Source organism: Urocampus carinirostris, chromosome 10 (genome assembly GCF_059441175.1).
Source record: "Urocampus carinirostris isolate Australia breed hairy pipefish chromosome 10, RoL_Ucar_1.0, whole genome shotgun sequence".
In the NCBI taxonomy this organism is placed as follows: domain Eukaryota; kingdom Metazoa; phylum Chordata; class Actinopteri; order Syngnathiformes; family Syngnathidae; genus Urocampus; species Urocampus carinirostris.
In genome coordinates this window covers 17,782,711-18,071,068 of record NC_142358.1, presented here as the reverse complement: position 1 = coordinate 18,071,068, position 288,358 = coordinate 17,782,711, and the positions used below count along the sequence as shown (strand labels likewise).

Sequence of the window (288,358 nt, the reverse complement as noted above, 5' to 3'; positions counted from 1 at the left end):
GGCACCTTTCTTTGGCAACATCAAGTGGACACATTTCAACCTGCAGCTTGTTTTTCTCTTGCGCTTCTCTGAGTGTTGTCTCGCGGGCCGGATTCAATCCCTTAGCGGGCCTGATCTGGCCCGCGGGCCGCCTGTTTGACACCTTTGCTCTAGACCTTCATGAAGAGTCAAATGAACCAATTCAAAATTTGATTGGCTAAACCTACAGCGGAATCACTGAAATGTTGTCCTGCAGGGACGCCTTCTTAAAAGAAATTCAAGGCCTATGGGCAGAATCCTGAGCCTGGCAACAAGTAATCCTAAAAATGTGATTGTTTAAATGATTTCAAATAAAAGCAGTACATGCAGGAGAAAACCAATGAAAGGAAACTGACAGACAATTTGCGATTACTGTCTTCTATGTTTACTATTATGTGTGGCTTTATTTAGGAAAAGCACAAATAAACCCCCCGCATCATTCATGAATTGACAACTGACAAAATATAATCAACATCAGAGGATTCTGACTTTTTTTCAGCCAACACAGAAGGCCTTGCAGGCCTTCACGAGTCACCACTGGTACCATTGAAGAAAATTGACTTATCTAAAAGAAACATAATTCTTTTCCTCCTCTAATTGTTCGACAGTTGCTTGCAGTAGCTTGTATCTTGAAGAATTCCCAAGTCAGGTCAAATGTAGCTCAAGGCACATTTGCACTGCCAAGTTCTCTACAAAACACTGTGGGAGATGGTTTGTTGTGGAGAGATAATTATTCGGTTCTGTAGTTCTGCTGGACATTGGCGCTTTCATCTTACCGAATTAATCTACTCTTGTTAAATTCAACAAGAGAAAGAACTACATTGACGATGCAGCTGGATGAACACATGTGCTATATTTATGCTACATTGCTAATGTCTGGTTTACATTCTGTACTTTTCATGGATCACATTGGGCTCAGAAATATACAAAAATATAAATAATTCAGGTGGAAAATGCCTTTTATCTGTGAAATCTGCTCATCCAAAACTTCATCAAAGGTGCTCATCCTGTTTACATTAAAAGTTGGCTTTGTGGTTTTTAAAGTCAAAACGTGTCAGGTAAGACACGCCATCAGCCAATCTGCAACACCATGCAGTGTCTTGTGCATTCTAGCAAACAAACAGTGTGTACAGGAATTAATATTTGACACCTCACGGATTCTGAATGCAGTGTACATTTAAAACTCAACTGTTTCTTTCACCTTAGGGCTGAGCAAAATATGAAAGGGAAGGAATTAAAGGGTTTTATTTGAATTAGTCCAAGCCGTTACTAAATACTGTATCAAACATTTGTTCATTAATGTGGAATCTATACTGATTTGATGAGTAGCTATATTTTAGCATGAGCAATGACTTTTAACGTAGTCTAACTTAAAATCAGTTATTCTTGTCCGAACAGTTTGCACAGGATGTTTTTAATTCAATTAAAATGTCTTTAAAGGGATCATAAAAGACCATTTTTTTTAAACAGGCACAGAACATATTGTGTTCATCCCCACAATCCTGCAGTTATGTTGCAAAATATACGAGTGCAAACTCGAGAAATTTTGTCTCAAATTTAACTGATTTTCCTCATATCCTATAATCCGTGACGTTACCAGATGACAACTAAGACTCTTGAGAAAAAGATGGCGAAAGCAAACAGCGATTGCATGGAGCACCTTTCTGCTTGGAGAACTTTGCTTCCTGTGTCACTGGGGGACTTCTGTCGCTGGGGGAACCTCGTAAAATTGCAATATTATTTAGAATATAACCACACCCAAAATCTGTTTTATTTGAACACAAAATCCATCCTTCTCAAGAAGATTTCAATTATTCTGATGGTACAGATTATCTTTTTGTTTCAGTTGCATCAAGAAATTATTTTCCATTGCCATTGAAGCTAATGCTGAATGTTGCGCTTGTACTGTTTTATTTCTGGCATAAGTTTTTATTATTTTTAGCGGCTGTAAATGTCTGTTTGACAGAAGCAGTGGAAACAATAACTATACTGTTGTGCAGTGGCACGATTGATTTGGGGGATTTTGAAGGTTGTTTGATAAGATAAGGCTGATGCATCGGAAGACCTTTGCTGGGAAAATACTCATATGAAAGGATACAGCAAGTAAATACTTCATTCAAATATGTGAATGAACATAAGTGCATTTATAACAACTAAATAAGTAATTGAAGAATTGCTTTGATTATTAAATCATAAACTTAACATAGCTGGAAAACTCATGTTATGGTGACACATTACTCAGTGACCTATTTTGATAATCTAACAATAAGAAAACACAAGTCTGAAAGCAGAGCAAGGAGTAGAGTAGCAATAAAAGGTAGCTGACACACAATTTGGAATCACAGTCTTTTTTTGTTTTACATCAATTGTGCGTTTATCTTGGCGCACACAAAAAAACAGATCAGTAATTAATTAACAAATATTGATGAACAAAATAACTAACATCACATGATTTAGATATGTTTTTAGACAAGAAGCCCTCACAGTCCACCATTGGATGAACTGGTTCACTTGGTCCTCATTTCTCTTATCTCCTCTGCGTTAAAACAATCAATCACATATCTACAGCTCCTGCTATGACACATATTGACATGGAAGATCCTCTGCCAGATGGAACTTGTTGAGGAATCTCTCCATGATGTCACTCACAGTGATTAGAGTTGATAGTAGTTCATGCTGAGAAGCTCACGTTGCACGTCTGCAGGGTAAAGAAGTGCCACATCCTCTCCCTTCCCCCGTGTCTTTTGTTGTTTGCTTTTTCCACGGCAAACAAGCATTCAAATGTCCTCGCACAGGGGAGTGTTCCTTCCGTGTGACGGGCAGTCAATCTTTCAACACTCACTTAAACGAAAAGATCCCTCCGGAGAATCAAGTCTTTGAGGACACAGGCCAGACAGCACGTACACAATGGTGTGCTGACAACAAAATGTTCCTTGCTTTAGATTTCACGGACAAGGAATACAATTCAATAATGCTAAATTAGTTTTCAGCAAAATATACATATATATTTCCCTGTCTATCTCTGAACTTTCTAGAGTCACAGCAGGCTTATTTACTGCATGTTCCCTACAAGCAAGATTGAATTCTCCAAAACTTTTAATGTCCTTTCCTACCTGACAGAAATGCTCCAAATACATGTAGATCCTGTGGTAGATAATCCAGAATCTTGTCTCCCCAATCGAGGATGATAATGTCCAAATCTTGGACGGAGAGTAATGGTAATTTAAAAGACATAGAAGAAGTGATGTATTCAAGTATACCTTAGATCTGTCACAGTTGCCATGGTGACCAATTGGCCCCGCCCGTGTGGCATCAGCTGCGGCTCATTGACAAATTGGCTTACAATGAAATGAAAATGAAATGATCTGCATTTTATATAGCGCTTTTCAAGTCAATGACTTCCCAAAGCGCTTTACAATGTGCATTTACAATCTATTTAAGCTCAGTGCTCTCCTTCTTCCTTTGTCAGTCCGTCAACGAATCCCTGCCCCGCAAGACGTGGGTTTTGACTCTGTCCTGTTTCCTGTTGGCATTTCTTGTCCGGTATTGTTCCCGTTTATTTTTGTCCTGTTTAATATTCGGTTTCCAGTTTCGTCCCTCTCTGTTTTTGTCCTGTTTATTATTCTCTCCAGTTTTCGTTCCCGTCTAGTTTGTTTGATATCCTGTTTCATTATCTATACTGTCTGTCCCGTCCTGTCCGCTATCGACCCCGTCTGTCCGATATCTACTCGGGCAATTGGTATCGATCTCGTCGGCCTCTGGCTTCCTATCATTTCACGCCAGACTGCTGACTAACGTGCATGACTCCCCATTTCCCGTAAAATAAAAGGCTTGTGTGAGAAACGTCACGCATTTGGGTCCTGATCCTTTTCCGGTTCTTGACAAGATCAGCGTTTCTCAACTTGTGAGTCGCGACTGACTTCTTGGTCATGGTCCTTATCCTAAGTGGGGCGCGGGCCTTTTCCTGGGAAAAATAATGCCATGGAAATTGACAATCAGCACCGTCCCAATTGTGTTTGAGAGGGACCACATCTCATTTTAATGTGATTTACTCACAACAAAGTTAGTGACGTGGGGAAGGAAAATGTGGAAAACAGTGACAACAACTATCGAGTCGGAGAGGGAAATTATTGCGAAATACGAAAATGGTATACTAGCGTCAATAAATATTTACATAATTGAGGAATTATTGTTTTTTAGGTACACGCTTTATAAGTATTTGGGGTACACATTTCTTTATTATGTAGCTATTTTTAAGCAGTATTAGTAGGTTGCTTGTATGTGATGTAGGCTGATATGTAAGTATATATGGTATTTGAAGTCATTTTGATTTTGCTGATCATTTTATTTTTTGAAATAGAGGTGAATATACAATCTCTGCTTCAAACTGCACAACCCTTCGTTTGATAAAGTCAAGAAAAGTATCTTATTTTCTTGATTTGTTTCGCAGGTGGTCTTTAGGGTTGAATGATGGGTCTTCAAATCAGACCTGTTGAGAATTACTGCCTTAAATATACTTTCTCATACTGGAATTAAGGTAGTATACCTTAAGTAATCTTATTAAATCATACATTTTTATAAAATTCAATAAAGTATTTTGACGTATAAAGTATCAAAATAAAGTCCAGAATGAACTTAAATTATTATTAAATCATATATCTCCCAGAAAAAAGTACCATCTTGGATGTTGTTATCATACTGCAAATAGATACAATAGGAAAATAATCGCCTTCAGAATTAAAAGGTCATGTGTTCCATCTTAGGATAAATCCCTCTTAAAGCTTGAAGGTGAATTACTGACCATTTCAATAAAATGAGTGTGTTGGATTTAGGAACAGTGGTCCATCCATCCATTATCCGCACCACTTATCCTCAGTAGGGTCACGGGGGTGCTGGAGCTCATTCCAACTATCTTCGGGCAGTGGGCAGGGAACATCCTAAATTGGGTGCCAGCCAGTCGCAGGGCATACAGAGACCAACAACTCACGTGCTCATTCACACCTAGGGACAATTAGAACAGGACAATTTACCTGATATCCATGTTTTTGAACGTGGGAGGAAACCAGAGTGCCCTGAGGAAACCATTGGAAGCACGGGGAGAACATGTAAACTCCGCACAGGAAGGCTGATAGCTGGATTTTAACCCATGACCTCAGAACTGTGCCGCGGACAGCTGACCTGGGAGAGTACCGTATTTTCCGCACTATAAGGCGCACCCGGGTTATAGGGCGCACCCCGAAAAAATAGTTTTTGGTCCTATTTTTGACATACATAAGACGCACCGGATTATAAGGCGCTACAATGGGAACGTCGACAAAACAGTCAGATAGTTCAGTCAAACTTATTACCCCCTTAACATTCCCAAAGCTTGCAAAGACGCAAATACGTGTCGAGAACACGTGCGGATGCGGTGTCCGTACGATGTCACTCAAATGCATCGGAAGGTTAAAGTCTTGGGATTCAAGAAATGCCAACCATTCCTTAGTTTCTATTTTCTTTTTCGCTCGCAACTTTACTGTAAATATGACAATAAACACTTGGAATTTAGTTTAATTTAAAAATAGACACTCCATTCCATCCATTATATGCACCTCTTATCACAGAAACATCGAGTTCAGTCTGAAACAAGATACAGGGATAATATAGAAAGCCGGAGTAGCTCACCGAAGTCTTTGTGTTCATAATAATGTGCAGCCGTGGTCCTCTTATATCCGTGAGTTTAGTAAATCCAGGAGAATAAAATATTTACAAATACAAAATAGTAAAAAAATGCTTTCTGTATGCCGTCAGCCACGTGCTATACGCATTCATCTTTTTCGGCCAATTGCAGGCTTTGTTTTGCCGTTCAAGCCAATGCCAGCCTGTAAATGATAAAAAGGATCCTCCCCTTGACTTCCGAAAAACTTTAGCCAATAGTGATCCATTCAAATAATGATTGACACATTGGTTAGCCAATGAAACGCCGGTAAATAAATCCCAGCATACACCGCGGACTACTTGGCGATCGGGGGAAAATCTAGTCGGCGGCGGCAAGTTAGTTGCAAGACTTTGCGAATTAATATTGATCCATAAATAAGGCGCACTGTATTATAAGGCGCATGGTCAGCTTTAAAAAAAAAAAATAAAGGCTTTTAGGTGCGCCTTATAGTGCGGAAAATAGGGTAGTCTGTTTTTAATTTTCAATGATAGGAGCAGATGGAAACTGCAAAACAATATCAGTTTTCCGCTTATTTTTTTGTATTTCGATGCCATAAGCAGATGAGGAGTTTAAGGTGGTAGACTGATCCATTGTGGTCTACGTGCAGATGTGCAATGTGATCGATTTCTTTTGTTGATACATACTCAGCCTTTTCCATCAGGGACTAGATGCAGTGGTTAGCACATTCGCCTAACACGCGAAAGGTCCCCGGTTCGAGACCGAGTGGAAACATATGTTGCCTGGAGAGGGATGGGTGCCACCAGGCTGTACTTGCCCAAGACACACCATATGTAATGGTGCCCTTACGACCCTAGTGGTTAAGCGATCCAACCAACCAACCCACCATCTACCAGTCGATCACAACAGTGGTGTGGGTAGATTGTGAGGCAATGAAGGACTCTCTGTTTGTTTGGTTGGAACGAACGTTTATCAAGTTGTCATAAGTGATATTATAACGACTGTTATAATAGCATTTATGTGACTATTATTGTTATGATTACAGTGGAACCTCGGTTCTCGACCATAATCCGTTCCAGAACACTGTTCGAAAACCGATTTGGTCGATCACCGAAAATCGTTTTTGCCATTAAAAGTAATGTAAAATCATTTTAATCCGTTCCAAATCCTTGAAGGCATACCATGAACGTAAACATGAAGCTAACCCAGGCTAATCGTACGTTCACGTTAGCGTAATCTTCCGTACGAAAGATTACGCTAACATGAACGTGTAAAAATAAAAAAATCAGGTAGTTTACACGTCATTTAGCACCGAGGTCTCCACAACAAGTGGTGAGCGGTTAAAGGATAAAGAAAAGATTTATGAACAGGATTTCTTACATTTGTGGTGGTCTGCAGAAGCCATGCTCTATTCCCTCGAAAGAAGGGAAACTCGCACATCTTCTTCATATTTTGCTATTATTTCTTTCTTAAATGCAATAGTTGTACGCACTACTCTTCTTTTTTCACCTGTAGCAACTTTGCTGCTTGCACCGACCTTCTTCCGAGGCATAATTAGGGGTTAAAACACTCCGTTCACCGATATTAAAAACGAAAGCAAAAAGAAGTGTGCGGTCACGTGACAACAGTTCTTCACGAGGGGTGGGGGCAATCTACACCCGTACGCCGCTCAGCATCGCCCCTTGCGTACCGGCGTTCGAACTCCGATTTTTTGAACGAAAAGCGAAGCAAGAATTTCGCGAAATTTTTGGTCGAGAACCGATTTGTTCGAACTGAGAGGCGTTCGAAAACCGAGGTTCCACTGTATTTGTATTATTGGTATCCAATTAATGTAAGTGAGCAGAAGCCGTATACAGTCAATAGATGGGTCAAGCTAATAATTAAGTGTATTATTATTGCAACGACTATCATGACCATTATGATTATTGTTATTGTAATTATTATAATTATCAAATATATGTCTTTTCTTATTCCTATTGTTGAACATGTTATTATTTAATTGTCACCATCATATTATTAAAATACATCACAATCTGGACCTATATTTATAAACAAAAAACTATGAGGTGAAAAAATATGTTGGTGAGGATGGTGAAAACAAACAAAAACTAAATAAATGGGGATACAGTCGCATGGATAAACATCTTAAAAAGAACACAAAACAGACATATTCCGCACATCTCATAGTTAGGGCAGACAAGTGGGAGCTTGACGCTGGAGGCATCTGGCTAAAGCTCCCGTACTTTGTCTTTTTAATGCACAGATCAGGACACTCAAGAATAGTGGTCCTGCTGTCTGGGTGGGGGATCACCTTGGGTATCAGGTCCAAATATATTTGTATGACGGACAATACACACCACATAGGAGTCAGTTTAACTATGAGCACCCAAGAGAACTATTGTTATCATAATAGATACTCTAATTATATAATATGCTGAAAATGTATGGAGACAGCAATGATGATCATGACAATGCTAAAAAAAAGTGACGGAAGTAGTGATGGTGATGATGATAAGGAAGAGACTGTGTATTCACAGAGCCAATGTAAATATGTATAAGTTATTTCTACATGTGGGCAGGGCGGCCCAGTGGTTAGCGTTTGTGCGGCACAGTTCTGAGGTCATGAAATCGAACTCCCTGTGTGGAGTTTGCATGTTCTCCCCGTGCTTGCGTGGGTTTCCTCCGGGCACTCCAGTTTCCTCCCACATTCCAAAAACATGCATGTCATGTTAACTGGCCGGTCCGAATTGTCCCTAGGTGTAAATGAGTGAGTGAATGGTTGTCTGTCTCCCACAGCCCAAAGATAGCTGGGATGGGCTCCGGCACCCCCGCGACCCTACTGAGGAAAAGCGGAGCAGATAATGGATGAATGGATGGATATTTTTACATGTAAATACACAGGGGATCTAGACGTGGGATGCAATTGTTAAGGAGGTCTGGGGGTAGGATTGATTAAGCATATGCTTCTTCCTAATCCCTTTCGAACATGTACATATACCACAGGCGTCAAACAGGCGGCCCGCGGGCCAGATCAGGCCCGCTAAGGGATTGAATCCGGCCCGCGAGACAACACTCAGAGAAGCGCAAGAGAAAAACAGGCTGCAGGTTGAAATATGTCAACCTAATGTTGCCAAAGCCACAAGGACACAGTACTTGTATTTATTTCTCTCTTTCTCTCTCTTTTTCCCTCTCTCTTTTCTTTTCCACACTCTGTGTCTCTCTTTTTATCTTCCTTTGTTGCTCTTTGTCTCTCTCTCAATCTCTGTGTCTTTTAACCTATTTTGCTCTAACTTCCTTTTTTCCTTTTCTCTTTCTATACTCATACCCTTCGTGCTTTCTTTTCTATTTCTCTTTGGATTTCTTTCTTCTTCTCCCTTTCTTTTCCCCCTCTCTCACGACTTTTTATATTTTGTTTCTCACGCTCTCTCCCTCTCTCTTTTTCTTTCTTTGTCCCGCCCTCTCTCCTTTTCCCTCCCTCTTTCTCTTATCTCTGTTTCTTTCTCTTTAATATACTAGTCTGGCCCCCGACAGAATGTTTGTTCCATCGTGTGGCCCCCGAGTTAAAATGAGTCTGACACCCCTGACATATACAGTATTTTTGTGTTTTTTTTCGATTTTTTTTTTTTTTTTTTTGTCATGTTCAAAATAAAAGTTTAATTCATTCATTCATTCATTCATTCATTCATTATCACCTGGTCAAAACATGACGCATTGTTCCCCTCCTGCAAAATATGGGCTCATGCAGTAGTGCAAGATATATCAACGTACAGTATACGGTACAGATAAACAATACTTAATAGGCTATTTTTATAAATAAATGTGCTTTGCATTTTCACAGTAGGTAGATCATTTTGACATGGCCATTTTATAAGTAGCTCACATGCAGAAAAAGTGTGGGTACCCGTGTCTAAGAGGTATACTCAATATGCTTTGAATAACTTTTGTTCCAATTTTGAACTAATAAATATTAAATTATTATATCTTCAAGGACACTACAAGTGCATTGGCAAGAGTATACTAACTATCCTACTACTTGAGTACACTTAATAAGGGATAATTCCGATGCACTCCTTTTTTTGTAGTGGAAGCCATCAATGTCAAACCTGAAAGGCCCTCTGGAAACAGATAATGAAGTTTAAGCCAACACTTATCGTCAGTTTCCGACAATGTCCTGGAATCTCTTACCCCAAAGATTTTTTCTTGGGAACAGTAGCCGCTAATGAACCATTTTGCCAGCAGCAACTGTGACTGACCTGCTTCGTGCCACTCACTGTCAGCAACACCTGACAACTTTGACAGTTCTAATCGGACCAACCCCAGGGGACACATTCAACAAGGAGAAGCTTGTGAGCAGTGTGAACAGCAGTATACTCAACAAGATTCGCTATATTTATTTCGTTTGGTTTAAGTATGGTGGAGGAAGAGTAAGACAACAGAAACATAGCCAGTAGGGGGCTGCTGAGGATTGGATTTGAGTACCCCTCATTAGTCAAAATTGTGCATATTTTTAAAATAATGCATTGTACCCAAAAGGGTTGTTCTCGCCTAACCTGTACATGTAAAAAAACAAAGAGGATGTGATCTGAACCCATGCATGTTAAACTCAGTATATTAATAGTTCATCAATTTAACCCCTCGGTCACCTCATGTACTCCTGTCAGCAAAATTAAGTTGTTTGTGAAACACTCTGTGACGTAAGCTTCAAATTCTGTTCAACAGAGCAGCGGCTAGTAGGCTAAGGTAAGCTAAGTTAAGCTAGGCTAAAATAAGCTAAGCTAAGCAAAACCAGGCCTGTAAGCCACTAAAGAAAGGTCCAATATCTGAAGAGGTCGAGGACATTAAAACCACTCGTGACTCACTGTGCGGTGATATGGCGGAAGATAGAACACAGTAGGAGCTGCTTTTGGGGCTTCTGTAGGAGGTGAAATAATTGTGCCTCCAGAATGCTAAAAAAGACAGGAACAAAATGTCTGCATGGGACATTACAAATCAAACAATCTTGGTCTTCATGTGGGGTTCCAAAGGGATCCGTGTTGGGACCAAAACTTTTTCATGTGTACATACACTACAATTTTGCAGTGTCGCAAGTACTTAGGCTCATTCTGTTCGCAGACAACAGCAACATATTTTTAGTGACAATATTTACACAGAAATAATGACTGTCAATAGGGAATCAAAATCAATAAAAACTGGATAGATACAAACAAATTATCATTAAATGTAGAAAATGCCTGGGTAATTATTTTTGCAATTTCAAACAATACATAGAGTTACCTTTTTTTGATTAATGATGCAGCCATTGAAAATGTGAGTGAAAATAAATTCCTGGGAGTAATAATTGATAACAGAATTAAAAGCAAGATATCCAAAAATCTCGCAGTTTTAAACAAGGTAAAACCATTTCTCGATGAGGACGCGCTCAGTACTCTGTACTGTACATTGGTCCTCCCATACTTTACTCAAGTGGGCATTTGTAGGAAACAAAATACAGGAAAACTGAGCTCTGCATTTTAATCACTAGGCTGGGTTTTCTGATCATTCGTATGAGCGGTTTCTGCATCTAAGATGTTCAAATTTTAGGACCTCGTCAAATATGACACAGCTGCAGTCTTATTTAAGGCTTTTTAACAAATTGTTGCCTATACATTTAGAGAAAATCCTTGACATTTAAGAAAGGGCTCAAAGGAGACATGGAGAATCTAAAAAATAGAATTCGAACCACGCGTAAAGGTTTTTGTGTGTCTGTACGCTGTGTGTAACTCTGAAACAGTCTGAGTTTCCAACTAAAACAAAAATATATTACAAGTTTTTTTTTTAGGTGTATTTAAGAAACAAAGTCATCCAGTAGATGACGATGGGATTTGAACCGATGCATGTAGAACACAATGGATAAGCAGTCCATCACCTTAACCACTCGGTCACCTCATCTGTTTTTATACTATGAAAGAAAAGAAATAATAGTCCTTTTTCTATGAATCAACTAGGCTGGCAATTTCATGTGCATGAAGTATTTTCTTTGAAAGAGCCCCAGTTGTGTCTCAAACTCTGATAAACAGGGAAGAGGTATTAAAAGATAAGGATGGGATTCAAAACCCATGCATGTAGAACACAAAGGATTTGCGCCTGAACCCCTCGGTCACCTTATCTTAAAGCTGGTGTCCATAACTTCAAAATATTGAACTCATGTTATCTTCTGGATGAAACCATCATTGCAGCCTCTGTTAAGCTCCTTTTGTTGCGTGTGAGAAATTCTTAGACACGCTCGAATAACCTCTTAATTTTTTTTTTAACTATTGTTTTTCAAACAGTCCCCTTTCTCACTTTCACCATTTTCATCCTAGTGTAGAGGGAATTGTCTTGTTTTTTATTTATTTAGTTTTGAACCGAACTTAGTGGTTACCATATTACCCAGCAGGATACGCTTTTGCTCTACTAAACTAAACTAAGAATTAGTTTAAACTTGTCTCAAAGCTTAAAGGTTTCCGATGGGAATCCCCTGTTCATACTTGTCCTATCCATACATCTATCCATCCATTATCTGCACCGCTTATCCTCAGTAGGCTCACGGGAGTGCTGGAGCCCATCCCAGTTATCTTCAGGCAGTGGGCAGGGGACACCCTGAACTGGTTGCCAGCCAGTCGCAGGGCACACAGAGGACAGACAACTCACATGCTCATTCACAGCTTGGGACAGTTTGGGCCAATTAACCTGACATGCATATATATATATATATATATATATATATATATAAATATATATATATATATATATATATATATATATATATATATATATATATATATATATATTTATATATACATATATATACTATATTATACTCAGGGTTGGGTAGGGATTCTTTAACTGGATTACTTTCAATTACTTTTGGATTACTCCAATACCAAATATGCTAATAAAAGACAAAATAAACTAAATATGATTAAAATGATGACTCACAACACGTGGTAAGCTTTCTCTCCTGGCTTTGATCTCTTTGATCTCCGTCAAAACTAACATAAACTGCGACAGAAACAAAATGAAAATAAATCCAAACAGCTTGCCAACATCATTTTTGCCGTTCCATGTATTCCGTTACTCCCGAAGCCTGCACAAAATGTAGTCATTTTATTCATATTTAGTTTCTTTTGTCTTTTATTAGCATATTTGGTATTGGAGTAATCCAAAAGTAATTGTAAGTAATCAAGTTAAAGTAACCCTATCCAACCCTGACTATACTATGATCAACCAATACTTAATACACATGAAATTGCCAGCCTAGTTGGTCCATAGTAAAACGACTATTATTTTTTTCTTTCCTAGTAACAAAGCAGATGAGGTGACCGAGTGGTTAAGGTGATGGACTGCTAATCCATTGTGTTCTACATGCATGGGTTCGAATCCCATCCTCATCGACTGGAGGTCTTTATTTCTCATACTGTGTATATATATTTACTTTGATCAAACTGAATTATTCTGCATTCAGGTAATACACCTAAAAGTCTGTCTAATGGTCTGGGGCTAAAGGGGCATCAAAGCAAGAAATTCTTCCATTCGATAAGAATGAGATTTAAACTCATGCATGTAGAACACAATGGATTAGCAGGCCATCACCTTAACCACTCGGTCACCTCATCTATTTTTGCTTAAAAATCAAATAGGATGACTATTGACCACCTAGGTTGGCAGTTTGATTCAAACCGACACAAGGAACAACATGCAAACTCCACACAGGAAGGTTTGTTCCCATGACCTCGTTCATACTTGTTATTTTACTTTGTTCTAAGATATCAATTTTCTTTATCAATTTTCATAAGAATTATTGATCTGAAGGTAACACAAAACACCAAAACAAAGAAAATGTTTCTTTGAGAGACATGGGGGCAAACAAATTAGTGGTTTGCACGTGTCATGTATCTGGACAAAGTTGTAACTTCTTGGGGAGTCTTTTTTGATGAGAATAATTTGGTCATTTACTCGCAGGGGTATTCAGCTTAATTGGATAAACTCCAAACCAGAAAGCATTTGTTTGTTTTGTTGCACATGTACTTTGAATGTGAGACAGATTTGGTGGTTATTAACGGGTACAGAGACACGTGACTCGGGAGTCATGTCTTGTCAAGCTGGGGGAACCTTTTGCAACTAACGGTCAATAAAAAGTTTTCGATCAAATAGTCATGTGTTACGACGCGTCCATCTATGTTGGACGTGACGCTTGGTGGTCGCTTATCCAGCAGCAAAAGAGAGACCGAGTGGTGGTTGCATCAACCTTATAAGGCCTTGTGAGGTGACTCCAACCAAGACGGTGTGTGGGGAGGCGGAACCTTTCCCCATGCACCTGTTCCTGCTGGGCAGATTTGGTATTGCATGCAGATTTTTGTGCGGTTTTAAGAAATGGTTGCCAATGGACTTGTTTTCAGCCTGGTACACCTGTGTGTATAAATGTCGCAAATTGACCCTTTTGGTGATCATAAATCATCAATCATAAGAATATCATGACACAAACATAGATCTTTTGATTACAATCGAAAACTTCGGGTATTTGAATTTTTCTTGTACATTTGTAAAGTCTGGTCACTTCCTGAAAAGATGAAAACACCGTTGTTCGTAAGCACGTTTGTAGTGAGCCCCAGTGTGCACTTGTGTGCCTTTTTCTTCTGAAGCTGTCCATCTCGGCCGTGAACACAGTTTAGGGAATCCAATAGGGAACACCCTGAACCTGGAACCTGAATCATTATCTGCACTGCTAATCATCAGTATGGTCGCAGGGGTGCTGGAGCTCATCCCAGGAATATTTGAACATTGGGCAAGGGACACCCTGACCTGGTTGCCAGCCAGCCGCAGGGAACACAAAGACAGACAACTCGCTCGCTCATTCACACCTAGGGACAATTTGGACCGGACAATTCACATGAAATGAAGTGCCCGGAGGAAACCCACGTAAGCCAGGGAGAACATGCAAACTCCACACAAGATGATTCGATCTTATGATCTTAGAACTGTGCTGCACACGCGCTAACCACTGTGTCGCCGTGCTGCCCAGAAATATTTATAATATTATGTAATTCAATGAGTGTTTTAAATTTCCTGACGGACAGAATTAACAGGTACCAAAGGGACCGACCATTTATATTGATGAAGATGGGTTTTAAAACCTTGGTTGCAGAACACAATGGATTAGCAGTCCATCACCTTTACCACTCAGTCACCTCTTCTGCCTACAAATGGATAAATAGTAAAAACAATTCCTGTTCCCTATGTTCCGGTCCGGACCCTTCGCTCTGAAAATGCTGGTCTACTAGATATCCCAGGAGCCAAAACGAGAACCGCGGGTTCAAGCGCGTTCTCCATTCGTGCCCTGATGTTGTGGAATGCTCTGTCCCCTGAGTTTTGATCTGCAACCTCAGTGGAACTGTTTAAATCTAGGCTTAAAACACACTTAAATTATAGCTTATGAATGACCTGTATTTCATGTTGACAATATCTGTGTATTATTTGTTATTACAACATGTATTAATTGTTATTACAACATCCATTGCAGCCTGGTCATTCTGGAAGGGAGATTACCTCATGTGCAGTCCCTTCTCAAGGTTTCTTCATTTTCCTCTCTTTGAGGTTTTGAGTGTTTCCTTGCCCTAATGTAGGTTTTAGATCAGGGGATGGTGTAATAATAGTCTTTGGTTTGCAATAATCTGTGGTTTGTGCAACCATTTGAGACTCCTTGTGATTAAGGGCTATACAAATAAACATGACTTGACTTGACTTCACTTGATCTTTTTTTCAAAGTTCTTGCAACCTAATAAGATTCCACAAATGTTATACAATTTGACACTTGGAAAATTGACATTATTCTGCATTAATTAGTTTCATCATGTTTTGAAGTCCTAATGGAGAGGGTTGTCATCTTTTCCCATGAACCGCAATTAGCAATGTCACATTAAAACATTTAAATTCAATTTTTTTTTAACTCTTAACAATCGCACAGGTTGAAATTTACTCCAATCAGATTTTCCCCCCTTCTCAGAAAAAAGGTAAGTGAACATTTCCAGTATATTGAATGTCATAACGATATTTCTGCATAATGTAGATCATTGCATCTCATGTAAAGAAATACAAAGTGCTCCGAGGCCTTGGCATGTTACGTCCTGACTTCAGTGAGATAACAGTCGCCCTGGAGGATGATGTCAGGATTGATGAATGGCATGAGTGACCTCCACACCAGACGCCTGCAAATCAACCACTACGTCTTCCCCGTCTCGAGCAATTACAGTCATTGCGGACTTCTCTCTGAGCCCACCGCGTCATGTCTTCCGTCTTAATTTGCATGATGTATGATCATGCATTTCTGGACTTTTTTCCCCCCAATGCATTGTATTATTTGTACTTTTTTGTCTCTTTTCTGTATTCTTTTTCCTCAATGTGTACAACATTTTTGGGATAATATACCAGTGTGTTTACTTCAGATATTTTTGGGAGGTTTTGGGGAGGTGTGGAAGAGTCAGTTGTTTTCTTAAATTCTAACATTGATTATAATTTACATAGCCTTTGTATGAATATATATATTTGCATGTATCATTTTCTTATTCATTTGGATATTTGTATGTTACTGGCTCTGGCAGAGGTCTTCACGTATAAAGATATCAAAATTGAAATGTTTCTTATATTTTTTCCATGAAATCACCTTACAAGCAGGTATGTCTAAAAGTGTCAGAGTTGTATCAATGGAGTGTTTCCATGTTGGATTCCTTAGTTTGGAGAAAGATACTTTTTAAGTTTTTCCACATAAAAGCAGCCGATAACACACTGTTCACAAATGAAAAATCCTAACACATTTAAAGGGATGCTGTGTAATATGTGAGCACTAAATGACACAAAGTAGATTACAAACTACAGAGAGTCAAAGTCAAACCACAGAATTTTTCCTTTCATTTTTGCCCAGTCTTTCACAAAGATTTTTTTTGGGGTACTCTTAGTAGCAAGATGGTGAACAATCATTTCAGCTCTCTTTAGGTGAGCCTCATGTTAAGTAAAATAAATACAGATTACAACCCTTGAAAATTAAAAAAAAGCATGTTTATATAAAAGTTTATGCATATTTGCTTGTTATCAAAAGTTTTTTTTGTTTTTTTTAATGAATGAAGTCTTTGATACTGTCTAGTTTATAAAGATATAAACCCATTGCTGGCCATAGCATTCAGATAAAAGCATTTGAATAGGTTTTACTACTTCGCGAATGTAGGAGCCAGGCCCGGCCGCCATCTTGCTTGGCCGCCCAGGCCGATCTGACAACATCCGGGTCAGTAGGCGTCTTCATTGAGAGTTCACGCATGCGCAGTGAATGGATGGAGTCGGATTTGCGGCTACATTATGTACAATAGCATTGAAAAAAACATGGATAAAACCGTGGATCTTTGAAATGTGACTGTGTGTGTGTGAATGATTATAACCTTAACCTGTTTTTCTAATACTTGTGTATTAGAAAAACAGGTTAAACAAGTTAATTTCATAGCATTGGAGTCTGAGAAATACACAACTAAAAGTAGCTTACTTTACAGATACCTCTAGGTGGACAAAAATAATACAAATTATCCCTTTAAAACTAGGCTTATGTTTTATTTATAAATATATTTGTGCATTCATTCATTCATTCATTCATTCATTCATTCATTCATTCATTCATTCATTCGTGTATTTATTTATGTATGTTTGTATTTAATTATTACAATCCAGTCAGGTTTTCGTTGTAATTTTGATGATGTTTTATTTGTTACTTTTAATTCTTGTGCGTTTTTTCTCTGATAGATTCCAAAAATGTTACAGATTTTGTGCACAGTATATCTGAATGTCTTTATCAAATAGGCATCTGATTCCGGAGCCTCAAAATTTGCTTACTGTAATTCCACTGCAGAAAATGTGACCAAGTTTGTCAGTATGTGTGCATCCGTCGGGGAAAGGTCTTTGTCAGGTAGATGAATTTGCAGTTAAAGGTAACAGCTCAATCCCCAGGTGTGCAACACGTGTGCTTAGCCTCTCATTTGTAAAACAGTCCTGTCTACCTACCCGGCCTGACCCTGTCCTTTTAAGCCCCTCTAATTGCGCTTTCATCCTTTTTTTAAAAAACCAAAAACAAAAGACTTGTTCCTACCTTCACACCCTGCATTTACAAAGCAGGCCGCCAAATGACATCATAATTGGAGGAGCAACAGACAGAACATATTATCCACTCCACTCAAAACACCCTTTTTAAAGTCGCTGTTTACAGTGTGATGCATTGGTTATATTTACTTCAAAGACAATGCATGCACACATGGCGGCCATGCTAACAGGGCAAAATTGCATGGACATTAGTTTACCATCGTTTATAGAAGTGTTGTAATTACTGAAGATGAGCAATCTGTCCATACTGACTGTCAATCTGTCAATAAAAGATGCCCTTTTGTTAACATTAGACAAATGATGACAGACTAGGAATAAAAGAAAGAATGACATAAGTATTGAAGAAAGCAGGAATGCTAAAAGGCTGAATGTCAATTGTAAACTTACTCTGCACGTTTAATTATTCGCACATCATTCTCAAAACTTTTTGATTGTGTCACAGTATATTTTTGTAGAGATAACCTTTTTTTCCTTCCTAACATAAATTCCCTGTTATTACCAGATACAGTTTAATGCCCTTTTTTTTGTTTTTTTTTTGTTTTTTGTTTTATACATCAGGTCCTTTGGAGTATCATTGGCATCAGGCATGTTATGGACACTCAATTGTAGTTTGTACGTCGACGGCGGGCTGCGTTCTTTAAATGTAAGGTGGGTTCTAAAATAAGTTTAACATTAAGCAATGGCAGCCTGTTTAATTTTACATTGACGAATTGACCCTTAGCGATCACAGTTCGGACAACAATGTCTTTGGATAGCAGAATTACGGATGCATGATTTTTATTGAAAAATCTGGTTTACAGAATTGAAGATATACAAAAAGATTCAGTAGTTTAGAACGATGAGGATGGGACTCGAACCCATGCATGTACAACACAATGGATTAGCAGTCCATCACCTTAACCACTCGGTCACCTCATCGTCTATGATCATAGGATAACGGATTCATCACATGCCTCGCATGTATCAATATAAATTAGTATGATGTATCAATTTTTTTATGCGGCCTGACGAGATTGGCTGCATAACCACTTTCCTAGTGACAGAGTGTTCAGAAATTCTGTATAGAAGAATACAATGAATATCAAATAAACAAATACTTGACATCTTTAAGGATGGGATTCAGGCATGTAGAATACCAAACATTACTTGCTCAACACCTTAACTTCTCAGTTCCTCATCAGGATATCACAGCCACAAAATCAAAAAGTAAGACTTTCCATGGACCAACAAAACTACGTAAATTCACGAGACTTAAAGGGAATGGGTGCATAAACTCCCCACGATGTGACACATGGGATCATCCGGAATACAGATATTATTCTGCAATTTGTACTATCATCTTCAGAAGATTCCGACTGGTGTAACTCCTGGATAGACATGGATGAAGAGATATAAAATCCTTCATCTTGCGTACCAATGCATGTGGAACATAATGGGAAAGCAGTCTATCGCCTATACTAGTCAGTCGCCTCATCTGATACTGAATTAAAGTTGAAGAACTAGAATGGCTGTGCACCGTTATAGCATCATCCGCTGTGGAACGTGAGACAATTTTTGGGGGCATGTCCCTTTTTGCAGGCTCATTTACCTCCACAGTGACCTACCTGAATGCTTGTAAATATTGTGACCTTGGTCAGACTTGTTCTGGCCTATAAGAGGGTAGTGTCTTTCTGGAAGAAACTAAAAGGGTTCAGTCCATTTTTTAGGGGCAGTTTCACATCTAGGGTAACCTACCTGATTACCTGTAAAATATGGTGTTGATATTTAACGTTGTTTTGGCCTGGGAGAAAGATGTGTCTTTCGGGGAAAAAAATGCTCAGTCAAAAAAAACAAAATGGCTGAGTCAGCTTAGTAAGGGTGCCTTTTATGACTGCCTGTGAAAGTTGGTGGTTGTATCTAAACTCCCCCCCCCTTCTTTGGGTGGACAGACACACAACCAAACAAATAGACGGACAAACGAACAGATATATGTACCGGTACTTAGATCCCAAACAAAAACATTATCACTGTCAAGGTTAAAACTTGAGATTGTATTAGGATAAAGAAAAGAACACACTCTGAGTCGGAAATTTGTTTTTTAATAGCTTTTCCATCCGCGGCGTGTGCTTCCAAGGTCTGCTCCCAAGATCGGCTCAGGAAGGAATCACTCACCCCCAACAATGCATGAACTTTGCAGCAACTTTTCAGCGCCCGATGTTCTCGGTGTTGTTATCACACGATTTCAGTCACTCGGGAGCTACCCATACGCGCAAAATCACTGGATAGAGGAAGCAGCACTGGGTCGTGGGCGCTCCTTAATGTGTGGACAAAGATCTGATTAAAGCCATTCCTGCCATCAAGTCATAATTTATGATGCTGAAATGATTCCTAGAGGCTTGCTACTTACTGAGCTGCAGTGCCAAAGCTTTGGGAATATATTTCTATTTTGGCGCTCAGGGACAATTCTGAAAATGTATTTATATGTTATGGTAATAAATAGGTTAATACGGCGAGCAATTAGCTGAGGTTGACAGGTATGATGAGCTGCTCCCAGTATCTAAACTTTGGTGACGCCAGCCTCGCCCCCTCGGCCTCCCACTTGCATCCATCTAAGGCACAGGTGTCAAACAGGCGGCCCGCGGGCCACATCAGGCCCGCTAAGGGATTGAATCCGGCCCGCGAGACAACACTCAGAGAAGCGCTAGAGAAAAACAAGCAGCAGGTTGAAATATGTCAACTCGATGTTGCCAAAGCCAGGTGCCTCGAACAAAGACACCGTACTTGTATTTCTATCTCTCTCTCTCTTTCTCTCTCTCTCTCTCGCTCTCTCTCTCTCTCTCTCTCTCTCTCTCTCTCTCTCTCTCTCTCTCTCTCTCTCTCTCTCTCTCTCTCTTCCACCCCTTTTCTCCTACTCTTTGTCTCTGTCTCTTTCACTCTCTGTGTCTCTTTTTCTCTTCCTTTGTTGCTCTTTGTTTCTTTCTCTCTCTGTGTCTTTTTAACTTCTTTTGCTCTAATTTCCTTTTTTCCTTTTCTCTCTTTTCTTTCTCTCTTCCTACCCTTCGCGCTTTCTTTTCTCTTTTCTCTCCCTCTGTCTTTCTATTTCTCTTTGGATTTCTTTCTTCCTCTCCCTTTCTTTCCCCCCTCTCTCATGATTTCTTATCTCTTTTGTTTCTCACGCTCTCTCCCTCTCTCTCTTTTTCTTTCTTTGTCCCGCCCTCTCTCCTTTTCCCTCCCTCTTTCTCTTATTTCTTTATCTCTCTTTTTCTCTTTAATCTACTAGTCCGGCCCCCGACAGAATGTTTGTTCTATAGTGTGGCCCCCGAGTTAAAATGAGTTTGACACCCCTGGTCTAAGGAATGGGTGTGTAAACGACAGTGTGTGCCGTTTATGACCGGAGTGTGGCCCCTCATAAGTTTGCCTACCCTTTGACGTCCCCATCAAAGCACACCAAAGATTTTAGAGCCGAGTTCATTTCATAAGGACTTCAGGCAAGGCTGACTCGTCCACCTCAAAAGAACCGGCGATTAATAAAGTTAAAGCCTGGCTCAACAGTAGCTCCTTACAACTCTGCTTTTTACATGGCGTTCCCGGCGTCTCGCCTGCGGGGGCTTGAATGCTGAGTGAGCGGGACACAATAGAGAAGCCGGATTAGCCTTTGTGGGAAGTGACAAGTTGTGAGGAGGTCAGGAGGGTTTTTTTTAGGAGGGGTGAAGGGGCCTCACCTGGGAAAGTAGCAATTTAGTCAAACCCTGCTTTTGTTACTACTGTATAGTAACTCTTCCTTTTTATATGGGAGCTAACCAGCCCTTACATGTCATAAGCAACAGAATTCTGCTATGATTTCACTGCTACAGTAATTGTTATCACATCAAACAAGCTATAGGCAGTGTTTGTCTTTAGGAGTCACAATTTTACCTGGATTCCATCCAAATTGTGAGCAAATGACTAATTATTGTTAAAAAACATTGCATTTGTACTGTAGTACTAGAACAGTAGCGAGAAACACAACCATAATCGTTTCTCAAGGAAAAAAATCTGTCTATAAAATGCAATTGTTTGTGTCACCCTTAATCACAAGGTGTCTCAAAGGACTGCACATACCACAGACTATTGCAAACTGCAGACTAATATTACACCCTGATCTATAACCTACATGAGGGCAAGGAAAAACTCAAAAACCTTAACACAAGGAGAATGAAGAAGCCTTGAGGAGGGACCGCACATGAGGTAATCCCGCTTCCAGGATGTCGAGTCAAGTCACATTTATTTGTATAGCCCTTAATCACAAAAATATCTCAAAGGACTGTACAGGATTACATTGACACCATCGCCTGCTCTTAAACCAACATGCGGGCAAGGAAAAACTCGAAACCTCAGCGTGAGGAAAAAAGAAACCTTGAGAAGGGGCCTCACAAGTGGTAATCCCCCTTCCAGGATGACCAGGGTGGAATAGATTTAGTATTGGGTCACAGTAAAGAAACATAGTAAACATCAATAAAAGAGAACACTAGGTAACATGTTGAAATTTGTCCGGAAAGTGCATGACAGCAACGACACCTCAAGCCTGTAAACTAGTCCAAAAATGACCCGGCTGCAATGGATGTTGCAATAACAAACAATACACAGATATTGTCAACATGAAATATAGGTCATTCATAAGATATTGAATAGAGGTAGGTTTTAAGCTTAGATTAAGCAACAAAAGACAAATCCTAAGTACCTTAAAAAATAATAATCTCCATAGGTAGAATACTGATGAATTCATACTTAGAAAATATTTTTCGAAATTGTACAGTTGCACAACAGCGTGCACAAACCTTTTGGACGGCAAGTAGTCGGAGCAAAAAAAGGGGTCTTTTTTCACCTATGAGTCTTAAAACACAAAAAAGCTTAATGGTGCAACTATTATTCAAAAGACAAAAGTCTTGCATGTCTTTATTAATCCCATGAAATTGTTTGTGAAGACCCAGTGTGTAATATTTGACCGCTAAATGACACTGTCCAATAAAAATGAAAACCAATGCCACAGAAAGCAGAAAGACGCCAGACAAACATGGCAGACTAGTGAGTATGCATTCTGCTATGTAAAAGAGATACAGATTTTTTTTGACCTATGATCTTTTTTAGAATAATTATGTTGAATTGATATTTAATGTATTTTTGACTACTATTCAAATCAATGTTTTTTTTAACTGAATGGAAGTTTTTTTTGCACCACTAGGAGGCACTAAATATTACACACTGTCCTTTTAACGATTGTTTTAAAAAAAGGGAACTTTTAGGAAAATAAAAAAAAGAGGGTCAGGAGCTGTACCTCATGTGTGTGCAGTACACTACAATTATCCCATCTTTGTCTTAAATAATTTATATTCAAAAATTAATATTTAATATTTAAATTGAACAGTTCCTAATGGAATAGCCACATTATATTCGACCACTGGGCCTTTCTTGTTCATGTAACTAGTTTTTCATGATTGAGTTCTGATTAGGCTGCTCATTATGACAAAAGTGTACCTCCAGGCTATGACAGCTTCTCTGCAGGAAACACAAAACACAGCCCACCTTCCCTTTGCCCCCTCGAGGCAGAAACAAGCTCAAACTCGATCTTTGCAAAAGACGAAGCAATATACTGTAATTGAATAGGTTTACATATATATATTTGTATGTATGTATGTATGTATGTATGTATATATATATATATATATATATATATATATATATATATATATATATATATATATATATATATATATATATATATATATATATATATATATATATATATATATATATATAATATATATAAAACTAGGGAAATTAATTATAATTCATCATTCAAATTAATCATTTAAAAATCAACTTCTTGAAAAATTACTTTAGCTAAATCAGTTAAAAATGAACTGACAATCGTGTGAGTTTGGGATAACAATACTCTTTTACCTTCCACAGCACCAATTTGCCCTTATCTTACTTTTCGCAAAGCTGTTCAGGCGGACCACATTGGATAGAAGGAATGGCGGGTGGGGGGCAGTTCTAGAGAGTGACAATATGCTCATCCCCCTTTTTTTTTTTTTTTTGTTCATTTGGTATGAACATGGTGAAAGCAAAAAAAAATACTTGTTTCAAGTAGAGTCCAAACACCAACTCAAACCCTAAGAAAGATGAAAAAAATAGCGTTTATTCGAGCGCATCTAAGAAATGCACGTCCTTGCACGGGCATCATGAACGAGCTGACTACAGCTTCAATCATGACTTTGATGATGGGAGCACCGAGTCAACAAGTTCCAAACTCCGTACAGCGACTTTAAGAAATAGATAAACAAAAAGTTAAGCTTATCGATATTATCATCTCATGCCATTTGTTTTTAGTGAGAACTCTTACAATTTCTTTACTTATTCATTATTATTAGGAACGTACAGGAGTATGTGAACTTTTCTTTTTGCTACCACTGCTTAGCACTGTTTTTGCAAGGCAGGTGTGGACGACAGAACCTTCTGTGTTCAATCTGAGCGTAAACGTTGCCTTTGGACGACATGTGGCGACGTCAGCTCGTAAGGTTGTTCACGTGGAATGCTTTCAACGTGAAAACCGCAGACTTTGTTGTGTAAATACAGTCTTGATTCAATGCCAGCACATGTGTCACCCCCTTAGGACTCAAACGCCTCCTCAGCTTTGATCAAGGCGTAGGGATAGTTAACATTTGTTTTTAATTCCCACAGTAGAAAATTGCTGTTGTCCCAAAATTAGCAAACTAGACTGCATCAAGTTAAATATGCATCATGCAAGGGAGTAGTGATGGTATGTGATGTTAGTAAAGAAGCTATAACATATGTATTTTTTACAAACTTTTTATGAATGTATAGATATAGATTTTGCTTGTCTGGGAAATAACCGTTAAAAAAATGGGGTTTTGGGTTGGAAAAGATATAAAGGTGGTAATCATCCACATCAAAATGTTCTGATCCTCAAAAACTCTAATGACTTCGGATGGAAATGAGCTAGAACAGAGGTGCTCACATTTTTACAGCATACAAGCTACCTAAAATATCTCATTGCAAACCTAGATAAAGTAAATATGTTTGCTTAAAATAAAACAAGAATCTAACAGAAAAAAGTGTCAAGTCAGTTTTTTCTTCAAGGCCAATGATGTTGCACAAAATAATATCTTACACTTAAATGCTATCATGCTGGATTTGACTGCTTTATAACAGTGTGTCCGTTTAAATACAAAGTTCTGAATACAGTTTGCTATTAGATCGCTTCGACATAATGAGAGCCTCTGCGAAAAAGACTTTTGTAAAGTTGACTGTCCACCTTCTTCCTCTCTTCTATCCATTATAGTTGGTAAGAATGTTACTTACGGTTCTAGTTAGGGTCAGGAGATCATCCATATAGCTCCTCGTTAGTATAGAGGACAGTATCTGCGCCTGTCACGCGGAAGACCGGAGTTCGATTCTCCGACCAGGAGAAACTGGTTTTATATCATGATGTGGTTTACTGCGACCACGGCTACAGACAAGAAAACTTTACAGAGAGTCATAGAAAATAATTAGCTGCTTTCTGCCCAGTCTAATTGTGATCTCGCAGCTGAGCTTTACAAAGGACTCTACTCACCCTCCTGCTCTCTCACAGATGCTTTGGGTCCAAAGAGGCTCAGAGACAATTTCTTCCCCTGCAGGGTCATCACTATCCTAAAGAAACAAACACGACGTGTGAAATATATTTATATATTTTACATTACATAATGTCATTGCCAGTGTTTGTTTTTCAACCAAAAATATGAAACCCACAAGTACCATATTTTCCGCACTATAAGGCGCACCGGGTTATAGGCCGCACCCCCAAAAAATAGTTTTTGGTCCTATATTTTCCATACATAAGGCGCACCGGATTATAAGACGCTACAATGGGAACGTCGACAAAACAGTCAGATAGTTCAGTCAAACTTATTACCCCCTTAACATTCCGAAAGCTTGCAAAGAAGCAAATACGTGTCTCAGACATGTACAGAAACAGTGTCTGTACGACGTCACCAATCACTCAAATGCATCGTTCCAAATATCATTTGGAAGGTTAAAGTCTTAGGATTTAAGAAATGCCAAACATTTCTTGGTTTCCATTTTATTTTTTGCTGACAACTGTGTGGACAGCAAAGTAAGAATTTTATTGTGCAGGGAAACGAGGTTCTTTACTGTGCATATGATAATAAACACTTTGAATTGAATTTAGATTAAAAATAGACTCATCACAGAAACATCAAGATCGTTCTAAAACAAGATACCGGGAAAATATAAAGCCGCATAGCTCATCTAAGTTCTCTTGCAGCCATCACGTTAAATAATGATACGTAACCATGGTCTTCTTACAACCGTGAGTGTAGTAAATCCAGGAGAGTAAAATATTTACAAATACAGAATAGCAAAAAATGTTTTCTCTATGCCGTAGTGCAACCCAACGTGTGATTCACATTCATCTTTTTCGGCCAATTGCAGGCTTTGTTTCGCCCCATTAGCTTATGCGAGCTTGTAAATGATAAAAAGGGTCCGCCCCCTTTACCTCTGAATAACTTTTGATTCAAATGATGATTGACACATTGGTTAGGGAATGAAACGCCGGTATATAAATCCCAGCATACACCGCGGACTACTTCGACTTCGGGGGAAAATCTAGTCGGCGGCTGCTTGCCTTAGTTGCAAGACTTTGCGACTTAATATTGATTCATATATAAGGCGCACTGTATTATAAGGCGCATGGTCAGCTTTTGAAACAAATAAAGGCTTTTAGGTGCGCCTTATAGTGCGGAAAATACGGTAATATGTATTATGCCATGTACAGTAATTGCAAACTAAACAGGCGTACTCAAAATTTCTGGTCAGATTTGAGCTTTCACCCCTTCGCAATCGTAGAAAACAAAAAAGGATCTGGTATCAGTATTATCACACTTGTATCAGAAAGCTCTGGGGCCAAAGTGCCTTGTGATAGCCTGCAGCAGACGTACTTACTGGGGCTGCTGCCCATCAATGCGGAGGTCCAGCTAATCTCTGAAGAGCAATAGGTCGCTTTACACTGACAAAATCAACAACTAGATGATAAAGTTCTGCACCTGAGTCAGATCAGGAGGCTTTTCCTGCTAATAGTATCCATGGAAACCAGTACTCTAATTTTTACCTGGGGGAACGTACCTCTACAAAAAATTTAAAATAAAAAACGGATTGGAGATGGATGGGCGCCACTTTCTTTTCCCCAAGACACACTACCAGAAGTGATACCTTGACCACCCTGATGTTTAAGGGATTGGTCCACCGTAATGTATAGAACATTTTATTATTTTGGATATATGTTGCTGCTATCTTTATTGCATTCTATTTCATTACACTCTTGTTCTCAGCTCCGCATTGCAAATATGTGCCTATTTATTCTTAAATGATCTCATATTTCTGTTTTAAGACTTTCCTTACATGTATCTTGGAGTGCCATGTCTAATCTAGTTGTAAACAATCCTCACTATGTTATTATTAATGACAATACAGGATTATTATCATCCAGTTAAAACTAACAGCTTGGTCTCGTATGGTGGAGGATGACTCAATCTAATGAACATCTTCAAAAGTTCCAGCTCGCCTAATGTCTGGCTGGATGTTTGAGTGCTTGAGTGAATGGAATTGGTGTGGAGCTGTTTTTCTGCAGGCAGGCTCCTCAAGAACTGGTCAGGACAGGCTACCAGGATGACCTCACTTCCTCTACCTTACACACACATATACGCACAAATGCACACACACAATGGAAATTTGCGCGAAGCTTTTTCATTTCCCCGCTAATAATCTCTTAATCATAAAAGCCACCTGGGGGCTGCCGCCTCTGTTTGGTCCAAAATCACATTTCCATGATGTCACTTCTCCGGTCTATGAACTTTCCTGACTAAGCGTGACCGCTTGCTAAAGCTAACAATAGAGATAAGAAAAGGGACCATTGTTGCACTGTTGTGCGTATCTCATGTAATTTGTAGCGGAACAATGTCAACACTGCCATCCGTGAAAGCAAAATTGCGGTCGGACATTGCCAACCCTTTGCTTTCAAGTACAAGTTAATTGGAGAGGAATGTTTCATTCAATGATTCTTGAAATAGATTTGGTGATTTTGGAGAAAGCTATGGAATATATCAGCAATCTGTGCAAAACTTGAACTACAAAAAGAACCTCACCGTCGTTATGTAATCGGAGGTGGGTAGGGTAGCCAAAACTTTTTCTCTAGTAAAAGTACTGTCACTTCAGAATAATATCACTCAAGTAGATGTAAAAGTAGCTGCCCTTACATTTACGTGAGTAAAAGTAAAGTAGTTCTTGGTGAAAAAATGACTCAAGCACTGAGTAACTGTAGCAACGTAGTATTTTTTGATCATCAAATGATCAAAGTCCACCCAATCAACAAAAAAATACATTTCATTTCAAAGTAGATTAAAATAATCAACGTAAATTCAAGTGCTTTAATTAACAATAAAAATAAAAGTAATATAAATCAAATAAATTAAGCACGTGCAGCACCACGTAGCACATTTAAAGCCCCAATACTTATCTTAACGGGCTCTGCAAGCAGAACAACAAGCTGGTCCATGAACTCAAACAAAGTAGACATTGCATATTGTGACTGGTGTTTGGCACCCTTTTTAAGGGGAACATGATTTTGAAACAAAAACTAACTCCTTGCTGGCTGTGTAATGGAAATCCGATCGTTTTTCCCGGTTCGGGCCACTGCAGCATGCTATTGTGGCCCAACTGAATAAAGTGAGGGCAGGCAGAGCACATTTTTATTGGGTTTGTTGGTTCTTTTTTTGACATTCTTTCCTCCAATCATATACAGAGTCGCCTCGCTACTTCACACTTCGGTTATTGCTCGTTCATCTCATCTCATCTCATTAGCTGTACCGCTTATCCTCATTAGGGTCGCGGGGATTGCTCGCTCAATCCTTTCAAATTAATTTTGTCTTTATTGTCATTAATATCATTGAGATCGAGCATTGTGTTCTGATAGACACCAGACAGTGGGGACAGATTATGGAGGGTCCTCTGTGTTGGGTGGGTGTGACTGTGTCCATGACTGTAAAAGGCTGGTGAATGCTGTCAAATAGTCAATAGTGGCTGCCTTCCAAAACAAACTGTAGCATAGCGCCATATAACTTACAGCGACTTGTTTATATTCAAAAGAGACTCATCAATTAGATCGGACTTTGAGGAAAGTCATAAGAGTGCAGAGAAACGGGTGCCCCGTGGATTATTGTCGGGTTCCAGAAGCGACTGGGGCGGCGTCGGGGAGAAGGCAAGGATGGGACTGCTGATCCGGCCCACTGCAACGGCTAGGCTAACAACTATACTTAGCCACCGCTGCGGACTCTGTATCTTGTCAACGCCAGGTCCATTAGCTTTGAAACGGACGACCTGGAGCTAAGACCCAAGGCATAACGTTATATTCAGGGCAGTTTTATGTAAATCATCACGGAGATGTGGCTCAATTCGAGGACACCTGATGCTAGTGCGCAGCAAGCCAGTCGCTCTCTAAATTGCTTTCTTACACTGAAAGGAGAAGCCCTCCAATTTAGTTTTACTTTTGTATAACGACACTAAAACCATTCATTCAACTGCAATTATGTCTTGTCTGTTATCTATAATTGGTATTTTGTTAAAGTTGTATCCTCTAATTCGGTAATTAACTCATCTCTAGGTAAGTTTAACCCTTCTGGGCTTTTGTGATTTTTGCTTTTCGCGTGTCGTTCTGTCCCTCATTTACCGCAAATACCAAGAGATATCTGTACTACACTCGTGCAGCTACTATTTGTTATCTCCGCACATTTAAACTATCTGCATATAGTTACATATACGCTGCCGTTCAAAAGTTTGGGATCTCTTTGAAATTTCCTTTCTCTAATCAAAGCAAAGTTTGAAGGATATTTTCTTCCCAAATAATACTTACCTAGTCTGTCTAACCTTCTTAATGTCTTGACTATACTATACGATGTTTTAAAAACAATGTGGTTTCATATATGACAGCGGCATCTTGCATTATCCCTCCATCCATCCATTCATTATCTGCACCGCTTATCCTCAGTAGGGTCGCGGGGGTGCTGGACCCCATCCTAGCTATCTTCGGGCAGTGGGCAGGAGACACCCTGAACTGGTTGCCAGCCAGTCACAGAGCACAAAGAAACAGACACCTCACTCGCTCTTTCACACCTAGGAACAATTTGAAGTCACCAATACACCTACCGTACATGTTTTTGGAATGTAGGCGCAAATCACAGTGACCTCAGGAAACTCACGCAAGCACGGGGAGAACATGCAAACTCCGCACAGGAAGGCCTGTAGCTGGATTTGATCCAATGAGCTGTGCCGCGGACGCGCCAACCACTCAGTCCCCGTGCCACCCTTCATCTTGCATTAATTCATAAAATATCGACTGTATTTTGATCTTTTAATTGTAGTTTATTGAAAAGGTAAGTGTGTATTATTTAACTCCTTCCAGTCTTAGAGACGATTTCAAACAAAACCCAAACAATATTGATTTAAATAAAAAAGCACAAAAAAACTTGAACAATCAGATGAACATGCATTTTGAAATACTTGTAGGTTGAAAAATTTGTATTTATTTTATATAATATGAGCCTCACTTGCAGGGAGCTGTTATGTTTACATGAAAAAATTAAAAAAAAAAAATTTTTTTCTTAGAAAAGGTCCTGTTTGGTCATTTTGAGTGTCTATAGTTTCTATTCTTGCTTGTGCTTTTTAGGAACTCGCTTGCACTACTCAATACAGCTACATCTAGTGGTCAAAAAGTACACACTGTCCCTTTAAATTGAAAGCATTTATTGATTGATAGTAAAAATGAAGAAAGTACATCTATTGTAAAATCCTCTGATTTGTTTTTCTTTCTTTTTTTTTTATTTTTATGAAAACAAAAGATGTTGGAAAACTGCTTAATTAGAAACGATTCGTTGAACATAATGTCATCGCCATCCATCTTTGAACCCAACAGAGTGTTTCATGTTGACAGCTGTTTTGTTTTAGCAGTTCACCTCCGTGGTTGGCTCGCTATCAAAAACTCGGATAATTTTATGTTTTGGTAAAAGACGGGCCTCATTGGGGACATGTTTGTAGTCTCATTCTGGGAACGGAGGCGTAACCACAAAATGACACACAAATCAGTCAGCAAGCAGTCGGCATTGCGAATGAGGGCATGTTTAGTCATAACAATAAGCATGTTTACCGCATACTTCTAAGTGTGAAATTGGAAAGGCGCTTCAAACCGCACATGCTTCGTAAACTGAGAGCAGCTGCGTGTCTTCTCAATTTCCTCAAGTTGAATCCTCTTTTTTTTAACTGTCCCCAAAAACACCGGAATGTATTAAAAGATTATACTAAAAGGCGGATCTTCCAAACGCTTTCATTTCCTGTCAGTTCATTGTGTTCCAATGTGAGTTTGTCTTATACAAAAGTGGGCAAACTACTTTTCCACTGCACCAATCCTCTACCTCAAACTTTTTCTACGAAAATGGTCCAATTATAATAAAAATATATAATACTAATAAAAGTACTACTAATTAAAAAACGTTGTTTCCAGTGCCATATTTGCAAAAATACACCTTAGAAATACTACAAAAATACTACACAATTACTCCAAAACTAAAAAAAAAATTTGTGCTTAAAGACAGCGACCTAATATATTGTTTTATGTCCATTCTGAAAAGAAAAAAAAAAACTATAAACTACGAAAATACTACTATAGTAATACTATAATAGAAAAATACTACCAGAGAAATATCACACCAGAAACACTGCAAAAATACAACTAGAGTAATAGAACAAAAAATACAAAAGAAATACTGTAAACATACTTGACTTGACAATGGGAATACCATAAAAATACAGAAATGCTACATACAGTACATACTACTATGGATATTAAACAAAAATACAACTGCAGAATTCCTACAAAATACTAGAAAATGCAATTACAATAATACTACAATACTACAACTGAAATACTCCACAAATACTACACAGTTACTACAAAACTAGCAACCTACTATATTGTTTTATGTCCATTCTGAAAAAAAAAACAAAAAACTGTAGAACCACTACAAAAATCCTACTATAGTAATACTATAATACAAAAATTCTACCAGAGAAATAATACACGAGAAACACTGCAAAAATACAACTAGAGTAATATAACAAGACTTCAAAATAAATACTACAAACATACATCAATGGAAATACTACAAAAATACAAAAATGCTACATAATTACTACTATGGAAATTACAAAAATACTCCCGCAAAAGTACTTCAAAATATTGTAAAATAAAACTACACTAATGCTACAATACTACAACAGAAATACTACAAAAATACTACACACTAACGACAAAATTAAATATCTAATTTAGTCCTTGAAACCATTGGCCTAATCTATCATTTTGTTTTTATTCTAGAAGAAAATAAACTATAGAAGTACTACAAAAATACTACAACTGTAATACTATAATAAAAATACTACCACAGAAATATTACACCAGAAACACTACAAAAATACAACTGGAGTCATATAACAAAAATACTGCATTTATGGAGATACTGTAAAAGAAAATTACAGAGTAACTACATAAATACTACTATGGAAATTGTACAAAAATACTGCTACATAAATACTACAAAATTAATATCAAATTCAGTGCTTAAAACAGGGACCTAATTTATTTTTTTGCTTTCATTCTGAAAAGAATTATTTTTGATAAAAATAGTACAAAAATGACACTATAGTAATACTATAATATAAAAATACTAATACACGAATATTACCACACGAAAATTACAACATTACAACTACAATATTATTACAAAATAACAAAAGAAATACAACAAAATATAATTATGAAAATACTTCAGAAATACTTCTACAAAAACACAATAATACAAAAATACAGAATTACTACGAGAGCAAAACTACAATAAAGCTACTAGAAATATTACGACAGAAATGCTACAAAAAACACAACTACAGTAGTACTATGAAAATTGTCATGAGCTCTCTCTCTCTCTTCTGGTAACCAACACCAATTACCTCACGGCTCTGTCACTGCACCCTGATCCGTCCCACCTGTCTGTTCTCATACCACGAGCTGTTCAGAATTATCTGCCAATCAAGCTCTGTATTTAAATCCCTGCCCTACAGCCTACCTTTGTCAGATCGTCTGCAAAGCCTACACCCGGAACCTGTTTATCTGCGCTTCTGACGTCTCTTCTGCCCCGGTCTTCCAGATTAGTGTTTTACCTACTCCAAGACCTGCCACACCAACCTTGTTGTCCGGTGTCGTCCCAAATCTCCACTTCAAGTTTTTCTTCACTCCCGTTTCCCCCCCATCCCTAAATAAACTTTCTCAACGTGACACAATTTTCGTCCTCGTCCGTCTGATCCGTGACAGAAAATACTACAGAAATTAAAAAAAAATACTCAAAGTTATACTATGAGGATATATTACAAGAAAAAAAAAATCCAACTGCAGAAACACTATAAAAATACATCTTGAGTAATACCCAAACTAAATCTCAATTTTAGTGCTTAAAACATGACCCACTTCATTATTTTGTTTAGATTATCTGGGTTTCAAAACCAATTTCATGAAACTGATCTATTTAAAAACCAATATCAAGAAATATAATACCTATGCAAATTTCTCCTTAGCCGAATATTTTAACCCCATGTAGTCCGTGACTCCAAATAGTTACCCACCCCTGGTATAGGCGCTACCAGCTCAGTAGCCTCGATGGTAAGGCGCCCGCTTTGAGACTGGGAGGTCGGTGGTTCGCGCCCCGGCCGAGTCATTCCTAAGACTTAAAAAGTGGTCGGCGGCGCCCTCTGTTGGCTGCGGCTGCATCGGCTCGCTACAACGGGTCAGGTGCAATCGACATTTCGTTCTGTGTACATTGTTACACAGAATGACAATACAAGGAAAATATTATTATTATTATTATTATACTAGCTGTTTTTTAAACTGAGAACAGCTAATGTGTATTTTTCAAATTTCTGAAGTTGTTTGTCCCTTCTTCTTTATTGCCGTTCCATAGAAAGCAGGAATGAATTAATAGATTTGGCTAAAAGTAAATTACGGAGCTTTGAAAGACTTTTATTTCCTGTCAGTTTTTCTACACCTTGCAACTGTCATCGGTAAATCATAAAACATGTCCAATCTTTCATCCCGAAACCGCAAAAATAGCTTTTGAGTCGTCCAAATATCTCTTGAGGGACAATATTTAGATGAATTTAGGTTAGAAGTTTGGTATGTCATAGAAATTCCATGCTTGCACTTCAAAGGAAGAACTTCAAGAAGCTAGCCAGCTAGATAAAGTACCTTGCAAAAGTATTGCCACCCTCAGGATATCTTTAGATATATTGCTATATTTCAGGCTTCAAACTTATCTGAACTTGTATATAAATCCCGATCTGTGTGCCTTTGTGTGTGTTCGTATGTGGCTTATAGGCTCTCAATAGGCGGAAATATTTTTATAAAAATTCACACATTTGTACTCTAGGCCTCTGGGAGATTTTTTAAGTTAGGTTTGGGGCCAAGGCAACCCCAAATAAGTACCAGCAAAATTAATAAACATCTGCTTTTGTGTACAAGCGGCTGTAGAGCTGCATGCACCCATGTGGCTCTTTGGCACTCCCTAGAGGCTGCCTAGCACTTTTTCAACAAACCACGGCCAAACAGCCTCGCCCAAGTAGATTGCCCAGCAAAACAAGGTTATTATGCTTGTAGATAAAAAAAAAAACTAAAAATATTTTCAAATAGTCAACAACATGTGAGACACAATTGTGAAAAGAAACCGAATTTATTTAACATTTTACATTGTGCTCGATTAAACATTGAAAAGTAAGCGTTGTAGAAATATCGACCCCTCTTTGAGTTAATACTTTGTTTACCCTCCTTTTCCTGCAATCACAGCTACAAGTCTTTTTGGGAATGACTCTATAGGTTTTGCACATCTTGAAACAGAAATAATTGTCCATTCTTCCTTACAAAACAGCTCAAGTGCCTTAAAAGATTTGATAGGGATCATTTGTACACAGCATTTTTCAGATCTTTCAAAAAATGCTCTATAGGAATGATGTCTGGACTTTGGCTTAGACACCCTAACACCCTTATATTGTTAGGTTTAAATCACTCCTTTGTATATTTTGCATTTGTTGTGTTTGAATGTGAACCTGCGCCTCATTATTCGGTCTCTTCCAGACACAAAGATTTTCTGCCAGAATCGGCCTGTTTTTGGTTCAATCCATCTTCCCATCAACTGGAACAATCTTCTTAGTAAGAATGGCAACCCCAAAAGCATGATGCTGCCATCACCATGTTTGACAGCAGGGATGGTGTTTTTAGGGTGATGGGTTTCAGGGATACGCATTCACTATACGTAATGCTCTGCACTTAGCCCAATAAAATCTCATCTGTTCAGAGCACCCCGCACCACATGTTATTTCTGTTTCCCATGTGTCTTTATGGGCTTTTTTATGGTATTCTTTCACTCTTCTTGTCACTCTTCCATAAAGGGAAGATTTATGACTAATAGTATTGTGCATAGATTGCAGCTGTGTATGCCTGCAGGTCACCTGATGTGATCATGACCCATTGGTTGCTTCTCTGATTAGTTTTCTAGAACTTTGTCCATGACCTGTTACGGGTGTTCTGTGGTCTGTGTGGGTTTGGGGATACATTACCTAGGCACTTTATCTACGTTTCTGGATAAGGTTTACAGTTTAATATGGCGCAGAAGGGCTGTGTCTCACCTGGAAATGGATGTTTTGTTTCTTTCACCCTGTGTTCAACAATTTTCCACCGCAGCACTCCAAATAATGCCCTTGAGAAAATTGACTGTGACGTTAATTCCAAAACTCCAAATAGAACTTAAGAGTTGTAAAATTTTCCCCCAGGGCAGGGGTCTCCAATCTATTGCCAGCGTCGGGTTACTTTAACCACTTATTAGTGTAAAGGGCAGCCAGTTTGAAAAACATTTCTAAAATAACTTATGTTGTACTTCTTACTATGTTGTTACTGTGTTATTACCAAATTAATTATTGGAAGTACAAAGAAGAGATAAATACAAAAAGAAAAAAGAGAGAGAGAGGTAAAGAGAGAGAAAGGGTCAAAGAGGACTGTAGAAAGATGGTTAGAAAGGAGAGAGTGAAAGAGAGAGAGAGAGAGTGAAAGTGTGAGGTACAAAGGGAGAACGGAGAGGGAGGAAGAGGAAGAAAAAGAAAAAGAGAAAACAAAGTGTGAGATACAAAGGGAGAATGGAGAGGGAGGAAGAGGAAGAAAAAGAGAAAGAGAAAACAAAGAGTGTAAAGAACTGAAAAAGGAGAGAAATAGAGAGAGAGTAAGAAAGGCGATGAGAGAGAAAAGGCGAAAAAGAAAAAGAGAAAAACGGGAGAAAGAAAGAGAGATTGCTTGAGGGGCACATTTCCTCCCCATTTTTTTTACTCTTTTTTCTTTTGTTGCTTGTTTTCCCAGCTTCTTCCTTCTTTTTTCTCAATTTGTTTTTTTTTTGTTTTCCATTTTACTTTTTTTTTTTAGTTTTCTTTGTTTCTTTTTTCTTAGCTTTTTAATTGTTTTTGTCGCCTTGTTTTTTGTTCTCCATGTTCCTATATATTTTTTCATTTTTCCTTTATTTCTTTTTTATCTACCGTTTTACTTATTTTTTTTATTCTTGTGTTGATTTCAATTTTCCCCTTTTATTTTTTCTTATTTTGTTTATTGTTTCCTAGCTTTTTTTTTCCTTTTTCTTGTTTATTTCCTCTTTTTTGTTTCTTTTTTTACCAGCTTTTTACTTATTTTTATTGATTTAATGTTATCTTCTCTTTTTTTTTGTTTTTTTGTTTCTGTTTTCATCATTGTTTTTTTTTGCTGTATTTTTCCCATTTTAAGTTATTTTATGCATAATGTTACATAATAATTGTTTTTGTTGCTGCAATCCATATATTACCAATCTGAAGAGCCGCTTGTTTTTAGACAGCTGAGCTAAAAGAGCCGCTTCTCTAAAAAGAGACTAAAATACCCATCACTATGACAAAGGGATATGCTGGGAGGGACTGATCCCTCCGTGGGGACTGACGCACACGCTGTGTGCTGCAGGGGGCAGGAGAGTCCACACTAGTGTTTACTGATATACACGACATGACATAAATGGGATAGAATAAGCGCTGCCCCGACTGCCGTTGGCACTAAATCCACTTATCCTTGGGTGGGTAGTGTGTGTCCGTGGGTGGGCACTGGCCACAGTTTCCCCTCCCTGATAACGCCTCTGTAGCCCGCACAATATATTATGTTTTTGTTGGGACAAGAGAGTGCATTCTTTATAAAGGGGTGGGAGGGGAAGGGTTTTGTTTTAAAAGCATAAATACATGATTGATTGATTGATTGATTGATTATAGTGACGTTTAAAGTCACATGCTGGGAATAGAATTGTTAACATAAAGTGGACAGATGAACAGACATACCGACAGGTATGTATATTAGGTAGGAAGGTAGGTAGATAGGTTGGTCCGTGGGTAGGTGGGTAGGTAGGTTGGTAGGTAAGTGGGCATCAGGTAGGTCCATAGATAGATAGGTAGGTAGGTAGGTAGGTAGGTAGGTAGGTTGGTAGATGTGTTCCCAAAGAACTTTACCTAATCAGATGTCCACATTGATCGCCTCATTTGAGCCCACCTCCCTTTCTGTCTAAACAAAGCCCCATTTGGAAAAGACACTGGGCCTATAAATCAAAAAGCAAGCGAGATCGTGCGGCAGCACGCTTGTGTTTCCCTGTCCTGTTGACCCCATTAAGGATTGGCGGTGCAGGACCAGTAGAGGAAGCGCCGCCACCCCCTTTAACTCCCTTCTTCTTCTCCTCCTCCTTTGCTTGGCGTATTGAGCTGCACCTTTTCCCACACACTGTTGGGGTTCACCTCTGACTCCTGACCTTACTGAAGGAAGGGGAGGGTAGTTTTGGGGGTGGATGGGTGGGGGGACCACCCAGCCTGGCTTTTATGCCCTCCAACCCACTCTCGGGGAGAAAACTGGAGAGGGGTTGTGCTCTCCTGGGAATAGTGTCAGGTCATGTTAGGGAAGGGGAAGAAGATCAAAGCGGAGGGAAAAGGAAAAGGGGCAATGAGTGGTGATTTAGGGTGTCAAACTCAAGGTAGCGGGCCTGATCCGACCTGCAGCATCATGTCGTAAGGCCCTCAAAAGAAAATGAATATTACGGACTGTTTTTTTGCGACTGAATATAATGTTTAAAGGAGATGGACGTAATTTGGAACTTTTGTACTCGCTGCCACCTTTTTGCTTATGTCATCATTGCAGCCTTTGTCAGCTATTTCATGATGCACAGGCAAGTATGTGCATTTATTGGAATAAACTCTACTTGAAGCAGGACTTGTTTTACTTTCACCAGTTTCATGCTACTCCAACAAACAGAAACAAAATAAAAACCTGCAGCTGCATGCATGACCTTTTCTCTCCAGCACCCCCTTGGCCCCCAACTCTTTTAAGGCAAGGCAATGCAAGTTTATTTGTATGGCACAATTCATACACAAGGCAATTCAAAGTGCTTTACAGAAATGGCAAAGAGACAGGTTAGTGGTTCGCGCCCCGGCCGAGTCATTCCTAAGACTTAAAAAGTGGTCGGCGGCGCCCTCTGTTGGCTGCGGCTGCATCGGCTCGCTACAACGGGTCAGGTGCAATCGACATTTCGTTCTGTGTACATTGTTACACAGAATGACAATACAAGGAAATTATTATTATTATTATTATTATTAAAAACGCACAATTACAGTTAAAACATAAAAGAAAAGACATTGAAAATTTAAAATGTGTTTTTTAACCGAATGAGTTCCGCCATGAACATCCTAGCTAAACGTTGGGTAAAAACAAATAGTGACAGTGGAAAATAAAGCATAAGGCCTTTGATGTCATTCAGAAATTGCCAACACATACGTAAAAAAGAAAATATCTAATTTCAACTTTTATGGACACACCAAATAACACACAAGCGATTTTCAAAGTCTTTTTAGGTCAATGCTAGAAACAATACAAAATTCAATAACGGTAAATGTGCACAAAATTGAATTTATTGTATTGAATTAAATTGGAGCAGCACAGCGGCGCAGTGGTTAGCGCGTGTGTGGCACAGTTCTGAAGTCATGAGATGGAACCTTCATGTGTGGAGTTTGCATGTTCTCCCCGTGCTTGCGTACGTTCCCTCTGGCCACTCCGGTTTCCTCCCACATTCCGAAACACTGCAGCTAAAGTCAATTGGCCGGTCCAAATTGTCCCTAGGTGAGAATGAGCGAGTAAATTGTCCCTGTATGCCCTGCGACTGGCTGGCAACCAGTTCAGGGTGTTCCCTGCCCACTGCCCGAGTATGGCTGGGATGGGCTCTAGCACCCCCACGACCCTACTGAGGATAAGCGGTGCAGATAATGGATGGATGAATAAAATTGTTTTTATTGTCAGTGCTAATAAAGTAGTGATCAACGTTTGAAACAAAATTGGATTTGGTACCCCAGGGGAGAACATGTAATGTAGACTTAAAAGACAATGATATGAATGAAAAAAAAACACGTCAGAGTAAATAGGCAAAATATCTACAAGGCAGTCTTTGGAAAGTCGTCAAAGAAATGATTACGAAATAAAATAATATTGTGTTATAAGATGAGCAAGTAAACCACTATTACTATCTTATATTATACTTTAATCATTTATATTTAATTTTCAATTTTATCATTTGTTATTGCAATATCCATTGCAACCTCATGTGTGGTCCCTTCTCAAGGTTTCTTCATTTTTGTCATGCTGAGGTTTTTGAGTTTTTCCTTGCCCTCATGTAGGTTTTGGATCAGGAGACTGTATAATAGTCTGTAGTTTGCAATAATCTGTGGTCTGTGCAGCCCTTTGATACTCCTTGTGATTAAGGGTGTCACAAATAAACATGACTTGACTTGAATAAGTTATAATTTGCATTGTAGCAATAGTGCAATAAAAATTAGTGGAATTTCAACATAATACCTGTTCCAGCAATACCCAGCTGAGTACAAATTTTCCTTACTATGTAATTTCAACTGCGTGCAACAATTCACATGGTAAAAATAAAGCAGTTTGTTGGGGAGAATAGTCGCACTTCACATATGGTGCAGTTCCACTTCAGGCTAGGAGTGGCAGTTGTGAGCAAGATTATAATAAGCACTGAATTGTTTTTTTTTTAAGCAAAAGACTGTAAAATTGTTTTTTTTTGTACAGTCTGAAATAACTAAGGACAATTATTATTGCAGTTTGTCAATTGTTTTGTAAAACTTGCTTTATTCATGTATCTGGGTTTATGTTATACTGTCCCGTTTGGCAAAGGTGTGCAGTTTATTTTTCTTGAAGTACCTCTTTGTAATGTTTACAAATCCACAGCAGTTTATTATAAAAAACACAGAGAAAATGGGCTTTGAGTAGCTAAGAAATTGTAAAAACAATTCTATTGTAAGTGTTGAGTCAAGCCAAATGGAGAAAATGTGAGAGTTTCTTTTGGGGGACTGGATCTTAGTGATAACAGGAGAGAACTGATGCAGTGACAGATTCTGTCTCTCTGTTGTAAATCTGGCTCTTTATCACTCTTCCTCTTCCTTTTATTCTGCAAGCAGGAAGCCCGCAAGCTCAAATAAAGCCGCGAGAATGAGCTGACACTTTAACAACGGGGCCGCCGTCACTCACACACTGTCGCCATTTATTATTTTACCTACACTCTCATTTGGACACAGATATTTAACAGGCACTAAACTTTGCTCTATGTGTGACAGTTAACTCTCAAATTCACCTTCTAAAAAGTGCATGGAACTTAAAAGATTCTTATGATATTAAAGCCTCGAGACATTCCCATACTAAATTGGAGCTTTTCTAGGATTATGAAAGTTTGGCCTTTTTGAGTTACAGAAATGTTTGAAATTGATTTTTGCGCCCTCATCAGTATGAATGGAAACCATTACCGGTGAAAAAATCTCTCTTATTGGTGAAATATGGTACAACTAGCCGACATTTAATAGGGGCCCCAGCAAACAACAAGCTGCATTGCTTTGTACTTAATACGTAAAAACTTCCATTTTTATGTTTAAAATTTTTTGGGGAAAGTCAAGTCATGTTTATTTGTGACGCCCTTAATCACAACAAGTCTCAAAGGGCTGCACAGACCACAGTTAATTTAACTATTATTACACAATCCCCTGATCTAAAATCTACATGAGGGCAAGGAAAAATCTAAAACCTCATCATGAGGAAAATGAAGAAACCTTGAGAAGGGACCGCACATGAGGTAATCCCCCTTCCAGGACATTTCAGGAAAGTATCCCCTAATTATTTTTTTTAGTATTTTTGATTTATTAATAACTATGATTTCAATTGATTGTTTTTTTTCTTATTTTACTATATTTTATTTAGTTTTTGATTATTCTTTTTCCTATTTTACAATACTTTTTAAAAACTTCTTAATTAATCGCTTTTTACATATTTTCCCATTTTGTGAATATAAAACAAAACAACCTTTAAAGACATTATCCTCTTACTATATTTGTAAAATATAAATCCTGATTTGCACGCGTGTATGTGTTTAGGCTCCGAAACCGTGAAGATTTGCACAGTTGTTCTTCGGGCCTTTGTGAGCGTTTTTAGCCTGGTTTGGTTTCATGGCACCCCAAATAGATACCAACAAAATCAATAAACATCTGCTTTTGTGTACATGCGGCTCTGGAGCTGCACGTGGCTCTTTGGCACTCTCTAGTGGCTCCGTGGAGCTTTTTTAACAAACCATGACTCCAACAACTTCGCCCAAGTAGAATGCCCGGCGACGCCGGGCCATGATGTTTGTTCTAAATTAAAAAAATTTTTTTCATTAGAGAGTTAAAAAATGTAGCAGAACATAATAAAAATGAAACACTACTGGAAATGAGTCAAATTGACCCCAACCCTTATCCTAATCCTAAACCTCTTTTTATTTGATTATTTTGAATCAATGTATTACTTTTTTCTTATTTTACTATATTTTATCTTGTTTTTAGCGTTTTATTTCTTATTTTACAATATTTTTCCATCTAATTTTTAAATATATCTTATTTTCAAAATATTTCCAACTTAATTTCGTATTACAATAATACAATCTTCGTAAATATAATTTATTATTTACTATGTTCTTTGACTGTTTGGGACTTTAAATTAAATTGTATTTTATTGGAAAAAAAGTAAGAAAATAATGTAAAAAAAGTTAAACAGTAAATTTGTTTGATCATTTCCAATATAGTTGATAAGTTTAATGTTTAGAAGACCCTCAAAACAAGGAAAGAAGACATATACATAGACAAGGAGAACAGGAGAGGGCTGTACAAAAACCTTCAAGATACAATAATTCCAACCTGTTCTAATAGCATTCCCCTGATCCCTTTCTTCGATCAAATCACCAAAAAGCATATTTGCTCTAAAAAGTGTGGTTATCAAAGAAGAGTCACATTATTGGCCAAAGGTTACAATGATGTAAAAAGTCAATATAACAACAGTGGGGAATAATAGTCAAAATTAAGAAAAACCCAGGCATCCTATGCAATGTCCTTTGCAGGTGTCCTATTTTAAAAACAGAAGTAAGCAGAATAAACGTATGAGCAGTAAAATTAGAAAAAGAATGCTTGATCTATCAAACACAGCCTGGGGAAGGTGTTGCAGTGTCCTAAGACACAGAGGTCATGCGAAGTTAAGTAGTGCACCAGGTAATAGATAACGTATGCAGAGTGGGGAAAAAGGAACAGGGCAACATAAAAGAATGGAAACAGTGACACAAATAAAGAGCCATCACAAAGACACAACCGCAAAGGAATGCGTCGGCATGCAGTGCACGAGGGGACCCGGCAACAATAAGTGTGTGTATATTCTTGCTCACTGGCGTGTGCTGGCTTACCTGCTATCACTTACCTGCTCAGCAAGACACTCAAGAAGTGAGGCGGCATCAAAGAGATCCTCATCAATGGCGACCATTCAGAAAATGCACTGGAATTCCGGTGATCCATTGTTTTGATTTAGCGCAGTTATTTGAGGAGTTACTACCTGTATTAGCGGAAAAAACACACCAATCATAAGCAGCATCAACATAAAGTTTTGCCAATACCATTCGTGGCTTACGACTAAACATCAAAGAGAAAATGTAGAAACATTAAAGGGACATATTATTTGACCAATAGATGTTGCTGTATGGTGTTGTGCAACCCAAAACAAGCGCAAAATGCACAAAAAAAGAATACAAACTACGAAGACTAAATGTTACCACAACGCGCCATTTCACTGTTCATTTTTTGGTGAGCCTTTTTGATGTTGTTGAGTATCCGTAGCAACAAGACACTTATGTCAGCTCCCATTAGGTGAGGCTCATGTTATTTAAAATAACTGCACATTGTTCAACCTATTTTGACAAAAGCATGTTTACACGATAGTTCATGTATTTTTCCCTATTATTTAAATGTTTTTATTTGTTAATGATTATAGGTTTTTTTAACTGCTAGGAGGCGCTAAATAATTCACACTGTCCCTTTTAGAAAACGGCATTCAAAATAACCTGTCAAGAGGCGCCAAGCTTTTTGAGTGCTACTTCTTTGTGACTGATTAATGAGGAAGGCTAAGAGGTCGATATGAATTTCTTACATGGTCACACAGGTGGTTGGCACACCATTTCCTGGGGTGTGTCTTGGGCAACAGGCCAACATACAGGGAAGAAAATAAGTATTTGAACACTCTGCTATTTTGCTATTTCTCCCACTTAAATATCATGGAGGGGTCTGAAATTTTCATCGTAGGTGCATGTCCACTGTGAGAGATAAACTAAAAAGAAAAATCCAGAAATCACAATGCATGATTTTTTTGAACAATTTATTTGTGTGTTTATTTCATATCATACATTGTGATTTTCAGATTTTTTTTTCAGTTTATCTCTCTCACAAGGGACATGCACCTACCATGAAAATTTCTGACCTTTCTAAGTGGGAGAAATATCAAAATAGCAGGGTGTTCAAATACTTATTTTCTTCAGTGTATATTCATCGTGAAAAAAAGTAATGCACCCTTTAAAACATTTTGAGTACTGAGTATCTTACATGGAGCAGTTTTATATCTAAAAGAACTTGACTCAATAACGATTGTTTCAGATTTCAAAGAGAAATGAAAGTTAAGCCATTGAGACTGTAATCTAAACGTTAATCAAGCAGACTTTTTAATGGTAAAAAAAAATAGTTACCCTTTTATTTACCTCCATCACATCGCGTGAATACGAAATCTTGGTACACGATCAAAGAATATTGCGCAATTGATAATAACTACACGCTATTTAAAAATTGAGGTCACAATGAATAGCTGAGGCAGAATCCATCAAGAAAAAACTTCCAAGCTACACAATAAAAATACTTTAAATCAACTAATCAGATGTGGCTTCAATCAACCTCCCAAAAAAATAAATGAAATTGGTTAAAACAAAATGTTGTAAAGTGACACGTGTACACATAAATACAAATCCCTGATTAATTTAACTTAAATCATTGGCTTTTTGTTACTGTGAGCCAAGGCAATGGAACATCAAAAGTGTCAAAATCAATAACTATGACCTTTTCAAATAAATAGCGATTTTGGAATATTGCAATTAATTTTAAAACAGAATGCTATTATTTTCTGAAATACTTTATGTACCGTATTTTCCGCACTATAAGTCTCACCTAAAAGCCTTTATTATTTTCAAAAGCTGACCATGCGCCTTATAATACAGTGCGCCTTATTTATGAAACAATATTAAGTCGCAAAGTCTTCCAACTAACTTGCAGCCGTCGACTAAATTTTCCCCCGAACGCCAAGTAGTCCGCGGTGTATGCTGGGATTTGTTTACCGGCGTTTCATTGGCTAACCAATGTGTCAATCATCATTTGAATCGATCACTCTTGGCTAAAGTTATTCGGAGGTCAAGGGGCGGATCCTTTTTATCATTTACAGGCTGGCATAGGCTTAAACAGCAAAACAAAGCCTGCAATTGGCCGAAAAAGATGAATGTGAATAGCACGTGGTTGACGGCATAGAGAAAGCATTTTTTACTATTCTGTATTTGTAAATATTTTATTCTCCTGGATTTACTACACTCCCGGATATAAGAGGACCATGGCTGCACATTATTATTGAACACAACGACTTCGTGGAGCTACTCAGGCTATATATTTTCCCTGTATCTTGTTTCAGACTGAACTTGATGTTTCTGTGAAAAGCGGTGCAGATAATGGATGGGATGGAGTGTCTTTTTTTAAATTAAACTCAATTCCAAGTGTTTATTGTCATATGCATGTCTTATGTATATCAAATATAGGACCAAAAACTATTTTTTCGGGGTGCGCCCTATAACCCGGTGCGCCTTATAGTGCGGAAAATACAGTACTTGCTATTCTCAAAAAAAATCTAACTACACTTTTTTCATTTTTTTTTTACTTAAGGATATTTAGATTTGTGTAACAAAGTATTTTAATATGAATATGTAAATACTTACATAAAATAGGTCAGGGCAGCACGGCGGGTGGGTGGTTAGCGCGCAACCCCAGGGTGCAGAGGTTAAGGGTTCAAGTCCAGCTACCGCAGCCTCCCTGTGTGGAGTTTGCATATTCTCCCTGTGCCTGCATGGGTTTCCTCCAGGCACTCTGGTTTCCTCCCAAATTCCAAAAATATTAATTTCAGGTTAATTGGCCAGCCCAAATTGTCCCTAAATATAAATGGGCGAGTTTGGTGTCTGTCTCTGAGTGCCTTGGAACTTGCTCAGGGTGTCCCCCTGCCCACTGCCCGAAAATGGCTGGGATGGGCTCCAGCACCCTCGCGCTTCTACTGAGGATAAGCCCTGCAGATAATGGATGGATGGGTAAAATAAGTTTTCTATCAACTTTTCAAAAATAGCCTTTTATTAAAGAATGCTATATTATGGATATTGTGACTTTTCTGTAATATTAAAACTATAAAATGTCTTTTTATTATATAATGAAAAAAATTACAATATTTGATATTGTATATATTTTGTAGCATAGCCATTTTTAACAAACAACCTGCCCACTGCCCGGAGATGGCTGGGATGGGCTCCAGCCCCCCCGCGACCCTAATGAGGATAAGCGGTACGGCTAATGAGATGAGATGAGAACCTGTAAAATATGGGCAAGGTTGACTGGTATGGGACCATGACTCAAAATGTTTGCCCACCCATGAGCTAGCCTCTCACATATTACTAACCATACTTGTTAATATTTTACCACGTAACATGCTGGTGTTGACAGTTCTTACAGTTGCCTTTTCTTGCTGAGACACGTCGTTCTAACACTGAAGTTTATTTGAGAGGCAAAGCTGAGTAGACGCAAGGGGCAAAAATGAAAAAACCCGGCAGATGTTCGAGCGTAACCTAAAACCAGTCTCGCGGGTGACCTAAGACGGGGGTCACTTGGACCAAATCACGATACCCTGCCCTGCAGTTGTGTAACACGCTGTGTGTGTGTGTAATTTTTGCACGTTGTTTGTGCGTTGCCAGCACGCGAAACTTGATATTGTGGTGCGCATATTTGGAGCAAAGAGATAACACATGCGCAACGATTCCCACGCTGAATGATGCAAGATGATATGACGCGGGCGCACTCATATCGGATGCCATCTTTTCATCTTGTAAATCATGGCACGCTAGCAGTTGTTGGCACTTAGCGTCAGGCTAAGTCTCTTTCAGACCGTGGCATATAAACATTTTGCTGCCCTTGAATCAACACGCACCATTTGTGTGTCCTTACTGGTGGAATTCAATTGTTGTGGAAGAATTTGGACACTTATGTCCACTGGCCGGTGGTCAGGGCCTTCAAGGCCTTCTCTTCTGGCCTAAAAACACAGGAGACGGTGCCTCTATGAGGTTAAGGGATTCAACCAACCAACCAACCAACCAACCAACCAACCAACCAACCAACCATGGATGCTTAAACAATTCCAAATTGTCTGTCAGCTTCCTTTCATTGCTTTCAGCCCTTTCGCACAGCCTATCACAAGGTTTTTGAAATTGGTGAACCTTTAGCAACAAGATGGTGGATAATCGTGTCAGCTTCTTCTAAGTGATAGTCATGTTATCTTACAATAATCAAGATGTAGCATACTTGAAACTTGGACACGGAAACTTACGTCAAGTGGAGCCTGATAATTTAATCCAATTATGCTAGATCAGGGGTGGGCAACCCAAAATGTTAAGAGTCATACTTGACTAAAATATTAAGAATATTTTCCCTGCCCTCTGACCTGAGTGGAACTGTTTAAATGTAAGTTTAAAACCCACTCATGTTATATAGCTTATAAATAACCTATATTTCATGTTGACAATATCTGTGTATTGTTTGTTAATGCTACATCCATTGCAACCTGGACATCATTTTGATTTGATTTATATTCTATATCATACTTTAATTATTTTATATTTTATTTTTAATTTGTTTGTATGGTTTGTTAATGCAACATCCATAGCAGCTTGCAAGGGGATGACCTCGTCTGCGGTCCCTTCTCAAGGATTCTTCATTTACCTCATGTTGAGGTTTTGAGTTTTTCTTTGCCCTGATGTAGGTTTTAGATCAGGAGATGTTACAATAATAGTCTGTAGTTTGCAATAGTCTGTGATGTGCGCAAGCCCTTTGAGACATTTCGTGATTAAGGGCTACACAAATAAACATGACTTGACTCCTACAGAAACCGTATCATTTTCCTTTATCAAACGTTTTTAAAGAAGTGCTAAGGAGCCACTAGGGAACGCTGAAGAGCTGCATGCGGCTCCAGCACCACCTGTTGCTGACCCCTGGCCTATATAATCAAAGAGAGACGTTCACCACAATAAAATGAACATTAAAGAACGCATGATTAAAGGCAAAAAAACTTATAAATATTTCTAAAATACTTTGAGCACAAAAACAGGACTGATTAAGATATTAACTGTTTCACAATTCAGGGTGAATCAAATTGTTGCATTACTTGGAAAATGGTTATCACATCATGCTGAATTTTCTTTTCCAAATGTTAGAAAAGTGTATGAATAACACAGAAATTATTTTGGTTGCAATAATCCAAGAAAAAGTAGATAATTTTTCATTTCATTTCATTTCATTTCATAATAAAGTGAGTTACTGGGGAGGACTCCCACACAAGTTCCGGTGGGTTATCTCTAGCTTGGCATCACCAAAGCACGCATTTGTGCACGGACAAACGTAGATAAGAACTGATGAAAACACACAACAAGCATGAACACAAGAGTTGTCCCGAGGTGTCAAAGTGTGACGCAAATGGACTCGTGTTTGTGTGTGTGCCGATGTGCGTGTATTCCTGTAAGGAGTTCTCTTGATAAGCGGAGGTCAAGCTTATTCCTTTAAATTTCTTTCCACACGTTAGTATGACGTCACTGCTGATGAGTTAGTCCACAAACCTAACTCAACTCCTTTTTTTATCACGTATAATGTTTTCCTTTTCCTCCCCTCCCCCAGGAATTATATGTTGATGACTTTAAATCTGTTGAGTATAAATAGGTTAAAATGGTTTCGTATATATCTAGGTACTTTAATTTATGTTTCCTGTGTTTTTCATTCAATGTGTTTTAGAAAACAAATCCATTATCTGCACTGCTTATACTCAGTGGGGTCATGGGGGGTGCTGGAGCCCATCCCAGCTATCCTCGGTCAGTGGGCAGGGGACACCCTAAAATGGTTGCAGGCCAGTCGCAGAGCACACAGAGACAGACAACTCACTCGCTCATTCACACCTAGGGGCAATTTGGACCGGCCTATTAACTTCACATGCATGTTTTTTGGATTAGGGAAAAACTTTTATGAGGGCTTCCAGTTTTATTTGAATTTCTAAAATAACAATATCATGTTAAACCTACAGTATGTTATTTTGTTATGACCAGGTTGCATTTTTTTAGAATTTGGGTTAAAATAGGGTCAGTCAACCACTTTAAAAAACCATGCCGTTCAAAAATCTAATTTCCTAGAAAATCCCAATGACCCATCACTGGTGAGCTATTTTGAGAATCACAAGTATTTCGTTTTGTCCTCCTTAAGTGAATATCAATAAGTAATAATAAATAGTGCTGGAATGGCGGCGCAGTGGTTAGTGCGTGTGCGGCACAGTTCTGAGGTCATGAGATCGAACCTTCCTGTGTGGAGTTTGCATGTTCTCACCGTGCTTGCCACATTAAAAAAAACATGCATGTTAGGTTAATTGGCCGGTCTAAATTGTCCCGAGGTGTGAATGAGCGAGCAAATGTCTGTCCCTGCTTGCCCTGCGACTGGCTGGCAACCAGTTCAGGGTGTCCCCTGCCCACTGCCTGAAGATAGCTGGGTTGGGCTCCAGCAACCCCGCGACCACTGAGGATAAGCGGTGCAGATAATGGATGGATGGATGAATGAATGAATGAATGAATGAATGGATGGATGAATGAATGAATGAATGAATGAATGAAATAGTGCTGTATGATTGGAGAAATACCAGTATAGTATAATAAAGTGACATATTGAAATCAGTAAAAATAACTCTCATGGGTATTGACATACTGCACACATTTCCAGCCCTCCTGATTTGGCTGTGTGCTACCCGAATGATGTCATCTTACTTTACTACCTCATCTCTTTAATACTCTGTCTCTTTCTTATCCAACAACGGGAGTGCAAATTACGTCCCTCCCCTCCCCAATGATGTGATTCTCTCCATCTGCAGCTCTTCCTAGAGGGTTCTCGACAATCATCGGGTCATAAAAGAGCACTCATACTTTCCATCAGCTCATCATCACGCAAGGTGTTTGTGATGTTTTGCATGGCTTATTTTTATTTGTGTAGTAAAACAGCTTTAATAACTATTTTTGTTACTTTAAAAATAATTTCTTGTATGTCAAAGAATTTGATTTTTTAGCAGTACTTCAGTCAGCTGCATAGAGAACAGTAAACAATATAATAAAATAACAATAAGCAGTATAAAGGGAGTGTAATTACTTATGTAACACAAGGAAAAGAGAGATTAAAATAATTATTATTATTTTGATAATATAAGATCAGGAAGGTTCAGGGAAGGAAGGAGCACCACAGAACATATTTTTCATCTTTGTATCCTATGTGAGAAGTTTCAACAACACTAGAGAGAGAGTATGGCAAGTCGCTTTATGGCCCACCATGCAGAAGTACAACATGGGCTAAAAACTAATTTAGACCATTGAACCACTGTATGCCAATACCAACAGTGCGGTACTGATCAATGGTACCATTGGAGCGTGGTTTCATTCTCTTTGCAATTTTACTCAACATCTTCCTGGAAAGGATCATGTCCGAAGCCCTAGGGCAACATAAAGGTACGATCAGTATTGGGGGGCACAAGATCGCTAAGCTTTGTTTTGCTGATGATATTGCCGAATTGGCAGGAGACGAAAAGGAACTCAGAGATCTGGTCAATCACCTGGACAAAGCATCAAGCCAATATGGGATTGAAATCAGCACAGAAAAAACAAAAGTTATGACCAACAATCCCCAAAATATCATCACCAACATCACCGTCAACCACAGAGAGCTAGGACCTGTCACCAAATTTAAATATCCTGTGGCTGTCATATCAGAAGAGGGGCCATAACCAGAAATCATGGCCAGGAAAATCAAACCACAACCGCACTTGCCAGATTTGAACTAAATGTAAATGGTCTGCATTTATATAGCGCTTTTCAAGCCACTGAAGACCTCCCAAAGCGCTTTACAATGTGCTTCACACATACCCATTAACACACATTCACACGCCGATAGCGGCCGTGCAGCAATGCAAGGCTACTACCTGCTTACCGGGGACATTAGGGATTCAGTATCTTGCCCAAGGACACTTCTGCATATAACATGGAGGAGCCAGGAATCAAACCTGTGACTTCTTGATACCACTGCCTTTTAAATCTTTTTGCCTATTTATGTCATGATTACTGATGTGATTCACCTGTGCCCGCTCATTTGGCGCCAACCGTCACGGGTTGTGATTGGCTCCCTCTCACTATTTGAACCCAGTCCTGTCAGTCCCATGTTGTCAGTCCGTCTGCAAACCTCTGTGTATACAAGGCTAGCCTTTTTCGACCCTGACTCCCACCTGCACCATTTTTCTGCTTCCGTTTGTTTGTCTCCGGCTATGACCTGTTTTGATCCCGACCACGTCTGCTTTTCCATCCCGGCTTACGACCCATTTTTGATCCCGACTACGTCTACTCTCCCGTCCTGGCTTACGACTCGTTTCCGATCCCGACAACGTTTTTGATCTCCTGTCCCGGCTATCGACCTGTTTTTCCGTCCCTGACACCGCCATCGACCGCTACGGAAGATCCACTTCCGTAATCTGATCACAATCCGATTGCGAGAGCGACTTGCTTCCCGTGTCTAGCAAGCACCGGATCGCGGGCGCTGCCCTTCCTCTCTCTATCTCAATAAACTTGTGAGAAACGTTACACGATTGGGTCTACCCTTTGTTCTGGGCGTTATAATTTATGTTGATATCTTTTTAAAAAATCTTGTTTTCTTTGTCTTTATTATGTGTTCATCCCGGAGTACCGCATGTAACCTGATTGTAAAAAAGTATTCACTAGTTTCTATTCATTAACAATAAAGACAATTCTAATTATAATTTTAATTTTTGTTCCATTTCTCAGGATACCACAGTTTTTGCAAGATGTACATCTACTAGTTGTCTTTCTCTTTAGCTGCCGATTTTTCCAATCGTAATGTATTATGCTGCAATGTTCATAAGGAGAGGCAGTAGCTCTGTCGACGAAAACAAACCCATCCGCACCTTCATACACAATATCGAGTTATTAATAAATCCCCCAAAAAATTACATTTAATGCAATAAACAAGTTTCACTTAAGTTGAGAAAAAAATGTATGCTAAATGAAAATAATATTCATTTCTGAATACAATTTCTTTCAAATATTTCAGAAAAAAATTGAATATATAAAAACACCTTACATCTTGACAGGTATGAATCGACCCATACGCAGTATTATGACACTATGTTTACTGGGGTAGTGTTAAAATTTTACTCTTTAAGTGTTAATTTAACACTGTTTGTTTTATGCTACTCAGTAATAGTATTAATTTAATCAATTTTACCACTAAAGAGTGTTAAATTACACTAACAATGAATTTGCATGCCAACCAGGGTTGAAAAAATGTTGCGCTTGAGGGCTCCATTGAATTTTTGAAAGTGGGGTTTCCACAAACTCTATGTAACATTGCCTCTCAATTATTAGCTAATCCCATAAAGAGTCGATTCTTTTAGACAAGCCTTTATTTGACTGGAGGGGGTGGGTTGGAAAATTTGGTGGGGGTGGGTGTTGTTATGTAACCAACAGAAGGATGGATTCATACATATGTGCGGGCAAATCTAAAGTGAAAAGGGCGACTTTTTCATGCTCAGACTTGCCGGCAAAATGAGAATGCCGCTTCCTGTTTATTTCAGACTGAATCAGGGAAAAAAAGCTGGCTTCCTTGCATCAAGACTAATTCTGTCAATTTGCACGCAAGACCATAAAAATGCATTTGAAATATTACAGAGAAATGTCACTGCATGTAGTTTGCAAACATCCTATGCCTGGACCCACAAAAATTAAACTTTGACTTTTAGAGTGCTTGGTTGTTGTCCCTGAGTGCAATCATGTCAGAGTCAGGGTTTGATTCCCTCTTTTTATTCCTCTCGATAGTCCTTACATTATTTCTTCACTCACTTACTGGCTCTAGTTTCCACCCCACAGCTGGTGTCACTTGCCCTGATTATTCTCCAATCTCACCTCACATTTCACAATTTAAACCCTCTGTTTCCTTGGCTTGGTGCTAATTGATTGCTGATCTTGTCACGTCCTAAGCACTCTTGTCACAGTCTTGTTTATAAAAGTGAGCATAACCCTTCCTGCCTTACTGGATCTGGATTACCGCCTGCTCAATTCTCGGACTGCTGACTTTGCTAAAGTGAGTTTACCGGATCACCGACCCCTTACCTGCCTCTTGGACCACGACTACTGTCTCTTGTAATCTTGATCCTGCTGCCCGATAACTTACTCCCTGCGACCAATTCCTGTCCGAATAAAGACTTCTATTGCTGCACATATCTGTCTGTGTCCTGTGCTTCCGCACAACCCCGGTTGGGTCCCTGACACTGTGTTAATTACATGAAAATTCATGCATCGAATATAGGAGAATATAATCCGGGGGGGAAAGTGGATCGAGATATTCTAGTGAAGTTGTCTTTTTCTTTAAAACAAATACAGTTTTGGTCATATACAAGAATATATACTATATATGGACCTATAAAGTGATACGTCGCTCTGATGTAAATCTGGTTTAGGAATCGTGCAGTAAGTCTCTTGTTCACAGCTTTCACATTTGAATTCCATTATGTTACGAAACATTTTATGGGAGCCTAAGTGTCAGACTGATTCTGTGATGACAACACCTCTTTGCACGAGCCTCAGTCAACTTCAGCACAAAGCAAGATCGTGCTAGCAAAAGCATTCCGCTTTCAATCAAATTTGACAGCATCTATTCCTGATATTGTAGGCAAGTGGCAGGCAAACTTTGATTTGCAGGCCTGATTGGGTTACAAAATATGGAAAACGGGCAGTGTATATGTTTTATTTCATTTTGTTTTTCTTTATTAGTAGACTATCTAACCCAATTGGGGTTAAAACTCTCAGGATTAAAGTAATATTTATTATCCTTTTGAATCACTAAAATTTATAATATGCATTAAAAACTAATGGCAAGTTCAGAATTATTTTTCTTTTTATATTACTTGAGTACACATGAATATGTCATCAAAAATATTTTCAGGGGAGGGGGGACACACAATGGGACCAAGAATGGCACCAAGACAGCAACACATTTTTATAGTAGTACTTAATTTACCATAATGTATATCATCATTATATTTTTACCATTTGTGTAAGGCTGGCCGCACCAATAAGCCTGATTGGCATGTGGCCCAATGGCCATAATTTGACAACCCCTGTTATAGGCTATCAATCAAGTGATATTTGCTCATGTGGATGGTTCATTTTGCAGGTTTGGAATTCAATCAGGGCGACACGGCGGATGGGTAATTAGCGCGCAGCCCCACGGTTCAGCTACCGCAGCCTTCCTTTGTGGAGTTTGCATGTTCTCCCCATCCCTGCGTGGGTTTCTTTCCACATTCCAAAAACATGCATGTCAGTTTAATTGTCCAAATTGTCCCTAGGTGTGAATGAGCAAGTGAATTGTCTGTCTCTGTGTGCCCTGAGATTGGCTGGTAACCAGTTGAAGGTGTCCCCTGCCCACTGCCTGAAGTTAGCTGGGATGGGCTCTAGCAACCACCCTACTGAGGATAAGCAGTGCAGATAATGGATGGATGGAAGGAATTCAATCAATTTCCATCATCCTTCTGATACTTAAACTAATCAAAGAAGAAAATACATAAACATTAACTTGCAACCGTAAATCTTGTATATGATCCAACAAAAACATAGATTTAAGCAATATATTATAAAAAAATGAGCTTTGCTCTTATTATTTTGTTGATTATTTAATCCAATTTTGATCTAGTCAGAAACCCTTTTATTTTATGATAAATACATAGAGTGCAGTTAAAAAGTATTTGCCTCCTTTCCCATTTCCGTGCATATTCATCTTTCACAAAGGTACCAGATAATCAAACCAATTTAATATTACACAGAAACAACCCAAGGAAATACAAAATGCAGTTTTGAAATGTTGATTCCATTTATTAAGGCACAAAAAAAAAAATCAAAACATATCTGGCCCTATGTGAAAAAGTTGTAATTGCCCCTGAACCTAAGAGCGAGTCGTATCCCCTTTGGCACCGATAACCAAAATCAAACATCAACGGTAATTGGTAATGAGTCTTTCACAACACTCTGGAGGAATTTTGGCCAACTCTTCTTAGCAAAATAGCTTTCAAATCTGTTTTCTAGCATGAACTGCCTGTTTAAGGACAAACCAAAGCATCTTAATTTGATTTAAATTCAGAATTTGACTTGGCCATTCCAGAAACTTCTTTTTTTATATATTTCAGTCATTCAGAGAAGGACTTACTGGTGTGTTTCAAATCGCTGTCCTGATCCAAGTGTGTTTGAGTTTGAGGGAACAAACTGATGGCCGGACAGTCTCCTTCAGGATCCTATGGTAAACACCAGAATTCGTTATTCCGTACACCTCAGCGACTTGACCAAGTCTTGAGGCAGCAAAGCGGCCCCAGACTATAACACTGCCATCACTATGCTTTACTCTTGGCATCATGTTCTTTTTGTCAAATGCTGTGACATTTTTACGCAAGATGTAATAGGTTGAACACCCTCCAAAATGTTTAATTTTTGACTCATCAGTCCACAGAATGTTTGTCCAAAAGTCTTGAGGATAATAAAGACGTTTTTCAGCAAATGTGAGGAGACTCTTTGTGTTCTGTTGTGACAGTGGTGGTGTTTGTCCAGGAACTTTACCATGGATGCCATTTTTGGTCAGTGTCTTATAGTGGAGTCATAAAGACTGACTTTAACTGATGCTACTTTAGTGGTTGACTAATTTCTAATTATTAAAACCAGGTAATAATAGTAATAATGTTTCATACGGTAGCAAAAAACAACGTGACAGTAATTAATGCAACCTTGCGCTGATGAATGAACAGTTTTACAAAAAGAGTTACGCAATCTTCACAGCAACACTCGTGTATTGAGTCCCTTAATAGATGGGCTACAGTTGATGCGTTTATCTGTAAAAGTGATTGATAGGCCCTACCACTGCTTGTCTAATCCAGTCTTCAGACCTCTGACCGGACTCTCACGGCGCTCCAACGCAAGTGTAGCGGATTGACGTCAAACTGGATCACCGCTAACCCCCCAAACGCCCGCGTGTCGACACACAAACGCAAAAAACGCTTTTTCCCGCACACATTGGAAACACACACGTTCACACAGAGGCTAATTGTTCGTCGAGCGCCAACCCCACGACGCCGTACTTCTAGATTTCAAAGGCCAAGGTCAGACGGGAGCGCATTGACCAGGAAGTTACGCAGTAATGAGGCCAATTAGGAGGATGCGGGCAGCAGGGTATTCCATTTCTCGACTTCTTCGACCACTTGGCGAGGACAAAGACTCACTTTGTCCCTGTAAAACCATCTGTAAAAATGTTAAAAGCAATAAACATGTACGTTCTCATTGGATTTTTGCTGCCACGGTGAAACTCTTTTGACACATGCAAGGGGAAAAAATATGTGTACACCCGTGGCAAATCGTGCTACTGTTCTTTGGCTTTTAACAGAACCATTTTTATACGCATCATAATCATACCCCAAAAGGGTGGAGGGGTTAAGAAGTTAGGGGGCTAGTGTTCGGGTTATGGTTAGAAGGTTATGGGTTATGAGTTAAGGTGTTAGGTTTGGGGAGTTTAGAGGGTTATGTTTTCTGTCGGGTTATGGGGTTCAGGGGTTAGGGTTGGGTTAGTCGGAGTTAGTTTAAAGCGGTTACTGTTAGAGTCTTACAGTTCAGAGGTATGTGGGTTAGGGTTAGACTAAGTGCAAATTGATAAGGTGCAGGGATCCTGTAAGCTCAAAAAAAGAGGACCGCGCTGGCCGGGAATTGACCCGAGTCAACTGCTTGGAAGGCAGCAATGCTAATCAAAACACCATCATCACTGTATCAACTCAAGGTCCACCAAAGTTGAAAACCTGAATAAGAGGGTGGGGGTATCTGGAATGCCTTGTTTCAGGTAGAAAACCGCTGGACCGTTGGAATTGGGTTAGTCCACAATCATGATTCTGGAATCATATGGCTCTGTAGCGCAATGGATATCGCATTGGACTTCTATGTAAATAGACACAGCAGTAATTCAAAGGTTGTGGGTTCGAGTCCCACCAGAATCGCTTCAGTTATAACTTTATTACATACTGACAACCCATCTATGACAACCCAATTAGACCTTTACACCCAAAAATGTTATTCTGGTGAATCCAACCAAGGTGACATACTCATAAATCACACCTGTGCTCCAATTGTTTGATTGGGGAGATTGCTCTTATTTCAAAAGGCGGACCTGTTTTCAAGGACCAAAAGCAAAAATAGATTGTGATAACTATAATTTGAACAGAAACGCAATGAATTTGGCAGGAGTCATATCCGGGTTAACTGCTTGAATGCAGCAATACCAAATTTTGGTAGTTTTTGTGGAGGATGCGTAGGTGTTGTGTTGTAGATGGGTGGCGCAACGGTACAACACACAGGTAGGCTAGCCAGCTGGTAAAAATGGCTAACTGGGACCAATCTGCAGAAAAACCGGAGGCTGGCTGACCGAACACATGCAGTAAGCTTACTTTTGTGTACAGTGCAATAGTAAAACGTCAGCTCTCTTGCAGTCAAAGTCCCTCTTTCTATTGTTTTGTGTGTCCTGTTGTTATGGCAACAAGATAATCACACAGTGACCAGCATGTGTCCATTAATAAGCCCTTATGGAAGGATTAATACTTCCATTTCAGCAAGAGCAGCCAGTGTGCCTCAATAACAAACCATAATTAACAGTTCCATTGTTCAGGCTTGTTTAACTGTGAGGCTTATTTAACAAGAACATTTTTATACTGCGAACGTCGTAACGCTGTTTGTGTTTCGTTGTCGCTCAAGAGAAAAGTCCAATTGGGCGGTTTAATTGGGTATTAAAAGTTTTTTTTGTTTTTTTTTGCTGGACTTCTTTGTTCTCAGTCCACCGCGGTGAAAAGCGGCTTTGGGGCTGAATCACAGCAGACGTCATGACCTCAATCCAAATGTGTCCCATGAACCCAGTGTTCTTCTTTTTCTCTTTTTGCATGCTTAACGACTCTAATTTACTGATGTTCTGTTGGAGGATGTCCTTTCAAGCCACAAAAGAGAGAAGTGTTAAACAGAGTTTATGGGCATTATTGGTTGCATTGCATAACTCAGAATTCTTCATGTTACGTAATCTATAACTGAGTAGCCACATAACTCAATCACTTAAACCAAAAGAGGAATCGCCCCATTCATGTCATATCCAAGGGGCTAAAATACAGAGTGATTAACACAGCCAAAAAAATCATTTGCAACTCCCTGCCCCATTTGGAGGACGTTGCTGGCTTGCGATACTGCAATAGAGCAATCAACATTTTAAAGGACTTCTCTCATCCAGACCACGACTTTTTTAAGCTGCTGCCCTCGGGTAGGTGCTACAAATCTCTTAAAACAAGGACTAACAGGCAAGTATCTTCCTCAGGGCCATCAACACTGTAAACAAAAATGCAAGACTGTGAAAATAATATATATTGCCAGTTGTATTGAAAAATGGATTTCATTTCATTTACAGATTTATTTGGAAATTTGTTGCTGCTAAATTGTTTTGTATTACTTTTCATTGCGTTATTTTTGCAATCCACTTTCAACTTGAGCCTGTCTCTAAGCAGTGACTTGTAAATAGTTGTTCCTATTCATCAAGAAATTCTTTTTTTTAATCTTCTTTTTATCTTATCTTGTCTTTATTCTATTCTATTCTATTCTATTCAAGCTACTACCAGAAATCAATTCATTTTAAATATTTCAATGTCACAGTTGCCCATTGCCCTCACTTGGGCCCGCCCGTTTGGCGCTAGCTGCTGCTCGTTGCCTGATTGGCTTCCCTCCTATTCAAACTTAGTTCTCTCATTCACTCCTGGTCAGTCCGTCAACGAACCTCTTCACTTGCAAGAATTGTATTTTGACTCTGTCCGGTATCCTGCTCGTGTATCCGGTGTCAAACCCGCCTGTCTCGTCCTGTCCGGTATCTAGCTCCAGTATCCGGTATCGATCCCCCCTGTCTCGTCCTGTCCGGTATCTTGCTCCGGTATTGGTCCCATCTGTCTCGTCCTGTCCAGTATCTTGCAGTAGTCTCCAGTATCCGGAATCGATCCGTCTGCCCTGCCCTGTCCGGTTTCTTGCTGTAGTCTCCAGTATCTAGTATCGATCCCGTCTGTCCCGTCCTGTCCGGTATCATGCTCGTGTAATTAGTATCTGGTATCTATCTCGTCTGTCCCGTCCGGGACGCTATTTTACTGTTGTATCCAGTATCCGATATCAATCCCGTCTGTCCCGTCCTGTCCGGTATCCTGCTCGTGTATCCAGTATCAGGTATCGATCCCATCTGTCCTGTCTTGTCCGGTATCTGCTCGTGTATCCTGTATCTGGTATCGATCCCGTCTGTCCTGTCTGCCAATCACCGGATCGCTGGCGTTTGTGTTCCGGTGCATGACTGCCCCATTCCCGTAAAATAAAGCTTGTGTCAAAACGTTACGCATCTGACCACCGTCTGTTCGGGTTTTGACATTTCAATATTTTTTTAATCTGAAATGACATCTGATGCAGTAAGATGCATGTAAATAAATGAATAAACAAGTAAATGACTAAATAAAGAAAGATAAATATAGATGTATACAGTGTACACACACACACACACACACACACACACACACACACATACACACGCATATTCATATATATACATATCTATATCTATATCTACATACATACATACAGCGTTCTCCATCCGGGCACCGGTGCTGTGGAATGCTCTTCCCCCTGAGATTCGATCTGCAACCTCAGTGGAAATGTTTAAATCTAAACTTAAAACTCACTTCTACTCCATTGCATACGAATAACCTACTCCTCTTGTCGGTTGAAAATAGTTTGTGTAATATAGTGTAACAATCTGTGAAGCCCTTTGAGACTCTTCGTGATTTAGGGCTATACAAATAAAAATGACTTGACTTGACTTGATATATATATATATATATATATATATATATATATATATATATATATATATATATATATATATATACTTCTGTAAGAGCAAGGTTTGCATTTATAAAAAAAAAGAAAATTTAAAAAATATATTTCATAGAACATTAATATAAGAAAATCATGGTTTTACAACTAAAATCAATTGATTCATTCATAAATGGTGATAATATTTTAAAGCCTTTAGTCTTAATTAAGTATTCGTGATTTGATTAACCCTAATTCCGATCTATAAGGCGCACTTTTAAATTTCTGACAAATTTGGGTGTTTTATGTTTACCCCTACAGTCCGGAAAATCCAGTAGTTACCATAGATTTTTCTATATTGAAGCAGGTATGTTCCCACAGAAATCAGATAACTTTTACCAGTATTGTATGATTGTGTTAAACAAAATAATTGTGCATTGTTATCAGGTCTTTCTGTCGTGCCAACAGCCCTAGGTGGGTCCAGACACACAGTCTGGACAATGTCTAGGGTCAAGGCCCTCCTACAGAGCGCTCCCCATAGGTCACATCCTGTCCGAAATAGGGGACAGAAACAAGAAGACGGGGCTGGCAGGCGTTCTTCTTACTGTGAGAGGTGGGAGGCAGAATGGCAAAGGTCAGAACTGTGTTCTCAGGTTTCAAAGCTAGCTCGAGGGGGGCCGAGGTGATGAGGTCACTGCGGGTAGTTTAGCTCTAGTTAGGGCCACTGTGTCGTTGCACATCACGGTAATGGCTTCCGCAATTAAACACTAAAAATGGAAGCAGTTATATCCTCTTGTAAATAAGGGAGGGTCAGGGTGGCGTGGCCGCTTACCTGCTGTGCCTCGCGGCACATGCTCAAAAGGAGATTGAAGTCGGTGTTGTTGTCGTACTGCGGGATTAGTCGGCAATCAAGCAACGAAGGCGGCTCAGGTTTTTCGGCCTGAGTGGACAAACACAACCCCAGTGTGAGCTCAGTTAGCAATAAAAGACCTGTGGCTCCAGCGGGCTCTGCCGTTTGTGTGTGCCGAAGTGCAACTGTCTGTGGAAGATGGATGGGGGATTGGAAAAAATGTCTTTGGAGATTACAGAAGCAAGACCTAAAGAGACCACGGTGATACCGTTACATACGGGATTAATTTGTTACTGGATCATACAAAATAACTGAAAACCAATCAACCCATACTCGTACTTAGATTTTCTCTCATATTTGGGCAATTTTTTTGTTGGAAAGACATCTCATATCTCGAGCAGCCACTGTATACAGTAATTTGGTGTACCCTTACTTAAAAACTGCTACGTATCTGATTCCAGATCTCATCTCATCTCATTAGCTGCACCGCTTATCCTCAGTAGGGTCGCGGGGGTAGTGGAGCCCATCCCAGCAATCATCGGGCAGTGGGTAGGGGACACCCTGAACTGGCCAGTCGCAGGGCACACAGGGACAGACAACTCGCTCGCCCATTCACACCTAGGGACAATTTGGACCGGCCAATCCACCTGAAATGCAGGTCTTTGGAATGTGGGAGGAAACCGGAGTGCCCGGAGGAAACCCACGCAAGCAAGGGAGAACATACAAACTCCGCACAGGAAGTCCGGTAGCTGGATTTGAACCCAGACAGGAGGTTCCCAAGAACTTAGAACTGTGCCGCACACACGCTAACCACTGCGCCGCCGTGCTGCCCCTGATTCAAGATATAAAGTTAAAAATAGTTTTCTGAGGTGGGTGCTTCATAATTGAAGTAGAGTAAGATACTGCAGAATCCACAACCAATGTTAGTGCAAACCCTCATGAGCCTTAAACCAGGTGGCCAGCAGTGTTTTATGTCAAACATACGCGGCATCAAGCAGGCTGGTGTCTTATTGGCTAACATGTCAGCCCCAGAGTCAAGAGGTCAGGGGTTAAAATCTCTGCTCCGGCCCTCCTGAAACAAGTTTACACGCTTTGTGGCAAGACCTACTTCATCCAACATGAATGTTAGGTTCATTAAATACTTTGAATTACATTGAGCTCAGTTGTACATATAGATAGTGCAAAAATGAATAATATATATATTTTAAAACTCAAGGTTTAGTTTTTAATTTTGACATCTAAGTCTAGTGGGTTAGAGCACTTTCTTTAGCCCAAGTACAATTTTATCTGTGTGTAAGATGATCACGGAATGTATGACATTACCTATGTAATAATATATAATCCAATTTTCTTCTTTTCCCCTTCCATCTCTTTGGTGAGTGCGAAGGAACAGTTCCTCGAGAAATGGGAATTTACTTTCTTTTATCATGTCACCATTCTTAGCCATAGTAGTTGCTATATAACTTAAGCAAAACTTGTTTATTTATTTGTTTGTTTGTTCGTTTATTTATTTTCTGTCAACTCATAACAGTAACATTGGAAATATTTACAAATAATAAAGAAGTATTCTGCTAGACAATTACTGCGCTTCACGGTTTTCTATGCTTTTCCTTGTCTGCAGCACTCTTTGTTGGAAATGTATTTTCATAAAACAATGCAACATTTTAATTAGTCCATTCCCTTTAATTATTGGATCCAATTAGTTACTAATGCTGATTATCCGTTGCTACAGAGAAGCTAGGGCCCTCCTGACCCATTGTCATGAAATGGGGCTTGTATCTCTGACTTTTATCCCTCCCCTTTACAGAGGATTGGAAAAATCTTCGTCTCCTGACAAATTAAAAGTACATCGCTGCCACGAGCGGCTGCCTTTTCCAGCAGCTGCCCTATTGTTTTGTTGTCTGCTCCTATCTTCGGTGTTTTTTCTTCCCGTTTTGACAACTACACTATGGATTACTTCTATCCTATAGGACATGGGTTTTAGCGCACAAAAATGCACGTATTCAAGGAATTTCAACTCCTTGCCCTGAAGAATTCTCGTGCCGGCGTGATGCAGGGGCCTATCGTGGAAGAAGCGGCCAGCGAAGCGGCCAGCGAAGCGGCCAGCGAAGCGGCTAGCGGCGTTATAAGTCTTCAGTACCATCCGTAATCATGGTAAATGCGAACTCACGACCAAATAATATCATCGAGTGCTGGTGGAAAACATAGAAGCGCACAGGGAGCGCAGTTGCTGTGTTTTGCGGAAACTTGGCTCACGTTTAGCATTCCGGACGCTAACGTGTAGCCACCCGGAGCTACCGGCTTCAACGCCGCTAAACAGGGACACGAAAGCCGGGGGGAATCGGAGAGGAGGCGGACTTGCTAACACGAGGTGGTGTATCCCTGGATTTTCACAGAGAAAAGTTTTCCATCTGCCGCAGGGATGTCGAACTTTTGGACTGGCGTGACGTCATCTGCTCCACTACAAGCACCCCTAGGGCATCATGTTAATCTGTTAATAAACAACGGGGTAGACTGCTGGAAGTGTGAATTTCCCTACGTGGATGAATAAAGTATCTATCTATCTATCTATCTAGAAGCATAATACAGGGGAAAGGTGAACACTTAGGGAGGCTCCTTTCATTACTGACCAGTGACACTTGGTGTCACTTGTCGTGATTACTCTCTGTAACACCCCACCTGCTTCACTATTTAAATACTCTGGTTTCTGGGCTCGGTGTTAGATAGTTGCCTATCTTACCATGCTCCAAACCTTTTTTTCATAACGTTATTTATTTCTAGTGTACCAAACCCTTGCCTCCTTTCTTGACCGCGACTGCTGCCTCTGATGATTGAAAAACTGCTGATTCCCCGTGAGCCGAACCCTGTTTGAAATAAAAAACACTGTGCTTTTCTGCTTTGTGCTTCTACACCACCCTGAGCGTGTCCTTGACATACTGAGGGCACTTTGATGAAATGTTAAAAAATAAGGGAATTGTGGCTTGGGTTACCTCGCAGATTATATTGTAAGCAGAGAGTGCGTTAACAAATTTGTTGAAGAGTATTTTCCTTACCTTTACCAAAGAAAGGAGGAAGAAGATAAAAGAGACAAAGTAGGGAGGTGAAAGGGGAAGTAATGGGATGGTGTCTAACTCTGGGTCTTGCAAGGCTAACCAATTAGCGATTGCTATCGGTGGGTTAGTGGTTCGGTGAGGCTCTATAACAGACTATTCTCGTGACATCGTTTTGTATTGATTTGTTATTGGCCATTAGATTAACAAAAATGCCTATTTTGATATGTGACATTGATATGTTGACACTGATTATCTTCTAGCCCTCATAAACTACATCTAACATTTAACTTCATTAAACTACATGTAACATCAGGAAAATATGAGAAAAGTTGCATGTGACACCCTGCTATGACCCAGTCTTGCAGTCCAAGCAAATCCAAGGGACAGCACAAAAGGAAATAGATGATGGAGTAAAAAGAGATGAAGCAAGATGTCATTCCTCTGGCTCAGGGCCCGAAGAATAAGTGGTTGTCTTGGTTGGCTCGCGCCGGAAAGTGAATGCATGTATTCAGACGGTGGAGAAGGGCAGCAGGGGTAGAACAAGAATAAAGGGAGCTCAGCATGGGTGTGTGCCATACAAAGGAGGAAGGGAGGATATTGCCAAGTTACAAAATGTTCTGTCATGATTCAACCCGAATACTCCCAAAACGTTTCCAAACAGCTGTGTGGATAAAAAGGGAGACATCAAAGTATATCTTACATCCTTCCGTTGTTTTGTTTGCACCCCGAGAAAGAGTTTGGCAACCCTCAACTAGAAATATCCATGTTGTTTTGTGAAGTACTTGAGCAGGTGCTATCTCACTCTAGCGATATAGAACTTTGCGCACAGCGTGGCGTGACGCCAGGGAAGGAGACCAACTGGGTCGAGCTTACGTAAGCCCCTCAAAACACACACTAAGAGAAGAGTCTCGGGTACTTATCCAGATGTGACGAGTGCGTTGGTGCACTCCTGACAGACGCGTGGCTCTGTTTCCCGTCGCTGCGAAATCCAATCGACATGTGTTCTGGTCCGAGTCCAGCAACTCCCACTGATCTACTTAGCCGGAAAACACAGCCGGAATCAAACAAGCCGCGATGGAATGGAACACTGCATACGTCATTATTAGCAGCGCTCTTGAAGAGGTGAAAACTGGCCAATTAGTTGCAAAATATTTAGGTTGAAGATGAATGGACCAAATGGATTTTTACGTGTCGTATTAGAATAATTGGAATATTATTGTTACATTTTTGTCCGAAAAAAGAAAAATAATCAGCTTCATAGACGACATTTAATCATACCAAATATCAATATTATTGATACTTGGTAAGTACGTGGGTCAGATCAGTAATGATGTCCTGGGATCAATACTGTCTTCCGTTAATCACTATAATAATCTTGTTCGGGGGTCCCAAGACTATACACAGATTATAACTTTCAATTTGGATTCAGTTGTGTTTACACTTAGTTGCACTACTCACTTTCCTTTCAAAATATTGTAACATGGGAGGTATTTTAGATGACTTGTTCACATTGTTATAAAGTATATGTGTTTTAGTTACATTGCTGATTTTTTTGGTATGACTCTCCCTGTTCCAAAAGAGTTGTTATAGAATTGTCTATACTTATTTTCTATACTGTTAAAGTTTGTGTTGCAGTGAATGAATAAAAACATAAACATTTTAAGAGCTCAAGTATTTGTGCTTATCGTAATTATACATTATCTCAAGGGGGTCAATTATTCAATAAGTATAGGTATCAGATCAGTATTGATCGATACTAACCTGTATTTACTTGGATCGGATCGATACAGTTGGATTAAAATGTAATCATATTGTCACTACCCCATGAGTTTTCCAGCTATATTAGTTTTATTATTTAATCATAATATTTTTACTCTAATTACTTTAAATATCCATTTAGTTTTTATAAATGCACGTTCTGCTTATCCACATATTTCAATGAAGTATTTACCTTCTGTATTCATTCGATGTTTCAATGTGCCCATTTATTCGTTACTTTCCCAGTATTGTTTCCAAGTGCCCTTGAATCTACCATACTTAATCAGAACCCGTGCAAAATCCAGTTTGATCCAGTCTGAGATTTTTTGTAAGGATGATCCTCCCTAGCCTTTCCAGTGGAAAATTCCCGTTTTGTTAAGTTTAATTTTCCATTTTGTCAAATACACGCTTTTCTCCTATAAGAGAGGGGCGAGCCATGCTTCGATGCCTTTTGTAGGAGAATGCTCTCCAAATGAACTGGTGCAGAGTATAGTTAGTTTTATTTTATTTTGTAACAACTGAACTGATTTGCCTTCTTCAGCTTATTTTTCCTTTGTCCAAATACTCGTTCTGGTCCCTGGAGCTGAACGCAGCGAGACAAGGATTGTCTACGCCTACAATACCAACATTTCAAGTATCGCGCACCCTTAGAGAAAGAGTTTCTAACACAGTCTGTGCTTTTCTACAGTATTTTTACCCTTACTTAATAAAGTCCCCACAGAAAAGGCAGGGAATACAATGTTCTAGCTTGACCTGTAGACATTTTGACAGGTATTGAAAGGTATTTCCAATCAGGTCTGTTTACTATCTGAAAAAACGCAGACGTTTGTCGACAAGGCCGGTTGACCACAGTCCACCGAGAGAGCTAAAACGAGTACTTGAAAGTGCGTATGGTCTTGATCAAAAAAGCACACGCAGATTGCAGACAGCCTCCTTTGTCAAGCTTATCAGCGGCGAGTGAGAGATCAAAAAGCCTCGGGCTGCCGCCAATCGCACAGAACGAAGGAACAAAACAAAACTGATAACGAAAAGGAGAGGAAGAAATGAGGTTCAGGTCATGCAAGGCAAACATGTCCGAGATTGGAAAGATTGGATTTCAGCGGAGGCGGATGACAAAGGAACAGCACTGTACTTTGAACAAACATGTCAAAGGTATTCATCGTATACGTTTATTGCCGTATTCTAAACAGGAAGTCTTTAATTTCAATAAAAATATTACAGTGGCGTCAGCACTTTTTTTTTTATTCATTCCTTTTGTTTTAGTCTTGTATATTGATAGATTTATTCTTTTCCTAATAGGACACTTGCAAGGGAGAATGAATAGGATGCCAGTTTGTTAGCTTGATTATTGTACCTCACCTTATTTCACTATTTCTGTCATGAACCAGAACAAGATCAGGACCCAAATGCGTGACGTTATTCACACAAGCCTTTTATTTTACGTCTTGCTGGGCAGAGGTTCGTTGACGGACCGACAAAGGAAGAGTGAGAGGACTAGGTTTAAATAATGACAGGGAGCCAATCAGAGCCTGCAGCGGTTGGCGCCAAATGAGCAGGCACAGGTGATTCACATCGGTAATCGTGACAATTTGACTATTATGCAGTATATTCTATAATTTTTATATTGTATCTTTGTCACTATCGGCTAATATGCTGGATCTGCCTTTTACAACATAAATTATTTGATAATAAAAAAGGGCTCAGGAGAGGGTTTTTAGAACAGGTTTGGAATTTGCAGTTGGCAGGCCGTTCAGTTGACACTTACACCTTCAGTCAGTCTGAATTAGTTATGTGTCGTTTGCGATCGAACCAGCTCGATTAGTCGTCGTTAGTGAATAGCACATTTTTTCTAAGGATTGTGTTGTTGACTTTAAATTTGTTGAGTATAATAAAAGGTTAAAATTATTTTGTATTATATTTATTTTTTGGGACATCTGTGAATATTTTATTTTATGTTTTCTGTGATTTACATTCAATGTGTTTTACATAACAAATGTAAAGTTTATTCTTGTACTACATAGTTTGTTGTTGCGCTGAATAGTCAACAACTTTAATTAACATTTTGTGGTGTTTTTCAGAGATTCTAAATTGCTTGAAGTTGACATTAAAGTTGTTAAGTATAAAAAAGTTCAAAGTTTAAAGGAGTTTAACAACACTTCGACATCTTATAGAAGAGTGAATAAATTTATAATACTATGATTTATTTATTTCTTTCATTTGTACATAATATAACATTATTATTAGTGATAAACTGATTGAGGGGGCCCCCATTTTCCCCCTCACTTTTTCTTCTTCTTCCCCTTTATCTTTTTGTATTTTTCTATTTTTTTGCTTTATTTTGCCCATTTTTCAAGTCATTACAAGTCTGAATCAATCCAACAACTATTTTTAGGCTATACAACTAGTGATCCCATTCTCCATTCGGGCCCCGGTGCTGTGGAATGCTCTTCCCCCTGAGATTCAGTCTGCAACCACAGTAGAAATGTTTAAATCTAAGCCTAAAACACACTTCTATTCTAGAGCATATGAATAACCTGTTTTTTATTTTAAGAATATCTGTGTATATGTGTGTTATTTGCCCTCATGTATGTTTTAGATCTGGTGATGGTGTCATAATAGTCTGTGGTTTGCAATAATTTGTGACTCTGTGTTTAAGGGCTATACAAATAAACATGACTTGACTTGATTTGACAACTTTTTTAAAAGCATCAATAACAACCTTAAAAAATTGCAATTGATTTAGGAATATAGCCACTTCACTCACCAAAAATGTTTTTTTTTATTTGAACACTATATCTATCCTCCTTTCTTTCCGCTAGACGATTTCAATTAATCTGTAGCAACAGATTCTCCGTGAGTTTGAGTTCCATTAAGTTTTTTTTGAACGCCATTGAAGTAAAAACTGAGAGCTGAGTTTGTCCTGTTGTATTTCTGCATTACATTTTTATTCTTTAGTAGGAATTAAATTGTCCATTCGACAGAAGCAGTGGTGATGCTGAATACACTTAATTTGCTTGTGTAGTGGGTTTGCGACCGTTTTTGTTTGTAAAAGTGATCATGTTTCCCAAAGCCTTCCAGAATCCAAATTTGAACCAATTGGAAATTGGATTAGCTGAACCCAAGGTTTCATTCTTACTTGTTCAGTCTCATGAGAGCCTGCAGATCCTCTTCTGCAGGCCTCAGGGTAGATTTCTGAGCCTAGCAACAAGTAATCCTAAAATGTGATTGGTTAAATGCTTAGATATGAAAGTACACGCCTGGAAGCAGCGACAATAGGGGAAAGCATTGAAGGGAAGCTGACAAACAATTTGGAATTAATGTCTTGTCTATGTTACTCTCGTATTGATGGCCAACACATAATTAACATCAACTGATTCATATATTTTTCTAATCCAGCAGAGAAGGCCTTGCAGACCCTCACTGCCCTCCCCTGGAATTTGGCTTTGTGAGTTAAAAATAGTTTTCTGAGGTGGGTGCTTCATAATTGAAGTAGAGTAAGGTACTGGGTTGAGGGACACTCCCCCTACTTACGAACATTCGAGTTTTGAAAAACTGTAGATACGAACATTTTTTGGGGATGTCGAAAAATATCCGGACATTGCTGTGAGTTATATTTTGAATCGTGCACCTTTTTCCGAGTACAGGACTGTACTGTGGTGCTGCTTTCCGCCGCTACCGGCGTGTAGCGCTGTGAGAGGTCGCCCAGCGTGCACCCGAAGAAGAAATCCGCTTCCTCTTTCAGAGCGCTAAGAACTTTGACATTTTTATTCTTTAATATTTTGTACATCCATTCAATATGGTTGTTGGAAAGTGTAAAGAAGAGGCGAGCCGTTTCTTTTGAAATTAAAGTGGAATAAGCAAGCTTGATGCGGTTGAGAAAATGGCTGGATCGCTTTTTTTCTGCCACTTTCTACCACAGAGTAGAAGGTCGCCCAACTCTTGAAGCTCATCTTCCAAAAGTAAGTTAAACTTAACCTTATTTATCTTTATGGAGCATATTATTTTAAGATTTTTTTTTTCATGTTTTAGTACAAAACAATACAGGTTACTTATACAAGCCTTAAACATGCTTATACAAACCTTAAACATACAAACTAAAGCACTGAAGAATCTTACGAACAAATTCAATTTAGGAACGATCGTCCGGAACGTATCTCGTTCGTAAGTAGGGGAAGGTCTGTATTCTAATTTTGAAAACACACAAGTTTTTTGTGGCTTAAGTAGCAATGCGGCTAGTTTATGTCTTGTTTCGTTATAGAAGAAGACGACATTTCTTTTGAGTGGGAAAACAGCGCCAATTTTCAGTACACTTGTACCGCAACAACATGCAACAAAAAATATTGCTGTATTTATCATTCCTTAAATTGGTATGTACAAAAACAAAGATATATGAATGCCATCAATCCGTCTAACAAGAGGTAAACTAAGCTAGTTTAAAGTGTGCAAAAATATACAAAACATTATGTCTATACAGTGTAGCCTGCAAAAATCTACTTTCATTTATGGTAGTTTTTACAAAATTATACATGAATTGCTTTATTTTTGAATACATACAAGAAAAACTTGACCTACAATAAATGAAAATGTTCTTTTTGATTGCTTTGTTTTATCTCGTGATACGAATTTGGATCAAAACAACCGAAACCGTTAGCAGAAAGTGGAAACCTTAGCAAACTCTCCTTATCAAGAGTGCAGAAAGTGTGGGTTAATGTCCACCGCCTCGAAAAACGACAAAGCCTGATTGTGACATAAGGCAAGTTACGTATTAACTCCAACCTCATTAGCCGAGAGGTTCCGACCGTACACCAGAACAGAAGATAATAAAGCGATAACGTCATTTAAAGTGCTCCGGGAGTGGAAATGACCCAAGCTTTCGGCTGTGTTGGGCTTTTAAAAGCGATATAAAAGTGAAACATGTGACATGAAGGGCACAGTAAAAGCAGTTAGGGTGTTTTGAACACTCCTTCAAGTCACCGCCGATTAAAGTCAAAAGGTTAGCTGTGGAAATATTTCCTTATCTCAATGTTCAGGAACTTCTATGTATCAGGAAATATTTATAAATAGAAATCACTGCCATTGAATGCAGAGCGCTTTGTTTTTTCTTTTGCAGTAAACATTTACGACACCTAACACGACACAATCTATTTTAAGCTCACAACGATGGTAAGATCAATCAATCTCTTACCAAACACGTCACATTCTATATTAAGATAACACAATAGAGATTACTCCCAAACTCTGATAGCATTGTTTTGTACAGTGGTCAAAGAACATAACCAAATCAAAATGTCAATAATATTTTTACCACTTTATGCTAGCTTTTTTTTTTGACATGCTATTTAAAGCAGGACAACAATTTGTATTTGAAGCGCTTGCTCAACTTCTACTGAGTCATATATTCATTTAAAATATTTGAAAGCAGTTATACATTTTTGGGTGAAAAAACAAAAAAGAGTTAGGCAAGCTAATGTTCATCTTCTTCTTCAAGTTTATTGGCAGTTTCCACCATCATTTTGGGGCATTAACGTCCCTCAAGCTAATGTTGTTATGCACTAAAAAGACATTTTGAAGACGAAGATGTATGTACCTATGCATATGTTTTAAAATGTTTAAATGACTTCTCTCTAAAAGATACGGAAAATGTAACAGGACGTGTTATTGGACGAACATTGCTAAACAGATAGTGTACATTTGCTTAACTTTGCCCTAGTCACAATGTTAAACAGATACAACTCAATACATCCATGTTTTGTGACCTCACCTGTTTTTTTCAGCCTTCCACATTCCCCCTTTCTATCATCTTTCTCTTCATTACGTTATTTTTTTAATCTTTAATTCTTGCCACCTCTTATCCTGCATATTTATGTTCCTGACGAATGCCACACGTTACACCTTTTTTTCCATCTTCTCATCATTCCTTCATTTTAAATATGTAGACTGTCTCTACTTTGGGCTTATCCAGGTATATTTTATGTAAAACTAAGCTAAGCAAAATGGCAAGTAAATTGTGGGTGTCGGGGTCACCAAATGTTGGCGTAGACAATCCGTGTGTCGCTGCATTTTAACTTCTGGAATTTGCACTGAATATTTAGACAAAGAAACACGAGTTGAAAGGGGCAGTTCTTTGGAGGAGTTTTATTACAAAGAAACAAAATAAGAAACAAACATAATATTGCGAGCATCAAAACATGCCCGACTACTGTTTTTATAGAAAAGGGGCATGTATTGACAAAAATAAAACTTAACCAGACAAAGCAAGGAAGTCACATCTTCACAAAAGACCTTTTGTTAAGATTTAACCCAGCTGGATTTTAAGGATTGTATGATAAGATTGGGACAGACTTATCAAAGCACCACTTCCATAAACATGGGTGGGAAAGTACTGAATAAAATAATGCATTGAAACGTCAAATAAAAACAGGAGGTACATAGTTCAAAAATGTGGATAAACATAGAGTGTATTTATAACAACTAAGAATGTAATTTTCAGATCTGATCTGCCGCTATGTCCCGGTCCGAAGCCTGCGATCTGAGAGTGCCGGTCTTCTGGTGATCCCGAGAGCAAAGAAGTCTTCTGCTGGTTCGAGAGCGTTCTCCATCCGGGCACCGGTGCTGTGGAATGCTCTTCCCCCTGAGATCCGATCTGCAACCTCAGTGGAAATGTTTAAATCTAAACTTAAAACTCACCTCTACTCTATTGCATACGAATAACCTACTCCGCTTGTCGGTTGACAATAGTCTGTGTAATATAGTGTAACAATCTGTGAAGCCCTTTGAGACTCTTCGTGATTTAGGGCTATACAAAAATAAATGACTTGACTTGACTTGACTAATTTGGTTATCTAAGTAATGTTGTGATGATTAAATAACTGCATAAATATAGCTGGAAAACACATGCAAAAAAAGCTGAGTGTTTTGAGGACTGCCAGGATAATTTGTTTCAAGATTATTGTTTTTTGAGTAGATTGAAAACAACATTTATCCTGAGATATTCATTTTGTAAGATGTACAAAAGACTAAAAATAATGCATGTAGACATAGCTAAGACTTAGCTAACTGGTCTGAGGGGAAAAATTGCCCAGCTGACTTAAATTGTTCTCCTTGTACTGAGACTTTACCGTAGGGGGTGTATGTTTAATCTTATTAAAACATAATCCTACTAGCTGTGCCTTAACGTAACATGTTAGAAAAGTTAGCAGTATTTTCTTATATTAAATTTTAAATATTTTCTATCACCCCGCGACCCGAATGAGGATAAGCGGTACGGCTGATGAGATGAGATGAGATGAGATATTTTCTATCATATGTATATATATGTATATATATATGTGTGTGTGTGTGTGTGTGTGTATATATACTATACATATATTTGTAGATCCATATTTAAGATTGTTATATATGAATATATGTTGGAATGTATTGTGCAAGACTGTCAATTGAAACCAAGTTGACATGCTCTTGTCTGTTGTCATGCTATTTTTAGTGTTCGATGGCTTAATCAATCAGTTGCTCCACAAGCAAACTTCAAATTGTTTGTTTTACAAGCATCCGCCCTTTTGCTGACCGAGCAACAATATTTTTATTAAAGGCATATCACAACTTAACAGTTTCCTGCTTCAATTATGTCATGAGAGAATTACAAAATCAGCTTTGTTCAAAGCTGATTTACGTCAAGAATAAGGAATTCACCAGATAAGCTTTGGTGTAGGTGTCTCCTAATCACAGCCCCAGACACATTGCATCGTATTACAAGAACTTGGGCAACAGTAAATCCCAAAGACAATGCACAATGTGGAACAGTCTACGTGTCGGATCCCTTCCTAGCCAACAGCGCTGACTAGCATAGTTAACGTCACTTTGTAATCCCGGCAGACGAGAAGCATTGCAGTCGTCAAGTTCACATTCATCTGAGGGGGAGTTGCAAGAATCCCTCAGCGACTCTTAATCGTTCAAACTGATTACAAAGCTCCAAATCGTTGAGTCAAGGCACCATCATCCCCGAAAGAGTTCTCTGAAGTTGCGTAAAGGCCTGCGTTTGCAAGGGTGGGAGAAAGAATTCAATGACCTTGTGGATTATTACTTTGGAAAGTGGTTACATGTTACTGATGTTGTGATTCTTTTTATTAAAAACAACAAAAATGCACTTACATTCCAAATAACCATAAAAGTTATTGCCAACTTGGAGTAAAGGTCTTTGAAAAACCATTACATTTCCTTGCGTCCAGTAGAAATCTAAAGGCTGTATTGGTCAAAACAGAATCATGTCGTTTTGCATTCAGCAATATGCAGACAAATTACTGAGGTTGGGAACAGAGCCCATTCGGGTGGTGGAAAAAGTGTTCAAACTTGGGAAAGCGTGGACGACAGATTTGCAGCTACATATATACACACATATATATATATATATATATATATATATATATATATATATATATATATATATATATATATATATATATATATATATATATATATATATATATATATATATGTATATATATATATATTTATATGTCTCTGGTGGGTGCAAAAATGATACAACAAATGCCAAGCAGCCAGAATGGAGCAAACTGGCAAAAATAATACAGAAAGCTTACTGGGGCTAAATTAGCCGAACCACGCCGCAGGCTAGCTGGCTGCTAAAAATGTTTAACACGGATCGATCAGCCAAGAAACGGGAAGCTGGTCAATATCTGGGTAATATTATATTAATTGCAAGATAAGCGCCACAAACCCGAGAGGAGTAGTCACAATTAAATACTTAAAATGAGGCGAACTCAAAAAGAAACACAAGCTGTACACAACGGCAGGAAATATTACTTGGCCCTTATCTAAAAGAATGCAATAGCCTGAATAAACGCATCCATTTGACTCTGGTGGGAGCCTAATTCACAACCTTTGAATTCATTCACCCTAATACCTAGAAGTCCAATGCGCTGTCCATTGCGATACAGAGCCATATATGAATGTGTCACTGCAGGCCGGTCAGATGGCCTACTACGAACGGGGCTAACTTTGACCAGATAAAACTGGAATTCCCCGGGAGCCTGCATGTGCACGGGGAGCGATCTGGGTAATATTAAGTTAATTGCAAGAAAAGCGCCAAAAGCCCGAGAGGAGTAGTCACAATCAAACACCTAAGATGGGGCACAGTCAAAAAGGAACACATGCTGTACACCACGGCAGGTAAACTTACTTCGCCCTTATCTAAAAGTCTGCAATAGCTCGAGTAAAGCACCTGTTTGACTCTGGTGGAAGTCGAACCCACAACCTTTGAATGCCTTCACCTTGATACCTAGAAGTCCAACGCGCTGTCCATTGCGCCACAGAGCCATACATGCAAAAATTGGTGTAGGCTGGTTGGATGGCCGACTACGAACGAGGCTGACTTTGACCAGATAAAACTGGAATTCCCCGGGAGCCTGCATGTGCACGTGGAGCGATCTGGGTAATATTAAGTTAATTGCAAGAAAAGCGCCAAAAGCTCGAGAGGAGTAGTCACAATCAAACACCTAAGATGGGGCACAGTCAAAAAGGAACACATGCTGTACACCACGGCAGGTAAACTTACTTCGCCCTTATCTAAAAGTCTGCAATAGCTCGAGTAAAGCACCTGTTTGACTCTGGTGGAAGTCGAACCCACAACCTTTGAATGCCTTCACCTTGATACCTAGAAGTCCAACGCGCTGTCCATTGCGCCACAGAGCCATACATGCAAAAATTGGTGTAGGCTGGTTGGATGGCCGACTACGAACGAGGCTGACTTTGACCAGATAAAACTGGAATTCCCTGGGAGCCTGCATGTGCACGTGGAGCGATCTGGGTAATATTAAGTTAATTGCAAGAAAAGCGCCAAAAGCCCGAGAGGAGTAGTCACAATCAAACACCTAAGATGGGGCACAGTCAAAAAGGAACACATGCTGTACACCACGGCAGGTAAACTTACTTCGCCCTTATCTAAAAGTCTGCAATAGCTTGAGTAAAGCACCTGTTTGACTCTGGTGGGAGTTGAACCCACAACCTTTGAATGCCTTCACCTTGATACCTAGAAGTCCAACGCGCTGTCCATTGCGCCACAGAGCCATACATGCAAAAATTGGTGTAGGCTGGTTGGATGGCCGACTACGAACGAGGCTGACTTTGACCAGATAAAACTGGAATTCTCCGGGAGCCCGCATGTGCACGGAGAGCAATGTGGGTAATTTTAAATTAATTGCAAGACAAGCGCCACAAACCCGAGAGGAGTAGTCACAATCAAACACCTAAAATGGGGCACAGTCAAAAAGGAACACATGCTGTACACCACGGCAGGTAAACTTACTTCGCCCTTATCTAAAAGTCTGCAATAGCTCGAGTAAGGCACCTGTTTGACTCTGGTGGGAGTCGAACCCACAACCTTTGAATGCCTTCACCTTGATACCTAGAAGTCCAACGCGCTGTCCATTGCGCCACAGAGCCATACATGCAAAAATTGGTGTAGGCTGGTTGGATGGCCGACTACGAACGAGGCTGACTTTGACCAGATAAAACTGGAATTCCCCGGGAGCCTGCATGTGCACGGAGAGCAATGTGGGTAATTTTAAATTAATTGCAAGACAAGCGCCACAAACCCGAGAGGAGTAGTCACAATCAAACACCTAAAATGGGGCACAGTCAAAAAGGAACACATGCTGTACACCACGGCAGGTAAACTTACTTCGCCCTTATCTAAAAGTCTGCAATAGCTCGAGTAACGCACCTGTTTGACTCTGGTGGGAGTCGAACCCACAACCTTTGAATGCCTTCACCTTGATACCTAGAAGTCCAACGCGCTGTCCATTGCGCCACAGAGCCATACATGCAAAAATTGGTGTAGGCTGGTTGGATGGCCGACTACGAACGAGGCTGACTTTGACCAGATAAAACTGGAATTCCCCGGGAGCCTGCATGTGCACGTGGAGCGATCTGGGTAATATTAAGTTAATTGCAAGAAAAGCGCCAAAAGCCCGAGAGGAGTAGTCACAATCAAACACCTAAGATGGGGCACAGTCAAAAAGGAACACATGCTGTACACCACGGCAAATAAACTTACTTCGCCCTTATCTAAAAGTCTGCAATAGCTCGAGTAAAGCACCTGTTTGACGCTGGTGGAAGTCGAACCCACAACCTTTGAATGCCTTCACCTTGATACCTAGAAGTCCAACGCGCTGTCCATTGCGCCACAGAGCCATACATGCAAATATTGGTGTAGGCTGGTTGGATGGCCGACTACGAACGAGGCTGACTTTGACCAGATAAAACTGGAATTCCCCGGGAGCCTGCATGTGCACGTGGAGCGATCTGGGTAATATTAAGTTAATTGCAAGAAAAGCGCCAAAAGCCCGAGAGGAGTAGTCACAATCAAACACCTAAGATGGGGCACAGTCAAAAAGGAACACATGCTGTACACCACGGCAGGTAAACTTACTTCGCCCTTATCTAAAAGTCTGCAATAGCTTGAGTAAAGCACCTGTTTGACTCTGGTGGGAATCGAACTCACAACCTTTGAATGCCTTCACCTTGATACCTAGAAGTCCAACGCGCTGTCCATTGCGCCACAGAGCCATACATGCAAAAATTGGTGTAGGCTGGTTGGATGGCCGACTACGAACGAGGCTGACTTTGACCAGATAAAACTGGAATTCTCCGGGAGCCCGCATGTGCACGGAGAGCAATGTGGGTAATTTTAAATTAATTGCAAGACAAGCGCCACAAACCCGAGAGGAGTAGTCACAATCAAACACCTAAAATGGGGCACAGTCAAAAAGGAACACATGCTGTACACCACGGCAGGTAAACTTACTTCGCCCTTATCTAAAAGTCTGCAATAGCTCGAGTAAGGCACCTGTTTGACTCTGGTGGGAGTCGAACCCACAACCTTTGAATGCCTTCACCTTGATACCTAGAAGTCCAACGCGCTGTCCATTGCGCCACAGAGCCATACATGCAAAAATTGGTGTAGGCTGGTTGGATGGCCGACTACGAACGAGGCTGACTTTGACCAGATAAAACTGGAATTCCCCGGGAGCCTGCATGTGCACGGAGAGCAATGTGGGTAATTTTAAATTAATTGCAAGACAAGCGCCACAAACCCGAGAGGAGTAGTCACAATCAAACACCTAAAATGGGGCACAGTCAAAAAGGAACACATGCTGTACACCACGGCAGGTAAACTTACTTCGCCCTTATCTAAAAGTCTGCAATAGCTCGAGTAAAGCACCTGTTTGACTCTGGTGGGAGTCGAACCCACAACCTTTGAATGCCTTCACCTTGATACCTAGAAGTCCAACGCGCTGTCCATTACGCCACAGAGCCATACATGCAAAAATTGGTGTAGGCTGGTTGGATGGCCGACTACGAACGAGGCTGACTTTGACCAGATAAAACTGGAATTCCCCGGGAGCCTGCATGTGCACGTGGAGCGATCTGGGTAATATTAAGTTAATTGCAAGAAAAGCGCCAAAAGCCCGAGAGGAGTAGTCACAATCAAACACCTAAGATGGGGCACAGTCAAAAAGGAACACATGCTGTACACCACGGCAGGTAAACTTACTTCGCCCTTATCTAAAAGTCTGCAATAGCTCGAGTAAAGCACCTGTTTGACGCTGGTGGAAGTCGAACCCACAACCTTTGAATGCCTTCACCTTGATACCTAGAAGTCCAACGCGCTGTCCATTGCGCCACAGAGCCATACATGCAAATATTGGTGTAGGCTGGTTGGATGGCCGACTACGAACGAGGCTGACTTTGACCAGATAAAACTGGAATTCCCCGGGAGCCTGCATGTGCACGTGGAGCGATCTGGGTAATATTAAGTTAATTGCAAGAAAAGCGCCAAAAGCCCGAGAGGAGTAGTCACAATCAAACACCTAAGATGGGGCACAGTCAAAAAGGAACACATGCTGTACACCACGGCAGGTAAACTTACTTCGCCCTTATCTAAAAGTCTGCAATAGCTTGAGTAAAGCACCTGTTTGACTCTGGTGGGAATCGAACTCACAACCTTTGAATGCCTTCACCTTGATACCTAGAAGTCCAACGCGCTGTCCATTGCGCCACAGAGCCATACATGCAAAAATTGGTGTAGGCTGGTTGGATGGCCGACTACGAACGAGGCTGACTTTGACCAGATAAAACTGGAATTCTCCGGGAGCCCGCATGTGCACGGAGAGCAATGTGGGTAATTTTAAATTAATTGCAAGACAAGCGCCACAAACCCGAGAGGAGTAGTCACAATCAAACACCTAAAATGGGGCACAGTCAAAAAGGAACACATGCTGTACACCACGGCAGGTAAACTTACTTCGCCCTTATCTAAAAGTCTGCAATAGCTCGAGTAAGGCACCTGTTTGACTCTGGTGGGAGTCGAACCCACAACCTTTGAATGCCTTCACCTTGATACCTAGAAGTCCAACGCGCTGTCCATTGCGCCACAGAGCCATACATGCAAAATTTGGTGTAGGCTGGTTGGATGGCCGACTACGAACGAGGCTGACTTTGACCAGATAAAACTGGAATTCCCCGGGAGCCTGCATGTGCACGGAGAGCAATGTGGGTAATTTTAAATTAATTGCAAGACAAGCGCCACAAACCCGAGAGGAGTAGTCACAATCAAACACCTAAAATGGGGCACAGTCAAAAAGGAACACATGCTGTACACCACGGCAGGTAAACTTACTTCGCCCTTATCTAAAAGTCTGCAATAGCTCGAGTAAAGCACCTGTTTGACTCTGGTGGGAGTCGAACCCACAACCTTTGAATGCCTTCACCTTGATACCTAGAAGTCCAACGCGCTGTCCATTGCGCCACAGAGCCATACATGCAAATATTGGTGTAGGCTGGTTGGATGGCCGACTACGAACGAGGCTGACTTTGACCAGATAAAACTGGAATTCCCCGGGAGCCTGCATGTGCACGTGGAGCGATCTGGGTAATATTAAGTTAATTGCAAGAAAAGCGCCAAAAGCCCGAGAGGAGTAGTCACAATCAAACACCTAAGATGGGGCACAGTCAAAAAGGAACACATGCTGTACACCACGGCAGGTAAACTTACTTCGCCCTTATCTAAAAGTCTGCAATAGCTTGAGTAAAGCACCTGTTTGACTCTGGTGGGAATCGAACTCACAACCTTTGAATGCCTTCACCTTGATACCTAGAAGTCCAACGCGCTGTCCATTGCGCCACAGAGCCATACATGCAAAAATTGGTGTAGGCTGGTTGGATGGCCGACTACGAACGAGGCTGACTTTGACCAGATAAAACTGGAATTCTCCGGGAGCCCGCATGTGCACGGAGAGCAATGTGGGTAATTTTAAATTAATTGCAAGACAAGCGCCACAAACCCGAGAGGAGTAGTCACAATCAAACACCTAAAATGGGGCACAGTCAAAAAGGAACACATGCTGTACACCACGGCAGGTAAACTTACTTCGCCCTTATCTAAAAGTCTGCAATAGCTCGAGTAAGGCACCTGTTTGACTCTGGTGGGAGTCGAACCCACAACCTTTGAATGCCTTCACCTTGATACCTAGAAGTCCAACGCGCTGTCCATTGCGCCACAGAGCCATACATGCAAAAATTGGTGTAGGCTGGTTGGATGGCCGACTACGAACGAGGCTGACTTTGACCAGATAAAACTGGAATTCCCCGGGAGCCTGCATGTGCACGGAGAGCAATGTGGGTAATTTTAAATTAATTGCAAGACAAGCGCCACAAACCCGAGAGGAGTAGTCACAATCAAACACCTAAAATGGGGCACAGTCAAAAAGGAACACATGCTGTACACCACGGCAGGTAAACTTACTTCGCCCTTATCTAAAAGTCTGCAATAGCTCGAGTAAAGCACCTGTTTGACTCTGGTGGGAGTCGAACCCACAACCTTTGAATGCCTTCACCTTGATACCTAGAAGTCCAACGCGCTGTCCATTACGCCACAGAGCCATACATGCAAAAATTGGTGTAGGCTGGTTGGATGGCCGACTACGAACGAGGCTGACTTTGACCAGATAAAACTGGAATTCCCCGGGAGCCTGCATGTGCACGTGGAGCGATCTGGGTAATATTAAGTTAATTGCAAGAAAAGCGCCAAAAGCCCGAGAGGAGTAGTCACAATCAAACACCTAAGATGGGGCACAGTCAAAAAGGAACACATGCTGTACACCACGGCAGGTAAACTTACTTCGCCCTCATCTAAAAGTCTGCAATAGCTTGAGTAAAGCACCTGTTTGACTCTGGTGGGAGTCGAACCCACAACCTTTGAATGCCTTCACCTTGATACCTAGAAGTCCAACGCGCTGTCCGTTGCGCCACAGAGCCATACATGCAAAAATTGGTGTAGGCTGGTTGGATGGCCGACTACGAACGAGGCTGACTTTGACCAGATAAAACTGGAATTCTCCGGGAGCCCGCATGTGCACGGAGAGCAATGTGGGTAATTTTAAATTAATTGCAAGACAAGCGCCACAAACCCGAGAGGAGTAGTCACAATCAAACACCTAAAATGGGGCACACTCAAAAAGGAACACATCCTGTACACGATGGCAGGTAAACTTACTCAGCCCTTTTCTAAGAGTGTGTAATACTTTGAGTAAAGCATCTGTTTGACTCTGGTGGCAGTCGAACCCACAACCTTTAAATGCCTTCCCCTTGATACCTAGAAGTCCAACGCGCTGTCCATTGCACCACAGAGCCATACATGAAAGTTTTGGTGTAGGCTGGTTGGATGGCCGACTACGAACGAGGCTAACTTTGACCAGATAAAAGCGATCTTGGTAATATTAAATTAATTGAAAGAAAAGCACCGAAAGGAGTAGTCACAATTAAACACCTAAATTGGGCCAAACTCAAAAAGGAACACATGCTGTACACGAAGGCAGGTAAACTTACTAAACTTTTACAAAAGTATACAATAGCCTAAATAAATCCATCCATTTGACTCTGATGGGAGTCAAACCCACAACCTTTGAATTCCTTCTTTCTAATACCTAGAAGTCCATTGCGCCACAGGGTCACTTGCATCACCAATTTTAACATGGCTAACTTTGACCAGATAAAACTGGAAGCCTCCGAGGGCTTGCATGTACACGGAGAGCTAGCTGGGTAATAGTACATTATTGCAAGACAAGCGCCAAAAACACGACAGGACTTGTTGCAATCAAATATCTAAAATGAGGCAAAGTCAAAAAAGGAACGTACGCTGTACACGATGGCAGGCAAACTTACTTAGCCCTAAGCCAAAAGTATGCAATAGCCGAACTGAACTCATCCCTCTGACTCTGGTGGGAGTCGAAGCCACAACCTTTGAATTCATTTACATGTGTAGCAGGGCAGCTTGGTTAGATGGTCGACCGCGAACAAGGCTAACCTTGACCAGATAAAACTGTATGCATGTCAACCCCTGCATTTACCAGCTGGCAGAGACGGGAGGCAGAGTCGTGGCCGTCATAGACTTTCTGGACTGGTTTGCAGGCTGGGGGCGTCGTTGATGTCATGCACTTTCCGGACATTTTCAACATTTTACCTAATGTTTACTATTATGTGTACAGTAATGCTAATTGTAATTCACCCTGGTCCATCCTGGAAGGGGGATTACCACATATGAGGTCCTTTCTCAAAGTTTCTCTTTTCTCCTCACACTAAGGTGTTTGAGTTGTTCCTTGCCCGCATGCTTGTTTGAGATCAGGTAATTGTGTAATTTTGTAATTGTAATCCTTTGCTGTCCTTTGAGACATTTTTGTGATTAAGGGCTATATAAATAAATTTTACTTGACTTGCCTCCGGGAGCCCGCATGTACACGGAGAGCTATCTGAGTAATATTTTACCCATTGACAGTAATACCCTTCCATTAGGTACAATTCTGTTTCAGGAGGGAAACAACAATAAGTGTTCCTATAATCATTTAAAATGTTGTTATATTTTCATTTCTTGTTCTTATGTTCACAAAAGTATTCAGTATACAAATGTACCAACAAACAATGAAGAATTTGAATGTTTTACATTTTATTATGTTTCATTAAAACAGCTCAAAAAATGGCTCTGTTAAGTACCGTTTACATTATGGTGACATTACAAACATCATATTATAGGACATATTTCATACACTATGTAACATACATAAAGGAAAATGGCACATTCATACATCTGCTTTTGTCGGGCTCGCTTTAAGACGATTCAACAAATGAATGGCGGCTTCTGAAAAATAAGAAGCAAATTGTACATGTTTCTTTGGTGGTTAGTGAAGCAACTACCACTACCACTTAACATATGTCAATGTTTGTCTTTGGCACCCAATTAATTTGGCCTTAAAGCGCTCATTTCATAGCCGACATTTAAGTCTTCACACCACTGGTCCAAAAAACCGTTTACTGTATGACACTGTCATTTATTCAAGTCTTGCTTTAAGGCGGATTGTGAAAGACATTGGCAACACCCACTTTCAAGCCATTAAAGGGATTTTGCAGACTTTTACCTGTCTCAAGATTTTTGTTTTCAGGGATGAAACCAATTCACATCAGTTTATGTCAAGGCACATTGAAAGTATGAACAGTACAGTATTCCCCTGCCACTTCGCGGTTCGACTTTCGCATTTTCTGTGGATTTCTGATATCAGGTTAAATACATAATTTGCAGAAGTCCTTTTACATGCAAACCATTTGGAGAACTGCCTTCTGTTTCCTGCTTATTGGAACAATCCGGACAAATTGTTTAAATATATTAGTGACATACGAATAACCCCGTATACGAAGCGAGAGTGACTGTCATTATGCAAATGAGCTTTGTTTCTGAATGCAATTTTTGATATGAAATAAAAGATTATTTCATTCATGTCACTCATCCAAATGTACAAAATACTGCGCTTGTTTGCTCTCGCTCTAAAGGTGTGCTCCATTGCTGCATCCGTTTTCATAAATTTTGCTCGTAGGTGGTCTGCCAGAAGCATAGATTTACACTATATATGGACGGATATGACTGTGCATCCACTATATAAGGATGGTAGCATTTTTGTTTTGGGGGCAGAAAACGAAACGAATATGTCCCGAAGAAACGAACCAATGCATTTGGGCTTTTCAGAGTTTGCGTGTGTCATATTTCAGGTCACACAATAGTCGGAAGCCTAAAGATTTTTATGCGTATTTTGAGGGAAATTAACTTAATGGAGGTAGTTATTGAACGGATTAATTGGGAAACTTGAGGGAATACTGTGCCATGAAAAATACACTTAAGTCCAGTATATATTCCGATTTGTTTGCATTTACAAAAACACAATAAAATGTTTTCCTTTTGGCTTTTACACTTTTAAAACCAAAAATTCAAAACAGAAAAATATAATGATGATTTGTATTCAGAACCAAGCATGATAAATGTTTTAGTAATTTTGAGGAAGAAAAAATCTTTCATTCTGAAAAATATTTCTTAATGATTAAAACTGTGTATTTAAAAAAATAAAACTGTACACATTTTGGATGTCTTTTCTCATGAGCTTAAAGAGAAAAAAAGTAAAACGTAAAAAAAAACCATTTGTCAATTAAAAACTGTTAAATTTCACATCTACTGTAATATAATATATTTTAGAATGCGTGTACTGTATTTAAAATCAAAGTTTATAAAAAAAATTCTGATTTCAAAAAGAAATTATTGTGTTTTACTGCACGGCTATTTAAGCCCAAACGCTAAAAATTAGCTGGGTCAAAAACAGCCCAAGTTTAGGTCAAAAATGGACCAACCCAATACGTGTGTTTCACGTGACCCAACATTCTGTACTTTTTTTTGCAGAAAAAGAAACTACATTGGGTGATGTTATTTGTACAAAACAATTCTGCAAAAAGAAAAGAACATTTTTAACAAACGTGGTTCATTATAGTAAAAGGTGTAGGTCATTTGATTCAGAACAACCTAAAAATTGGTCAAACCAAGTATTGGGTTTGGTCTCATTTTTTTTAGTGATCTTAGAGTGCAGTATTCACAGAATTGGTTGAAAAGACAGACTTGTTAAAAAAATTCCAGTTTTTAGGATTTGATTAAAAAATGCACGCATATGAAGATGATAGAATACGATACAAGGTGCAAACATGTCCGTGTTGATTTTCATTTAAAAACTGAGAATGTAGTCATGCAGTAACAAATTGTTACTCTTTAAGGGACATTGTGTATTGTCTAGCAACTCCTAGTGGTAAAAGAAAAATCTTCATTCATTAAAAAAAAAAAAACAATATTACTTTGAAGAATAAGAAAAAATACATGAACTATAATATAAACATGCGTTTTTTTTTTAAATACTTGTAGGTCGATGAATTTGCATTTTTTTTTAAATGATATGAGGCTCACGAGAGGGAACTGACATTGTTGGCCATCTTGCTGCTACGAGTACCCCAAAAAAACAGAAACCTTGTGAAAGTCTTGGCAACAAAATAAATAGGACGTCAGAAAAAATGAATGTGAATGGTTGGAGGCTACAACAAGGCTTGTATTCTTCCTTGTGCTTTGTAGCACTCGGTTGAAGGATAGAATACAGCGACCTCTAGTGGTCAAATAGTACAAAGTGTCCGGTTGAATAATATAATAATAATATTGGGCTAACATTTATCGCACTGATAACAGTCCAATATGATGTCAGTTTATGGCCCGAAAGGAAAAATATACCCGATGATTAGTCTGTCTCTTACCGCCACGTCAAAATATTTAATCAGCCAAGCACCTAAGTCTAACAATTTTCTTATCTAGTGCTTGGTCTCCTCATTATCACTTTGTCAGGAGCGCAAGGGATGGGAGAGCTTTAGCTCAGTCACATGGCTCTGCAGGCAGTTGTGATGGTATGGCCTTCTGAATTTTAATCAGTACAGTACATTGAGTTTTCTTTTGTTAATCTTTTGGTCGCACTCATGCGTATCTGTTAATACCAATTTAATTAATAGTGATAGCTGCGCTAGATGATTAAGATTGACAGCTGCGAACACTGTCATAATCGCAGCCTGATGTGTTACTTTTCTGTACTGGACATTTTCCTGCTGATTTTATTTTTAATGCAAGAAATGGACATGAATGAGTATATCTTTATTCATTTAAGGCAAAATATCCGGTGCGGCTTGAACAAAAACAATTTGAGGTTCTTCCTTAAATTTGCGCGTGCGGTTTTTCAATTAGGGGCGATTTGCAGTCCGGAATTTATGACTTGCATGCATTTAAAAAGCACATTTTTAAGATAGTTCATGTATTTTTGCTACACCTACACCTCATCCCACTACCACCAAGGCCTAGATACAGGACAATGAGATTCAGGAGGGCTTGCCTCAGGAAAAGCCTGATACCTGCTGCTATTATCCTTTCAAACAACAGGCCCCGGTGACCCATTGAATCAGTCTGCCCTCATTGTCCCACTGTCATGTATGTTTGTCATTAAGCCTGTTGTTTCCTTTGCGACAGTCAGTGGAAGTGAATTTCCCAAGGGGATCAATAATCCATCCATCCATCCAATATATTGCGCTTATCCTGGGTCGGGTCGCTGGGGCAGCAGTCTTAACAGGGAAGCCCAGACCGAGGAGACTCATTTTAGCCGCTTGTGTCCAGGTTGTTGTTCCTTCGGTCATGGCCCATTGTTCATGACCGAAGGTGAGAGTAGGCACGTAGATCGATCGGTAAATCGAGAGCCTTGTCTTTCGGAAGAACCGGTTTAGGGTATGCATGACAGCTGATGCTGGGGACCAATAAATTCAATCTTAATCTATTAAAAGCGATACTGATTTTATTTTTGCTGCTTTCTTTGTAAGCGCTAAACAATACCTAGTGTCCCTTTAACAAGAGTTGGATTTATCAGGGTTGGACAAGTTGGACTTAGTTTCCCAGACTCTATTTTTAAAAAAATGTGCTTGGAAAAAAAATTCCTTGTGGACTTTTAGCACTGAATTCATGCAACTGGACATTTTTATTGGCTTAATGTGCCGTCAAACAAAATTAACTTTAGTCTGTTGGTCAGGACGAGGTTGAATTACAGTGTACAGCCCATATAAATGTTTTGATACCATATGTTGTCAGTTCATACGCTGATCCTTTGTTTCCAGTTCCGATTCATCGCCAAATTCCACAGTCAGGGCACACAAACGTACTTTTTCCACCAAGACTTGGACAGGGTCTTCATCTTATCGGCCGTGCTGCGCACCTTACGCTCCCGCCGCAGCCGTCGCTCGCAGTTTTTCAGGCCGACGGCAATGGCAGCGTCGAAAACCTCCTTCAGGTTCTTTTGGGTGAGCGCCGAACATTCCACGTAGGTGACGGCTCCGATTTTGTGAGCCAGCGCCCGGGCGTCCTCCTCGGCCACGGGGCATTCCTTCCTTCTCGCCAGCTCGATGAGGACTTTGACGTCCTGTCGAAGATCGCATTGCGTGCCCACCAGCAGGACGGGGGTCAGCGGGCAGCGTCGCCCGATCTCCGGCACCCATTTCTCCCAAACGTTCTGGAACGATGCCGGGCTGACCACGCTAAAGCACAGTAGGAGGGCGTCCGTGCGGGTGTAGCAGAAGTGCCGTAGCTTGTCGAATTCGTCCTGGTGAAGATAGGAATGGGCGAGTGAGTCTCTGGTTATGACTGACAATGTAAAAAAATGACACCAAGGAGACAATCATCATCATAAATTCTGGATTACAGAGTGTGTCTGATTAAAAGCCAAATACACAGATTTAATAAAGAAATATAACTTTGTTTTTGTACAAGCCAAACCGGATTCAAGCCGCAAGCTTAAACAGGCATAAAAATGAACTCATTTGCGTCCATTTCTTACATTTTAAGAAAATCAGCGGGGAAATGTCTAGCACAGAAAAGTTACACATTGTACCGCGATTGAATTAAATTGGCATTAACATATACGCAAGGGAGAGACAAAAAGACCATACTAATTTTCTTCAACTTAATTTTTGGCAATTGTTCGCAAGCTTTTTTGTCTTTTTGAGGTACCCTTAATGGCAAGATGGCAGATAATCATGTCATTTTCCTCTAAGGTGAAAAAAAATCAATCATTACTGTAATTTGTATCGTACTTTTCATACAAAAGATGGTAATAGAAAGGGTACGAAATACAGTATCTTTTTAGTACTTAAAAAGGACAGAACTTTGTCATTTGTCTTGTTTTTAGCACGAAGTTGAAAATAATGTAAAAACTAAAAAAAAAAAAAACTTTTTGAATACAGTATTCACTTTTCCTATATCTTCTCAAAATATTCACACCATCCCGTAATGTATTTTGAATGATTATAATATGAATAGGAATATGTTATATCTTTAGATTTACTTTAAAACCTTAATTCACCAACCTCCACAAGATCCCCCATTTGAGTAACACTTCCTGTGGTTTTACAATCAGGAACATGAGTTCATAAATTTCGTGAATTATAAATTCCTGTTTAACAGAAAATATGTGTTTGTATTGTGTTAAAGATATCGCATTTTTCTGCTTAAATATCTGATTTTTTTTAAATCTATTCCAAAAATTTAGAAAATATATTCTTTAGATTTAACAACATTTTTCCAACTGAAAATGTCTACCCCTTTACAAGCCTAACAGCCTTTTCACACTGAATATCTTAACATAATCCAGTCCTTATCTTCTGTCTCTTTACCAGAGCCTCTAATAATCCCGCCTATTCCCAAATCTATCCATCCCGTGGCTTTACTGCGCTCACATGATGTCAGTCATAGTGCACGATCACCCACAAGTATCTCTGGCACGTGGAATTACGTAAGCCTCGACCATAATCTGTTCCCATTTGCCTTAACACGCCGATGCAAGAGCGCGTCGCGGCTGCAGCTGCCGACATGTTACGAGTTGTGCTTTAGGAGCGGTTCAATATTCAAATATTAAGAGAGCTGCCAAAGGCCGGCAGGCTTCAAGCGTAGCAAATGAGCTGCTCCCGGGGCAGGGTTCAACCCCAGTCCGGTTATTAAACAAGCAAACAGGATCCCAGCTAAGTAACTCCGTGTTTCGCAACCACAGCTGATTTGGTCACGTTTTAAGTCCTCATGTTCGAAAAAAAATGTATACCCTGGAAACAGATTTCAGTGTGCCGTGGTCTCACACTTGGATAAAAAAAATAAACCAAATTGGGTCAGAAACAGCTGATCCCAAATTTGGGTCAACTTCATCAAAATGTTGAAAATACATCAATGTAGGGGTCCCGAATATGTTCACCACAGCCCCCTAAGAACACCTGGGTAGCCCACAGACCGGTTCTTATAATAGCTTACCATTCATAAGTCATGGTGATTTTCTACAAACTTTGATTTCTAACTGACATGAGAAATCATTGACATGTGTCAGTGTCTTTAACCCTTGTGTTTTTCTAATTTTGTGGACCACTTATGTCATTTTTTATACCGCTTACATTGAAATCTGAATTAGAAACAACCCATCCAGGAAAAGCCAAGAGGGTTAAATACATGATTAGTTCTTCCAAAATTATATTTCCATTTGGCCCAAAATGTATATATGTAAATCAACCAATGCAAAATTGGGCACGCTCAAGTAATCCAATTTTGAGAGGTTGTTTCTGACCAAGTGACCCATTTTCAGGGTCTTTTTTATACAACACGACCCAAGGTTTTAGGTTGTTATAAACTAATACCACAGACAAACGATAAGTCACATTTTTTCTTATCTAAAAACAGAACAAGTTGCTGTTGTGTTAAAACATAATATTGAATTCAATTTTTGGGGTTGTTTGAAACAAAACACCCATTTATTTGGGATTGTTTACGTAAAACAACCGGAAAAGTAGGATCAAGTTATCCCAACTAGTGGATTGGTCGAATCCTGACCCAAATGTGGCAATTTTTAACCAAAATGTTCTCAAAAATCATTCACATTTTATTGATAAGGGAAATTGAATGAAAATTTACACTCTAGACAAAACACATTCCACGCTAGGATACATTTGTTTTCAGTCTACCAATATTTACTAGAAAGGTCCAGAGCTTTAGCCCTCTAATATTTTCAAATCACATTAATCATCATTAGCGTACTAAAAACAAACAGTAAATGACCGAAACGCTGAATTTTTAAACATAACTAAACAAATCCCTGTTCTTAATCGATGATTTGGTCCATGCATGGAATGGGCAATGACTCAAGTATAGCACGGATGATGCATTTCATGAGCATGAGCCATGAATAGTCATAACTCCACCCGAGTGTTTCACACAAAAGTAAATCCAAACCGCTAATGTTTTCAGGGGCCTACTGTGTTGTAATTCAAAAATGTGAACACAATTTCCCAACAGCAGCAAGTAATGAAAAAGAAAATACTAAAATTATTACGTTGTGGCCACTCTGTTCTTAGAAACAGGGTTCTCCAGCCTTTTTCAACCTGAGAGCTACTTTTGATACTGGTTAGCGCAGGGCGCACCCAGTTTGATATTAATTTCTAAAAAGACAATTTATCATGTTATTACTATGTTGCTACCATGTTATTATTATGTTATAACCAGGTTAATTATTAAAATACAGTTAAATAGACTCAGTCAACCTCGGAAAAAAATGATTTTACTAGAAATGACCCAGCACTGGTGAACTATTTTCAGAACAGGTCCGCGGCACCTGAGCTCTCCTCAGGGGGCACCCTGGTGCCCGCGGACACCACGTGGATACCCCTGCCTTAGAAAATGCTATAAAAATTTAGCATCAAAACGCTACTTGGCGGCACTTAGACAAAGTGAAAAAACAAATGGGATGTTCTGAGTCCAACTCACCTGTCCTGCGGTGTCGCACAACTGTAGTCGGACCGGGCTCCCATCTACCTGAACCACAGCTGCAAGAACACAAAACAACAACAAAAAGATTAATTAGATTCACAAACATACAGTTAAGTGCCATGTTTTTGTTTGTTCACTCTTCCAGCCGGCCCCATTTTGTGAAGTGTGTGAGTCATCCGCCTTTGAACGGCAGGGTCATTCGTTTTTGTAACACAAAGCAGCGGGCACATGGAAACGTTTACAACGGGCCCAGAGGGGTGTAAGTGCGTTTGCCATGTCCGTATGTGTGTGTGGTCGCTTATATCCACCTGATCAAAGCCTTGGTTGAGACCCACCGACCTTAGCATTGCGCTAACAAAAGAACATATGGAACAACTCTGATACCACCCCAGGATGCGTTGTACTCATCTTACAGCCTTTTCACTTTAAAGTATGACGTAACGTTTTTTTTTGGCCCATTTATGACCTTTTCTCATTACTAAACATCAGCAATAACTTTTTTGCGTGCCCAAACTTTGCTTTGTTCGTACAAAAGACAAGTTATGGATCAAAGTTGCCTGTCTGCTACTGACCGAAGTCATATAACATTCTGGTCTGCTATTAGTTTGCGTCAAAGCATCATGAAAAGGCTGATATGCTATTGGCTGAACTACCTCCCACACTAGCCCTTCCTTACTTGATTCTGTACAGAATCCTATGTGCTTCATAAAGACTTTGCAAGTTGCCGTTACAAAACTGTATTTGGTTTCTATGAGTCCAAGGCATGCAGTGATGCTAAAAGGGCAAGCAAAAAATGATAACCATGGAAACGAAGCTAATCACTAAACTAAGTTTCATAGCTGTAGCCAATCAACAATCAGGACTCTTATTATAAATAGGTAGACCACATCACAGCATGTACTGGTTGATTAATTCCAGCTATTACCATGATATAAACAACGGTAGTGTGACAGTTTGAGTGTAGTTCATGTACCGTTTCAGGAAATGTTGGCCATACAACAAAAAAAGCCACCACACCTACAAAATTGTCCACAAGCTCAGTTGATGGAATCAATAGGGCGAGCCCCCAAATGTTACATTACACACAACTACACACATTGTTACATTGCCACGGTTCATAACATGGTGATAACTGGAACGTAACACTAGTAGATACATGTATATGTATTTGTTATCTAATCATATGGATGTATATCACACATAAGAAGTACTTACTATACAGACGCTCCCCTACTTACGACCATTCGACTTATGTAAAACAGTAGATACGAGCAATTCTTTTCGGGATGTCGATAAATATTCGGACATTGCACATGTGCACCTTTTTCCAAGTACAGGACATTACAGTAGTGCTTCTTTTCGCCGCTACCTGCGTGTGGCGCTTTGAGAAGTCACCCAGCATCCACCCGGAAGTAAAAGAATCAGCTTCCTTTTCCTAGTTCATGTGTAAACATTCTATACTGTCTATGTCTATACTATCTTCAGCATGCTAAGAACTTTGACATTTTTATCGTTTAATATCTCGTGCATCCATTCAATATGGTTGGTGTAAAGTGTAAAGAAGAAACGAGCTGTTTCTTTTGAAATTAAAGTGGAATAAGAAAGCTTGATCCGGTTGACAAAATGGTCGGAACACTTTTTTTCCGGACACACCCCGGAGGAGGACCTCTTGAAGCGCATCTTCCAAAGGTAAATTAAACTCAACTTCATTCATTTTTTATGAGCATATATTTTATGAAATGCTTATTTATAGTACAAAACAATACATGTTACTTCTACAATCCTTAAACATACAAAATATAGCACTGAAGCAAATTACAAACAAATTCAACTTACGAACGATTGTCCGGAAATCTCGTTCGTAAGTAGGGCAGCTTCTGTATACTATTTTCTTATTTTGATGTTTTTATCTGGGGGTCAGGAGATTTGGAATTAATTACCCTAGGTTTTTCCCCATTTGATAGCAAAAGCACCCCTTGCCCCCACCACCTGCAAAATTACGTAACTCCTCTCAATTCGATATTTCACACACACAAAAAAATGGGTTGCACTCATTCATTCAAGAGGGGGCCTGAAAGAAATGACATCATCTCTAAGCGATGCCCCCCCAACCTGACCGTGCTCCATACACGACAAGTGCACAATAACTCTCGCTCAAACAATCTGTGCCTGTGCACTTCTGTGACAGATGTGTAGGAGAGCACCCGTGGGCGGAGGGCGCCAAGGAAAGCGACAACAGGCTCGCTTGTGCAACCCGAAACCCGACATTGGGCCACTCGCTGGGTCTTTGTGACCCTCTTCCCACACTTGAGGGTTTTTTACGAGGATTTATGGCAGCTCTATTGGGCTTTAAAACCTCATTATTACAGAGGGCTGCAACAAATAAAGTGCTTTAGAAACGATTATTGTACAAGCTATCCCAACCACTAACCACATAATTGGATTGAAGAAATTGTTTTGTACTACAAAAAACTAAATGTGGTTTTGAATCATAGTTGTTGTTTAGGCTCTCTGTTTTTATTCGTTATACTATTTAGTCCTTTGGATGTGTGTGGCTTAAAAAGGCGGTGCCTGGTTGGTGATTGACGTTGGTGTCAACGAATCAACAGAGTTATGACTTTCACACTCCTAAAGGGAATCCAAGCACTATTTGACAATCACTTCACTATAAAAACCTCCACAACAGGGGTCTCTAAATCGCGGAACCCCGGCCAATTGCAGCCCACGGGATGGCAGTGTGAGACCCTTGCCTTATATAAAAAGTTTAAAGGGTTAATGTGACCTATTTAGCACCTATTTGGGTTAAAAAACAAAATTGATTTAAATAATGAGCATAAATGCATGAACTATCATATAAACATGCTTTTTTTAAAATACTCGAGAAATATGTTTTTAAACAACTCACCTAGAGTGACATAATTGTCAGCCATCTCGCTGCTACAGATACAACCAAAAACAATTTTTTTTCCATGTTTGATTTTCTTAAATTATTTTATTTTTTTGTTTATTTCTTTTTTCTTTTATTTGTTTCTCCTATGTTTCTTTTTTCTTTTCATTTTACATTTTCTTCACTCTTTTTATTGACTGTACCTTTTATTTAACATTTTTTCTTTTGTTTTTTTCTTTATCCCCCTTTTTTGACATTTTTTCCCTCACCTTTTTGACATAACCGTGCGGGCATCTTGCTGCAACGAATACCCCCTAAAAACAAACAAAAGCTTGTTGAAGACTAGGCAAAAAAATTAAAACAATGGTGCGGTTTTGGTCACTTTGAGTTTCAGTAGTTTGTCTTCTTCCTTCTTCTTTGTATCACACGATACAGCAACATCTAGTGCTCAAGACACACTGTCCCTTTCATGTTAGTGCAGCCCACACAAAATATGACAGGATTCAGTTATTTCGGATTTATTTTCATATTGATTCCTAATGTTTTTATTTTATTTTTGGATCTTATTTTGTGCAGCAATTCTGTTATTTGAGAGCAGTGGAATGTCATTAATGTTGATCAAGGCTAAGCTAACGACCTTGCTAGCTTTGTGAAGTTATGTTTCCAGATTGATATTCTACAAAGAGACTTGTGGGGGCCCACTGAACTTTCCTTTGCTAGAAAATCCTATGGATTAAGTTTCAGTTGATTGTTGCTGTACAAATATAGCAACTTTTCTGTCAAAAGTGACAAAAAGCTACTTCCAGTTCCAGAATTTAATCGACCTGAACGTTTCCAAAAAATATAACACATATTCCAGATGTGCAGAGATTGCTTCCAAGCTTCAAAATTATGTTAAGGTCAACGTGCCTCACTTGAGCACTTCCAAATTTGAAGTACACTTGCAAGGCGCTAGCTAGGATTGTATTCACACTTATTTGTTTTATTAGGTCACAGTATTTATACTTCTGTTTTGGTACCTTTATTGAAGATCATCGTTTTCTTTAGGTGGGCAATGATGGCAAACTCAAAAGTATTTGTGTCTTTTACTGCTCATTTCTTCCTGTTTTTTTTTTGCAAACACGCTAATTTATTATATACAGACCATCCATCCATTATCTGCACCGCTTATCCTCAGTAGGGTTGCGGGGGTGCTGGAGCCCATCCCAGCTATCTTCGGGCAGTGAGCAGGGGTCACCCTGAACTGGTTGCCAGCCAGTCAAAGGACAAGCAGGGACAGACAATTGGCTCGCTCATTCACACCTAGGGATAATTTGGACTGGCCAATTAACCTGACATGCATGTTTTTGGAATGTGGGAGGAAACCGGAGAGGCCGGAGGAAACCCAAGCGAGCACGCTAACCACTGTGCCGCCGTGCTACCCTATATACAGACCAGTGCATGGGAATAAACAATCCTTATGAAGCCTATTTTTAATTTGAAGGGTCATCCAGTTTTATTATTCCCGTCCTTTTTTTTCCTAATATTTTTAATACAAGCTACAAATTAGCTAAAATTATGTTTTTGGTATCAGTGTTCTGTCCCCCAAGTAAAGTTGATTTCAAGTTTATATAGTTTTACATATTTTTTTGAAGGAGAGCTTCATGTAGGAAGTGATGTCATATTGGAATCCATATTGGTTCAGTGTATTTAAATGTTCTCGTTAATACAAAGCATCATCACCATCAACAGCCATCTGCTTCTGTTTTTGCGCCTTCGACACCCTCGTCTTTTAATTCTGTTTTGGATTAAAGTGGATCTTGGACACTAATACCTCTTTTCTAATAGGAATTAAGATACTGCTAAATTGTCTACCAGACACATACGAGGGGAGCAATATAACCATATTCGAAGGATGGTTAACATAGAAAAGATGAAAAAAGGCCTATGCCAGTTTGAATTTAAGGCTTAATTTTGATTTCTACCATTACCGTGTATATGGAACAATTTAGCCCAAAATCAAAACTGCTCTCAGAAAGCAAATCCAGAGCAAATGTTGGCTGGATGTAATTATGACATAATTCAATGTCAACTCACTGAAAATCACTCTCATGCATGGGTCAACTCTCGCGGGGTCACTAATGTTTCACCAAACAAAAGCTTGTAAGGACACGTATGCAAAAGTGGCAAACTCATGCAACGAAACACACTGGAAAAGGAAAAACAAACACGCCTTATTATTATTATTATTACAATTATTATCACTAAGGGACAGGGAACAAATTAGGGTGGGTGTCACTCAGGTCGAAACACATTCATGTAACCTCTGCCAAGAATTTTATGACTGTCTTAAATCAGAAAAACTCATAAAGAATACACACGGATGAGCAAGTTTAACGGTGCTGTATCTCTTCACCAAGGTGGTTGCCCTTTTATTATGCAGGTGTGAGAAACATATGGCTCGATGGCTGCTTGTTCACCCCCAAAATCAAATACCTGTAAAGTGCTGTTTTGCACACGACACACAACATACTTTAATTTCACAAATAAATGAGTCAGACATAGATTCAACCACTTTTATAAGTAAAATAAAATAATCCAAAAAGATTGATTGGATGGAATAGAATATAGATGGAATAGTCATAGTGAGATTAAATAAAAAAGAAAATCGATAGAATAGAGATCGACTATCGTCGATCTCTATGCTAGAAGATACCAGAGATAATCTATCTCTATGCTATCTTCTATCTCTATCTGATAGACTATCAAATAGATAAAGATTAGATGGAATAGAAATAGAAGAAAGGTGATAAATTAGACAGAATATAGATTGATACAAGAGATATAACATTAGAATAGAGATAGATAGATTAGATGAAAAAGAGATAGTATATAGATTAGATAGAATAAAGATAAAACGATAAAATATAGATTAGAGATAAAGATAGATTAGATAGACTAGAAATAAAAGATCCAACATAAGTTAGATAGAATGGAGATGGGCGACAGAATAGAGATAAATCAAATAAAATTGAGATAGACGATATAATTTAATTAGATTTAATAGAATAGGGATAGACCATAAAATAAAAAATAGAGATAGAAGCTAGCATAAATATGGTCGATTAGATAAAATAGAAATATGAGATAGGATATAGATTTGATAGAATATAGATTGATAAAATTGATACAACGATAGAATAGAGATAGATGGATAAGATGAAATAGAGATAGAATATAGATTAGATAATTAGATTAGATGAAAAAGGAGATAGCATTAAGATTAGATAGAAGTAAGTTAGACAATGGAATCTAGATAAGAGAGCGATAGGTAAGATAGAATAGTGATGAAAATAGAATAAAAATAGAATAATGATTAAATATTGATAGGATAGAGCCAAATTGATACGGTATATAAAAACAAAATAAATAACAATATTAAACTAAATGAAATTATAGTGTCATCTCCCCAAATAGAAGTTTATATATATTTAAAAATAATAATTTAAATGGGAAAATATTAGGGCAAAAAATGTGTAAATAATAGCTAATTCAAGGCAAAAATATTCTGAAATTAAAGATCATTCTCATTATAGAAGGTACATGCTAAATTCCACACTAGAAAATTAATTAATGTTAGCGCAAGTATTCCAGGTTTCCTATTCAGATATATCCCAAAAATGAAATCTGTTCAAACTGTTCATTTGTTAATTTGGCTTCACTGTAACTTATATAGGAAGTTTATCAAGGGCGGAGTAATTGAGGAGTTCAGGTTTTATAATTTTTAACTCTTAAATATAACACAATTGTGTCTCTCAGAAACGTTTGTTATTGTGCCCGTCATGGACTTTTTGGGCAATATTTTTCTATTTGATGTTCACTGTTTTGTGTATTGCTACCCAATGTGAAATCTATTCCACCACGGTCATTCTGGAAGGGGGATTACCACTTGTGGGGCTCCTACTCAAGGTTTCTTATTTTTCCTCATGTTGAGTTTTTTTTAGTTTTTCCTTGCCCGCATGTTGGTTTAAGATCAGGGGATGGTGTCATTGTAACACGTGCAGACCTTTGAGACTATTGTGATTAATGGCTATACACATAAATGGGACTTGACATTACAATTGATTTTACTTTTGTGCAACGTGTATTATATATGTTCAGCTTTAGTTCCCACATACATTCACAAGAATGTCCATTTTCCATTCGAGGGGGGTTTTTGAAACATCGAGGGATCGATACCCATTTAAAAATCAACTACATGAAAAGGACATTTATGGTACTTACCGGAAAAGTTGTCAAAGGCGGTTGGCACGTATTTTGTTGGGTATCCGTTGGTGGTGTAGCTAACCACCAGGCTGGTCTTCCCCACTGCTCCGTCCCCGAGCAGAACGCACTTGAGAAGCCGCTCGTAGGGCTGCCCTGGCCGGCTACTTTGTACCTTATGCGGCGGCACCGGCGGAGCCATCGTCGAGGGGTATTCCATGGAGGCGGAACGAGGGGACATTCAAAAAAGTCAGTCCGTGGGCTCTCACATGAGAAGCGTGATGTTACAAAAAGAAAAGGAAAAGGAGGATAAACAAGTATATACAAGTATATATATTCTTAAGTGACTTTAATCATTTTCACGTCAAGTGGTCGATTCCCGAGTTACTCTCCACTCCGTACAGCAGTGTCTTTTTATTCCCTCGTCTTATTTGCATAGCCCCGCCCACTTCATGTGGTTGGCAGTGAGTTTTGGCCCAAGTTGAAATAATTTTATTTCTTCGTGGAGCAATAAAACAAATCTTTGAGAAAGAGAACACACAAAAGTTTTGTTTAGGAGTTCACATGTCAGTTTCTGCGCCAGTGTAATAGCAAGTTGACACGCAAGCATCGTCAAACATCTGAAATACTCATTTTAGTCCCGTATTTTTACTGCTTCTCTCAAAAACAATGACCTACTTTAGTAACTGACTCAATATGGGGCATTGACACTGGCTTGACACTTTTAAGTGCTATTATAGTCATTTTACAAGATTTTAGAACTACAATACTACTTTCCTGTATGAGTACAAGAAAACCCGCAAACCTTAAAGGAACAGTGTGTATTTGTTTTATTGCTAGATGTCGCTGTATTGTGTAGCGCAACAAAAGAAACGACTGCTAAAAACAAAGAATACAAACAATCCAGACTTAAAGTGACCAAAAAACACAGTTTGGATGTTAGTTCACGTCTCCCTTAACCACTAGGAACATCATTTCCTGTGGTGGTTATTGGGCAAGTACAGCCTGGTGGCACCCATCGCTCTCCAGGCCAACAAACGTTTCCACCCAGTCTTGAACCTGTACTTTTGCTTGATATCTAAATCAATTTTTATTTTCGAATGAAGGATTTTCCGCCACTAAGAGGTGCTACATAACACGTACAGTACTATCCTTATTGACGAGACATGATCACTATGTACTTTGCATCTGTATTTTTGTTTGTTTGTGTACCACTAGAGGGAGTAACTGTAGTAATTGTAATAGCACCTAATAAAATAGAAAATTACTGCATGGTTCATTTCAACTAGTTAAACCGTAACCTTGTAAATAGTACCTATTGATCCCAATTTTTTGATCTATTTTTATTATTTTAAGTCTTTTATTATTGTTTATCCAGGAGTGTTAGGTTTAATCTTGTTGAAAGTAATGTACACGTAATTCTATTCTATTTCTTATTGGTAACCAAGCTTCTGTCAATCAAACGAATCTTGTTTTCTTTGTGATAAAAAAAGGGCTTTATCTATGCTAAAAGCTGTTCCAAAATCAATTTTAGTAATATCAGATAAAAAACGTTTATTAATAAATGTCTGGCTTTTTTATTCACTGTAAATCCAACTTTCTTATGTGGAAATTTGCTGACCTCTTGTGGTTAAAATGGCATTACACCAATATTTAATAGGCCAAAACATTTGAAAGAGTTTTAAGGTGTAGGGCAATATTTCCAAAGCTACATTGAAAGGCGTATAAGTGCATGAAAGGTAATTAAGTTTGATTAGATTCAAAATTATTTCTAAATACTTTTCAGAGGGTGAATCAAGAGTAATTTCTTTCCACTTTGAAAAAAAATATGTTATTTCTTGAGATGTAACTTTATTTGGCTACTTATTATTGAAATTATTTTTTTTTAAATTGTAACGCGAGCATGGAATTAATTGCATCTTTTGTGAAATCGTCTCAGGTTCTGTCCTTACTATTGAACATGTGCGAAATCGATTGCTGAGGATGCCAGAGTTGTTCTTTAGTTTGGCTAGTATTGCACACTAATGTTAGTTATTTTGACTATTTAGAAAGCTTTTTTGCTGGTTCCATCATTGTCACTATTAGCTAATCATGTTGCTGTTCTTTGAGTTCACAACTTTTGGGGCTTATCTGCTTTTTGCAAACTAGGTTTTAACAAAAGAACGAGCTTACGGGAGGCCTTTTATAAAATATTGGACTTTTTTACATCTTGGGTGTTTTTGTACAGCCTCCTTGAAAGCTCAAAATTCATTGATTGTCTTCTCTCCTTATTAGAATGTCTCCTTAACGATAAAGTCATCAGAGAATAAGAAAGTCAACGAGATTATGTTATGTAAAAGCAATCACACGATTGCCCAAATTTTGGATTTTGTTTTCGTTTTAAAATGCAGACTATCGGCAAGAACTCACACATTTTGGACTAAGTCTGTTTTATGACTATTTTGGCATTTTTTATGCCATCCCAAAGAAATTCAAAGGGTCATGGGTTCTCTGTGGGTGGCCAACCCACTTACGAAGCGGCGTAGACGACATAGGGTTTGTAAACAGAAACAGGGCTGGTAATTGGGCTTTGATGCTAAGCTAAAATTGCCCCATTGGCTGGACTACAAAAGAGATTTTGGAAAATGGCAGAGAAGGACATGATGATGACAGAACTGTGCCTCAGCCAACTGTTATTTCTTCACCGATCTCGCTTTACATTATTCCTGTGGTCTGGAGTGATGGCTGCACCAGCCAATGTCTACTATTGATCTCAAGAGCCAAGAAGAAAGGTTCGATAGCATTTTCCACCCAGGACCTGGTGCTGTGGAAGGTTCTGCCCTCAGATTTGATCTGCAACCTCTGTGAACCTGTTTAAATCCAGGCTTAAAACTCACTTTTCTCTAGCTTATGAATTACCTACATTTCCTTTTGACAATATCCGTGCATGATTTTTTATTGCAACATCCATTGTAGCCTGGACATACTGGAAGGGAGATTACCTCATGGTTTCTTCATTTTTCTCATGGTAAGGTTTTGAATTTTCCCTTGCTTTCATGTAGGTTTTAGCTCAGGAGATGGTATAATTATAGTCAGTAGTCTCTAAAGCCCTTTTAGACTTATTGAGAATAATGGCTATACAAATAGACATGATTGACAAGTGTATAAAATTGACTAACTGTTAAAAAAAAAGTAAAAAGGACTCCAAGCCGAGAGACTGCACGTTTTGGAGTCTCCCTACCCAATTTTATTATTCCTAAATGTGACTACATACAACATAACCATGGTCATGTCTTCACAAAAGCATCATACAGGTACAAAAGTCCACGTGTGCAGGGCAAGGTGCAAGTCAACAAGGGATGTGTTGCTTTGAGTGGAGAAGTGAAAATCATTCCTGAATACATTTGATCAGGCAGTTAGAAAGGCACCTTACACTTGCTTGGCCCATAATAGATGGTCCAACTGCAAGAATGCACAATGTGATAAGCCAATGTAAGAAAACATTACCGGCAAAAGTCTGGAAAAGGACAAAATAAGTTACTTTATTTGTTTGTTTGTTTTTTTGGAGTGATTATCTTACACACAGGGATAGTACACTCACACATTTGGGATGCATCCATGAAATATACCATGCACCCTTATCGTGTGTTCAAGTAAAAATAAAATTTCCACAAAAGGGCACTAAAAGCCCTATTTGGACGACAGCTTCCCACAGACACTTTTGGATACGCTTCTAATCACCAAACCCTCAAAAACTGGGCAGCTCGGTCAAGTGGAGCTGGGACTGCTTGCTGGGTAAGACATCGGAGTGACTGCCCGCAGGATCTTGCGTCATCCGTCAGTTTTTATTGGACCTTCGGTTTTGGTGCACCCAGGTTCTGGTCGGGCGGGAGGGATCCGCCGTGGGCCAGCCTTACTAGGCTACAGGGAAAAACAAGGAAGTGGTTTTGGATTCTTTCGGTTAGCCCATTCTATTAATACAAGTATTAATTCCCACAAAGTAGGCATCATATACAGTAGTCCCTCGCTGTATCGCAGTTTGGTTACTTTGTAAATGTTCACTGTGCATTGTGTTCTGTATTCTGATTGATACCACTTTTTTGCTTGTGTCTGCCTGTGCATCAACGTTGCAGTCTAAGTTGTATACATATGTAAAAAGTTTTAAAAACCTATATTACGTACACGCAAATCTTTTACAACTTTGAGTTTTTCTAAAAGCTATCAAGTCAACAAAACACTGTGGAGGGACAAAAGCTGCAAAAGCCCCAGGAAAATGCTTTCTATCAACAACAAACCAGGACTTCTCGACATGCTGGGTTAAGGTAAAAGCCTTTTTACAACACATTTTTGTTTTCCAATACTATACACATGATGGCGACAAAATATCATCTGAAGTAAAAAGTAAAAAGTGATTGTATCGTGCAATATATATATATATATATATATATATATATACTGCGATTGGCTGGCAACCAGTTCAGGGTGTCCCCTGCCCACTGCCCGATGATTGCTGGGATGGGCTCCAGCACCCCCGCGACCCTACAGAGGGTCATATATATATATATATCATCTCTCATCAGCTGCACCGCTTATCCTCTGTAGGGTCGCGGGGGTGCTGGAGCCCATCCCAGCTATTTTCGGGCAGTGGGCAGGGCACACCATGAACTGGTTGCCAGCCAGTCGCAGGACACACAGAGACAGAAAACCCACTCGCTCATTCACACCTAGGGACAATTTGAACTGGCCAATTCACCTGAAATGCATGTTTTTGGAATGTGGGAGGAAACCGGAGTGCCCGAGGAAACCCACACAAGCACAGGGAGAACATACAAACTCCGCACAGGAAGTCCGGTAGCTGGATTTGAACCCATGACCTCAGAACTGTGCCGTGGACGCGCTAACCACTCACCCGCCGTGCCGCCCAGAGGCAATCCAAAAAAATACAAAATGCAGTTTTAAAATATTGATTCTATTTATTAAAGCACAAAAAGTCAGAACCTATCTGGCCCGATATGCTGCCAAAGGTGGCCCAACTTGCTCAAGTTTAGGAGGCAAATACTTTTAAACATATGCAATCTATGCAAAAATGTGCTAATCAATTGGGAAAAAAATCTCCTGTACACAGAGGACATGAAAATGGAACTGCAATATGGAAAGGGAACACCGTATCAATGCTGCCGTGCCCCAAGATGATGTTATACTCACAAGTCTTTGATATTGTCAACAACGGCCTGGATCTTCGCGATGAAACTGTCCACTTGTGCCTAAAACACAATGCCAACATAAAATATGCAACAAATATGCAAACGAGAGCAGAAGTGCAAGACTGCAGTTTTACCTGACGCCGTTTGTAGAAAAGTGGCAAAGAAAAGAGAGCGATCACACCTGAACGGAGGGAGTGAACAAAACAGTAAGAAAGGAAAGTACAGCGCGTGAAATATTGACAGATGTGATGAAATACCTATGATCAAGAGAGTCAGGCCGTTGCACAGATCTCCCAGGTATGTGATAAGGTACATCAGGACCAGCAACTATACATCAACAAGGGGAAAAATATACAATATCCAATTATTGTATGCAACATTGAGGTTTGTAAAGAGATTTGCAAAGACAGCATACTCCCGATTACAGTTTAGAGTCAAGGATTTTTTTAAAGTATAGATCAAGAAATATGTGTTTACTTTATATAACATGCGCTTCACTTCCAGGGAGTTGGCATGATTGTCCGCCAACTCGCCTTTGAGGCAGTGGTTCTCAAATAGTGGGGCGGGTCCCCATGGGGCGGGAGCGAAACCGAGTTTGACGTCAGAGCACCTTTTTTTGTAATTTTCCAAAAAATAAAGTGCAATTGCACCTAGACTACACTAGGGAATATTATCATTCTAATTGGCAGTGTTTTGTTTGCATTTAACCTCCATGATGTGCATATAGCACAGAGTATAATATAAGTATTAAGTATGACGTGTAGATACAAAGTGGAGCAGACCCTCAAGTGACCCCATGAAAAATTAATTAACCCGAATGAGGAGACAGACTACTGGGGAGGGCGCGAGATGATTTCTTCTTCGAGAGGTGGCACGACAGAAAATAATTGAGAAGTACTGCTCTAAGGGTACCCCCCAAAACACAAAACCTTGTGAAAGGCTGGGCAAAATTCAAGAAGAATGTCACTGTGAGTCATTGTATTTTGTGATCTTCCTTGTGCTTTATAGCACTCCTTTTCGGTTGCACTACACAAAACACTGACATCTAGAGGTCAAATATTACACTGTGTCCTCTTAATGTGTAACTTTAAAGAGGCTAGAATTGATGCAGCCCCTCCGAAAGATTGTGTGTGGATTTTATTTAGAAAATTTCACTTAGGGCAGGCGTGTCCAATGTCCGGGGCTAGTTGCGGCACGTGATCGATTTATTACTGGTCAGCGGCCTATGACATGAAATTATTAATGTGGCCCGCCAGTTATGTTGACCGCAGTACAAAATAAATTTGTACACAAAAAATCGATATACTGTATCACCACTTAACAAGATGATGGCAGTAACCCTTTGGCCACCTTGCCCTTGGCTTTCTGTAAGAATTTTAGTCCACCCCATTTCCGACATGGCGACTGTAAATAAAAGAGTTGAGGTTGAGACCCGCCGCTTTCAGGACAAGTGGAAATTGGAGTATTCAACTGTGTCTGCCTAATTTGCCAAGAAACTTGGGCTGTTTTCAAAGAATATAATAACAAGAGGCACTGCCAGACAAAACATGCTGACTACAAAAAAAGCTAACTGGAAACAAATGCTGTGAAAAGGTAAAGCAACTGGAAGCTGTTTTAATGGCACAGCAGCGCTTTCTCACGAGACCCTGCAAGTCAAATAACAATGTTACAAAGGCGGGGTATGAGGTAGCGACGCTGATCGCCAAGCAATGCAAACCTTTCATGGGAGGGAATTTATTAAAGACTGTTCAAAAAAAGCCAGGCTGAATAGTCGGTCCTCACGAAATCTTACGAAATCTGGCCCACTTTCTGAAAAATTTGGACACCCCTGACTTAGGGGTTTGCTCCATTTTGTTTCCACTTGTTTAGATGTGACTAGTGGAGTTTCAAGACGCTCCATTGGTAACTGATAATTCTGACTTTAAACTACAAGCCCCTGTTCTATTAAAATCTAAAAGAAGTTGCAGTGAGATCATCCTCCCAAAAAAGAGAAGCAGCATCAATGGTGTCCGCCTCTCCATTTTATACTCCCAAGTTAGCGTCCCCCAATATAGGACACGACGATCTCCTGCTGTCACAGCGTGTCATGTAACATTCCAGCCAGGTCAAAGTTGACACTGGAAGGTCCTCAGGTTGAGGTTCGCATGGCTCACAGACCGGCAAAAGGGGATGCTAATGTCGCCCCGCCGTTTCTATGTATAAACACAGGCTGTTAATAGCTCGGGTGGCCAATAAAAAGACAGCAGATAGGTAAAGGGAGATTCACGACTTACAACTGGAGTTGAAATGGTCGCAGGCAAGTGTTAGGAGATGAATGAGTCTGTTTCTCTTTGTACTGGGAGTGCGTCTACACTTCAAAAACCTACTTTTTTTGTTTTTATTTTATTTTTTCACACATCATCCATGTCTTCTGTTTGTTTATTTAAGTCTCAAGGGGTAACCTCTTAGTGTGTAGCACATTTATTGTGACAAATGTAGTAATTTTCTAAAAAATACAAATCAAGGGTTTTAATAGAAATCAGTTGATACTTCCCATTGATTTCATTTTCTTAGCCAATAAGAGTCTAGTATTAAATAAGATTGTGGCAATTGTTTTAGAAACCTGACAAGATTGCCCCCAAAATATAATATATAACGTATACAGTATAGCAGGGGCCAGGAACCTATAGCTTTAGAGCGATATACGGCTTTTTTTCATGTCAAGTCAAGTCCCATTTATTTGTAGAGCCCTTAATCACAAAATGTCTCAAAGGACTGTGCAGGCCACAATTACACTATCCCCTTATCTGAGACCGACATACGGGCGATGAAAAACTTAAAACATCAACATGAGGAAAATAAGAAACCGTATGAAAGGGCCAAACAAATGGTGATCCCTATTCTAGGATGACCAGGCTGCAGTAGATGTTGGCATGGGTAACAATACACAAAACATAATAAACGTCAATAAAACAAATGAAAAATAGGTAAAATATGAAATTGTCCCAAATGTTTATGACAGCAAAGGTGCAGCTTCCCGAGTCCTTTTTTATACGTATATATGGCACGGATGATATTTTAAACCAACAAATTTGATCTGTACAGCCCAGATAAAATTAGTTCTAGGTCAGATTTAGGAGACTTATTGATACAGTAGCACTGATGGAACATGGTTTGGCCCAGAACATAAAGAGCATACTCTCAACTACAGTTTACAGTCAAGGTGTCACACCAACAGCCCACATTTTGGCTGTACGCGGCTAGGAAACCCCTTTATATGATAGCTCATTAAACAACTTAAGTTCACTGTTGAGACACTTATTAAAAAAAAACAAAGAGCAACTGTTATCAGACAGAAACACAATTTGATTGGGTGGGCAGTAGAAGTAGGCGGAGCTTTGCATACAGTTCACTTCTGTCTGCCCAGTGCTGTCTGCACCGATGATAAATATATCAATATCCTCGTTTGCAGTTTTTGTGACATTTTTACAAAAGACTTCTGCTTGCCCCTTGTTTTGAAATCACTATTTATGAAAAAAAATGAATGTCGAAACAAGCCTCAATGATCTTAAGTATGGGAGGGAGACAAGTTAAAAGTGGTATGTCTGTTGATATGAGACACAGGCTCTGGCATTATTCTTATTTCATGAATTTGATCAAAGCAGACCCTCAAGTGACCCCATGGAAAATTAATTAACGTTTGCAAAATACTGCAAGTTGGGCCACCTTTGGCAAAAATTTTGATTTTGTCTGGAGAGCGAGTTTGGCAGTTTAGCTGAAAATTTTCCCAAAATATATGGTTTGGCTCCCCAAAAAAATATTCTTCCTGTGGTTTGATTGAAAGTAACTACCGCTTGGTGTAGCTGTCGCTTTAAGAATGAGCATCACTGCATGGTTACGGCAGTGAAATGTTATCGAAATCTAGTTGTATGCAATCCCATGTTATTTATTGCGTGAGTGCCAAAGTTTCATCTTTCATGAATCTGTGACTTCATGCCATTCTCGTCATTGTTCTGTTTCTTATTCTTTGTAGACAACCTGTGCTATGGATTGCGAGTCATGCTCGGCACCAGGGATTGATGGTATCGCATGGTGGATTAAAGATTCGGCCAAAAAAAACCCTCCCCTCTCAAATAAAACATACAATTTCAATTTCAGGTCTGCTTCAGCTTGGTCCATCAAATCAAATTAGTTTGTAGAGCTAGGCAGGGCTGTAAAACCTGCGGGCCGGGTCGGGTCGGGCTTTATTCTTTAGGCCCAATCTTACCTCTGGTGTGTATGCATTTCTTGGGACACCAATGTATATTGAGTGTAATTCTGTAAAAAATGAAAAATAAAACACTAGATAGTGTTAGATTAATTTAGTTTCTAAAGTAAATTTCAATGGAGAAAACTACATAAAATCACATATTTTGGGTTATAAGATGCTCCGTATTTGTAAAAAAACACACACATATAAGTTGCACTGTCGTAAAAGTTGCATTTGGAGACCGTTGGCTCTTGCAGGCCCCATTTTTATGGCTGTATCGTATCACCAAAGCCGAAAAATTTACCGAATAATCTAGCCATGCACAGTGCTCAACATAAATGAGTACATTGTTACACCATGTTAGTTCTTAATCACACCCAAAAATTGGGTCACTCTATACTAAATTTGTCAATTTGAAAAAAACATTGTTTTAAAAAAATGTCTCGGAAATTTGTCAAAAAATATATATACATTTTGCCCCAGAGCCGTGGTCACTAATGTAGTCCCTGCAGGCACCAAGTACCTCCGTTAGAACACCTGAGTAGCCTGTGGAGTGGTTCTAAATAGCTTATCAGTGATGGGTCATTGTGAATTTCAAGGAATTTTGACTTCCAACTGGTATGATGTTTGAGTGGTTGTTTAAGCCTATTTCAACCTAACTCCCAATAGTTACAGTCTGGTAACAACATAAACGTAACATTGTAAACAACAAATTGTTATTAAGAAATGCATATCAAACTGGTAGCCCTTTGTGCTAATCAGTAGCAAAAATGTAGCTTCCAAATGGTTGGTTCCAGGGTATACATTGCTCAAATAGCCACCATCAGAAACAATTACAAGAATACTGTATGCAGTATTTTTTAGAGGAGCACAGCATTTTTTCCTTAACATTACCTAAAGTCATTTGCTGTAATCCTGCTTTTTATACCTACAGAAAGCAATAGCTCAATAAATTTGTTTTATAACCCAAGCTTTTAAATATGGGTGTTGAATGATGTTTTAAATATGTTTGAAGCCTAGAAAACTCTAATTGGAGATTTAACTCTTTGTCAAGTAAATATAGACATAGTTTAGGAAGGTGTCTGATTGAAACACAAAGCTTCATAAAGACAGTTTTGGCTTACAAAACCTTTCCAGTCTGATTCATCTATTATTACTAAAAGTCTAAGACATCGACAAAGAAGTAAGCGCAGATTTTCCAATTCAAAAACCCTTTTTCACCTTGAGGGACTCAAACAGGTTGGCCACAAAGAGGAGCCTTTTCAGACCGTCCACAGCTGACAGAGTTGAGACGATAACTTTCTGTGTGTACAGCTCGGACTGCTCTCCACTTAAACTGATGTCCATTTCCAAGTATGACCTGACACACACACAATATTACAAAATTGTTCTCTTTTCCCATATTAGCTGATTAGAAAAATAAATACAGTGCCTGATTTCTGGAATTGTTGCACATTTATCACTCACAAAGGTTCCAGATCATCAAACCAATTTTAATATCACACAGAGACAAACAACCCAAGGAAACACAAAAATCAGTTTTCTGGCCCCATGTTTAAAATTAATTGCCCCTGAACCTGAGCAAGTTAGCTGACATTTGGTAGCAATAACAAAAATCAAGCGTTCACGAGTCTTTCGCAACTCTGTGGAGGAATTTTGGCTCACTTTCTTTGCAAAATTGCTTCAAATCTGCTATATTGGAGGGTTTTATAGCATGTATTGCCCGTTTAAGGTCACACCCCAGCACCTCAATTGGATTTAAATATGGACTTTGACTTGGCCACTCCTGAAACGTCATTTTGGATTTTTTTGAGCTATTCAGAGTCGAACTTGCTGGTGTGTTTCGGATCGCTGCCCTGCTGATGATACAAGAGCACTTGAGTTTGAGGGCACAAACTGATGGCTGGTTGTCATCTCCGGAATCGTCTGGCAAAATCTAGAATTGATTATTCTGTCAAACATAGCAAGTTGTCTTGATCTTGAGGCAGGAAAGCATCACACTGCCACCATTATGCTTTACTGTTGGCATCATGTTTTTTTGTCAAATGCTGTGCCATTTTTATGCCAGAGGTAAGGGACTCCATTACTTCCAAAAAGTAATTTGAAATTTTTGTTTCATCAGTCCACTGAATGTTTCTCCAAAAATCTTGAGGATAATCAAGATGTTCTTTAGCAAATGTGAGTTGACTCTTTGTGTTCTTTTGTGACAGCAGTCGTTTTTGCCTGGTAACTCTCCCATGGATGCCATTTTGGTCAGTGTCTTTTTTATAGTGGAGTTATGAACACTGACCTTAACTGGGCTGACAGAATAATACATTTTTGTGTTTACCAGATGATCCTGAACGTCCGGCCATCAGTTTATGCTCTCAAACTCAAGTGCTCTTGGATCATGCAGCAGGACAGACCGAAACACACCAGCAAGAACACCTATGTATGCCTCAAAATATAACAAAATTAAGGTTCTGGATTGGCCAAGTCAAAGTCTGGTATTAAATCTAATTGTGATGAACCTGGCAGTTCATGCTAGAAAACCCTCTAATATGGCAGATTTAAAACAAATAAAAGTGAGCCAAAATTCCTCCGCAGCGTTGTGAAAGACTCATTACAAATTATCGTGAATGTTTGATTTTTGTTATTGCTACCAAAGGTGGCCCAACCTGCTTAGGTTCAGGGGCAATTCAATTTTCGTATAGGGCAAGATAGGTACAGAATTTTTTTTGTGCCTTAACAAATGGAATCAACATTTTAAAACTGCATTTTGTATTTCCTTGGGTTTCCTCTGTGTGATATTAAAATTGGTTTGATGATTCAAAACCTTTGCAAGTAATAAATAAGCAAAAAAAAAAACAAATCAGGAAGGCAGTAAATACTTTTTAAATGGCACTGTGGCTGGGCCTTCCAAAGGACAGAGAAAGAACAGTTCTTACTTGAAAGGGTGTTCTCCGTCGCCCCACTTGAGTCCATGCAGGATCCCGTAGTAGATGCGCACCGACATGGTGACACACACAACGGCGAGAGACACCGTGGAGAGCACAGTGACGATGCTGAGCTGGAACAGGCACAGGAGACCCACCACCAGGCCCGTCAGGACCAAGCCGGTTCGCTCCATATCCTTCCAGTAGATCAGGTCCATAACTGGAAGACATGGTTGGGGACGGAATTGAAATTGTAAAAAAAAGGAAGATGCCTCATTGGTGTGAAAATTGATAGATAAGAGGGGGGTATTCATTAAATTTTTACGTGTCTACTAATTGTAAACACCAAGCAGTTCAGGGTTTCCCCTGCCTACTGCCCAAAGATACCTATTGAAGACAAGCGGCGCAGAAAATGGATGGATAGTTGGAAGATCACTGAGTACATACAAGGGCGTGAGGGAGCCAGCCGTTAAGTCCAGTTCAGTTGTGAGTAAAGTACCTCAATGCACGAACAACTGTGTTGTTAAAAAAGTTTGACTCATTTATCTTCTGTATTCTAATGAAAAATCGTAACTTGAACAAACGCAAACACGTCCGAACAAAGCCGAACGCATGGCCGAGTAAGATAAGCAGTTTTGGGCATTATTTTTTCAGTAACAGGATAATCGAACTTATTATTTTTTCCAGAGTGTTAACGCGCTGTCGGTTACTGACGGTCAAAACGGTGAGTTACTTTGGCTGCAGAACGGCAACGGTGGTGTGTCCCTGTCATGTCCTGCATGGTTGTCATGGCTCCCTGCTGGCCCCGCCCCTTGACACCGGCTGAGACGCATTGAACTGATTGCTTGTGGAGTACTTAAACGCTCCTTTTGGGACTGCCCGTTGCCAGACCATTGCTTTACCTTGTTGAAGACCTGTTCATTGATCTGAGTAATGCCTAGTTTGTAATTTTGATTGCCTTTAAACGTGTTTTGTTTTGTTTTTGGTCCGTTTGTGTGTTGGACAACGTTTATTTCCTAATTAAAGTGACAGATCGTCTCCGCATATGAGTTCCGACTTCCTGCTTCCCGGTCCGTTTCATGACAGTCCCTGCACACCCCCGAGGTTCTTACGTCACATCTTTTCGGATGATGTAATCATCCAAAGTATCGACTAACGTATAGTTAGATAGGTATTACAATTACAGTATAGTATTTACCAATGCACCGAAAGAAAAGGCAAATGAGGGCTGATTTACGAAAAATTTAAGCACCCCGACTCATGCCATTCGCGAACAAAACGTCTCTATGAGCCAGCTCTTAGAAATAATTGAAGGTAGCCTGCTTCCCACCAATCAACAGTTGTTTCCCTCCGGGATACCTTTTTTCTCTTATGATTGTTTGATATACATTTTGGGGGGATTTTGTGTTGTTGAGTTTAAATCTTTTGAGCATTAAAAGCTTAAAACTTTTGTAATTTTTTTTTTTGCAGATTCATAAATATTTTAATTATATTTCCTGTGTTTCAGTGTTAATGTGTTTGTATACATTTGTAAAATATATTATTTTTCTTCATCCTTTTGGTATTGAATGTTTTCTTTTCTTTCTTTTTTCTCCTATTTTTGTGTTTATTTTTATTTGTTGTCCTCTTCCTGAGTCAGTCTGATTATATGCTGTTACTTGATAATTGGTAATGTATGGATTAAAGCAACAAAAACAACCTAAAAAGCTGATCGGGACCAAAAAGAGCCAGCCAGCTTTTTCAGGCTGAAAAGAAAAACGTTCTCTAAAAATAATTTCCATATCTTCGAGTAAACTCTGGTCAAAGACCTTACCGTGAGGTTTCTTTTTGCTCGGAAAATTTCTAATTCCTTGACATACAACTTATTTTCAAAGTAATGGGTTGAGTTTCCTGGTTACTACTTTTACTATAGAGTAATTCAGTTACTAAATCTGTTACTTTTTGTAAGAGTAGTGAGCGACTATAACTAATGACTTTTTTGAAGTAACGTGCACAATACTGGAGATGAGCGGCCATCTTGACTACATGTGTAGCATCGTTACAAGGAAGATCATCAGGCCGACAATGCGTGTTGAGAATTGATTGTGATTAATTGCATATTATCGCCTCTTTAGCCGATGATAATTGGTCCCAAGAAAATTAGTGATAAAGGGAAGGGTAAGAGACCCCTTGTTACTTTGCGCTTCAATTATTCTTGGTTTTTAAAAGATTAAAACAAAAAACAACTATAAATGCTTGCAGAAGAACGTTTCGAACGACCAAGATTCACGCTGATTGGCCAATTTATATCATAGCGCCTCCCATAATTTACTGTGACAGGACACATGCTCTGCGCTCTCATGAGCTTTTGCAGTAGCCCAACGATCCCTATACCAAAAATTCCGGCCCGATAAGGACTCTCTTGCGACAATATGGACAAGCGATACGAGTCCCCAAAAAAGTCCCCATCCGGAATAATGGGTTTTGAGAATCTCCCATCCGGAATACATTTCTATTGGTAGTCATGGAAACGAGGGCTTTTCCAGAGGGTAGTAGGGACTGAGCAGGGACTGTCCAGGGTGGCTTGAGGGGGCCCGACCCACATTACCTTTAACCATGGGTAAATGGTGAATTCCAAAGAGTGGATGCTAGCGAAAGGATGCTAACAGCTATGTGCGCCACTAACAAAGTTTTAGCGCAAGCTAGCTGTAAACACTGTTGGTGATTAGTTGGGCTGGCACAGCCAGCCCAAGTATTTGCGCAAGCTAGCTGTAACACTGTCGGCAATGGGTGCGCCAGCCCAAGTACTAGCGCAAGCTAGCTGTAAACACTGTCCGCAATGGGTTGGGCTGGCACAGCCAGCCCAAGTATTAGTGCAAGCTAGCTGTAAACACTGTGGGCAATGCTAACTTCTTCATGCCCCAAAATTTTGGGAAAGGCTGTATTGTAACAACTTCATATTTACAAATTATTCTAATGGATTCATGTTAATGAATTTTGCTAAGGGATACATGCTAAAAAGGGATGCTATCAGCTAAATGCTAACTTTTTCATGCTAAAAAATTTTGGTAATGGCAATATTGTTACGACTTCATATTTACAAATTATGCTAACGGGCTTATGTTGACGAGTTATGCTAATGGATACATGCTAAAAAGTGATGCTAACGGCTAAATGCTAAATTCTGAATGCTAAAAAAATTCTGAAATGGCAATATTTTAATGACGTCATATTTACAAATTATACTAATAGCCTCATGTTAATGAGTTATGCTAATGGTTATATGCTAAAAAGTGATGCCAACGGCTAAATGCTAACTTCCTCATGCAAAAGAATTTTGGTAATGGCAATATTTTAACGACTTTATATTTAAAAAAATACTAATGACCTCATGTTGATGAGTTTTGCTAATGGATACATGCTAAAAAGTGATGCTAACGGCTGAATGCTAACTTCTTCATGCTTAAAAGTTTTGTAATGGCAATATTGTAACGACTTCATATTTACAAATTATGCTAATGGCCTCATGTTGATGAGTTATGCTAACGGATACATGCTAAAAAGTGATGCTAATGGCTAAATGTTAACTTCTTCATGCTGAAAAATTATTCTAATGCTAACATGCTAACGACTCAGCAAATTGAATGGGCTCGATTCATTCCGGATGGGCCAATTCAAATTGAACAGCCCATTCTATTTGAACATGTATATTTTAAAAGTTTTTAAAGTGTAATAACAGTGTTATTACTAAGATTTTACCATGAATGTGTTTTTTACACCTCCACAAGGCATATCCTTGTTGCTAACGGTTGTGGGCCCATCTCAAATGAACTTGCCAGCACCGGGGGGGTTTGAGGGGGCGGAGTCCCCCCACAGAACCAAGTAAAAAATGACAGAAACATCTCTCTGAGCTAAAAACTTTATGCTAACTCATAATGTTAACAACCGGGGTTATATATACATACCGGGATCATCTTCCAGATCAATCACAACTCTTACAATTGCCGCGGGAATTGTCTAGTGTTTACTTAAAATCCCGCTGAATAAAACTTTAATTTGCTTCTCCTTCAAGGTTTTTTAGAGTACCATGACAAATTATACATCAAAAATTCCAGCTCGACCGGGAGTAGTGTACTATCATCTGGATTACCCATATCCGTTACCATGACGACGTAACTGACAATTTAAAAACCCAGAATTTCCCATTCATTTTGAATGAGACCATCTCAAATTAACTTTCCAGTACCGGGGGTGTGTGGGGGGCCGGAGTCCCCCCACAGAACCAAGTAAAAATTTACAAATACAGCTTTCCCAGTTAATAACTTTATGTTTTATTTCCGTATCATCTTCCAGATCAATCACAACTCTTACAATTGCCGCGGGAATTGTCTAGTCTCTTCTCTTCTCTTCTCTTCTCTTCTATTCTATTCTATTCTATGTGCATTACCAAAGATCAAGAAATTCCAATATTAAAGTAACAGAGCGGGGCAGACCGGGATTGGGTTGAGGGGGGTTTGACCTGAGAAAGAAAAGTGCTTTCTATCCTCCAACATGAGACGCCAGCGTGGCAAAGAGGACCCATACAGATCCAGCCACTGCTAAATTTAGCCCCCAGTTGAGAGAGCAAAGCAAGCGGTGGAGGGGAATTGAAATGCGGCCTTCCACGGCACCTGCTGCCAGGCGTCAGAAGCATTTTTCTACACCCGCTAGGTTTCCCCCTGCTTCCGTCACCCACAGCAACAGCTGCCCTTGGAAACCATGCGGTCACACTCTAATAAAATTAGAAAAATCAATGTGTGATTTCGTCACTTCATTCGTTTTCCGCCACTGTATCGCAATAAATTGGATAAAGTGTGAAAGGAAAAAAATCACATATCAAGTTACCAAATGGTAATGCGTTTCATGTCCATAAAACTGGAACATATTAAATAATCTATTACAGACGTTCCCGACTTACGACAATTCGACTCACGAAAAACGGTAGATACGAACATTTTTTCGCGATGTGGAAAAATATCCGGACATTGTTGTAATATATATTTTGTATTGTGCACCATTTTCGGAGTACAGGACAGTACTGTAGTGCTTCTTTCCGCTGCGTTGCTCTGTGAAAGCTCACCCAGCATCCACCTTGAAGAAGAAATCCAGCTTCCTCTTCCTAGTTTGTGTGCAAACACACTATACTGTATCTCCAGCGCACTAAGAACTTTGACAATATATCTCGTGCATCCAAACAATATGGTTCATGTAAAGTGTAAAGAAGTGGTGAGCCGTTATATTTTAAATGAAAATGGAATATGGAAGCTTGATGCTGTTGAGAAAATGGTTGGATCGATTTTTTTCAGCCACTTTTTACCACAGAGGAGGAATTTGCTTTTGAAGCTCATCTTCCAAAAGTAAGTTTATTTATCTTTATCGAACATATTATTTCATGTGATGTTTTTTCTTTTATTACAAAACAATACAGGTTATTTCTACAAGCCTTAAACATACTTATATAAACCTTAAACATACAAAATATGGCACTGAAGCAACTTACGAACAAATTCAACCTACGTAAGTAGGGTATCGTCTGTATTCTTTATTCATCAATATCCAGCCAATATAGTGTATTTCAAATGTAGTGAGGAAAAGTTTCTAAAGTGTTTGAATATTTCGGTGTGCTTTTATTTTTTTAAATGTATATTTTTTTAAAAAACAATCACAATACATTAGTAATTCAATTATGCGCCCCACTTTTCAAAAAGAGCGGTGCAGCATTAAGTTGTCTTAAGATTGGAAGCACGGATATTTTCTTTAAGGGCTTAATTTCAGAAGTCAGCCACAAATTTAATTGAATCCAGAGTGATTTGCCCTAATGAAATAAAAAGTCAGTGTATTCTGAATCATGTTATTTATTATATAAGTCCCGATAACCAAAAACCTTCAAAAGAAAAGTTTTGGATGTTGATGTAACCACACTTGGTAAGTAATATGGCTTTTTGCCACATACAGTGAAAATAGTAGCATTTCATTCAAATATTGCAGAAAAATCATTTGACAAAAATGATAGCCTTCAAGAAGCTTTTTGAATTGATGATTTTTAATATACTAAATAAATTTTCCGATTTAATTAGTTTGGGTAGGCAGTCAGATAAATTAATTATTTAATGTATTATTTTTGCTCATTTTCTACACAATTATTCCTCAATTCTTAAAGCCTCTACAATTCAACAGCTATAATAAATAAATTCATAAAAATAATAGTAAATCAAGAAAAAAGAAAAAAGATACATTCTATAGTCAGACGATAAACCTCATTCACTGGCATTAACACATACATTTGTCAATGTTGGTGTATGGGTTCATATCAAAATGTCTTCATTGGCAGTAAATTAGTTTAAATGAACTCACTTATCAGCCAAAGGAACATGTTTTTTTTTTTTTGCGGGGCCCCGCTTTTATTAAACGTATAATATGTTCATAAAAGCTACCAATACTAGCTGCTGGTAAATGACTAAAGCCACAAGTAACCGTAAACTATGAGCATGGCTGGCAAGGTGAGCAGATAAATTATATGATCACATTTTAAGAGGTTTTTCGAGCACTAATGTTCCAAAACACTTTGGTTTTTACACTTCATGGAAACTGTGAAATATTGCATGCAATTGATACGGCGTTGCCTCAAGACACGACAATTCAAACAGGGTTAAGTTCCACACAACTGTCAGAATGATCCAAAAACGTCGATAATATTGATCAGCCATCTTGGAACGGCAAGTATAATCATTACCAAAGCGTAGTGGCGACACAAATACAGAGCTTGAGTCGGATTTAAGTATATTTTCTATTTTCTTCGAGCTGAAATGAGAAACAGTGGCTTGACTTGTCTTCACGTCTCGCAAGCCATACGATTTGACAAAAATAGTTTACCACCACTATAAAGTTGCATAAAAAATTAAGTTGGCCGAGTTTACAACTAGTTATTCTCAGAGTTTTTAAAGTTTCAAGCAAGATAAGGTTGCAAATACAAAAATATCTATCTTCTACGAGGCACCAAGGGATTTTTATATATAAACTTAAGGCTAATTTTGTATTTAATTTTGAAAACAATGATTTCTCATGCCAGTTAAAAAACATATTTCCTAAAAAATCTCTAACCCTAGAAAATCACAATGACACATCAGTGGAGTGCTATAAATCATATAAAATGACAACTGCTCTTGGGGACAAAATGCACTCCCATTGTTTAAATGGTAAAAGTAACAGTTCTCTGTTTTGTTAATATGATTCAAAATGTAGGCTATTGAGCAAAATCTCTATTTGTGCAACGTTATTATCAAAGCATTTCATTATGGTTATTTTTTAATGCTTAAAAAATCAAGTCGAAGCTTGGGGTCATCAGGATGTCTTAAAAAGATAAATGGAAAGCTACACAAGTCATCAATTTGCCCTTATTTCTATGATAAATCATATTTTATCCAAAATTTCCCCAAAAAATTACTTTTAATTCTAAAGAACAATAGAAAATACAGAAAATTGACAAAAATGTCTTCAATAGAGCTTGAACATTTACAAATATATGAAGAATCTGCTACAGAAATCCCAATCTAAAATATAAAAATGCTTAATGAACTAGTGAGGAGAAGGACAAGGCATTATTTTCTAAAATTGTGAATTTCATGCGCACAATTTATGTCTGCTTTGAGTACACAACTGTTCTAACAAACATCAATCCCACTTGAGAAAAAAAAACACAGCTCATGGTCCATTTTATATTAGCTAGTTTTATTAATCAAAGACTACGACTGAAAAATAATATGATTTCAAAAAAACCTTCTGAGTCAGAGTGATTAAATTCCTGCACGCACTTGATATCTAAGACATCAAATCTCCTTCAATCCTGGCAGTCCACCATGATAAAAGAATGAGGCAACCTGCTATTGCGGGGAGCACATTCCTAGCAAACATCCATTATGGTATGCAGAACCCTTTTCTCATTATTTTTACCCAATTTTTAAGGCAGTTTCGCTCACCTTTGCTGGCCATTTTGGCTGCCGTTTCGCCTGGCTCCCCGCGCTGTCCCGCCGTGCTCCCCTCGACCCCCGTGTGCTGTTTTTGGACAGGCACCGCTTGCTCAGCGGCTTCCAGCCCAGACAGCCCAAAATAATCTATCCTGCTTGCACCTCCCACATTGGAGATGGAAGGATTTTCTTTTTAACTTAACAGACTTCAGTCACAATTTGTCTGGCGCTTTGTTTTGGTTGAACTCGAAGGCCCAATCGCAGAGCCATCTGGTAGTGTAGGCACGAGAAACGTTTTTGTACTTAGTTCTAACAGAATGAGGAGAAAAATACAATTAGTAAATGTGATTTTATGGATGTACCAAGTTGTAAGCTAGTAACTGTTTTTAACATTGGACACTTGTAAAGGAGATTTCGTAGTGAGCCAGCTTTGTTATTTTGACTATTATACCTCACTGTTCTTCTTTATTTTGACTATTATAAACCATTAGATCAGCCGATTATGTTGTTGTTCTTCAATTTCCACACCCTTTAGGGTGGATCTGCTTTGGTATGCTGGCGTGTTTGAATAAAAAGAAAGGGTTGAGGGGAGAGCTTTTAGAGCAGAAATTCGTGTTTTTTACAGTGCTTTCCTGTTCTCCTTGCAAGATTGATATTTATTCATGTCTTTTCTCCGGATTTTGAGCGTCTACTTATTTATAAACATATCAAGTCTTAAAATTAATGGGGAAAGAATACAGTAAAATCACAAATTATTTTCAGAATAAAACTTCCTTGCGCTATAAGCAGATACATTTGCTCAATTTGAGTGCTTATTTTAGCATTACAGTCCACAGTTTTTCTTTTTCAATAATTGCAGCTTAATAGAATAGAATAGAATAGAAGAGAATAGAATAGAATAGAATAGAATAGAATAGAATAGAATAGAATAGAATAGAATAGAATAGAATAGAATAGAATAGAATATACCTTTATTGTCATTGTTACAACATGGGATATATTGTGACAACGAAATTGGACATGGCACTCCAGTCCACATTTTACAGTGAGGATATAAGGAAAACAAAGAGATAAAGGAACAAAGAAGATGTTTGTACTGTCCTTGTTGTATAGGCTTTGTTTTCCTCCGGTGGGGGGGTGTATCAGGGGGTGAGGGACAGACAGAGATTGGGTGGATCCAACTAGATGTTTGATCTTACTGTACACATGGTCCAGTGTTTTTTCCCTAATTGCTCAGTCAACGTATTAAATGCATTTGGGAAGTACAGTCCTTAAACATGCCCAATTAAAGTCGCCGGCGACGATAAAAGCTCCCTTTGGGTGTGCAAGCTGCTGTTTATTGATAGCAGATTTAATGCCCCGAAACATTTGAAAAATATAATAAAAAAAAAAGGAATTCAGATTTTTTAAAAATCATTCAAAATAAATGAATGAAATAGATAATAATACAAAAGTAATATAAAATAATAGTTTAAAGTGTGTCAAAGAAAATAACTAACGACAGTTATTTTCCTACAGGGTTCGTACACCTTCTCCGTGGCCAAATTTAAGCCCTTTCCAAGGACTTTCAAAGCCAATTTTCTACATTTTTTGTACCACTAGGAGGCACGAAGTATTACACACTGTCCCTTTATTTTATTTTTTTGCATGGCCCGTTAAAAGTGTTCATATTTGATAAGGAATCCTTGAACAATTACACATTTGATAGTGTCCTGTTCGGTGTAACATGCACCTATACTTTTGAGTTCTACCTGTAGGGGGCGACAATGCTTGATAGGACAATGCCTTACAAACTAATGCTTGCTACGGTTAATCATGGGGGAAGAAGAAATGCAATAGAGAAGCTACCAGGGAGCAGTGTCAACATAATTTTTTTAGCAGACTTGTTGAGAAACACGGCAACATTTTCAATAATTTACAAGCACTTCAACCAGAATTCAAGGACTTATCCATCATTGAAAACATAACATTAGGATTAAAACATTTTCAAGGATTTCTAGCACCCGTATGAACCCTGTCCCTAAAAACCAAAAAGTGCTCAATCTGAAACCAAGTAAAAGAAAGTAAAACAAGAAAACATTGTACCCATACTTAAAATGAACTTATTCTTCATGATGGTTTCTTACATTTTAGAGTAGTAAAATATTTATTAAAATTTACCAATCTACTGTAATTGCAATCATTTTATGACCTGCCTTATGTTACTGCTAGCTCCTGGCGTAACATGTCTTTAAAACAATTTAATACTCAATATTTGTCGTGTTTCTCATTATTTTTATTAAGTTTAACTTTTGAGGATTAACTGCAAACAACAGTTATCCGATTTAATCACTGGTTGGTTAGCGTGTTCCTGGTACAGTTCTGAGGTCATGGGTTAAAATTCAGCTGCCAGCCTTCCTGTGCGGAGTTTGCAGCGGTGCAGATAATGGATGGATGGATAAACACTGGTTAGCGATCCTCTACAAAGACCAAAGCTAAATATTTTGAGCCTTAACTGAATGGGATACATTTTAAGAAATAATAATTTATTCAACTGAAGCTGACCATAGAGCAGTCTTGGCGTTGTAGTTAATAGTTAGTGTAGTCAATTGTCATCTCATCTCATCTCATTTGCTGCACCGCTTATCCTCAGTAGGGTCGCGGGGGTGCTGGAGCCCATCCCAGCAATCATCGGGCAGTGGGCAGGGGACACCCTGAACTGGTTGCCAGCCAATCGCAGGGCACACAGGGACAGACAACTCGCTCGCTCATTCACACCTAGGGACAATTTGGACCGGCCAATCCACCTGAAATGCATGTCTTTGGAATGTGGGAGGAAACCGGAGTGCCCGGAGGAAACCCACGCAAGCACGGGGAGAACATACAAACTCTGCACAGTAAGTCCGGTAGCTGAACCCACACAGGAGGTTCCCAAGACCTTAGAACTGTGCCGCACACGCGCTAACCACTGCGCCGCCGTGCTGCCCGTAGTCAATTCTGTTATGTAATATAAATCTATTATTATGTGCAATAGCAGACCCAAGAAGCAGAAACATAAAACTTTAACGGATTAATGTGTGCTATTTATTGGAGGGACCTTAAATTCTGTCAGCGGCTTTCCTGCACATTCGTCAAAACTGCCAAGGTTGACCGCAACCCCCCAACTCAGACACATACACACACTTAAAATAATCTGAGCGTTTTGATCGACGTTCCACTTAAAGTGCCACTGACCAGGAAGAGAGTCGTTCTCTCTCAAAGAACAACACAAGCCAACACAAAGGTGAATATTATAAAGCCAAACGTGCCTCATTGGCTAAAAAAAGTCCCATCTTGATATGATGACAAAAATGCATTCTTCACAAACCACTCATTCCTGAATTTTGGAAAAACAGTTTCCATGGAGACGATTTGAAGAGGTAGGACATTTCAAGGGTGAGTACAAAGGATCAATGTGAAAATTGATCTGTTCCATTCATCTCCTGTGAAAGACTGAGGCACGTTTAGGAAATGCTAGCTGGTATGTGTAGCCACACGGTGGCGCTGCGTGAAGAATGGAGGGGTGAGTGCAAAGGTAAGATCAGGCCTATAAATCTCAGCCCTAGCCGACCCAGGCCCATTAGCTCGAGCCTGACCAATTACTTGATTCGCTGGACCAAGCCCGAAACAAACTCGAAATTTCATATTTTATTTGTGAAGACTAGAGAGGAGGAGAGGAGATTTAGGATAACAAATTAAAGCCTGTCATTTGTAACCAAATTCAAGCTAGATAAAGACTGTATAACCGTTTACTCATTTCTGTATCTGCAGATATTTCATTAACCGACAATTCTCCCTCATTGATTAGAGTTGAAAAGAAAATTTTAAGGCCGTCCATCAATTTGAAAAATCTATTGTGGTACTTCATGAGAGAGAGAGAGAGAGAGAGAGAGAGAGAGAGAGAGAGAGAGAGAGAGAGAGAGAGGCAGAGAGATTAAGGACAACAAACACTGGTGGATAATAACAAAAGGAGAGAGAAGGCCAGCCTGACCCACACGTAATGATTGACATTTTAAATTCCGGTTGGGCTTGGGCTTAGGTTCTTACCTCTGGCTGAGCAAAACAACTTGTTCAGCAGCTTTTCCTGAGTTTGCGAAGCATCCTGACCATCCTGAGACAAAGACTTAAGCTCAGTGGGATGCGGGGGTTCCTCTAAAATCCCAGGAGACTCAAACTCGGGATTTGGTGAGGTTGCCTCTGTTGCTGGGAAAAAAGGATGACATCACGCAATGCATCATGTTAGATCACTACATGATCATTGCTTCCTTGCATTAACCTGGTGGATGAATTACCATACCCAAACTGGCTTCATATGTATAGAATACGCATCAGGTGATTGTGAGCCGAAAATATGCAACAAAAAAAAATAAAGAAACCTAAATCTTTTCTCATCAGAAGATAATCTTGCTAATTTGATATATTATTTTACTTATTTTGTTGCATTTTATATGTATTTCTCCAGTAAAATAAGAAATATTACTTAAAATAACATAAAACCACATGTTTTAAAATCAATGCCAACATAGTAATCACTAAACTGCAAACAATGCTAATATTACTACTACTACAAAGAATATTATTTTTCTTATTGCACCATATGACATTTTTCATTCAACATTTTTATTTTCGAAAATGAAAAATATTCTATGTTGGAAAGTAAGTTTAGAGATATTCAAAATGAGCAGAATATTCTGCCATATTTGGCTCTTTTTAAAAATATTTTTTCTTATAATTGAGAAATGAGATTTTTAAAAGTTAGTATTTTAAGATACTAAATGTTGGTAATTTAAAATCTTCCATTAAAGGATATTTTCAATTGAAAGCAAATCTTCTTTTATAAAAAAGTCATACAGTTCAATGAGCAAAATGTGAATTATTATTATAGTCATTATTATTATTATTATAGTTTTTATTATTTTTATTTTGCATTCCTGAGAATATCTACAAGCTCGGGATTACGATTGAATATGAAATTTTGATTATTGGCATTAATAAGATTAAAAAAATGGAATATTCAGAACATCAACATACTGAAAAAAATCTGGTCGAGTTATTTTACATTGTCTTTAAAAATGTATGTCTAACAGATTTTTTTATTATGAAATACGATTTCTAACTCGATTAACAACCCAAAAATAAACTTAGCACATCTGCATCATTTTATTTTCTCATTCAAGGTGTATTTCAAATCTTCCAAAAGCACCCCGAAAATATTTCACCTCAAAGAGCTCCGAAATGAATAAAGCTACCAAGCTCACTCCAAAATGGTTCATCAGGATGCCTCACGGTGGTGGCAAAGCATTACTTTTATCAAAACGGAGCGCTCAATTGCATGCACCTTAAAACAGCATCAAGATGACAAAAGATAAAGGTAAAACTCTACTTTTGCCCAAATGAAACTATGCTACTAACTTCCCATGTTTCTTTTACAACACACGGATGCTACATACTATTGCTTGTCTTGATTCTGTGGATTTGATAGTACCTGGAAGTATCGGTGGTTGATATAAAGCCTGGGTCAAGCTGCCCTCTTCATTTACGACCTCCGCATGGCCCTCTTGAGTCTCCATATCAACAGTTTGGGGCGCCGGTTGTATTGTTACAGTCTCATTTGGTCTCCCCCTACTTCTCGGGCTGGTGGTCCTTGCTTCTCCCATTCCTCCTTCTTCATCTACTCGATTTGGGAAGCTCTGCGGGTCCCAGTCCGGATCGGGGGAGTCCAACAGCGTCTCCAGGGTGTCTGTACGCACGAGGGAGGTGCGACTTCCCCTTGGACAGCTCCTGCGTCTTTCTCGATGGGTGCGCGAAGCTCCCACGGACTCGGGTTCGGCAATGGCGATGTAGGAGAAGGTCAGCTCCAGGGAGTTTTGACGCGGCGTGCCCCATACAGAAGGCGAGGAGGCCAGTGTGTCGTCATCGTCGTATCCCACGTCCTCATCCTCGGACCAGTCCCTCGCTGTTTGCAGCTCGGACTCCTCATTACCAGCTGGAGCAAATAGGGGTTGTTTTCTTTATCCAACATACTAGATACATGTCAATCTTTACCATATTGTCCGGACTTTAAGGCACACCCAAAAACGTCAAATTGGCCAGAAAACGTGAGCCTTAAAATTGGGTGGATCGAATCAGATAGCAACTGTTAAAGCACCAAATCCTAGCCACCAGGAAGCTAGGCACATAGATGGTTGTTAACAATCGCCCAACATTGGTTTGAATGCAACGGGAATCGAACGCAGATCGCGACGGGTAGAGCGCCAGATCCTAACCCCTACAACCGGGGTCGGCAATACACGGCTCAGGAGCCACATGCGGCTCTCCAGCGCTGCAGAGTGGCTCCCTGGCAGAAATCTTACTAACTGGAAATAAATGTAGGGGTGAAATCAACCAGTTCAGGGTGTTCGCTGGCCAAAGACATCTGGGATGGGGCCTAGCACCCCCGCAACCCTAGTAGAGAATAAGCAGCAGATGGATGAATGGAGGAGGGAAATTTGTTTTTATTTTTATATGGTTTTCGTAGGACGACACAAATTAACATTTTCCATCCATCCATCCATCCATTATCTGCACTGCTTATCCTCAGTAGGGTCGCGGGGGGTGCTGGAGCCCATCCCAGCGATCTTCGGGCAGTGGGCAGGGGACAGCCAGTTGCAGGGCACACAGAGACAGACAACTTACTCGCTCATTCACACCTAGGGACAATTTGGGACAATTTGGATTGCCCAATATCCCTGGCATGCATGATTTTGGAATGTGGGAGGAAACCGGTGTGCCCGGAGGAAGCCCACGCAAGCACAGAGAGGACATGCAAATTCCACACAGGATGTTTTGATCTCATGACCTCAGAACTGTGCCGCACATGCGCTAACCACTGCGCCGCCGTGGTACCCCTTTACATTTTCCAATGCTGTAAAAATGTGTAGAATAACTATTACACAGACGAGAAAGAAATGAGCTCCTTCGCTTGTTTTCTTCTCTTTGGGCTTTCCTGTTGGAGCCAAAGAGCGTGCAAGCTCCGCCCCTTTTAAAGAAGCAGCGTCGTAATTTAATGCCGCACTATTAATTTCAACACAGAAGTAACATTAAACGGTAGGGCCACAATACGATCACGAGCACTTTTTACTACAATGTGTCTGTTTTTATTATGTCATTTCTGATTTTTGTCGTTATGTATTTTGAATGACACTTGGGCATAGGCCCGAGGATGGCTGCTTCAAGTATCAAAAGAGAGATAGTAAAGAATGCTGCTGTTTTACCAATGCACTGACTTGTTTGACTTTTGCACATAACTTGAACTTAAACTGCATTAATGTGATAATATTTGCTTTACTTTATCAAAAGGCTTTTGTTTTATTTTTAGAAATGCATACTACCGTTTATTGCATGCCTTTTGTTGCCCAGACAAGGGATACGTTATGCACGTTCCATTTTGATTTTTTTTTTTCAAATCCTTAAAGTCAAAATATCATTTAAGAATTTATTTCGTTATTGCAATTCTTTAATTTTATTAAGGAAATGAAAAATACTGTATTTCATTAATATTATAATGATGTTAAATTTGAGGAGTTATCCTAAAATAGAGTAGTCACGTGGTGCATCATTCGCCACAAGATGCTTTGCATTTAACTGAGTAATTTTGAGAGAATATAATATGATTGTATTTTTTGTCATTGATATCAATTTTGTGAAACATTGTATGTAATGAGATTAGGCACGGCACTCCAGGGTGGAACAAGTGAAAAAAGACTGAGTTAGAGAAAAAAAGACTATCAGGAAAAATAGGGGGGGAAATAATTACAACGTAGTTCTTAAAAAAACTGGCCCAAGTTATAACGACAATGCAATGAAAAAATAGTGCATCGTAAAAATAGTGCAAAGAAAATAAGTTCAATAACATAAAGCAGCAGCAAAAAAAGCAATATAATTCATTTTAGTTTTTTGTATATGTAATTCTTTCCCCCTAGAGGTTCATGCGATAGTATATAATTTTTTTTGTGTCATTTGGCAACAACCAAAACCAACAAAAAAAAAACAATTTTTGCTAGATATCTTTTCACAAATGTCAATTCAGCATCTCATGGTCTCCCTATTTGTTGACCAAAACCCCTCAGGAGTGCCTTTTATTTGATGTGTGAAAAGAGAGCTGAAAGCATCTTTTAAGGTCGTGAAAGCAAACACTTGTAGCTTTTCATTGAAGGTATTTTGAAGAGCGAGAGCGGGATGTCAGAGGTGCACCATTGGAGTTAAAAAGAGAAAGCACAATTCAAGTGAGTCATAAGTGTGAGCGTGTAGCTTTCATACCCTCAGTGCACGGGGGCGTTGAATCTGGAGTGGAGACCACTGAGCCATATTCCTCTGCAAGACAACGAGAGCAGTATTTTTGTATTATTTGCTTCGAAAACTGGAAGCTTAGCAGTTAGTGTTACATCAATTCTTCAACATGCAATGCTGTTATGCTGTCAACCAATTGGTGCAGTGAAAAGGAATAGTAATAACTGAAAGCTTAAAACCTTTGTTATGGTCTAGGCATTCTTTCATTTATTTTGTATTTAAGGCGATAGTAATCAGTTACCAATCCCAAAAAATGGATTTTAAGACACCTTAGAGCTCTAAAATCTGGATAAAGAATCATACTAACCTTCGTGTTAATACATATTATTTAAATCTATATATTTTAGGGAGGTGTAGACTACAAGCTTCATACTGCAAATCATCATTTATGTTAAATAAGGTTCAATTTTGGTATTCTTTTTCTTATTTTACTATATTTTGAATAGTTTTTTTCTTAGTAAAATGAGAAAAACAAAACAAAATACATACAAAATTGTCTGACTTGCCAAACAGTTATTGAATTTGCTTATTTGTAGCGTTACTTTTAATGTACTGTTGTTTTATTTTATGTATCGTTTTTACTTCACCAGAAAAAAGCTAAAATTGATTATAAAATGTAAAAAGAACTAAACGATAATAAATTATAAATAATAAAATAAATAAGATTTATGCAAAACTGATTCATTATGTTCCATAACGTAAACTATTACTTTTTATTAATATATGTTTCTCTATGATTGTTCACAATTACAATACTATTATACATGTCTATTACATATGTCTGGATTAAATTATAGCATAGCTCAAAGTCAACAATTATTAGCCCCTTTTTAGTGATTGCACTTATAACTGCGGTGTATTATTTGCCATCAATTGCCTAATAAGTATCAGTTTGTAAACTATCGTGTACACTCGAATGTCCATAAACAATTACACACCCCTAAAATAAATGTAGATTAGTATTGTAAATTGTACTTGATCTTATAACGCTCAATGAATAATTGTAAATATAAGGAAATAACGTAAAATGAACTCACATTGCAGTCTTTCATGGATTTTCAGGGGGCAAAAAATAAGAAAATCAATGCATGTATTTTTTTCAAATCACTACTGGATTACTACTGTCCAATTCAAACTACAACTCAAGTTTAAGACATCAGCAAACGTTTCTCCAGCATAGTTTCTATCTACAGTATGTTTATAGGCGAGCAAGGGAGCGAGATGAAGATGCAGAATGAAGTGGAGGGCCGAAAGATACCGTTAGCAACAGAAGGATGCTGAGCTACGGCGATGAGTAGCAGGAAATGAGAAAGGGAGAGCACACTTACGGCAGTGGGAGAATCCTAAAACCTGGCCCATACTCCATCAAGACATCGCTGAGGCCACCCCCGGCCCTCCTCCTCTCATGTGATGCCGGGGAATGGCACAGAAATCCCTGCGGTCCCTCTCTCGTGACGCTTTCTGTGGTCCTCGCTGATATGCGTGAGCAGCTTTCTGCCTCTGGCTCTGAAACACAGCCGCCCCGCCCTGCCTCACACCAGCATCCTCCTCATGTACACCCTCCTCCTCATCCTCCTACTCCCTATGCCTGCTCTCACTTCAGTGTCAGAGTTGCAGCTAGTAGCTTCCGCTAACAGTGAGGCACTAGAGCCAATAGCCCTGGTCTGGATGTTTGGTCGTCACTGACAAAAGCAACTAATGGGGGAAGAGAGGAGATGTCAATAATGGATAAGATTGAGAGCATGCGGCGCAACTGTTTGTAATTCATACACAGCACCATGTATTTGTTTTGTCTACTAACAAGGGGTGTCAAATAATATGGGTTAGGGTACAATGTGATACTCACATTTTTTGGAACAAAATCCTTTTTTTCCAGTGATTTAGGATCTAGTATCATGAAGTCCGGCTCATCTCTTAAGAGCTTGATGGAATATCTTACAATCTTAATCATCCAAACTGACTAATAAAATTAAGATTTCATTTTTTTCGTCCATCTAATAGCCAATAAAATTTGCTATCCTTACAGAATCTGAATTAGTTTCAAAAAGTTTTAAAGAATTTGTCGTTTACATAGCAATCCAAATGAATAATAAGTAAATAATTGATTAATTAATGTTGTTTTAGAGACAACCCTAGTGTAGATTGTATTATGATTTGATAGTTAACCCATGTTGGGGAGTCAGGAATTGCAGGCAGAGGTTCTCAAAAAGAGGACAGTATTTATTAGCCGTCGTGGCAAGCAGGTACATATTATGTACATGTTCATGCCTTTTGTATTTTTTTCAAAGATAGAGCATTGAAAAGTAAACACTTGGGAGCTCAAGTTTCCCACAGGTTCTGAGAAGATCTGGTTGTTCAAAATGGCATTGGTTTGTGATTTATATGTTATTGCATTTGGGAGCCACCCACATACTATACACAAAGCGTGCTATGTATAATAGTTTGACGTATAGACATCCAGTATAATTCATAATCTTTAACATCATAAACCTGGTGTATTTCAATGCATTTCGTGTTATTTTGGTATTTTTCTCTTTACTGCTGTGGAGTCAACTGTATGCAGAGTGGCGCTAAAGCCCAAATATAAAAACAATAATAATTATAATAATTTTGCCTAGAAACCATTGACTGCAGCCCCCATTACGCTGGTATTGCACACCCTGGCGCATCACGCTGCCAACAATTCTTTTGCATTGTTTTGCAAAAACTGCTAAATAATTGCCGAGCTTTCCACCTTGTTGCAATATCAGGTGTTGTGAACTTCAGTTGCATATGTGCCTCTTGGCACAGCTGAAGGACTTGTGGGCGTGTTCACCCTGTGCTGCTTCAAAGGTAAACAACTGATTGATTGGTGGGTAAGAAACATCTGAATGATTCCTGTGGGAACCGTAAACAGGGATCAGAATGGAGATTTTCATTTTCAGCTGAAATAGCCAGGGTCCAGGAATAAAGCAGGGCGGAGCCCCCCCCCCAGATAGGTCTAATGCCACCAAACATTTGGAGTGGTTGGAAGTTAAAAAATATCTCTCGAGGAAGGAGTTATCACACATCAAGGTCTCGTCCAAATAATGTACACTGACATGCATTGTGCGAGTTTTTAGGGGCAACTGCTATTGTAGAAAAAAAGGCATGTATTGAAAGTAAATTTGTCACCACTTTGTCTAATTAGGCTATTGGGAATGTTCAACTCGAAATTGTATGTATATGCAGTTCGTTCAGTTTTCTCCATTGTCACTTTTAGGATATATACTTTCCTAGGGGTTGGGGGAAAAATAAATGTAAGGTTGGGTCTGATGCCACTGAAAATGTTGAGGGGTTGGAAGTAAAAAATGTTCATAAATGGTTATCACACTAAGTGCACGTCCATATAACGTACAATGACATGCAATGTGTCACCCAAAAAAAAAAACATGCAACAAGGGTTAACAAAAATCAAGACCAAAGTAGTAAACAAATGGTACTAAATACCTTAAAATTTCGTATCAAGAAACAAAAAACAAACCAGAAAAGATCAAACTAGAAACGAGTGGAAAGTGCAAGAACTAAAGTAACAAAGTAACAAAAAAACAAAAAAGAGGATGAGGGAAAAACTCAAAATGACCCGACAGAGTTTGCTGACGAAAATGTCCTCTTAAAGGGTTCAGGATGATTGGGCGCAGGTATGTGATAATTGGACACACCTGTGCCCAGTTCAAAACTCCATTTGGGGCCCTCTGTTGGGGGGCAGGAGGTATATGCCAGACCCTAACATAACTACCCCCCTAAGGGCCTGATAACCCCACTCAGATTTTATATTAAAGTGGATTTGATAAAAAAAAGACAATTATGTAACAGTCAAGCACAAAAACTGCTGTTTGCTGTGTCAGAAGTCTTAGTTGGGGAGAAGCAAATAATCTTGCTACACTGCTAAAGACCAACACAGATTAAGGGTATTTTTCCAAGCCAAGTGTCACAGATGTCTTAGTTTTTGAAAAGGAGACTAAGAAAATGTGACCCAAAACAAACACAACCACTAAAATCTGTCATGTCCAAAATCACCTCCAATCACATTGCATTGTATTCATTTCCCAATTTTTCGTGACTGATTAAACCAAACCTGTGTTGGGTGCATGTCTGCAAGGTTACTCATGTACTTCAAGTAATTAACTTAGAGGTGTTCAGCAAACAGAGGGGGGGAGGAAGATAAGAGTGAAGCGGGATAAAGACGCTAAAATAGACAAGCCAATAGAAGCTCGAGGCTAAGAAGGGAGGAGTAAGCAACAGCATTGTGGTCAAACTGAGATATAGGCATATGATCTGTTGGCAAAGGATGCAAGAACTTGCACGAGCTCCGAGTTATATTTGAACCACTTCTTTTTGACTTGTATTTGGGTTTCCCATATCATCAGTTGCCCTGGACCTGCTGAGGAGGACTCGAGTCCGGCGGACGGTCACCATCAGCAGGAGGAGGCGTTCAGCGGCCAGGTCGAGCAAAAAGCTCGAGCGGCGTCTCAGAGGCGTGATGAGGACGGCACGCAGGGCCAGCAATGTGGAAGTGCCCTCTTTCCTCCGCCAGTTGGTTAAAGAAACAGAGAAGATGGTCACCTTCTTTTTTAAAGGCGGCTCCAGGGGAAAGGAGCCCGAAGAGCAGGATGACTTTGATGATGATGACATGCCCAGCCCGTACCTGGAAAGGCCCATCCTGGAGAAGCATGTATCTGAAGGGGGGTCCCGCTCTGGGGTCAACTACGCTGTGGCGAGCATGCAGGGCTGGAGGGCTCAGATGGAGGATGCTCACACTTGCCTGCCCCAAATGAGGGGGGAGCTCAGTGAGTGGGCTTACTTTGCGGTGTTTGACGGTCATGCAGGGAGCACTGTGGCCCAGTACTGTGCCAGGAACCTGTTGGAGCACATCCTTGCAACAGGTACCTTGAATGAAAAATCCATTAGGTTTATTATGAATTACATAAGACGTAATGGATTACTGAGACTTTTCTAAAGGAAAGTGGGGTAATTATACAAAAGTGATGAAAAACTTCAACTTTTCCAAACATTTTCTACAAAATAAAATGGACAGTGGTGCCTGATGGCATATATAAAATAATTTTTCACCATGAACCAGCCAAAATGGGTTCCAGCCTTGACTTTACACAAAAATAACACTAAAATGATTTTCTTAAAAAGGAAAATTCATGTATTCATATTTTATTTGACTTCTACTGGTGCCAGCAAGTGCAAGTACAATATAGTCCATCCATCCATCCATTATCAGCAGCGCTTATCCTCAGTAGGCCCATCCGAACTATCTCCAGGCGGTAGGCAGAGGACACCCTGAACTGGTTGCAAGCCAGTCGCAGGGCACACAGAGACAGACAACTCACTCGCTCATTCACACATAGGGACAATTCAGACCAGCCAATTAACCTGACATGCATGTTTTTGGAATGTGGGAGGAAACCAGACTGCCACCGTGCTGCCATTTCATTTTAATCTATTTTATTTGATAAAAACATTCTAAATTCTACTATATGTATGGTGATTTGGCTTATCAAAAATAAGAAAATGTTCTGCCAAAATACATTATTTTACAGTATATGGGGATTTCACAGAACAATTTATTTAGTATTAATATAAGAGTTGGTCTATCAAGGGGACTCTAACTTTAACTTTGTTTATTTTGTTAACGGAATATCAACTGAGCATGTCAGTTTCAGATCAGGAGGGGTACCACGGCGGCGCAGTGGTTAGCGCGTGTGCGGCACAGTTCTGAGGTCCTGATATCGAACCTTCCTGTGTGGAGTTTGCATGTTCTCCCCGTGCTTGCGTGGGTTTCCTCCGGGAACTCTGGTTTCCTCCCACATTACCAAAAACCTGCATGTCAGATTAATTGGCCAGTCCGAATTGTCCCCAGGTGTGAATGAGCTAGTGAGTGGTCTGTCCCTGTGTGCGCTGCGACTGGCTCGCAACAAGTTCAGGGTGTCCCCTGCCCACTGCTCGAAGATAGCTGGGATGGGTTCCAGCACCCCCGCGACCCTACCGGGGATAAGCGCTGCGGATAATGGATGGATGGATAGGTGTGAAAATGATCAAAATTGTCCGTGAGATAAGAATCATTTTCAAAGAGATATTTGTTCTTCTTGGCGACCCTAATGAGGGCAAGCGCTGGAAATCGAACTAATGTTTCTTCTATAAAGAAAGACGATGAAACATCTCAAAACAAGAAAAAATGAGCAACATTTTTTGCCAAAATTGTAAGAATTGTACAATTTCCTCAACATATTTTCAGAAATAAAGAAAAAATGACCTTCACAATGTTCAAAATACACTCCTGTGACACAGGTGGGGTAAAAGCAAGTGAAGACCCCGAGCAAGTGAAGGAGGGCATCCGCGAGGGATTCCTAGGAATCGACCGCCACATGCACAAACTGGCCCGTGAGGACAACTGGGACAGGAGCGGCACCACAGCAGCGGCCGTCATGATTTCACCGCAACACGTCTACTTCATCAACTGCGGAGATTCTCGCACCCTTCTCTGCAAGGACGGCCAGCTGGTCTTCTACACCGAGGACCACAAGCCCTTCAACCCGCGGGAGAAGGAGCGCATACAGAACGCTGGCGGCTCGGTCACGCTGCAGCGCATCAACGGCTCGCTAGCCGTCTCCAGGGCACTGGGCGACTTCGATTTCAAGGAGGTGGACTGGAGGCCGCAGACCGAGCAGTTGGTGTCGCCCGAGCCTGAAGTGTACGAGGTGGAGCGGGCGGCCGGAGATGAGTTCATCGTGCTGGCCTGCGATGGCATCTGGGACGCCATCGGAAACGAAGAACTTTGCGCTTTTGTGCGCAGCCGTTTGAGGGTGTGCGACGACCTGCGAGAGATTTGCACGGAGGTTATCGACCTCTGTCTCTATAAGGTGAGAACAAACAAAAAACATCCATCCATCTATCCATTATCTGCACCTCTTATCCTCAGTAGGGTCGCGGGGGGTGCTGGAGCCCATCCCAGCTATCTTTGGGCAGTGGGCAGGGGACACCCTGAACTGGTTGCCAGCCAGTCGCGGGGAACACAGGGACAGACAACTTACTCGCTAAGTCACACCTATAGTGACAATTCCTATCTATCTATCTATCTATCTACCCTGGTCATATCCCTTGAGAGGGGTGACCGACAGCAAGATGAACACATATGAAAACAAAGAAAATAAAAAAACACACGCTTGCTCATTCCACTACTACTCCAGTTCCGGCTCTCACAGTTTCATTTCTCAATCTATCCAAACTTGTCACTCCTAACATTTTCCTCAAACACTTCATCTCAAAAACATTTACATTGCGAGATCTCGCAAACCCTAGTTATAGGGTCATTAAATGTGAGAGGATGTGGAAGTAATGCAACTGAGTGGAAGAAAGAGGAGATCGGAAGGATGATGACTAAAAGGAAGGTTAATGACAGTTTCTACCGGCCAATTAACCTGACATGTATGACTTTTTAAATGTGGGAGAAAACCGGAGTGCCCGGAGGAAACCCACGTAGGCACGGGAAGAACATGCAAATTCCGCACAGGAAGGCTGGTAGCTGGATTTGATCGCATGACCTCGGACCTGCTAACCCCTCAGTTGCCGTGCAGTCCCTGTGTCCTATATTGATATAAATATACAACTTAAAATTTGACTCGCTCCCACAGTTACGTGAGTGTTGATGCTCATTTTGTCAATCAATTTTGTCATAAATTAAGGCGTGAAAATAAAACGCAAGCTCGGGTCTTTTGTAAAAATGTCACAATACCGCAAACAAGGATACCGACGTAGTTACCTTCAGTGTAGACGGCACTGGGCAAAGGAGAAAGGGTGCGGTGCGCACATATTATCCTGTGTATAGCTCTGCCCATTCCTACCGTTCACCTAATCAAATTGCTCTAAATGCTTTGCAAAAGCTTCTGGGTAAACGTTTCTTTAGGGTAAATGTTTGTTCTGTCAGTTTTTATCATGCAGTGTCCCAACATTGAACCAAAATTGTTTAATGAGCCTACATATAAAGCATTATTTAGCGATTTACAGCCAAAACAGTGTCTCTTGGTATGACACGCTCACTGTAAACTGTAGTTAATATTGTGTCCTATAGGCCCATCATGAAACGTTACAATAAAAATGCTTAAGCCTTATTATATTTCCAAGCCATATGAATACATTTAAATAGCCATGTAGGATTTGAGTGCCATTAATTCCGGACCCCATATCAAAACCAACCCAAAAAGCGCTAGAAGAACTGGGAAGAATTCAAACTGGGCAGATTTAACCTGTCCAAACTGCACCATTTTTAGTCTTTGTGTTTTAGCCCAGCACCCCACAAGTTTTTTTACTTTTTTTAGAGACAACACTGCCTCTTGCAGGAAGGCACCTGGGTTGGATGGTTGTACTGCTGAATGCCTGAAAAAAGGTGGCACAGCTATGATTGACTGGTTAGTACGCTTGTTGAATGTATGCTTTTTAAGTGGTGTGGTTCCTGTTGATTGGTGTAGTGCATGTGTGGTGCCATTGTATAAGGGTAAAGGTGATAAGTATGATTGTAGCAATTCGAGAGGTATCAGTTTGTTGTCTGTGCCGGGTAAGCTGTATGGAAGAGTCTTGATTAAGAGAGTGAGAGAAAGAACGGATGAGGTGGTGATGGAGGAGCCGAGTGGTTTCAGGAAAGGAAGAGGATGTGTGCAGTACGACAAGTGCGTGAGAAATATTTTGCAAAAGGTAAGGATGATTGCAGAGGAGGTCAAGTGCAACGTGCAGAGTGTACAGAGCAAAGAGGTCCGACCCAGGTCAGAAGAGGACATGATGCGTGCATTGGAAGCTCTGGGACTGCAAGACATTGACCTGAAGTCATGTGAGGTTTCGCTGCAGTGTAAAGACAAGCTCCTTCATATCATCGAACAATTCGAGTCAATCTTTTCTCGCCATAAGATGGACTGTGGAGAGGCCAAAGAGTTTGTACATCGTATCCACCTTGTTGATGATAAGCCGTTCCGTCTACCCTACAGACGTATACCACCAAGTCAGTATGAAAAACTGAGGACGACTCTGAACGAGATGGAAGAGAAAGGAATTATTCAGAAGTCGACTAGCGACTATGCATCTGCGCTTGTTCTCATATGGAAGCGGAATGGAGAACTAAGGGTATGTACTGATTTCAGAAGGCTTAATGCAAGAACCATAAAGGATGCCTACCCACTACCGCATCAAGCTGATGCTTTGGCCGCACTTGGGGGAAATGCCTTTTTCTCCACAATGGATCTGACGTCAGGCTACTACAATGTCCCCTTGCACCCTGACGACAAAAAGTACACGGCATTCTCCTCACCATTCGGCCTTCACGAGTACAACCGGCTCCCTCAGGGACTTTGCAACAGCCCAGCAACATTTATGAGGATGATGATGTCAATATTTGGTGATCAGAATTTCATGAGCCTATTATGTTACCTCGACGATCTGATGGTGTTTGCCCCCACAGAGGAAGTTGCACTCCAACGCCTGCAGATGGTGTTTACTCGCCTTAAGGAACACAACCTCAAGCTCGCACCCAAAAAGTGTTTTTTCCTCAGACGGACTGTGAAATTTCTTGGGCATGTCATCAGTGAGGATGGAATTCGGACTGACCCCGAGAAAGTGAGAGCGATAAATGACGTACAAGTCGCTGATCTAATGGAGTCGGATGGCAAGACGCCATGCCCTAGTAAAATCAGATCTTTTCTAGGCATGGTGATGTATTTCCAAAGCTTCATTGAAGCATGTTCTGCGAAGGCAAAACCTCTGTTCAGGCTCACATCTGAATCTGGTGACAAGCATAAGCGCAAGAGAGCCCGCAAGAAAGGTCAAGTGAAGCTGACGCCTGCAGATTGGTCCGATGCATGCCAGAACGCCTTTGAAACACTGAAGCACGACCTCGTGACAGGTGTCACTCTGGCCCACCCAGATTTTGATGCGCCGTTTATTCTGGCTGTCGACGCATCCTTTGATGGGATTGGAGCAGTCCTGTCACAGCTGCCACCTGGTGGAAAAGTAGCCAGACCAGTCGCCTTTGCAAGTAAGACGCTCTCTCGCTCCCAGCTCAACTACCCTGCACACAGGCTCGAATTTCTTGCCTTGAAATGGGCGGTATGTGATAAATTCAGCCATTGGTTGAAAGGAAGACACTTTACCACGTGGACCGACAATAACCCACTTACATACATTTTGACCAAACCAAGACTTGATGCGTGTGAACAGCGGTGGGTAGCGAAGCTAGCTGCATACAATTTTGACCTGAAGTACATTCCCGGCCCAAAGAACATCGTAGCCGACGCTCTGAGCCGTGAGCCATTTGTACGGTCATGTGTGGGTCATCGCCTTGTTACCGAGCCCTATACTTCGCTCTTGGACCAAGTCAACAGGGTGAACAACAGTACTGTGCAAGAGGTGTTCAGAGTATCCAACAATTGTCACGCTGTTGTAGACGAGAGTGCTGGGACATCAGACGAGTCAGTAAAAAGGGCAATTCCATCAGGCTCCAATGGTTCTGTGACATCAGAAGAGGTTGCTGCTGTCTTCAGTGCTCAGTCCACTGGTGGCGTGGGTCAAGTGATGGGAACAGACGCCAACTTCAATCTTCTGCAGAAGGGAGATCAGTCAACGGCACTCCCACAGAGTCAGCTTGTTGGTTTACAAGAACAGGACAACACAATAAGCAGGACCATGTACTTTGTGCATAGACACAAGAGACCTACCAGGCGTGAGAGAGCTGTCGAGTCGCCTAGTGTGATGAAACTACTGAAGCATTGGAGCAGACTCACCATACAGAATGGCATGCTCTACAAAATAAGGAAAGATCCTCACATGGCCAAGAAAATCTTCCAGTTTGTGGTGCCTGATTCATTGAAACAGAAAGTCCTTCAAGGTTTACATGACTCAGCAGGTCACCAAGGCCAGAACCGTACTTTGTCTCTGGTGAGGCAACGATTCTTCTGGAATGGCATGGAACGTGATGTTGTGAATTATGTCAAATCCTGTCAGCGCTGTGTAGTAGGGAAAACACCGGAACCACACAACCGTGCACCACTCAAGAACATAGTCACCTCTGAGCCTATGGAGTTGGTCTGTATAGACTTTTGGACTGCTGAGCAAGAGAACAAGTCTGTAGATGTCCTGGTCGTAACTGATCATTTCTCCAAGATGGCGCACGCCTTCCCTTGCAGAAATCAAACCGCCAAACAAGTTGCTCGCCGTCTGTGGCAGGATTTCTTCCTTGTCTATGGTTTCCCACGGCGTATCCACTCTGATCAGGGAGCTAATTTTGAGAGCAAACTGATCAAAGAGCTTCTAGAGATGGCAGGGGTGCAGAAATCCCATACCACTCCGTACCACCCCATGGGAAATGGTATCGCAGAACGATTCAACCGAACATTGGGAGATATGATCAGAACCCTTCCCCCTCAGCCCAAAGCAAAGTGGCCACAAATGCTGCAGCAGCTCACATTCTGCTATAACTGCACAGAGCATGAGACAACAGGGTTTGCACCATTTTACCTAGTGTTTGGTAGGATCCCTCGTCTCCCTGTCGATGTCATGTTTCAACATGCTAATACCAATGATGCTGTTGTCAGCTACTCTGACTTTGTACGCCATCTGAAGAAAGATCTACATGAAGCTGCTCAAATTGTACAGAGGAATACTCTCAGAGAACAGACTCGTCATGCCAAGCTGTACAACCGTAGGGCCAAAGGATCACCTCTCGTCGTGGGAGACCGGGTGTTGATCGCCAACAGAGGTGTCCCGGGGAAACGCAAAGTTGCAGATAAGTGGGAGTCAACCCCGTATGAAGTCATATCAGTCAAGCCTGATCTCAATGTCTACAGAGTCAAGGATTGTCTGACGGGCAAAGAGAAGGTAGTTCACAGGAATTTGCTGCTCTCTGTTAGCTTCTTGCCCTGTGAGGATGATCTGGCCAGCGAATCTGAACACTCAGAGTCTGACGCTGCTATGCATGGAAGTGATGTATGCCCTGATTTACCTGACGCGGTTGAAGACAGTGATGTCCGTACAGTAAACTGGGTGATACAGGCAGGTGAAGAGCAAGTTCATCCAGAGGTAGAGGATAACTCACTAGACAGCAGATCTGATGCCCAGTCCGACTCTCGCAGTGTTGATACATCCAGCCGAGGAAGTCAGCACATCCCCGAACAAGATGTTGACCATACTTCAAGTGACAATACGGAAAGCCCATCACAGTGCTCTGAAAACATGATCCCTTTGGGTATGGGTCTCCCAGACGAGACCCCATTGAACACTGACCATCTGGACGCAGACTCCCCTGATACTGACTGTTTAGACTTGACTGCCCCAGACCTTCAAGCTCAGGTTATTTGTGCTCAACCTAACCGTTATGGTCTTAGGGTCCGCCAGTCCATCAGGCCTCCTAGTCGTCTTATTTGTCAGATGAATGACCATGTGGTAGGTGACAATCCTCTGTCCGCAATATCTGCAAGTTCCTAGTTTAAGTTCAGTAGAGATGCACTTTCAGTTTGAGTAACAAAGCTTGAGTAAGAAACAAGAATTGTGCCTATGTGAGCACTTACAACTACAGGAACAATGTTTGATATTTCAGAGATGTAACAGGCATCTTTGAGTCTGTGCTTAGTTAGGAGTTTGATCGCCTCCTTTCTTTTCACACTCCTTTTTTGGGAGAGTTTTAGAACTGACATGCACTTCAGTTTGTTCCTTGTAATACTGTACAAGTTTTCGTGTCTTTTTCATCAGTATTTGCCGTTTTGGCTGTGATTTTTTTTTCTGTTTAGTGTAGCACTCCCATATTTAGCAGAATTTCAGGGGGGTGTATGTAACGGGTGTAATAATAACTTTTATTTTATTGAAATTCCTGCTAAAATATGTGTATAGTTTTGGTAAATGTCCTGCAATGCTGAGTCCAACAGTGCCATCTGCTGGTATGGGGTGGGGTTTGGTTTTGGCTTCTAACATGTGACCAGGAGGCGGGGTTTTGTCAGTTTTACCCGAGTACTACAAAGGTAAGACATATCTTTTGGTGCTCCACAAAATAAGTTAATTTTAAACATTATAACCCCAGCTGACAAATCTCTCACCATGCATAGTAATGTGATTGATATTGTCAAGCTGTTTTGATTTATTTTCGTTTTGTTTCTGTTTTACTAAATATTAATTCCCCTTGTAGAGATCAAAGAGATCAAACCCAGCAGAAAAAGCTAATGTTGTGACTCATCCATTTGCAGGTAAATTGTACCCATTTTTATACTCATTATTGTTTTTATTCCTATTTTTTCATATACATTAAAAAAGGATGATGTTGGTTAAAATTCAGACTAAAGAAAAACATGTTGAATTCATTGTAAACGTTAAAAATCCACTATACGATCTCTTGTTAAAAGTATCTTGTTAAAATGTAAAGATGTAAAAATGTATTGTGATATTCTAAAATGTATTTTCTGTAAAGTGAAAAGAAAGCTCTTTGATATGCTTTGTTGTCAGTTTTTACCCGAGTACTACAAAGAGATCAAAGAGATCAAACCCAGCAGAAAAAGCTAATGTTGTGACTCATCCATTTGCAGAACTGTAATAATAAAAACCTCATCATCCAGTCCAGCGTGAATGTGGATCTTTGGTGGGACACGTACAGCGCGGTTACATTGGTGCCGTGACCAAGATGGCGACTGCGCATGGATACATGCTTGCGGCGAGCTCTCCAGCTAATCTTCTATTTATTGCCGTTCTATTGTCTTTTTTGCTTTCACTTTTGGACACATGTGTGGCCAAAAACACTTACAGTAGGGACGAACTTATTCGGTTGGGTGGGCGTCTAAATTTCGATTATTCGGGCACTTTTTATACCGCCCATGATATACCGAGCGAACTTCAAAGAGACCCGGCATCCTTGTGGACAGCTATTCCTCTTAAAAAACGGCGGCGGCGGCCCCGTAAAGAAAGAAAACAGAAACGTGGTTGCCGTGCAGGTAGATGTGTGAAGCGTGTGAAGTCCAAGCAGCAAGATGGACGCGAGGATGTAACTAATTCCACCATTCATTCCTCGCCGGACAACCGACGCTTTGAACTCAGCGCTCACGAGCGGCCACAACGCCGGGAGCTTTTGAAGATCTCGACAAAGACTACAAAGAGTTCAGCTAAGTCAAATGATTCAGCAAAGCTGAAATTTGGTCTGTTAAATATTAGATCGCTTGCTCCAAAAGCTTTACTTGTTGATAACATTATTCGTGATTATAAACTTAACTGTATGGGTCTTTGTGAAACGTGGTTACGCCCGGATGAGCACTTAGCGCTAAATTATGCCTCTCCCCCAGACTACGAGAGTAGTCATATAGCACGCACGCTGAAAAGAGGTGGTGGTGTTGCGCTAATCTCTGAAAAATCGCTCAAATTTAATACACGTACCTCTAATAATTACAAAACGTTTGAGGCTCTTGTGATGCGGTCCCCTCAATTGTCAATTGATGTAATAACTATCTATCGTGCACCTGGGCCATACACAACTTTCTTAGACGAATTTGCTGAACTTTTGTCTGAACTAGTAACCTATGCAGACAAAATTATAATTATGGGAGACTTTAACATTCATATGAACTCCCCACACAGTTCACTTACTATTGCGTTTAGTTCTCTAATTGATGCATTTGGTTTTACTCAACTGGTTGACTTGCCAACCCATAAAAATGGGAACACGCTAGACTTGATTCTGACTCGAGGAGTTTTAACCTCAAACATTATGGTGCTACCGTGTACTACTGTTATCTCTGATCATTATTTAGTGACATTTGAGGTGCTAACTAAATGTAAAGTTAATAAAGCTGAGGGATCTAGCGGACGCAATATAAGCACTGGCACAGTTTCTGAGCTCTTTGAACTCCTTCCTGGAGCAGTTGCGTCCTTTCCTAAATACAATGGCTCGATTGACTCACTCATGAATGAGTTCAATACCACCCTGACTAGTGTGCTGGATTCAATAGCGCCCATAAAACTAAAATCACGTCCTAAAAGACGCACACCTTGGTTTACTGAGGAAACTAGAACCCTTAAAAAAGAATGCAGGAAATGGGAGAGAAAATGGCGCGCTACCAAGCTTGAGGTTTTCCATCAAACCTGGTGTGACAGCTTGTTAAAGTATAAAGCGGCCCTTGCCTCTGCAAAATCGGCCTACCTTTCGAAGGTGATTGCGTCTCAAAAGAACAACCCCAAAGCCCTTTTTGACACTGTAGCATCGCTTACAAGGCAACAGCCTATCGCAGACAGTTCGACACACTCTGCTCAGGACTTAATGGTCTTCTTCACTAAGAAGATTCAATGCATACAGGAAGAAATTGCAAAAGATATTGTTAGTACCACACGTATTAAAGGACTGAAATTTACAGATGCACGACAGGGTGGCTGCCCTGGGAAAATGGCCGGTTTTAGTGAACTGTCACTTGATGATCTCAAACAAGTGGTGAATGCGGCCAAACCGACAACTTGCCAGTTCGACCCGCTCCCAGGTTCACTTATTAAAAGTCTTTTTAGCGTCCTTGGGCCTTCAGTTCTAAATATTATAAATACATCACTCTCCTCAGGTGTAGTTCCAGCAGCTTTTAAGTCCGCCGTTATTAAACCCACACTGAAACGACCCAACCTTGATCCAGAAATATTAAGTAATTACAGACCTGTGTCAAACCTACCTTTCCTCTCTAAAGTACTCGAAAGAGTAGTGGCACAGCAGCTGAATGCTTTCATATCGGAGAATAACCTTTTTGAATCCATGCAATCAGGATTCAGGGCTAACCACTCTACTGAGACAGCTCTGATCAAGGTAACAAATGATCTCCTAATGTCAATGGATTCTGGCGCTTCATCACTTTTGCTGCTGCTGGATCTTAGTGCTGCTTTTGACACAGTGCGCCACAATATCCTACTAGAACGGTTGGAAAAATGGATTGGTCTCTCAGGAGCTGTCCTCTCGTGGTTCAAATCCTACCTCTCAGATAGGACACACTGTGTTAAATATGGTGAAACGACATCTGAGCCCTTTAATGTTACCTGCGGTGTTCCGCAGGGTTCAGTGCTCGGCCCCCTACTTTTCAACATTTACATGCTTCCGTTAGGTGATATTATTCGCAAGTACAATATCAGCTTCCATTGCTATGCAGACGACACTCAACTATATCTTCCGTTGGAGGAATCTTCCACACTAAACTGTGGAAATTTGGAGGCCTGTCTCACTGAGATAAAAGAGTGGATGTCACTCAACTTCTTGCGTCTTAACTCTGAAAAGACTGAAATGTTAGTCATTGGTCCTTCTAAATGCCGGGACTTATTCTCAAAAACTGCTGTGAACATTGACAAATGTCACATCACACAGAGTGACTCAGTTAAAAATTTAGGTGTCATATTTGACCCTGAACTATCCTTTGAGATGCATGTAAAACAAATTACTAGAACTGCCTTCTTCCATCTTCGCAACATTGCTAAAATCCGTTCAATACTGTCTCAGTCTGATGCGGAAACATTAATTCATGCATTTGTTACCTCCCGTCTCGATTACTGCAATGCACTACTCTCCGGTCTCCCGAAGTCCAGAATCAAGTCTCTTCAGCTAGTACAAAATGCCGCAGCGAGGCTCTTAACCAGGACAAAAAAGTACGATCACATAACACCGATTTTGGCTAACCTGCATTGGCTCCCAGTTAGCCAAAGATGTGACTTCAAAGTTCTCTTAGTATTGTACAAAATCATACATGGACTTGCTCCCTCTTATCTTTCAGATCTGATCTGCCACTATGTCCCGGGCCGAAGCCTACGATCTGAGAGTGCTGGTCTTCTGATGATCCCGAGAGCAAAGAAGTCTTCTGCTGGTTCGAGAGCGTTCTCCATCCGGGCACCGGTGCTGTGGAATGCTCTTCCCCCTGAGATTCGATCTGCAACCTCAGTGGAAATGTTTAAATCTAAACTTAAAACTCACTTCTACTCCATTGCATACGAATAACCTACTCCTCTTGTCGGTTGAAAATAGTTTGTGTAATATAGTGTAACAATCTGTGAAGCCCTTTGAGACTCTTCGTGATTTAGGGCTATACAAATAAAAATGACTTGACTTGACTTGACTTGATTATTTGGCTTTCATGGACTTGGAAAGGCGTATGACAGAGTTGATAGAGAGGCATTGTGGCAAGTGATGGTGATGTATGGAGTGGGTGGAAAGTTGTTAGAAGCATTGAAGAGTTTTTATATGAACAGCAGAGCATGTGTAAGAGTAGGGAGTGAGACAAGTGAGTGGTTCCCTGTGTTGACTGGTGTGAGACAGTGGTGTGTGATGTCAACATGGCTGTTTAATGTGTACATGGATGGTGTGGTGAGAGAGGTGAATGCAAGAGTATTTGGCAGAGGTGCAGACATGATGGACAACAGTGGAACAGTGTGGCCGGTAAGTCAGTTGTTGTTTGCAGATGACACAGCGCTTGTGGCTGATTCTGAGGAAACATTGAGAAGGTTGGTAACGGAGTTTGGGAGAGTATGTGATAGCCGTAAGTTATGTGTCAATGTTGGGAAGAGTAAGGTAATGAAGTGTTCACGTGATGGAGTGGACATGACGTTAGAAATCAGGTTGCATGGACAGGTGCTGGACGAAGTTGAAAGCTTTAGGTACTTGGGTTGTGATGTGGCTGCAGTTGGTGGAATGGAGTGTGAGGTATTGCACAGAGTGAATCAAGGAAGCAAGGTTTTGGGTGCTCTGAGGAGAGTGATGAACAACAAGAGTATGAGTATGGATGTTAAGAGGGGACTGTATGAGAGTGTGATTGTGCCAACTGTGTTGTATGGTGCAGAGACTTGGAGCCTGAACGCAGATTTAAGAAGGAAGTTGAATGTTTTTGAGATGAAGTGTTTAAGGACTATGTTAGGAGTGACAAGATTGGATAGATTGAGAAATGAAATTGTGAGAGACAGAACTGGAGTAGTCGTGGAACTGAGCAAACGTGTTGATAAGAGAGTACTCGGTTGGTTTGGACACATGGAGAGGATGGATGAGGAGCAAATGTTGAAGAGGATCTACAGAGCAGAAGTCAAGAGGAAGGCCGCGATTGACGTGGATGGATGGTGTTATGAGTGCACTGCAGGAAAGAGGTCTTAATATAATGGAAGCTAGAGCTCTTGTTGGTGATAGAAAGGAGTGGAGAGGTGTTGTGAAAGGATAGTGGGATTGTGGACGCGTTCTTAAGGATGGGCTGGGCACCCGTATGATGCGGCAGGGGTAAACCAGTGAAAGCTGTCGGGCCCTGCTGTTGAACAAAAGAGTGTGGTGTGTCACCCTGACCCGAGTGACATGGCCGCTTTCTGGTGTCCCATTTTCTCTGGAGGGACGAAAGCATGACCAACTTGGGTGCTAAGGTGCCTAACTTGTTTGGGTGTTTGGGCAATTGTTGGCCATGGTCCAAAAATGTTTGTGTGGGGTTTTTTTGCTATGTATTTCCCATTTATTTTCTTTGTTATTGTATGTGTGTGTCTTGCTGTCGGTCAACCCCTCTTGAGGGATATGACCAAGGTAGATAGATAGATAGATAGATAGATAGATAGATAGATAGATAGATAGATAGATAGATAGATAGATAGATAGATAGATAGATAGATAGATAGATAGATAGATAGATAGATAGATAGATAGATAGATAGATAGATAGATAGATAGATAGATAGATAGATAGATAGATAGATAGATAGATAGATAGAGATAACCGAAGCAGCAATGTGGTGAACAAGCATGCCAGCTCCCCCATGGTGGGACTCGTGTTATGTAAAATACAAATTTTTCGTATACCGGATAAGAAAATGCACATTTTTACAAAAGTCTGTAGTTTTTTTGCTTGTTGTTCAAATATTTTATTTTAATGAATATTTTTTACCACTATGACGCACTAAATAATAAAAAATGTTCATTTAGGGATCTTTGCAAATTCCTAACAAGTCTGATTTGGCTGGCATTGTACACTCCAAGCAAATAGGTGGTAAGTCAGTGTTTCTCATCCAGTGTGCCTAAGTAAATCTTCTGTATTCAAAATCAAAACCCTTATAAAAAACTAAATTATTTGGCATATCACACATTGACGCTCACCATCTGTTGCATTATCATGTTGCAAAATGATCTGATCATCAGATTATACAGGTAAATCATTTGTTAATTAATGTACTTTACTGGGATTGGCTCCAGCACCCCAGCATCCCTAATGAGGACAAAGGAATGGATTTGTGGATGTACTTTAACTGCAAAAAATAAAATAAAATAAGAAAAGAAGAATTGTGTTTTTTTGCTTATTTTAAGAACTAGTTTTTTATTCTATGAAAAATCAAAAATATACTCATTTTACAATGTATTTTTATGAATTCAATAGGTTAAGATAATTTTCCTTTACTGACAATTTATGTGTTAAAATGTTAGTTGAATTAGTAAATCTTAATTTAACACATTTGTTCAAATGAAAACTAAAACAAATGAAAATCAAAACAAGTTGTTAACATTTTCTATTAGCATTGTCTTTTGAGATTGTTTTAAAGGAAAAAGTTTGCCTTTGTTCAAAACAGTTAGAAAAAAACACTGATAGTCTTGAATAAATGTCATGGGCAAAACATTATCTGTGATGTTTGCTTTTTTTATTGTTATTTATCTAAATCCTCCTCACTTGTTTACTAGTTATTTAAATGATAATGTTGTCAAAATCTTACAATATTAAATGTTTTGCTGCTGTCGGGGAAAATAAATATTTAAAAATATCATTTTGGGGCAATAATTATGTTTTTTTATCTTCCTGAAAAAAAATTGTAAAATATTTGGGGTGAAGGTTTTTCTTTCACATGACAGAGACATTACATAAAACACATATATTTGTTTATTTCACACAGAAGAGCTTTTTTATGAATGGGGACCTTTCTATCCAAGGAAGGTGTAAGCATGACAAAGAAGCATTACAATGACGTCCATTTGTAAGTAGATTTGTCCGTCCTCGGAGTTGAGAGCGTCAACCTGTCGCTAAAAATAGGCGTGTTTGCTATTATGCTACACTGGGAGATTGGATGACTGGGATTAACACTGAAGTGCGGTTGCTCAATGTATACCGGCTCAGTGGCATTATCCCAAACTTACATGGCCTTCTATTTATGACACCTAAAAAGCTTTAGTCTACAAGAATATATTCTTGCACTTCCTCGTCTGTAGAGGACATCGTCATCGATGTTAAAGAAATCACTGGCATCAATTCTGTCTGAACCAGAACGGGAGAAGGACCCAGATGCGTAACGTTTTCACACAAGCTTTATTTTACGGGAATGAGGCAGTCATGCGCATGAACACAAAAGCCAGTGATTTGGCGATCGCTGTGCGGATGTAGTAAGACAGTAGTCGTGCATGGAAAAAACAGGAAGCCAGAGGCAGACGAGATCGATACCAGATACACGAGCAGGTATCGGACGGACGAGGTCGATACCGGACAGGACGGGACAGACAGGATCGATACCAGATACTGGAGACTGGAGTGAGATGTCAGACAGGATACCAGATACGCGAGCAGATACCGGACAGACGGCGTTGATACCGGACAGGACGGGACGGAGAGGATCGATACCAGATACTGAAGACTGGGGTCAGATATCAGACAGGACCAGACAGATGGGATCGATACAGGATACTGGCATCAGATATAAGACAGGACGAGACAGACGGGATCGATACCGGATACCGGATACCGGAGACTGTAGCAAGATATCAGACAGGATGAGACAGACGGGATCAATACCAGACACTGGAGACTGGGGTCAGATATCAACCAGGACAAGATAGACACCCGATACTGGAGACTGGAGTCAGATATCAGACAGGACGAGACAGACAGGATCAATACCAGACACTAGGGACTGGAGTCAGATATCAAACAGGACGAGATAGACGGGATCGATACCGGACAGAAACAAAATACACGTCTTGCGGGTGCAGAGGTTCGTTGACGGACTGACAAGGGGTGAGTGAGAGCACTGAGCTGAAATAGGAGGGAAGCCAATCAGGCAACAAGCCACTGCTGGAACCAAAAGGGCGGGGCCAAGTGAAGGCAATGGGCAACCGTGACAAATTCAGCCCCAAAACATATTGGGCAAGCATTACCTTTACTATTTTTAAGGCTTAAATTTGATGCCTAACTGAATTGTCTTAAATTCCCCTCAAAACCATTTGGCATTAACATTTTGAAATGTGCTATTCGAAACCAGTAAAATTGAATTAAATATATAGATTAAATGGAGCAGTGCTGACAATTGTGAAGTATGGTATACTGTATACGTTAAACAATAGCATTAATGCATTCTTGTATGCTCTCTAACACAAATTCATTTAGTTGAATTAACGAATCAATACTATCTTGATCAATAATCAATACGTCTATCACTCCGGCAACAACTTCTCTTAACCGCTGACAGACGTACAGATTCCTTGGCTTAGAACAAAAAAATAATTCCCATCCCAAAGCCATCACCACTAATAAACAAGTGCACAATACCATGGAAAAATATATTACCGATGCATTTATGCACTATGTTGCTGCCACATTTCAGTGCTCTATTATTTTGACGCTCTTACAACTTAGGCCAGTCCACAAGCACTACTTTGTAAATATTGCCCATCTATTCTAATATAAATAATTTGGATCTTAATTTATATGTTATGACTACTTTATATAGGAGTGAAACGTTCAGGACGTTGTTATCAACGACAACAAAGACAATCCAAATTCTAAGTTGACTTTATCACCCTCTGCAGGGAAGCTTGGACAACATCAGCATCATCATTGTGTGCCTCCCAGGCGCCCCCCAGGTGTCGCAAGAGGCACTGCAACAGGAGGCAGCGCTGGAACAACACATAGACATGAAAGTAGAAGGTGCTCACCACAATTCCTTTTATCACTTTTACTCTTTTCTAACCTGCTTTTACTCACAGAGATCCTCAAAATGATGCAGTGCAAAGATGAGGATCCTGACCTTTTGTATGTGATCAAATATCTGGCCGAGGAAGAGATCCCGGGACTTCCTCCAGGGGGCGGCATCACAAGCAAGTAAGAACAGAAAAGTACACAAAAGGACCTGCAGTAAGAATACAACTTTCCAAAATAAGATGATTGTTTGACGTTTTTCACTATGCAGGCGAGATTGCATCATTTCTGCGTACCAGAAACACATCACAGCTCTCAAGATGCAAGAACCAATGGTAAGCAGTATTACATAAGAAAAATAGTGTTGTTTTGTTCTTGAAAGTTGAAATCAACCAAAAATTAATTTTAACATTAGTATTTCGTATGGGCAGCCACTTGAATATACTAGTCTACATGGGTAGAATGTGTGTAACAGAAATCCCAGTTTTTATCCTTATCAAATTGTGGCAATTTTAGAAGTTTCAGACATGACATCAACGTTGCTCAGCTAACAACCAATCACGTTAGCATTATCGTTTTGCACTAAAATGGCTGCCCCTTCAACTAGAATAAATACATGCCAATTTTTATCCTATTTTACAAACACTAACTGCTGTGTTTAGACTAGCAGGGTGCATACTACATAATATTGCCAGGAAACCCTTTTTTGGCTTGAGTGTCGATTGAATTATCCCTTTAATTTTCTTACAAGTTTGGAGGTGTACAGTGCATAAAAACAGTTTATGCCCTTTTAGGACATTGGCGGATCAGAAGAGGACTCCAGCTAAAAAAATCACAATGGAAACACTTTCATCAACGTTCTTTGTGAAGTGACTTTTTCAGAAGAGTCATTGACTATTTGGATGGAATCTTTCTGGCTGATTTAAAAATTATACAATTATCCACACTACATGTATCATGTGCAGAAGCTGGCGTATAAGCCAGTTAGCTTACTGTATTATATAATAGATCTTTTTTTAAAAAGGAATACTGAATAAGTGTTCTTAGATTAGTATGTATATTATATGGCTGCCTCTGCATCGGCTCGCTACAGTTTAACTGTACAGGTCAGGTGTATCGACATTTCGTTCTGTGTGCATTGTTACAAAGAATGAGAATAAAAGTAAATTCTATTCTAAATAAAACTAAACCACTGACAGAGTGCTTTCATTCTTGTAATTTGGGAATGCCGAATATTGGATTTGGCTCCAATGGCCCACACATACTGTATACAAGGCAACAAACAATGCGTTACGGCACGTTTTGCGCGTACCCATGATAGAATGAGAAAAATAGTTAACACGGGGCTGTCAGGGTTCCAAAGGGGAGCGGGAAGCCTTTACGGTACGTAAGAATGCTAAGCGACCTTGAGGAGAGCGATACAAGGAATTAGCACATTCTTTCGTCAGAAACCTTGAAAGAGCCAGCCATTTGAGAAAACAACAGACAGCTTTCATTTAAAAATTAAATCTAAAACATTTTTACTCGTGCTGGTTATTGATTAAAATATTGAATGTAGATTAACCTAATACAATTTTGGCATTAATGTAGATGAATCTAGATTAAAATGCAAAGTAAAATGATGGTGAAAGCCTCCGATTGAATCACTCCGATAATAAAACCTAATTTACGGCCCTAGCACTTGTGCCTGACAGACATGTGGATGGATTTTTCATCATGTGTCTTCAGAATGTGTTGTAAGGGTGCGTGGCGCGGATCGCCACTTGTGTATTAAGTGACTCAGCACTGTCTTTATTGGACAGAAGTTCCTTCTCCCATTCTCACACCACAAAAGTCGGCAAGACCCTTCATAGACCACATTTCCACAAGACCACTGAAAGGAAAAGGAGAAGGTTAGTAGTCATTGTGTTTTTAAGGATGCTTGATAGATTGCAGCCATATATCAAGTCAAGTCAGAAATAAGGTTAGAAACAGTAAATCCTTGATTTAGGCTTTTTCTGTAAGTTACTGCAATACTAAAGAAGCTCAGATGACCCTAACAGATGATTCTTGTAAAGTGTATGTTTAACCTATAAAAATAATTGATTTTAAAGACCGAGTTGAAGTTTTCAATTTTCTAATGGTGCTTGTCTTGACCCTCCTCCTCTAACGTCTTCATACAAAGCCGCACCCCTGACCAAAATGAGCATGCACAGGATGTAAAGTCTTTGAAGAAGCTAATGGTAAAGACGTGACTCAGTGGTAAAAAAAAACTTTATTGTAATGGAAGGTTTATATATACAGTTTAACTTTGGGAGTATAGAACTCATTTGAAATATTAGAAAAAAATGGCACTAATGTGATTTTGGTCCCTTTTCCGCTTCCATTTACAAGTAAACTCCTCAAATGACAAAAACTGTGAAAATTGTACATAAACCTGTATAACAGCAACATAGTCTTGTATGATACGGATTCTTTGGTCTGACTCTCTTGACCCCAGTTGCAGTAGAAGTATATTAGTTTTTTTAAATATTTTTAAAGGTTTTTAGATTGTACTGTTTACACTATTTGCACTTTGTGACTATTGTCAAAAATATTTTGCAATGGAAGGTATAGTTGACATATTGACATGTTGACATTGTTGTATTTGTATTGTACTTACATTTCTGCTCTTTTATTTCACTCTCTTGGTTTTTGTTCTGAAACAGTTATAAAATAATTATTTCCTTTTTTATTGTACTTTTAAAGCTTGCAATGTAGTTATCCAATAAAAAATGAAACATTTTTGGTGCCTGAAATATGTATCCTGTGTATATCAAAAAATATAAACTAACTCAAGGAGGAATGGTTCAATTATTCAAGGATAATGAAATTTCTAAGGAAAAACTATCACTACCGGATCCATATCGATTTATATTAACCCATACTTACTTTGTTAGGAAATAAATATATTAAAATGTACCGTTTATCAAATTGTTCGAATTAGTTATCTGACTCCATTAACCAAACGCAACATACATTCTGTCCTAACAATGCGTGCTCGTTTCTTTTTGGGAAAATATGGACAAGAGACCGGCATTTCCACACGGGGGCAGATTTAATTTCTTATTAAATAAACTAAGTGGGGCAGCACGGCTGAGTGGTTAGCGCGTGTGTGGCACAGTTCTGAGGTCTTGGGAACCTTCTGTGTGGGTTCAAATCCAGCGACCGGACTTACTGTGCGGAGTTTGTATGTTCTCCCCGTGCTTGCGTGGATTTCCTCCGGGCACTCCGGTTTCCTCCCACATTCCAAAGACATGCATTTCAGGTGGATTGGCCGGTCCAAATTGTCCCTAGGTGTGAATGAGCGAGCGAGTTGTCTGTCCCTGTGTGCCCTGCGATTGGCTGGCAACCAGTTCAGGGTGTCCCCTGCCCACTGCCCGATGATTGCTGGGATGGGCTCCAGCACCCCCGCGACCCTACTGAGGATAAGCGGTGCAGCTAATGAGATGAGATGAGATAAATTAAGTGAACTCCATTGAATTAACCGAATTAGTTTCGCTCGAGTCTCTGTCGAGCCTTCTCTTTTGTTCTTCCTCGATCTACTCAAGTTTTACCGGCCCACGTTTTTTCCGCAAGCGGGCTCCTGTGTCAGGAAAACCCCCCACGTGGGCCCACCATCTCGGAGCAGAGCGTCCCGATGTCTGAGAAAACTCATAACAGCAGAGCGCTTATCAAAATAACAATGCCTGTTGTTCTGCGTCAGAGTTCTTTTATCAAAATTACCCAGCCAAAACATTCCGAATTTGGATCAGCGTGACCTGTCATTGAACTTCAGCCCACTCAGTGAAAATCTTCATTGCACTTAATAAATGTAAAATGTATAAAAACCTTTATAGTAAGATGTATAAGATCCTTCAACTTGCATCGGACCAATACCAAATTTTATGGTATTGTGGGGTTTACTTAGTATTGCTAATATCATCATATTTCCTGCTTTAAAAAAAAAAACTGAACACATTGCCAAGTGTGTTAGTAACTGAATTGAATCTGATCAAAAACACCTGTTGGGGAAGCTCCTAACGAGAGCTTCAATTGTGTGAACTGACTTGTTCTCTAAAAGTTCGGATCATTGTGTCTTCCTCAGATTCACATCCAGTCATCGCCATGCCCTTGAATGTGGGCGACACTGGCTACGGAAGCGTGGCGGGTCCTGGCCTTTCGTCCAGCGAGGCCGCCGGCTCCTCAGAGACCGCCGCCTTGCTCGTCCCAGAACTCGGGGAAGATGGCGGGCAGGAACAGGAATGGCGTCCCATGAGCAAAGAAGAACTTGAGGAGTCTGCAGGAGGGCCCGGCTGGAGGAGGCTGCGCTGCTACCTGGTGGTTCTTTTCTGGCTAGCGTGGTTCGCCATGCTGGGTATCGCCGTGGCTATTATTGTTGCCAGCCCGCGGCCTGTGGCGACGCCCCTAACATGGTGGCAGGAGGCCGTCTTTTTTCAGCTGCCGTCCGACCTCTTGACGCAGACTCCGCCTATGGACTCACATGCCGTCGAAGGTGATAGTTGGATTTATTATGTAATAGTTGTTGTTGGGGTTTTATATAACACCCTTGAGCATTAGGAATAAGAATACCTTGCAAGCGTGATGTGAAGATAATGTAAGATGTACAGTTTCATCCTTACGATATTTTTGATCCACTACATTTTAAACATATAGTACAAAACATATTTTTGTAATTATTCAGGATTCAAACTTCAATTTCATTGCATAACAAAATGATTAATAATGCATCTTGTCATGAACCGGGTCAGGATAAGGACCCAAATGCGTGACGTTTCTCACACAAGCCTTTATTTTACGGGAAATGCGGAGTCATGCACATTAGGCAGCAGTCTGGCATGGAAAGACAGGAAGCCAGGGACCGACAAGATCGATCCCAATTGCCCGAGCAGATATCGGACGAATGGGGTAGATACCGGACAGGATGGGACAGACAGGATTGATATTGAAACAGGATATCGAAATTAAACAGGACAAACTAGACGGGAACGAAAACTGGAGAGAATAAATAGCAGGACAAAAATAGACGGGAACGAAACTGGAAACCGATATGAAACAGGACAAAATAAACAGGAACAATACCGGACAGGGAATACCAACAGGAAACAGGACTGAGACAGAACCCACGTCTTGCGGGGCAGAGGTTCGTTGACGGACTGACAAAAGAAGAGTGAGCGCACTGAGCTTAAATAGACAGAAAGCCAATCTGTCAATGAGACGCAGCTGGCACCACACGGGCGGGGCCAACTGGGCGCCATGGCAACCGTAACAACAATACAGTATTCGAAATAGGCAGTTAATTTGAATGGCACTGCTTCTAGAATTTCATATCTCTACTATTAGATATTAAATATCTGTTCTAATAAAGAAATAGGATGTCAAGTTTTCATCTCAAATCTTGGATATTGGCTCCAATACATGCGCTCACATACAAGCAATCCATACCAGTTTTTCTCCTGGTCTAGAAGTAGAATGTGGCATGTTACATTGACTGAAGTCACTGAGATTTTTGAGTCGGCTGTTGAAAATCTGATTTGAGAGGAACAGGACTAAAATAAATGGTAAGACAGTGGGACCTCGCTACTTCGCAGTTCAACTTTCGCGGGTTCAGAGCTTCGCGGGTCTAAAAAATAATAATAATAAAATAAAATAATTAAAAAAAAAAAAAAAATATATATATATATATATATATATATATATATATAGACAGTGCATCTGGAAAGTATTCACAGCGCTTCACTTTTTCCACATTTTGTTATGTTACAGCCTCATTCCAAATTGTATTAATTTAATCTCTTATCTAAAAATTCTACACAAAATACTCCATTATGAAAATGTAAAAAAGTTTTTTTTTTACTTTTTTTGAATTTATTAAAAATAGAAAACTAAGAAATCACATTCTCATACGTATTCACAGCCTTTGCTTAATACTTTGTTGATCCACCTTTGGCAGCAAATACAGCCTCAAATAAGTCTCAAGCTCAATCAGGTTGGATGGGAGACGTTTGTGCACAGCCATTTTCAGATCTCTCCAGAGATGTTCGATCGGATTCAAGTCTGGACTCTGGCTGGGCCACTCCAGGACATTCACGGAGTGGTTCTGAAGCCAATCTTTTGAGATCTTGGCTGTGTGCTTTGGGTCGTTGTCCTGCTGAAAAATGAACCTTCGCCCCAGCCTGAGGTCAAGAGCGCTCTGGAGCAGGTTTTCATCCAGGATATCTCTATATATTGCTGCATTCATTTTTCCTTCTATCCTGACTAGTCTGCCAGTTCCTGCTGCTAAAAAAACATCCACACAGCATGATGCTGCCACCACCATGCTTCACTGTAGGGATGGTATTGGCCTGGTGATGAGCGGTGCCTGGTTTCCTCCAAACATGGCGCCTGGCATTCACACCAAAGAGTTCAATCTTTGTCTCACCAGACCAGAGAAATTTGTTTCTCATGGTCTGAGAGTCATTCAGGTGCTTTTTGGCAAATTCCAGACGGGCTTCCATGTTCCTTTTACTAAGGAGTGGCTTTCGTCCGGCCACTCTACCATACAGGCCTGATTGGTGGATTGCTGCAGAGATGGTTGTCCTTCTTGAAGGCTCTCCTCTCTCCACAGAGGAACGCTGGAGCTCTGACAGAGTGACCATCGGGTTCTTAGTCACCTCCCTGACTAAGGCCCTTCTTCCCCGATCGCTCAGTTCAGAAGGCCGGCCAGCTCTAGGAAGAGTCCTGGTGGTTCCAAATGTCTTCCATTTACGAATAATGGAGGCCACTGTGCTCATTGGGACCTTCAAAGCAGCAGAAATGTTTCTGTATCCTTCCCCAGATTTGTACCTCAAGACAATCCTGTCTCGCAGGTCTACAGACAGTTCTTTTGACTTCATGCTTGGTGTTTCTGCTCTGACATGCACACTCAACTGTGTGACCTTATATAGACAGGTGTGTGCCTTTCCAAATCATGTCCAATCAACTGATTTTACTGCAGGTGGACTCCAATTAAGCTGTAGAAAGATCTTAAGGATGATCAGTGGAAAAAAGATGCACCTGAGCTCAATTTTGAGCTTCATGGCAAAGGCTGTGAATACTTATGTAAATGTGATTTCTTAGTTTTCTATTTTTAATAAATTCAAAAAAAGTAAAAAAAAAACTTTTTCACATTGTCATAATGGAGTATTTTGTGTAGAATTTTTAGATAAGAGATTAAATTAATACAATTTGGAATGAGGCTGTAACATAACAAAATGTGGAAAAAGTGAAGCGCTGTGAATACTTTCCGGATGCACTGTGTATATATACTGTATATATATATATATATATAGAGATATATATATTTATTTATTTTTTTAAGCATTTTTGAAGGGGCGTTGCTACTTCGTGGTTCCACGTTTGAGGGTTCAGAGCTTCGCAGGTCTAAAAAATAATAATAGTAAAATAAAATAATTTTAAAAAAGATTTTTTTTTTTAAGCATTTTTGAAGGGGTGTCGCTACTTCGTGGTTCCACGTTCACGGGTTCAAAGCTTCACAGGTCAAAAAATAATAATAATAAAAATAAAATTAAAAATAAAAATGTTTTTTAAGCATTTTTGAAGGGGCGTCGCTACTTCGCGGATTTTCACTTTTCGCGGGTGGTTTTGGTCCCCATTAACCGCGATAACCGAGGGATTACTGTACGGACGCTCCCCTATTTACAATTATTCGACTTACGTAATATGGTAGATACGAACATTTTTTTCCGGGATGTCGAAAAATAGTTGGACATAGCAGTAAGTTTAATTTTGTAGTGTGTACACCTTTTTCCGAGTAGAGGACATTACTGTAGTGCATCTCTCCGCCACCACCGGCATGTGGCGCTGTGAGAGGTCACCTTCGAATGTAAACATCCCTCCATCACTAGCTCGTAATCCCATCGCTGCCACCAATGTAGCGTGTCATTTTGTGTGGGTAATGGATTGCTCCTCGTTCATGAAAAATTACTCAGAAACACTTATGGTCCCGGGGCAGCACGGTGGGGCAGTGGTTATCGTGTGTGCGGCACAGTTCTAAGGTCTTGGGAACCTCCTGTGTGGGTTCAAATCCAGCTACCGGACTTCCTGTGCGGAGTTTGTATGATCTCCCCGTGCTTGCGTAGGTTTCCTCCGGGCAATCCGGTTTTCTTCCACATTCCAAAAACATGCATGTCAGGTTAATTGGCCGGTCCAAATTGTCCCTAGGTGTGACTGAGCGAGCGAGTTGTCTGTCCCTGTGTGCCCTGCGATTGGCTGGCAACCAGTTCAGGGTGTCCCCTGCCCACTGCCCGACGATTGCTGGGATGGGCTCCAGCACCCCCGCAACCCTACTGAGCATAAGCGGTGCAGCTTATGAGATGAGATGAGACTTACAGTCCCTTTGGAGAGTACAACAGTCAGCACCCGTCTATTGTAAACACACCGAACTCTCTCCAAAACTAAACTCTCGCGCTCTCCTACACGCTCGCACCAACTCTCGCGACATTCGTCGCCCTACTGATATCATTGATGCGCACCTCAAATTCTACACCTACACTATTTCTAGCGCTCTAAGAACTGACATTTTTATTGTTTAATATCTCGTGCATCCATACAGTATGGTCGGTGTAAAGTGTAGAGAAAGAGGCGAGCCATTTTGTTTTGAAATGAAACTGTAATAAGAAAGCTTGATTGAGCTTGGTTGAGAAAATGGTCGGACCACTTTTTTTCAGCCACTTTTTATCACGGACCTCTTGAGGCGCATCTCCCAAAAGTAAGTTAAACCTCACTTTATTTATCTTTATAGGGCATATTATTTTATGAAATGTTTATTTTTTTAGTAGAAAAAAAATATGACTTACTTATGCAAGCCTTAAACATGCTTATATTAACATTGAACATACAAAATATAGCACTGAAGCAACTTACGAACAAATTCAACTTACAAATGATCGTCCTGAACCTAACACGTTCGTAAGTTGGGCAGCGTTTGTAATGCTAATTTGAGTTTATTTGAGAAACTAAAATCGGTCATACTGAACAATTCAAAACAAAACATGCACAACTATAGCCAATATTAAATGTGATGAAAAGTTTATATAACAAGATAAAAATGTGTTTTTATTGTAGAAATTTTTTAAACCTTCTTCCCTAATGTGGGTGACTAAACCATTTTTACAATCATAATGATAAGCTAACACACAATTAAAATGTTATATTACTATGTTTTCTCTTTTATGTAAATAAAGCTCAAAAGTCCAATTTCCTGCAACCGCGGATTGAAAGTGGTATCATGCTACATGAAAAAAAATCTTTAACTCATTAGGCGCAATAAAAGCCGACTGGAACCGATGGGAAGTGTAACTTCAACTTCAATAGTTTAAAAAAATGAGAAAAAGTTGTCATACTCTACACCATACTGTGTGTGGATTTGTTCCACGTTAAAACCATGGTTTTCAACTTCCGTTTCCGCGCCATCCTTCATGAAAATGGCACTCTCCCGGGATCTTGGTCTGATTCACCAGTCCTAATGTACCTGTTGGGGCGATGATGTTTCACATGACAACACCCATCTATCTACTGCAATTGCAGCTGCCGTGTTGGCGTCATTTTTTTGCCTACTTTAATACTTTTTTTTTTAACTTTTCGTTGTTTGATGTATGGTCTCTAAAGTCACACTGCCGTGAAAAATGGCAAGAATTTAAAGTATTTTCAGACACTTTACTCAAAATTCAAGTATTTTTCTGGCTTGAAAACACAACATTAAATTCAAGCATTTTTGCGGATTTCAAGCACTCTTACGAACCCCAAGCAGATGAACAATGCTCAGTGAATAACAAGTGCAATCTCGATAGGAAACCTTTTGAAGCTTTATCATCTAATAAGGTTGATGACCACTGTACTCTTATGAAAAAGAGAGCTATTTTTTGTTTCTGATATGCTTGAAGGGCTACCTCTTCCATAGGTAATTCTAAATGTATTAAGTTATTAATATGTTATCACCGGGTTGTACTTAATAGAAGCAGTGTTAAATATAGGCTCAGTCAACCACTGAATTATCTGCCTAGTATAAGGGCACTGAGTGATTTCCATCCATACATTATCTGCACCGCTTATCCTTAGTAGGGTCACGGGGATGCTGGAGCCCATCTCAGCTGTCTTCGGGCAGTGGGCTGGGGACACCCTAAACTGGTTGCCAGTCGCAGGGCACACAGAAACGGACAACCATCCACTCGCTCATTTACACCTAGGGACAATTAGAACCGGCCAATTAACCCGACATGCATATCTTTGGATTGTGGGAGGAAAACAGAGTGCTCAGAGGAAAACCACACAAGCACGGGAAGAACATGCAAACTCCACACAGCAAGCCTGCTAGCTTGATTTGATCCCATGACCTCAGAACTGTGCCGCAGACGTGGTAACCACTCAGATGCCGTGCAAAACTGAGTGATTTACACATACAAATATTGTATAAGCTAATTTTCAAATAATTTTGGAAGAATTGACTGAAAATGTTAATGATTTCTCATGGCAGTTAGAAATAAAAGTCCATAGAAAATCAATTTGAACTTTTACTGTCGTGCTATTTTTATGTTGGTGACCCCTGATCTAAAACCTTAAGCCCATTTCAGATCCGAAATGTAAAACCCGATCTGTCTTTTTCCTTTTAAATACAGCACTTTGTGATCAGCTTGCCTACCTGGAGTCAATGGGCATCCGTGCTCTTGTCCTGAGTGGCTTGTTTGGCCCGTCAAACTCAACAGAGAGCGAGAAGTCCTCAGGAAAGTTGTCACAGGTCCAGCATCTGCTCAGCGAAAGCGACAAAGCTGGTGATCAAAGTTTTGACTTGAGCTTAACGATTTTTAGAAATTCTCCATACAAAGTCTTCATTTATTGCATTTTTCAAGGAAACACAAGCCAAATAAGCCAGTTTCACTATTCATTATGCAGTGATATATAATATATAATATCTCTATTCTCAGGACTTAAAGTGATCCTGGATGTGTGTGACGTGCAACTTTTGGTGGCTCATGAAGAAACTTGGGAGGCCACACAGGTCTTACATCTTGAAACCCAGATTTGGCTTTGGTGTTTTTGCCAAAATATGTATATTAACATTCCCACAGGACGCACTTCGTTTCTGGTTGAGTCAAGGCGTGATGGGATTTTTATTGTGTGACTCAAATGCAACATATACAGAAGAGGTAAATTAATACTAATTAAGTCTCGAAACGTTTGTTTAATCGATGTTGACGTTGCAGTCCCTGATGCGGTGGAGGAGCGTTTTGGAGGAGTTCAGTAAAGAAGATGAAGAAAGGTACTGTCAAACTTTTTTGTAGGAAGTCCTCATATGCATCATAAGTCCTTTAATTATTTCTGATTCAAAGGTTCCTGGGCTAATGTCTGTTGAATTTTTAGAATTTCCAGACGAGTTTAGCTTCACATTCATATAATTTTTTGAAGCCGAGGCTCTCAAAACACCCACTAGCAGTGCACAAAAGAACTATATTTAATGTGATGTAAAAATTCACATTCATTAGAAACAAATTGATTATCGAAATAACACCAAGTTCTATGTGGTATTTTTAATTATGTATGACAGTGGAATAAACGTGGTGACACGATTCAGGATTTTACATGTGATATACACTCTGTAGGCATTAACCGAAAGTAAATTAAACAAGTACATCACATCACGGCAAGGAAAAAAAAACATCAATGAGACTGCAGCTCTTTTCTGTAACCTTTTGTGAAGAATTTATTCATTATTTACCACCTCCTGGCAGTGTTTGGAGGAAAGCATTATGGCGGGGTGCACCATCTCAGGTCATCAATTCGCGGTGGTCGGTGGCCAGCGGATTGACTCTGGCTGGTGCCTCGCTTCACTCAGAGCTTACATGGATGACATTACAACAGTGACCACCACTGTCCCATGCACCAGGACGCTTCCCAGAAAACTTGAAGGGAACATCAGTTGGGCACGTATGAAGATAAATGTATCCAAGTCTCGAAGCATCTCTTTTGTGAAGAGGGGGCTTTCAGATTTGAAATTTGTCATCGCTGATGACCCAATCCCAACAGTGTCTGAGCAGCCTGTAAAGAGCCTTAGTAGGTGGTATGATGAAGGACACTGCCCGGGTCTAATAACTGCTCAAGGACATCAGCAGTGGCCTACAGTCCATCGATAAAACCCAACTGCCTGGAAAGCTAAATTTCTAAAAACACAACTTGTTGTGTTGGATGTAGCGTTAAACGTAGGTTCAGTTAACCATTAGAACTGTGCAATTAAGAATTCTAATTTCCCAGCAAATCACACCACGTTTGTAAACCCTGTTATAACACATATTTGGGGGAAACAATATTTATATTATTTACAGCATGAATTTGAAGTATTTTTCCTGTTTTAGTACACAAGATTTAACTTTATGTATAATTGATGAATTAGCAAAGTATTCAGGTATAAATTCTTATTTTTAAGTGAAAACACACGATTCAAGTACCTTTTTAAGTAATATTTTATCACATGTGCTTGATCTATCAGGATTGTTATTGTCAAGCAGACAGGAGAGCTCCATACCTCCATAATAGTCCATAGCCATCAGCTAAATGACACCTTGGTGGACATGGTCCTGAGGTCCGTGCTGCCCCCCTGGCCTGGGCTGTTGTCGGACCGCCAGGTGTCCATTGCCATTGAGACCCACTTGCAGGCGCCTGAAGACTCGTGGCTGGGCTGGTTGGTAAGAACCTCAAATGTATCTCAATTCCTTTGGATATTGTGCTCCTCCTTTTCTGCAAGCCTTGGCCACCTGCGGGAGAATAATCCAGAAGTATAGTACGTGGGGTGACCTCAATTAAAGCATTTGATGTTGTGGATAAAAATATATACTTTGTTTCATTTGTATTTGTGTCCATGAGATGTGTTAACTTTTAGCTACAGTATATGATGTTTATTCTCTTTTTTAAAATGGCATGATGGCAAGAGTAAAACTTGACTGTTGTTAGGTTGGAGGTGAAGCACCTTTCGATTTGAGGAGACTGCTAATGGTCTTGCTCATGACCCTACCCGGGACTCCTGTTGTCCAGTATGATGAATTGTACCCTGCCCAGGTTAAGTTCAAGCTCTGCATATTTTTGTTTCATTTTGTAAATGAAAATGTAACTTAAATGCAACTTTTCATTGGTTCTTTGCAGAGAGAAAATGGCAATGAATCATCCTACTTCACCGTGAGTAACAGCCGAAAGCACTGATAGATTCTGATGATATTTTCTTGAAAAGATCTTATGGTATTGGTCAGTATAAAGTACAGAATCCAAACTCAAATTATTATGAGGAATTATAATATTAGTGTTGTTTTCAAGTGTACGCTGTATAAGGTAATGCCCCGTTTGTCAAGAACAGGATCAGGACCCAAATGCGTGACATTTCACACACAAGTCTTTTATTTTGCGGCAAATGGGGAGTCATGCATGTTAGGCAGCATTCTGGCGTGGAATGAGAGGAAGCCAGAGGCCGACGAGATCGATACCTATTTCCCGAGTAGATATCGGACGGATGGGGTCGATACCGGACAGGACGGGACAGACAGGATTGATAAAGAAACAGGATATAGAAATTAAACAGGACAAACTAGATGGGAACGAAAACTGGAGAGAATAATAACCAGGACAAAAGTAGAGAGGAATGAAACTGGAAACCGATATTAAACCGGACAAAAAAAAACGCAAACAATACCGGACAAGAAATACCAACAGGAAACCCACGTCTTGCGAGGCAGAGGTTCGTTGACGGACTGACAAAGGGGGAGTGAGGGCACTGAGCTTAAATAGAAGGAAAGCCAATCTGTCAACGAGCCACAGCTGGCGCCACACGAGCGGTGCCAATTGGGCGCCATGGCAACCGTAACACCGTTATGTGTATTTAAAACTAAGACAATGGTTTAATGCTAAATGTCACTAACCTTTTTGAAGGTGAGACCTTTATTTATATGTGAAAGGCGAAAGTTCGATATGCATTCCTAAAAAAGTCACATGTTATTACTTCTATTACAATGTTAGTATTAGTTATTAGTTATTATCAGGTGTCAAACAGGCGGCCCGTCGGCCAGATCAGGCCCGCTAAGGGATTGAATCCGGCCCGTGAGACAACACTCAGAGAAGCACAAGAGAAAAACAAGCTGCAGGTTGAAATATGTCAACTTGATGTTTCCAAAGCCTGGTGCCTCTCACAAAGACACTGTACTTGTATTTATTTATTTTTCTCTCTCTCTCATTCTTTCTTTCTTTCTTTTCCACCCCCTTTCTCCCACTCTGTCTCTTTCACTCTTTGTGTCTCTCTTTTTCTCTTTCTCTCTCTTTGTCTTTTGACCTCTTTTGCTCTAACTTCCTTTTTTCCTTTTCTCTTTCTCACGTCATACCCTTTTTGCTTTCTTTTCTCTTTTCTCTCCTTCTGTCTTTCCATTTATCTTTGGATTTCTTTCTTCCTCTCCCTTTCTTTTCCCCCTCTCTCACGACTTTTTATCTTTTGTTTCTCACGCTCTCTCCCTCTCTCTCTTTCTTTGTCCCGCCCTCTTTCCTTCCCACTTTCTTTCTCTTATTTCTTTATCTCTTTTTCTTTCTATTTGATCTACTAGTCTGGCCCCCGACAGAATGTATGTTCTATCGTGTGCCCCCCGAGTTAAAATGAGTTTGACACCCCTGTACTAGGAAGTAATTGTTAGAAATTGGCTTACAATAGGCTCCACCAACCACTAAAACATATGTCTTGTGTAAGGGGTGAGTGTGTGTGTGTGAGTGGTTAACGTGTAAATTATAGGCAAATTTTAAAACGAATTTTGGAAGAACTAATCGTGTACTTATGCCTGTAAGAAATACAAATTATCAAATTATAAAAAAAATAAGCCATTACTGGTGACCTTTTCTCACAACCAGTCCATAGGCTTTTCAGTTGTTCTTAGGGGCCCCACATGAGGCCATGGTACAAGTTGGTGACCCCTGTTATACAGTATGTATTGTAAATACAAATTTTGTCTGCAAGGTTTTAATTATATATTTTTCACACATAAAAATGTGTTGGTGTCGTATAGTGGGCAGATTTTTGCAAATAGGGGCCAAAAAAAAACACCCCACACTGCAGTGAAAACGTCGTAAAAGGTTGGCAGGCCTATCGTTACTGAATTTGGCCGTTAGCAAGTCATTAAATGTAGAACGTTAAGATGACACTGGGTGGCGCCATTGTTATTTGCTATGGCAAAATGTCAGTCATGACAATTTTTGTGACTTTTTTGCCGAGATGTGGCTATGAATCTTATATTTAAACCACCGTAATCACTTCTAAATACTAAATGAGAGCATATAAAATGATAAAAGTACAACAGTAATTTTAATAGCCTTGTTCCTTTTTTCTATCAACCAGACATGTTGACTTTTTAGCTAGCTAGATAGCTCATAAATACATATTACAATAAAAAAAAAAACTTTCATTAAAGTTCTGTACCACTTTGTTCTTTTTATAGGATACTTTTAGGTCCAAGCATTCAACAATGTCCCTATTCAAATCCCTGAGTCACAACAGAGCTCGCGAAGAAGCTCTCATCTTTGGGAACTTTACCTTCCTTCCTTTCAACGACACCACAGATCCAATGTCCTCCCCCTCCTCGCCGCCGCTCCTGGCCTTTCTCCGTTCGTGGGGCTGCGTCCACTTTCTGGTTCTGCTCAACCCCGGTCCCCAGGCCCATAGTCTCGATCCCACCTGGACTCCACTGTTGCCCGAGGCCGGCGTCTTCGTGGCCAGCACGGCCATGGACCGCCTGGGGGCCATCAATCTCGACGAGCTGGTGCTAAGGCCCCGCGAAGCCGCCGTCGTTAAATTGTTTGAGCCAGGAAGCTACGCGCAATAATGCGCACAATTCTGCTGGTTTGCTTTGTAATTGTTTGGAGTTTATGTTATTGGGTTATTGTTGGATCTAATAAAATACAATGTGTAACATGCCTGTCTACCTGAGCAAATTGCTCCCCTTATTTAGAATTACAGTTTTAACTAGACAATTCCCGCGGCAATTGTAGGAGTTGTGATTGGAAGATGTTGGTAGAGAACCAGTAGCATTGAGTTGTTAGCATTATGAGTTAGCAAAGGATTTTGACTCAGAGAGATGTGTTTGTAATTTTTTACTTGGTTCTGTGGGGGGAATCCGCATGAAGCAGTTAGCATGTACCCATTAGCACAACTCAGCAACATGTACCCATTAGCATAGTTTGTAAATATGAAGTTGTTAAAATATATCCATCACCATAATTATTTTGCATGAAGCATTTAACCGTTAGCATCAATTTTTAGCGTGTATCCATTAGCATAACTCATCAACATGTACCCATTAGCATAGTTTGTAAATATGTAGTCGTTAAAATATTGCCATTACCCAAAACATTTTGCAGGAAAAAATTAGCATTTAGCCCTTAGCATCACTTTTTAGCATGTATCTATTAGCATAACTCATTAACATGAATCCATTAGCATAATTTGTAAATATGAAGTCGTTAAAATATAGCCATTACCAAAAATTTTTACTATGAAGAAGTTAGCATTGCCGACAGTGTTTACAGCTAGCTTGCGCTAATACTCGGGCTGGCTGTGCCAGCCCAACCCATTGCCGACAGTGTTACAGCTAGCTTGCGCGAATACTTGGGCCCAACTCGTCACCAACAGTTTCTACAGCTAGCATAAGTAAGCATAGCATCAACCTCTCATCGCAAATACTTGGGCTGGCTATGCCAGCCCAACTAATCACCAACAGTGTTTGGCGCACATAGCTGTTAGCATCCTCTCGCTAGCATACACTCTTTGGAATTCACCATGGTTAAACGTAATGTGGGTTGGGCCCCCTCAAGCCACCCTGGACAGTCCCTGATTACTATGACTACCTCTGGTAAAGCCCTCGTTTCCATGGCTACCCAGTGAATTGAATGGGCCAATGTATTCCGGACGGGAGATTCTCAAAATACATTAGTCCGGATGGGGACTTTTTTTGGTCTCTGAGACTCGTATCGCATATCCATATCCAAATTCGGTCGGGCCGGAATTTTTGGTACATGAATCGTTGGGCTACTCCAAAAGCTCTTGGAGGAGTTATCCGACAAACTTTTTTTTTCAGAAGATAGATATAATAATAAAAAGAACTCGGGGATTATATTAGTTGCGCTTGCTTCGCCCTGTGCGTTCAGCACTTGGCAATGTAGTCGTGCCTTGCTGAAGCAATCACAACTAATTGGGCGATAAACCTTTCAAACACGATGTGGCACCTATTAACACACAACAAGACAGACCATGTGGAATAGAAACCTTTTATCTAAACAAGTTGATTTATTCACCAAATACACAACACAATTCTTTCAGCATCTTTTAGTTCTTTACTACAGGTATACTACAAAAAGAATTACCGCAGAAATACCAAAAATGCTATAATATATAATGTGACAGATACAGTATCTTTCCATCTAGTCTAGATATCATGGACCGCCTACACGTGGCACAGAACAACATGGTGAAAGAGGGGAGGAAAGAAACAATTGTCATGATGACTCATTACATTCACCTGTGCCCGCTCGTTTGGTGCCAGTTGCTGCTGATTACCTGATTGGTTCCCCGTCCTATTTAAGCTCAGTCCTTTCACTTACCTGTTGTCAGTCCGTCAGCAAAACCTCTGTTTTCACAAGGCAAGAATTTTTTTTGCATAGGAGTCGGAAAAGGGCACAACACGTCAACACCCCCCCAATGAAAGTGCTGCGCTAAAATCTTAAGGACGTACTACTACTGCTGCTGTGGATTATGGCCCAATGATCAAGTCGTCAAAATGACGGACGCCCTTAAATGTTTTCGCTACCTCAAAAAAAAAACCCGTCAATGACAGATTGTCGCTTAATGTAACATCTGCAGTGCAGACACAGAAATATAAAAGATGTAAATGTTTATACAGTTTTATATAACTTAGGCCTAGATGTTGTAACAAAAGGCAGAGTTTAATTTGTTATCATAAATCACCCCTCCTTATAAATAAAATATGTAATTTCGGGCCCCTTGCGGGCCGGGCCAGCAAATCCAGTTAATTAGTCGGGCTCGGTCCGGGTCGGGTTTAATACCCCTCGGGCCTGCGTCGGGCTCGGGTGCTTTTTTTTGGCCCGATCTTACCTCTAATTGTGTTCAAGCTGCTCTGGGGCCGAATGTGGTCATACATCTCATTGGCTCTTTCCAGTGGCTACCTGCCGCTTTTTCAACAAACCATGGCCCCAAAAACCTCCCTTAAGTAGAATGCATGGCAACGCCAAGCCCAGAAACGCTGTCAACCTGTACGTTTTTGCCGTACAAAGTACGTTTAGTATGCATTTTAAGACGTGTGCGACGTATAAGAAAATCTGTACAGAAAAACGCAAATTTGTCAATGATGGGTACCATCCGGTAAAAACCGACTATCACGAAACGGCAAAACAATCAAGTCTAACGAGTTAAACTCTATCTCGGTATTGTTTTTTCCTTACAAACGAAGCGAGCGGTTTGATGATATTGTAGGTATGCATTATGCTTGTAAAGTATGACAACAATCCCAATATAGAAATCCTATAAAGTACAACCACAGTAATAATACAGAAATATCACAGAAATACTACAAATATCCTATGAAAATACTACTGCATAAAAGCTACAAGAATACAAGAGAAATAATCCAAAAATCGGGTAGCACAGTGGGCAGTGGTTAGCTCGTGTGCAGCACAGTTCTGAGGTCATGAGATCGAACCTCCTGTGTGGAGTTTGCATGTTCTCACCAGGCTTGCGTGGGTTTCCTCTGGACAATCCAGTTTCCTTCCACATTCCAAAAACATGCATGTCAGGTTAATAGGCCGGTCTGAATTGTCCCTAGGTGTGAATGAGCGAGTGAGTTCTCTGTCCCTGTGAACCCTGCGACTGGCTGGCAACGAGTTCAGGATGTCCCCTGCCCACTGCCCGAAGATAGCTGGGATCGGCTCCAGCACCCCCGCGACCCTGCTACCAGATAATGAATGGATGGATAATTCAAAAATCCTACAACAGAAATAGTGCAAAAATCCCAACTACAAAATTTCTAGAAACGAAATACCTCAACAATACCCTAACGTCTACTTTATTAATCATTTCATTCCTCCATATTAAGCTATAATAAACCTTGCAAACACAATGCACACCTATCTATTCACAGCAAGTAAGACTATGTAAAAACAAAGAGTTTGTTTAAACAAGTTCATTTTACTTACCAAATAAACAACACAAACAATTCTTTCAGCACCTTTCTTAGTTTTTTTTCCACTAGCAGTAAATTTAATGTATCGGATTAGATATTAAGGCGAATATAGTGAAACTTAGGTAACAGAATAAACAAGTTACTGTATATTATAATCAATCAGAACAAAATATTTAACACTGTGTACTATTTGAAATGATCAAAAACGTATAAAATACGGGGGAAACTTATAAGTTGACAGGTATGTTACCTGTTTAATCAAATGATCTGAAACTGACATTTGAGACGTTTTAATCGAGTGATTTGCCAGTAGGCTAATAATACTAAAACCGCCACTAGATGGTAGTATACAATACAAAATAAACATTTGGCCACCACTCGTAATTTACAAGCCATTGGTCAATAACGTTTTTTGTCGCTGAGACCTTCCATATTTCCCAATGTGCATTTCTAAAATAAGTTATATTAAGTCAAGTCCATTTTTTTAGTATCGCCGTTAATCACAAATAGTCTCTAAGGGCTGCAGAGACCACCATGACATCATTCCCTGGTCTTAAATCTACACGACAACAAATAAAAACTCATAAAACTTCAGTATGACGAAAATAAATAAAACTTTGAGAAGGTTGTTATGAGTTCAGTATTTATCATTGTGTTTATTGTGTTCGTATTGTGTTATTACCAAATTGTAATTATTACATTAGGGTTTAAAGACACTAATCATGTCATTGACTTTTATGCTGGTTAGAAATCACAGACTTAGAAAATCGCAATGACTGTTGGCCATAGAACAATTATCAAAACCGATAACACGGAGTGTTCTTAAGGGCTACGTGGTGCCCGGGAGAACCGTGTAGGTGAACCCATGGTTTAGGACTACATGTTCAGGACTTTTCAAAGACTAAAAGGGTGGCATCAGCTCAGGAGGAACAGCGCTCGTCTTGGGATCAAGAGGTCGCAGGTTCGATTCCCGGCTCCTCCGTGTTATATGTCGAAGTGTCCTTGAACAAGACACTGAATCCCTAATGCCCCCAATAAGCAGGTAGGCGCCTTGCATGGCTGACTCCCTATTGGCGTCTGTGTGTGTGTGTGTGTGTGTGTGTGTGTGTGTGTGTGTGTGTGTGTGTGTGTGTGTGTGTGTGTGATCACCACCTTATCGTGGTGGGGCACTTTGCGCGTCTCCATGACCCCTAGAGCTATGTCGGCGGGAGTCTCGTACTCCTGGTAGGGTTACCCAAGCCGAACAGGTCGAAGGGTAGAGTCCAGACTAAGAGTGATCCCAAAAGCTGGTGGCGGCACGCTTTGAGGCGGTTTCCTACAGACCTGGATCCCGTTAGCCGCCTGCAGTTGTAGAAAGATGCCGGTCGTCTAGGGTCTCCCTTGCCACTGGAACCATCTTCTTTACAATCAAGATAGTGGCGTTGGGGAAAGCGCACCCCTTACGCCACTTTAAAAACCGTCATTGCGCAGGTATCCTCTTTTACCTGAGTCTCCGACCACAATCCAGGATCGGACTGTTCAAACATCAGCAGACTCACAAATAAAAGAAGATGGTCATCATCGAATCGATGGACAACCCCAACGTGTGTGTGTGTGTGTGTGTGTGTGTGTGTGTGTGTGTGTGTGTGTGTGTGTGTGTGTGTGTGTGTGTGTGTGTGTGTGTGTGTGAGTAAGTGGAAAGCGCTTTGGGAGGCCTTCATTGACCTGAAAAGCGCATATAAATGCAGACCATTTAAAATAAGTACACTTTTTATTTTCTGGTAGTCAAGTTGTAGTCCATATATATAACTTTGCTGGTTTATTAACATCGCAATAGGTAGGTTGCATTCTCCCCCTTAAAGGTAGTTTTCACATTACTAACACTTGATTATCAAAAAGCTTATCTGGTATTGGGCATTGTTGCGTACCAATAACAAAAAAAGACTAGAATATGCTCTACTACAATATTGGCTGCTTTGGGGTTTTTATTTTAAAATAAATGCATAAAACCGCAGTAATGGCCACTAAAACAGTATTTAAGTCAAGTCAAGTCAATGCAAAAGAGGACTCTAGTGCATTTATAAGGGGCACTACTATTTATATATTTATCTTTTTTTCTTCAAAGTTTTTTTTAATGAAATGTTTATCCTGGGATACCACGTCTAATTTCCTTGTAAACAATGTTCTCCACTTTGTGATCAATAACAACGTAGACAATTCAAATTATACAAAAATAGTAATTTCTTGAGGTTTAAAGTAGAATGTTTTAAATGTACATTACTTTTCATGTAAAAACAAACTAAGACTTGTAAGAATTAAACTAAATCCTCCTCGTTCCCTGTGTCTTTGTGTCCTGCAAGGAGTTCCCAGAATCCTGTAAGTTACATAACCTGCCAGTCGCACCTTGGCTTTAACCTGCACATGATGTAAACGCTCTTTTCTAGTTCCAATACAAACAGTGGTCGCAGTGCCTGCATGCCTGACGTGATGTATAGCTAGAAAAAAACATAATGCTCTGCCCTCTGAGATTCGATCTGCAACTTCAGTGGAACTGTTTAAATCTAGGCTTAAAACACACTTCTCTTATATAGCTTATGAATGACCTATATACATAATATCTGTGCATTATTTGTTATTGCAACATCTTCTGCAGCCTGGTTATCCTGGAAGGGAGATTACCTCAAGGTTTCTTCATCTTGAGGTTTTTGAGTTTTTCCTTACCCTCATGTAGGTTTTAGATCAGGTGATGGTGTCACAATAGTCTGTGGTTTGAAATAATCTGCGGTCTGTGCAGCCCTTTGAGACTCCTTGTGATAAAGTTCTATACCAGGGGTGTCAAACTCATTTTAACTCGGGGGCCATACGAAAGAAAAAACATTCTCTCGGGCCGTACTAGTAAATTAGAGAGAAAGCAAAAAGGAGAAAAGGAAATAAGAGAAAGAGAGGGAGAGGAATGTAGAGAGGCTAGGACAAAGAAAGAAAGGGAAAAAAGAGAGGTAGAAAGAGATATAAAAGAGAGAGGACATAAAAAACAAGAGATAAAAACAGAAATAGTGAGAGATAGGGAAACAGAGAGAGAAAGAAAGAAATCCAAAGAAAAATAGAAATAGAGGAGAGAAAAGAGAAAAGAAAAGGAGAGAACGAGAGAAGGGGAGAAAGAGAGAAGGAGAAAACAAGAAAGAGAAAGAGAGAAAAGAGAAAGAAAAGGAACAAAGGAAGAGAGAGCAAAATAAGGTAAAAAAAACACAAAGAGAAAGAGACAGAGAGGAACAAAGAAAGAGAAAAAAGAAACAGAGAAAGTGAAATAGAGGGCAAATGAGAGAAAAAGAGATGAAAAGAGAGAGAGAGAGAGAGAGAGAGAGAGAGAGAGAGAGAGAGAGAGAGAGGGAGAGAGAGAGAGAGAGGGGAGAGAGAGAGAGAGAGAGAGAGAGAGAGAGAGAGAGAGAGAGAGAGAGAGAGAGAGAGAGAGAGAGAGAGAGAGAGAGAGAGAGAGAGAGAGAGGAGAGGGAGGGAGAGGGAGAGAGAGAGAGAGAGAGAGAAGACGTCTCTCACTGTGTCTTTGTGAGAGGCACTTGGCTTCGGCAACATCAAGTTGATACATTTTAACCTGCAGCTTGTTTTTCTCTTGCACTTCTCTAAGCGTTGTCTCGCAGGCCGGCTTCAATCCATTGGCGGGATCTGAACCTATCTACAAAAAAGCGGCTAACATTAGGCCTCAACATGAAATCCACATTTAAACCTTCGAGAAAATCAGCAAAAATGACAAGAACTGAACACACACATTTATTGTTATAAAATTTTATTTAAAAAAGTTTCATTACATGTAACTTACATTACCATTTACAAATTCATTGCGAGTCGTAACAAGAACTTTGCATGCGCGTCATGCATGAGTAAACTTCCAAAAGGAACAAAACTGTGCAAAATCACAATTTATTTACAAAGGCCAAGAAGCACAAATGTACATTTGCGAGGAAAATTTTCAATAAATCTCAATTTTGAGCTGCTCAAGCTATGGTTAAAGCACCACGAACCGACAACAATCGACCAAAATGTGCACGCAGTGTCATTGTAGACTTTTAACTCCATAAAGTTTACACATATCACCATTATAACTTGTTCCCAATGATTCTATCTTGAGAGGGAAAAAAACAACACTGTGAACATTCATGTGCACAGACACTTTATTATATACACTTAACAGTAGTATTTCAAAAGGCCTTTTCCCCTTTGATTTCTTTCAAATGACCATTAATCTTTCAAACTCAATTCACTAAAACATCCAGTGCATTTTTTTTTTGTATTTTAGAAGAGTGGGGCGTTAACCTTCAACAAATATTGCAAAACGAAGAAAGGAATTTTTAAAAAAAAAGGACTTTTAACAACAATACCACCAATGACCACCAGAGGCACTCTAACATAGGGCTCACCAAAGTGGTGCTTGCGTGCACCAGGTAGGCCCCTAAGATCACCTGAGTTCTGAAAGTAGCTCACCAGTAACGGGTCGTTATGATTCTCCCAAAAAATGGGATTTCTAATTAGCATGTTTCCGCGATTGACCAAGTCATTTTTAAACCGATAACACAATGCTAATATAATAATTACATAGGAATATCAAGATAAGTTATTTTAGAGATGCATATCAAACAAGATGCCTTCTGAGCTAACCAGTATCAAAATGTAGCTCTCTGCTTAAAAATGTTGGTGACCCCTGCTATAACCTTTTCTGAGTAGCCTAGATGGTAAGGCGCCCGCTTTGAGACTGGGAGGTCGGTGGTTCGCGCCCCGGCCGAGTCATTCCTAAGACTTAAAAAGTGGTCGGCGGCGCCCTCTGTTGGCTGCGGCTGCATCGGCTCGCTACAACGGGTCAGGTGCAATCGACATTTCGTTCTGTGTACATTGTTACACAGAATGACAATACAAGGATATTATTATTATTATTATTATTATGTTCCCAAATAACAAATACTATTGATATTGTTTTCATGTTTGTTGTTTTGAAAATTTTGAATGAGATGAAGGACAAAACAATATGTAAAATTTTTTGGTGAGTTTGTGAGAGAAAACATAAAAATGGGACTGGACACAGAGCTTTTCTTGCTTTGGAGTTTCGTTACGTTTTCTTTTTAAAGGGACAGTGTGTATGATTATCAACTTTTAGTTTTAAATAAAAGCCTTGATCAAACGACTTTGTGTCATGAATCAGAACAGGATCAGGACCCAAACGCGTGACATTTTCAAGTTTTTATTTTACTGGAAATGGGGAGTCATGCACGTTAGGCAGCACTCTGGCGTGAAGTGATAGGAAGCCAGAGGCTGACGAGATCGATACCAATTGCCTGAGTAGATATCTGACAGATGGGGTCGATACCGGACAGGGAGGGACAGAGAGGTTTGATGATGAAACAGGATATAGAAATAAACAGGCAAACTAGACGGGAACAAAAACTGGAAACCGATATTAAATAGGACAAAAATAAACGGGAACAATACCGGACAGGAAATACCAACAGGGAACAGGACAGAGTCAAAACCCACGTCTTGCGGGGCAGAGGTTCGTCGACAGACTGACAAAGGAAGAATGACAGCACTGAGATTAAATAGACGGAAAGCCAATCTGTCAATGAGCCGCAGCTGGCGCCACCTGGGCGGGGCCATTTGGGTGCCATGGCAACCGTGACACTTTGTTTACATGATTGAGTTTTATTTATGCATAACTTATTTATAGTTTTCCATATTGTTTAAAATACCAAACAAATAATTTAAAAGATATGATAAATACACAAATACAGTATATGAATAATGTTGGCATTTCTTAAGTTATCCATTCCTTTTCTCTCTATTTGCCAACCAAAACGCTTCGCACGGGTCACTTGCCTGAAATTCTTTTCATAGGGTGTAAGTTTAAGAAAATAAAAAAGGTTGGCAACCATCTTGGACATTTTCACGAGTACGGTACTTTAAAGGGACAATGTGTATTATTTATCACCTCTTAGTAGTAAAAAAAATTGTTTAATTAAAATACAATGAGTTCAAAAATATTAAAATGATTATCTAAATTTGCATTTTGAAAATACATTTTGGTCGAGGTAATAATATTGTCCACCATCTTGCTGCTATGGGTATCCCAGAAACAAAAACCTCACCAAAGGCAAAGCTAAAATGTTAGAAAAAAAATAGTGCTTTTTGGTCACTTTGTGTCATCATAGTCTATTCATCATTGTGCACTCATTTTCAATACGACATCTACTGGTCATATAATACACACTGTCCCTTTGAGGCAGCAGACCCCTTTGCACTATATAAATAATAAGTGTTTTTGTTCTTTTTATCTTTACTTTTTTGGTTTTGGTTTTCCATATGCTAATTTAGATTCAATTAATTTTCCAGATTTGAGTATTAATGCTAAACCCTCCATATAAAACATGCTGTTAAAGCGCTCCTTTTTGCTAACGGTCAGTGCTTTCATTTACTTAGTGACAGCCAATCAAGTGATGGCCCATAATCTCTATTCAAGACTCTTGTCTAGTAGAACAGTGCAGGTTCCTCAAGAATCCATGGAGTGGATCATATACTCGACGACGTGGGCACACCCGAATAGAAGCCGCTGTGGCTCATGTCCGGAGATTTACGCTGGATGACGTGGCCCTCCTGGTGCTGGGGACGGGCAGTGCTGTGAGTGGGGGTCTTGACACCGGCCCCTTGTCCGAAACGGCAACTCAGCAGAGAACGCAAGTGTCGCAGCACAGACTTGCGGCAGATAATGAACACCCAGGGGTCCACGATGGGGTTGAAAGCGTAGAAGCGGAAGGCGGTCAGGTTCTCGTTGTCGCCGCTAAACGGGTGGATGGCGTTGATGAAGCCGGCGATCTGGAAAAAAAGGAATGGAGGCCATTGGTGTGTGTGTGGGTACATAAGATTTATATATATATATATATATATATATATATATATATATATATATATATATATATATATATATATATATATATATATATATATATATATATATATATATATATATATATATATATATATATATATATATTTATATATATATATATATATATATATCCATTATCTGCATAGGTTTTCCTCAGTAGGGTCGCAGGAGTGCTATCTTCGGGCAGTGGTCAGGGGGACACCCTGAACTGGTTGCCAGCCAGTCGCAGGGCACACTCGCTCATTCACACCTAGGGAAAATTTGGACCGGCCAGTTGACTTTGCAAGCAAGCACAGGGAGAACATGCAAACTCCGCACAGGAAAGCTGGTAGCTGGATTTGATCCCATGACCTCAGAACTGTGCTTGGTTGGTCGGATCCCTTAACCACCAAGTTTGCAGGGGCACCGTTTTCCTGTGTTTTGTATTGGGCAAGTACAACCTGGTGGCGCCCATCCCAATGTTTATATATATATATATATATATATATATATAGGCAGCACGGCGGCGCAGTGGTTAGCGCGTGTGCGGCACAGTTCTGAGGTTGTGGGAACCTACTGCGTGGGTTCACATCCAGCTGCCGGCCTTACTGTGCGGAGTTTGTATGTTCTCCCCGTGCTTGCGTGGGTTTCCTCCGGGCACTCCGGTTTCCTCCCACATTCCAAAGACATGCATTTCAGGTGAATTGGCCAGTTTAAATTGTCCCTAGGTGTGAATGAGCGAGTGAGTTGTCTGTCCCCGTGTGCCCTGCGATTGGCCGGCAACCAGTTCAGGGTGTCCCCTGCCCACTGCCCGATGATTGCTGGGATGGGCTCCAGCACCCCCGCGACCCTACCGAGGATAAGCGGTTCAGCTGATGAGATGAGATATATATATATATATATATATATATATATATATATATATATATATATACATTTATAAATGTATAATTTTTGTCTCCATTTGTGGTATTTAGAAAAGGATTTATCATACAATAAATCTGATGACACTTTATTCCAAATCAGTACTAAAATCACAATTGGCATTTCAGCATTTTTCAAAAATTTATATAATTTTAAGACACAATCACAAAGTCATGATAAGTCAGTTCATGCAAGGACGTGCATTTCTTAGACCAATGGTTCCCAAACTTTTGCACGCTGGCGCCCCCTTGGCTTCCCATTGAATTTTACTTGTAATCCTTTTTGACATGCTGTGTGTTGTAATATGTGAAATTTTTTAAGGTGCAGGTTCAAATTACTTGTTTTTCCTCTGGACCTAGCGATTACGCAAAAGCAAATTCCGCAATGGGTGTTTTCTGATCCACGTCCGCTTCGTCAAAATATGTCCATGTCAGCTGTCGGCTGGCCACGCCCCCTGGGCACCAGCTGAAGCAGATCAGCAAATTGCATGTGTGCTACTTAAGGCTGGGTTGTGGGTTTTGCGGGTGCTGGCTCATTACACATTTTCCGTCCTGTCTGCCTGTTTGTTTTCGCCTGAGTCGGAGGAATCCTGTAGTTGCCCATTCTGAGTGTAAGAATGTTTTGTTCTGTTTTGTCCCGGAGTTTTGGACGGCTTTTATTTTGTTAAATGAAAGTTATGATTGTCAACGCAATTGAGTTCTCCCACCTGCCTCCGTTCTGGTCCGGTCCCACCTCGTGACAGTCCAAACAAGTGATGCGACACCCTTCTTCGGTACAAGCTTCGTTTCCTTCTTTGTTGACGCTGGGACTATGTTTACAGAGTCCGCCATTACACGCAATGAGCTCACATGGTGGGTGTGGCCTAGTGTGGTGCTCGCAACCTTTAATCGCCTTTATTGGCTTGTGTTGTTATCAAAACTCGCCTCTGATTTGCCGGCGGTTTTTGATTTTGAACAGTTACAAGTGTTGTTGGCTAAAATTCCATCACCCAATACAAAACCTTGAAAAAAATCGCGGCGCTTTGCGGTTTCACTACCGCACTACGTCACATCGCGATGTCGCTTCGATTTCAGTTATTCGTGCAACCCTAACATGTTGTGTACAAATCGTCAAAAAAACGTTCAAACTTTCGAATTCGACTTCGGAATGCCATCCCCCTCACGTCTGTTTTTTCCTCACCGCCCCCCCAGATCTCTCCACCGCCACAAGAGGCTAGTGTGTCAAAGTGGCGTGGTACCGCCCTTGGGTACCGCGCCACTTTGGGAACCACTTAGTTTTCATCTTCCTTGGGTTTTGGGTTGCCGTTTGGACTCGAAGAAGGCCTCATATTACTTTAACAATTTCCATGCTACACTTAACAATAAATAGATGCAGGGATGAGCATAACATCTCTCCAGCACTCCTCCCATTCCACCAAACCTAATTTGTTACGCCCCCAAACAGCTCAGACAAAATTATGACAAAAGTAGATAGGCGCAGAGGGAAAATAGCACAAGGGCTCTTTGAATGTCGACGCTGGTTTCTGGGGTGTCGGAGCACCACAGCAGTAGTAACCATGCTTTCCTCTACGTGCTAAAGATGCAGAGCTAAAGTCAAGTCATGTTCATTTGTATAGCCCTTAATCCCAAAGAGTCTCAAAGGGGTGCACAGACCACAGATTATTGCAAACCACTGACTATTATTACACCACCCCCTGATCTAAAACCTACATGAGGGCAAGAAAAAACTCAAAATCCTCAACATGAGGAAAATGAAGAAACCTTGAGAAGCCACCGCACAGGTAATCCCCCTTCCAGGATGACCGGGCTGCAATGGATGTTGCACTAACAAATAATACACAGATATTGTCAACAAAAAATATAGTTTACTCATATGCTATAGAATAGAAGTGTGTTTTAGGCTTAGATTTCAACATTTCCACTAAGGTTGCAGATCCATTCTCAGAGGGAAGAGCATTCCACAGCACCGGGTCCCGAATGGAGAACTAAAGGAAAAACAACTGATGCAACTTTTTAGTTAAAGTCAATTAACCTTTCCGAACTAAAAAGGTACTTAAAGAAGCACCGACTGAAACCAAATATTTTCTTCGGCACACCTCAAAATTTGTAAGGGACTGGGCTGTAATTGGCTGCTTGGCTTGGGACGTAGTTAAGCACAATTGCGTAGACGGTTGTAAAGACGGTAGCATGATTTTCCTGGTAAACACCTTAAAGTGGAGGCTAATGCACAAAACCACAAACTGTGGCCTAGCCGAGGCTTCACGGCCAGACGGCAGCAGTTAGAAGTTCAGAAGTGCACACCAGCTGGCCCGCTAAGACGTTTTCTCACCTCATTCTTCTCTTCCATCAGCAAATCTCTATGACTTCAGTGAAAACCCCAACAAACCCTATGGCCCTCAATAACAGATCGTTTTTTTTTTCATTACTGGAGTAAATGTTTCCCTGTTGCTAGGGCCTGACTCCAACGTGAATTAGTAGATGACAGAGGAAAGACAGAGGGACAGAACCCAGCCGTTTGCATCGAGACTCACACGGACGTGGTCACCAATGGCAAGTGGTGGGGCGCAGCAGCAAAACAAAAACAACTCTCAATTCAAGCATTATACACAACTAGAGAACGTACGGAAAAGCTTTGTCACCCAAAATGTGTCATATGTTCCAAAAAGTGGAAGCAAAACAACGCCCACTTCTGTTCTATGGAAGTCACAGCCTTGACTTGAGGTGACGTTGAACTTCGACTTTCACAAGCGATTTGTCTTCTTTGTGTGCCGATTTGGTTTGAGTGGATATGACAGGAAAAATGGTACTTAGTCATCCGCCACGATTGTGAAAAAGAACAGAAATTCATCCTCAACCAAGCCCCCCCAAAATGTAGGATCACTTGAAGGTGAGATGTGGGATTTGAAAAGTTTGTACTCTCTGCTGCCATCTCCTGGCAATAAGTCAAAATTGCAGCCTCAGGCAGCCTGTTCATGATTTGCGTGCAAACAAATCCATTATTTTGGATGCACTCCCTTCTATTTTCATTCTTTTGAGGGTTTTGATTGGCGTTTGGATTTTACTAGAAGCAGGCCTTTTTTGTTACCATACCAAGAAATGAAAACATTTAAAAAACAACAGAGACGAAGGAGCATGACATCTCTCTCCAGCACTCCCTCCAGCCCTCTTTCTTCGAAACTAATGTGTTCTTCATGAAACAAGTCTGATAAAAGTAAGATAAAAGCAGATAGGCGCAGAGGAAAATGAAGCATAAGACTCTTTGACCTCTGTTGTGCATCGTTAACACATACTTATAAGAGAAAGTATTTGACTTTGGCTCCATCCACATGTACTTGAAGATATATAGCTTTTTACATTTTCTTTGCATGCTACCTAGCTAACATTTTATCTTTTTTTGCTAGTCATCAAGCTAAATTTTGGCCTCCTTTCTAGCTAGCCTTCTAGTTTTGGATCTGGCTATTTAGATGGTTTTGACTCCCTTTTATTTTTTTACCCGACAATGAACGTTCCATTACAATATTATCATATTTTGCATTTGGATTCTATGTATTTACTTTTTTCATATTTTGCTTAAAATATTCCTGTTCCTACAAAAATGTTCCATATAGCTTATGTTACATTTTACTAGTTATTTGGTTGTTGTTGTTGTGCTCTGTACACTCCTTTGAGACTTTTTGTGATAAAGGGCTATACAAACAATATAATATAATATAATATATATATATATATATATATATATATATATATATATATATATATATATATATATATATATATATATATATATATATATATATATATATATATATATATATATATATATATATATATATATCCATTATCTGCACCGCTTATCCTCAGTAGGGTCGCGGGGGTGCTGGAGCCCATCCCAGCTATCTTGGGACAGTGGGCAGGGGACACCCTAAACTGGTTGCCAGCCAGTCGCATTGCACAGAGAGACAGACAACCCTCCACTCGCTCATTCACAGCTAGGGACAATTTGGACCGGCCAATCCACCGGAAATGCATGTTTTTGGAATGTGGGAGGGAACCGGAGTGCCTGGAGGAAACCCACGCAAGCATGGGGAGAACATGCAAACTCCATAGAGGATGTTCGATCGCATGACCTCACTGCGTCGCCTGCTGCCCTGGCAAATAATTTGAACCCTAAATACGCACACGCGCTAACCATTGCGCCGCCGTGCTGCCCTATATATATATATATATATATATATATATATATATATATATAAGACAATGCAGTTGTCAAACAAGTTTGCCTTCCTTTTTTCCCACTTTAATCTTTATTTATCTTTTATCTAGATTTTCTAGATTAAGAAACAGCTCTTGTAGAAAATGGTACAAAAATATGTATAGTGGTAGCTGTCATTCGTCTTGTTTTAAATGTTAAACAAGAAACGTCGTTATAGAACATTTCTATTGCTTGCATTATGCACTGTATTTTCCAGCCACGGGATTGAGTAATTTGTTGTCTTAAAAGCAAGTGTCATCATCCATCATAAACAGTTGCCAGAATGCGTCTCACGAGCTTTGCCACCCTTGCGCCTTCACCTCCATTAGTTGATGCCACCCAGCCTCTTATGGTCCTCCACAAGATTCTTAGCAGGACACAAATCTCAACTGCCAAATTGTGGAGTGGAAAGAAATCGCTAAGGTGTCAGGTGGTATTTAAACACCACAATATGAATGTGTTTGGCCTGAGGCTTGATGCAGCCGAGGCCAAGAAAGACACGGTTTGGTATCGGGAGGGTGCTCAGAGGGGGAAAAATAAACTTTCCTTTGTATGTGCATGCGTGTTCATTTATCATCCTGTCATGGTCGAAAAACATCCACAAACTATAACTGTGTGTCCAAGAGATGTTTTCCTGACCCTGCCTCAAACATCCACACACTTAATTTTGAAGTGCTCTGATGGAACATTTGGGATTCGACATGGTTTGCGTAAAGTCTGTGAAGTTTCCAAAAATGAATTAAATACTCAGCATTAAGAGTTGGAATCAGGCGGGGTGGGGGGGATCATCTAATAACTCTGGTAACTAAAATTGAATAAATTAATAAATAAAATAAAATAATGAAGAATGATACCCTTTCACCCATAGAAATGAGATGCTTTCCTTACAGAAGCAGTGATGGGTAGTCAGGGGAGGCAGGAGAGGCATTGCCTCAACTTTAATCATGGCGATACAGTATATGAAATGTTTATAAGTATTTAGTGTTCAAATTATTTACCATAGGGCAGCAGGCGGCGCAGTGAGGTCATGCGATCCAACCTCCTGTGTGGAGTTTGCATGTCTTCCCGTGCTTGCGTGGGTTTCCTCCGGGCACTCCGGTTTCCTCCCACATTCCAAAAACATGTTAGGTTAATTGGCCGGTCCAAAATGTCCCTAGGTGTGAATGAGCGAGCGAATTGGCTGTCCCTGTGTGCCCTGCGATTGGCTGGCAACCAGTTCAGGGTGTCCCCAGCCCACTGTCCAAAGATGGCTGGGATGGGCTCCCCCCTAAACTTATCTGAGGATAAGCGGTGCAGATAATGGATGGATGGATTATTTACCATTTAACTTCATACTGTTCAATCTTTTCAAATCTATCGTATCTTTTTACAGTATACTATGAATTTTAATAGTGCATTAGTAAATCGCGTATAACTGTGCTGAGCGTGAGGCATGCAATTCTCTATCCTCATGGCAGAGGGCGATAGTCAGACAAAAGATTGTGATTTGGCACACCCTAATCCTAAACAATAGAGTTAGTCTTAGTATCAGCAAGCTAACTGCAAGTCAAGCCATCCAGTAATTTCTTTTTTCATTGCATGGCCTTTTTTTCATGATGGAAGATTTCCTACCTATTAATCTTTTACTTAAAAGGAGCTTCGCAAAGACTACAAATATAAGTTAAGGTAAGACAATAACATGTTTTTTATTTCTATGCTACAGTTTATATATTGCTTTCTTGCACTGCCATATTTATATATATATGTGTGTATATATATATATATATATATATATATATATATATATATATATAGAGAGAGAGAGAGAGAGAGAGAGAGAGAGAGAGAGAGAGAGAGAGAGAGAGAGAGAGAGAGAGAGAGAGAGAGAGAGAGAGAGAGGGAAGAGAGAAACATAACAATGTTTAAAAAAAATAAAATGCATGGAAATAAGTATGAGTATGTAATAAATAATATTTTTGTTTATTTATAATAGGTAAACTAAGAATAAAGTTATTATAAAAAGATGTCAGTTAATATGTTCAGTCAAAATTAGCAGCGAGAAAAAAATCTAAATTAAAAAAGTATTAAATTCATTGAGGTTTATATAAGCTTAAACAAGATCAAAATATGTTCTCAAAATTTTGATAATTCTTAAGTTTGTTTTTTTTCTTTTTAATGGACAGTGTGTATTATGTAGGACCTGCTAGTGGCTACAAAACATATTTATTTAAAACATCAATATTAATTCGAATATCAAGCAAAAATACACAAACTCTCAGAAAAGCTCTCATTTTCTTAAAGGCTTGTAGGCCAAGAAATGTATTTGTAATAACATGAGGCTCACCTACAGGGAGCTAACATAAATGTCCGCCATCATGCTGCTACGTGTAACCTACAAAACAAAAACCTTGTGAAAAGCTGGGCTAAAATATGAGTCGAAAAATGCCGTTGTTCGGTCTCTTTGCGTGTCAGTATTTTTTATTTGGCCCAACCTCAGCTGGCGGCCCCCTAGTAAATTGAGTTTGAGACCCCCTATTTTAAAGCAAATGGAAAGTCATCATTTGGCTGAAAAACTTGCAGAATTTAACAAAACATGGGGAGTAGATGTTCTTTCCCTTCCATTGGTGTGATTAGCTTAAGTAATGACGCGTCCACTAATGCCATCGTCCACAGCAACCAGTAAGTGCACTGCAACATGGTCAAATCAGCAAACACATGAATCAATATTTTCCACCAATTATTTCTACGGTGAGCCATGACTTCGTTTGCGCGCGCACCTTGCAGGGCATCTGGCCATGCTTCGAACTACTCTGCGAGTTTGGCGCTTTCCGTCCGGGTTGCGTCACACAGGCTTGCGAAGACGGGTGCAACTTCCAAGAAATGAAACTCGCTAATGGACGACGTTGCGAGTTCCGCTGTCTGCCATTAACCAGTTCCAACCCTGGAGAGCGCTTCACAGATTTGCTTTCTGGGGATCTTTGAGGCTGCAATTGCACATCCACCCACACATTACTGGCCTTTTAGTGAGCATCATTTACAATAGTATGGAGACACAAAGATCCTTTTAGAGGCATACTTAACTACTTCCGCATCACGCGATGGAATGAGAGCCGATACAGGAGCTGGTTGTTGAGAGCCAAAATTACAGACATAAGTTGTGATTAGACCCAACCATATTTTCATCATTTTCTTTATAAACCGCTTTTTCAAGGTCCCGCTCAGAAGTTTGGACAACTCACTATCAAATGAATATGGCGTATCGTGAGAACAGCGGAAAAGGTCATTGGTGTCCCCCTCTCGCCCCTCCTGGACATATACAACCCCTGTTTTACGCGCAAAGCCACCAGGATTGCAGGTGACCCCATCCACTCATCTCACAGCCTCTTCAACCTGCTGCCATGAGAAAAAAGACTGCAGAGTGTCAGAGCCAGAACCAGCAGGCTAAAGGACAGCTTCCTCCATCAGGCTGTCAGGACTCTAACCTCTCTTCCTGCCCTAACTCCTCTGACCCCTCTACCTTCTGCCAACTTAATGCAAAACTGTTGTAAAAACTGCGAGGTGTTGTAAAAGGATAGTGGGATGTTTAGACGTGTTCTAAGGAATGGGCAGGGCACCTGTATGATGTGGCAGGGGTAAACCAGTGAATGCTGCCCGGCGGGTCTGTTGGGACAATGGTTTTAGCAAAACAAAGGTTGGATCCAGTACAGTGAGGGATGCTACTGAGGAAAAAGTCTCTGCCATTGGCTGGTAAACATTAGCAAGAGTTTTCCTGAGGCCAACAATCCCCAAACCACAAAGCTTCCACAATGCCTGGTGGTAATTATCTGCCTTTTGATTCCGTTGGTTTTGTTTTTCTCCTGCTTCTTTGTTGTCGGCATGACTAAGTTGACTTTTTCAGTGGGAGGAAAGTAATGCAGCATTAAAATATTTGGGGAAGAAAACAGACTTAATCACATCAAAATCTCCCTCTTTAAGTGGTGGAGCACTAAGAACAAATCTTTGACTTTTGAGGTAGACCTCAAACGATGAGTAATTATGAGACGAGAGGTCTCAAGAGGACTCTGATTTTACATTCAAGCATGAGCATCAGAAGCAGATACCAAAGTGGGATTTTTTCATGCAAAGAACACATTTAGAGGCGATGTCTCATTTCTCATCTCATTTTATCCAGCGCTTTGAGTACATTCGCTGAATAACATTTTTGAACAATTATGTTCTTGTATATATTAAAATAGTATTTTGTGGACAGTAAAAAATAGCAATAGTGTACACCACACAGTATTTTGTGTGTTATCTATTGTTCTTTTTATTCTATATGAAAATGTGTTATATATTTCGACTATAAGATGCACTGGATTATAAGGCGCATCTAGCGAAATGAATATTTTTGCGAAAAAGTTTTATATACATGGCGCACCAGATTAAAAAGCACACCTGCAACAACAGTCTTCCGTAAACCTTGCCTATAAGTAGCATGAAATTCAAACTGCTGTAAGAATTGGGATTGCATTTTAAAAAATGTCAGAAAATAAAACATGCCTTCTTAGAATATAAACTAACATTATAAAATCACAAAAAATGGATTAATTCATAAATCATTACCGTAAATGATAACGTTTAATTGTAATCGTGCCTTTCTAATCTTATTTACTTTTTTCCGATATATAAAGTATAGCGGATTATAAAGCGCATCTGTGTATTTTTAGTTTTCAGGTGCGCCTTATAGTCCAGAAAATAAGGTAATTTTAATTACATAATTTTTAAAATATTTAATGAATAATATTAAGGGACCTTTAAGAAATAAGGGCTGTAATTGCTATCAAAACTAGGGAATTGAACATTTTTCTATAAATTCTACTTTTTCTATATTTTTTGCAACGTAGAGTACTAAATGGCAAAAAAAAAATATGATTTCAAAGATTGGTGGCATAAATGATTTATAAAGGGACAACTGTATTTAATGCCTCCTAGTGGTAAAGAAATGTCATTCATTTAAAAAAACATTATTTATCTAAACAGCAAAATACATGATCATTTAAATGGATATTATTAAAATATTCGTTGGTCAAGAAATTAACATTTATTTTACATAATACATACATACATACATACATAATATTCACATAATTGACATTATTGTCCGCCATCTTACTGCTATGGGTGCCAAAGGCAAAATGGGACGTTTTGGTCACTTTAGTCTACATAGTCTTGATACTTCCTTGTGCTTTTTAGCATGCGCTTTCAGTAAATACAAATAATTCAAAAATACATCATGTATCCAAAAAAGTATGGTGAAATAAATGTTTTATATTTTATACTAAACATGTACATTTAGTGTAAGAAAATTAGTACTAGATGTTTGAGACATTTTTAAACAAAGAGGAGTTAATGACAAGATTTTTTTAAGAAAAAAGGAACTAACAGCAAACGCAAGGCTTGTTTTGATTTAAAGAACTGTTGCATATCAAACTTCTGTTCCTATTTAACATACAATTCCACAGTTGAAGTGTTTTTGAAATGTCACTTGCACTGGAGTGAAAAGCACAAGACCATCTCAAACAATCGTGCCCCCCTCAAAGCACAAAGTACTAATATGTTTTTATTTAATTTGAGTGTTGTATTTCACCACAAACTGTCCTCTCCGGATTTTTATTGCTTCACGCTTGTACTACGATAATACCGGCCGGGCCACTGCGAACACAGAATGGATATCGCGCTTGTTTCGAAATTCAATTGTTTAGAATTGTGCGCACTGGAGGCGAGGCAATTTTATTGAGTAGAGAAAAAACATTCAGGGTCTTTTTTTGTTGAACAACAATTTTTTTCTTGTATTTTGATATGTTTCATAGCTCAGTTTTGTTGCCCTTTTATATCGGCTTCTACATGATGATAATGTAAAAATGGTCGAGGTGTCATCCTTATAAAAAATGTACTGTCATTGCTCGCTACTATGTGGCCTCAATGCATCGTGGGTTGGGAAATATTCCACGATCCATTAGCCACGATTGTAAACAGAGGCATTTTGGGGGGTATTGGCTGCTTTTTTGTTGTTCGGCCAGAATTTATTAATTATAATTGCATATTGCTGTGAGCGGGGACTAGTTAAGCGAACTTCTGTCAGGCGAGTGGTACTTTCTTGCAATTACTCTATTTCTGCCGAAAATGAACTGCACTTGTGCAGGCGCAATCCATTAACCCCAATCGCTTAATGCTGCATGCAGAGTGCGGTAGAAGAAGACCTTTGTCGGGAGCCATGCCGTGCTGCCCCACCTGAAATGAAATGCACTGTTGTGGCCGCAAGCGATTATCTCTGACCCCTTATTACTATGAGTGAGTCCTGGAAGAAGGCCATTTTGTCGGGAGGCGTGTTGTACTGGCCCGTCTAAAATTAACTGCACTGCTTTGGCGGAGATCAATTTTTTTCCGTTGACTATTGCTGAGAGCAGTAGCTGGCAAAGAGCACTATTTTTCCCAATTCAGGCCGCTGAAGCGTATCATGATGGCCTGTGTAATATTAACTGCACTGTTTTGACAGTCAACTATTGGGGAGAACAGGGTCATGCTCCCTTTTCTTCACTCATTTCTCCCAAAATAAGAGCTCCTGTGTGCTTGCAATCTGTTATCCTTGGTCAACGATTGTTGTGAGCATGGGTCGGCAGAGCGCATGTTAAAAATGGGGGGCGGCACTTCGCCGATTTTTGTATATCCAGGGGGGTTAGAGGGGGAGTGTTCTGGTTTTTATCAACTGTGACAAATGAGGGATTACAGTATTTGTCTTTCTTACTTTTTTGAGGGCCCAGCAGGCACTGTAGATCCCTAGTCTCAGAGAATAAGAAACTCAAAGGTGTCGGAAGAAGTGCCAGGGACCTGACATTTGAGAGGAATATGCTCAGTAATGCCGGCTTGTGCGGTTGTTTATGTAGCCTAGCTTCTGAGCCAACTCTGCAGCCTCTCTTCTGCATCTTCATCGCTTTGTCTCCTGATATTCTTAATTTCCAGCTGTTCAAACCACTTCCATTTTGTACCATCAATCTCTCCCTGGATCTTTTCATTGACTACACTTCGCCAAATGACCACGGAGAGGAATTACTGGTAGCCATAACCCGAATTTTTTTTTGGGGGGGGGAGGGTTAGGTAATACACAGACACACATCGGCAGCTTGGTTTCAGCTAGTGCTATCAAAGGAAGATCCTCTCTGACCAATCAGTGGTTGGCAGTGACTGACGTTACTTTTTAATCCCGGGGCCGTGGTGGTGGTACCGGCAGAGGTGGTACCAAAATCTATAGTGCCAGTTACAAAGAACCAGGTACTTTTTATAATAAAAACCAACAAAGACGAGGTGAAGTGAGCTGTAACAGTGTAGTGTAAAAGAGCCTTGAAGGAGATTACTAGAGAAAAATTAAGTTGACGTGGTGATGTACTTGTGTCTTTTACGTCACAGTCAGACAGCAATACGGTAAAACCCCAGAGCATGCACTGAGATTTAATCTAGTTTCATCTTAGCCAAAGGACTCAAATACATCCTGTAGAGGAAAATAAAACATATGAGTCCCTATCATTTGGCCAATTTAATAAAGTTTTATGAGTAGGCTGGATAGAGAGAAAATATTTAAATGGGGGCGTATTAGTTGACAATGTGCCTGTTGGCTCGTAGTAGATGGTTTAAAGTTAAAGCTCCCAAAGGTCTTGTAGCTTTATCACATAATTATTCTGTGACAAGCAACTTTACAACACCCTTGACAATAGTGAGATATCTGTTTTTCATTTTTGAGCATCACTAATGTTTTGCAATCATTTTGATCTCAGAACAATACCCCGAAACCCAAAGAGATAAATGCCCAACATCCAAGATGAGTATGATTATTTTGAGAAAAATGACTCAACTTCTGTTGACTTGCTTAGAATGCAGAAGATTGAAGCATGACTAAGTGGATAAACACTTTTTCTGACCCACATTATACTTCAAAGACATGTATTATGGATTTACTCAAACTAGTTTAATAAACATAAACACTGGATAATGTATCAAAACAAATATGACTATTTTTCTGTGCAATTACAGCAATTACAAATTTGACATCGATTATTGACACATAAAGTCTTCAGAGTCAGCAGGAAGTAAGCAAAGACATGAGCCACATTGGTGAATAATAAAAACAATATAGATCTGGAGAGTCCAACGAAAAAAACCCTTTGAGACAGAGAACACAAGGTGCCAATCCCTCCCTAAAAATAATATACTTCTGACAGCAGAAGGAAAATGAAATGAAAGCTCTATATAAAAAAAAACAAAATAATTGCTGTAATATTTTTCACAGTGCCAGTAAACAGTGATCTCAAAAGTGCTTTTCAGAGCATTTTCAGTAGAGGATTGTGTATTTCTTTATGGAATGTCGTTAAAGTTTAGTAAATGTGGTTCAGGGATTTTTTTGGGTCAAACACAGGGCCATCAAAGCAGGACATATAGCTAGCTTGCTTTGTGCTTATTTTGTATTTTTCATGTATCTATTCGATTAATAACTTGTAATCATCTGTCAATCATGTAGGCAGCATGTTGGAGGTCGGTGGTTCGCGCCCCGGCCGAGTCATTCCTAAGACTTAAAAAGTGGTCGGCGGCGCCCTCTGTTGGCTGCGGCTGCATCAGCTCGCTACAACGGGTCGGGTGCAATCGACATTTCGTTCTGTGTACATTGTTACACAGAATGACAATACAAGGAAATTGTTATTGTTGTTGTTGTTATTATGTTGCCATCAAATTAAGCAGAAATTACAGCAATATTTACATTGAGCTGTGGCATTCACACTTTCCTTTTAAAAACCAGGACACTATGATATCACTCTAGGTCAATTAAATAACTTTACTAATAACAGATCATGTGCAGCACGGCGTCGCAGTGGTTAGCACGTGTGCGGCACAGTTCTAAGGTCTTGGGAACCTCCTGTGTGGGTTCAAATCCAGCTACTGGACTTACTGTGCGGAGTTTGTATGTTCTCCCCGTGCTTGCGTGGGTTTCCTCCGGGCACTCCGGTTTCCTCCCACATTCCAAAGACATGCATTTCAGGTGGATTGGCCGGTCCAAATTGTCCCTAGGTGTGAATGAGTGAGTGAGTTGTCTGTCCCTTTGTGCCCTACGATTGGCTGGCAATCAGTTCAGGGTGTCCCCTGCCCACTGCCCGATGATTGCTGGGATGGGCTCCAGCACCCCTGCGACCCTACTGAGGATAAGCGGTGCAGCTAATGAGATGAGATGAGATGAAATAACAGATCATGCCCCGATCACCTGTTGCATCAAGCTAGTAGGACTGCAATAACCATGAATAATAGGTCACATTTGAATTCATTTTTATTTTGCCGAGTGTACAAAGAAAATAAGGGAACCCCCATTCTTACAGTATTTAGCTTTAGGGATGGGTATCTTCATTTGGTTATTTGACAATGTGATATGTAAAGACGGCAATACCCGGAGGAAAAAAAAATATCAATAAACCATGTGTGTTATTTGCATTAGCCTCAAATGTGTTTAAGATCAGAACTGGTACTTTCCTCAAATTGACCAATTTTTGACCCATATATTGTTCAAGTTTCAAATACGATATAACAAAAAACTGGTTACTTCCATCTTCCTCTACCCTTGCGAGACATGGACTCTCACAGCAGACTGGAAAAGAAAATCCAGGCCAGGGAGATGCGATGCTACAGGAAACCTCTTGGCATCAGCTACTTGGCCCATGTGACAAACGAAACGGTGCACAACACCATCAGAGGGCAGATTAGGCCTTACGAAAAATGGTTGTCAACTTTGCACAGACAGAAACTTTAGTGGTATGGTCAGAAAATCATTAGAACTAGCTAACATAATTCTCCAGGGCAAAGTCCAAAGGGGCAAGAGGAGAGGAAGACCGAAAAAGAATTGGACCGACAACATAGAGGAATGGACTGGTGCCAACGACCCAAAAACAGGTCGGGAACGGTCAACAGTGAAGAAAGCTGTCCAGAGTTGCGTCCTCATTCGTGCCCCAGGGTCCCATGCGATTAAGGGATCCGTGAACCGTAAATAACAAAAAAATAACATTTTGTCATGCTTGTTAGGTAGTAAAGGTAAATTCGGACTTGTATACTTTTGTTTCTAATGCATTTCAAGACATAAATTATGATGGAAACCAATTTAAAAAAAAAAAAGACAAAACCTGGACAAAAGTTGAACAAAATAGTTGTATTGGCAACGAAATTTGGGAATCGGCACACAAATATCAAAACTGGGACGTCTGGTCAATCCAGTTTCAAATGTCACATTTATTTCTTCATCCAGCCCTTCATCTATCCATGTTACCTAGCACTGATATTATTTGGAGTTTACATTTTTATACAGCGTTGCTTCAAAACAGGAGAAGGGAATGCACAGAACGTATATTGGGTATGTGCAAGCCAGGGGTTACCATTTTGGTGTCAGGAGAAAATAGATCACCAGTGATGGGTCGTTGTGATTTTCTAGATTTGTTCTTCATTTACCATGAGAACTCATTGACATGATCAGTTATTTTGAATACAAGATCAATTATTCCAAAAATTATTTTCAAATGAGCCTATAACTTATACATGTAAATTACTCAGTGCCCTTACACAATGCAAATATATTAGTGATTGACTGAGATGATTTTGATCCCACTTCCAATAATTACAACATAGTAATAATATAGAACACCATAGTAGTAACTTATTTTAAAAGTAAATATCAAACTGGTGACCCTTCACCCTAACTAGTAACAAAAAAGTAGCTCTCAGCTTCACAAAGATTAGTGACCCCTGGTTGAGACTGCTGTCAATCAAGTGTCCTCTAAGCCTTTCAACACCAATCCAAGGAAACCTTCAGACCTCCTAACCTCATTACCCTGATCATTAGTTCTTAAAGTCAATACAGTCACAACTGAAATGCTAGCAAGTCCGTCCGCAAGTCAATGTTTGCAGTCATCTTCTCTTTTTTGTAAACACGCTGAATGGAGGCTAGAATTTCCTCAGACAAAGACGAGGCATCCCCAATTGTTTAGGGCACATTACGAGAATCCTCTTTCCTCCCACTGAGGCTTTTGTTTTTATGCTCTTTTAATTCTTGAATAGGCGGCAGCTGCAAGACAACAAAAGTGAGCCAAACAAAGACAAGTTTGTGCTGTGCAAATCTCACCTGAGCCACGCCTGTGCTCTTGCACATTAGTGTCACACTTTGGAAAAAAAGATGCATGGTTACAAATGGTTGGGAAATCATTGGAATGCCATGAATTCATTCCAGCCTCCATCTGAAAATGATTTGTTTTTCTTGTGTCTACTTTCAACCATTTTTTCAATTAACAGAGTTTGCACATGCTTCCTGTTTAGCCTGTCAAGTGCTAAGATGTATGATTTGCAACTTTCTGAAGGTCGCAAATTGAAATCCTCTTCTTGCTCAATCGTATCATACGGAACACCAGCCCACACAAGTATCATTTCCCCATACACATTTCACACAAAAAACAGAGTACTTCTTTGTTTTTCCTTCTTTACATTCTTACATAATTTGGCAGGATGATACATGTAGTGAAACAAGAGAACCAGCAGCAACCGCTATGTAAATAGTGTGTATTTAATTTGGACTTGCCAAACAAATGTCTGAATCTTGGGTTTGCCGGTTGCCGTATAAAAATGAGCAGCGAGAGTAATTTTTTCGCATTTGTTCAGTACATTTTGTTCCCTGGTGTTCGCGGTATAAGATTAGCGCCATTTAATAGCGCCATTTAAGAGTTAAGTTTACAGAAACAGTGGCGCAAATTGTAGGTTCACACTCACCTCGTGTGGAGTTAATTGTTTGAATGGTCCTAGTTATATCAGGTTAGTGATTACGTTCGACAGTAATAAAACAGACAAAGCTTAAAGTGTGGTATGTGTGCATCCCGTAGTTCTAAAGGAGGAACTACTGAAATTAAATGCTTAAGGTTAGGGTAACGTTAGTGCTAGTCTTGGGGCGGCAGTAGCTCAGGAGGTAGAGCGATCGTCTTAGGATTAAGGGATCCCAGTTCGAATCCCGGCTTGTCCGTGTTACATGTCGAAGTGTCCTTGGGTAAGACACTGAACCCCCAATACCCCCAATAAGCAGGTTAGCGCCTTACATGGCTGCACAGATCACGGCCGCTATTGGGAAATGTGAAGCACAATGTAAAGCGCTTTGGGAAGTCATTGACTTGAAAAGCGCTATATAAATGCAGATCATTTCATTTCATGTCTAATTTTATGTGTATTTTTTTAATGTAATTTGACTTTTCCTTTTCCTTTGAAGCTTTGGATGAATTACCCTTTCCAAAATAAAAACAAATTATATTTGTTTAATCAAATAATAAAATACAACATGCAATAAATATTCAATATATAATAAGTACGTATGTCATGTTGGTATTGTGTTAATAGTTTAATGTCAATAATTACTTTTAATCATGGCCACATTTATAAAAGAATGTTTGTAACTTACAATGCTTAGTTTGAGCTGAGAAAAAGTTTTTAAAAAATTATATACGTGATTTTAATCTGAAATTAGGAGTGCGCGTTATACACTGTGTGCATTGTCCAACACAAATACATACATTAACTTGAATCGTATCACCCTAAAAATAATGTAATAAGCTCCGCATCATGTTAGAAATGAGTTACATTTTTGCTGTATAATACATTCTCTCGCTCTCTCTCTCTCTCTCTCTCTCTCTCTCTCTCTCTCTCTCTCTCTCTCTCTCTCTCTCTCTCTCTCTCTCTCTCTCTACCTACCTATCTGTCCATCTATCTATCTATCTATCTATCTATCTATCTATCTATCTATCTATCTATCTATCTATCTATCTATCTATCTATCTATCTATCTATCTATCTATCTATCTATCCAACTATCTATCTATCTACCTATCTACCTATCTACCTACCTACCTACCTAGCTACCTAGCTACCTAGCCTGGTCATATGCCTCGAGAGGGGTGACCGACAGCAAGACAAACACAATAATGTTCTGTGTGCTTCCATTATACATGACAATAATGTTCATGTCAAGTCAAGTCATATGTTTGTATAGCCCTTAAAGGGACAGTACGTACAACACAAAACTTTCATCCAGTAAAAGAACAAAAATCATTGATTTGGATACTGGGCAAAATACATAAACTATCATACAAATGTTAATGTTTATAAAAAAAAATCAGAGGTCGAAAAATTTTCATTTCTTTTATACCGAGGGAATCCCCACTTAAGTCGGTGCCATGTTTGTCCGGCATCCTGCGGCCACGCTGTGCCGTTTGTCACTGGCCCTTGCTTGTACCAGAGAACACAGTTCTATTTAGTGGTCAAATATGAACACGTTGGGGCATTATTTACAAAAAGTCTCAAAGGGCTGCACAGACTACCATTACACCACCCCCTGATCTCAAACCTACATGAGGGCAAGGAAAACCTCAAATACCTGAGCATGAGGAAAATGGATGACTTTCACTTTTCATCATTTTCTAACATTTGTCTCTGGTACTGTGAATAAGTACCGTATTTAGATAGATAGATAGATAGATACTTTATTCATCCCCGCAGGGAAATTCACATTTCCAGCAGCATCCCTTCGCTGAGAACAATACAATAATAAAGCAAAAGGAATATACAAATACCCAATATGACGTGCTAATACCCACTGTAGCGTGTTGTATAGAGTATTTAAATAGTGCTACATAAATACACACTGCAATAAAAGTATGGTAATATGCAATGTAGGGGGTGTGGTTTAATGTGGGCCTTTACTCCGCCGGGTGGAGTTAAAGAGTCTCATGGCATGAGGAAGAAAAGATCTCTTCGGTCTGTCCGTGGTACAAGACAGTGACAGCAGTCTGTCGCTGAAGCTGCTCTTCTGTCTGGATATAATGCTGTGTAGTGGATGTGATGAATTGTCCATAATTGACCGCAGTGTATGTCGCACTTTTTTTATATCTAAAAATAACTCAATGTTTGGGTGCGCGTTATACACGCTGACCACAATCATTGTTACTACATAATTGAGTGTAGTAAATCTTTGTAGCTGAAAAAAATACTATGAAACTCTTTTAGTACAACCCAATTGCATTCAATCTTCTTCAAAAACTGTTTAAAATGAATTTATGCAGCTGCAATATTTTCTTTATTCTTGGATATTTTTGCTCTCAAATCTTTCTTTACCAATCAGCTTAATTATACACATTATTGCTGCCACTTCCACTTTTAACTCTGTGCTTGTTTGCATGGTCCAACTTTAATTAAGTCAATATTTGCGTGCTGACTGAGTCACTCACAAAGCAGCAGCAGCAAATGGAAACCTTGCATCGTGAAACAGAAAATGATCAAGTCATTTCAGCGCGTTCCTATCTTAATGATTCACACAGGTAAAAACAAGCAACTTTCCTCAATAAAAAAGATGGAATTTACGAGTATCGCTGCATCCAGGCCCCTTCAAATAACATGTTTTTGAGTGCAATATTATCAAGTGGTTTCTATGGATACAGCAGTGATGGTGATCGTGGAGGTGGGCTGTGTACTTAGTCTGTACCTGTCCCTATAATCATGAACATGATGAAAATAATAAATGGAATGATAAGAGGTATTTATTTTTGTTTTTTATTAAATCAACGTAATTCTACCTTATAAAATGAGACCAGAGTGCCTTCGGGATGCCGTTGAAAGCTCAATGACTGTAATGTTATCCCGTCAGGATATTAACGTATCATTTACGACTCATCCATTATGTCTGACAGACGCACTTCAATTTTACTGTTAAAGTTGTCAGTGAAACACTGTTAAGTGTTATTCAAGAGAAGCATTGTATTTCCTTGTAACACGATCCGCTCGGCCGGGTTCTAAAAAGCTATAATTGCATAAACTTAATAGCGTGGAATATAAAATGATGCATGTGAATGACACGCCTGTTTTGCAAACAGATCAGAAATTCTTTCACAGGCCATCTGTGATTACAACATCAGTTAAAGGTGTCTTATCTCAACAAGCCGTCTGCTGTCATCACACTGTGAGCGTTGTTTATCTCGACTGTAGGAAAAGCTGCTTGAAATTGGCAGTGGATTATATTTTACAATCAAGCATTTACTGTGACAAGCCTGAGAAGATAAAATTCCCAATAGAGACCCCCTGAAATAGACGCCACAAGAAAGCATTGATTCCGGAACTCTGCTCCCACACTGGAAAGAAGGCAGACGGAAGCGCACAGAACATAATATCAAGTACAGATAAATGAAAAAAAAAATCTGGGTTGAGGTTAAGACAAAAGCAAATCTAAGTTGCAGTGCTTTTCTTTTTTTTAACTTGTTAACTGGCATCAATCCGCTTTGGCGGATACTTTGTTTTCCTTCACCGAGGTGCTAGTGCTAGCTAACCACAAGCAGTGATGTAGGTCAATTCATCCTTTTAAGACACCTGCTAGTGTCATGATATGCTAACTTCAAAGTCCGACTGTTCCTTGACATTATAACAGCTTGTCACTTTCATAGAAATGTTTACATGTTTTGTAATATTTTACATGACTTTTAGCTAAAGTATTTCAATACAAAATGAAAAAAGTTCTCATTTAGCATGATGGTTTTGCCTACTGAGTAGAATTCCCTGCTCTAAAACTGCGCCTTCAAGAGACAACTTGATGATATCCCTGCTTTAAATTTAGACATGCGCATTGTCTCTTGACATTTTCAGTCTAAAGAGGGTCCTAACATGAGTGATCCATTATGTACTCTCTGTTTTAACTCTTTTGTTGTTGGTAATTGACTCTTAATTTCATAGTTCCAAGTGCCACTTTGGATTTGTTAGTATTTACCGCACTCAGATATACTTTTGCCTCGTTGATTTTCCCAATAATTTAACTTATTTTAGTCTTTCTTTCTAGTTTTTGAATACATTTTTCTTTACTACTAAAGTAAGAAAAATGAATCTTTAAATGAGCAGTATAATTTGTCAGTGGAATCATTTTACTCCTTTTTAAAAGCTCTTTTGTCAAGTCAAGTCACATTTATTTGTATAGCCCTTAATCACAAAAATGTCTCAAAGGACTGCACAGGATTACAATTACACCATCGCCTGATCTTAAACCAACATGTCCTTAAAATAATCCCAAAGATATACTATGAGTAGAAATAAAACATTTTGGAGGGTATTGAAAGCTTTAATGCCATCTGCAAACAAATTGAATTCCAGATATTATTTATATATACAATATACATTACATATAAGCATACATTATATTATATTATATTCTATTATATTCTATTATATTCTATTCTATTATATTATATTATATTATATTATATTATATTATATTATATTATATTATATTATATTATATTATATTATATTATATTATATTATATTATATTATCCATTCATCCATTATCTCTGGATCGCTTATCCTCAGTAGGGTCGCAGGGGTGCTGGAGCCCATCCCAGCTATATGTGTATATATATATATATATATATATATATATATATATATATATATATATATATATATATATATATATATATATATATATATATATATATATATATATATATATATATATATATATATATATATATATATATATATATATATATATATATATATATATATATATATATATCTATATATATATATATATATATATCTCTATATATATATATATATATATAGAGATATATATATATATATCTCTCTATATATATATATATATATATATCTCTATATATATATATATATATAGAGAGAGATATATATATACCAGAGTCGAGAACACATTTACATTATTGACTCTTTCTGGGAGATTGATACTAAGGAGGGGATTCCCAGCCCCTTTCGCTCAACCCAACTGACGTGTTGCAACAGATATTATTTCCCCACACTTATATTGATGAAGAATAGTGAAAGGTTGCCCCTTACTAAATAAGGAATAATAGTACCATTGCTCTGCTTAACATTGAATGACAGCCCAAACACATGGCAGTGCAGTATTTGCGACAAATTTGCATTTTGTTGTCACCAGCAGATTAAATTGGACAGTTTGCTGCAGCACACCAGAAAAGCTTTTGTAGGATAAAGTCTGAAAAACACTGATTTTGATCGCCGAATCATTCATCAACAGCAATCAGTCGCCATCTGTTAGCAATCGTCTTAACGTATTTTGTGTAGGCCAAGAAGCTGCAGCTGGCGCACACATTCTTCCCCACTACCGCCACCGTCCTCTCCCACCCACATGCGTGCAACATGCAAAACATGTCTCGGAAATCAGTCATGACCAACGTCCTGACAAGAACAAAGCGAATCAGTTGACGACCTGAACAAAGTCAGACAAATAGAACCGCTTTGGAGCATCAGAGTCCGACGTCAAATGAAAATGATGTCACAAACTTCCCCTCCAACCGGCCTCCAAGCTACTTCACATGTATGATCTCATGCTTGGCGGTCTTCAGCGTTTACCACAGAACATGAGACCTTGTGTGAACAACAAAGGGCAGGAAGACATCCTTTTAATGCTTCTGTCGCTGATCTGAACATGAAGCTCAAGAATCACAGACTTGGATTGTGTTTATATCATAGGCATGGATTTCTCTGTGACAACTGTTTTGGTTTTGGCGTATAAACAAGACGCAGATCAACCTGATTTACCTGTCTTCATTTTAATGGCACTGTTATCAAATGCATTTAATGGCTCAAGATTTGTGTGGATACAAACACACAGGCTGAGTGTTAGTGTGGTGAATGGGGTGACATTCTCGAGGCACACCTTTTTTACCCTTTGTTACATTGTGTAACTAATCACCTGCACCAAAACACCACCTAGTTTAGGAAAATGGTGGACCTCAAGAGGCCTAGAATTTATCCTGAATTGTCGTTGTGGATCTGTCAAAAATACAAAGACTTAAGTGGGCACCTGGATAAAAGCCTAAGCCGCCAAAACTTATGTCTTCATCAGGAAAGAAATGATTTCCATCAAATCACAGACAGATTATCGTCTTATTCACAAAGGTTTTTACCATATTATACCGACATAATGCAATGCTTCCTACTTTGTGCATTCAATACTTTAAATTTACACTAGGTAAGAGGTCACTAAGCTTTTGTAGGCCTAGAAGATTTCTGAAAAAGATTAGCGTGTATGGCCACAAGTCTGATATGCATTTCTAAAAAAAAAACTTGTAAGTAACCTTACAAAATCATAATATAATGTTATGACCCGGTTGTAATTAATGAAAGTTGGGTTAAATAGACACAATCAACCATTAAAACATATGTCTTGTGTAAGGCACTGAGTGGTTTACATCGAGGTATATCGCTGCCCAAGACACACCACAGGAAATGGGGCCCCTACGATACAAGCGGTTAAGGGATTTGTGAACCGTCTCATCTCATCTCATCTCATCTCATTAGCTGCACCGCTTATCTTCAGTAGGGTCGCGGGGGTGCTGGAGCCCATCCCAGCACTCATCGGGCAGTGGGCAGGGGACACCCTGAACTGGTTGCCAGCTAATCGCAGGGCACACAGGGACAGACAACTCGCTCACTCATTCACACCTAGGGACAATTTAGACCGGCCAATCCACCTGAAATGCATGTCTTTGAAATGTGGGAGGAAACCCACGCAAGCACGGGGAGAACATACAAACTCCGCACAGTAAGTCCGGTAGCTGGATTTGAACCCACACAGGATGTTCCCAAGACCTTAGAACTGTGCCGCACACGCGCTAACCACTGCACCGCCGTGCTGTGATATACATTATTCTAAAGAATTTTGGATGAATCGATCAAATGTTTAAAGACACCAATCAAGTCAATGATTTCTCATGTCTAGAAATTGAATTCCTGAGAATCGCAATGACCATCAGAGATTAGCTATTTTTGTAGAACGGGTCCTCGACTTAATGAGGTGTTTTCAGGGGGTACCCAAAACTGGCATGAACTACATTGGTGTAAGGTAAATGATGAATCTGGATCTGGATTTTGGTACCACCTTGATAAAGGTTAGACACTGGTCATAAGTCACCTTTTGCTGACCTGTACACCACTCTAGAATAATGACCTAATTCATAAATGTATTTTAAACAGAAAATTCTAAATCTACAATTTGATATTTTTATGAGCCATGTCTTTCTTTAAACAACAATACAGTGTACACCAGGTCTAATCAGCCAGCAAAAACAGACAAAACATTTTTACTAAATGGGATTTATTGTAGGTGGTTATTGGTCTTGGACCTATAAATCACATTGCATTATGTTTTGAGTGTTATATTTCGGTTATCATTATTACGTCTTCTGATTATGTTTCCAAACAGAGATGGGAGAGAGCGCCGATATGAAGGATACTGAACCAGTTTGCAATAATAACGATGACGCCTCGAGACAAAATAATTCTGCGAATATGTAAAGGTAAAAATCGTCAAAAAAGGGAATTATTTTGTATTTATTTTCGTCAAGGTTTTTGGTTTTTGGGGGTACCAGTAGCAAGAAGATGGCAGACAATGTCAGCTCACTCAAGTTTAGCCTCATGTTATGGCTATTAAATACAAATTTCCTGACCCACACATATTTTTTAAAAAAAACACGTTTTCATGATAGTTCCTGTATTTCATCCTCTTTCCAAATCAATAGGTTTTTTTTAATTGATTAGGTTCTTTTCAACTCTAATAGGCTGCGATTAATACACAATGTCCTTTTCCTTTTCAATTTGATGATGAATCGATTTTTAAATTAGCCCTATGGATTGAATTCTTACCATTTGCCCAAGTCCATTCCTATCTGCACATTTAATTTCTGAGCAGAGATAGAACATAATTGGTTGAAGCATTCCTTGCTGCCATAAGTTAATGTCAATATTTCAGATCATGTTTCTTCAAAGAGCTGTACGAAATTTGGAACTTTTTTACTCGAGCCCGCCATCTTTGGCTTATCATCATTGCAGCCTCCATCAGGCTTCTTGTGCGCTATGTGCATTTCTTAGACACGCTTGATTAAACTCTTTTTTTTGTCTGAGTTGGCGTTTGGACTGAGCTTGAGGCAGGTCTTTTCTTACCTTTACGATTTTCATGCTACACAAACAAATAGAAACAAAAAAATACAGGGATGTGCACGACATCCCAACCATTCTTCCTACCTAAGGTGTTCCACCCGGAACAGTAAAGCTAAAAGCAAGATAAAAGCAGAAAGGCAAGGGGGGAAATCATAAGGGCAATTTGAACCCAGTAGGGCATTGTTATCACATACTCAATAGAAAAAAATATTCTACTCTCAACTTTTTTCAAGGACACCTCAAACGACGCACCCCACCTTTTTCAAAGACTCCTTGAAATTCTCAGTGACAAATTTAAACTTTTTGTTTAAAATATGTTTAAAAAAAAGAAGAAGCAAATACTTACAGTCAGGGGAAGAGAGCAGACTGCGAAGATGACAGTAATGAGCGCCAGTAGCACCAAGTGGTCCATCTCCTCCTCGCCCCATCCGAACATTGCCAGGCTCAGCTTCCTCCTTCTTCCCGCGGAGCATGCCGATCCTCGTCGCATCAACTGGCTGCGGTGCATCTGGCAAAGGCTGGCGATCACCGACCCGTTGCACGCAAACACAGCCAGGATGATCAGCGCCATAAGGGAAGAGTACGTCAGCGAGAAGGCCTGCACCCGCTCGGAGTTGGTGTCCCCCGTAGCGTCCATGTCGATGAAGCACCACGTCCCTGGGCAGTATTGCCTGAACTTGCCCACGCCGGCAAACGGCAGCAGGCAGAAAGCCAGGGAGAAGAAATAAATAGTGACAAGCGCCACCTTGGCAAAGCTCCGCCGGATGTGGACCGAATAAAAGTACGGGTGACTGATGGCCAGGCAGCGCTCCACTGCCATGGTGCACAAAATAAGCGTAGGCGCCAGGCCGAAGAAGCTCATGGCGAAGCCGAAAAGGTGGCACAAGATCTCGTCGCCCAAACCGATGAGGGACGCGTTGCGGGCGTAGCAGATGAAGACTGGCGGGCTGAGGAGACAGGTGCCCAACAGATCCGTGAGTGCGAGGCCAGTCACCAGGATGGAGAAGACCGAAGACGTAGAGCGATGCTCTTTGCGGTGCACGCCGAGGATGAAAAGCGCCAGCAGGTTCCCGACCACGCCGGCCAAGAACATGATTATGCTTGTTGCCGGCTTGCTGTCGTCCTTCACAGTCAGGCTCTCGTTGCATGTGATGCTGTGACAAAGCCCATCACAGGCCATGCTGGCGTTCATGGATGAGTCACTGGAGAGAATCTAAACAGCTCCCAAATGTTCCAGAAGGCAACCTGGGGGTCTTGGATTCATTTAAAGGGCAGGGATGGTCAGGATTTTCTCACCAACACATTCTGTGGATGAGAGGGACCATGTTTGCGTACCATGCGCAATACTCAAAAACATGAAGATATTCTATTTTAATTTCAAGATGAATCTTAAATGCTGCAAAACTATAATATGTCAACTTGATTTGATAAACATTTTAAATGAATGTTCCACTGTTCTAAACAGAAGCAGGCGCAATTCAAAAGCTGATCTTGATCCTATGTATTTTTGGGGCTAAGAAAAAAAACTACAACAACAAAGAAACAAACCAAAAAAAACAATATATAAATATATTAAATTGGTTTTCATTACAAAATTGAATATAAATTCAGAAAGCCATTCATTTTATTATGTCTCTTCCCACTTTAGAAATTCAACATTTTTGCCTCTTCATCCCGACATTCTTATGAAATTTTCCACTTTTTTAGTCTTTATAATGTGTTTTTTCTTTGTTTATCCTGGAGTGCCATGTCCTATCTCGTTACAATGTTCACTACTGTGATCATTGTCAATAAATACTACTGTATCCTAAAATCAGAAAAAAAGATTATCTTGAAGACCTTTTTTGGGGGGGAATTTTGCTATATTCTTATTTATACTCTTCACAGCAATTTGTACTCTTAGATTTTTTTGAATTATTTTTTCATGGATTTATATTCTAGCATTTAATGAAAGTAAACAACATCACTTGTTAGGCCCCTTCTCAAGGTTTATTTTTTCCTCACGCTGAAGTTTTGAGTTTTTCCTTTCCTGCATGTTGGTTTAAGATCAGGCGATGATGTAATTGTAATCCTGTGCAGTCCTTTGAAACAATGTTGTGATTAAGGGCTATAAAAATAAATGTGACTTGACATCATTCAAGCAGTTAATCCTTCTTAATAGGTTAATTTTGAATCAACATTATTTTAATTCATTTGTTTAAAGAAATGATTTCCAGGAAATATTGTAAAATTTACATCAAGTATTGGAATTTAAAAAAAGTTAAAACTAAGAATTAATTCAAACTCAAATGATTTCGGGAGTGATCGTGAGTGATTTTAAACTCAAGCTGATGACACGCCAACCTTCACTGCCCACATCCCCCGAAAACATCCTGTTTGATGCCTCAAGATGCCAAAGGTGTGAAATTAGATGTCATCTTGGTGTCATTACAAAAAAAATAACACGGGTAACTTTGCTTTTCAGCTTAATTGTGGAAGAGCCACTATTGACAAAAAAACAACAGCTGGAAAAGTGAAAAGGGCAAGATAAATTAACCTGTGAAGGCTCTTGGGAGTTTTTAGTTTCTTCTTGACATTTGACCTGAATGCAACACTTCCCTTGACTTTTTGTGAGATGTGTAGAAAAAAATATCTTACAACACTGGTTACAATTTCTTTTTGAATAAATTTGATCTATTCTGCCGTATATGTCAGCTGTAATGGATTGTGAAACTTATTGGGGTAATGATCTATTTTGAATTAATTTATTGCAGTATCCAGGCGCCTTTGAAATAATATATAAGTTACTGAATAGAAATGTTTTTACAAATAATGATTTTTTTTTTTAAATCTAATAATTACCTAAAAAGTCCATCAGATCCCATGGCTAATCTTTTTTGAAACAAAAAACAATAAAACATCTGGAAGCTGTTACCCAGGTTTGTTGGGAGATCTGTTATGATTAATCATTTGTCAATAAATTATTTGCACATAAAACACAGTTACCATAGAAAGAAAGCGCGAGACAATAATTAGCAATACAATATTTTAGTTTTGCCTTGTTACTAGGCAAAGTTCATGAGGTTTTGGTGCGATTATGACCCATGGGTTCATAAATTGAACTCACACTTAGCTTTTTTTAAAGCAAAAATTCACGCCACCAAAATACAGTTTATAAATTGAGTTTTGTTAGAAACTCTTGCACCACTGACACAGTTAAGAAAAATTGTTATGAATTAAAAACAAAGAAAACTGAGAAATTCTCAAATTAAAATACCCCAGTGCACATGGAAATTCTTACAACCAATGCTAAAAAACAATAAATGATCACTCACCTTCCCAAGGAGGTGTTCTTGGGTGGACAATTGGGTCGGTCCACATGTGTTCCAAGCTGAAAAGAAGGCTGAAGTTTGAAAGCAGCGCTCAGCGACACCAGTATGACTGCTCTTTCTCTTGCTCTCTCTCTTTCGCTCACCCCGCCTGCTTTCATCACGTTACACCTACTTTCTGCAACTCTGTTGCGCCAGAGAATACACGCAGCAAATAAGAAAAGGAAGTGAACTGTGGAAAATGCACATTGATTTGAGGTTTTTCCGTTTTTTAAACCCTTAAGAAGAACAACATGTGTGACGGTTCTATTGACGGTCTACATTTGTTGCTCAACCATTTATGTTCTACATTTGTTTTAAAAGATCAATTCGACTTTTGTATTTTATATTAATCATGAAATTGATCCATTCATCCATCCATTATCTGCACCGCTTATCCTCAGTAGGGTCGCGGGGGTGCTGGAGCCCATCCCAGCTATCTTCGGGCAGTGGGCAGGGGGCACCCTGAACTGGTTGCCAGCCAATCGCAGGGCACACAGGGACAGACAACTCACTCGCTCATTCACACCTAGGGACAATTTGGACCGGCCAATTAACCTGACATGCATGTTTTTTGAATGTGGGAGAAACCGGAGTGCCCGGAGGAAACCCACGCAAGCACGAGGAGAACATGCAAACTCCACACAGGGGGTTTGATTTCACGACCTCAGAACTGTGCCGCACACGCGCTAACCACTGCGCCGCCGTGTTGCCCTATGAAATTAATCTTCAAGTCTAAATTTAAATTTTGGTTGAAAGTAAAAGCAAGTCAAACAGTTAAAAAAAAGCTAGTTAGTGGGTTTACTCATATGGAAGTTGGGTCTCTTAACCACTGGGGTTGTAGGGGCACCATTTCCTGTGGTGTGACTTGGGCAAGTACAGCCTGCGGCGCCCATCCCTCTGCTGGCCAACATATATTTCCACCCGGTATCGAACCGGGGACCTTTCGCGTTTTAGGCGATTGAGCTAAACACTACAATACAGAAGCACCAGAAAATATTAAGCAATCTATAAAAAGAATTGTAATCTTGTAATTTAAACCCGAGCGTGACATTTACTTGGAATGTCAAGCAAAAGATTCTGTTGCTGTGAAACTTGCCCATTCATGTGCTCCCCTATTGTTCGCCTTTAACAACAGGCAAACTCGAGCGCAGGGGTGGGACAAATAGCAAGGGGGAAAAAAATATCACGTATGAATAGAAATGATTGGAAGTAATCGCATTTTGCCTCGTTTCCTGTTGCCGTCTCTGTTTGCGTAATTGGTCAAAAACACAATTATAACAGGACAGTGCCGATGTTTGCTTCATTGGGATTAGGTTGCCTCTGAAATTGCACGGTCAAGTCTTGCACTGTGAGTAGAGTATTTGTAGAATGAGTGGGTTGAAAATGCTTTCTCCACATGTGGATTTTCCCAGGTTGAGGATGACTGACTGGTTTAGTCTGAACATGCACAGTAAGGATATTTGGATCCATTATGAGTTTTGACAAGTTTTTACCACTGTATTACAACGCAGACACACGAGGAGAGACTTAATGGAAATGAATAAATAAGTGTCAACTTTCAAAGACAGGAAGAGTACTTAAAAAGTTTAATGGCTCGGCCCTAATGCTATATTTGAAAGACTAACCGAACAGAGGAGAAAGTGTGTTTTGACAGGAAGTGAAGAACGATTTTAGAACCATGTATGAATTTCAATCAACAGGGTTCCTGCAGAACAATTTGAAAGCTTCCAACAAACCACTGAAGTTTTTTTGGGGTTATGTCAGAACCAGAATAAATGGTAGACCCAAACGCGTAACGTTTCACTCAAAAGTTTATTGGGATATCAAGGAAACAAACGCCAGCAATCTGGTGCTCGCTGGACAGAGAAGCAAGCATCTCACGGGATCTGAGCGTGTTCGGAATGCGGAAGTGGATTTGCCGGGGTCAGTGGTCAAAAAACGGGTCAATAGCCGGAGACAAACGGGAAATCAGGAACAGACCAGTAGGATACGGATGAAGACGGGACCGACAAAAGCCGGAGTCAAAGTGCTTGCCTTTGGTATGCAGAGGTTCGCTGATGGACTGACAAGGAGTGACTGGAGTACTGGGTATAAATAGGAGGGGAATCACTCAGGCAACTAGCAGAAACTGGCAACAAACGAGCGGGCACAGGTGAGTGCAATGAGTAATTATGACAGGTTAAGCTAAATAAAAGTAAATAATTGTATGTTTTGATGAAAACAACAGCATGGAGCAATAAAATTGAAAACCAAAGAACTTTAGTTTGTTGATTAGAAACAGAAATAAATGAATTCTATTTAGATGGTTACGGCACAGGCGTACTGTCTCACGAAGGTTTTCGCCTTGGTAACACCCATCTGCAGTTCATTGTGATCGTTTAATTTTCTCTCAATCATTCTTCATGTCACTCCATATTTTTGCTTGAAAGTTGCTTGGATTTAGTTTTTTAGAAATACCAAATTAGTTTTATAAACTAACATATGAGCTCGATTATTTGTGCTGTCATAAGTTCAATAAAAAGTGACCTTTACACTAAAAGATTCCCTACTCTTTTCCCAATGGATTTTGAAAAGAGTAAGCCAAATGGTTAACGTGCTTAGCAGTTCCAAGATTCATGATACCTATTTTGGTTCTTGCCTTCCAGTGTGGAATTCACATGCCTTGCTCTCATACTTGCTTAAGGTTTCTCCTGGTACTCCTGTTTCCTAGCACATATTGGAAACATGAATGTTAGGCCTTTAGTACAGAGTATGAAGCCGATGGAAGTTTGAGTTTAGATATGATTCATTCCCAGGGTTGGGTAGGGTTACTTTAACTTGATTACTTTCAATTACTTTTGCATTACTCCAATACCAAATATGCTAATAAAAGACAAAAGAAACTAAATATGAATAAAATTATGACTCACAACACGTGATAAGCTTTCTCTCCTGGCTTTGATCTATTTGATCTCCGGCAAAACTAACATAAAATGCGACAGAAACAAAATAAAAATAAATCCTAACAGCTTGCCAACATCATATTTGCCGTTCCATGTATTCCGTTACTTCCCAAGCCTGCACAAAATTTAGTCATTTTATTCATATTTAGTTTCTTTTGTATTTTATTTGCATATTTGGTATTGGAGTAATCCAAAAGTAATTGAAAGTAATCAAGTTAAAGTGACCCTAACCAACCCTGTCATTGATTCTCTTCAATTCAGCATGCCAATCTCTCTCTACAATGGGTAACAAATGTTGCAGAAGAGACAAGCACACTGGAAAATTGTATGGAAATTTTGACTTGTATGCATTCAAAGACCAAGGATCAAAGTTAACCAATGGTTAACAAATGTGAGTGATAAGTGACCTCAATGTGGTCGTTCTGAAAATGTTATAAAAGTGTCATTGTGGAAATTACCCGAGATCATACAGGTCTTCCCCGAGCTTGCAGACAATTTACAGACACAAACTAAACAAATGCATTAAGCCTGTACTGATTCAATTTGAGGTCATTCAAACCCTAATGGATTCTAATGATGAGCCATGTATGTTCCATACTTTGAAATCAGCAAGGGTAACTCTGAACTAGTGCAATATCAATTATAGAGACAGTAAAAAAATATCAACATTTGAAAGTAGTGTGGAAAATTATATTACTGTAGCTGATAATTTAGTCTTCTAAGATGTTAGCAGCGTGAATTGACTGTTTACCAAATGCCCCATACCCCTCCCCCCCTTTGCTTGCTTCACTATTAATATAAGCACTAAGTGCACTTACCTTTGTCGCACAAACTTGATGTAAATGTAGATTAATTAGATGCACCCTCATGAATCATTACTCTGTTGTCTGCTGAAAACAGGACCGATCAAATAACATTAAGCCAGCTTTTCAAAATATTTTTAATAGTCAATTGCAGTAAATCATTTTATATCGATAAACCTTTAGATTCATATTTAAAGTAGGTTAAAATGTCTTAAAACATATGCTTACGACTATTGTTACAATGTAGTAATAACATGTATGTATGTACTATTTTTGCTCATGTTAAAACTGCATTAGGAAACTATCAGCATGAGTGTTTTCATTATTAGACACCTGCAAAGGAGATGCATAGGATGCCAGTTCATGATTTTTAATATCATACCTTACTTTTGCTCGTTCTTTTGACTATTATGCAACGTTTATATCATTTTCGCTAATTATGTTCCTTGATTTCCACACCCTTTAGGGCAGGTCTGCTTTTAACTCTAATCTGATCAAATATAATCAAACAAATCTAATAAAAAGGGCTCAGTGGAGGACCTTTAAAAGTTTGGAATTTCTTGTCTAAAGGTTTGGGTCCTCTCCTGTTCTCCTTGCAAGGTCAAAACTCATTGATGATATCTCCTTATTTTGAGTATTCATTATACAAAAAAATTATCATTGTGTCAACCACTTTAATGAAAAGAAAACAATTGTGCTGAAATATACTGTAACTGCAACAAACTGTAACTGCAACCAAGTGAGCTTTATCTGAAGTTTGAAAGGTTAAAAAAAGAAAACTCATCTATCGATTTTTCAGTTATCCATGGTTATTCGTCCAGAAGGAAAACAATATTGACAAACAAATAATGCCCGTGGTATGATACTAACAAACTACGTTTTATTTACATGATAAGGAAAGTTTAATCAAACGAAAGAATGAAACACATTGTTGACACAAGCACTGGAGTCGAAGCAAAGGGGGAAGAAATTCGGTAGCAATAATGAAAGTACTGATCAATGAACCCGGTTTCAAGATGATCAGGAATTATTTTCATAGAATGTCAAAAATCAAAGATTAGCGCATGGTCTCAAAGGTGAAGCAAGCCTGGTTCTTTTTTGCAGTTGACCTGGACTTCAGGGCGGTTATCCTCATCCGGGCAACCGGTATGGGGCGATCCACGGGCTCTCAAAGCCTTGTGGCTTTGGGTTGGCCCATTCCCAAGCCGGGAGTTTTCGTCCGGCCGTCTTGATACAAACCCAAGTGCGCGGACGGCCGCGAATGTAGAGACCAAGACCGCTGATTAAGAGGACAAAAGCTGTTTGCGGCGTCTCTTTAGTATTAAGTGTGATGAGTTCACCGAAGACGGGTCCTGTAACTGGTGAATTTCTGTGAATGCTTTTTAAAATAAAGTTATTTTTGGGGGGGGTAATAAGACTGACAATAAATTAATCCCATTTTAGACACGTAGTTAAATAATTCATGGCGTAAAAGTGACACAGATCATGAATCTTTTGATAAAAAAAAGAATGGTCAGGGTTTTTAAAAAAAATGTTTGCACTGCTGGAGAGTTCAGTCATTTCCTGTGAATGGATTCTGGGTCTTTTGAGGTGTTGGAAGAGTCAGTGGTTGGAAAATGTTAGGGGAATTGGATATGTGACCGTGGAGTTCCTCTACAATTCATATGAAAGCTCATTCAATAATCCATGTTCACTGTTGAGACACCTTACTATGAAAAACCACACAACAAATGTAAAAATGCCAAAACGCCAGCAGAGCACCCAGAGCAATTTGATTGGGTGAGCGTTAGGTATGGGCGGAGCTATGCACAGAGCACAAGCATTCCTACCTTTCTCTTGCCCAGTGCTGTATGCGCCAATAGTAAGACATAGGGATACTTGTTTTCAAAATTTTGTGACATTTTTACAAAAGAACTTTGCTCGCACCTTGAAACCATTATTTATGGCAATAATGACAGTCAATTGAGCCTTAACACTCTCGAATAACTGCAGGAGGGAGCAAAGTTTATACTGGTGTATTTATATGGAACACAGGCACTGGCTATTAGTATTTCATAGATTTTATCAAATCATCAAATGTCACAGTGAAATAAGATTTGCTGAAGAATACAGTATGTCACCAAAGAGAGTTTCCCCCTTACAAATAAACAGATTTCATAATAATGTTTGATAGAACTTCACTGAAGAAACATCGGTTTGACGTAATGAAAAGAAGTATGTAAACAAATACAATTGTTTACTGGAAAGATGTCCTCTAGTCTGATGAGACAAAGTTAAATTTATTTTGCTCAATGGTGTGAAACATGTGTGGTGGCAACCAGGTGAGGCGTACAAACATGTTTGTGTTGTGCCACAAGTCAAGCATGGTGTTGGGAATTTCAAGGTTTGGGGCTGCATTAGTGCAACTGGAATTGGGGAGTTGCATTTCATTAAGGGAAACACAAACCCAAAACTGTACTGCAAAAAACTGGAGCTTGATCCCTTTCCGTCCAGAAACTGAGTTGCAGGGCAATGTTCAGGCCCGTCAATGACCCCAAATACACCTCTAAGATGACCAGGGCTTTTCTAAAGGGCTAAAGGTAAAGAGGATGGACTGGTAAAGCATGTCCCCAGATCTAACCCCAATAAAGCATCTTTGGGGCATCCTCAAGCGGAGGTCTGAGAAGCACAGGATCTCAAATATCCCCCAGCTCCTTCATGTTGTAATTGAGGAGTTGAAGAGCGTTTCAGTGGCAACTTGTGAGGATTAAATTGGTTCTGCAAAATCATGGTGGTCACACAAAATATTGAATTTCAGGAACTCTTAAGGGTGTACTCACTTTTGTTGCCATGGGTTTAGCTATTAATGACTATCATTTTGAGTGGAAAAATACATCCACACTGCAATACAAGCTGCTTACAGACTACACTTTGTGACAAAGCAATTTTTCTTTAGTGTTGTTCAATTTAACATTATGATAAAATCACTGCAGAAATGTAAGGGGGAAAATAGATTCATTTAATAATGACCCAGCTCTGAGAGTCATGCTCTTTTATTCGCATGCATATTTCATGTTCATCCGAGTTTTACAGTTATCATGCACATAACCGGAGGTTAATCGACCGGCCTGTGACGCTGGACTATTTTCTTGCTGAGCAGATGGATTTTCCTGTGTGTGCTTAATCACAGAGCGGATGCAAATACCACTGAGATTTAGGTCCAATCACATTTTACTCGGGCCCGCTTGGTCCCATTGGTTCGAGATGCCGCCAGACAGAGTTTGGAGGGGTTGCGCACTTTCTGTCATATTTAGAGCTTGGTGAGGCCACGGGTCATGTGCCCTTGCTGAACTCAATTCAAAATCCCACGAGCCAATGAATATAATGCCAAGCTGCCTGAGTGCTTTCTACAGTAAAGGGCTTGGGTGACTCACCGTGACCTGGTCATCAGTAGACCGATCCTTGACGGGAATTGTAATCAACTGGCAGGGAAGGAATATTGAGAACAGTAATTCAGAGCTCCACGTTGATGATTGTAGACTAAAGATTAGTGCTCATACTTACAAATGAGAAAAATTATATCCAGTCCAGCGTCACAAGCAGAGTGATTATCTTCTGGTTATGCGCATAACTGTAAACCTCAGATGAACATAAAGAATGCATGTAAAGCGGACTATAGATGGGTGCTTAGACTTATAACTGAGAAAAACAACATCCATTTCTGTGCCCCAAAATGGAAGTCTTCAAGTTGCAGGTTATTGCATGCCTCTAAAAAGATTACTCCAAGCAATTTGTTGCTGAACTAAAATCAGCAAAAATGCACAAGAAAACATGGGAAATTTAAGTGAAGTAAAGCTCATTCAGTTTATTGATTTATGGAAAATATATCACATCTTTTGTGACACAATCAGAAGCTAACAGTCCGTTACCGTTTGCTCCCTCGCAACCAAATTGAATCCCACTGATTGAAATGCCTCGTAGCTGTACAAGGTTTCAATCCCCTCTGAAAATGACTCACCTTAACTGTTGAGCCGGTTCAATTAAATGCTACAAACCCTTCTCATGTTTTATTCGAACAGGCCAACTATGTTAGGTTAATTGTAAATATACAGCATAGTATATGTATTATTTTGAGTAAAACAAGCAAGCTGTTGTAGGTGAATTCACGAGACTACAAACTCAAGGTGGGAGAGCCGACAAGGATGAAAAATTACGGTACCGCAAGTCATTGCGGCGGTCACATTTTGTTTTCTTTTTCAAATGCCCACAATACATCATTATTACAAAGTGCAAATTGTTATGACTTCTAGAGTGAGAGTTCCTTAGACATTAATAGAATATTGGAGAATGTCGAGGCATTGTGGGGAAGGGAGTTATGGCACAGTTCAAAACCAAAAAAGAAAACAGAGCACAGGTCATTTTACTGCAACAACAACAGGCAATGCAAGCTTTACGACACACCAATATACTGTATATAGAGAGATTCTGTGACCAAAGTTTGTCATCAATACCTAATATTTGAGAACACATTTAGAAAGCATTACATCAATATTGTATTGTCAGGATATCTGTTTGCAGAACAAATGTATTAACAGCAGTTCTCAGGACCGTCTCTGAACAATCCACCTCAAGCAACACATCACACAAGCGTCCTCGATCGGTTGCCCCAGCAATGCCAAAAGCCCCCAGCTCAAAACAATAGAACAGCCCGCGAACGATCAGTCTTGTTCATAGCCAAACTTTTGAAATGCTCATTTCCAACCAAGCACCAATTCACATCACAGACTGAACTATTTGCTCTTGAAATAACCAATAGTGACACATTTTTTTTAAAGATATATAGCTATATATGAAAGTATATACCTCCACTGTGTACAATGTCTGACCACTACCTCTGATGGGATCAGAACGGCCTTGTCGAGACAGGAGACCACCACAGAACGGCTGCATGCAAGAAGAGTTGTCAATTGGTATTGAGAAAGTCACCACTGGTGCTAGAAGGGAGGCAAAGTTCTTTTCAGGAGCGGAAAAGATTTAATCGACCGACTTCTCTAAAGTTATCGGTGGCAATGGTTCCTATAACCCCCCACCCACCCCTTGCACCCCTTGCAGTGACAGCCCTGCGCTTTCCTCTAAATTATTTATTAGCTGGGTGACTCGGCAGAATCTTGGTCGGAAGGGAAAAGGCCCTTGGCCCTTTTAAAGCTTGGTCCATTAACTCCTTCAGGAATTATTCTGTAGGTGGAAACTTAACAGATACCTCAGAAGTACTTGGTTGTATTCTGCACAAATGGCCAAATTCTTCTAATGTCTAGTTTAAGATTTTGTTTAGGAAGGTAAGAAAAGGAGAGTTGGGTTGATTATCTGATAATTGTTCCTTTTTGTTCTTAAAGACAGTGATCTTAAGAGGACAAGCAACGTTAAGAGAAAAACCAGCCTCCTTTTCACTTGGCTGTCATCATCTGGACAAATTCTGAAAGACAGAAAAAGACAAAGTTACTTATACAGGGATCAGAATGGAGATTTTCATTTTCAGCTGAAATAGCCAGGGTCCAGGGCGGAGCCCGGTGGGGGGCTTTGCCCCCCTGAGCCAACAGCATTATCTTATTTGCTATGTGAAAATTGCACTAGAATGAATTAAATCCAACAAAACAGAAACCATGTATTTTATATATAAATATATATATATATAAATTAAAAAAATAATAATATATTGACATTAAAAGCATTTGTAATATTGAACATGATCATGATGATACAAAATAATTTATTTTAATCATGTTTATAACAAATTTTAAATTTTGTTTATCCTGTTCTAAATATTGTATAAACACAAAAGATAAAATCATTTCATAAATAAATAGATTTATAAATACCTCAGATTGGGATTTTCTGTCACACAGGGGAACCAGTGGTTGACTGCTGCTAGTATTTGAAGTGGAAGGATTTGGAACGGCCAATAATGTTGAACCGGTGGTGTTACTGTTAGTTTCACTGCCGATTTTAATGCGGATCCGAGTGCATAATTTGATCGCCGGCAAGCTATTTTTGCTTTGTGCTTGTTCATTTTAGCATGATCGATCAGTGCCACACAACCCCGCGTACCATAATTGATCAGATCGACACAGTATAGACACTTTGCTTTCCCTGGAACATCACACTTTGCGATGAACTGGCTCAAAGTTTCTGTAACTTCCTCGATCTTTGCGCCGATTTTAACGTTTACTGTGACAGTCTTCTCCAGCCATGACCACTGAAATTTATTCTTGATTCCTTTATCAATCTCGGAGACAAAAGCCTCGTCTTCTTTACTTAGTATTTTCATATTTACTTTTTCAAACACTCATTTCACCGTTTGAAAAGACCGGAAGGAGCGCCATGTTTGAGAAAGCCAATGCTCTGAACAAAAGCTCCGCTGATTGGTTATAAGCGAACCTATCGACCAATGGTAGGAGTCGATCTATTTGTTGCACTTCTTTTTGCCGATTTTTCTCGCGATATCTAACTGCTAACTTGGGGTGATGAAACAGTCACGTATCATACCTCACCCCACCAAAATATTTTCTCATCGAATTTAGACGATTTACGGGAATGACCTTTGGGGTTCAAAAACAGCGGAAATTCGCGGATCCGCGGAAAATTCTGATCCCTGCTTATGCATAGTGAATTAAAATATTTTTAAGAATATGTATGCTCACAGAGGGGATGGGAAAATGAAGGAAAAACATTCCACTTTGGTGAGACAGTAAATTATCAATTTAGGTTTATCTCATTTTAATTTTTAATTTACAGGAATTTCAGATCGCATAGGATCATGAAATTTATACGCACAATATAAGGTATTGGAGCCATTTTATTCGTATCTCACCCTCATAATTGACCTGGCCGTCGCCGTCAATGTCAGCCTCACGGATCATCTCGTCCACCTCTTCATCAGTCAGTTTTTCCCCCAAGTTGGTCATGACATGCCGTAGCTCTGCTGCACTGATGTAGCCATTGCCGTCCTGCAGAAGGATCACCCATCACTACATATCAAACTTGGGTAAAGCAAAACGTCACAAAAAAGTAATGGCCAATATCAGTCTCTAGTATTCTTAGACTTCTCCAATATTCTGTGTGTTTCGATTAAGAAGTGTTGGCAGGATATTTTGGCCAGTAGTTGCTTGGGTGTCTGTGTTAACAGGAAAAGAAACACTGCCCTCCTGTGGACTAAGAAGGAACTGAACGATAGACACATGAGGTCATCAAGAGCATGTGTGTGAATTTTTGAACTAGTTTTTTCCAAATATAAATGCGTGTGCAAGACAATTTTACAAAGGCCAGTTTACAAGTAATAGGCATTGATTTTTTTCCCCAAGAATGTAAATATATATATATATATATATATATATATATATATATATATATATATAATGTAGATTTATATACATTTATATACATTTGATAATTTGAAAACCACACACGAACTCAATTATATATTAGTGCGAATAATTTGAAGACAAATCTCTTTCCAAAGAAAGAATCACAAAAAGGAATTACATTTGTCTAAAAGGGCCATGGCTATTTCACAGTTATCCGAACCTTGTCAAACACTCTGAACGCTTCTCTGATCTCCTCCTCGCTGTCTGTGTCCTTCATCTTCCTTGCCATCATTGTTAGGAACTCAGGGAAGTCAATTGTTCCGTTACCTTAAATAGCACACAAGATGCATGGCGTCAAAAATTTTAAGACGCACGTCAACAAGACAAGCAATTTGGTAGCTACATTTATATGCCTGATTAATTCAGTACCTTTCGCATTTCATTTAAAATGTAAACCCAAGATTATTTAAAAAAAAAAACTTGCTTAGAAACTAGAGGTTGAAGTGTCCAAGCTGGCAAAGAAAGTGCAGTACCTTTAGTATTTTGGGGGGATCAGCAATGCGTTTGCTTTTCATGGCCGATGCCGCTATTCGGTGAGTGTGTCTGAACTAGAAAATTTGAAATACATTGTAAAGCGCTTTTGGAGGTCTTCAGTGACTTGTCAAGTGCTATATAAATGCAGTCCATTTGCCATTTAGAGCACTTTTTAAATCCTACAGCAATGTTCTGATGCTGCAAAAAGAAAACACATTTCTTTCTCAGACAGCCAACTTGAGTTATTTAAAACAAAAACTGAAGCAAAAGGCTAAACATGTTTATAAATAGAAAACTAAGGAATAAAAAATAAACCTCACATAAGGAAATCCAATGACAGAAAAGGTTGGGTGTAACACAGAACAATATGTGCCATATTACATTAGTGTTTTAACATTATTGTATACTGTTGTGAGTCTAATTCTATGAGTGAAAGTTGATAATATAATTGAATAATCAAGGTTTGCGGACTTACTCCCGCTATCAATACATGTAGTTAGATTTTGTGGGTCCATTCTGAAGTCACAAAAGATCCCTGGTGTTCTTTTTTTGCTGTCTGAGTTTCAAGCATGGTTTCAAAAATAGGTGCTTCCAGCGGTCTTGAGTAAGAATTTGACAAAATAATGTGCAGCAGAGTAGAGAACAAGTTTATTCCGCTCTTTAAAGTGCGTTGTTTGATCATTTTTTTCTTCAAAAGTCGATCAGGTGCCCACCTAAAAATGTCTCTAAAAATCAAAGGATTTCTAGGAAGAGTAGGACAACATCAACTTTTTATAATGATGTGTTTTGATGGCTAAGTGACCAGGAAAAAAGTAAAATTGTCAATGTGTTCTTATGTTTAATGCCTCTTCCAAATAGACCTCACCGTCAGCATCGACCTCATTGATCATGTCCTGGAGCTCAGCCTCTGTGGGGTTCTGGCCCAGGGAGCGCATGACAGTGCCGAGCTCCTTGGTGGTGATGGTTCCGTCGCCATCCTTGTCAAACAGCGAGAACGCCTCCTTGAACTCTGCAAATTGACACAATAACCACACATGGGTCCCTGTGACAAAGGCACTCACTTGCAAGGAAGATGCATCCAAGGTTAAGCGTTTAGCATTGTGTACATGTGTGTGTGTGTGTGTGTGTGTGTGTGTGTGTGTGTGTGTGTGTGTGTGTGTGTGTGTGTGTGTGTGTGTGTGTGTGTGTGTGTGTGTGTGTGTGTGTCTTGTGCATTTATGAATCATTCATCCTTAATAACGAAAAGTCAAAAATAGATGCTGGAAGGATTCCTAAGTGAAAAAAAAACTCAGTTCAATTTAATATTAACCTTAAAGTAAAGTGGTTTGTGTGAGAATACCAAATGACAACCACAGGCTAGGCCTATATCATTTTACAGTTGATCACCTGTCTTTTCGAGCTGCTACTCACCTGCAATCTGTTCTTCAGTCAGCTGGTCTGCCTGTTGACAGAAGAGGAAAAATAAATAATTGGAGGCGACCTATATAATTCATACCTCATAGCGACAACCCTCAAAAAGAAAACACTTTGCTCACATGGAAATATTTAGCAATGTACCCATGAAAAAAAAACTCTTCCTTACATTTCAAAAGAAATGAAATGTTAATAGGATTAACTTTACAGCTCACTTAACCCACTTGAAACCTATCGCGTACAGTGGATATTTGTGAATGTTATGTGACGTCAATTTTGCAACAAATTGCCATAAAATTAGGAGATTAAAAAGTACGCCCAAAATATTATTACTTCTCTTGCCTTAGTCCATGCGTCACATATTGACTTCTGTACATATTGACTTCTGTAAACACGAGGTCATGTATATCGTTTTGTGGATGCAGTTTCTATAAGAAGTCAATAATTACACATTAAAAAAAGAAAAACGAAAATAGAAAGTGTAAGTAGTTTTGTTTTTCAAGAAAAAAAATCTTTGTACATCTTAACAACCATACTTCCATTTTGAATGACAACACTCATAATTTAACTATTAAGCACAGTTTTAAGATGTCAATTTGCTGACTTAAACATGAAATGAGTATGTGACACACTTAATCCATTTTTAACTTCACCTGACATGCCACTCTGGCACCTGTGTGAGGTCTTTACTAGGACTGTCAAACTCACTCGGCGTGTCCAGTTAAAGCCGCGAAAGTGTGATGAAGGCCGGGTATAAATACGCCACAACCCGAAATACACACGTCTGCTATAATTAGTACGACGCGAATAGGGTCGCCCATGTAGCACACTGAAGATCACTGCCTCTAAGCACCTTTTCTTCTCAACCTTAATTGAAACCCTGCAGGGTTCACTTGTCATCGAGCAACCTACCTGTTGCACGGATTTAGCTTCTATGTTTGAACAGACAATACACATGGTAGAATGAGAAATGCTGCTCTCATAATAGTAGTGGTTAAATAAATGCACAAAGGTTTATTTTTTTCATGACACGAATCTAGCTTGCAAAGCTTAAAAGGCTAATGCATTTTTTCAATACCCAAGACTGCTATTGTATATTTCATGAGTGTTTTCCTGATATAATACAATATAGGAAGCAGAATAAGGGACTCTGAACCACAACAGACCACAAAGGACAACTCAGTTCTGTCATAATGGTGTGTTGGGGCTATCATAATGGTGAGCTTTTTTTATTTCTATGGAGGAGAAAAAAGAAGAAATGTGGATTGTTGAGCACAATCATAACTAATGCCTTAGGAAAAACCAGGGAATGAGTGGTTGTTTGTGAAAATAAGAAGCACAAGACCACCGGTACAGTCCATTTCAGTTTTCTTAATTTCACCATGTTTTCTCTATTGTGTCCCTTAAACAGGAAATAAGTGACTATCAAGACTTTCTCCTTTGCTGTCTTGCAGTGCTAGGATTAAGTTCGGCAAAATAGCACTAGATGGCTCCGCCAGCTCTTTTCAGCAATTGAAACTCAGTGGTCTTGCATCATAAAAACACATCACTGAAAATTTTAAGTACCTCGCCAAAGCGGCACCTTGCAGCCGACTAACACTAATTCTTTGGATTTGTGGTGATGGAGGGCTTTATGTCGTAAAATGTCAAATTAGAAACACATTCTGTTATGATCATAGATATCTTTTGTTAGGTGTTGTGGACCATTCGGTTGGTTGGTTGGTTGGATCCTTTAACGTCTAGGGTTTTAGGGGCACCATTTCCTGTGATGTGTCTTGGGAAAGTACAGTCTGGTGGCACCCATCCCTCTTACATATATAAATTTAGATCCACCCACGAAAAAAAGGAAAATTTGTGTTTAAAACGTTATTTTCCTCAAAACCCCTTCAATTCAAGATGGGGTGCGTTGTTTCAGTTATCCTTATAAAGTTGAATGTAGAATATTTTCTCTGTTAAATATGAGTTAACAATGCATAACTGAGTTCAAAAAGCCTTGTCTTACTTTTAGCAACCTTGTTTGGAACGTTTTGTTTTTTTGTGAGTACTTAATCATTGTTACATGCTTTAATCATAAGAAAGCAGTGCCTTCTTCTGAGGATCTTTGTTGGGGTTGCCGTCTGCTTGCGCTAGACTCATGCGTGGGTGTGTGGCATAGCGTGCTGCTTGCAAACTTTGTCGCTTCTGTATTGGCTAGTGCTGTTAAAACTTGTCTCTGATTGGCCGGCACAATTAAAACCTGATATGTGATGGTAATGGTTGGCCTAACACTTCATCACTCAAATAAGAAAAGGATTTTAAAAAAAAACACAAAAATAGAACCATAAATCCTTGGAAAAAACGCAGTGTCTTGCGATAAGCACACAATCGTGCTGCATCACCAGGGTTGGGTAGGGTTACTTTAACTTGATTACGTTCAATTACTTTTGGATTACTCCAATACCAAATATGCTACTAAAAGACATAAGAAACTAAATATGAATACAATTATGACTCACAACACGTGGTATGCTTTCTCTTCTGGCTTTGATCTCTAACATAAAATGCGACAGAAACAAAATGAAAATAAATCCAAACAGCTTGCCAACATCATTTTTGCCGTTCCATGTATTCAGTTACTCCCCAAACCTGCACAAAATTTTGTAATTTTAGTCATATTTTGTTTCTTTCGTCTTTTATTAGCATATTTGGTATTGGAGTAATCCAAAAGTAATTGAAAGTAATCAAGTTAAAGTAACCCTACCCAACCCTGTGCATCACATTGGAATATAGCCCGATTAGAAAACAGGAAGGGAGAGAAGCTATTTCACACTCACCCCTGCGTTTGTTTTAGTGTAGCATACACAAATGATGAAAGTAAGAATAGGACTGTTTCAAATACAGTCCACAAGCAAACCCAAACCTCCAAAAAGATTTTAAAAAAATAAGTTTATTTGAGCCTGTCTAAGAAATGCATGTACTTTTATGTTCCACACAAGCTTGACAAAGGCTGCAATTATGACTTAAGCCAGAAGATGAGTGAGTCAGTAAGTCAAACATTTCCAAAAACTGGAAAGCACCTTTTAGGTTTTCAATGAACTAGTTCTGAAAATATGATAAAACTTTAGCCCATTGTCTATCCCTGTGTGGCCTGCAACTGTCTGGCAATCAGTTCAGGGTGTCCCCTGCCCACTGCCCGAGGATGGCTGGGATGGGCTCCAGCACCCCCGCGACCCGACTGAGGATAAGCGGTTGCAGATAACGGATGGATGGATGGACTGCCTTTGTTTACAATATGTCATTAGTCAGCTTAAAAAATAAAAAAACATAATAGGTTTGCTTCCATTGAAACGGTCAAATTCTATGAAGGTGTACTTTTGAGTACACCTAGTTGTCAAGTAACTTGAAAATCAAATACATGTCAAATGCTGGATTAGTTGGTGCAAACTTTGATAAAGATTTTAGCATGGAAGATGCACGGTTAAAAGGTGAGATAAATGGCATCATTAATATCAGATCCCAGGAATGAGTACTGCACTATTGCTTAAATGTACTTGGACTTGTAGTCGACCTAAAAGAGTCGTCTAAGTGCATCCCTATGCAAAGTAGATGCAATGCAAGTCATCTGGACAAAGGGGGGTGCGGTCAGACGGAATGATGCAAGAAAATGCAAATTATATTTCTTAGAAACTATCCAAGAGTTTAACGTTTTTTTTTTTTAATAATCATGAAGTTGGCTTTATTGAAGCATAGTTGATGGTGTTTGCAATGAGTTTATTGCCATTGTGACGGGTGCACTGCAGATGATGACAGCCTACTGCACCAAGCATGGCTGTTAGAAGCGGGAGGGGGATGGGATGGGATGGGTGGCACAGGAGAAGGAAAGGGGGCTGAGGGTGCCACTGAGGCTCATTCAGTGGGAGCAGAATGCGGTTCAACGGCTGGAAGGATGCAGGAAGCACATCGTCCTTAAATGCACCTCAAACACACCAAATACGTTTAACGACTTGTGTGAAGTGTGCTTATGTAATGCAAATTGGGGTGGCGAAGACGCTTTTAAACGCTTGTTGCGCATGTCAAAGTGAATCCACTATCCCCTGTTGATACACACCGGAGAACCGCTAGCAAAAGCCGGGCAGACTGATTATTGCACCAACATTTTAGTAAGGCGATCATCTTCATACATCTGCCTCCTCGCAAAAGGTTAGAATAGACTAGATGAGTTTCAAGATAACGCCGGTGCCGGGGTGGTGGGCTATTCTTAGCAGCCCCTTTTTGCGCCACCACGCCCACTCTTCTTCGGTCACATTTAGCTACGAAGAGGCTGCACAGTGCAGGGGGGAAAAAAGACAAAAAGGCGCCTGAGCAGAAAAGGATTAAGCAAAACGCCTAGGTAAATCGTCACATGACTTGCTTGCTATTACGCAGCAACGCCATGGATGCGGCGTCCATTTGATTACAGATCACACTCGAGAGTACAATTTAAGAGAGGTTTTCAACGGTTATTACAGTGTTCTTTGTAAAAAAAAAATCCTAATATTAAACGAGTGAGTGTATTAAATATTAAAACAAAACTTAATTTACACATTATTCTAAGCGACCGTTACAATGGCCCGTTATAGCTCGCTACGCGGATTTTTGAAAGAATGCCCAAAACCACAATAAATATCACCAAGCACGATTTTAATATTATTGTGTTAGGCGTTGAACACGTTTTGTCGAAGCAGTTTTAAGTCTATCCAGCACAATATCAAATTTTCGGGTCCATGATAAGCTAACCACGTCGTTGGCCTGTTACTCACCATTTTAACTTCAAGCTCCGCGAAGATGGAGAAGGGCGAAAAATGTCAAATTGTAGCTTTGAGACGGAAAAACAACACAAAGACGGTGACTTCCCTGGGGATACTTGAGTTTAATTCGACTTAATTAGACGTATACGACCGAAAATCTAATGAGGGACAAGACCGATATTGCGGTAGAGTTGCCCGGAAACCTCAACCCAGAGAGACCGGCCTGACATGCTCTCCTCCTGTATCCCTCCGCCCAAAACGTTACTTGACCTCCGCGCAGTGTTGGGAAACGTCACAAAATTATCGTCAATATTAATGTGACATATTTTAAATTTATAAATAGTGAAAAAATATTTGCTAAATTCTAATTAAGAATCCAAATTCGCCCCCAACAAAGAGGATCTATTTTGCACTATAACACAGCTATGCGCAGTGATACCAACAGCTCGCCATAAAGAGGATGGAGCAGCATGGGGGGATTAAAATCGACAATACTATTAACTGGTAAACACAATCAAGCCATAAATAATCCGTAAACATGTTGCTTTGTACTGAAATGTTTTGGGCTGTTAGCACATTAAAATGTTTGGAAAATAAATGTACACACACACACAAACACACACATTTTATATATATATATATATATATATATATATATATATATATATATATATATATATATATATATATATAAAATAAATGATCATTTTTTTACTTTTACCCCCAAAATTCTGAACAAGAAAAAAGACAGGGTTTGGAGGAAAAACCTCTCTTCCCGAACAATATTTTGTTATTATCTAAAGTGAAAATGCAGTGTTCCCTTTTTCCTTCATTAGTATATTTGAAACATTTTGAATTAATAATTTTCTACACTAAACGTGTCCTCACTTATGTGTGGACAATTCATTGACTTCAATCAGCACAAAAACAATCCATGTTTAGAAATTTGGTTCAGCTGGAAACCTTATTTATTTTGAGTTTTATAATTTAGGCTATTTGTTGCAGTTTCAAAGAGACATTGTGTATTAGTTAGGGAATCCTAGTGGTAAAAATAAACAAAATTCATTAACAAACAAGATTGATTTGATTAATCAGCAAAAATACATGCGAAAGTTTCCATGTTAGGAATTAAATACATTAAAAATGTATCGTTTACCAAATTGTTTGAATTAGTTATCTGACTCCATTAACCAAACACAACTTACATTCGCCTAACAATGCATGCTCATTTCTTTATGGGAAAAGATGGACAAGAATAGCCGGCATTTTCACACGGGGGCAGATTTATTTTCTTAAAGTATTTAACTAAGTAAATTCCATCGAATTAGCCAAATTAGCGTTGCTCTTCGTCAAGCCTCTCTCTCTCGATTGTCCCTCAATCGATCTTCGATCTTCTTCCGATCTTCCCACGTCTTTTCACAAGCTGGCGTGCCAGCTCCTCCCATGGGCGTGCCGACTTCTCCCATGGGCTTACCGACTCCTCCCATGGGGCGGGCCGGGAACACCCACGTGGGCTCCACCTCGTCGCCTCGATGTCTGGACCGGTCAAAACATCCCCGCGCGTTCCCACGTCTTCAGGGCTTTGTTCTCCAAACATCGCCGGCCATCTGCGTCAGAATTCTGTCATCAACAGAACTAAACAAAACATTCGCATTCGGAACGGCCTAACCTGTCATTGAACTTAAGCCTTCTCTGTGAAAAATCTTCATTGCATCCTTTATAGTAAAATGTAGAAAAATCCTTCACCCGGTTGGAGACTTGATGAAAACATATGTTGGTCTTGAGAGGGATGGGCTCCACTTGACTGTACTTGCCCAAGACACACCAGAGGAAATGACAACCGAAAACCCTTCGTGGGTAAGGGAATCCCATGAAATGTATCCATCCATCCATTATCTGCACCGCTTGTCCTCAGTAGGGTCCCGGGGTTGCTGGAGCCCATCCCAGCTATCTTCGGGCAGTGGGCAGCGGACACCCTGGACTGGTTGATGAAATATATACATGCGCATTTTTTAAAAACTCGTAAGTCAATAAATTTGTATTTATTTTACATTGCTGATGCTCAAATAGAGGGAGCTGACATGATTGTCAGCTATCTTGCTGCTGAGGGTACCCCCCCAAAATATAAAAACCTTGTGAAACCTGGGCAATAAAATGAAAAGGAAATGGTGTGGTTTTGTTTGTTAGTAATCTTTCTTGTGTTTCATAGGATTTGTATTTTTACATAATGCAGCAACATTTAGTGGACAAATCCTACACAGTGTCACTTAAAAAGATTCACAGTATTTTGTTAATATTACAAAATTAGCCTCATTCTTGTAAAACCAAGACCTTGAAATAAAATGTTAAAATGTATTTCCATGTTTGATGATGGCTGTAAAAAATCTGATGGTTTTCAGTGCCTTATGCCAATAGGTCCAGTTTTAATTTGTATTTTACTGTTCCATGCTTGCACAATCAAATAAGAGCACACATTATGAAATCCGGCGGAAGGCCGTGCTCCCCAGGCCTTTACTGCTATGTCTGAATCAATCCAACAAAAAACATCAAAAACAACTGTCAAGGTTAATTAAAACTTGAGATTGTTAGAGAAAGAAGAACACACTCTGGGTCGGCGATTTAGGTTTCTGATTGCCCCTTCCATCGGAGGTGCGTTTTTCCAGGATCGGCTCAAGGAAGAACACCCTCCTCCTTTTTCAGGAGGCTCATTTATTGTAAACCACGAGAAGGAAACTACACATCTGATTGGTTTAATAAACACAGTAGCCAGTAAACCATCAGCTTATTTTATGCATCAGTGCCTGCGGAGCTGATCGTGAAAGCCTCCGGGTAGATTTCTGACCCTGGAAACAAGTAATGGCTGAAATGTGATTGCTTAAATGTATGTAAGTGTATGTAAGTGGGCAGTGGGTAGCGCATGTGCAGCACGGTTCTGAGGTCATGGGTTCAAATCCAGCTACCAGCCTTCCTGTGTGGAGTTTGCATGTTCTCCCCGTGCTTGCGTGGGTTTCCTCCCACATTCAAAAAACACGCATTATCAGGTTAATTGGCCGGTCCAAATTGTCCCTAGGTGTGAATGAGCGAGCGAATTGTCTGCCCCCGTGTGCCCTGCGACTGGCTGGCAACCAGTTCAGGGTGTCCCCTGCCCACTGCCCGAAGATAGCTGGGATGGGCTCCAGCACCCCCGCGACCCTACTGAGGATAAGCGGTGCAGATAATGGATGGATGGATGGATGGATGCAAGTAGGAAAACAAACATCTGTAAGTAGCGCAACAGGAGGAAAAGCAGTAAAAGGTAGCTGACAGGCAATTGTGAATCATTTAATAAGTTTTACTGGACAAAAAATAATTAACCTCACATTGTTCATATATTTTTTTAGGCCAGTAGAGAAGGATTTGCAGGCCCTGATGGCCCACTTCTTATAACATTTTAAAATATGCTGTAGTGTAAATCCACTTGTAAGCTGAGCAGACATAATTAGAAAAAGAATACGAGTTAGAAAAGAGACAAAGAATGATTTTAAATAACTACAATAGGAAGTGACTCTTTGCAACGGTCGGAATTTCTACAACGTTTTTTTCTGTTGTCAGAGAGTTCTCTATGGCAAACTGTTTCCACTTCAGCTTCCTCACAGCATGCATTGCTTGCATGCGGGCAGTTGCATGGACAGCTGCATGCACAGCTGAGTTCAAGAAGACAGTTATAAGCCCAGGGAAGCATCCTCATTAGGCAGCTGAGTCCTTGGCTGATTATCAAAGAGATAGTGCTAAAGAGCGAGTACATGCAGCACACTCCGAGAAGCATCACCACGCAGTTTGCCACCTGGTACGCTCGGATTTCCTCGTGTTGCTTCCGCTGAACACTCACAAAGTCCCCAAAGCCCACCGTGCTGAAGGCCACAAAGCAGAAATAGAGAGATTCTGCATAGGTCCAGCCCTCCATGGCCGAGTAGAGCCAGGCTGCACTGCAGGCGACCACCATGACGGCGGTGAAAAGCAACAGGGTCACTTGGAATGTGGGTGGCTTCCACTGTTTTTTCTGGCTTTCTCGCTGTTGCAAGGTCTCAATTCTGCCATGTCGCTTTTTCCTTGAGTGGCACCAAAATAAGACGAAGCTGAATAGTGCAGTGGCTCTCTCTAGGAAGAGATTAAAGAAGAGAATGGCGGCTGAGCAGCCGAACAAGCCGTAGAACACCAGTAAGACTTTCCCAGGTATCGTGGAAGGGGCTGTCACGCCAAAACCTGTCAAGAAACAAGGTGTTATTGCACAAAAGTCCTTTATAAATCATTGTATTGAAGATGTTATTCTTGTACCTCACTGATGCACTAACTAAATAAAATGTCAAATGAATGGGACAGTGTGCATTATTTGACCGAGTACAGAGTACTTATTTAGAGGAGCTGTACGGAATTTGAAGCTTTGTTACATTCTGCATCTATCTCCTGGGTTGTGTCATCATTGCAGCCTCAGTCAGCTCGTTCATGATGCGCATGCAAGTACTGTACGTGCATTTCTTAGTTGCGCTTGAATCAACCTATTCATCTTTCCTGGGGTTTGGGTTGGCATTCTGACTACTTGAAGCAGGTATTTTCTTACTTTCACTGTTTTCATGCTCCAGCCCTAATTTCTTGAAACTAATGTGTTCCGCCCCGAACAGCTCTGCTAATAATACAATAAAAGCAGATAGGCGCAGTGGAAAATAAAGCATAAGTGCTATTTGAACTCAGTTTACAAACTCCACCTTTAAATGTTAGAATATAGCATTATATACTGTAATAAAATAATGCTTGGGACACAATTCCGAAACAACTATTACCTCATTAGCAGAACATTGTTCTCAATTTCAATATATATATTTCTATTTTATATCCTATTACCTTGTCTATTAAAATAAGAAAATCAATCCTCAAAAACAATATTATGCTATATATAATTTGGAGCAGCATGGCGGTGCAGTGGTTAGCGCATGTGCGGCACAGTTCTGTGGTCATGGGTTCAAATCCAGCTACCAGCCTTCCTGTGTGGAGTTTGCATGTTCTTCCCATGCTTGCGTGGGTTTCCTCCGGGCACTCCGGTTTCCTCCCACATTACCAAAAACATGCATGTCAGGTTAATTGGCTGATCCAAATTGTCCCTAGGTGTGAATGAGCAAGTGTTGTCTGTCCCTGTGTGCCCTGCGACTGGCTAGCAACCAGTTCAGGGTGTCCCCTGCCCACTGTCCGAAGATAGCTGGGATGGTAACCCTAATGAGGATAATCGGTGCAGATAATGAATGGATGGATGGATATCATTTGGAAGATAATGAAGCTATTTTCCAAGATTATTAAAAAAAAATACTCAGAATAGCTAATTGATCCACTCTCTCCTATAAGAGACAATTTAGCTTATTTTAGGTACCGTATTTTTTCTCTCATAAGGCAAAAACACGTCTCAGATTTTCATTCAAAATAAAGGGTCCACCCTTTTGGCTCAAAGTTTGAGTGCCTGTCCCTGAAACTAGCAGGTCAGAGGTTCAAGCCATGGCCGAGTCAAGACTTACAACATATTTGGGTGAAATCCAATGTTTTGTGAGATCATTCACATTCCCAACTAAATGTGACTTCTATGCGTCTCCTAGGACTCTTTAAGCTTCTCTTTTTTGATTGCCATCATTTCCGGTAGAAGACGTGTGACGTCTCATGTAATGGATTGTTAGCAGAAGTGCTCACGGACGCTAACGCCGTAGCGTATCTCGAAATTTGAAAGTTATTGTGCTGAAGAGCATTGTACCCCCAAATATGGATGAAATTTAAAACCTCTTTCCATGAAATGAAGGCTTTCCAAGTTTTTGTCCGACGTGATGTCTTCATTTATACTCTACGCGGAAGAAGATGGAAACCGAGCAACTGAAGTCAAGTCATGTTTGTTTGTATAGCCCTTAATCACAAGGAGACTCGAAGGGCTGCACCAACCACAGATTATTGGAAACTACAGACCATTATTACATCATCCCCAGATCTAAAACCTACACGAGGGCAAGGAAAAACTCAAAAACCTCAACATGAGGAAAATGAAGAAACCTTGAGAAGGTAATCCCCCTTCCAGGATGACCAGGCTGCAGATATTGCAATAACAAATAATACACAAATATTGTCAAAATGAAATAAATGCCATTCATAAGCTATATAATAGAAGTGTGTTTTAAGCCTAAATTTAAACAGTTCCACTGTGGTTGCAGATCGAATCTCAGGAGGCAGAGCATCCCACAACACCGGGGCCCGAATGGAGAATGCTCTCGAACCTGCGGTTCTCTTCTTGGCTCTTAGGATCACTAGTAGACCAGCAATTTCAGAGCGAAGGCTCCGGACTGGAACATAGTGGGAAATTATATCTGAAAGATATGAGGAGCAGGTCTATGCATGATTTTGTATACCAACAGAACTTTAAAATCACATCTTAAGCTAATGAAAGAATTAAACATTAATGCATCGAAGGTTCACAAGTTGGAGGAAGCTGAAAAACAAATTCCGACAAGTTTCTATCCGTTTGTTTCACTTTGTAATCATTACTGAAATAAACCACAACCAAACTCAGTTTAAAAAAAAATATACACACTTGTATGCTTGTCTGTGTGCATCACTCGTGCCCAATGAGCCGGTTCCACAGTAAGTGTTAATAAATACAGAAATAGAACCAGCTTAGGAGAGTGTGCCTTTAACACGGTGCACCTTATGGGTGTTAAAATACGGTATATATTGCTGAAAACATCTTTTGGCTTGGGGAGGGATGGGCGCCAGAACTCAAAGCAAATGATTCTACCTACAAGTATTTTAAGAACTGCATGGGTATGTATTTTTTTCTTATTATTAAAACATTTTTTTTTAATCACTAGAAGGCGCTATAGAAACTCACCGTCCCTTTAAGATCGACATGCAATAGTAGTTGGTTGGTGGGATCCTTCAATGTTGTAACTCTGGACACTGAAGGAGGTCATCCCCTATCCTGGTTTCCCTGACGACATAGTTTCTCACCAGGACCTAGAGTTTGTCTCCAGGTTCTGTAGGAAGTTTTGTAAAGTCATAGGGACCATGGATTGTTTGTTGTCAGGGTTTCACCCCCAATCCAATGGTGAGACCAAACGACTGAACCAAGAGCTGCGACACCTTGCCTGCCTCTTGGACCACAATAGTTGCCTCGCCATCGGCTTCCTGTGCACGGGAAAACATATTGCTGCACTAATCTGTGTTTCTGCACTGTGCTTCTGCACCATTCAGAGTGGGCCAATGTCAATTGTGTAGTATTGGAACATATGACCAGCGAAAAGATATGGTAATGGACAAAAGAACAGTAGAGTTCATCAACATTTCACATGAGTTCAATATGATTCAAGCAACTTTTTGCAACATTTTACTGGGAAATGGAAGAAAAAAACACTTTTGAATGCCACTGTATGAATCACTGGGACCATTGTGAAATAAAACATCTCAGGTTACATCATTAAATGTCAGTAAACACAGAAGTTGCAGTAAAATGGGACATTGATCCATCATTAATGCTGCCTCCCTCCTACGTTTCCAAGCGACAAAGATAGAGAAATAGTCACTCGGTAATATAATTGATTTTCTCAGATCTAATTTGTTTGATTTAAATCTAAATGACTTGTTTGTCTGTAATGGATTCAGTGTGAACCTTGATGGCCTTCATGGAGGTTGAAACACATCTGCCCTCGGAGTGACTGAATCAGTGTAGCTTGAGATTCTCTCTTCTAATCAATTTGAAATGATCAGATAAATTCTGTTTAATTGCTTCACTGGGGAAAAGTGATGACTGATCATATCTTTAAATGTAAAAAAAAAAACAATGCTGTTTTTTTTCTTCTGCTGCTGTTTCACGGCTGCATTATGTGTTGGGATGGGCTGTGTCTTAAAGTCAAAGCTGGTAAAAAATTGCTAAATTATGCTTTGGTCTGAGCAATTTAATTGTTGCGTAAACCACATGACTCACAACAAACATTAAATAATTGATCATATAAAATCTATTGTCCTGATGTTGTGTTTACATGTGGAATTGTTTTATTTTTGTAAATATACTTTGCAAGGACACTCAGTATGTGTTGCATTACTTGAGAACGTTTTTTTAAATTTGTATTAAGTCCTTTATTGTGAATTTTGCATAATTTCAGTTATGTTTGTTGTTGATGTTGAATATGTTTTGTCAATTGCAGCCTGGTTGGGGGTTCTCATTTTCCCCGTGCTTTTTTATCCTTACTCTCATGTAGGTTTGACATCAGGAGATGTTGTAACTAACATAACTGTGAGTTTGTGCAGCCCTTTTACACACTCTTTGATTAAGAACAACACAAATACATGTGGATTGACTTAAGATGTATACATCTATCTATCTTTCTACCGTGGTCATATCCCTCGAGACGGGTGACCGACAGCAAGACAAACAAAAACACAAAAACAAAGGAAATAAAAAAGGAAAAAGTAGCAAAAAACACAAAAACTTTGACCATGTATAAATACATTTCAGAATATATGTTTTCATTTTCTTTTTGACAGTAGGTATTTAAAATATGTATTCCACCATTTCACTTCCATTCTTGGTTGTGTGGACATTAGTCACTCAAATGGTCTCCACCCCAAAATAAAAATTAAAAATAAAAACTTAAAAAGCTTGTTTGCAATAGTGCCTGATTCTGCCTATATTGATACAAGCCTCATTTATAATTAACATCCAGTTTGTTGGCTAGTTTGATTACGCCAAAAAAATGCATTTTCTCTTGATCTTAATTAACCTACAGCTATCGGCCATATATTTAACTAAAGAAAGCTTCAGAGAGTAGGTAAACCGTGACGTCTGACCAACTGTTCTGTAATTTTCAGTTGACAGAAAATATTTAAATGGCTACATTGGGGAAAAAAAAACATTATAATCTTTTTTTAATCAAAACAGGGAAAATATTACTTTACTTAAGGTGAGCAAAACTTTATCTTAAAATGTTTGCAGTTTAAGCTTTTTTACATCCTTAAATAAGATTAAAAAAAAAAAATCAACAAAATCTTTAGTTACCAGGTATGCAAATTTAAAGATTTATCTGTTAAAATAAATTTAAAAAGAACACAATGATGAATAGAGAAATAGTTTTGTTTTAACCGCTTGAAGTCTGTATAAGCAATAACAGAAAAGAATAGTCTTTATTGTCAATGTTAAACACATCGTTCCTATTGGTTACAACGAGATTAGACGAGGCACTTTAGGATATAATAAAAAAACTTGAAAGAAAGAACAAGTTAAAAAGAAATATTGAAGGGACAGTGTGTATAAAATGGGCTATACATGTTCCTACATTGTGTGGCGCAACCGAAAATGAGTGCTAAAACACTGTCAAGAATACAAACTGAGGCAGGGGTCTCCAACGTGGTGCGTCCTATGGCCTGTTCTAAAATTTGCTCAAAAATTAGTGCTGTCTCATTGCAATTTTCTAATAACATTATTTTTTTGTGGTTGACTGAGTCTGTTTAACTGTACGTCCAATATTTAACCTGGTATTAACAAAGTAACAACATAGTAAAAACATCCATCCATCCATTATCTGCACCGGTCATCCTCAGTAGGGTCGCGGGGGGGCTGGAGCCAATATTCAGGCTATCTTCGGGCAGTGGGCAGGGGACATCTTGAACTGGTTGCCAGCCAGTCGCAAGGCACAGATGGACAGACAATTCGCTCGCTCTTTCACTCCTAGGGACAATTTGGACCGGCCAATTAACCTGACATGCATGTTTTGGAATGTGGGAGGAAACCGGAGTGCCCGGAGGAAACTCACGCAAGCTCAGGAAGAACATGCAAACTCTACACAGGAAGGTTCGATCTCATGACCTCATAAGTTGTTAATATGGAAATATATATCAAACCGGGTGCCTTTTGCGCAATTAGTAACAAAAAGTAGCTCTCAGATCCCTGAACACAAAGTGACAAAACTGTATCAATTTCTGCCCAGCTGTTCACAGAGTTCTTGTTTTTTAGGTACCTGTAATAGCATTATTGCAGAAAACTCCAGTATGTCAACTCCCTCTAGGTGAGGCTCATATTCCGTAAAACAAATTACAATTTCTCAAACTATGAGTACTTTAAGAAAATGCACGTTTACAATATAGTACATGAATTTTTGCTTATCATTGCAATCAATAGTTGTTTTTTTTTAAATAAAATATGTTTACTACTAGGAGGCGCTAAATAATACACCCTGTCCCTTTAACGAAAATCAGGATAGATCGGCAACATCAACTACTGTGTACATTCAAGTATTGTTGATCCTTAGCACTCACCAATGGTGGACACGACAGTTCCCACAAAGTAGAAAGCTCCGGGAACGTCCCACAAGTTTCGGCCTCGTTCCACACGAACGCCTGCCATCCTGGCCTCCTCGTAATGGCGCAAAAAAGATTTCAGAACTTCAAAACTCATATTATGCACATTACTGAAATTCCTGAGCCTCTTTTGCCAATGCTGGTGAGCCTGAATCTCTGCTGATCTCTCTATGGAAGAAAATAAGATGGCACCAGCCAACATGTAAAGGGCAATCAGCACTCCGAGGAGGAGAAAGTGGGCAGTATCCGCACGGGTAGAAAGGGACCGGTAAAAATGTTTCTTTGAAGACATTGAAGGAAAATAATGTGGGATATTTTTCAGGAAAAAAAATCAATAAAGGTATACAAGAATGCACATACAAATGAAGCCTCATTAAATAACATATAATTACAACAACTCCCCCTATCCAATCGTGTTCTGGTTACATCAATGTGTGCAGGTGGCTTTAAAGGGTGCTTTAATAATGTGTTGGAAGGCCTGCACTTATCACCAGCTCAATAATCGGCCTTTACTCTACTTTTATGAGTGCAAACATGTTATGTCCATAAACATGTACATTAAACATCTGTACTCTCACCCTCGGATACAAAAGCTCAGAATACACAAATACACATCCATAAGATTATGATCAATGATTTGGCTTTTTAAAGAGATACAAATTAAGAAAAATATTTTAGTTTCTTCCAACATTAACTTAATTTTAGTTATGTAGCGCATCATAGCATTAAAACATTATAACAGGGGTCTCCAACACTTTAGAAGCTGAGAGCTACTTTTTTGTTACTAATTGGTACAAATGTATACAGTTAAATATGCCTTTCTAAAATAACAACGTATCATGTTTGATAAGTCTATTCCACTTAATTCTGGTTTTAACATTGGAAACCTGCAAAGGAGCTCACTATAGGATAGTATTGCTCACTGTTGACCATATGCACTTTTTATATAATTGTTACTATTGATCAATAATGTTGTTGTTCTTTTAAAATCCCACCCTTTAAGGCAGGTCTGCTTTCTATAAAATAGGAGATTTAATTTAAAAAAGGGCTTTGGGAAGGATATTTTAGAACTGACTGGATTTTTTTCTGCACCTTGAAGGCTTTGTTGCAGTCCTCTCCTGGCTTTCTGGTAAGTTTCAAATTAATTGATTTCTTCTCTCGTTATTTTGAGTGTGTACTCTCGAGGGATATGACCAGGGTAGATGGATAGACTACACTATTAACTTACCAATTGTATTACTATATTTTTATCATGTTAATTCCAGGTTGTAATTATTAGAAGTAAGGTTAAAATAGACTCAGTCAACCACTTAGACATCCGCCTTGTATAAGGACCCTAAATGATTAAATTATAAGCTAATTCGATAAATGTTTTCTCCTGGGAGTTAGAAATCTAGTTTACCAGGAAATTCAGGACAAGTCATGTTTCTATAGTCCTTAATCACAAAGGAGTATCAAAAGGCTGCACAGACCACAGACTATTGCAAACTACAGACTATTATCACAATTACCTATCACTGATGAACTATTCTCAGAACTGATTCGTGGTTACTCGGGTTTTATAGGGAACTACCTGGTGACCACATGGGTTATGAACAAAATGAAAAAAAAAACACATGAGGCAGAGGTTTATCGGTTCTGTTGGTATTTAGCGGGGGTGTCTCGACACAAAACCTAGCTAAAGACACTCCCAGAGGCCTAAAGTACTACTGTGTCAATTTTTATGAAAATCGCTTCAGCCATTTCGGAGCTATTGGCCACATAAGAACACACACATGCATGCAATTCGGAATTTATACAATAGTCTAGACTAGACTAGAAAGATAAATGCAATTTATGATTTCATTTATGCATTTTTCATCTATTTTGTCATTTATTTCTGAACGTATTTTGTCATGTTTTTTTGTCGTATATTTTGTCATGTTTTTGGTCACAGCAAAATGTTATTCAAATGAGGCGGCGGTGCAGTTGCCTGACATTTTTACCCAATTGGTTAAATAGTGTTGAACGATTCGGCTATAGTTGGAAAGTTCAGTCAGTTTGAATAAGATTTTGTGGCATGGGCATAAGTAGTTAGTTTTTCAACCTAAGTATCCCCAAAAATTATAGCATTTTTAAAACTCTTTTCTTTAAAAAGGACAGGATAGGCTTAGATATAATGAAAAGCGCAAGCTAAATTATATAAAAAAGTAAAATAAAACAAACATGTGAACACCTCAGCTTCAGACATATAGTACTCCACCGCTTTTAAATGGTTCAGTCCATTTGATTCCTCCACTCTTGCCACCCTCCCTGCTCCTCTTCCACTCGGCTAGTGTCACTTGCGCCATACCGGCGGAGTCTGTAAAGGCTCTGGTGTATTACAGTGAGGGTATTAGTTATTATGGGAGCCCAAGAGTGCCATAATTCTATTTAAAAAAGAACATGAATAAAAAACGCCTTAAAACAAACATTCAATTAATAAAAACAGCCTCAAAAAAACATTCCATTTATACAGACATCTTTCTAAAATAAAAAAAAACCTTTAGAAAATAGTGTACCTAAAATGTTATCATAATTTAAATTTACATGTATTATCGCTGTAAGTGTAATGAAAAAAAATTGTTTTGAACCAGCCAGACAACCTGGGTGCTCAGCACTCGAAAGCTCTAAATTGTATTTAGGTATTATGTGATACATTTCTGCGTTCATTTGTTTCTATAGCATATATTTTTAGGTATGTTTTTATGCACGCATGTCTGAAAAGTGCTAATGTATGCAAATATAGGTGCACTTTTATTTCCACCCGTAGGATGGCAGTAGTAACTTTTCTCATCGGCGCGTGGCCAATGAATCACAAAGAGAAGAAGACCCAGCAAAGTTGAATTTGTGTGCATTGCTATGCCAAACATAAGAGAGTGGAATTTGATCAAGCAATTTTAATGTTTTTCCGGAATATAAGCTACAATCTTGACTGACCGGCTATTACGTTGCGGGTATTCCACACTTTGCCACCAAAACTTTAGGGAATAGTAAGAGCAAATGACTATTAAACGCATTGTTTCTGCTTACCAAGCAAAAGTTTCTATCAGAAGAATGACAACACCGGTACCAGTGCTTCGTCTACCACGAGGTCCGGACCCTCACTGCCGCGGATTCGACCCCAGATCGCCACGCTACATAGCTCTCTGTAGCACCTCCATCACCTCTTCATTGTGCACGGATCCGGAGGAGCTGAAACTTGAGCAAAGCACCCGTACGCGGTTGCGAGAGGACTTTCTCAGGTGTTTGCTGGCCTCGCGCGACAAGAAAGTGAAATTCTGCATGCACGGTAACGTGACCGTGAACGCAACGTTTGGTTGCTGCGACATCGACGTGCTCAACCTGCAAGTGTCCGATCTGCAAACTCCCATTGGCGTGCAGAAAGAGGCGCTCATCAGATGCCAGGACGTTATTTCATACACTTTTGATCTATAAAAGCATTTTTCACCTTTCAATAACGCTGAGGCGGATTTTTTTGGGGGGGGAAATTGCAACTCTGTTTTTGAGGAGTAAATTTGGTTGACTATTTGCAATTCCTTCTTCCTGACACAAGATGGCAACATGCGCTCATATTTTTGCATATACAGCAATGATTTGAACAGGATCAAAAATTATTCTTTCTATAAAATTCAATTTTGCATTGCTTAGAGATCAGAACAGGGTATGTCATTTTCTTGCAATCAATTTACAAATATACTTTTGGAAAACTCTCACCAAGACTCATATTCTACCAACGTATGTGTTTAGTATGGTGTGTGTGTGTTAATTGTTATTAGGGCACAACACTAAAATAACATCAACCAGTAATAAACACAATGAAACAATACAATATTTGCACACTAACAGCTGCACAATGCTACATGATACAGAAAGGGAGTAGGCTGAAGCAGAAGCTGGATTGATTGATTTATTGAATAAAACTATTGTGCATAATTTTTGTGTTCTTAGTTACTTGACTAAGTAATGTTTAACCCGTTTAAGGTGTGACTGGACAAGACTTTATTATTAATGATTATATAAATACCCCAAAATATTGTCAAATTGACATTGTGTATTATTTATTGCCTCATGGTAACAAAAATCAATTAAAATATATTGATTTAAATAGTAAACACTAATGCATGATTTATCATACAAGCAAGCTTTTTTTCAAAACCCTCATAGCTATCTTGTTGATATACCTAAAGAGCAAAAAACCCGGGAAAGGTGGAAAAAAAGCGCAGTTTGGTCACTTGAATCTCCGTAGTTTGTTATCTTCCTTGTGCTTTGAAGCACCAGTTTTCAGTTGAACTACACAATACTGTGACATCAAGTGGTCACATCATACACAAAATTATCAAATACAAGGAGTACAGTGGGACCTCTGTTATCACGGTTAATGGGAACCAAAACCACCCGCGAAAAGGTAAAATCCGCGAAGTAGCGGCGCCCCTTCAAAAAAAAAACATTTTAAAAAAATTTTATTATTATTTTTTAGACCCGGTAAACGGGGACCAAAACCACCCGCGAAAAGTGAAAATCTGCGAAGTAGCGACGCCCCTACAAAATGCTTTAAAAAAAAACAATTTTATCATTTTTTTTTTTTTTAATTATTTTATCCTATTATTATTATTTTTTAGACCTGCTAAGCTATGAACCCGCGAACGTGGAACCACGAAGTAGCGACGCCCCTTTAAAAATGCTTTAAAAAAAAATAAATTAATAATAATACTTTCTTTTAATTATTATTTTATTTGATTATTATTTTTTTGGGGCCCGCGAAGCTCTGAACCCGCGAACAGCAAAGTAGCGAGGTCCCACTGTATTCGTTTAGAAAAAAAACAACCAAACTTCTATTTTTATTTCGTAATTTCCCCCCCAAAAAAAAAAGGTTTATCCGTTTTGTTTTTTTCAAATATATTCGTTCATGAAAGTTCAAAGGATATGATGATGCAAAAACTCAAGTCAGCAGATAACTTTGCCCATTTAACCTGCTTATTTTCAATATTTTACCCATACTACAAAAAAAACTAGTTAAAATTAAGAACTATGTAAAATTAAGAACAAATATTATATTAAAAAACTCAATATGAGTATAATTAAATGCCTGCAGCTGAATTTTTGTTTTTCTGTTTTAAATTCAAGAATCTCATCCTTCAGGGAATTGCAAATATATAATATATATTTATAAACAGAACTACCAAATACTAAGACTTTTCTGCTGTTTTAATACGCCAGTTTATTGAAAATTACCAAATGCGCATTTTCTATGGAAACTACATAAAAATCAAGCAATGTTCATTTTTGTATAGAAAATGTGTATTTAGTAATTAGCTATAAACTGTAACTGAGTGTTACAAATACGAATCATAAGTGTGAAGCACATTGTAAAGTGCTTTGGGAGGTCTTTATTGACTTGAAAAGCGCTACATAAATGCAGACCATTTACCATTTATATTGATACCTAGTTGATTGGTGCTTCTTTGTTGTTTGCTGTTATTTCTTGTAAATGATAACACTGTCTAAAAACTACTTTAGAACTAAAAAATGACCCTCTTAGATGCAACTAGGATTCCATCCATTATCTGCACAGTTTATCTGTGTATTATTTGCCCTCATGTAGGTTTTAGATCAGGGGATGGTGTCATAATAGTCTGTGGTTTGCAATAATCTGTGGTCTGTGCAGCCCTTTGAGACTCTTTGTGATAAAGGGCTATAGAAATAAACATGACTTGACTTATCCTCAGTTGGGTCGCAGGGGTGCTGGAGCCCATCCCAGCAGTCTTTGGGCAGGGGACAGCCTGAACTGGTTGCCAGCCAGTCGCAGGGCATACAGGGACAGACAACTCACTTGCTCATTCACACTTAGGGACAATTTGGACCGGCCAATTAACCTGACATGCATGTTTTTGGAATATGGGAGGAAACCGGAGTCTCCGGAGGAAACTCGCACAAACGGGGAAAACATGCAAACTCCGCACAGGAAGGTATCTGGATTCAATATCATGACCTCAGAACTGTGCCGCGAACGTGCTCAGTTGCCGTGCCGCCCACTACTAGGATTAAATTCTTTTTATGCATTCTGAAATCCAATTTTAAACTTTTGGTATTTCTGTGTGTGTATACATGTATATAAATTTGTGTGGACTCTATAAAAGCTCCACAAGCATGGGAAGAACATTCAATTTAATGACAGAATTAGAAATGATTGAGTTTAATTTCAAAATCATACTACATCATAAATGGACCTTGTCAAAAGAGATGTATGGCCATTACATATAAATTGGTAATGCATCTGAGTGTTTTAGTTTATAAAAAAGATTAAAACAGATTCCGCACCAGATGACCCTTCCTCAAAGTAAAGTTCCCTACTTAGTTTTTCCATGTAATGCAAAGAAATCAAACAGTGGTCACACATATTTCTAATAACATTCCGGGCTACAAAATTCCTCATTGTTGTGCAGAGCAGAGGACATCAATACTATTTAATCTCCCTAAAAGGTGTATTTTGCGAGTTTCAATAAGTCATTTTATTTGAGTGCCATTTGGCGTCTGTGCTCTGCCTGCATCTTTTATTCTTCTTTTTTTTGTACTTGAATTATCCAAGCACTCAATTGGGACAGTCATCAATGAGTGAGTGACTCATCCCTCCTTGCGTCCTCCCTAATCCGAAATATGACTTACATGACGTCATCGGGCCTTGCGTGATTGAATCAGGAAGCCCACAAGGACGAGGAAGGTTAATTTTATTTACGCATATTTGTTGTGTGAGTGGTCCTCTGTTGCTGTCACTTCTTCTCACCTCTGTGACGAGCGCCTCCACGTGATGGATGTAGGTGACATTTTTACACTAACCAGAACTGAGCAAAATAACAGTATTATAATTATTTTTCTACAAATATATTGTATGTGCCACCTGCTAGTCCAAACACAATATTCTGTTTAATATTGCAATTGTGTAAAGTGTTATCCCAAATTTGAAAATGTTCTCCTTGCTAACACCATCTTCTGGCTTAAAACAACATTGCAGCCTCGGTCAAGCCGCTTGTGCGGCGCGTGCAAGTACGTGCATTTCTGAGACGTGCTTGAATAAACGCTTCTTTTTTCACTCTTTTTGGGGGTAGGTTGAGTTAGCGTTTGGGCTGTATTTGAAACATTCAATTTCTTACTTTCACCATTTTCATACTTCACGAACAAAAAAAAACGCTATTTTCCACCAAGAAAGAAAAAATACTCAAAATTAGCTAGACAATGCATCATCTGCTAGATGAGATTGTTTAGCTCATTATAATTAGAATTAGAATCTTGGAATTACTCTTCACCCCCTCTCCTCCCATACCTGCTTTCCAATGTGTTGTGAGTCCGGAACCGCTCTGATAAAAGTAAGATATTTGAAACAGTTATTTTCTTACTTTCACCATTTTCATGCTTCACTAACAGAAAACCACAAGCACAAGCTTGGACTCACTCTCCACCCCTCCCCCCATTCCTGCTTTCTAATGTGTTGCGAGTCCTGAACCGCTCTGATAAAAGTAAGATATTCGAAATGGTTATTTTCTTACTTTCACAATTTTCATGCTACACTAACAGAAACCCACAAGCAAGAACATGGAATCACTCTCCACCCCCTCTCTCATTCCTGCTTTCTGATGAGTTGCGAGTCCTGAACATCCCTGATATAAGTAAAATGAAAGCAGATAGGTGCGGTGAAGTTTGTTTAATGAAAGGCTCACATATTTAATAGAGAACATATTCTACTTTCTCTTTTTAAGGAAACCTCAAACGATGGACCCCACACATAAGAAGCAAAATGTACCAATTTTTAGTCTTTTCAATTTTGATTGTTCGTTATCGCTATCCGTCCTTTGCGTAATGTCATATTCATGCGATGGCAAATGTCAAAATGGCCGCCCTTGCAGTAAAAACAGGTAAACATTGATACTTATTTCATAATCAACAAAAATCAATCAGAATGTTGTGATTTAGAAGCGTGGTGAGACGTATCCAAACAAAAAAAGCCTCTTCTTCTTCATGTTGAAATTTAGCGCCATCTTTTATGTTACGTGTTTTCCAATACTTTTACATATCCCTCTAAAAAAGGACCTTGCTTGCCAGTTCAGTACTTATGTCCTTTTTTTCTACCCAATTATTGACACGTCATGAAAAATGAAGGGTTTACATTTTTCAAATTGACATTCTAAAGTATTATTGCAGCGTAGTAAATTGCAAAAGATAAAGTACTATTCAATTGACCGAACATTTTGTTTATTCTAAGTATTTTTTCTATTGTGATATTTTATCATGTTTCTTGAGTAAAATAAGAAAAATCCCTTTTAAAAAACAAGAGTATGCAGATGAGGTTAAATACTTTCACTCATTTTAAAAACTATTTTCCACCAAGAAAGAAAAAATACTCAAAATTTGCTAAACAATGCATCATCTGCTAGATGAGATTGTTTAGCTCATTATAATTAGAAGTAGAATCATCTTTATTTTCTATTATATGAATTTTTTTCAAGGAAACAAATCAAACTTAAAATGACAAATAATTTACTTAAAGGTGCATTTTGTGTTATTTAGCACCCACCAGTGAAAAAAGTAGTTTAATAAAACCAGTATTTGTTAGAATGATGAGCAAAAATTAAATGAACAATCATATAGAAGTTTATTTTCTTGAATACTCATTGGTAGATTAATTTGTATTTTTTTACATAACACGAGGCTCATCATTGTCCGCCATCTTGCTCCCACGGGTACCCCAAAACACAAAAAAACCTTGTAGACGCTGGGCAAATAAAGAGTAGAAAAATAGTGCGTTTTGGTCAATTTGAGTCCCGTACTTTGTATTCTTCATTGTGCTTTGCATCACTTGTTTTCAGCTGCACTACACAATAGAGTGACATCTACAGCGTCCCTTTAAGATTTTCCAAAACAATTAGAAGAAAATGCTGAAAAGTATCCAAACGATCAACCAGCTGCTAGATGAGACGGAGTAGCTTATTTCATTTATAAATTTTCTTTTTTTTTTAAATAAAAATAAAATAAAATAAAAATGTAATACAATAGTACAATAATACTCTTAAAATAATACAAATACCTGCCAATTTATTTTTTTCAGAAAAATGTTCGAAAAACAAATAGATGACATTTTAAATTACTGCTTAAAAGACTTTTCACATGCTGAAATCGTGCTAATTTACGAGAACAAGTTGAATTATTTTGGCAGCTTCTATTTTGTAACGGTGCCGGTCAGTATCAATGTTATCTCCTCACATTTTCCTGTTGGTCCTCACTTTTAAGAGGAAAACATCTCCGCCTCAGCACGTGTGTTGCTATGCAGTTGTTCGGCCATTGCATTCCAAGGAATCTGACCCGCACACGGTCAGTCGACAGGAAGCACATTCCCAACTGCTTCCTGTTTGTGGCCCTCACTCTTACACTTCCTGGCCAGTGTCTGATAACTTTTAAAAGCACTTAATCTTTAACCCAAACCTGGACTGAAATACCTGGGCCGTAACCTCATGCTACATTTATTTTTAGTATGCTACTTTAGCATAAAATGTTGACCGCAAAGCCCAAAGGGTGATAAAACCTATGGAAATGAATCAAATCATGCTAATAAACTTACAATTTAGTGTCTGATTTCAGAAAATCGAAGTTACACATGTTAAAGTAAGTTTATATATATATATATATATTTATATATATTTATATTATATATATATCCATTATCTGCACCGCTTATCCTCAGTAGGGTCGCGGGGGTGCTGGAGCCCATCCCAGCTATCTTTGGGCAATGGGCAGGGGACACCCTGAATTGGTTGCCAGCCAGTCGCAGGGCACACAGGGACAGACAATTCGCTCGCTCATTCACACCTAGGGACTATTTGGACTGCCCAATTAAACTGACATGCATGTTTTTGGAATGAAGGAGGAAACCAGACTGCCCGGAGGAAACCCACGTAAGCACAGGGAGAACATGCAAACTCCACACAGGAGGTTCGATCTCATGACTCAGTGCGCTAAGAACTTTGCCATTTTTATTGTTTAATATCTCTTGCATCCATTCAATGTGGTTGGTGTAAAGTGTAAAGAAGAGGCGAGCCGTTTCTTTTGAAACGAAAGTGGAATAAGAACGCTTGACGCGGTTGAGAGAATTTTTCTGCCACTTTCTCCCACAGAGGAAGAAGACGCCTAACTTTTGAAGTTCATCTTCCAAAAGTAAGTTAAACTCAAATTTTTTCATCTTTATAGAGCATATCATTTTATTAAATTTTATTTTTTTTAGCACAAAACAATAGAAGTTCATTATAAAGGTCTTTAACATATTTATATAAACCTTAAACATACATTCCATACAAAATATAGCACTGAAGCACTGAAATTCAACTGACGAACGATTGTCTGGAACCTATATATGTATATATGTATATATATATATATATATATATATATATATATATATATATATATATGTGTGTGTGTGTGTACATATATATATATACACACATCCGAAGAAAAGGAAATAATCCAAAAGTCTGTATTAATTTAATCTACATGATTTATATGATAAGTCACATCCTCGAAAATATAAACAAGAAGGAAAAAATAAAAGATAATGGGATATTCCAAGATGATGTGTGTTCAGTTGTTTACGAGTTTGTCCAGGTTTTCAACCCTCTAGATCAGCTGTGTTTTAATTTTATCAGGGAGACTTCTTTATTTTAAATAAAACTTTACAATTAGCCTTCCAGGTACTGTCCATGGATTTTTTTTTATTTGACGTGCCTTCCGGGCGATTTCATTGTTTATTTTGGTCAGATTTTCGTTGATGTAGACGTTTCGGCCTTTTAATTTAGGTCCTTTCTTCAAAATGGCTCGCTTCTGCCAAGGCTTGGAAACCCATACAAAACAAATGGTGGTCTTTTTTCTCCTGGAGGAAGTTGATAGCAGAGGTCAACAAGGTCTTCATTTACTGTTATGTTGAAACTTCTGAGTTGTGAAATCACTTGTGGAGCCACTGTCTCCATGTGTTGGTTTGGGTCTGCATTTCCTGCTAGCAGCTGAACCTTTAGTCCTGTAATGATGAAATCATTGAGACCAGCACATTATCCAAAATCATCCGCTTTATGTTGTAGAGTTTTACTTATTTAATTTGTTTTGTCGTAAAAAAAACTCAACGCTACACTTGTTTCTACCCTTCTTGTATCGGTACCCAAATGTTGATTCAAACACTGGAGAAAGAAAAAGTATGTCCTTCTTCAGTTCTTCATGCTCGTTGACACTGATATATGACCATTTTGTTCCTGGTTTACTTTTTTAAATCTTTGATGGTCCCAAAGGTAAAGCCTTTAAGTCACTAAGTGTGGCAACCTGAGATTCCAGGGTTAGGTACTACTCCTACTGTAGTTTGTATGGCTCTCACCTTCAAATTGAGAACTTTCAAGAATCATTTTATGTGTTGCTATGTAAACATGTCAATCCCTGTATGTAACGCAAATGCTACACTTATTTTGTTTAACATAAAGCCACATTTTAGCTAGCTTTTTGGGTTTAGCCTATAGGAATCACTGATTCACTTTTTTCTCAATTCCGATCCATTCTGTGACATATTTGGATGGAAACGTGAACTTTACTGTCCCATATGTGCCAGCCAGTTAAGCTACAATCTACAGATGGATATATTTGTTTTTATTTGACTTGATAGATATATTTTTTGCAACGTTTTTTAAAGAATTTTTCTGTTAGATAGTTTTTAATTTTATTAAAATACTGTATTCAATAAATCAAAAAATGAAAAAGATATTTACTAAGGCATATTTATGATAATTAAAAACAAAAGCACAATTTGTAATTGATTATAGTTCAAATGTGTTTTTAGGAAATGTAACTCATTTGTTAAAAAATGGGAAAATATATTTATATCCAGCAAAATTATCTGCCAAACAAACAAATGTTGTCAATTTTTTTCTTAAATTATTATTTTACTTCAGTTTCAGAACTCAGTGTTTTGCAGTGTACGACTGAAATGTACAGGACTTTCTCAGAAAATTATAATATTGTGATCAAGTTCTTTATTTTCTACAGTGCAATTAAACAAACATTCGGGATCCATTACAAATCTACCAAAATATTGCAAGTCCATTGTTTTTTGATATTGGTGATTTTGTCAAAAACTCATATATCCATCTCAAAATATTAGAATATCATGAATAAGTTTACTAGTAGGCAGTCAACCATTTTGAGAAAAATTAGAATAAAAAACTGCAATTTTTCTGTTGACTTATAATGAGTCCAGAATCTATAACACTGTTTTTTTTTAAATGGCGTAACAGAAAATAGAGAACTTTATCTGAACATTCTCATTTTGTGAGACATTCCTGTACAGCGCAATGAGGTCTGAAGTCACTTGTTTAAAAAAGTGACGTGCTTTCCTAATACATGGTGTTTTCAAGACGGTCACAATAGGAATCGCTGAGTCACTGTTAGTCCCAAGACTAGTTTGAGCGGCTATCGGCAGGGAATGTTGGAGTTGCTCCAGTGATTGTGAAGGACAGGAGTTGCATGGCGGTCTAACTTCCTGACCTTAGCAGCCCGGTGAGATAAAGAAGGAGCTCAGCCACGCAGGAATACAGGTCTTATGTTTATGTAGTCACAAATCTGAAGTGTGGCACTTATGTTTTAGCTTGGACTACTTGCAACTGGGCCAAATAATTCAAAGTACAGTAGTACCTCCATTTAATAATTGAACTGGTTACAGAAGTGAATGACCACTTGTAAATCAGGACACATTTCCCCATTGAAAATAAATCTTCCGTACGAAAGATTACGCTAACATGAACGTGTAAAAATTTAAAAAATCAGGTCGTTTACACGTCATTTAGCACCGGGGTCTCCACAACAAGTGGTGAGCGGTTAAAGGATAAAGAAAAGATTTATGAATAGGATTTCTTACCTTTGTGGTGGTCTGCAGAAACCATGCTCTATTCCCTCGAAAGAAGGCAAACTCGAACATCTTCTTCATATTTTGCTATTATTTATTTCTTAAATGCAATAGTTGTACGCACTACTCTTCTTTTTTCACCTGTAGCAACTTTGCTGCTTGCACCGACCTTCTTCCGAGGCATAATTAGTGGTTAAAACACTCCGTTCACCGATATTAAAAAACGAAAGCAAAAAGAAGTGCGCGGTCACGTGACAACAGTTCTTCCTGAGGGGTGGGGGCAATCTACACCCGTACGCCGCTCAGCATCGCCCCTAGCGTACCGGCGTTCGAACTCCGATTTTTTGAACGAAAATCGAAGCAAGATTTTCTCAAAATTTTTGGTCGAGAACCGATTTGTTCGAACTGAGAGGCGTTCGAAAACTGAGGTTCCACTGTATAACACGGAGGAGCCGGGAATAAATCTTTAAAAAAAACAAAGAAAATAATTGGAGTCAAATAATAGTGAATAAAGTCCATTAAAATACTCAAAGAAAAATATGAAAGCAGTAAAAAAAATTCTAATAATTTATAGTGAAATACTTAAATACAATTTAGTGACTACAAGTCAAATAATTGTGAATAAAATCCCTTAAAATACTTCAATACAAATTTGAAACTATGCAGTAAAATAATCACGAAAAAAACATTAATTGAAAAAATAAAATTATAAATACAGTATGTTACAATATCTTCCAAACATTAATCTCCCTTTTTTATCCTTTGAGATTTTGAATGTTCGTTCGAGTGCCATAAGCTTTAAGGTAGAGCACAGAACATTGCGTGTGTGATATTCACAAGATTACCGTTTTTAATCGCTGGTTATCACAATACAAGCAACTTGTTTAAGTGTCCATCGATTGGTGACAAAAGGCGACGTCATTTCGCTGACGTAAGTATTTTTAACTTACTTGGAATTTATTTCTTTAAAAGGTGCAAATGCTCCGTGCTTTACTGTTCTTGTACATTCCCTCCAAAATAGAGATAGAAAAGTCATTTCTTTTTAATGCCGTTTGCACTAGGGGGGCATTTCACCCGAGAGTGCATTTTTTTGCCACAACAGCGCAAACCTTTAGTGGTAGCGTTGCTGACATTTGATACTGGAAAACTGATCGTATAACGGGAAAGAATTACGGTAAGTCCGACGCGAACTTCGGATACTGAAACATTCCTACGATGGGTAGATCGTAAAACAAGGTACCACTGTACTACAGAAAGGAAGGCTAATACAATTTTAAAAATTGATCAACTTAAACATGTTTTCACACATCAGATAAACCCACAACTCCCTACATCAGTTTTTGGGATCGTATGGCTCACGATTCTGTTGAGACTAACGTGTTACAAAGGAACACATTACTGGAACGCAATTACTTTACGGGTGTATTATTAAAAATAACTTTGCAACGCTACTGTAATTGCTACATGGTGCATTGCGGCGTTATTCCCAAACTTAAATCCAGAGCATGAATTGCAGTGTCTTATGATTGCTGAATACACCTGCATTATTCAAGTTGTCGCAAACAACCTTCAATTCTCCAGCAACATTTTTAGAAAGCTGTTTATTTTTTCTTACAAAGTACAATTGAATACAAATGTGGTGGCAACATTTCAAGCACTGAGCTTGAGCACTGATGAAATCCACCTCATGGAGATATTATCCTTCCCGTATATACTCGCATCTAAGCTAAATTTGCAACCATAAAATAAAATTGAAATCACAGAGTTATCTTATATGCACATATTTGGTTGTGTGTCTCCAGTAATGAATGGTAGGAGCGTGTGGGGAGTCGGACGTTACTTATAAAGGAACAACAAACCAACATAAAATCAATGTGGCAAAGGTGTGGACAGAATTTATGGTAAAAGTGTGCTGAATTTTAGTCTTTTTATTTGTAAAATTATTTCTGCAAAACATCTTTCCTGGAGAAAAAAAACAGTACCCAGAAATGGAAAAGGAGATCTTTCAGAGTATCATATTTGTTTTGGTATCAGTATTCTGTGGGGTAACATTTACCTTTTAAATGAGGTAACTGTAACTATTACTGTATATCAGCACCACGCCCAAATGTGTTCGTGAGCTTGGTGTGGCCCAATCATGTTGCTGTTCATTGATGTTCACACCCTTTAGGCCAGATCACCTTTTGTAATGTTAACGGATTCCTTAACGGAATGGGTCGTCGGGGCACCAATGAGGACGCAACTCAACGCAGCTTTCTCCACTGTTGACGGTTAATGGCCTATTTTGGGTCGTGACAAAATTGGCACCAGTCCATTCCTTAATGTTGTCTTCACAGTGAAATAATATGTACTGAAAAATTAACATGTGTCTGGGGATCAGGTTTGGCTACTTTTTTTTATTTCATCATAAGATATATGGTGTGACTTTCACTAAAAAAATGATCTAAATATTTGGTTTCATGGCTGTTTGGGTCAAAAAGATTACGGACCCCTGCCCTTCATGAATATATACAAAAAAAATAGTTCCCAAACTATATTTCTGCGTGTGTTGCACATTGGCGATGAGTGTCAAATGCTTGCCGGGCCGTACTCTGGACAGGAAGTTCCATAAAGAGGAGGGAGAAGGGAAGCACCCATTAGACGGCCATTAAAGTTATCTTAATTTGTCTGTAAGAACCCATCGTGGTTCCCTCCCTGTCCCTATGGGGTAAACACAGGAAGATGCCGCTAACAAAATGTCTGTGATACAGTCCGGCGTTTGACGTCCTAATTCCTTTCTTGCAATTATATAAGGACCATGGGAAATATAACATGCTAACTACGTATCAGGTGTAATGACCAACAACCATGGTAGATGGAAGTTCTGGTTTGTTGATTCTGATGTGACTCCGCGCCCAGATGCTCTCCATGTTGAGTTTTCATTTCAAGTTACTGCCATTTTTGGTCCAGTCAATTATCTACATGTAGTACTACATTTAAGATCCATACAAAATAAATATTTTAAGCCGTTTTGTTCCATGTCAAGTCAGTGTTTAGATATTTACTCATGCTATTAATAAATTATCTTCATTTACTAACTTGAAAATGGGATTACTTATTACAGTACTCCCTTTGGAAAATAACTATCCACTTTTTTTCGAAAAAGTCTTTATTTTATTGTTTTCAACTACAATAATCGGGATTTTATTTCTCTGTCTATGAGTTTCTTAAAAAAGAATAGCAACTTTGAAAAAAAGGAAATCTAATACTACTGCTCAAAATATTAAAATTATGTCAAATTTCTTATTACAGTAACGAATAAAACTTTAATTTTAAAGATTATGTGAATAGTATTTGATCATATATTGTGCATGTATACTGCAATAAAAAAAATCCTACTCTCATTATCTCATTTCATTAGCTGCACCGCTTATCCTCAGTAGGGTCGCGGAGGTGCTGGAGCCCATCCCAGCAATCATCGGGCAGTGGGCAGGGGACACCCTCAACTGGTCGCCAGCCAATCGCAGGGCACACAGGGACAGACAACTCGCTCGCTCATTCACACCTAGGGACAATTTGGACCGGCCAATCCACCTGAAATGCATGTCTTCGGAATGTGGGAGGAAACCGGAGTGCCCGGAGGAAACCCACGCAAGCACGGGGAGAACATACAAACTCCGCACAGGAAGTCTGGAGCTGGATTCGAACCCACGCAGGAGGTTCCCAAGACATGAACTGTGCCGCACATGCGCTAACCACTGCGACGCCGTGCTGCTACAATCCTACTCATTTAGCATTTTCCCCTATTATTATTATTATTATTATCATTGTTGTTGTTGTTATTATCGTAAATCTTTCTAACAATAAATATAATATCTAAAATCAGCATATTTTCTGGTGTTCAATTTCACTTCAATTGTTTTTTTATTCTTGCAAAAAAATATCCTGAAAATGAGAAAAAATACTGAAGTAAGAAAAAAAAATCAACCTTTTGCTATGTCAGATATCTTTTAAGGATTATTTTCATTTTGATTTTACTGAGGAATTCAGAAAATAATGTTGTAAAATGAAGTATATATCCATGGATCCAATATCTGTACAGCTTATCCTCAGTAGGGTCACGGGGGTGGTGGAGCCCATCACAAGCATCTTTGGGCAGTGGTCAGGGAACCCCCTAAACTGGTTGCTAGCCAGTCGCAGACACACCCACACAGACAACTCACTCGCTCATTCACACCTAGAGACTGTTTGAACCCGACAATTAACCTGACATGGAGGTGTTTGGAACAGGAAGGCTGGTAGCTGAATTTGAACCCATGACCTCAGAACTATGCCGTGAACTGTGCTGCGGACGCAGTTACCAATCAGCTGCCGTGCGTTTTTATATAGGGGTTACGCAATACCCATTTTTGGTCCAATAAATATGGCTCGACTGATCACAATCCCAATTAGTAACGATTTCTGTTCAAGTCGTATGGAGTAAAAAGCACATAGTTGGCCAAGTGCTTTCCTAGAAGGGATCAAGATTGGATTCCTCTGATCAACAGAAACTTCTAACTGCCACCTACAAGCTTTCTTGAGATCACTTTTCCTGAGCTCACCTGTTTTCCCGCAGCCCTGCCCACACACCCCTCACACGTCTTAAATCACTTAATCTGCGTCACTTCACTCCCTCCTACCCTTCGTATCCTCCAAACAGCCCACGTCAACTCGGCTGAATTAATTGCTTCTAATCCCACTTAGACACGCGCTAACGTCCCGCTCCGGCGCTCCAGCTCACCAGACGGCAATCTCTCCATCTTTTATTCTTCTCAAGAGACGTGATTTACTCGTGTCAGAGACAAGGACATCTGCCTATTAGGAATTGCCTCTGACGTAGGCATCCGCGTCCCCACCTCCTTATTATCTGCCGTCTTCGTCCGCCTTCTTCTCCTGCTTCTCCTCCCCCTCGCCTTACTCAAATTGGGGTGGCCGACCTTTTATCGTGCAGACTGGTGAATCATCAGCGAGACTCGCTCCGCACTCGGGAGCTCCCCATCTCGCCGGTTTGGAATGCCTCCGTCTTCTTTTCCGTATAAGCAGGGTAACTCGACATTGTCTGCTCTCTTCTGTCACATCACTCTGTAACTCGGAGAGGACAAATACGTGGGCACGGTGGTTAGACGTCAAAGGGGTGGAGAGTAGGGCCGATGGCTAAAAAATAAACAATTCTGAAACGTCCAATATGTTTTGGGAAACAATGAAAAGTCCTCCCACCTTCTACCTACTCTTCTCCTTGGACATCCAACTGAGTGTTTTGAACAGGGTAGATGTTAGTGAGGGTTCTAGCTCGAACAGTTTTGGATTGCAGCACAGTGCATTTGTATAGCTGTCAGCCCTGACTGACTAACATATGTAAAAGTCAAGTCATTTTCATCCTGATTTTTCTCAAATAATTTAAAAAATAAAAATCTAACCTTAAAATGTACAACTGTGTCAACCTGTTGAGCCCACACCCTCTCCATATGTTTTTTTTGCATGCTAGAACCCCTCACCCACCAACCCATCCCCTAACACCCACCCACCAGAGTTCATGGATCCCTCAACCCCCTGGGTCTTTGGGGCACCACTGAGGATGTAACTCTGGGTCTGTGTTTGGGTCGTGGCAAAGTTCACACCAATCAATCCTTTGATGTTATAAGTCCAGTCCAGTTCTTTTCTTTGTGGATCCTTCATCATTTTCCTCATCCTGAGGTTTTTGGAGTTTTCCTTGCCTTCATGTAGGTTTCAGGTCAGGGGACGGTGTGATGACAGTCTGTCTACTTGGACTTCGCCCTGGAGAATAGTCTCAGCCACTCCTGATGATCTTGTAACATGACCATACCATTGCAGTTTTTGGCTACACACAGTTGACAACAATTCTTTCACGGTTCAGTGGGCCTTCTGATGATGTTCCGCACTGTTTCATTTTTCACATGGGCTCTGTAGCTGATGCCTTGAAGTTTCCTGTTGCATCGCATCTCCATCGCCTGGTTTTTCCTTTTCAGCTTTGCTGTGAGAGTCCATGTCTCGCAAGCGTTGAGTAAAATGGAAGAAACTAGCACCTGCATGAATCTAATTTTGTACAACAATATAAAATAAAATCAAGCTTTGATAGCCTTTTACCCAACTGCCCGCCAAGAAAATAAAAACGATAAGATTCTGTTCAAAAGGGGTCGGAAGAAAATATCATCCATTCATCTAACCATTATCAGCACCGCTTATCCTCAGTAGGGTCGGGGGTTGCTGTAGCCCATCCCAGCTATTTTCGGGCAGTGGGCAGAGGACACCCTGAACTGGTTGCCAGTCAGTCGTAGGGCACGCAGAGACAGACAACTCACTCGCTGAATCACACGTGGGAACAATTTGGACCGGCCAATTAACCTGTCGTGCATGTTTTTTGGAATGTAGGAGGAAATCGGAGTGCCCGGAGGAAACCGGAGTGCCCATAGGAAACTCACGCAAGCACGGGGAGAACGTGCAAATTCCGCATAGCTGGTAGCTGAATTCGATCTCATGACCTTAGAACTGCGGACATGGTAACCAATCATACGCTGTGCTGCCATAAGAAGAAATCAAATAACTTATTTAGTGCTCATATTCATGTTACTCAACAACTAAAGTTATGGTAATAACAAAATAGCTCCAAAAATAAGGCAGTAGCAAGAAAAGAAAGAATAGAAAAATAATATTATTGATAAATGGGAGTTACGTTCCAAAGAGAACCTGTGATAGGCGAAAAATGTGAAGAAGAATCTTTTTGTTTTTTTTAAATTACAATATTATACAATGAAATACTTTTGTCGGTGCAGAAACCTAAATCGCAAGAGAGTTTGCACCTCTGTAATCTGTTTCACATACAAGCACATATGAAACCACGATGGAATTGGCGCACAGGTAGAAAAGAGGCAAAGAGATTGATTAGCCAATCATAATGCAGAACACAATGAACGATGTAAATCAGTGAAGTTACAAAACCGAGGAAAGTTAACTGCGTTATAGAGAGGGTTTTTAGAGTGGAATATTTTGTTAGTATGCATCAATATTCCTACAAAACTATGTCTTTTTTGCAGATTTAAAGAATGTACTAACACTATCAGTATGCAGTATTAGTATTGGTGACTAATAAAGATACAGTTATCGTGTAGATTTGAAAAAATGTCGAGTACTATTGACCTTTTTTTTTTTTTAGATTTTTTGCTTTTAGCTGCTAGTTCTGCCAATTTCCAATGCCTAATCTATCACCAACAGAAAAATTGTGCACATGACCATATTAAATCTTCAAAGTTTAAAGCTTCAGAACCAAGACCTACCTTGGACCGAATACCTTAAAAAAATGTTTCAACATGTTAAATAAAAACAAATCACTTGGGAAAGGCCCCAACAGTGTTTCCAACTGTAGCTTTCTGACGTGTTTTGAGTTAGAAGTTTATAAAGTTGAGGACAAACTGCACGTTGAGATAATTCCATCCCAAAACCGTATCCACACCGACTTCTCCACGTTGCACTTCACTCTAGACACGTTTCCGCTCCTTTTGTATTTTGAACAGCTGTATTACTTACGCGTGTTTATAACTGCGCCAGATGTTGAAAGCAGCATCCGTCTTTAATGCAGACGGAGATTATTTGCTGATGTTATCTAGCTAATGGATCTGCATAAACAGAGATGCTACAAAGCAACTGGAGCATGGATGAGCTTTTAAATTTTTTGTAATGCATAAACAACACCCCCCATTATTTTAGTTACATTTCTTCACAATGTGTCCAATCACTGTATAACCATAAAATACTATTCATTTCATATTTCCATGATGAGCCTGTGCCTCACCTGCCTCCCCGATTACACCCCACCATTTTAAATGTATACCAAGTCCATTTATGGGAACTAAATGTATTTTTGGGGAATGCATTTTACCTTATTGTACTATGTTTAGTGATTTTGTTTTTATGCATTTGACCAACTATACGCAAAACAAAACTAAAATGAAGCGGTTCACTTAAAACTTTCTGTACAGAGTTCCAAAACTAATAAAATCTCCTTAAACGTAATAAAATCAAAGCATAACTGTCAAGACCAGAACAGAGACAGGACCCACTCGCGTACGTTTCTCTCAGTTTTATTGGGCAGAAGGGAAAGGATTTCCCTGGCGAGCGATGGCGGTGTCGGGAGCGGAAAAAAACAGGTCAGTTGCCGGGACAGGGGAGCAAAATTTGTGGTCGAGATCAGCAAATGGGGCGAAGCCGGGAAACAGACGGGAGCCAGAACAGGAGTGAGTCAGGGTCGAAAAGCTTGCCTAGCGTAAGCTGAAGTTCGCAGACGGACTGACAATAGGTGACAGAAAGACGGGGGTTTACATAGTGACCGGGAGCCAATCAGTGTCCGAGGCAGTTGGCGCCAAAGAAGCGGGCTCAGGTGCCTCACATCAGTAATCATGACAGTAACAGATTGAAGAAAAATAAAAAATAAAAAACAAAGAATGAATACACCGGGATATTTCTAAGATGACTGGTGAGGCACAGCCTCACCTGCCTACCCTGACTGAATATCACTGCTGAATAGCCAGTGGAACCTTTCTAATAATAGATCATTGCAATTTTCAAGGATATTCGATTTTCAACTGGCATGGGAAATCATTGTCATGATTAGTGTTTTTAAATATGTGATAATTTCGTCCAAGATTCTCTTTAAAATGTATTTTTGTAAATCAAAAATGCCCTTATACAAGTTAGATGCTTTTGACTGAGCTTATTTTAACTCTACTATTACTACCTGGTAATATCGTAATAATAACGTAGTAACAACATGGTAATAACCAGACATGGGGACTTGAGACTTAGTGACTTGGACTCGAGTCGACTCGAGTCGCTGTTTTTATGACTTGTGACTTGACTTGGACTTGGCAATCTAAGACTCGGGACTTGACTTGTGACTTGACTTGCCCAAGAAAAAAATACTTGGGACTTACTTGGGACTTGAAGGTGAAGACTTGAGACTTACTTGAGACTTGCACATGTGTGACTTGGTCCCATGTCTGGTAATAACATACCTACCGTAAATTTCGGACTATAGAGCGCACCTGATTATAAGCTGCACCCACCAAATTTTCAGAGGAAAACTGATTTCGTACTTACACAAGCCGCACCTATATATAAGCCGCATGCGCAAACGCTAAAAAATTGTAACACAAACATTAAATTAAAAATACAAAGAAAGACGGTACACCAAGAGAGTTTTCAAAGCTTTAATAATAGTAATAATATAACTTTCATCCCAAACGGTGCCTGACAGGGCAGTTAATGGTAGCAACACGCTAGCAACACAGTAAATGGGTCTGTTAAAAAAACATACCGTACTTGTAAAAATCACGGTAAACCATCCTCATCTTCCTCCTTACAACTGAAGCCATCAAAGCCATCTTCCTCAGTGTCAGAAAGAAACAGTGTCATATAGACGTCGTCCCACGCTCCCGCAACCAGACTCGGGCCGTCACTGTCGCTGGTGTGCCCTACTCTCCGTCACGGCTTTTCGGAACCCGTTGGTGATGGTGGATTTTTTAATGCTACCCCATGCTGTCAGGATCCACTGGCAGACTTGCGAAAAAGTTGCCTTTCGCATGCGACCAGTTTTAGTGAGATTTCTCGCCGCTAGTCAAGCCAAGAAGTTGCAGTCTTCCTCGGCGCATATATTCCACCGGTCTAAATCTTACCTTTGGTACTCGAGCGCCGCTGGCGGCTGTTAGAAAAATTGCATAAATTGGCGGCATGACTGAATAAGCCGCAAGGTTGAAAGTTTGGGGAAAAAGTAGCGGCTTATAATCCGGAATTTACGGTAGCTATTTTAGAAAATGATATTGAGCTGGTAGCCCTATGCACTTATCAGTAACAAAAAAGTAGGTCTCTGCTTTAAAAAGGTTGGCGATCCCTGCTCTACCTGTTTTCCCCGCAGCAAATATCAATGAGAACAGCTGCACAGTTCCATCCTGACTCACTCCAAAAAACTGCAACAGAGAGCATGGAGTCATATGATGACTTTACCAAATCGGGGTAAACCATTTACTATTTGCCCTAAGACGCTTCGCACTCCAAATCAATTTTCACGGCAACCCGTTGAGACAGCGGACCACACCTGGACACAGCTGGACCGAGGAGGATTACCTTGTTGTAGGCCCCGAACATCTGTGGTTATAGGACACACAAGTAGACCTATAAATAAAAATTACAGTTTGCAGCGAAACGCCCACAATAAACAGCAGGCCCAGAGATGACTTTGAAGCCGGACCAGGAGTCAGCTGCTCGTGTCCCGCGTGGGCCGTGTTTGTTTAGTCTAAATGACAAATCGGTCGACTAAAGTTGTGTTAACATGAAAGCTCAGTTTCCTGTTATTATTACTTACCACTTACATGCACACATTTGCATTCGCAAAGATGTAATTTGCAGGAAATGGAACATGCAGACGTTCATTCATACAGTGAGGGAAATAAAATGGCCTGTTCTCACGTAGAACAGTTGAATTAAAATAAAAATAGAATATAAATGTGGTTGAAGCAAAAAATATCAATCATACTATGCCGCTGCCACCTTATATACTGTATGTTGACCCTTGTACAGTTATCCTTATCAATTAAACTGTTTGAGGATTACATTAACTGCCTCACAGTTTGTGGGTTTTGGGTTTGAATCTATTGCATGGTTATGTTTATCTGAAGGTGTAAATGGGAGCTTGAATAGTGGTTATGTCAGACTCCTGCGCAAAGGTTTCCGTTTCACTGTAGGTTCACTCTGTCGTTCACAAATACTTGGATTGTGGCCTTCGCTGTTTGGGTTCACTGGAACACCAACCCCTCGCTTGAATCTTGGACCATGACTGTTGCCTTGCTACCTGACTTCTCATGTAGATAGATAGATAGATAGATAGATAGATAGATAGATAGATAGATAGATAGATAGATAGATAGATAGATAGAGAGAGAGAGAGAGAGAGAGAGAGAGAGAGAGAGAGAGAGAGAGAGAGAGAGAGAGAGAGAGAGAGAGAGAGAGAGAGAGAGAGAGAGAGAAAAGATAGATACTTTATTCATCCCCGCAGGAAAATTCACAATATTGAACTTTTTCAATCTAGAGCCTCTTTAGATGAGGCTCATATTATGTAGAATAAATGTTAGTTTTTTAACCTATGAGAACTTTTAAAAATGCATATTTATACGATAGCTCTTTTATTTTTGCTTATTATTTAGATCCATATTTAAAGTTGTTGTTTTTTTCTACCACTATTTGGCGTTAGATAATACAGATTGTCCCTCTAAGAATATTCAATTGAATATATGTATTGAACTCTGCCCAAATAATAGGCTATCGTTATGTGAACTGATCAGTGTCCCTGCACTTTTCTTAATAACATAATAATAACATAGTAACGACCTGCTTATAACACACGTTTTTTAATATCATATTAAAATGCTAGCCTTTCCCCCCATAACAGTAACAAAAAAATAGTTCTCAGCTACAAAAAGGTTGATGACCTTGTTTTACTCATTATTTTCCTTATTTTACCAGAATAAAAAAACAGAAATAATTTAGAGATAGAATTGTCATTGATAACAACTTAGAGGAGAAAAATAAGATAACATGAATGTGAGGATGGACAAAAATATTAGTAGTGCTTAAAGACTAGCCTAAGTTGTAAGTAACATAAGTGCAATAACATTTTGCTGTAACAGAATTCCATTAAAAGGTTGATTGATAAGATATGAATACCTACTGAGAGATAATGTGATAAAATATAAAGTATTTTCTTCTCTCTTTTTTCTAGAAAGAAACATTTTCTAAAAAAAGAAAAAAAATAATAAAAAACAGTCCTTTCTTTGGCTTAGATTTTCCGGTTTATCACACTGCAAATTATAAGGGTTTACCGTTGTTTTGGTTCACTTGGCACGTAAAGTTAAGATTATATTAAAAACGTTTAATATTTAAAAACTGGATTTAAATACGCAAACGTTGCTTCCTTCCTATTATAGTTGGCCAAACAACAAGTCAAGTCAAGTCATGTTTATTTGTATAACCCTTAATCAAAAGGAGTCTTAAAGGGCTGGACTGACTACAGATTATTGCAAACTCCAGACTATTATTACACCATTCCCTGATCTAAAACCTACAAGAGGGCAAGGAAAAACTCAAAAACCTCAACATGAGGAAAATGGAGAAACCTTGAGAAGGGACTGCACATGAGGTAATCCCGGGCTACAACAGATGTTGCAATAACAAATGATAAACAGATATTGTCATCATAAAATAAGGGTTATTCATATGCTTTAGAATAGAAATGTGTTTTAAGCTTAGATTTAAACATTCCTACCACTTCTATTTCCCGAAATACAATATTTAATTCCTTCATTGAAGTTGTTGTTTCTCCTTAAAATAGTACGCAAACATTGAGCTCAGAAAAGAGTAATTACATATATTTGTGGAAAACTCTTTGAGGAATTTGTCAGTGATAAATGAAAAAACATCAGAATTTATGTGTGTCTGTGTGTGCTATATTTAATGTGAGAGTGTGTCCGCCTTACTTCATAATTCTGCCAGAGCACATCCGTGTATGTGAACATTAATACAATTTTGTCTTTGTCTCCTTTTCAGACGTCCATTTGTCCTTCCCAACCCTCACAAATCACCCACTTCAATTATTATTGTTATTTTTTATTTTGTTTGCAAAGTCATTCCTGAGTTCACAACTTTGATATTATGTCTAAAAAGAAGAGGAGGGGAAAAATTATTACTTTACTTCATAATATTATCATGATGTTGAAAAAAAAGCTTTAGGACCCTGTTAGTACTAACTAACTTTAGCATTTTTTCTTGAATTGTAGTCCACATGTGCGTGCTGTTATTGCAGTTAAAAGGCAGACCTGAAGCTTTATATATTAGACATTAACCATGAGAGCACTACTGAGAAGTATGACACTATCACCCTCTGACATGAGGCAAGACAATTGCGTGCCTCACTCTAAACCTGCAGACGCTCAGCACAGTTATACCTTACGTACTACCTATCTGCCCTACCTGCCTCCCCCAACTGCACATCACTAGCCAGTTTGCTTTTGCCACTTATGTTTTGCTCAAGTTTATTTATTTATTAAATATTTGGGACATATTATTGAAAAACACCCTCAAGCTTGGAGGATTGTCAAGTTCCTCTCAAGGAAATGAATCACCCAAGGTGTTACAACATCAATCTGCTCATTTTAGCAGGTATTAGTGTACTTTACTTTCATGACTCACCCTTCTTTGTGATGCTTTCCTCCATGGGACAATTGAATTTTGGCAAAACACAACAAATGAGGCGGCTGTTAATCTCCGCTGTGTCCGTAAATTACACAAACAACGGTTCGCATTAAGTCCGCATGCATTAGCGTCGTGTCTCAGATCTCTGCCAAAAAACACAAATTTGAAATTATGGAAGCAGCCTGTAGGGGACGATGTCTTTGCAGTAGAGGCTGGCGTAATTGGCTCAGCAAGAGGAAGAAGCTGTGTTCTTAGGAGCACGAGGACTGACGAGCAATGACAAACACGTTAACCTTGCTTTAAGAATGTCACTATGAAGATAACCGTCTCTCTTTTTCTCCCAACTGCAGGGTTTTATGAAGCAAAACTGGAAAATCCTGGAATTTCCAGAATCATTTCTTGTCATGTTTGTCATGATTATTTTTTTTATAGCCTTTATTATATTTACAATATTCAGAGCAGTTTCTGAGAACAAGTCACAGCATTTAGATCACAAGTGTCAAACAGGCGGCCCGCGGGCCAGATCAGGCCCGTTAAGGGATTAAATCCGGCCCGCGAGACAACACTCAGAGAAGCGCAAGAGAAAAACAAGCTGCAAGTTGAAATATGTCAACTTGATGTTGCCAAAGCCAGGTGCCTCGAACAAAGACACTGTACTTGTATTTTTTTTCTCTCTCTCTCCCTCTCTCGCTCTCTATCTTTTCCACCCCTTTTCTCCCACTCTCTGTCTCTGTCTCTTTCATTCTCTGTGTCTCTCTTTTTCTCTTCCTTCGTTGCTCTTTGTTTCTTTCTCTCTCAGTGTCTTTTTTTTTTTTTTGCTCTAATTCCTTTTTTCCTTTTCTCTCTTTTCTTTCTCCCTTCCTTCCCTTCGCATTTTCTGTCCATCTATTTCTCTTTGGATTTCTTTCTTTCTCTCCCTTTCTTTTCCCCCTCTCTCACGACTTTTTCTCTTTTGTTTCTCCTGCTCTCTCCCTCTCTCTCTTTTTCTTTCTTTGTCCTGCCCTCTCTCCTTTTCCCTCCCTCTTTCTCTTATTTCTTTATCTATCTTTATCTTTCTCTTTAATTTAAAAGTCCGGCCCCCGACAGAATGTTTGTTCTATCGTGTGGCCCCCCAGTTAGAATGAGTTTGACACCCCTGATTTAGATGGACCAATAATAAATCAGTCATACAAATTAACCTGGAAAAACCTCATCATTCAGCAAGGCAATGACCTTTAGTCAATCAGGGGTGGGCAATTTTTTGGAGGAGAAATGATTGATTTAATTTTTTGATGTGCCCATAGTCTCGAATCTGTTTCCTCAGTGATACATGAGAAATATAATGAAATTGACACATTGTGTCCCTTTTTTAAGCACTAAATGTACACAGGAAAAACTCCAAATGCAACACGGCTCAGAAGTGTGTTGCATGAAATGTGATAAATCTATTGATAAATAAAATACATGATAAAAACAAATAGCAAATACAGCAAAAATATAGCGTACTACAGTGGAACCTCGGTTCTCGACCATAATCCGTTCCAGAACCCTGTTCGAAAACCGATTTGTTCGATCACCAAAATCATTTTTCCCATTAAAAATAATGTAAATCGTTTTAATCCCTGAAAGTTTACCTTAAATGTTTAACGTAAACATAAAGCTAACCCAGGCTAATTGTACGTCTTCGTTTTTCGTACGGAAGATTACGCTAACATGAACATGTAAAAATAAAAAAATCAGGTCATTTACAAGTCATTTAGCACCCGGGTCTCCACAACAAGTGGTGAGCGTTTCATTGGAAAGGGGGCTCCGTTCCAACACCCTCAATGTTGGGCTCTGTTCCAACACCCTGAATGTGTAACGTAAACTTAAAGCTAACCCAGGCTAATCGTACGTTTGCGTTATTGTAATCTTACGAATAGGATTTCTTACCTTTGTGGTGGTCAGCAGAAGGCGCTCGCACACCTCCTTCATATTTTGCTATTATTTCTTTCTTAAATGCAATAGTTGTACGCACTACTTTTCTTTTTTTGCTGATGGCACTGACTTTCTTCGGAGGCATAATAAGGGTCTAAAACACCCGTACGCCGCTCAGCATCGCATTCTAGCGTACGCACTCACGCATTACCGGCGTTCGAACTCCGATTTTTTTGACCGAGCAGTGAAGCAAGAAATTCTCAAAATTTTTGGTCGGACACCGATTTGTTCGAACTGAGAGGCGTTCGAAAACCGAGGTTCCACTGTATATAGTATCAGAAGTTTGAAATGTTTGTAACTTTATTTCAAAGTATTGACTTTGGATATCATGCGCTCTACGAGTCACTAGCGACACATATATACATGTATTCTAATTTTCCCTCGTGTAGTAAACCTCTATTTTCATGGTTTGTAACAGCCACATGAAAATGAAAGCTTGGGCTTTGGCCTACTCCCTTTGGGCACATGTTTATGTATGATATTTGTCACGGTTGCCCATTGCCCTCATTTGGGCACGCCCGTTTAACGCCAGCTGCTGCTCGTTGCCTGATTGGCTTCCCTCCTATTTAAACTCTATGTTCTCATTCACTCCTTGTCAGTCCGTCAACGAACCTCTACACTTGCAAGACTTGTATTTTGACTCGGTATCGATCCCGCCTAAAAAATTAAAAAAAATTGAAATTCACAAAATTAGACTTTACCAGTTCAGGGGGTCCCCTGCCCACTGTCCGAAGACGGCTGGGATGGGATCCAGCACCCCTGGGTTAGGGTTAGAGTAAGGATAAGCGGTGCAGATAATGGATGGAAGAAAAATTAGACTTTTCAAATTTACTTTATGTACAGTGAAATCTTAATCAGTTTCATCCAATCAAATATCGTAAGCTACTATGTTTTGATATTCAAAATTTGATATTTAAAGAGAAAACATTTTATCTGCTGCCACCAACTGTTACGGATGAATGCTACAGTTACTCGGCTGATCACTGAAAGGAAGCAAAGACACTGAACAATGGCATGCTTTTGCAGAGATAAAATTGGGAAATTTCCTGCAGTACACTAGACAAGGTTTCAAAGCACACCGGTTGAAAAACACTGTTCTATTCTAGGATGTTAAAGTGACGGATGACTTACGAAAAGTCCGGTGCATAGATTCTCTCCACCCCCGTCCGCGGAAGTTGGCGGGACAAGGCGGCAGACGTCTTTTCCAGAGGATGGGAAAGCTGGAGGCTGAAATTGCCGCTAGTTTGGAAGGAAGAGAATGCAGCAGTCAATATAGCCTGAATCTCACTTCAGATGTAAAAGAGTAGCAGGCGGTTTTGTACGTTTGACCCGCATCTTTCATGTTGCTCAAAACTTTGTCCATTATCTCTTCATCTGAATGGTAATCAACTAATGGCATGCTTATTTCATTGAGATTGAAAGTTAAATTAATCTGAATAGGTGTTATATTACAATGTGTAATTTAAAATTATGAGCAGTCAGGGGACTGGTCGAAAGACCAAGGGAGCACAAATACACTTATTATGAAGGAATGCGCTTTTTTATGCTAAGACATGCCATTTTGAGACTAGAAAAAAAAACTAGAATGGCTGTGCACAATTGAAGCATCACGCGGCGTTGAGACGTGAAATTATTTTTGGGTTGCATTTTCCTTTTTGGTAGGGTCATTGACAAACAAGAATGAAAAACCCAAATATTAAGACTGGTTCCAGACCAAAATTGTTCTGGCCTGGGAGAGTAGAAATTATTTCTGGTAAAGTTGGTGAGTCAGCAAAACCCCCAAAAATTCAAGTCAGCTTTTGTGGGCATTTTTCACCCCTAGGGTAACCTACCTCACTGCCTGCAAAAACTGGTAGTGATATTCAATGTCATTCTGGCCTGGAAAAAGTGGAATGTCTTTTTTGGCATACATCTAGGTTAACGTAACTGACTGCCTGTAAAAGATGACAGTCATATTTAAACTCCTTTCCCCTTTTCTTGGGTTGGTAGACACAAACAGACAAATATAGATTTATAAATACTTAGCTCCAAAGTGACAATATCACCACCCTCCCTTCGCTCGCGGGTGTGAATAGAAGAACAATGGTGGCACAAATAAATTGCAACCAACCACAAAAAAAGACATTTTATCTTACTATGATATTCACCTGTCTATGAAAAAAATGTGTATTTCTAGCAAGGGATTCCCCCTACTAGCTGGTGTTGGTCCTGAGAAATAAATGGTCCCTTAGCCTGTTAGTCCATGTTTCAAGGGACTTGTAGCGCCTGCCAGAGAGCAACAGGTAAAGAGGTGGTAACCAGGGTGGGAAGAGCGGTTTATAATGTTAACTCTGTTGCGGTATTGCAAACCACTTGTGATAACTGTACTTTGGCTTTTTTATACTTTAATTTTGCTCAATATGTTGGGATTAGGAGGGATTGGTATATTTATTCTTAGTGTTTTAGTTGTTAACTGAGCCTATTTAACCCTAATTATAATCATTACAACCTAGTAATAGCATAAATATTACATGGTAATAACATAACAACTTGTTTTTTAGAAATGCATGTCAAACAAGTAGCCCTTCAAGCCAATCAGTTACAAAAAAAGTATTTTTCAGCTTCACAAAGGTTTGTGACCCCAGCTGTAAATGTTACTACGACCAATGCACAAATCGGCCGAGATGAGACCAAGTCACAAATATTTTTATATTCAAGTATATCGCAAGGGTGTTTGTTTGGTCTTCGCATTGGGCCACCAAATCAAAAGCTCAATTTCTGGGTAATATTTGTGTTTTGATCTGCTTTTTGCACGTTTGGCCTTAGGTGACATTTTCCAGTGATGAACCCTTTTTCGATCTGCTAATTCCATAAATTCTGTGGCTGCATCCTTACGTTTGCCCCATTGTTTTCCCCTTCCCACGCCTACATGCCTACAATTTGCTATTGGTGTCATTCAACCAAATTACCGCATATAAGCTGGCTGAGCAGCCAAACATAGGTCTTTCGTGATAGTAGGGAACGGCACAGCCAATCACGTTGGTCATATGCGTCTGTGCTTCAGTAGAGAATGTGAACCCTTTGTGCACTGCTACGTGAACTAGATGTTGATCAATCGATCTTTTTTTATTGGTAATCACATAATATTGGTGGGTACAGCACAATGATTGCTCAATATTGGCGGGGACTCGTCACCTTTATCCCTGTGAAAACTACGCCCTTGGTCTATTGTACCAGAAATTATTTGATTGACAGGTAACATATAACCTTTTAGGGAAAAAAATCAGTGACGCTCGTTTTTAGTGTGTGCGCATTGATGAAAGAGACCACTTTCTCTGGTTTGTGTGCGTGAGACGATTCATCCTAAAGAGACGTTTGCTCATAGGCCAACTCCATGAATACAAATTCAGGAAAGGACGAGTGCACCTTGCTTTTCTCGTCTCATAGTGGGCAAAAACAGACACCCACGCCACCATTCCTCCATCCAATCACAAACGCAAAATGCTCTGACTTCACAGGGCCGCTGACTCATCCATTCATACATTTGGTTTTATTATTTATTAGTCCTCGAATCCCATTTGGAGTTATTGAGGGGGGGGCACATATTTATAATGAAGGAAGCCTTTGTCCCACAGCAATGGCGCTGTTGAAACACACCAGGTGAGTTTGTTACTAGAAGGGAGGGGATGAGAAGCCAAATAGTGAGTTTGTTTAACATGATGTGCAGGGATAGTTAGTCAACTTGATTCCAGTACAAGGGAAAAGTTTACCTGATGTTGAGGCAGCACAGAGGATAAGTGTGTGTACAAGGAGAGAGAGAGAATGAGTGGGTGAGAGAGAGAGAAAAGGGGAGGAGACAGCTAAAGGAAGGGAGTGGGACAATATAGTAAGAAGGTTGAGGTCCAACACAGAGTTGAATCATTCCCTCAGACTCATGCAACTTCTCTTGCATTAGCACCTGCCCCGTTTCAGCAGCACACAGGTGGAAACAGTCTACCTTTGGATACAACATGGATAAAGCGTCACACAACATAGTCACCACGTATTTACAAAATGCAAACACACAACTGCTGTAGTTGAGAGAGGCCAGAAAAGATTACCTGACACGGGACTTGACACAGTACTGTCTGTCCGAAGGAGCTGGAAGGAGAGCCGAGGCATCGGAACGCTGGAGCTCAAGGATAAAACATGGACGCTGCGTACATCACTGCACATCTGGAGGTGAGTGAGAAACACATCTGGGACTTTATTGTTGAGCTTTGCAGTTTCTTTTCATATATTACAAATTCTTGTTGGAATTATTCACAGTTTTACTTGGTTGGGCATTTAAAAAATATTGGTGCCATGATGATAATGTATTACACAACACATACAAAAGAACATTTACTACATAAAGTCGTACAGTATGTTTGGAAAGTGATTATCAAGTATGGTTATTTTAATTTAGTGACAATCATTTCAACTTATATAGTCAGATAGGTCCTTCTACACTAGAATGAGTCGTTATGAGGAATATTCAGTATTTTGAATAATAAAATACCCTCCTGTTGTCTTCATTTTTTGTATACAGCTTACAGGAAATTTGGATAAAAACAACATTTAGTTTTTTCTACTATTGGGAAAAGGCATTACATTTAAAGTAAAAAAAACAACAACATTTAGAGGGTTTTTTTCAAAATTTTTAACAACACAGTAGCACGTTATTCTCATCTGAATACAAAAAGAGGTTAAAAGGGATGGTGTGTATTATTTACTGGTTTAAAAAACTTAATGCAATACACAATCTGTCATATAAACATGCTTACTTTTTTTAACTGCCATACTTGTAGGTTGAGAAATTTGTATTTGTTTTACATAACATGAGGCTCACTAAGACAAACAGACATTATCATCCGCCATTTCACTGCTACGGGTACCCAAAAAAAAAGCTTGCAAAAGGCTTGCCAGAAAACAAACGAGTTGCACGACACAAAACAGCAGCATCTAGTAGCCATTTGTCAATACACAATGCCCTTTTAAGTACTGGCAAGTTTTTATGACAATAATTAGATCGCTTAGCTTCACCAAATGCACAGGTTGAAGATGTGCACTAAACCCAAATATTGTAAAATTATACAATAAAGGTCATTACCAATTATTCGTAACTGTGAATCTTTGTACCATGTTTTGAGAATTGCTGTGTTAAATTGCTGCAGAAATGGATGGCTCTTTTGCCCTTTTCATTAAGTGTGACTCCTGCCTCCATTTAATTTTATTTTAATATAACCACATTTTAAATTGTTTTAATGTACTCATTGTTTGCATTAAATATAATTGTTTTGTTATGTCAAGTCAAGTTATGTTTATTTGTATAGCCCTTTATCACAAAGAGTCTCAGAGGGCTGCATAGACCACAGATTATTGCAAACCACAGACTATTATGACACCATCCCCTTATCTGAAACCTACATGAGGGCAAATAATACACAGATATTGTCAACCCGAAATATAGGTTATTCATATGCTATAGAATAAAAGTGTGTTTTAAGCATAGATTTAAACATTTCCACTGAGGTTGCAGATCGAATCTCAGGGGGTAATAGCATTCCACAGCACACGGGCCCGAACGGAGAACGCTCTCGAACCTGCGGATCTCTTCTTGGCTCTTGCGATCACTAGTAGACCAGCATTTTAATATTTATTGCATGCCATTTTTTAAAAAGTTTCTGTGTTTTCGAGAAATAATTAACCCTACCTTAATTTCGGATGGACTAAGGATTTCCCGAATGACAGTCTTTGAGCCATTTATGGCCCACGTACTACTTTTGAATGGCCTGCAGCACTTATATTGGCTCCAAAAATGCTTTTGTGCATTGTGCACCTTTTTAAATATCCAGGAGGCAAATTGACTGTTCGCAATTTTGAAAAAAGAATCCCCTCTCCCCATAAAAAGTTTCCTTTTTGTACAGTTTTAAATTTAACTAATAGAAAGCTATTTAGATTTCTGGCAAATAAACGGATTAAATAAAAACGAGATTTTCGTGTGCTTAATACATTTTGAAAAATCTTCCTATCAAAATACTACGTTCTTCTTTTTTTTATTATTCCCTTCAAATGACATAAAAATTGGACACCTCGAGGATAGAGCAGGGGTCTCCAACCTTCTTTTTATTATAAATAGGCTCAAAGGGCACTCAGTTTGATATACATGTTTAGTATGTTGTTACTATGTTATTACCATGTTAAGTATTGGAAGTAAGGTTGAACAGACTCAGTCAACCAATAAAAAAAATTATTTTACTAGAAGATCACAATGAGCCGTCACTGTTGAGCTATTTTTAGAACAGGTCTGTGGACCCTTCAGCTTTCTTCAAGGGGGACACTGATGCCCGCGGGCATTATATTGGAGACCCCTGGGATAGAGGATGGTTTTATTATTAGAAAAAAAAAAAAGATTGAAAAATGTTTGACCCTGTACATCTACCATGTACTCAATTTAAGCAACTTTCATGACTACTGATTATTTGCGTATGTTTGAATGATGTGATGTAATATCATAAGAACTAGTACAGTGGCTTTACAGGATTTGGAGTATCAGTACTTTCGATTAGACAGAAAAAAACGCTCTCCTTTCTTTTACGGTTCATGGGTGACGGATCGCTTAACCATCTGGGTTGTAGGGGCACTACTTCCTGTGGTGTGTCTTGGGTGGCGCCCGTCCCTATCCAGGCCAGTTATTTTGTTACGGGTTTGCTCACGCATATGAAACAGATAGTATTGGTTTCCATGGTTACTATCAAAAGGAGTAGCCTCCTGATCTGACTCAGATACAGCAACTTCATCATCTGGTCGCTGTTGTTTTGTCAGTGTAAAACGTCATCCCGCTCTTCAGAGACGAACAGGATCTTAGCATTGGAGGCCAGTGGTGTGTGTATGAAAACACTGAATTCTAATACAAAATCATGTATCATTGGGGGAAAACTATTTCGTTCCAACATTTAAAGTAGGCCTGTTTTGTTCCTATTGATCTTGAACAATACGCATTAGCTCCTGTCTTAATTGTGCTCCAAAAGTGCATCAGAGAAAATACAAAAAACATGACTATAGTAAAAGCTATTGACTACTGTAATTAGTCGTATTTTGGGGGGTTCTCAAAGGTACATTGTGTATTATTAAGCGCTTCCTAGTAATTGATTATGAAAACAATGAAGCACATGAACAATCATATAAATGCTATCAAGTTGAGAAATGTGTGTTTATTTTACATAACATGGGGCTAACCTAGAGGAAACTGACATGATGGTCCCCTTTCCTGCTACTACGGGTACCCCAAAAATCAAAAACCATGTGAAAGGCTGGGAGAAAGAATTTGAGTAAAAATGTTGCGGATCACTTTGAGTCTCTGTAGTTTTTGGTTGTTTTTCCTTGTGCTTGATAGAACTGGTTTTCAGTTGCTCTACACAATACAGTGACATATAGTGGTTCAATAATACACACTATCCCTTTGAGTTAAATACTTCATTTCAGTTTTGGCTTTCTTACTATTAGTATTTTTTATGAGGCGTATAGTTACTTGAATGCAGTTGAGCAATGTCACTAAATATAGTTTAATAAGGTAAAATACATTTCTCAAGTATAATTTTCCATCCATCCATTATCTGCAATGCTTATCCTCAGTAGGGTTGTGGGGGTGCTGGAGCCCATCTCAACTGTCTGTTGGCAGTGGGAAGGGGACACCCTGAAGTGGTTGCCAGCCAGTCGCAGGGCACACAGAGACAGACAACTTACTCGCTTATTCACATCTAGGGACAATTTGAACCGCCCAGTAACCTCACATGCATGGGTTTTTTTAGGGAATGTCAGAGGAAACTGCAGAGCCTAGAGAAAACCCACAGGCACGGAGAAAACATGCAAACTCCGCACAGGAAGGCTGGTAGCTGGATTTGATCTCATGACTTCAGAACTGTGCCTCAGACACTCTAACCACTCAGTCGCCGTACTGCCCATAGTGTACCTCCAAAATTTAAAGGCAAAAAGCTTGCATAATTTTAACAAGTAATACAAACTCTGATTATCTGTAGTTTGAATTGGCCCTTGTGCCTTGTAGCACTCATTTTCATTGTACTGCCCAAAACATTGACATCTAATAGTCACCTATTGCACAGTCCCTTTAATGACATTCAGTGCACACACAAAATGGCTAAATAGTCTGGACTTGTGCTGCTGAAGACATTAGTCACACAGGGGAAAACTCACACAACACAACCATGCATTAAAACACAGCTTCAGTTCATTATAAGCAAGCAAAATAACGCTTACGGTACATTTTGAGTTAAAAAGCAGCGGGCAATTGAGTCGGCGCGTCGTGAGGCCGCCACCGCTGTTTTAATGCAAAAAGCAGGCCGTCTTGTGGTGTTTTTTACTTGCTGTCAGCCACCACTGAGATGTCAATATTTCCAACCCGGCTTGTTGAAATGGGGAACTGTCTCCTGGTCGCCACAATGATCCTTAACACTGCGTGTTAGTGAGTTGTAAACGTTTTGGAACAAGTACCACTTAAAAAGGTGTCACCATTCTATGACTCATGTGAAAATACAGTAAAGTGGCCCTTTAAAAAGTGGGCTTAAAGGCTTATGTAAATTCTATTTTTTAACCTTCACATTTAAAGAAAAATCTCAATCTGATTTTAAAATGCATTATTTGTATAGATAATCAATCAATCTATCTATCAATCTATCTATCTATCTATCTATCTATCTATCTATCTATCTATCTATCTATCTATCTATCTATCTATCTATCTATCTATCTATCTATCTATCTATCTATCTATCTATCTATCTATCTATCTATCTATCTATCTATCTATCTATCTATCTATCTATCTATCTATCTATCTATCTATCTATCTATCTTGTGACTTGAATACGTGATGAATTAAGAGTTATTTTACATGAAAGAGTATTAACTTTAAAGCCCCCAGTGTATAATATATGACCACTAGATGGCACTGTGTTGTCTATTGCGAACACAAAAACAGTGCCTCAGAGCACAACGTAGTAGCAAAACGACAGACAACAATGGCAGTAACCACTGGGCAGAAATTCCACTATGTAAAATAAATACACATTTCTCAACCTATGTTTTTCATAAAAATTAACATTTGTACAATACCTCTTGTGTTTTTGCCTAGACTTCTTTTTTTACTAAGGAAAGTTTTTGTACCACTAAAAGGCACTAAATATTACACACTTTCCATTTCATTTTACATGCCATTCGATAACATCGTGTTACTTTTATTAATTACATGAGGCCCTTTGAGGACTGATCCGCAGATGTGGCCCTCAGTGAAAATGGATTTGACACCTCCTGTATTGGTTTAGTTTAACTCAAATCGTGTGCTAAAAAGACACAGAAGAATACAAACTAAGGAAAGTGGCCAAAACGCATCATTTTTGCCCACCCTTTTTGAGCTTTATGGCTAGCCATAGCAGCTCCCTTTAGGTGGGGATCGCCGGCTGCCACACAAAAATATTCAATCAGCCGACACTACTTGTTGGAAAGATTCCACTCATTTATGAATACTGATTTTTATGTAGTAGTAACAATACTTGTACTCCTCTCTATCACGTCATTTGCGCAAGGAATGGGAGAGCTTAAGATTAGTCACATGGCCCAGCATGTGTACAGGCTGTTGTGATTGTACGGGCCTCCAAAATTTATTCGGTAGAGTACTTTAAGCTTTGTTTTGAGAATGTTGCACTCCTAAGTATATCTTAATGGCAATTTAACTAATATTGACTGCACCCATTGACTTGAAATTGTCAGTAGTCCGCAAACGAGTGTTTTAATAGCAGCACAATGTGTTACTTTTCTGTACTAGATTTTTCCCCGCTGATTTTTTTAAAACTGGAAAAATGGACGAGAGTGGATCATTTTTATGTTGTTTAAGTCTGGTGCGGCTTGACAAAGACAAAGTTGGGTTTCTTTTTTCGTGTGGCTTTTAATCAGGTGTGCTCTGTAGTCCAGAATTTACGGTAATTCATATCTTACAAATTTAATATGAATTCAAAGGCCATAGTTTGACTAGAATTGGATGGCGTATGGGCACGTGTGCTGCAAAGTTCTGAGGTCATGAGATCAAAACTTCCTGTGTGGAGTTTTTATTTTTTTTTCCCGGTTCCTCCCACATTCCAAAATCATGCATGTCAGGTTAACTGGCCGGTCCAAATTGTCCCTAGGTGTGAATGAACGAGTGAGTTGGCTGTCTCTGTGTGCCCTGCGACTGGCTGGCAACCAGTTCAGGGTGTCCCCTGCCCACTGCCCAAGGATAGCTGGGATGGGCTCCAGCAACCCCACAACCCTACTGGCGATAAGTGGTGCAGATAATGAATGAATGAATGAATGGATGGTGTATATTCTTCAACTGTCAAACCAAAAAAAAAAAGAAACAAAAGAAATCCAAAAGAAAAATGGAGAGATAAAGAGTACGAGAAGAGGAATTTGGGAAAAGAAACATAGGAAGAGCAACAGGAAGGAAAAGTTGAGGACCAAGCGTAACATGAAAACAGCGGCGGCGGATAAATCAGCCAGCTGCGGTGACACCAGGGGCCGTTCGTACGCCTCACTCTTCCGCAAAAACATAGAAGGCTTTGGAAAAAAAAGAGAATAAAATGGCGCAGGAAGGAGCCATTGAAGTAAAAAAGACATGATGGAGGAAGAGGAAAAGGCAAATTGAAATAAACAGATAAAAAGAAGGCATGGGATTTCCAAGTTGTCTGCTGCTCAGGGGGGTTAGGTCACAACCTCAGGCAACCACAAACCTTTTCACCCTTGCCCAACAAGTCTCTTTTTTTTCTCCAAAATCATAAAAATGTCAATATAGAGTTGAGGCTGCACGTTAAATAAAATAAAAGGGGAATATTATAAAATAGTAACTATCAAGGAACCAAAACTTAAAATACAACTTTGCCTAGTGAGTATCATAACTCAACTGTTTTTTAGTCAGTTAATAGCAACTAACAAAAAAGCAGCCCTCGTAAGAAAAATTAAAACAAATTTGCTTAATTAATACTACAAGCATAACACCTAAATAATGCCACATTTAGTCAACATGTTTTTTTTTAATTAAGTCTTTTATTCTTTCAAGATTAGGACTTTTTGTATCCTATATTGGACTTCAGGGTGGCAATTTCATTGTGCATATGACATGTTTCAATGGCAATACATTCTATTGTATTGTATTGTATTTTATTCCATTCTATTCTATTCCATTCTATTCTATTCTATTCTACTCTATCATTGAGCAAGTAAGACAATTTTGTTCTTGTGATATGACTTTCATTTTTTTGCACGATTACATTTCATTATTGTTACATTGTTACATTTATCTGGTAAAAAGAAATCAACAACCATGTACGTTTTTTAAAAAAACTAATTGTGTTATTGGGAAATCACTACTTCATTTTCTATGATGGACTAAAAAATGCTTAAAACTTGTTTTTTTAATTTTGGGGTTTTGTCATTCTATGAAATTTTATCAGAATTTTATTGAACTGCCTTGTTAGGCCATAAACAAAGCTGTGCGACGATCAGTCACATAATCTTAAGCTTTCTCGTCCCTTGCCCATATGACAACGTGATAGTTGCCCATTGCACCCACTTGGCCACGCCCGTATGGCGCCAGCTGCGGCTCATTGCCTGATTGGTTTCCCTCCTATTTAAACTCAGTGCTCTCATTCACTCATTGTCAGTCCGTCAACGAACCTCTGCACTTGCAAGACTTGTGTTTTGACTCTGTCCAGTTTCCTGCTTGTGTATCCAGTATCAGGTATCAATCCCACCAGTCTTGTCCTGTCAGGTATCTTGCTCCAGTATCCAATAGTGATCTCGTCTGTCTCCTCCTGCCCAGTATCTTGCTCCAGTCTCCAGTATCCGATATCGATCCCGCCTGTCTCGTCCTGTTCGGTATCTTGCACCAGTCTCCAGTATCCGGTATCGATCCCGTCTGTCTCATCCTGTCCGGTATCTTGCTCCAGTCTCCAGTATCCGATATCGATCCCTTCGGTCTCGTCCTGTTCGGCATCTTGCTCCAGTCTTCGGTATCCTGTATCGATCCCGTTTGTCTCATCCTGTCAGGTATCTTGCCCCAGTATCCCGTATCGATCCCGTGTGTCCCGTCCGGTATCTACCCGTGTGTCCTGTATCGATCCCATCTGTTCTGTCGGGCCTCAATCTCGTCTGCCTCTGACTTTTCTGTCTCACTTCTTCCGCCCAGCGATAGTCGCATCCCTGGAGTTCGTGTTCACGCGCATGACTACCACATTCCCTTAAAATAAAGCTTGTGTGAAAACGTTACGTGTCTGGGTCTGTGTGGGTTCTGACAGATAGAGAGGAGACCAAGTTTTACTACTACAACATAAAAAAATTCAAATCAGGCTTTTGAATTTTTGTCAGTACAGTACATTGATTATTTTTTAGTGAATGTTTTAGTCACCATATGTTAGTATCATAATGCCAATTGAATTAACTATGGCTGTTCTGCTAGTTAATCAAGATTGAGCGCTGTAGACACAGTCTGCCAACTTAGTGTTTTAATCACGGCAAAATGCGTTACTTGTCTGTCCTACACATTACCCCAGTGATTCTGCTAAGATAGCGATCTGACGCCATAGGCAAAGTTCATCCATTATAATTACTCCAGCCCTTTACCCGTTCTTCACTTTGACATTGAGAGAACTTGGCAGAAATTGCATTGATGCTTTGTTTTTATTAAACAACATTGTTAGTGACATTTGTTCGCTAATATTGTTATAGCTTGGATTCTACTTTTGTTCTCCTAATCTGACTTTATATTACCATAAAAGTCTCTTTATTGTGTTTTGTCTTTTATCTGTGGTAATTTGTGAAAGATCTGGCTGTAACCTGCCCCAGCTGCCTGAACCTTTGAACCTCTTTTAGTAGATGAGGAAAGTACAGGAGAGACATCTTCTTCTTGTACTCAGTGCGCTATTAACAGTCTGGTCTGTAATTGCCCCGGCCTCAGGTAAAACGCTCCCCTGCTGGACGGGGCCGGCCGTCATGCCATGATGGACGGGCCCCGACAATCCCACGCTGCTTTTCTCATGACCTTTGAACCTATGCAGGGCGTAGCCAATCGCGTACGCATAAAGGTATAAACAGATACAGTCACACCTCTAACCTCATGTTAACCTGTTTCCTTATAGCGGGGAAAGATTCGTAGGCCATTGCGGTGTCATCATGTGTTCACCCGGGCCCTAAACACTCACTTATCTCGCAGTTAATCGATTCAATGGCTCGTAAAGAAATAAAGGAGAGCAGGCAAGGCTTGTAATTGATTTGGGGTTTATGTTGTAATTCGTTATGTTATGGGGTTTTTCAGGTCAGGGTGATTCAATTAGTTTCTGAAAGGCTTCACTTTAGTTTTGGTTTTCATTTTTTTTTTTCATACACCGTACAGATCTGGCTTGTCAAACTCAAATGGATTGAAGAGCCAAATAAGGAATCCAACTACAAGCCAATGGCCGGCCTTATTGAATGTTAAAAAGTTAAAATGACGCATATAGGGTAATTAACTTAATAATAAAGCTAAAATATATAAAGCAATATTTTCTTGTGACTCTGCCTGTAATCTTTTATTTTCAACAGGCACAAAAGCGACATTTTCTTGACACTAAAATCCCCGTTACATGAATGTGCAGGCACCAATCGTAGCCTTTATTTCATATGTAAGCAAAAGTGGGCTGAAAGCATTTCAAAGAAAACACAATAGCAATATTTCAACATTCGGTTAACTACAATGAAATAAAGTGTAAGGAGAAGTACCATATATATATATATATATATATATATATATATATATATATATATATATATATATATATATATATATATATATATATATATCATTTTTACTCATTTTATATGTTGCTATTTTTTCCTTTTTTCTTTCACACCTTTTCACAAAAGAATGCAGAAGAAGAAAATAAAAAAATAACAAAAAAAAATCTATATTGTGCAATACCCAAAAGCAATATTGCTCCACGACATTACTTTGTGTTTGTTGACTTAATCAAAATCAAGATTATACAAATTATGTCGAATCTGACTGGGATTCTATGTCAATTTACAACCAATACACTCAGGCTGACTTGTGATAAAATATCAGTTCAATTTTCATTTGTTTAGAGATGTTCGAAGTATAAACAGAACTGCATTGTGAATGTATCGTCTTTAAAATTATTTATGATGAATAAATAAAGTTAATTTCTATCTTTTCTTTAAACTATTTATCGTTATTTGCACTTGACTTTTTTCCTGATGTTTAATAATTAACATTAGATGTTTCCAACGTGGACAGCTGAGGTGCCCACGAACCTGAAAAGCTTGCCAGTGTTGGGTCATTGTGATTCTCTAGTGAAATTATTTTTTAGTGGTTGACCAAGTTCATATAACCCTACTTCCAATAATTAACCTCGTAATAATATAGAACAAAATTATAAATTGTTATTTTAGAGATGCATAACAAACGGGATACCCTCTGCGCTAAGTAGTAACAAAAATTGGCTATAATACAATCCACTGTGACTTGAAGTCACCCAAATTTACCCTTTGTTTCCATTTTTTGGGGCCAAGCACTATACAGGGTTTTTTGGGAGTACCCTTGGCAGCAAGCTGGTGGAAAATCATGTGAGTTCCCACGAGGTGGGCCTCATGTTATTTAAAATAAATACACATTGACATAAAATTATTTGTTTAAAATGATCGTTTGTATGATAGTTCATGTATTTTTGCTCACTATTTAAATCAATATTGTTTTTTTTTAAATAAATGAATGTTTTATTACCACTACGAGGCACTAATTAATACACAATGTCTCTTTAAATGTATTCATTGTGAGAAGTGTCTACGTTGTTGATGGTACAGGACAGAGACATGCTTCAATTTTCTTCCCTTGGCTCATTTTTTTTCTTCATCCTAATCATCTAGTCTATTGTTCATGACTTGATCGTAACCTTGTATCTGAAATGAGAGGAGGTTAACAATGAAACTTTTTTAACATATGCAGGCTTGGCCCATTTATTTTCTTCTTTTTTACATACACTCTTTTGTACACTTCGCCTCAATTTTCACCTCAGGAGGCCGGGAGCTTAATGAGCAGTTGACTTATTAACATTTGTGTCGCGATGGTATGCAGTTGACCCTGCTTGTAATTATCTGACCTCCCAGTTTGTGGTCATGTTCCCATGCACACACAAAAAAGACGAAATGCGTGGACTACCACATCAGCGGGAAAAACTGATCTTGTTGTTTGTCATTCCTCATAAACTCGGTGGGGGTTTTTTGGGCCCGAGGCTGATTACAAGTCAAGGAGATGAGAATTACTGCAAGTGGTAGCATAGCCAGGCTCTGGATCATTGTAGAAACTAACTATGTAGCCCAGATTAGTTTTTTTATTCACGATTCATTGTTAATTGGAGGTTGGGCCAAATCTATTTGATTCACTCAAAAATATGTTCCTAGCGGTGAAACGAACGTGTTGATCGGTTTAAAGGGACACATTATATATCGCTGTATTGTTTAGTCTACCCAAAAAACGAGTGGTACAAAGCATAGGAAGATGACAAGCTATGGAGACTCAAAGTGACCAAACCGCAACAATTTTTTCAAATTTTGTTGCCTAGATGTTCAAAAAGTTTTTGTTATTTATGAAGACGGATAACCTGTTTTTTTCCCCGAAAGGACAAAAGAACGTTTATTTGATAGCTTATGTATTTTAATTTGAAATACACTTTTTACCATTAGGAGGCGCCAAATAATACACCATGCCCCTTTAGTTATTTTTGAAAGATTGATGCTTCAAATTGGAGCGAATCGAATCCTTCTTCTTTGAAAAATATTGAGATAGGTAAAAATCGTATCGTGTTATGTTTCTTACAGTATTTACTGTTCACTAGTTGAGGTTGGAATGTAAAATAAGAAAAGTTCCTTTGTTTTGTTTTCTGGCTCAGAAATGTGAGTAGGCATCAAACAGATTGGTTATTTGAGCACAAAAAAACAATTTACCCAGAATATCCAAATGTAATTACTATTATATGACACATGGTTGTGGAGTACTGATCTAATCGAGTGATTTTGTGGCAATACCTCGTCTCTTTTCAATGTATATGAAGTGAAGACGGTGTACACCACACTATCAGGATTCAAATATTAGGAATTAAAGGAAAGTGATTAATGTCTTGCAATTTAAGGGAATAGTAGAGGACCCTACCAGATATTGGTATCAATAGAGATAACAGTCTTATATTAAGGTATCGATACTCACAATGGTGGTTGATACCAGTATTTTAAACTTTATTTAAAAACATACGTTTTGTGAATCTTAAGTTATCTTATAAGGGACTATGTGTATTATCTAGCGTATCTCAGTGGTGGAAAAACAATGCTCTTTAAAAACCCAATATTGATTTGAATAAGAAGCAGAATTACATGAACTAATATATAAACCTGCATCCTTTTTAATACTTGTAGGTTGGGAAATTTGTATTTATTTTACATACAATGAGGCTCACCTAGAGGGGGCCAACATTATTGTCTGGGATCTTGCTGCTATGAGTACGTCTGAAAACCCAAAATTTTGTGAAAGGTTTGACAAAGAAATGAGATGAAAATGGTGCAGTTTGGTCACTTTGCGTATCTGTAGTTTGCATAACTCATTCTGCTTTTAGCGATCGTTTTCGGGTGCACTTCACAATACACCAACATATTGTTGTCAAATATTACTGTATCCCTTTAATTTCAAACAATTATAACCAATAATTTTATTGTGGGATGTCTGATTTTTGTATTAGCGCTATCGGTGTCTGGTATCAGATCAAACACTACTTAAGTGTAAAGTATGAGAATGGCCAAAAATGTCATACCATTTGGTATCGGAATTTATTATAGTTAACTACTCAAAAAGCGAGTATTTGTGCTTGTATCAGTCTTAGGGTGTTGTTTGAGTGTTGAAGAGCTTTTCTCAAATAATTTGACATTGTTTTTAATTCCTCATGCTAGGTCCACCATGCTCCTTGCTAACCTCCTGCTCCTCATGGTCCTGCTTTTACCTCAAGCCTCGTCCACCGGCCAAGGTGACCCCGGAAAGGCCGACAATGGCAGGCTTGTTGATGCATCGCCCTCCGCCATGGAACCAACTGAATCCCCCCCAGGACCAAGCCTGGACCAGACCATCCAAAATCTCCTGTTGAAGCGCCTGGGCCTGCCGTCCCAGCCCAACCCTCGGCCCGGTGCACCCATCCCTCGGTACCTCATGGATCTGTACCGATTTCACCAGCAGCAGTACCACCTGCTGGAGGACCCTGCTTTTAGCTTCCCCAGCCAGCACGTGCAACAGGCTAACACCATACGCAGCTTTCACCACTCAGGTAAGCCTACCATTTCCAAATGAGAGTGAGGAAAAGGACCTTTAGCCAATACCATGGAAGCTGCTTGCATGTTCGTTTTTATCAGCACCTGGTGATGAAAACATCTACTTTATGACAGGCTTATTTAACAATCAAAACATGTCCTACAGGTCATGCACTCAATAGATTGGACAGGTTCATGTACGTGTATACACACGCGTGTATGGATACAGTGAAGACATCTGGCAAAATTCGTGAATGATATATGTTTACTTATTGAATCTGACACCTTTTAACATACTCACTTTTTAAAGTATATTTTTAAAACTGGTCTCAATTTTCATTTGGTTTTATCATAGCTGACAGGTAGATTATTGCTTTTCTGGAAAATGAAAAAAAAAGGTGTCGGAATTAACATTGTAATTTTAGTTCTAATCAGCAAAAAAAAGTCCAATCTTATTTCTTTGAGGCAGTATTATTACTACCATATTCTTTATTCTTATTTTGGCTAATAATTTAATGTAAAACATCAAAGCAGAATGCAATCGGTCCTAAATATAAAAAACCGAAATGTATTTATTTTTATATATGGGCAACACAAGAATAACTTATCTAACGTTGATACAGGATTTTACACATTTAACATTTTATTTTACTCATTTTACAGACATACTGTTTCGTCCATTTCGATTCATTCATTCATTTTAAGAAGGTTTTTGTTAAAATCAGCTAAGTTGCACCAAAATGAACAAAATCTTGTATAATTTGCCATATCATACTGTATCACGAAACTTTTATTTTTTTTTCTTGCGTATATATTGTTTTATTATATTAGAAAAGAGAAACATATATAAAAAGGGCTTGGAAATTATACTCAAATAAAAAAAATAATGATCGAAATGTATGAGGAAGAAAATATTTTTAAAAGTATGGTAAAAACAATACAAATAATGTTTGAAATTAACCAAATTATCTAATAAAAGAGCTCATTTTAAGTATGTGTTTTATAATTTTTCCAGATAAATTCCTACAAAAAATGTCTAACAAATTTATAAAAAAAATGTTATCTTAGTATTGTTTTTCCAATTTGATTTAAATGTTCTGCTCTCCTTGTGTGTGTGCAGTACACAATTTGGCAGCACTTAACTTCTCTTAAAATAAAGCGCTGAGTCAAGATTAGCGCCCAAGCTTCACTTTAATCCAAAACAGAGTAAAACTGAAACAAACAATGTAAAAATACAGTGAAACTGACACCACACCGCAAACAATTGACAAAATCTGTGAGGCAATTAGCAAATTCTAATGGAATACATTAAAAATATTAGAACAAACGTCTGAGCATCTCCTTCAAAATAACTATGGGAATCAATCTAAGTACTAAAATATTTAAAATGAACAAAACTAATTGTCTGCAAACAGAAGAATATTTCACATGGAAAGGTGATTACTTTTTTATTGTTTGCTCTATCAACATTTTTGCGGTGTAATATTAAGGAATTCAGGATAATTAAATAAAAATAAAAGCAAGTGAGAGTAGATAAAACAGTAAAACCTGGTTTTAAAACAAGTCTTTGTTGTTTTCTTAGAGCCCCTCACAGCGGAGGACCAGAAACGGGCACATATCTCCTTCAACATATCATCCATCCCCCTGGATGAGAAGGTGCTCTCGGCTGAGCTCCGCCTCCTACGCAGTGCCAGGACCACCTCCCACAGAGTCAACCTCTACCTCTCGGCCCAAGGTCTAGCCCCCCATACCACCCTGCTAGAAACCAGACTGCTTGCGGAAAAACCTCTACATAGTCCAAAAAACAGCCTTTGGGAAGCCTTCAGCCTGAAGGCGAACCTCTTTGACTCAGCTCTAAATGGAGCAGATCATCTCAGCTTCCTTCTCGAGGTGGTATCGGAGAACCACACCGATCAAGGGGCAGGGGCACAACATAGAGGGGGGCATTTGAGGGTGTGCAGGTCTGTGGGGCAGGACGAGCACAGCTGGGCCCAGGAGCGTCCCCTCCTGGTGACGTATAGTCATGATGGTCGCGGAGAGCCTTTGGCCAAGAACAGCAGGAGGAACTTCGGTGGGTTGGGCAGGAAAAATCGGAACAGAGACCAAAAGCGGGGCCCGGATAAAACCTATGATACATTGAACTGGGGCGGTCAAACAGGTAGGGTTAAACGAAATGGCGGTCGTGCAGCCAAGCTCAAGCGTCTTTCCCGAAACCGCTGTCGTCGCCATCCACTCTACGTGGACTTTAACGATGTTGGCTGGCACAAGTGGATCATTGCGCCCAGCGGTTATGACGCTTTCTTCTGCATGGGTGAATGTCGCTTCCCCCTGGCCGACCACATGAATTCGTCCAGCCACGCGATGGTGCAAACGCTGGTCAATTCGGTTAACGGCGCGGTTCCGCGGGCCTGCTGCGTGCCCACCTCGCTCAGCCCCATCGCCCTGCTCTACCTGGACCCCCAGGACCGCGTGGTGCTGAAAAACTACCAAGACATGGTGGTGGAGGGATGTGGGTGCCGGTAGCGTACTAAATGGAAACAGAGGAAGACAATGACAACACGATGGTGGCCAATTATGAAAATTCCAGCTCCAATGTAAAACAACACTGACCGTTGTTCCAATACATTGGATTGCGACCTTTGGAAATTATTAGTAAAAGCGAGGTATACATATACTGTATTCTTAATCGGATCAATTTTGAGCATTCTGAACCCCCTTAGTCATTTGTCCTATCCAGTGTCTTTTAAAGTTCAAACAAAAAATATTTTTACTCCAAAATTACTCTCTAATGGAGGTCTAACTTGTTCGTAAACTACATGACAAATACTCTAGACTTCAGTCCACATTACTGGTAATAACATGCAACACAGCTTTCACAAGTTCTTAAAGGGAATTTATTACTCAACGAGTCAACAATTCCACTACTAATTCGCATTGTTGTTGAGAATGACTGATCATAAATGGTTTACATCTGGATTAGCTCTTACTCACTAAAAAGTCAACAAACCAAATTTTCTGTTTATTAGCGTACAAAACAGCCATTATCACTAATAGGAATTTAATAGATTTTTCACAAGTAACATGTCCAATATGCCTATCAACATTATTATTTGTCGTAGACTGATGATATTCTTTTTACATATCTGTTCTCTTTGATTAACTAAATAGTTATAAAAAACAATATTACTGTTTATCAACATACATCACACACATCACAATTTACTGATGGAAGTTTACTAGATTGCCCAACCTGTCAACAAAAGGACCATACTCTTTCTCATTGTTGTTTAAAGTCGCTTGATGTTGTTTACATCTGAATTCACTTTGATGAACTAAGTAGTAAACAATGTTTTTGCTGCTTATCTTCCCTGGGGTCGCTGGTACACTAAATGCAGTTTTTAGAAATGATGTTAATCGGTTAAGAAATCAGTACATGTGTACCTTGCTTAAGCTTTTACAATCCATCAGTTGCTCACAAAGAGGTTCTCTACCATAATATAAGTATTTTGCAGCAGGAAAATCAAATCAACACGCTTCTTTTTTTATTTGACATCGTATTGCCCAAGCAATAAACAGCATTGATCAAAACATTCTGCTAAAAACTACAAAAAGGGTTAGGACTGTCGTGAAAAGCAATTCTATGTCAACAGCTATTTAAAAATTATACATTACCAATGCTGAGAAAGAAATGACAGCACCATTGCTCTGAATGTACATTATTTTTATTTAAAGACAACTTTTCTTTGCAGACGTGAAGATGATTAAACCATATAAATCTGCCACTGTGCCGTCGTTTAACTTAAAATGTATTTAAAGGCTGCAGTGTGGCGGTATATTTAATCTTGGTGATATTTAAGATAAGCTGCACACTCTTGTGGAGTGAGTTTCGGGCTTTAAATGTTTGTGAGTCATGTCAGCTGAGCAACTTTCATAACATAAGTGTCCGCTAACAAAGCTATGTTTAGATGCGCAAGTTGGTGTGTGCGCCTTTGTTTTAGGGATTGAATAGACAAGTTCAGTATTTTTCAACTGGCGTGCGGGAACCTTTTTTGGAAAAAAAGCATGCCATTGCTCAATATTGTTGCTTTCTTTTAGTGACTTTAACATTCACCTATATCAGAAGATGGCAGCGGATAACTTTTTTGTAACTTTAATTTTGAATGTTTTGTAAAAAAATATATATAGTAGCTAGTCGCTAGTCTGTGTAAATCAACTAGTCGGTCGTCTTTGCTGAAGTCCGACATCAACTAGTTGCAAATAAGGTTTAAAGGAATTTATTCACGTATTGGCTTACAACTACACCAGGATTTTGAGAGTGTATAATTTGGTGGATTTGGTATTGTTTTTTTACTTTTTGGGAGGTTATTTTCAGGCATTTTGCAACAAACATACATTACATAATAAATAAATCACCGAGAAAAAAAAATTGGATAATGTGTTGAAGCTAAAGGCTTGAAGAAGACTCTTCCGTGAATTAACTTTGGACTCTTGTTCTATCAATCATTTCATCTCATTACTATGGCATATCATCATAAGAGCCATTTGTTAGTCCATCTAGAAATCTTATATCAGTATATCAGTATAGCGCCTAAATTACGATATACTGTACATTTGACATTTTCTGGGGTTCTTTTTTTCTCCTCTCTCACCCCTTTTCTTACTCTCTAGCAACAATACAGTCCATATAATCAGGGTCCAATATGCATTTTCACATTTATGTATATGGAGCTTGTAAAATGGGATCAAGCTGACTGAGATGGCCAAGAGAGCTACGGAGTTTGAACCAATGCTACTTAGTGTTTTTTAGATCTTGGACTTTGTGCTAAATTTTTTATGGTCTGTTAATTATTTGATTTAGCACCAAATTAGACTTTAAAACATTGTTGTTTTTAGCCCTTCCAACTGAGTCCAAACTTAGTCCAAATAAAGACTTTTCAATGTCTTAAAACTATCATTTGATCAACTTTAACTTTTCAATAAAACAAGGAGAGTTTTTGCTAGCCTGGGTGATTCGACCGGTTTACTCTATGGTTTTACAAATGACATTAAAAAGGTAACCTTGATTAGTTGCTATTTTATATTAGCTTTTTTAAATACCCAATCAACAGAAGAACTACTTCTCTCCAAATACATTTAGTGCGTAACATTGACAAGTCAAAGATAGGGATCAACTTCTCCAATGTTTTTTTGTTTTATTTTACAGAACGCGACATTGACTAGTGTCGTGGTTGACTAGTCGGATCAACACAAATTAGCGACTAGTCAACTACATCAAGCTTAAAGCTAATACTCCATAGGCAACATTTGTATGGCAAGACTTTCATCCATATTGCACCACATATCACTTTATGATTTTTGCAAAAATGTATACGGTACTCCAAGCATATAAAAATATTTTGCCAAAATGATAAGACTCCCTGCTAGTCTGTCATCAGATGATGTATGACAAAAGCACAAGGGAAATAATATTGGTAAAACGAAGATGTTACGTTTTGTAGGAGTTTGACAAACCAAATATTTCGCTGTTATTTCAAATTTGTTAAAAATTCAAATATGAGTCATTTGAATTAAAATACGCCCGTGACTAAAACATATGACAAAATATAAAAAAATATCTCAAAAAAAAAGAATTCAATATCAATTACTATATGAAACAAATAAAGAAAAAAGGAAGGAAAAACTGTTATCTTGGTCCCATCACCTTGACAGTCCAGATATTTTCACAATAATACATTCAGGAAATGATGATGATAAATTTGAAGAATTAAAGAAAAGAAAGGAATCACATCTTATCCTCATTGATAAATTTACACACATCAGATTCACCTTAACACAGTCACTCAACATATTTTTATGAGAGTATGGCAATTGGGAATCTCTACAATTCATTTTGTTATAATTTCTTTGAAAAATATATTTGTTCTGTAAAATATTATGAAAGCAATGTGTCAACATTTACTAGACTTTTGACATTCTCCCAAAAATCGTGATACAATCCCTAGTGCAAGTGTATACCATACGTGTGTTATTGTGTGTGTTTTGCGGGTCGTCACCGCTGCTGGCGTAAAGTCTTGTCCGCTGTGTCTGCATGTGTACAGAAAAATTTATGGGACATTTTCTGTGCCCTTTAAAACGAGAGTGTTTTACGTTCATATTTTTTCAAGTGTCTCTTTTTTGTGAAAACATCAATGCAGAAGCAGCTTGTAAAAGTGTTCAGAAAATGACATCTCAATAAAGAAAACAAACACAGAAAAGCTAGTGTGATTATTTTGTACTGTTACGTGCAATTTGGATTCTTTTTACCTTAAACTATCCAGACACACCAGTTCAAATAACATTACATCTTTAAATCCTTACCCGTATGTTTCTACAATATGTTCAATGCCTGTCCAGTTGTATGTAAAAACGGCATTCATTTAACAGCATTGTTGCCTATGTGGAATATGAATTAAGCGACAAAATGGACCCTTTTTATCCATAGCTGAAAATCGCTGTCGAGTGATGATGATGTCACAGTTCCTCAAACAATAGGCAAGGACAAATCTCAGGTGATCTGCGATTGGTAACTACCGGTATAAAAGACCAGAGCAACTGACTGGACCTTTATGTTGCTCCAGAGCTCCGGGCATGATCCTCTCCAGGAAGATGTTGAATAAAAATGAGAGAGAATGCAGCCTTGTCTCACACCGGCTGGGGTTTGAAACCACGCTCCAATCGTACCATTGATTAGTACCGCCAGGGTTGGGTAGGGTTACTTTAACTGGATTACTTTCAATTACTTTTGGATTACTGCAATACCAAATATGCTTATAAAAGACAAAAGAAACTAAATATGAATAAAATTACAAAATTTTGTGCAGGCTTGAGGAGTAACGGAATACATTGAGGTTTCTCTGGTGTTGTTCAAACTTCTCACATAGGATGCGCAGATTAAAAATCTGTCCTTTGGTGCTCCTTTACTCCCTGAAACCTGTCTGTTTTTCGGCTAGGATGTTTTCAGCCTCTGGTTTCAGGCTGTTCAGTAAGACCTTTAGCTTAACTTTGCATGGCTAATGAGACCAACGGTTCTGTAGTTGGAGCGTAGTTGAATGTTTCCTTTCTTTGGTAGTACAATTACTAACAGTTTTGTCCATGCATTTGGGCATTGTCCCATCATGCAGTGTGTCTTCAGCAAGTAGTCTGGCGGCAGCCATACTTGGCACCGTTCTTTGGGGGGGTGAAACAGATACTGTATACAAATTTTCTGCTCATGAGGTGGTTTAGGGAAAAATATTTAATAACTTATTTTGTATGATGACACTGTTTAAGGTTGCACTGCAGAACATACTAAAATAAATCAAAGTAAATTTTGCGGATTTTAATCATTCTATTATCTTAATTTAAAAAAGAGAAAACAGTGGGGATACAGCAAAAGCAGATATCCTTTTCTCATTTTAAATATTATTTTTGTGTGTGTAAGTTTTTTTAATTACTGGTACTAGATAAAAATTGTCCTAACCTGTGAAAAACAGGTGAAAAAAAGAATAAAATCCCAAATTACAGCAGAATTATTCACCAAAATTAATACAGGTTGAATTATCTGCTGAGCCACATTGACAATAAATGATAAAAAGAAAAACTTTATCCTGGTAATTTAGGCAATAAGATAATTCAACCTTTAAAAATAGAAATTGGTTCCAGGATATTGCAAATATTTTCAAAGGAGGGTGTTTTTCATAAAAAAGGTTGGGAAAGCCTGAGTTAATCATTTAATTATATAAAAGGTATTATCCATCCATCCATTATCTGCACCGCTTATCCTCAGTAGGGTCGCAGGACAATTCGGACCAGCCAATTAACCTGCAATGCATGTTTTGGGAATGTGGAAAGAAAACCACGCAAGCACGGAGAGAACATGCAAACTCCTCACAGGAAAGCTGGTAGCTGGATTTGAAGCCAGGACCTCAAAACTGTGTCACCAACATGCTAACCACCAAGCTGCGGTGCTGCAAATAAAGAAGGGTGGTGATCGATTAAATGTAAAAAAAAATGGGGGGGGATCCAGAAATAATACTTGTAAACTTTTGCATATGAAATGGAAAAAAAAATTGGCACCAATCAAGTGAAATTTCATAAACAAGGAACTCTATTTTGCGGAGGGATCTGGAAAAGGTTAATAGTATTTTCATTACATTCAATTTCTATGTAAACTTTGAGTGGACAGTGGGCATCTGAAGCACCTCGCCCACCTACTCAAAAATATAATTTCAAATAGACATCAAAATGTCTTTTGCCGTGCTGTACAGCAGATGCATGTCAACTGGGGATATCTTCCATCTGTGGATCTGTGTGTAAGAGATGAGAAATGAAGTAAAAGTGCACATGGACATAAAAGGCCTTTGTGGCAATATTGTTTGTTTTCACTGACGGCAACTGACTGCTGTAGAAAAATGGTTGGACGAGCGCCAGCGCATTTGGTGTCACGGGCTGCAACACATCACGGCTCACTTACTGTCCCGTTGGTGACCTCTGAACTTCCTTCTCCATTATCTAAGCCCTCCACAATCCAAAAGCTGTCACTCACTTCCTCCTCTTCTAACAACCCATCCCTTACTCTGGCTCACTTGCCCCCATCTCATCCATCAGAAACGCTTTACGTCATTCTCCATAAACCAGGAAGTAACTTGCTGATCTAGATATTTTGCCAGTTGAATTGCGATGGGATCAAAAGGAGGCAGGGCAGTTCGGTTACGTCAGGGTTTCCCTCAGTATTTTATTCGCCTCGCTAGCAACTAGCCCACAGTAAATAAATGATAAAAGCCATTTTTGGGATACAATAAACACCAAAAAAACTATATTAAATAAGAGACATTTTTTTACTTTTAAATAAATCAAGCTTTATTATAAACGGATGGACGGACAGACAGGGAACTACATTGAATGGGTTCGTTAACGAGAGAGGACAGAGTAGTATATTCTTCAGCATCACCTGGAGTCTATTTGTGCATGTCAGTGCAGAACATAATCTGAAAATAAGCTTTAAAAAAGTTGTCAGGGCTTTTCTTCATGGTCCTCATCCTGTGACAACTTATGAGGGCCAGTTTGAGCACTAGCAGTTATTGTTTTAGTTTTGGACAAATCTTCAGAGTGTTACCTTTCAAAAGAGACCAAAAATGTACATATTCACCGAATGGTTCAAGAAGAGCATTCAATTTACTTTGGGTACGTCTTGGGATTTTAGGCAACTGACTGACAGACAGACAGATAGATAGATAGATAGATAGATAGATAGATAGATAGATAGATAGATAGATAGATAGATAGATAGATAGATAGATAGATAGATAGATAGATAGATAGATAGATAGATAGATAGATAGATAGATAGATAGATAGATAGATAGATAGATAGATAGATAGATAGATAGATAGATAGATAGATAGATAGATAGATAGATAGATAGATAGATAGATAGATAGATAGATAGATAGATAGATAGATAGATAGATAGATAGATAGATAGATAGATAGATAGATAGATAGATAGATAGATAGATAGATAGATAGATAGATAGATAGATAGATAGATAGATAGATAGATAGATAGATAGATAGATAGATAGATAGATGGTTTATCTATGAAAATAACACAAATATGGATGGATGGATGGATGGATAGATCATAAATAAATAAAAAATAAACAATCAAACAAATTTGATTCTCAAACAGATTTTTCATTCCGGTAACTGGGATGCAATAGTGGGGGAAAATGCAGTAAAATATTCTGAAAAATTGTTCCAATTATATTTCTAAATACAAAATCTTTTTTTCTGTACTGGCCATTGACTGGGGGGAGAAAAATTATGTCTTTGAATTTTATTTGATTCTCAAGAACGGATTTTTTGAAGGTCTGGTTAGAGGGGAGCATTAAGAAATTACCTTCAAATTCAGTCTTTCTTTTTTTTCATTCATTATACAGTATGGCAATATTTTGAGTATAACAAAAGGCTTTCTTCAGTTCACTGGGAATTACCTGGAAAAAATTTATCTGTTCACAAAATGATTGATTGATTCTCAAGCGCCCTTAAAAAACACTGCTGTGATCGGTTAAAAAGGAAGACTATGAAAACGTTTGGGTGTTTTACTAAGCAACAGCGTCAACACATCATGGCCGGACATGGCTCAGCGTTGGTGCAAAAAGCTTCTCCTTCGGACGTCAGACATTGTAACTAACCCCTCAAGTGCAGTAAATTGCAGTTTGATACGTATGTCTGTCGCGGCATAAAACCAAAGGCTCCCAAATCGCCGCAGCAGATGTCAATGACTCCACCAGTTGCTCGCTGTCGCAGAGCCCACTCGCATAAAACAAACAGCCGTTGCTTCAGAAAGCCAAAAAGGACAAGCAGACTGGAGCAGGTGTAAAGACTCAGGCCGTCAATCAGGCAACAGACCGATCCAGAAAACCTATTCCCCGATCCAAGATTCAGATTGTGATTGACGGCGGCGGCGAACTGGATGCGGGCGTGAAGAACAGACAAAGATGGCGACCAACATTCCTCATGATAACAGCTTTTCCTATCCAGCTTCCCTTCATCCTATTCTTGTAAAAGTTTACAGATGAAAAATGATGTTTTTGCAGGTGTCCCTCGATTGGGTTCATTCCATCTTCCAGCTGTATTTTGCAAGGAAGATGAGAAGATGGTTAATGGATGTTGATGCACTTATTTCTATATCTTGAAAGGGTTTCATTGCTCTTGAATGAAAAAATCAATGTGTAGACAACCTCTATTAGTCTGTTAAAATACAGTATTTTTATAAGGCAAACGAAAATGGATTACAGGTTCCATTTTCCATGCTGTGCCTGCTACCTCCCCCTGTTCAGTAATCCATCAGTTATCGTGGTTAATAGTGATCAGAAGTTTGTTTGTTTTTGGGCGGAGGGTAGCCCGATCGACCACATGACTTGTGTGTCCCTTCCACAAACCCACTGTTTTACTAAAATCATACAGCAGCCTACCACAGTTGTGAACACAGTCATTCCCACACAGCACACAAAGCCCTCCCTAAACTGCCCCCTTTATAGCATTTGCTGTGTCCTGTCTGACACAATGAACGATACATTGATATCTATTACAATAAAGACAATTTAATTCAAAATCCACCAGCGATAACCAAAGAGCGAACTAGCGAGAGGTTTCTGTAATCCCGCAAACCACCACATAGCAATGCACTACGTTGTGTACACAGTGTAGATTTGACATCAAGAATAATACTGAAAACAGAAACCGCAATAACTTACTGTATACACGTGGAGAATGGTACATTGCAATTGTTGCAGCTCTCAGAATCTTACTTGTTTTATTATTGTAAATGCAGATGTGTTTATTTGTTTGTCTGTTTGTCTGTGTGACCCTTTGTCTTTCTGTCTGTCTGTCTGTCTGTCTGTCTGTCTGTTTGTTTGTTTGTCTGTCTGTCTGTCTGTCTGTCTGTCTGTCTGTCTGTCTGTCTGTCTGTCTGTCTGTCTGTCTGTTTGTTTGTTTGTTTGTTTGTTTGTTTGTTTGTTAAAAACTGTGTAATACAGTACAGTGTAACAAAATATCGTAGGATAATCAAGATCGAGCATTGATTTTAGATGTTAGTGGCTTATTAATTTGTAGGTGAATAATTTTGCTGATTTAAGTAAAAGAGGAACCAAGTATTTGAAGGGACAGCGTGTATGGTTTAATCACTAGATGTCGCTGTAATTTGCAGCGCAACTGAAAAGGAGTGCTATAAAGCACAAAGAAAAATACAAACCATAAAAACTCAAAGTTGCCAAAACACACCATTTTTCTTATTTTTTTGTCCAGCCTTTCATGAGGTCTTTGCTTGTTAGATACCCGTAGCAGCAACAAGTCCGACAATTATGTGTGCTCCCTCTAAGACAGGCTTCAAATGTGATCTTTTTTTTTCTACACAAAATAGGATCTAATGATAAGACAATATTAAGACAACAAAAATGTAAATCTGTAATAAATAAACCAAATTATAATGATAGAGGAAAAAATAAATAAGGGCAAAATCAAATAATATTCCGATTCAATTGTGTTTATTAACAGTCTTCAACAG

General features: G+C 39.3%; 9 protein-coding genes, 1 long non-coding RNA gene and 17 other non-coding genes across 30 annotated transcripts in view; 5 read left to right on the top strand and 22 right to left on the bottom strand.

Moving 5' to 3' along the window:
- Positions 1–149, bottom strand: part of LOC148358002 (uncharacterized) — a 9,314-nt gene extending 9,165 nt beyond the window's left edge. The window contains exon 1 of the long non-coding RNA XR_015851523.1: positions 6–149. This is a non-coding gene — a long non-coding RNA (uncharacterized LOC148358002). The remainder of the gene's footprint in view (positions 1–5) is intronic.
- A 12,855-nt stretch (positions 150–13,004) lies between these two features.
- Positions 13,005–13,086, top strand: trnas-gcu (transfer RNA serine (anticodon GCU)). Its single transcript has one exon. It is a non-coding gene; the product is annotated as a tRNA-Ser (tRNA).
- Positions 13,087–18,663: 5,577 nt separating this feature from the next.
- On the bottom strand, positions 18,664–18,745 carry trnas-gcu (transfer RNA serine (anticodon GCU)). Its single transcript has one exon. It is a non-coding gene; the product is annotated as a tRNA-Ser (tRNA).
- A 55,874-nt stretch (positions 18,746–74,619) lies between these two features.
- Positions 74,620–74,709, bottom strand: trnar-ucu (transfer RNA arginine (anticodon UCU)). Its single transcript is given in 2 exon segments — positions 74,620–74,655; positions 74,673–74,709. It is a non-coding gene; the product is annotated as a tRNA-Arg (tRNA).
- A 285-nt stretch (positions 74,710–74,994) lies between these two features.
- On the bottom strand, positions 74,995–75,084 carry trnar-ucu (transfer RNA arginine (anticodon UCU)). Its single transcript is given in 2 exon segments — positions 74,995–75,030; positions 75,048–75,084. It is a non-coding gene; the product is annotated as a tRNA-Arg (tRNA).
- Positions 75,085–75,369: 285 nt separating this feature from the next.
- On the bottom strand, positions 75,370–75,459 carry trnar-ucu (transfer RNA arginine (anticodon UCU)). Its single transcript is given in 2 exon segments — positions 75,370–75,405; positions 75,423–75,459. It is a non-coding gene; the product is annotated as a tRNA-Arg (tRNA).
- A 285-nt stretch (positions 75,460–75,744) lies between these two features.
- trnar-ucu (transfer RNA arginine (anticodon UCU)) lies at positions 75,745–75,834 on the bottom strand. Its single transcript is given in 2 exon segments — positions 75,745–75,780; positions 75,798–75,834. It is a non-coding gene; the product is annotated as a tRNA-Arg (tRNA).
- Positions 75,835–76,119: 285 nt separating this feature from the next.
- trnar-ucu (transfer RNA arginine (anticodon UCU)) lies at positions 76,120–76,209 on the bottom strand. Its single transcript is given in 2 exon segments — positions 76,120–76,155; positions 76,173–76,209. It is a non-coding gene; the product is annotated as a tRNA-Arg (tRNA).
- Positions 76,210–76,869: 660 nt separating this feature from the next.
- Positions 76,870–76,959, bottom strand: trnar-ucu (transfer RNA arginine (anticodon UCU)). Its single transcript is given in 2 exon segments — positions 76,870–76,905; positions 76,923–76,959. It is a non-coding gene; the product is annotated as a tRNA-Arg (tRNA).
- A 285-nt stretch (positions 76,960–77,244) lies between these two features.
- trnar-ucu (transfer RNA arginine (anticodon UCU)) lies at positions 77,245–77,334 on the bottom strand. Its single transcript is given in 2 exon segments — positions 77,245–77,280; positions 77,298–77,334. It is a non-coding gene; the product is annotated as a tRNA-Arg (tRNA).
- A 285-nt stretch (positions 77,335–77,619) lies between these two features.
- trnar-ucu (transfer RNA arginine (anticodon UCU)) lies at positions 77,620–77,709 on the bottom strand. The gene is given in 2 exon segments: positions 77,620–77,655; positions 77,673–77,709. It is a non-coding gene; the product is annotated as a tRNA-Arg (tRNA).
- Positions 77,710–78,369: 660 nt separating this feature from the next.
- Positions 78,370–78,459, bottom strand: trnar-ucu (transfer RNA arginine (anticodon UCU)). Its single transcript is given in 2 exon segments — positions 78,370–78,405; positions 78,423–78,459. It is a non-coding gene; the product is annotated as a tRNA-Arg (tRNA).
- Positions 78,460–78,744: 285 nt separating this feature from the next.
- On the bottom strand, positions 78,745–78,834 carry trnar-ucu (transfer RNA arginine (anticodon UCU)). Its single transcript is given in 2 exon segments — positions 78,745–78,780; positions 78,798–78,834. It is a non-coding gene; the product is annotated as a tRNA-Arg (tRNA).
- A 285-nt stretch (positions 78,835–79,119) lies between these two features.
- Positions 79,120–79,209, bottom strand: trnar-ucu (transfer RNA arginine (anticodon UCU)). Its single transcript is given in 2 exon segments — positions 79,120–79,155; positions 79,173–79,209. It is a non-coding gene; the product is annotated as a tRNA-Arg (tRNA).
- Positions 79,210–79,494: 285 nt separating this feature from the next.
- On the bottom strand, positions 79,495–79,584 carry trnar-ucu (transfer RNA arginine (anticodon UCU)). The gene is given in 2 exon segments: positions 79,495–79,530; positions 79,548–79,584. It is a non-coding gene; the product is annotated as a tRNA-Arg (tRNA).
- A 285-nt stretch (positions 79,585–79,869) lies between these two features.
- Positions 79,870–79,959, bottom strand: trnar-ucu (transfer RNA arginine (anticodon UCU)). Its single transcript is given in 2 exon segments — positions 79,870–79,905; positions 79,923–79,959. It is a non-coding gene; the product is annotated as a tRNA-Arg (tRNA).
- A 285-nt stretch (positions 79,960–80,244) lies between these two features.
- trnar-ucu (transfer RNA arginine (anticodon UCU)) lies at positions 80,245–80,334 on the bottom strand. Its single transcript is given in 2 exon segments — positions 80,245–80,280; positions 80,298–80,334. It is a non-coding gene; the product is annotated as a tRNA-Arg (tRNA).
- Positions 80,335–80,619: 285 nt separating this feature from the next.
- Positions 80,620–80,709, bottom strand: trnar-ucu (transfer RNA arginine (anticodon UCU)). The gene is given in 2 exon segments: positions 80,620–80,655; positions 80,673–80,709. It is a non-coding gene; the product is annotated as a tRNA-Arg (tRNA).
- Positions 80,710–86,280: 5,571 nt separating this feature from the next.
- On the bottom strand, positions 86,281–97,646 carry rhoub (ras homolog family member Ub). The gene is made up of 3 exons (XM_088346458.1): positions 97,278–97,646; positions 90,125–90,183; positions 86,281–86,930 (listed from the first exon to the last, which is right to left on the bottom strand). Exons 1-3 carry the CDS (start codon positions 97,495–97,497, stop codon positions 86,475–86,477), a joined length of 735 nt encoding a protein of 244 aa, XP_088202584.1. The 5' UTR covers positions 97,498–97,646; the 3' UTR covers positions 86,281–86,474.
- A 3,105-nt stretch (positions 97,647–100,751) lies between these two features.
- Positions 100,752–127,581, bottom strand: rtn2a (reticulon 2a). 2 transcript variants are annotated; one of them, XM_088346119.1, is made up of 10 exons: positions 127,239–127,581; positions 125,881–125,934; positions 123,068–123,568; positions 121,630–121,779; positions 109,595–109,802; positions 107,889–108,027; positions 102,697–102,766; positions 102,574–102,620; positions 102,441–102,499; positions 100,752–101,156 (listed from the first exon to the last, which is right to left on the bottom strand). In XM_088346119.1, exons 1-10 carry the CDS (start codon positions 127,267–127,269, stop codon positions 101,081–101,083), a joined length of 1,335 nt encoding a protein of 444 aa, XP_088202245.1. In that variant the 5' UTR covers positions 127,270–127,581; the 3' UTR covers positions 100,752–101,080. The 2 variants fall into 2 exon arrangements, with proteins under 2 accessions (XP_088202245.1, XP_088202244.1); XM_088346118.1 differs by having other exon boundaries at positions 121,630–121,785; positions 127,239–127,579.
- Positions 127,582–130,149: 2,568 nt separating this feature from the next.
- ppm1na (protein phosphatase, Mg2+/Mn2+ dependent, 1Na (putative)) lies at positions 130,150–151,959 on the top strand. Of its 2 annotated transcripts, none has more exons than XM_088344910.1 (6): positions 130,150–130,814; positions 132,229–132,800; positions 147,716–147,833; positions 147,893–148,007; positions 148,096–148,159; positions 151,930–151,959. In XM_088344910.1, the coding sequence occupies exons 1-6, from the start codon at positions 130,412–130,414 to the stop codon at positions 151,957–151,959; spliced, it is 1,302 nt and encodes a 433-aa protein (XP_088201036.1). In that variant the 5' UTR covers positions 130,150–130,411. The 2 variants fall into 2 exon arrangements, with proteins under 2 accessions (XP_088201036.1, XP_088201035.1); XM_088344909.1 differs by lacking the exon at positions 151,930–151,959 and adding an exon at positions 148,619–149,013.
- Positions 151,950–163,806, top strand: LOC148357981 (amino acid transporter heavy chain SLC3A2). The gene is made up of 9 exons (XM_088344908.1): positions 151,950–152,337; positions 158,498–158,650; positions 158,804–158,877; positions 158,948–159,025; positions 159,083–159,138; positions 160,363–160,558; positions 160,824–160,928; positions 161,013–161,045; positions 163,334–163,806. The coding sequence occupies exons 1-9, from the start codon at positions 151,950–151,952 to the stop codon at positions 163,715–163,717; spliced, it is 1,467 nt and encodes a 488-aa protein (XP_088201034.1). The 3' UTR covers positions 163,718–163,806.
- An 8,205-nt stretch (positions 163,807–172,011) lies between these two features.
- ptgir (prostaglandin I2 receptor) lies at positions 172,012–202,665 on the bottom strand. Its single transcript, XM_088345495.1, has 3 exons — positions 202,524–202,665; positions 199,556–200,514; positions 172,012–173,935 (listed from the first exon to the last, which is right to left on the bottom strand). Exons 2-3 carry the CDS (start codon positions 200,399–200,401, stop codon positions 173,633–173,635), a joined length of 1,149 nt encoding a protein of 382 aa, XP_088201621.1. The 5' UTR covers positions 200,402–200,514; positions 202,524–202,665; the 3' UTR covers positions 172,012–173,632.
- Positions 202,666–210,336: 7,671 nt separating this feature from the next.
- On the bottom strand, positions 210,337–220,595 carry calm3a (calmodulin 3a (phosphorylase kinase, delta)). The gene is made up of 6 exons (XM_088346495.1): positions 220,370–220,595; positions 215,589–215,619; positions 215,044–215,187; positions 213,865–213,971; positions 213,152–213,287; positions 210,337–211,756 (listed from the first exon to the last, which is right to left on the bottom strand). Exons 1-6 carry the CDS (start codon positions 220,370–220,372, stop codon positions 211,728–211,730), a joined length of 450 nt encoding a protein of 149 aa, XP_088202621.1. The 5' UTR covers positions 220,373–220,595; the 3' UTR covers positions 210,337–211,727.
- A 3,000-nt stretch (positions 220,596–223,595) lies between these two features.
- Positions 223,596–234,122, bottom strand: LOC148357978 (potassium channel, subfamily K, member 13). Of its 2 annotated transcripts, XM_088345316.1 has the most exons (3): positions 233,762–234,119; positions 230,669–230,762; positions 223,596–224,599 (listed from the first exon to the last, which is right to left on the bottom strand). In XM_088345316.1, the coding sequence occupies exons 2-3, from the start codon at positions 230,754–230,756 to the stop codon at positions 223,878–223,880; spliced, it is 810 nt and encodes a 269-aa protein (XP_088201442.1). In that variant the 5' UTR covers positions 230,757–230,762; positions 233,762–234,119; the 3' UTR covers positions 223,596–223,877. The 2 variants fall into 2 exon arrangements, 1 of the variants encoding a protein (XP_088201442.1); XR_015851487.1 differs by lacking the exon at positions 230,669–230,762 and having other exon boundaries at positions 224,457–224,599; positions 233,762–234,122.
- gemin7 (gem (nuclear organelle) associated protein 7) lies at positions 233,530–234,664 on the top strand. Its single transcript, XM_088345317.1, has 2 exons — positions 233,530–233,685; positions 233,766–234,664. Exon 2 carries the CDS (start codon positions 233,786–233,788, stop codon positions 234,164–234,166), a length of 381 nt encoding a protein of 126 aa, XP_088201443.1. The 5' UTR covers positions 233,530–233,685; positions 233,766–233,785; the 3' UTR covers positions 234,167–234,664.
- Positions 234,665–262,791: 28,127 nt separating this feature from the next.
- Positions 262,792–282,509, top strand: bmp16 (bone morphogenetic protein 16). The gene is made up of 3 exons (XM_088346221.1): positions 262,792–263,081; positions 275,919–276,286; positions 277,852–282,509. The coding sequence occupies exons 2-3, from the start codon at positions 275,926–275,928 to the stop codon at positions 278,790–278,792; spliced, it is 1,302 nt and encodes a 433-aa protein (XP_088202347.1). The 5' UTR covers positions 262,792–263,081; positions 275,919–275,925; the 3' UTR covers positions 278,793–282,509.
- The last annotated feature ends 5,849 nt before the right edge of the window (positions 282,510–288,358 follow it).

Bases quoted from the DNA above. Each gene is read 5' to 3' on its own strand.
- ptgir (XM_088345495.1), bottom strand. From the start codon at position 200,401: ATGAACGCCAGCATGGCCTGTGATGGGCTTTGTCACAGCATCACATGC. The intron at 173,936-199,555 runs GTAAGTATTTGC...CTTTTTTTCCAG, and splicing joins TCTGCTCTCTTCCCCTGACT to ATCGCCGGCTTCATCAACGC.
- rhoub (XM_088346458.1), bottom strand. From the start codon at position 97,497: ATGTCCCCTCGTTCCGCCTCCATGGAATACCCCTCGACGATGGCTCCG. The intron at 90,184-97,277 runs GTAAGTACCATA...GTGTTCTTGCAG, and splicing joins CGCCTTTGACAACTTTTCCG to CTGTGGTTCAGGTAGATGGG. The intron at 86,931-90,124 runs GTGAGTTGGACT...TATCTTCACCAG, and splicing joins TGTGCGACACCGCAGGACAG to GACGAATTCGACAAGCTACG.
- ppm1na (XM_088344909.1), top strand. From the start codon at position 130,412: ATGAGGACGGCACGCAGGGCCAGCAATGTGGAAGTGCCCTCTTTCCTC. The intron at 147,834-147,892 runs GTGCTCACCACA...TTTTACTCACAG, and splicing joins CATAGACATGAAAGTAGAAG to AGATCCTCAAAATGATGCAG. The intron at 148,160-148,618 runs GTAAGCAGTATT...ATGCCCTTTTAG, and splicing joins TCAAGATGCAAGAACCAATG to GACATTGGCGGATCAGAAGA.
- LOC148357981 (XM_088344908.1), top strand. From the start codon at position 151,950: ATGCCCTTGAATGTGGGCGACACTGGCTACGGAAGCGTGGCGGGTCCT. The intron at 158,878-158,947 runs GTCTTACATCTT...ACATTCCCACAG, and splicing joins AAACTTGGGAGGCCACACAG to GACGCACTTCGTTTCTGGTT. The intron at 160,559-160,823 runs GTAAGAACCTCA...GACTGTTGTTAG, and splicing joins ACTCGTGGCTGGGCTGGTTG to GTTGGAGGTGAAGCACCTTT.
- bmp16 (XM_088346221.1), top strand. From the start codon at position 275,926: ATGCTCCTTGCTAACCTCCTGCTCCTCATGGTCCTGCTTTTACCTCAA. The intron at 276,287-277,851 runs GTAAGCCTACCA...TTGTTTTCTTAG, and splicing joins ACGCAGCTTTCACCACTCAG to AGCCCCTCACAGCGGAGGAC.
- rtn2a (XM_088346118.1), bottom strand. From the start codon at position 127,269: ATGGGCCAGGTTTTAGGATTCTCCCACTGCC. The intron at 109,803-121,629 runs GTAAGAACCTAA...CATGTCTTCCAG, and splicing joins GTTGTTTTGCTCAGCCAGAG to TTATGGACCTGATCTACTGG. The intron at 101,157-102,440 runs GTGAGTATAACA...TTTTCCCTGTAG, and splicing joins GTTGACAATATCAAAGACTT to CCTAGTAAGGCTGGCCCACG.
- gemin7 (XM_088345317.1), top strand. From the start codon at position 233,786: ATGACAACACCGGTACCAGTGCTTCGTCTACCACGAGGTCCGGACCCT.
- LOC148357978 (XM_088345316.1), bottom strand. From the start codon at position 230,756: ATGGCAGGCGTTCGTGTGGAACGAGGCCGAAACTTGTGGGACGTTCCC. The intron at 224,600-230,668 runs GTGAGTGCTAAG...GTTTCTTGACAG, and splicing joins AACTGTCGTGTCCACCATTG to GTTTTGGCGTGACAGCCCCT.
- calm3a (XM_088346495.1), bottom strand. The intron at 213,288-213,864 runs GTTCGGATAACT...ATCCTTCTGCAG, and splicing joins CGTTCAGAGTGTTTGACAAG to GACGGCAATGGCTACATCAG. The intron at 211,757-213,151 runs GTGAGATACGAA...TCTGTCTTTCAG, and splicing joins CGGCCAGGTCAATTATGAGG to AATTTGTCCAGATGATGACA.